Genomic DNA, 288358 nt, shown 5'->3' on the forward strand with positions numbered 1-288358 from the left:
AGAATGTTGGCCCTGGGGAGGCTATGCTCCTTCAGTGTGTAGCAGGATGTTGGCCCTGGGGAGGCTAAGCTCCTTCAGTGTGTAGCAGGATGTTGGCCCTGGGGAGGCTATGCTCCTTCAGTGTGTAGCAGGATGTTGGCCCTGGGGAGGCTATGCTCCTTCAGTGTGTGTAGCAGGATGTTGGCCCTGGGGAGGCTATGCTCCTTCAGTGTGTAGCAGGATGTTGGCCCTGGGGAGGCTATGCTCCTTCAGTGTGTAGCAGGATGTTGGCCCTGGGGAGGCTAAGCTCCTTCAGTGTGTAGCAGGATGTTGGGCCTGGGGAGGCTATGCTCCTTCAGTGTGTAGCAGGATGTTGGCCCTGGGGAGGCTATGCTCCTTCAGTGTGTAGCAGGATGCTGGCCTTGGGGAGGCTATGCTCCTTCAGTGTGTAGCAGGATGTTGGCCCTGGGGAGGCTAAGCTCCTTCAGTGTGTAGCAGGATGTTGGCCCTGGGGAGGCTATGCTCCTTCAGTGTGTAGCAGGATGTTGGCCCTGGGGAGGCTATGCTCCTTCAGTGTGTGTTTCTTATACTAGAGTTAATTTACACTGCTGTACACTGTAAAACCTAGTAAGTTCAGAGTACTCAAAACTTTTGTGGTAACTGATTACCTAAGAAAATGTAAGTACATACAATATTTCATCTGGACTCAAAATGCATTGAAGGAATGACAAAATAAATACGTTCTATTGACTCATATTATATTATATTTATACTAATATCTTTTAACCGCTACATACTGAATTAATTTAATTCATTAACACTTAGTGAAGCTTAGTTCAACCAACTTACTCTGACTAATAAATTTAACTTTACACAACTTAAAGCTACTCAAAAGATTAAACATGAATAGATAGTAATTTTATATCATTAATAGATTTAAACTAAATTCTGAAATAAATATACAGCTTCCATTGATACAAGTTATTTATTAAGTTGTAAAACAACCTGCCATTTCACAGACATTAACTTTTAGCAGAATATTTCAGATCAGAATGAAAACATGGGCACTTTGCCCTCAGTGAGCATAGTTTCTGCCTTAACAGTTGACTAGAAAGCAATACATGATACATACATAACATGTTTATGGCATTAACAAAGCCTTTCCAAAGGTGCTCACAATCATTATCAATGGCTGAACCCCCTATGCATGGCAACAAAGTGACAGCTTTTTAACAACACCAAACTGAACATGTTGGATGGTAGAAAATTGAACTGAGAAATTTTGACAATCAAATGACTCAGTCATCTTAAACTTTGCATAATTAGAGCTTTGCAACTTAAAACATTTGTGATCAAGCAGAGGACCTTCAAAATCAAAAAAATCTCTTTTTTTTCATCCCCTGACACAACAAACAGCTACATAATTTTAAATTCACCCAAAAAATGTTTACAGGCATTTACAGGCTTCCTGTAACAAGCAGGGCAATGTTAACATTTACATGTGGGCCGCTCCTTTGAAAAAAACAAAAAAAACAATCCTTCTGTATTAGCACAAGAATGTATGGAGCCTTTATGTATAATTACACTGAAGCTTTCTGTTTAGTTCAACAAATCATTTTTCAAATTCAGTAGGGATTCAGTGGTTTGTTATCATCTAGACACATCTGTATTTTCTGAATGAACCTGAATGTGTGGATGAGTTTCTTTGGATACTCCAAATTGAAAGCATAAATGAGGCCAAACAATATAAATGCTTCAGCCAATCTTGGAAGATCCCTCAAAACAACCTCCCCCCCCAACTACAACAAAGACCTTCTCGGCACTGAAGGTGCCCGCCCCAGATGTGAGGAGAGCAACAGGAGCAGCGCTGATATCTTGCTCCTCTTCTTGCTGCAAAACATAATCAATGCAATTATCAGGTGTTCTAGAAGCAAGATCACAAGTCATAAACTATATGTACTCACTGTGGCTCCCTTCTGTTTTTCTGCATCACTCACATGTCACCATGTGTCACATGGTACAGTATATTGAAGGTTAATGGTGGTAGCAATCTTTTTTCCTATCATTACTGGCTGTGTCATAAATCTTTTCTAATGTGACAATCACGTAACATTCAGATTCTATAGTAGCTACAGTACCATGAGGCTGCAACAGTATGCATGACTTCTATCCTTATAGAAGAAATCCATGTCAGAAATTCTAAAAGTGCTGTGACCTTTAGGTTATTTCCATTCATCAAAAGGAACAAATGATTACATCCACTAATGACTTTAATTTGCACACATTCAAGTTTGTTTTTATGTTAGTATTATTTTATATTTTATATTAATAGTGCTCCTCACATAGGTAGACAGGAAGTGCACGAAGGGACAAAGTGTGTCTCATGTTGACATCATGTTCCTCCTTGATTAACAAATCAAAAATGATTATAATTGTAGAAATATTTCCCCACTTGTTCACTGCAGTCTAGGCCCTACCGACAATGATCCATAGACGTACAGGAAAGTAATCAAACAAGTGATACAGTCATGGACGAAAGTATTGGCACGCCCTCTGAAAGTGTTGGTTTTCTAACAAAATTCGTACACTTTTGGAAGTTTTTGATGAAACTTTTTGTTGGACATTTATCACAAATATAATCAGTCATGCTCATTTACTATCACGTAGCAACGCTGTGTATGCTCTAAATCTGTGGTTATGCCTAAATTAACTTCATAACTAACTCTAGGCTAATTGTCTACTTCTCATTATTTATTTCTCATGACAATCGCACATATCAAAAATGACCAGGAAATTAACTGCGCGCCAGAATGACTCCCTCCAAAAACTGGACGGAAAAAAAGCTCCACCTCGGTCACATCTCTCTATTTTTTGGCAAACTTTAGCTCCAAACACACTCTCTTCATGCTCCAGTTTGCCACACACACTTAAGTAATTCCAGTACGGCTAGTAGTGTCTACCAACCTGCTGTATTTTTCACATTCATTTCAGATAATGCTGTGACCGGAACATATAAGTGCATTACACGGTTGTCATGCTCACTACATTTACTTTAACACTTGCTCATCTATAGTCACCAAGGTGGAAACAATTGTCGTGAGCCACGGACCCCTTGCCGAGCTCAGACCTCACGTTCCCACGAGCAGTACCTCACAATGAGGTGTCTCGGGGACGAACTCAAGTACTCCGAACGTCCTGGAGCCCTGGTAAGTTCTACTGAACTTCCAGCCCAGTCTCGAAGTGAAGGGTGTGATGCAAATCTGGTAATCGATGTCCTGTATTCAATGTATTCCTCTAAAGACTCTTTATCACATATGATTATAGTAAGATATACTTTATTATAATCAATCAAAAGAATAGAGTTATACAGATTACAGTGTACATATCATCTTTTGCAGTTTGCTAATCACATGCAAGTTACATATACCCCTCTTAGCTCTTTCTAAATTACCTTTCCACCACGATGTTTAAAAATCAAGGTACACCCTTCCTATATCCATCCTCTTTGGCCTTAGCCTTATCCTATAGCTCCCCCTTCTTGACGTTTAAAAATAAACTATTCCTATAATATTATATTTATCTAAATATGATAATTTCTCTACATTTTTCTACTTTATATAGTACCCTAATGAGAAATAAAAGATATATAAAAGTAAACTTATAATATGTTACTTTTCCTACTTCTACAAGTAATATAGATTATAATTACCACTCCAGCTTGGTTATAGTTGTTCTGCGTGGCTCTTTCTTCACCAGCTCGTAGATATCTTCTGAAGCCGAATTCTGGGATCCTGCTCTAAGGTCTAAAAGCTTATTCCTTATATATCTTTTTTGCATACAAAAGTGTACCTTTTTTGATAAGAAATGCCCCCATTATGTCAAGCGGGAAGACATTTATCTCTTATGTAACTTGTTTTTTAATGATCATATTCATTATTTCTGTTTTTCCAACTGTCATTTTCTCATACCTCAAAAGAAATTTCCCCAATATTTTATTTCATGTGCCCCTCCGGTTTGGGAATTTCCACCATCTTAATATAGGAGTGGAAACACACTCTTCAGGTGCCCCTCTCAGTGGTGCCTTAAGGGATCTACAAAGGACATTCAGCCAATAGCTGAGTGTAAATCATCCCCCAACTTCTTCTATAGTCAGTCCTTTGAATCTATCCGATAAATTATTTGTGCTATAATCAGGAAGGCCCTTAAAGCCTCTTAATATTCTTTCGGTATTGACATCCTTTCCATTTTCCTTATTTTTTTTGTTTTAGCCAGGCATTGTGCCCCTCCCCTGTAGGGTTGAGGTATTCTCAGTCAGAACTTTAACCTTGCTCCTTAAAACCCTAAATCTAAGTCCCCCGACTTCAGACTCCTCTACTAACAAGTATGGCTGCTCATTATCTGTGAACCACATATTTTTCTTCTTACGGGCGTTCTTACTACCACCTCGATGGCGTGTGCGAGGGGTTAACAATGCATTCCTTTGTAACCCATCCCCCGTCAATCTCTCATCAGGGGGGCCTAGGGCCGGGTCCTCGACACCAGTCATTCACCTTAACCACTACGCTACAGGCCGCCCATAAAAAATACAAATATAAATAAAGAATTTTTTTTTTTAAACAATTTGAAGCAGTTGAAATTCAAGTACAATTTCAACTGCTACCTGCACAACAAAATTAAGAACTAGGGCCTATTTGATCATCGGAAATTGTTTTTTAAATTTTTATTTTTTATAATACCGCACCTCACAAATACATGACTAAACAGCTTACCTAGCCAAACAAAACTAGCAAAGGTATCTTCCTAATGACACAAGTAAATAACACAGGTAAAGACAACAGTTAGGGTTCACAAGGAAGTAGGGAGGGGCAGGGAGAGGTGCAGCTTGAAGATGGCAAGAGATTGGAAGGCTAACACCAATTTTTTTAATTTGATGTGAGCCATGACAGGCAACCAGTGGAGGGGAGTCAGCAGGGGGGTGACATGAGAGTGTTTGGGAAGGTTGAAGACCAGATGAGATGCTGCATTCTGGATGAGTTGGAGGGGTCTGATGGCAGATGGTCCAGGCGGGACAGCACTATCACTTGGACCAGGAGCTGGGCGGAGTAGGTGGTGAGGAAGGGACAGATTCTTTGAATGTTGTATAGAAAGAATCCTTGCACAGGGTAATGGCGTCAGTGAGGTATCCCCTAGGGAAATGGAGAGATCCAGATGGGGAGAGGTAATGGCAGGAATGAAGATCATTTCAGTCTTACCTGGGTTGATCTTTAAATGCTGGTTGTCCATCCAGCTCTGAATGTCACTCAGGCAAGCAGAGATGCGGGCTGAAGCCTGTATCAGATGGTGGGAATGAGAAGAAGACTTTTGGGTATCATCAGCATTGCACTGGTAGGACAGACCATGAGCAGTAATAACAGGGCAAGGGATCTAGTGTAAACGGAGAAAGAAAGCGGGCCCAGGACTGAGCCCTGGGGAACTCCTGTCGCAAGGGGCCGAGATGTTGATACTGTTCCAGCCCAGGCAACCTGGAAGGAGAGACCAGAGAGGTAGGGCTTGATCCAGTTCCCGGCTCCCCATTACTGACAGGGAGGACAGGAGGATGGAGTGATCCACAGTGTCAAAGGCAGCAGGTCTGATGTTGTAAAAAAGAAACAGAACCCAGTTCAAGTGTGAAAGTTAAAACCGCTTTTATTGTGTAGGCTACAGTCAGAGTTTTACCCAGTGCAGTTATTGTCATGAAAGTGATCTTTGTTGGATCAGATAGATAATTTAAATCGTACGTTGTTTTTATCGGTGGATGAGTTTTAAAGAAGGGAAGAGCATACGGACTGAAGCAGATGTAAGTTCATGTTAGCACATTATCTTTTAGTAGCGCTTATTATACTTATGTTCGCGCATAGTTAGCAATTTTCAAGCCAAACTGCGTTGTCTAGCTTATAGTAGCAGATATATTAGCCTACCTCTTGAGTTTAGATAAACAGCATTTTTAGATAAATAGTTGAGATAAGTTTAGATAAATAGCGTTTTTTCTGCATGTTGTTGATGGTCAGGTGCATATGCAAAATTGCAAACACAAAACTTTTGTGGAGAACCAACTTGAATTTGTCCTTTCTATAGTGCTAATGCAGCAAGTAAAAAAGGGCTGTGACAAAGATCGTCACCACTTTGCATTCATTTGCGTCACCACTTTGCATTTGGCTGTTCCATCAACAAAGAAGAACGTGGAGGACTGAAAGGAAATGCAGCTGGACTCTTTCTAATTTGATTACACACAATGGGCCTCATTTATCAATTTTTTCATAAATTTGTGTCTAAATTTATGTGTGATCAGAACCGAACTAACAAATTCCACCGGATTTATAGAACATGTAGACACAGCTTTTTTTCATGACCGCGTATATATGTTGATGACTTCATAAACAAAAAGTGTGTGCACCGAACTGATGCACAGGATTAGCATAAATTGATGCCTCTAAAATACCTTATAAGTATAGTAAGGAATTCATTTTCAGGCAATTTAAAGAGATAGCCGAGAAAAGATGAGACACTTTTAAAATGACTGTCTTTCAAAATTCTGTGTAAACATTACATTACATTACATTACATTACATTAATTGCATTTGGCAGACACTCTTATCCAGAGTGACGTACAACAAAGTGCATACCCATAACCAGGGATAAGTGCGCTGAAAGACCCTAGAGAGAAGTACAATTTCAACTGCTACAGTGGATAGAAAATGAATACACGCCCTTCAATATTTTTATGTCTTGTTGTGTCACGGAATGTAAATTTAATGGATTAAAATGGGACTTGTTTTTCCCTGACCCAAAGAACACAACATACCATATGAATGCAGTGAAATCATTTTAATTGGAAAAAAAGAGTGCATTTAATGGACAAAACTGAAATTTCCTCATTTTTTAAGTATACACCCCCCTGAGTCAATACTTGGTGGAAGTGCCTTTGGCAGCGATTACAGCTACCAGTCTTTTTGGGTAGCTCTGCACAAGGTTGGCACACCTGGACTTGGAGATCGTCCCCCACTCCTCTTTGCAGAACTGTTCAAGCTGGGAGAGGTTTGTTGGTTTGCGCTGATGGACAGCAACCTTCAAGTCATTCCACAAGTTTTCAATTGGATTTAGGTCAGGGCTTTGGCTTGGCCATTCCAGCACATCCACCTTGTTCTTTACAAGCCACTCAGTGGTAGCTTTGGCCTTGTGCTTTGGGTCATTGTCGTGCTGAATATGAATTTTGGACCCATTCTCAGTCTCCTTGCAGACTTCTTCAGGTTCTTCTCCAAAATATCCCTGTATTTGGCCCCATCCATCCTCCCTTCAATGTTGACAAGTTCCCCAATCCCTTTAGATGAGAAACATCCCCATAACATTATGCTGCCACTACCATGCTTCACAGTCAGGATGGTGTTTTTTTTGTGTTGAGCGGTGTTGGGTTTTCGCCCAAACATAGCGTTTGGCATTCATGCCAAAAAGTTCTATTTTGGTTTCATCAGACCACAAAACGTTCTGCCAGTTTGTTGCAGGTTTCCCAAGGTGTTCTTTTGCAAATTTCATGCGGGCCTCCTGGTGGACCTTTTTGAGAAATGGCTTTTTTCTTGCCACCCTTCCATACAGGCCAGATGTGTGCAATATCTTTGATATAGTTGTATGATGCACAAGTTTCCCTCTGTTGGCCATGAAATTCTGGAGCTCTTTCAATGTTGCCATTGGATTCTTGGTAGCCTCTCTGACCAGTTGTCTTCTCTCCCGGTCATCCAGTTTAGACGGACACCCTGATTTTGGCAGACTGTGTGGTGCCATGCACTTTCCATTTCTTAATTATGGTCTTAACAGGGCTCCAAGGTACCTCCAGAGCCTTAGAAATCTTCTTATATCCCTCACCTGATGTGTACCTTTCCACAACTTTGTCACGGACTTCTTTTGCAAGCTCTTTGGAGCCCATGCTTCTGCCTTTCAGAGACTGCTCTTGCATACTAAGGGACCATGGTAAACAGCTGTTTTTATTCATGTCAAGTTAATTGCTGTGATTTCACACAGGTGTGGGGCAATTAGCTATTGTTTGGTCTTGAAGGCAATTTGCCATTTCCTTTGAAGGCAATTTGCCATTTCCTGAGATAGTTTATGGGATGATTCAGTAGGGGGTGGATACTTATCAAACCAATTTATTGCAATTGTTCATTTTTAATTAATGTTAAAACATTTTCTAAATTGGTTTATCACTTTGAAAAGGTTAAGTACTGTATGTAGATTTGTAGAAAAAACACAAAGATTAATTGCACTTTAATTACAGGCTATATGTCAAGTAAATCTGAAAAAATGTTCAGGGGGTGTATTCATTTTCTATCCACTGTACCTGCACAACAAAGATAAGGACCAGGGCCTATTTGATGAATTAAAAAAAAAAATTTTTTTAAATAATACCGCAACACGCAAATATATAGACATGTACACTAACATACTAACATGTAAACTTAATTTGTTGTTAATCGGCTTACTTTTGTTTATATAGGCTACATAAACTGCGTATGTGCCACATAGGACAGGAATAAAAATTTATGGAGCCGGTGTAAAATGTTCTGCGGTGTCCTAGGTGCTGTATTCACACTGGATATTGCTGTTTTTTTATTTATCTGTGCATATTTTAACAGATTCAGCTCCGAGTACAGTAGCCTAAACATGTTTAACATCTATTACTCATTATTACTCAAGTACAATCATGTGGCAAGTTAGCTTAGTTATAACTTCACCTATTTTTATGACTTTTATGGCAATTTTGTAAACTGTCCCACAGCAACGTGTCCAGTTAGAAACACAAGAGGATGCCACTAAATTCTGAACGCTTTATTTTATCACTGCCACACTGTATTAGAATATGGACACTTAACCATTCCACAGTCAACACTGCCCTCTGCTGGGTTCAAATAGCAACATTTCTCGCACCTGTTGACCGACAAAAACTGCATGTCTAACCACTTTGAGGAGATAGCGGTGATCTCCTTAAGCCACTGCAACAGTTTTTATTTAAACATCTGCAGGAAAATATGGCAGCAAAGCTGAGCATGAAAAAATTAAACTGAATATGAGAAGTAACAGATACCATAGTTAGGGCCCTATAGATGCCTATTGAATCATAATCATATCATATTATTTATATCTGAATAATGACTATTTAAATGTGTTGCATGTCTTATTTCTGGTTCAGATTAACTTTCCTTTGTATTTGGATGATTAAATTTGTGAAATTTTACCATACAGACGCCACAAACATATTGACAGAAACCTTAGAATCGTGAGATGCAATGCATCTATTGACATATGCACCAACATATTATCCTGACCTACTTACTGTACTGCCAGAATATTGTTGCTGAGTTTGTGCTGAAAACAAAGAAACACTTTGGAATCACTGAAAATAAAGTTGATTAAAATGACACAAATATCAGAGCATGGCACAGACATCAGTTTTCCTCATTTTGTCCTCAGACCCCAGAGGGTTAAACTAGAGCAATTTGTTGCAGTGTTTTATTTCTTCTTAAACTAGAGCTAGGGTTACTATGTATAACATACAAAGTATGTTTCTAATTAAGTTTACTGGTCATTATAGTGTTGTTTGTTTGTTTGTTAGTTAGTTAGTGCAAGTGGCGTTTATTTAGATTACAGTGAAACTGGGTTGTGTGTTTGTTTCTCTCAGCTTTTGTGGTAGGAGGAGCCAATAGTTTGCTTCCCTCCAACACGGCCGGAATATCTCAAACCTCATCTTCCCTCCCAGATCCGCGGGTATTGATCTCTGTGTGGCTGGTGGCCTCTGGAACTGCCAGTCTGCCGTCCAGAAAGCAGACTTCATATCAGCCTATGCCTCCCACCTCAACCTTGACTTTCTTGCTTTAACTGAAACGTGGCTCTCACCAGAGAACACAGCCACCCCAGCTGCCCTTTCCTCTGCCTTCTCTTTCTCCCACACACCCAGAACCTCTGGCAGAGGAGGTGGCACAGGTCTCCTAATCTCATCCTCATGGAGATCTAGTGTCTTCTCATCCTTCTCCTTCTGCTCTTTTGAATTTCAGGCGGTTTCTGTTACTTTCCCATGCAATCTCTTTATTATTGTTGTTTATCGCCCCCCGGGTCCTCTGGGGAGCTTCTTGGATGAGATGGACATCCTCCTTAGCTCCTCACAAGTCAATGACACTCCCCTCATCCTCCTGGGTGACTTCAATCTCAACTCAGAGTCCACCCAGTCTACCTTTCTCTCCCTCCTTTCTTCTTTTGACCTTACCCTCACACTTTCCCCTCCCACCCACAAAGCAGGCAACCTTCTTGACCTCATCTTCACAAGGAGCTGCGCAACAACCAACCTCTCTGTAACACCACTCCATATATCCAACCACTCCTTCATCTCTTTTTCTCTTCCACTCTCATCTAACACCCATCCATTTTTCCCACCATCCACTGTCACCAGTCGTTGAAACCTACGCCACCTGTCTACCTCCACTTTCTCATCTACAATCCTCTCCTCCCTACCATCCGCGGAGTCTTTCTCTCGACTGTCTCCCGACGATGCTGCTACAACTCTCATGTCCTCCCTCTCATCTTCCTTTGACTATCTCAGCAAATTATAGGATGCTCAGCTAAAATGATCTCAAATGCTTTAAAATGGCAACAAAAACCCGAAACAAGCTGAAGAATGCGAGCAACTTCTGGTAAAACGGATCGAAGAATAGTCAGATTGGCAAAGATTCAGCCATTCATCAGCTCCAGAAAGATCAAAGATGATCTACAATTACCTGTAAGTACTGTTACAGTCAGATGACATTTGATCAAAGCTAAGCTATCAGCAAACCGTAAAGCACCATTGTTGAAAAAAGGGCATGTGCGGAATCAGTTAAAATTTGCCAAGGAACACATCGATTGGCCCAAAGAGAAATGGCGTAACATTCTGTGAACTGGTTTTGTGGTCATCGACAGTACGTTAGACGACCCCCGAGTACTGAATTCAAGCCACAGTACACTGTGAAGACAGTGAAGTATGGTGGCACAATACTTCTCTTGTTATGGGGATGTTTTTCATACCACAGGCCAAAATTATGCATTGCATTTATTGCAAAGAGTGCGGCCAAAGCATGGCTGGGAACAGTGCTTTTGCTGTCGGTGTATCGACGTTCCAAATTGAAACGTTAAAAAGCATAATGTCTCCAAGAAACACGTCCTGTGTGAAATAAACAAATGAAGAGGTGTGCTGTATCAGTGTATGAAATAAACACATGAAGAGGTGTGCTGTATCAGTGTGTGAAATAAACACATGAAGAGGTGTGCTGTATCAGTGTGAAATAAACACATGAAGAGGTGTGCTGTATCAGTGTGAAATAAACACAATGCACTCAGTAACATCACAAGATGCTCTTTGAAACATTGTCAAATACTGCTGGAATAACATGGATCATCAGGTATTGCACAAATATTTGGAGTCCAAGACAGCTCATGTGCATGTTGCCATTAAAGCTGGGGGACATACCAAATACCAAGAAATTATGAAATGTGTGTAAATTTCAGATTCAACTTTTCTCTAAAATTGTAATGCTGATAATTTGTCATGAAAACATTTGTATTGAAAAAGAAAATAATGCAAAATAAAAGCATTACATACCACTATATGTTTGAATTAAATGTACAGTACACGGAAAATAACTGAATAAAAAATAATGAAGATCTCACACCTGTTTTGGGGGAGATAATTTCTCTGAACTCTTCTCTTCTAAAGAGCTGGACTCCAGTGACTGCAGGACCCTATTTACAAAACATGGAGACAGAGCTTCCAGTTAAACTCATCCTCTGACTGCAGCTCTAACTCATCTAAATATGACATAGTACACCTCACATACACCTGAAATGTACCAGTGACATTTAAATATAGTAAAACAATTGCATAAATTTGAACCAGATTCATTACCTTTGATCACCTGTGGGCTCTCCTGTGAAGTTTAGTGGATGAGGCGTTGAAAGATCACTCTTCATAGACAGATAGCTGGGTAGAGGTGACCCTGCTCTTTCTACCTGGACTGTGTGAACTAAACAAGGATACAGAGCTTCCAGTTAAACTCATCCTCTTATTGAACTCTAACTCATGTCACATGGAAACAGATCATCCAGTTAAACTCATTCTATCACTGCAGCTCAAACTCACAGCACATCTCAATATGACATAATACACCTCACATACACCTGAAATGTACCAGTGACATTTAAATATGATAAAACAATTGTGTCAATTTGAACCAGATTCATTACCTTTGATCACCTATGAACTCTGAAGGTGAGTGGTTCAGGCATTGAAGTATCACTCTTCATAGACAGACAGCTGGGTACAGGTGACCCTGCTCTTTCTACCTGGACCCTGTGAACAAAACATGGAAACAGAACTTCCAGTTAAACTCATCCTCTTGCTGCAGCTCTAACTCACAGCACATCTAAGTATAACATAATACACCTCACATACACCTGAAATATACCAGTGACATTTAAATATAATAAAACAATTGCATCAATTTGAACCAGATTCATTACCTTCATTACCAGATTCATTACCTCATCCAGCTCTAACTCACAGCACATTAAATATCTGAGTCATTATACCTCTTTCTGTCAGTGCAGAGGGTTCCAACTTTGCTCTCTTGCTCTTCTGAGAGACTCACTTTAGAACCACGCCCCCTATCTCAGGAGACTGGAACACTTCAGACCAGGTTAGACCACATGTGGGTTCTGACCCAAATCAGCCAACCTGTAAACACATAAAATGAGAACACACTGAACACACATATAGACACACTAATATAAATTGTTGACAGGAAGCAGGAATTTTAATGGTCTATAAACCTATACTCCACATCCATCCATCCATGATCTAATACACTCACTTCTGGTCAGGGTCATGGGGCGGCTGGAGCCTATCCCAGCATGCACTCAGGTTGCAAATCCATCACAGAGCAACATACTATACAGTCACCTCAGTAATGTGGGACCATTGATAATGTTGAAGAAGTGTTTCTTCATAATAAAAATAACGCCAGTGCTCAGCTATACATTGACTCTCTGACATGCAGAATGTATTTTATTAATGACTCAACCAAAATTACACATTTCTCATATCATACATTTATTGAGTGATATTGGGCATCACAATTATTGCCCCCCTGTATTCAGGATGTTAGACACCCTCCCCTTGCAAGGATAACGGGGTCTTTTTCTGTAATGTCTCATAAGACTGGAGAACACATGGGGAGGGATCTTAGACCCTTCCTCCATTCACAATCTTTCCAGATCTTTGATATTTTCATGTGTGATTACCCAGGGTAAAATGTCCTGGTACTTGGGTAGAGTTCATAATGTTATCACGTTGGGGTCATTTGCTGAAATGAAATCATCAACCAATACGTAGGCAAAGCTACTGAATTTACGCCGCAGTTATTTGAAAAAAAATCCTGTTTGTGTCAAAACGTAGCATAGCCTGGCCGTAGCAGGCCGTGACTTACGTAATATATCCAACGATCCAAAATAGAAATAAAACATCAAATATATTGAAAAAAAACGTTAGAAATCTTTTTTTAATTACTTTTTGTTTTTATCCACATTGGATTTTTTAAAATAACCTAGCATACACCTTGCCTAACTCGTACTATTTTATTGATAGTTTCCGGTTTAGTGAATTCAGCATGTTATTGCGATTCAACTAAAATTCTACTTCAAATTCCCAATCCTCCCCAAACCCCTTAACTTTTAGCTTCTATTCTCTCCCTCCCACTGCACACAGGCTACTTACTCCGTACTTTTATTCAATTTTATTTCTTCTTTTACCGCCTCTTCTTTGTCGTCCTTCTCTGACGATGAGCTTGAAATACTTTCAGTTTCTCTTTTGCATTCCCCCCCTTTTTTTTCACTGGCTCAAGGAGGCTTTTATTGACTGAATCATTTATTGTGTTTAATTATTCAGAAGATGATAATCTTTTGATGTTGGGACTTAAAGTAGGGTAGATCGCAGATGGTTGTCACACGGGTTGGTTGTCACACTGCTTATATCTCTCTCCCTAGAAGCCGCTGTACAAAGATTTTGGTATCAAAATGTTCAGTTTTGGGGTTTACCAAAATCATTGGGTTTAATGTTTCTCATGTCAAAAAGTTAAATCCCAACTCATTGATGTTTTTCTTCTATACTTCTAAGCTATTAATTAATCTTCAAACAATTATCAACATTGAAAACTGTGAAGGGAGGGCTATCATTTATATTGGGGTTTCTTTGGTTATGCTACAACATGTTGTCACTATTCTACAATTCTAGCAAAAGTGCTCTGTTCAGTTGTCACATTTACTTTGTAATTTTTCATCTCAAATCCATAGCCTAAAAGAAATCACTCGACATTTTAAATGGTATCTGGTTATGTATCTGGACATGTGCTTTTTACCTAAGCAGTACCTTACCTCATTGAGACTTTTGCTATAAAAGGTTGGTGATAAAATTGTTTAATTTAAGCAGTCACTGTGTTGTAAATAAACTTCTTTGTAATAGATATGTCACATTTCTACAAATGTAGAACTTATTTGGTGACAACAATATTATTATTTCACTGAAACAAAAGTTTTATGAGGCAGGTTGGCTTTGCCAGTGGAGGGGGGGGGGGGGGGTTACCACTAACAGATCAAAGGATTTTAACTCTGGCTCTGTGCTCTAGACCTGCTTTAGTATTCGGATCAAATTTGACCCGTTTTCAAGTTAAGATATGTAATAAATACCATCTAGTTTTTTACATTGGAACAAGGCTGCATGATATCCTCAAAAACAGCGAGATGAACACAACAAAAATGTGCTATGTCTGTGATGTTATGGGTCAGATATGAGCCAGCAGATAATATTGCCTGTTGATAATATGGCATGGAGCATTGAAAAGTTGTGGGTAGTTCTATGGATCAAATTTGACTGAAACAAAGATGAGTCTTTGAGTCTAGACCCCCCCCCCCCCCGTCTGTGTCTCTCTCTCTCTCTCTCTCTCTCTGTTGGTTTATTAGCATGACAGAACATGACAGTGTTATGCCAAAGCGTATATAAAACATTAATTTCACATTGTGCAATAATTGAACGAGCAGCATGAAAAAAGAAACTTCAAATGATAATAATAATAGGACTAATAATAAATAAATAAATATAAAAAGTATATAAATGAGAGGGCTTTGTAATGGTGACAGTTGGGGCTGCTATTTTTTACATGTTTCCAAAATTTGATTGCCCTCTTTTGTATTTTGATTAACAACGGATATTGGCCTAATTCTGCCCTGCATGCATTGTTCGTAGTTTTTCTTTGTACTGGTGTTTGTCCCAATGGTCAAAATCTTGCTGTGTGGGGTGGTGTTGATCAGGCCTGTGTGGGGGGGTGTTGGTCAGGCCTGTGTGGGGTGGTGTTGATCAGGCCTGTGTGGGGGGGTGTTGGTCAGGCCTGTGTGGGGTGGTGTTGATCAGGCCTGTGTGGGGGGGTGTTGGTCAGGCCTGTGTGGGGTGGTGTTGATCAGGCCTGTGTGGGGTGGTGTTGGTCAGGCCTGTGTGGGGGGGTGTTGGTCAGGCATGTGTGGGGTGGTGTTGATCAGGCCTGTGTGGGGGGGTGTTGGTTAGGCCTGTGTGGGGTGGTGTTGATCAGGCCTGTGTGGGGGTGATGTTGGTCACGCCTGTGTGAACTACAATTGGGTGATGCAGAGGTTGAACCGGAGGAGACGGAGGCAGCTGAAACGTCAGTTGGGGTGAACAGTGTACTTGATACTGTGGAGAGTAGGGTTGAGGCAATGCCCAGCTCGAGTGAAATTGAAGGTGAGTCAGAATCGGTTATGTCTGTAGCGTCTGATCCTTTATCTCAGGGTGGAGATGTATATTCTCTCGAATGGGAAACAAATTCATGTGAAAGATTTTTTCCCGGATCAGGAACAATGTATTAGAACGATCTCAGCACTGCAGAAAATTGTGGGGTAAGAAAACATGTAACGGCGATAATTATGGCGACTAAATTCGGAAGTATTGGGAAAAAGAAAATGAAATAAAATGGAAATGATCACGCACTACAGAGTGTTTTCTCTCCTCTGTCTGTTTTCATTGACTCCTTCTCTGTCTTTTTTTCTTAACCTGCAAGTTTTAAAGATCATTAAACATCAACGGTGGGAGGGACAGTCAGAAGAGGGCTTTAGTTTCGGAAATCATTAAACAAAAGAAGTTAAATGTCGTTTTCCTTCAGGAAACGCACAGTGATGAAGTAATGAGGTGGACTAGGGCCTGTGGTGGGAGTGTCAGCATATCCTCAATGGAATGAACTACAGTGCTGGTGTGCTAATTCTGTTTTCCCCAAATTGAACCATTCATATTTTATCCACTATGGAGGTGGTGAAAGGGAGGGTGGTTTAAGGCAGTATACCTGGGTTAGAATGGTAAATAATGGTAAACAATTAGTGCAGCCAGACTGGACAGAATATATGTGACAGCAACTCATATAGCTGGGCTATATTTATCTACCCTGTGGGGTTTACAGATCACCATCTGGTGACAACAAATTTGTGCCTGTCTGATTCTCCAAGGGTGAAATCTTATTGCCATTTTAACAATAATCTATTGCAGGATAGTGTTTTTCGTGAGAAATGTATATGTTTTTGGGAACTGTGGATCTGTCGGCAAGCTTGTCCAGGCAGGGTACGTCAAGAAGCTCCTGCCTAAGGAGGTGAGGAAGCATGGTACCTCCCCCATCACCTTGTGTGCCCCAACAACAAATCACGACTGGTCTTCAACTGCTCATTCAGGTACCAGCGGGTCTCAATGAACGACAAACTCCTACCTGGACCCATGTTGGGCCCATTGCGGTTAGGTGCCCTCCTACAATTCAGACAACACCAGGTCGCCGTGAGCGGAGACATCCGCTCAATGTTTCACCAGGTCCGTCTCCTGCCTGAGGACAGACAACTTCTTTGGTTCATCTGGAGACACCTGCGCTGTGAAGACCCACCGGATGTGTACGAATGGCAGGTGCTGCCATTTGGCACAACAAGCAGCCCATGCTGTGCCATCTTTGCTTTGCAGCAACACGCTCGTAATCACCAAGACAGCCATCCTGATATTCTACTGTCAGTGAAGCGGAGCCTCTTTGTGGACAACTGCCTCAAGAGTTTTCCCACCATACCTGCAGCCATGCAAAGAGTAAACCTACTGCGCACCCTGCTGGCTGAAGGAGGGTTCAATCTCAGACAGTGGGCGAGTAATCAACCAACTGTGGTAGCCCATCTCCCCGCTGACGCAAGATCTTCAACTACAGAGCAGTGGCTAAGTCAAAACCGGACCGATCCACTAGAGTCCACCTTAGGCCTTAGGTGGAACTGTGCTGCTGACACCAGTACCGGCCCATCGAGCATGCAGCACTGACAATGAGGACGGCATATCAAGTGCTAGCTAGCCAGTATGACCCTTTGGGGTTCATTGTGCCATTCACAACAAGCGCCAAGGTGCTCATCCAGCAGCTGTGGTCCAAACAGAGGGGTTGGGATGATCCCAACCTACCTACAGCCCTCCGACATGCTTGGGAAATCTGGGAAAATGAGTTGCAGCACATCAGCAGAGTATCCATTCCACGCTGCTATTCACCAATGTCTGTAGAAGGTGCAGAGTTAGAGTGAGATCTCCACGTCTTTTGCGACGCCTCTGAACGGGCATATGAAGCAGTGGCATACCTCACAGTACCCGTAGGAGACACTATTCACACCTCGTTTGTGATGGCTAGGTCAAGAGTTGCCCCCAAGAGACAACAGTCTATGCCCCACCTGGAACTCTGTGCCGCATTAGCTGGAGCCCAATTGGCCAAGCTTGTAGAGACTGAGAACACTCACCATCCGGCAGACAACCCTATGGTCTGACTCTACCACAGTACTGGAGTGGCTCCAATCAGACTCCTGCAGATATAAGGGGTAAGCCACTCCTAGGTCTGGTGGGGCCTAGTCATTGGAGTCAAGGGCCTCCGTTCCTCAAGCAGAGTGCTGAAAACTGGCCAAAGAAGCCTGAGCATGCGATAGCAGTGGGCTCATCAGAATTGAAAGGCATCATCTTCTGCTGTTTCACAGCAGTAAAGTCCAACATCAGTGTCCCTGATGCCTCCCAATTCAGTTTGTGGAAAGAGTTGGTTGAAGCAACTCAACAAGCTTGTCGGGGTCCTCAAGGGGCAGCAGTGGACCAACCCATTAGTCACCTAGATGCGGGGTTCCTATTGTTGAGGGGGTGTCAAGCTCATAGCTTTCCCAAATACGTTACTGCCACATGCTCCGAATGGGAGGGAGGCTGCGAAGACTGCAGAACCCAAGCATGGGAGAGATACATCCCATCGTGCTAGGCCCAAGGTATCCAGCAATGAAGCTCCTTATCAAAGACATAGATCAGGCATGTCCAATCACGGCCCACAGTCAGATTTTATACGGTTTTATAATGTATTATTTATGGCCCGCTAGGACTGTCAAACAGAATAAATAAATCATAAAAGGTTCAAAATGCAATTTCTCCTTTCACCTCATGGTGGCAGCACCACTCTAACTCTATCTGGCTCTGTGACCTTGCTGTGAACCTTTCTCGCAAATTTCTGCCATGGCACCTGTAAATAAAAAGAGAAAACTTGACAGTTATGGCCGCCGCTTCCAGGAGAGATGGGAATTACAATATGTTTCACTGAAAATCGAAGCAATTGTGTTTGCCTAATTTGTTGTTTGCCTTGTTTAAGGAATTCAATGTAAAAAGACACTACCAGACATGCTAACGCATACGACAAGGTAACAGGGAGTGAGCGTACTGATAAAGTGAAGCAACTCCAAGCTGCTTTGGCCTCACAACAGCTACTCTTCACGCGGGCCTGTGAGTCAAATGAAACCATCACCAAGGCAAGCTACGAAGTTGCAATGTTAATTGCCAAACATGGCAAACCTTTCACAAAGGGTACGTTTCTCAAAGACTGTGTCATGAAAATGGTGGAGAACATTTGCCCCAAGAAAAAGCAAGAATTTGCTAATGTTTGCCTGGCTCGTAACACTGTGGCACGGAGAATTGAGGACAATATCATCAGATATTCAGAGACAATTGGAGGACAGGGGAGTGACTTTTGATTATTTTTCATTAGTCTGCGATGAAAGCACAGATGCATCTGACACTGCACAGCTACTGATTTTTTTGAGAGGAGTTGACAATGACATGAACGTAACAGAGGAGCTGCTTGACCTCCAAAGCCTTAAAGGTCAAACAAGAGGAACGGATTTATTTGTTTCTGTGTGTGCAGCTGTTGATGATATGAAACTACCATGGAATAAAGTTAGTGGGATTATTACTGATGGTGCACCTGCCATGGTTGGTGAACGAAGTGGATTGTCCACATTGATCTGCAACAAAGTCAGCGAAGGAGGAGGTAACGCTATTAAACTATTAAATGTTATGAAACCCGTGGTAAAGGCAATCAATTATTTTCGCTCTAAAGCCCTATACCACCGCCAGTTTAAGCAGTTCCTGCTTGACATCCAGGCTGAATACGGAGATGTAGTAAATCACAACCCTGTGAGGTCGGGGGGCTGCACTGCAGCGATTTTTCTCCCTCAGTGAAGAAATTGGAATTTTTTGGGCTGAATTGTACGTCACTTTGTTGCACGTCGCTCTGGATAAGAGCGTCTGCCAAATGCCATTAATGTAATGTAAAAAAGGGACAATCGATGCAAGAACTGTGTGGCGCCCCTGCTCCTGCATGTTGCGCCACGACGGTGGAAAACCCCAGAAGGACCCACGCAACTCAGCCACGCAAATGTTATTCATTAGGAGAGACGAAGGAGTCTATTTTCCCAGAGAGGTGATGGGGAGATCAGCACCCTGGAGAGAGATCCCTCTACCTGCAGTCCAGGACCCCGGACAGCGCACGTGAGTGAACCCCTGTGGAAAAACTGACTGATTTAAGGCACAGTCGAGGCTACAAACAGAGTCTGTCGGCGCCTATCCAAAGAGAGGGAGAGGCAAGAGAGAGGAAGAGCCAACACTGAACCTGGTAGATGACAGACCGTCTACGCCCGGCCGTACAGACCCCACAAACCGGCCCTGAAGGAGACCCCACCTTCCCCCGACGGCAACCCCAAGGACCTGGAGTCTGATGCTGGACACGTGAGCCTAATAAAACCCCAATCATACTTACCCTGTACCTCTGTGCTTCCCCCCAGCCCTTCCCAAAAGGGAAGAAGGAAGGAGGTTCTGGAGCATACCCCGGTCCGGGAAGAATTTGAGTTGATTTTGCCTGAATGGCCCCTTTTATTTCTCCAGTTTTTCCCTACCCTTGCCCTGAGGGGGGGGCGCTATCACCAATACAGCGTAAAGGGGGGGCCCGCCCACTACACCTCAGGATCCACTCCGAGGCACCACAACTGTCAGATACTGTATGGCTGGCTGGAACGTTAGCCTTCAAGGACAAGACGCAGTGGTGAGCCAACTATATGCGCACATTAAGGTCTTTGGAACCAAGCTGCAACTTTTCCGAAGACACTTGTCACAAATGAAACCCTGCACTGCACATTTCCCAGCTTGCAAGAGATCATGGACAGTTATCTACAGGACATCGGTGCGCAAACGAAGAGGTATGCAGCAGCCATTGCATCTCTTTCTGCGGAGTTTAAGGAACGCTTTCGGGATTTTGCAGCTATTGAAAAGAATATGTTGCTTTCCAGAAATGCAAACATTTGCAAAGAAAATGCTGAGCTTATTCGACTCCACATATTTGTGTGAGAAGACATTCTCTGTCATGAACTTAAACAAGAACTGCTTGAAGTCAAGACTAAGTGACTTCCACCTACGTGACATTTTACGCATCTCAACCACTGCCCACAAACCAGACCAGGGGCCTCATTTATAAACGTTGCGTAGGCACAAAAGAATGCGTACGCCACTTTCTAAGCAAACTTTGGCATTTATAAAAAACGAACTTGACGGGAAAATGTGCGGTCCTCCGCGGAAACTCTAACCCATGCGTACGCACATTAACTGGAGAAATGAGAAACTGCGACTCCGATGGCAATGGGATGAAACGCGAGAAATGGTGTGAAATTGATACTGTTGTGTCCTGTGCCTTTAATGCTCGTGACGTAAGACCAGGAAAACAGGAAGTGAAACAGGATGTAAAAAGGTATAAAGATTTGCCGGGAGTTGTGGCTGGGTATGGCTGCTGTAAGGACGTGCTTCGTCCCTGTTATACTTATTAAAGTGTTGTATTGTTGAATCTCGCTATACGGGTTCTCTCCCTTCCTAAGTGCAACACAATATTTGGCGACAAGAGAAGTCGAAAATGATACACAACAGATACCACTGTGTAAAATAAATCGAAATTGATTGTTGTTGATTGTACTTCTTCTGAAGGGTTCTGATTTTCTGCATGTTTACACTAGGACTCGGAACGATACTGTCCTCTCAGGTCCTCTGCACTTGTTCTTGTGTTTAATTTGCACTTTGTTGTACGTCGCTCTGGATAAGAGCGTCTGCTAAATGCCATGTAATGTAATGTAATGTAATGAAATATTACCTCTCACGTATCATATATGAAGAGTCAATTTGCAAAAACGGATAAACAAACAGCTGTTTGATTGATGCTCCCTGGAGTGCCCAAAAAATATGATTTAGGATGGTAAATATAAACGGAGATGTTGTTGTAAAATAATCCCTCAAATATGTAGATCAATTGTTAAACAATACTTCATGTTATTAAATGTATTCTCATAAATATTATGGTGAACAGTCGGACAAATTGCGCTGCACTGATGCCGTTTACAATGCGTCAGTCGGGCAGAATATGTTATCATATTCATATATTATGTTTTATAATGTGTTTATTGTTATGGATTTTTGTTCGTTTTATCTCTTAATTTTGTAACTGTATTTTCAATGGTGCTAGACAAATAACGTGTATTATTATTATCATCGTCATCATCACATTCGTTGTGCAGAACTGTTCGTCATTTACAATCAATCAGGATAATTCCCACACCTGTAGCTTTTCAGAGGCAATCAAATGGCTGAAATCCCTTTTCTTGGCCTTCTTTTCAGCGTTTGCCATTGTCGTCTTCGTGAAATGCATATTCATTAGGGGTGTTTCACTGCCTATTTATAGGCAACTGTGGGCGGGACATTTAGAGTTGATTGTGATTTATAAAGGAAAACTGGCGTGGGACGTGCGTATGCACTGTTTTATAAATCAGAATATTTTTTTGCGTACGCACGTCCTGGGTTTCATGCTTACGCAACCTTTTGACGTGAATCCTACGCACAGTTTTATAAATGAGGCCCCTGGCCTGTCTACTGAAATCCTGATCTCAATATCACCCTTCTCATTTGTTTCAGTATTTACCTGTTTCTTGGTCAATCTGAAATTCTGAGTGTTTTGAATGGTAACATCAGTTATAAATATATATACTTGGACTTATGGCACTTATTGTATTAAACTTTTGAATGAGACGGTTGCGTGGGGGGTTTGGACCCAAAATGCACGACTCAGAAACAATGGTGTAGTTAAGTCCCGTCAGGGCTTTATTCGGGGAAATCCAGAGAGCGTAGTCAAAAAAACAAGCAATGTTCATACACGTAATATCCAGCCAAAAAACCAAAGCGCAGTACCGAGGGAGAAGGCAGTCTCGTAATTAATACACATGCAAGAAGTCCGGTAGCTAGGAAAGCTGTCAGCGGGGCAGAAGTACATGCGGGCGGTAGGCAGGCTCAGGGTCGATGAAGGCGCAAGAGTCAAGACCGAAGTCTGCTCCGCAGGGCAAAAGTACACAAACAGCAGGCAAAGACGTGGTACAGGCAGGCAATGGTCAACAAAACAGAAATCAATAATCTTTGGTCGGTAAACAGGCTTGGCTCGTAACGGGTAGACAACGGCTTGCCAAAAGCCGCTAAAGCGCTGCACTGACAAACAGGAGGTAAACAATTTTGCAAAGACAAGACATGAAACTGAGCTTTATATGCAGGTGAAGACAGGTGTAGACAATTAGCTTGAGAGCAGCAAGAGAATGAAAATCAGGTGTGGAGGATTGACAAGTTAGCGAGGTAATTAGTAATCGTTAGTAATAAACCTATCCTGCCCTAGCATTAGTAAATTAGTAAATGACATGCACAAGAAACGTAAGGTAACATCAACACATGATTAGAATGTTATTACCCAACCCTGATCTAGCATTAGTAGATTAGTAAGTAGACAAGGGAAATTTAAACAATTAGGGTGTGAGTGACAGAAAGGGAGCGAGAGAAAGCAGGAATGCAAGATTTGCAGAAAGACATGAAAAAGTGTATGCTAATCAATGACCAGTACAACGTAACATGAAACATAAATTGTGACATAAGTTTGCAAACTATGACAATAAACTAAATAACATGACATGGCAAGACTAACAATTAAATCGTAACAACAACTAAACATGAAACATAACATGACAAACATGAAACGTGACATTGAATAAGGTTTGCCTATAACTGCTGGTGTTATGTACCTGTAGATGCGACACAAAATATTACTTTCTGAATGATCTTGTGAAAGACAAGAGCAAGAGTCATATGTTTTAAACTTAAATGTTCACAGACTTTGCATTACTCATAATAAGTCATGTTTAAAATGAACATGAGGTTAAGATTTTTATCAACTTCATGGAAGTTTAAGGTATTCCATACAGTTTGTTCTACGTTATCTGACTCCAGATGTGAAAGAAAGGCAGAATTTTTTTATTTTTTATTTGTTCACGCCTGAGTGGCTTAGATTTAGTTACATTGCCATTTTTAAAAATTATAATTGTGACAATGAAAATAAAATTGTTATAGAACAGTGCATTTGTATGTAGCTTTTACTGTTATCTTCACATCTTCACAAATCTGGCCCTCTTTAAAAAAAGTTTGGACACCCCTGACATAGATGAAAGTCTGCTGCACCCAGGCACAGAAGGGTGTATGCAGAAATACGAAGCCAGTACTGGATCTTGCGAGGACGGCAGGCTGTCAGACACCACCAACTCAACTGCCCATCCTGCCAGCGATAGAGAGCTCAGCCGAAGGTCCCACAGATGGCGGACTTGCCACCACAACCCCACGCTCTGTCCACCCTTCTAGCCTTGCCGCTATCAGATTCCTTGTTTGTCAAAATGTGAATATCTTTGTTACGACCTGGTACCCACCGATGTTTCAATAACAAAGAGAGTTGAATGCAGCGTAACATTCACTATCACAAACTCTTCAGAAAGAAGTAACCGGTACGCAGCGTTATAAAGAAAAAGAAGATTGTTTATTAATTACAAAGCTAAATAGATTCCTATACTAATAATGTCCTCCCTAGGCGCTAGCGTCATTGTGCAGGGTTTCGAAATTGGCTTTACAAACATGCCACTGCATGCTGTTAATTTGAAGTCTGACCTTGTGATGGGGCACAGGAATACTCTGACGTATTTCCTACGTGTGCAGTCACTCATGCCATGTCTAAGCGACTGGCAGATGACCCCGATTCCTTTAGGACTAATGGTAAGCTGGAGGAAGATTGGGTAGCTGCCGATCTAGGTCTGAGTGACTTGTTTGCTGTAAAGCCAGAACCCGATAAGCAGCCTCCCCTTCTCACCGAGGAGGAGGAGGAACAGGCGGAATGTGTTGATGGGGTTCGTAAGCTGTCTCTATCCCGAGGCTACTCGTTTTCCCGAGGCGATACTTTTGCAAAAGATAACCGCGCCAGTTGTTGTTAAAGCGCTCATTAAATTATTTTTCCTCTTTGGTCTTCCTAGGGCTATTCAATCTGACCAAGGGACCAATTTCGTGTCTTACATTTTTGCTCAAGTGCTAGACCAGCTAGCAACTAAGCATCGTCCCTCCAGTGCTTACCACCCGGAGTCGCAGGGGGCACTTGAGCGGTTTCATCAAACTCTCAAATCTATGCTTCGTGCATACTGTCTTGAGTTTGAGACGGACTGGGATGATGCTGTGCATTTAATGCTTTTTGCAGTGCGGGTGGTGGTTCAAGGATCTTTGGGATTTCAGCCCTGCTGAGTTAGTTTTTGGCCACTCTGTACGCGGTCCTCTGAAGCTGCTCAAGGAGAAGTGGTTGACAGAGGACAGTCACACGAACCTGCTTGATTTTGTGTGCAATTTACCTTACAAATTGCATAGGGCAGGCGAGTTAGTGAGGGAAAACCTTTTTTGCAATATTTAGATCGCCAAGCCGAGGAGGATAGTGAGGTGAAAGGTGAGGCACTGTCAGGCGTTATCTTTGCTCCTCCCGAACAGGAGGAGGGAGCTGTGTTTATACCCCCGAAGAGTATGACGGAAGGCAGGTTGCAGAATTACGAACACAGAGAAACAAACACAGCTGTGGAACTACATGCTACAGAATGGCATAGCTGAGCCTAGCTCAAGCGATTGGAGTTCTCCCTGCCTGCTCATTGGCAAACCCGATGGCACTTTTAGTTTTTGCACACTATTTATTTACTACAGGAAAGTAAATACAGTCAGTAAACAGTAAACCTGACTGTTACCCTTTACCTCGAATGGATGACTGTGTTGACTGAGTGGGTTTGGCTGCTTATGTAAGCAAGTTTGACTTGCTTAAGGGTTACTGGCAAGTTCCCCTGTCGAAAAGTGCAAAGGAGATTTCTGCTTTTGTTACACCAGATACTTTCCTGCAGTATACGGTGATGCCTTTTGGTATGAGGAATGCTCCTGCTACTTTCAGTGGTTGGTTAACCTTGTCATGTCTGACCTGCTAGGTTGCAAAGCATATTTAGATGATCTGGTCATTTACAGCGCTTCTTGGACCAAGCATGTAAAACAGATAGGAGATCTTTTTGACTGTTTGTCTGCAGCCAATTTAACAGTAAAATTGTCAAAATGAGAGTTTGGCCAAGCAACTGTCACATACTTGGGCAAAGTTGTGGAACGCGGACAGGTACGTCTGGTGGAGGCTGTAATTACATTCCAGGCTCCCAAGACCTGTTGTGAGTTGCGGAGATTCTTGGGCATGGTAGGTTACTTCCATAGCTTTTGTAAGCATTTCTCTGCGGTTGCCTCACCGTTAACTGATATGCTTTGCACTAAAACAGTTTTTAAGTGGACTGAGAAATGTCAACGGTCATTTGAGTATGTGAAGGCTTTGCTGGTCAGCACACCTGTTATCTCCGTGCCAGATTTTACGCGCCCATTTAAGCTTGCTGTGGATGCATGTGACTGTGGTGCTGGAGCCGTTCTGTTGCAGGAAGACGCTCACGGTATTGACCACCCAGTATGCTACTCTTCTAGGAAGTTCAATCGACATCAGCGAATATACTCCACAATAGAAAAGGAAGCTTTAGTCTTGGTTCTTGCATTACAACATTTTGATTTTTATGTTGGTTCCTCTTTATGCCCCATTGTGGTACAGACAGGTCATAACCCCCTAGTTTTTCTTAATCGCATGCGTAATCAGAATCAGCGTCTCATGCAGTGGAGAATATTTTTGCAGGGTTATGATTTCGTAATAATGTTGTTGCTGATACATTGTCCCAGACTTACGAATGTGACAATGAATAGGGAGATATTCATTGTCTTAAGGGTGGGGGTGTTACGTCCCAGTGTTTTGGGATGTATAATGCTAGTCGCATTATATACATGGAAGATACGCTAGTCGCTTCAAAATGACCTATGTATAATTGTGGAATTTAATTTTTTTTAATTTTTTTTTTTATAAACTTTATTTCGTACAATTAAAATAAAAAACAAAACAAAAAAATAAAGAACAAAATAACAATGATAATAAGTCCGAAATGGAATAGGAAGAAGCAAAGCTTATCCAGTCCTATCCCAATCTTAACACTTAATAATTACAATTGTAGAAAAAACAAAAAAACAAACCAAAGTTTTTAGGTTTGTAAATTCATCAATTTCATCCTGTGGTATAATCAAACAAAACGTTTACCACTAGCAAGTGGCACATTCTCCTTCTTCGCATCTGTAGCTTGTAAAAATATATTTTTTCTACATCTTTTTAAATTCCATTACATTTATACTCTGTTTAATTTTTTCCTCGAAACCATTCCACAACACCACACCACAAATCGAAATACACATACTTTTAATATTAGTCCGAGCATAATGCCGTTCCATATTTAATTCACCTCTTAAGTTGTATCCCCCCTCTCTCTCTGTGAACAGTCTTTGTATGTTACCAGGAAGCTGTTTATTTTTTGCTTTATACATTATTTGTGCGGTCTTGAATTCTACCAGATCTCTGAACTTTAAGGCATGCACTTTTAAAAACAGTATATTGGTGTGATCACGATATCCTACATTGTTAACTATCCGTATGGCTCTTTTTTGTAGTATGCATATTGATTGTGTATTGGTTTTGTAGGTGTTGCCCCATACTTCTACACAGTAATTCAGATATGGCAAATCAAGTAAACAATACAAAGTATACAATGCTCTCTCATTCAAAATGTGTCTTGCTTTTCCCAACACTCCAATACTCCGTGCCACTTTTGCTTTCACATATTTGATATGGGGTTTCCAGCAGATTTTGTGGTCTAGAATCACACCCAGAAATTTATTTTCATACACTCGTTCTATATTTATATTATTGATCATCACTTTTACTTGTGTGTTTATTTTACGGTGTCCAAACAACATAAGTTTGGTTTTGTTCAGATTTAATGATAATTTATTGAAGTCAAACCAAGTTTTTAGTTTACTAATTTCTACTGTGACCACCTCCAAAAGCTGCTGCAGATTTTCCCCAGAACATAAAATATTGGTGTCATCCGCAAATAATACAAATTTTAAGATTCTTGACACCTTACATATGTCATTTATGTATAATATAAATAATTTTGGACCCAATACTGACCCCTGTGGCACTCCACAAATAATTTCTAAACATATTGATTTCTTGTCGCCGATCTGTACAAATTGATGTCTGTTACCTATGTAGCTTTTCATCCAGTTGAGTACAACCCCTCTGATACCATACTTTTCCAGTTTATTGATTAATAAGTGATGATCTATTGTATCAAATGCTTTTTTAAAATCTATAAATACTCCTACTGCATACTTCTTGTTATCTATAGAACTGGTCATTTCTTCAGTTAACTCAATTAATGCCATCGATGTGGTTCTGTTCGATCTGAATCCATACTGACAATCAGCTAACAATTTATGCTTCTCAATGAAATTATCCAATCTGCTAGCAAAGAGTTTTTCCAATATTTTAGAGAACTGAGAGAGTAAAGACACCGGCCTGTAATTAGTGAATTGATTTCTGTCTCCATCTTTGTATAGTGGAATAACTTTAGCAGTTTTCATTTTACCTTTGAAAGACAAATTACAAATATAAGTGAAGGGTTTTGCAATGGCTTCAATTACTTTCTTGATTACAGCCATATCAATGTTATTCCAGTCTGTAGACCTTTTATTCTTACATTTGCTAACAGTGTCAATAATCTCCTTTTCAGTAACAGCTTTCAAAAACATTGAGCTTGGATTGCTATGTAAGAAATCCTCAACCTTTCCCCCTCCCTCTTCTGGCTGTGGATTTTTGATTTCTTCTACCAGTTTCGGTCCCACACTTACAAAGAAGTTGTTGAACCCAGTAGCCACATCATTCCGATTGCTATCCATAAAATATTGAGGGTAACTTATATTTGTTGATTTATTCCTAATAATATTATTTAATACATTCCACATGCCCTTAATATTATTTTTATTACCATCTAATATTGTATTATAATAATCCTTCTTAGATATCCTCATAATATTAGTTAACTTATTTTTATATAATTTGTATTTATTTTCTGCTTCTATAGTTCTAGATTTTATGAATTCTCTATATAAGGTTTTTTTTTTTTTGCATGCATTTTGTAGTCCCTTTGTCAGCCATGGCCTGTCTATATATTTTTGCTTCTTGTTATATTCTTTTAAAGGACAGTGTTTATCATATAATGATTTAAACATTATCAGGAATGTTTCATAAGCTTTATCAGTATAATTTTCTTCGATAAAGGAAATAATGAGGATTGAAGAGATTTCTGGCAGATTTTTGGCTGATCATTTCCCCAAGTTCCTTAGCACAGCACAACACTGTCGGCCATTTTGAGATCAAAATCTGTCAGCCATTTTGGATGGCTGGAAGCTTCCAGCTTAATGATGGAAGCTTCAATGCCATATATAGAAATATATCACATGTATACTTTTAGGAACTTGAGATATGACCACAATGAGCATTTCAAGCCTTGCCGCTATCAGGATCATGTTTTTCAAAATGTGAATATTTTGAAGAGAGAACACACAAGTTACTTCAAAATGACATGTGTATAATGGTAGAAGCTTCCTTGTTATACTTAATTTAGCAGCGTACACTCTTTGGAGCTTGAGAAATTACTAGAATGAATACTTCAAGTTTTGCTGCCATCAGAATAAAGAAGAATACTCTACTTTAAAATGAAAAAAATTTGATTATGATTATGTCATATTACCCGTAAACACCTTTAAGAGCTTGAGATATGACAATAATGACCGTTTCAAGCTTTCCCGCTTCAATTCTGTTCAAATGTTCATATCTTGATGAGAGAATCATTTACCTTATTGGACCTTACCTACCTGGAGCGTGAAATATGCATTTCCCCATTGATTTGAATGGGCATGCAGAGACTGGAGTGCAGTCCCGAGCATGTAACTAGTTCATTGTCACGGTGCTATGTATCGTGAGATTTTGAGTGAAAACCTCCTTCCATCAGCAAGGGCATTGAAGATGAAACGTGGCTGGGTCTTTCAGCATGACAATGATCCCAAACACACCGCCCGGGCAACGAAGGAGTGGCTTCGTAAGAAGCATTTCAAGGTCCTGGAGTGGCCTAGCCAGTCTCCAGATCTCAACCCCATAGAAAATTTTGGAGGGAGTTGAAAGTCCGTGTTGCCCAGCGAAAGCCCCAAAACATCACTGCTCTAGAGGAGATCTGCATGGAGGAATGGGCCAAAATGCCAGCAACAGTGTGTGAAAACCTTGTGAAGACTTACAGAAAACGTTTGACCTCTGTCATTGCCAACAAAGGGTATATAACAAAGTATTGATATTAACTTTTGTTATTGACCAAATACTTATTTTCCACCATAATTTGCAAATAAATTCTTTAAAAATCAGACAATTAGTCCTTGGGCCAAACCATTTTTCGGTACCATCTGGGTGGGCAAATTCTAGATGTGATTTTTTTAGTCCTATACATCCCTAGATTATGTTTTGATATGATAGACCTTTTGGTTTGGCAGCTTATTAGTGGTTATCACCTCCTAAAGGTATGGACTGCTTTCGTTCAAAACCGGAGTTTTGCCAAAAAAAGTCCCCTGCCATATTTTGCCCCCCTTCGCATGATTCGCTTGTAGTGTCGTGAGCCACGGACCCCTTGCCGAGCTCAGACCTCACGTTCCCACGAGCAGTACCTCACCATGAGGTGTCTCGGGGACGAACTCAAGTACTCCGAACGTCCTGGAGCCCTGGTAAGTTCTACTGAACTTCCAGCCCAGTCTCGAAGTGAAGGTGTGATGCAAATCTGGTAATCGATGTCCTGTATTCAATGTATTCCTCTAAAGAATCTTTATCACCTATGATTATAGTAAGATATACTTTATTATAATCAATCAAAAGAATAGAGTTGTACAGATTACAGTGTACATATCATCTTTTGCAGTTTGCTAATCACATGCAAGTTACATATACCCCTCTTAGCTCTTTCTAAATTACCTTTCCACCACGATGTTTAAAAATCAAGGTACACCCTTCCTATATCCATCCTCTTTGGCCTTAGCCTTATCCTATAGCTCCCCCTTCTTGACGTTTAAAAAGAAACTATTCCTAGAATATTATATTTATCTAAATATGATAATTTCTCTACATTTTTCTACTTTATATAGTACCCTAATAAGAAATAAAAGATATATAAAAGTAAACTTATAATATGTTACTTTTCCTACTTCTACAAATAATATAGATTATAATTACCACTCCAGCTTGGTTATAATTGTTCTGCGTGGATCTTTCTTCACCAGCTCGTAGATATCTTCTGAAGCCAAATTCTGGGATCCTGCTCTAAGGTCTAAAAACTTATCCCTTATATATCTTTTTTGCATACAAAAGTGTACCTTTTTTGATAAGAAATGCCCCCATTATGTCAAGCGGGAAGACATTTATCTTTTATATAACCTGTTTTTTAATGACCATATTAATTATTTCTGTTTTTCCAATTGTCATTTTCTCATACCTCAAAAGAACTGTCCCCAATATTTTATTTCATGGGCCCCTCTGGTTTGGGAATTTCCCCCATCTTAATATATGAGTGGAAAAACACTAGCCCTTATGTTGTTTTTAATGAACCTATTCATCACTGGTGTCTGTGTCAGTTTCATAATCTCTCCTTGACTTCCTCCAAACTTTGATTTCATGTAAGCCAGACGTTAAAGCCTGCCACCATCCCAACACCCTCTTCAGGTGCCCCTTTTTGTGGCGCCTTAAGGGGTCTACAAAGGTCATCCAGCTAATAGCTGAGTGTAATTCATCATTCAACTCCTCTACAGTCAGTCCTTTAAATCTATTCGATAAATTATTTGTGTTATCCTCAGAGAGGCCCGTGAAGCCTCTTAATTTTCTTTCGGTATTGACGTCCATGCCATTTTCCTTATCTCTTTTACATTTTTCAATCTCCTCCTGCTCTTTGATTTCCCAATTATTTTCATTGTCTTTCTCATCCTGTTTTTTTAACCAGGCCTCGTGCTCCTCCCCTGTAGGAGCCAGCCCACACGTGTCAACCAAGTATGTTATCACATCTATCGTCTCCTTGAATGCAAAACTCCCTGGGTCCCCAATTTTCCGTTCTGCGTGTTCAGCCCCTTCCATGGTCATGCTAGAACACATTCTACGCATGGCCTCAGTCAGGCCTTTAGCCTTGCTCTCTAAAACCCTGAATCTAAGTCCTCTGACTTCAGACTCCTCAGTATCCATATACGGTTGTACATTTATTTTATACCATATACTTTTCCTCTTACGGGAGCTTTTACTCCTACCCCATTGGCGTGTGCAAGGGGTTAACAATGCATTCCTGCTTAACCCATCTTCTGTCAATCTCTCATCAGGAGGGCCTAGGGCCGGGTCCTCGACAGTAGGTCGGGCTGTGGGGGTGCTAGAGACATGAGCCTGCAGTTTTTGTTATGCGTCTGAGTCTCCTGAATACGTAGAGACCAACCCTGAGTCGATCAGACCTTCCTAGGCCAAGCTATGGTCACTTTTCCCGCACCTACCCCCTACCGGTGAATGCCTCATTTTTGCGGTTTTCCGGAGGTATTGTGCGGTAGGTGCGGGAAAGTTACCATAGCTCAGCGTAGGAAGCTCTGATCGACTCGGGGTTGGTCTCTACGTGTTCAGGAGACATGTCTCTATCAACCACAGCCCAACCACAGCCCGAGCTATGAGCAAATAACCCGAAGGGGAGCAAAATATGGCAGGGGACTTTTTTGGCTCCACCAGAAAAGTTAAAAAGGGTAAAACATTTTACCTAATAGATATCACCATGACACTTCCTCAGTTGGTTACTTACATAAAGACTATTATTTTTTGTATTAAAAGTTTTCTGAATTTTTATGTTTAAATATGCAAATGATGCATTATCTACTTAAAATATGTGTTAATTTACACATACAATACATAAACCCTTCTTGAAGGTTTTGTATATGTCCAGGTTTCAGTTCAGTTCAGTGAGTGAGTCTAGTGGCTGGTGACCGCTAGGACCATAGGCAGATGCCTTGTTGGTAAGTAATTTGTTCAAAGTACTTAAAACAAATAAAGTGTGTGTTTACCCCCTCAAATGAATTTATTTATTTATTTATTTATTTATTTATTATTTATTTAATTTATCTCCAGCCAGATCTATATTTAGAGGTAAGTTACCTTAGGTAACTTTAGCTAGCAAGCTAGTTTAGAGTTAGCGGTAATGTATATTACATAGATACGCTCCCGTTAATAACTAGCTAGTTAATAACGAGTTAATCACTTTTTAGTTAGCTAGTTTGGCTAGCTAGTAGCTTGCTGTGCACCCAGGCATGAGACACGTGTTTATATTGTAGTAATATTAATGTAACTTAATTTACATTACATTTACGGAAGATTCCTTGTTTGTAGCCCCCCTAAGTTGTAATGAGATCTGCGCCCTTGATTGGCAGCACTGAGCCAGCAGGCAGGGCCCCAATTACTGCACCCTGACAATATTTCAGTTTAGAATAAGGTTGATAATTTTATGTCAAACTATATTTATTCCTCTATGTCAGAGACCCACATCGTCAGCAGTAGTGTAATGATGGATCCAACTTCAGGCGAATGCAGCAGCAACCTGCCAAGAAAGCGGGCCCGCATGGACTGCATCATCCACTGCTCTGATGATGATTCCAACTCAAACCTGGTGTCACCCCAAAACCTGGACTCATGGAGAACTTTGTTGAGGGCGGCAGAAATCAGACAACATCTCCCAATTTTGGACTTAGCCAAATACTTGTGTGAGGGAGATATTCCACCAGTGCAGTATCATTACCGCTGCCGTAGTATTTTCACATTGAAAAAATCCCTGGATTCTATCACAAAAAAAAATAAAACTGCCTCTGACTCTGGAACCGAAGAAGTAAGTTCAAGAAGACTGTCTAGAGATGTGCCAAGCAAATCCATGGTGTATGATGAAGTGTGTATCTTCTGTGAGAAATCAACAAAGTATCTGAAGGGCAAAAATACGAGGGAACCTCTCGTACAGTGTTCAGAGTTGCGCGCAGATGACAGGATCCGAGAAGCAGCAGTCACCAAACTGGACCAAAGGATGCTTGCTGTCACTAGTAGAGAGCTTGTTGCTGCTGAGGGCCATTATCATAGGTCCTGCTACCGAGCATATACACGCGGAGAGCCTGCTGCCAACTCAAAGTCAAGGGAACAAAGTGGAGATGCAGATGCTCCATATGAGGTAGCAGAAAAACATGCCTACGAGGAACTGTTCTCATACATTAGGAATTAACTCTTTCCCAACCCAGAAGTACTACCCATGACATACCTCTCATCAAGACTACAATCATCCATGACGTCTCTTGGTATCAGCCAGATCAAGGACTCAACCAAGAAACACCTCCGCCGTAGGATGGAAACAGAGTTCGGTGGAACCATCCATATATTTCCTGATGACAGTGGGAGGCTTCTTCTGTACCCAGACAACCTTTCAAAGACTGAGCTGGCCAAAACTGTGTACTCCTTGAATATGGAACTACAGCATACCAGATCTGTCAGAGGTGATATAATAGAAACAGCTTTGCTGATAAGAAATGAGATAAAAAAACAAAACACCCAAGTGTGGCCACCTGATGTAGAACAAAATGAATTCATCCTTCCCAAATCCATCACTCAGTTCCTGCAAACACTACTGACTGGAAACGGCGAGTGCACAAGTCCATCTGATAGAGTCAAGCGACTTACCACCTCCTTTGGCAGTGACTTGGTCTTTGCAGTCACCAGTGGCAGAATCAAGCCACCAAAACACCTACTTCTGCCGTTTGCTGTGAAGTCCTTGACAGGAAACACAGAACTGGTACACACCTTGAATCGGCTCGGACACGGTGTGTCCTATTCACAGGCTGAAGAGATTGACACAGCACTGTGTCTGCAGAAGATGGAACTGTCAAGGGACGGCATACCACTACCAACAGACATATACCAAAATGTCTTCACCACCCTGGCTTATGACAACATAGACCGACTAGAGGAGACGGTTAGTGGAGCAGGAACCTCTCACCGAGTCAATGGCATAGCTGTCCAGGCAAAAGTAAATGGACCTGTACCTCAAAGGATCATGCCTACAGTCACTAAGTCAAAGCACTGATGCTACCCACCTACAATTCTGGACAGAGAGTGGGGCCAACAAACGCCCCAAGTGTAGATGCCAACACTACCACACAGGTACATGATGCAAAGGCAAAGAACGTTGTCTGGCTGCTTGCTCGAATGTTTGCCCCAGAAGCTCAGACCGTGAGCAGCTGGACTGGATTCAACATCCAGACCTGCAACGATGTCACAGTGGTCCAGGATACTGTGAGCTACATGCCAACAATCAATGCCCCTGCTACAGAACTGTCTACTGTGTACGAGATGCTAAACCAGACAGTATGCATCATGGAGTCCCTGCAGTTAAAGACAATTGTCTGCGTGTTTGACCAAGCACTCTACGCCAAGGCAGCAGAAATAGTGTGGAAGCATGACAAGTTCAAAAACATTGTCATCAGGATGGGGGTGTTCCACACCATTTGCAACCTACTTTCCATTCTGGGGAAACGATTCCAAGATGCAGGGTTGAGAGACATCTGTGTGGAGTCTGGTGTTATTGCTGAAGGGTCGGTAGCTGGTGTGATGGAAGGAAGAAAGTACAACAGAGCTGTCAGGCTGCACAAGCTGGTCTACGAAGCATTAATGAGGCTTGCCTGGAAAGGCTTCCTTCTGTGGATAAAGGACAAACATCCCACACAGGTTCGCAACCTGGAAGAAGCCCTGAGGGGCATTGGCAGCTTCCATGGTGATGTCTGTCAGGTGTCACTCACAGAGCTTCTTGAGAATGCCTCATTCACCCTCACCATGGAGCTGTTCCAAGTCTACCTGGACTCTCTCCAAAGCCAACATGGTCTTTCAGCTTTCTGGATGTCCTACCTTGATATGACAGAGATCCTGTTGGGCCTGATTCGTGCTTCTAGAGAAGGCAACTGGATGTTTCCACCACAAAAATAATCTCATCATGTATTGCTTTTGTCCCTATTACTTAATGAAGCATTGTGTAGCAATAGCAATCGATTGGTTTATAATATATTTTGTGAGAAATTAATCTCTTAATCGAATCTATTGTTAGCCTATTCCTGCAAATATCAGGACAGAAGAATAATCTATATCACTTTTAATACAGTAAAAAGTACAAATAGTTTCTGGCATCCAACAGGTCAAGATGTGAATGAAGAGGTAACAGTGACACCTATAGTGGCCTGGAGGCTACAAGTAACAATTGATAAGTTATACAGTAGGGGCCTGTCTTATACACAATATAATAGTACTGCTTAAAGAGATGCTAGTGTGAGTGACTGGCACTGGAAAAACTTCATTAAGAAGATGTTGGTGTGCTGAAGAAGGGAGTCATGAGGTAAATGAGATAGTGGTTTTATTAACCAAAAATAACCAACAAAAATCAGGAAACATAAATTTGCAGCCCTGGGATGCTACAAATATAATTTAAATCAAAACCACTTCCACAGCCTCACAGGACGCTGTACTCTCTCTCACCAAGGTCAGAATGACCAGCTTATATACATCTTCCTCAGCCCTACATTGGTTGGACTGAACCATTATCCCAGGTACAGGGTAGGCTATACAAGAGGAGGTATCATAAATGTTCTTAAGATGTAAATGAAAAATATATTTTCAAACATTATATAGGTTGACTGTTGGGACTCCATACACCTACAGGTTTCACTGCCTTGTGGGCTAAATAAATGTATCTGTGGTCCGTGGATAAACCAACAAGGTCTATCACATCAAAAGATAATCTAGGGATGTATAGTAATTAATTACTGGCTTTATCCAATGTTCTGGAAAGATATGCAAATTAACACATATTTTAAGTAGATAATGCATCATTTGCATATTTAAACATAAAAATTCAGAAAACTTTTAATACAAAAAATAAATGTGATTTTCTGGATTTTTTTTTTTTTCTCATTTTGTCTCTCATAGTTGAGATATACCTATGATGAAAATTACAGGCAAGTGGGAGAACTTGCACAATTGGTGGCTGACTAAATACTTTTTTGCCCCACTGTACATAAGAGGTACATAACATTTGTTTTCAGAGCACCCTTTGTGGTCTATTCCTTATTTGTTCACTACCTTCTCTCAAATATGGTGGTCATCTCTTGGCTCGCTTAATATAAATGGTGTCAGGGATGTGGGGAAAAGATTCTTGTTCTCTGACCTAATAAACCGGAAGAGGCTAAATGTAATGTTTCTACAGGAAACGTATAGTGATAGCAGCAATGAGCCTGAGTTAGGGGTTTGGCTGCTTTAATAAGTCATGTTGTGAGCTCTGGGATAGCAATACTTTTTGTTCAAGGTTTGGAGTTAAGCATGACATTGTGACAGGACATTTCCTGATAGTGAATGCTGCTATAAAGACCCACTCTTTTATGTATTTATATGTTCCAAGTGCTTTTACAGAGAGAGTGATGTTGTTTCAAAGAGTGGAGGGAGAACTTGTTAAAATGAGTCATGATAACCATAGTTTTAATTCTGCAGTTAATTTTACAAAAGATTGGAATGGGGAGGAACCACATTCAGGTTTTGCTAAGGTCTTGGATGGCATTTTAAAAAAGAATAATTTGCAGGATGTGTGGAGAGAGATAGGCACCCAATAACCAGGCAGTAACATGGGTCAGATCTGTGGGAATAGGCTTGATCACTTTTATTTTGTGAAAATGTTTGTGGAGTTGTAAAGGCTGACTGTCAGGGACCAGATCAATGAACCTAAGAGCAAGACCACAGGCGACGAAATCCAAGTAAAAGTCTTTATTTGGTTTCGAGCAGATCAGACAGGCAGGGGTTGATATCTAGCAAATAGTAATGATTGAGATTAAGCAGTTTGAAGGTTTGGTACACAGGCAAACAGGTTCAGCAGGGATAATCCAATACATGGTCGATGTCACAAGCAAAGGGTTGATAACACACGGGCAGTCAAAACTAGGAGGAGAGTCCAAACACAAAGGGTCAAATCAGAACAAAAGGGTAAATCCAGAGGTCTAATATAAAACAGGTAAATCAGAAAATAATGCTGGAGAGAATGGTCAGGACACATAACAATCTGGCAACAAACTGAACTAACAAAGGGGTTTAAATACACAGACATAACAAGAATGATAATGAGGAACAGGAGAGTCAGTGGCGGTGATAAGCAGTGCAGCAGGTGCAGCTGGTTTGGGAGGGCCCATGGGCACCAGGACCCCTGTTTTAGGAGGGCCCATGTCTCTCCGTGTCTTATATCAGTACGTCCAGTGTGACTGTCTTGATCATGTGTTGATATTGGCTAGTCTAATGTGTAAAATATTGAACGGCATTTAGCTGCCTAGTGGGAAAATGCCCTCGAAGCACAAAAGTGGGTCACAGAAAAGAAAAGATAAAAAAGGACTTATAGCCTACTGTACTTTTTTGGCAACATTTGGCTGAAAAGTTAAAGCAACTAGGACGTAGCCATGCTATATCCAGGTAAACCGTGGTATTGGGGTTAACAAAGTCTGTCTATATGTCAACCTATATTTCCACCCACTAGACATCTAGATTCCAATTTCTCAATGCAGTAACATTAACGTGAGCTAACATTCTTACATTGCTCAATCTTGGAATTATTAATTAACATAGTCAAAGTCCATAAATGTACTCCACTCGCATTGCATTCAAATTAGCCAAGGAAGCTGCTAATTCTCCCAACAGTTACCATGAATTAGATTTGTTTGTTCAATTGCTGGACTGGTTTTCTGCTGTAAACTCATTGTTCCACCAATGTTAAGTCAGGGGGCTGTTTTTGATATAGAAAGTATAAATTATATCGCTTAACAAAGAATAAGCGACCAAGCTTCCAACTGCAGGAGTTGCTTCTAATAAGTACCTGCAATAAAAATATACCGTTTATTTTTTAAATAATAAGTTGAAAGGTAAAACAGAAGCTAAGGAAATAACTTATTTTCATACATTAATTCAAATACATTCAGTGAACAGAACATTCAGTGAATTTATTGTGTTGTGCTTTTCCTCTGATACTGACAAGTTTTAATTATGTAAACATCCCAAGCGACCGAAATGAGTGATAATGGATGGATGCATCCATCCATCCATTATCACTCATTTTGGTCACTTGTATCTGCGATCTCGTTCTATCCAGAGCTCATGACCATAGGTGAGGGTTGGGACATAGACCGGTAAATCAAGAGCTTCGCCTTCTGGCTCAGCTCCCTCTTCACCACAACGGTCCGGCAGAACGCCCGCATTACTGCTGACACCTGTCGATCTCACGCTCCCTTCTACCCTCACTCGTGAACAAGACCCCAAGATACTTGAACTCCTTCGCTTGGGGCAGTGACTCATTCCCAACCCGGAGGGAGCAATCCACCATTTTCTGGCAGAGAACCATGGCCTCGGACTGGCTGACTCTCATCCCGGCCGCTTCACACTCAGCTGCAAACCGCTCCAGTGCGTGCTGAAGGTCACGGTTTGATGAAGCCAGCAGAACCACGTCGTCCGCAAAAAGCAGAGACGCAATTCTAAGGTCACCAAACCAGACACTCTCCTCCCCAGCTTTTTGACTACCTCAGCAACTTCCACCAGGGATATAGGTGCGGATTCCCTCGAGTCTTCAGGCTGTACCTCTTCCACAGAGGACATGTTGGTCAGGTTCAGGAGCTGAAAGTGTTCTTTCCACTGCCAGACAACATCTCCTGTTGAAAACAGCCTGAGACAAGCCCTGCTTTCCCTTTCTGAGTCATCGGATGGTTTGCCAGAACTTCCTCAAGGCCAAACAAAAGTCCTTCTCCATAGCCTCCCCGAACTCCTCCCACACCCGAGTTTTTGCTTCAGCGACAGCCCTTCTGGCCCCCGGTACCTGTCCGCTGCTTCAACCAAGCCCAAAATGCCTCCTTCAATTTGACAGTCTCCCTCACCGCTGGTGTCCACCAGCGGGTTCTAGGGTTGCCGCCACGACAGGCACCAATGACCTTCGTGGCTTTGAACATGGCCCACTCGGACTCCATGTCCCCAGTCCCCAGGATGCACAAGAAGTTCTTCCGCAGGTGCGAGTTGAAGACCTTACGGATGGGGTCCTCCACCAGACGTTCCCAGTTCACCCTCACTACACGTCCGGCAGCCTTCCCGGCCACTTGATCCAACTCACCACCAGGTGGTGATCAGTTGACAGCTCTGCTCCTCTCTTCACCAAGAGTCTTCGTAGATCTGATGATACAACCACAAAGTCGATCATTGATCTTTGGCCTAAGGTGCTCTGGTACCAAGTACACTTATGAGCCACCCTATGCTCGAACATGGTGTTCGTTATGGACAATCCATGACCAGCACAGAAGTCCAATAACAAGAACGGGTTAAGATCAGGCAGGCCGTTCCTCCCAATCACCCCCTTCCAGGTTTCTCCGTCGTTGCCCACGTGAGCGTTGAAGTCACCCAGCAAAACTATGGAGTCTCTGGGCAGCACCCTTTCCAGGATGGTACTATTTCCAGGATATATTTGGTGACTACAAGAAGGCCGAATACTCTGATGCATAAGCACAAACGACAGTCAGAGCTTTCCCCCCAGCGCAAAAAGGTGACCTTCTCGTTCCCCGGGTGAAACTCCAACACAGTGGTGCTCAGCCAGTGGCTTGTGAGTATCTCCACACCCGCCCGGCGCCTCTCACCCTGGGCAACTCCAGAAAAGAACAGGAGTTTGGTTCCGGAACCAGTGCTGTGTGTGGAGGTGAGCCCAACTATATCTAGTTGGTGCCGCTCCGCATCCCGCACCAGCTCCAGTTTCTTCCCCACCAGAGAGGTGAGGTTCAACGTCCCCAGACCCAGTCTGTGACGCCGGGGATCAGCGCGCCCGGATCACCGCTTTGCCCACTATTTGTCTGCAAAATAGATATTTTGGTGTGTGTGTGTGTGTGCGTGTGCCTGCATCTTGGTTGGCTTTTTTTTTTTGTCAGAGGAAGGACCCATAAAAAATTGTGCACCGGGGCCCAATCCTGCCGCCACTGAGCTGAGTGGAATGACAGGAGACAGGAAGGAAGTACATATAAGGACTGGGAGAGACATGAAATGAGACAAAGAAGAAATGAATGAATGAAACTACACAGAGGGTAAAAATAAATGGAAACACTAAAGACCCAGACAAAACAGATAACGAAAAATACAGAACTTGACAGCTAATATTGCACCTTGTGGATTATCTGATCATCACCTTGTCAGTGTTTGCTCATCAACACAAGCTCAGAAACCTTCTTGGAAATTCAATGACAAGCTATTACAGGAGGTTTCCTTCTCCAAAAGAAATGGGCACTTTTTGAGAAAAGTGTAGAAGGAGGAAACCCCAATATGAGTCACTCATGGACTGGTGGGAAGCGGGAAATGGGAAAGGCTCAAGTCAGGGTTTTTTGTCAGCAGTATACTGCTTTTGCCACCATAGAGATGAACAGGGGGTGGGAACTTGAAAGGGATATACAGTCATGTGAAAAAATTAGGACACCCTATGAAAAATTGTGTTTTTTTAACATTTTTAGACATATGGATATTTAATATCAATTTTAACAAAACTGAGTTCAAGTAATTCAAGTAATATAACTAAACAAGTAAAACTGAAGGAAATCCTTTTTAAAACTTTCTGTTAAATGTAATAAAATAAAAATGCAATTTCTGGTGAGGAATAAATTAGGACACCCCCACTTTTTTCCCACCTAAAATGGCTGAAATCACACACAGGTGTATCACATCAGGTGCACATGATTAGAACATTATTACTCAGCATTTTGAAGGAGGCTTGCCCTATTTAAACCTCAGACATTTAGTTTGGTGTGCTCCTGACTGTTGACGTGAGAGTGAACACCATGGTGAGATCGAAAGACCTGTCTGAGGCCTTCAGAAAGAAGATTGTAGCAGCTTATGAGTCTGGTGAGGGATTTAAAAAGATCTCAAAAGATTTTGAAATCAGCCATTCCACTGTCCGGAAAATAGTCTACAAGTGGAGGACATTCAAAACAACTGCCAACATGCTCAGGTCAGGCCGTCCAAGCAAGTTCACCCCGAGAGCAGACCGCAAGATGCTAAAAGAAGTCTCCAAAACCCCTAAAATGTCATCACAGGACCTACAGCAGGCTCTGGCGACTGTTGATGTGAAAGTGCATGCCTCTACAATCAGAAAGAGACTGCACTGCTTTAACTTTCATGGGAGGTGTGCAAGGAGGAAACCTTTACTCTCCAAGAGAAACATTTTGGCCATACTGAAGTCTGCCAGAGAGAACATGGACAAAGACCAGGACTTCTGGAATAATGTTCTTTGGACAGATGAGTCTAAAATTGAATTATTTGGACACCAGAACAGAGCACATGTTTGGCGCACACCAAATACAGTGTTCCAGGAAAAGAACCTCATACCAACTGTGAAGCATGGAGGTGGAAGTGTCATGGTTTGGGGATGCTTTGCTGCAGCAGGACCTGGCCAGCTCACCATCATAGAATCTATCATGAATTCTACAGTGTACCAGTGGGTGCTTGAGGAACATGTGAGACCATCTGTAAAAAAAATTAAAGCTGAAGCGGAACTGGACCCTGCAACATCATGACAATTACCCAAAACATACCAGTAAATCCACCAAGGACTGGCTGAAAACTAAGAAATGGAGAGTCCTAGAATGGCCTAGTCAAAGCCCAGATCTTAATCCCATTGAGATGCTGTGGGGTGACTTGAAACGGGCTGTACATGCAAGAAACCCCTCAAACATCTCACAGGTTAAAGAATTCTGCAGGAGTGGGGCAAACTTTCCTCAGACTGATGTCAGAGACTGGTAGATGGTTACAAGAAGCGTCTCACTGAAGTTATTTCAGCCAAAGGGGGTAACACTATGTATTAGGAGGTAGGGTGTCCTAACTTTTTCCTCAGTTAGAATATGCATTTATGTTGATGTCTTTTGTTTAATGAGTAAAACAAGGTTAATTTTTGTTGTGTACCTGCAATTAGATCACTTTCTTTTCCAGAGATAAATAAAAACAAGATTAGACATTGATATGTGATCATTTCTTAATGAATAACTGAATATTTAATGGGGTGTCCTAATTTTTTCGCATGACTGTACTAGACAAGGAAAGGCAGATGGCAGGTGGGAGTGATGAAGACCAAGGTTGACCAGTTTTAATGCGTCTGTGCAGTGATCTGGGGGCTTTATTGTGCAAAATTCCACACAGGGAAATTAAAGATATAGAACCAAAGAGATTGCTCCGAAATTGAGGCAACGGGTCAGTTTTTATGCAAATCCGCTAGTTTAGCGGATTTGTTTTTCATGTTTTGCGTGTTCTGAGAGACTGGACATAAGGTTCCTTCTGTATTTCGCCCAGGTTACTCCTATAGCCATAGGTGGAAATGCGAAATGTTGCCTAGCAAAATTTATTCTTGGTCAAGCTAAGTTGCCAAGGAGAAATAAAATCTGGTCAAATGGGCCTGTATGGGCAGCTTTTCAAGCAATTTGTTCTGTCACGCCTAAGGGTGGAGTACACACATTTGAGGGGTTTGAAAGAATATGGGCAATGTGGGGGGGGGGGGGGGGGTGGGGTTGTACAGAAGAGGGGTATATTCAGTGTAAGTCTGCAACCAGTAGTGAGTTGGTTTGATATGCTAGATTTGTTTTCTTTTGGCTGTTTTTTTTTCAGGTAGTTGAAACGTTTTGGAGTGAGGTCAAGTTCTTAGCTTTGTAAAGTTATTTATATGTATTGTTTTCCTGACTGCACTGATGCTGACTGCCTGGTAACTTATGGAATTTAAATGAACAGGGCTACAGCCACTCTTTAAAATGTAAACTTGCCAACAAAATCATGTCATTTGAATAGCATCATTGGAGAAGATATTTGAAAGAACAACTACATAAACAATAAGCTACAGGGCCTATTCACCCAATGGAATGGACCCAATCAGACTCCTGGGGGGAACTGGGGATTACTTTTTCAAAACATTTGATAAAGTTTCAAAATCACTTTGACAACTTGCACACTTATCTCTCAGAGCAACTGATACCAAAGCACAATTTTTAGGAAAGACCACAGGAACTAGTTCTCCACTACAATTATGCTTGAGTTACAAAACCACATTTCAGCACAGTTCAAGGACAATCCATTAACACCTACAGTTACAAAGGCTGAATGCACATTGCACTGCCTTTAACATAGAGCTACAGTCTCAAGAGACACAAACAAATTACTGTAAACTGTAAATATTCATCGTTAAAAATATATAATCACTTCAGAACAATACAACATTTATAAGAATAGTTTCTTCACATTTTAACAAAACAAAAAAAAGCAAACTAGGTTATGCCATGGTTAGAAAATACAAATACTGTACAGAAAAAAACCTTTGTTACACATGAGAAAGCAATGATGGTCTTTGCTGCTTTTGTCAAAAATGTTTCAAAATGGACACGTACCAGAGGACTTTCATTTCAAATGCTACACAAGCTATGGTACAAACAGTAAAAAAAAATCACAAGTGTTGAACATTTTTGAAGTACACTCAAATACCAGAAACACCAAGTTATTCCTCTTCCATTGCCATCTCGATCTCTTTCAACCTTCTCACAAACTCCTGGGCTTCTTTGTCAACTGTCCTGGCCTCCAGCATCTTCACAATGGGCTTCTCTGTGTGGGAGACACAATCAGGCCCACTGATATCAACAACAAAGGAGGCTGAAATGATCCTGTGATATCATAGGATAGGATATAGTAAAGGTTCAACTGTAATTTAAATTGTCACTTGGCCGACAGCAATGTCCTTGTCACAAAATTGGCAAATTAAACCAAGAACAAAAATAATAACAGTAGCTTAAACAGTAATAGTAAATAGTAATAGCTAGTGTGTAGCTATAGCTTGAATATTGGGGGGTTTTTTGTGTTTTTGAGCTTTTCATATCATCCTGGAGCATTTCAGCTCTGTTTTCTGTGAATGATAATGGTCTTGGCTTAAAATCTTTTACATCCAGTCTCAAAAAACATATTGATGCAAGGAAACTGACTGCTAAGTATGGCTTTATTTCAATTTATCAATCAATTTTATTTGTGGGGTATGTTAATAATGAATGTGGTTAAAAGTAACTAATACCATTTTTTTAGGTGACTACTTTTTATACTTTTATAAGTAGTTGTAGTAGTTGTAGTTGGGTACATTTCCTGTTGAATAACAGTACTTCTACTTGTACTCTTTCCATCACTGATAATAATAATAATACATTTATTAGTGTCACACATTTTGAGTATACAGCACAAAAAAACAAAAACAGCAGAAAAAGCAAAAACCATAAAAATATACAATACTACAAAATAACTCACTCCTTAAGATCAAATAAAATTACAAAATCAATGAAATTATAAGAATAAATAAAATTATAAAACACAAAATAGAGACAGAAAAAATTCAGTAGTATAGATACATAGAAACACATTGTGGCAGGTGGGGCTCGGTTTGTGGGAAGGAGTCAGGGCAATCCAAGGACTACACCTACCAGTTAAGTAGACACCTGGGCTACTTGAGGAATTAGTCCAGGCTGTTAAATATTTCCCTCAGTAAGTGTCTGAGGCCACAAATGAGCTTGTGTATGAGAGAGAGCCAGGGCGAAAAGCCACTGAGCTACAGTTTGATTCTGGTTGTCGTTATTATTTCAGTTCACTCCCTTTGCCTACCTCTTCTGTCCTCTCAGTATGTCACAGTTGTGACAATTTGGTCCCTAAAACTCAGGACAGAAGAGGCTCTGAGGATGGAACCTTCTCCACTAGTGCTGGTGGTTAAATAGCTGGACGAGATACAGGAGTCCCAGCATCAAGCCCTCCGCAGCCTGTAGGACCATCAAAACGCAAGCAGTGCAATTGCAAATATTCTACCTGAGAGACAGTCTTGGTATTACTCCCGTCATCAGTGTCCAAATTACTTGCCAAGTGGCAAGGGCCTTTTGAAGTTTCACGGCTGATTATGGAGTGTAGACTATGAGGTTATTTGTTCGGATAGGGAGGGTTCATGTCCATCTAAATTTGTTAAAATTGTGGAGAGAGGTATACCCTGCTTTGCTAGTCACACAACATGTCATGTTCAATATATTGGGAAATTCCCAATCTAAAAAAAACTTGACCAGTCCCACCATGCTTCTTCCAAAGCACAATGGGTCTGTTTGATTCTGTGTGGATTACCCAAAGGTCAAATTTACCTATCCCACAGCTCAAATGGATAAACTGTTGGAATGGTTGGGCAATGCTCATATTTTTTTGACACTGGATTTAGCCAAGGACTACTGGCAGATTCCCTTGTCTCCAGAGTCTAAGGAAAATTGTGCTGGACCACGTCGTTAATAGCTGGTTTTACACCAGGGATCTGAGACTCATACAGCGGGAGCAATAATTATTTGATTTGCCCACTTACAAAGAATGGAACTGTGTATAATTTTAATCATAGATACATTTTAACATTGAGAGACAGAATATCACAAAATAATCCACAATAACAACATCATATACATTTTATAAATTTAATATCATATTTTCACATGAAATAAGTATTTGATCCATAGAACAATAGGACTTAATACTTGGTGGAGAAACCTTTGTTGGCAAGCACAGAGGTCAGACGTTTGTTGTAGTTTTTCACCAGGTTTGCACAGATCCTGGGAGGGATTTTGGTCCACTCCTCTTTGCAGATCCTCTCCAAATCCTTAAGGCTCCGAGGCTGTCGCATGGCAACTCGAAGCTTCAGCTCCCTTTTCGATGGGATTTAGGTCTAGAGACTGGCTAGGCCACTCCAGGACCTTAATATGCTTCTTTTTGAGCCACTCCTTTGTTGCCTTGGCCATATGTTTTGGGTCATTGTCATGTTGGAAGTCCCATCCACAACCAATTTTCAGTGCTCTCACTGAGGGAAGGAGGTTGTCGCCCAAAATTTCCTGGTACATGGCCCCATTCATCCTCCCCTCGATACGGTGAAGTCGTCCTGTCCCCTTAGCTGAGAAACACCCCCAAAGCATAAGGTTTCCACCTCCATGCTTCACAGTGGGGATGGTGTTCTTGGGGTTGTACTCAGCATTTCTCTTCCTCCAAACACGGTTGATGACAAATACCTCTATTTTGGTCTCATCACCTTCTCCCAAGCCTCCTCTGGATCATCCAGGTGTTCTTTGGCAAACTTCAGACGGGCCTGTACATGTGCCTTCTTCAGCAGAGGAACCTTGCGCGCGCAGCAGGATTTTAATCCTTCACGGTGTAGTGTGTTACTGATGGTTCTCTTCGTGACTGTGGTCCCAACTGCCTTCAGGTCATTAACAAGCTCCTCCAGTGTAGTACTGGGCTGATCCCTGATCTTTCTCATGATCATTGATATCCCACGAGGCGAGATCTTGCGTGGAGCCTGTTACGACCCCCTGCCTCCCTGCCTGTTTGTCTCTCGCCCCTGCCTGTAGGTATGACGTTGTGTGTGTCTGTGTTCTGGCAGGGGCTGGAGGGGGGCGTGGCAGGGAGGGAAATTGGCTTCACTGGTGACACCTGTGACCAGTGAAGCTAATTGTTTCAGTATTGGATAAAAGGGTTCAGGAGAGCTCAGGTAGTTGGTGAGCTCTTCCCCCCCACAGAGACACCCGTGAGGTTTGTGCCTTTTGTTATGTTGTACACCTTACAACATTCCACTCCTATACTTTCCACTCATGCACTCACTCACATTACTGATTTGCTGATCTCCACACCCCATTGTTGTATTATGTTGATTAGGTTCTGTTTGCTTTTGTTATAAATAAGTAAAAAGTGACTTGGTTGTGCATCTCCCCTTTATTTGTCATGGCCCAATGAGGGGGGCCATGATAGAGCCCTAGACCGAGGGAGATTGGCGGTGACTTCGTGTTTCTTCCATTTTCTAATAATTGCTCCAACAGTTGTTAACTTCTCACCAAGCTGCTTGCTTATTTTCTCGTAGCCCATCCTAGCCTTGTGCAGGTCTACAATTTTGTCCCTGATGTCCTTAGACAGCTCCTTTGTCTTGGCCATGGTGGAAACGTTGGAATCTGATTGACTGTGTGGACAGGTATCTTTTATACAGCTACATAACGATGTAACAAGTTGACACAGGTGTTTTTGGTAATGAGTTTGGTAGGAGTGCTTCTTAATGGAAAACTAACTGGTCTGTGGGAGCCTGAATTATTACTGATTGGTAGGGGATCAAATACTTATTTCATGCAAAAATACGATAATGAATTTATAAAATGTATATGATGTTGTTATTGTGGATTATTTTGTGATTCTGTCTCTGAATATTAAAATGTACCTATGATTAAAATTCTACACAGTCCCATTCTTTGTAAGTGGGCAAACCTACAAAATCAGCAAGGGATCAAATAATTATTGCTCCCACTGTATGGAGCGAACAACAATATAGCTTGGTGCCAGACCATGTAAGGCCTTCAAAGTGATAAGTCAAATTTTTTAATTGATTCTAAAATTCATTGGCAACCAATGGGGACCAGCTAATACATGACTAATGTGTGACACTTTTTTAGTCCCTGTCAAAAGCAGCAGAATTCATTACAGTTTGCAGTCAAGCAATGGATCGCTGATTCAGACATGTAAACTAGGGGTGAGCCGAGTACTCATTTGAGGACTACCCTTAACGATTTGTGTTTTGTATGAGTAATTGGATCGTTATCCGTGATCGGAGAATTGGCCTGCTTTATTAATTTTTTACATTGGCTGCAGTAGCTGTATATCAGTGACAAATGCGTAACAAAGTTAACACTTTTGTGATAGGCCAGTTGCTCCCTGGTTCCTCCCCCTTGAGATGAGTTTACCGCCTGCTGCCAATTTCCTCACTTCACTCTTATGCATGTCAAGAGAGTGTTATGTGGACTTGTTCCGATAGTAGATTAAGGATATAATTACTTAACAAGTATCTTGTCATAGCATCTATAATTTTATTTTGTGCATTATCAGTTACTGACAGTTATCCTTTGTCAGCAGCACCATTAATGCAGACTGTTAGCCAGAGAGATTTGGCAGTAGGCTAAACAAAACTGAATGTTAGCCTAACTCAGCTTCAGCCTTGCATACATTCATACAAACAAGACACACACGCACACACACGTGCACACACACACACACACACACACACACATACAGTAGCCCACACAGCTCTCTCATTCATGTTCATTAAAACTCCCTCGTAGGCTATTATTACTACCAAGACTGAAATTTGAAATTTTATGGCAACGTGCTGATACGAGTGGGCAGGCTTATACAGCTCAGCCAAAATTGTTCACGCACGTACACATATTGAATTATATAAACGGTTTCGGTTTTTAATTAATGTTAAGGTTAACCACATAAACATTTAAGGGGAAGACCAAGCATTTTAAACATTTAAATATGTTATTACTACTCAGGGGTACAGTAAAAGAGCGAAATAAGTTTAAAATCGCTAAGCAAGTAAATCAAGGTAGTTTATAATGACATATAGGTATATGTTCTGTTTCACAAGACCTATCTTTTATACATAATGTCACTGATTTGGCTGAAAAAGCTCAAACAAATCTTATTTTTATCTTCAACTCATTCTAATGCATAGACACCTTGAGGAGAGTACAGAGTGTTTACATCACGCCCCCAGCATGACAACAACAACAACAAAGAATTGGACTCCCGAAAGGACAGCTCAGGGATATAGTAGTGACACATTTTAATGTTTAAAATGCTTAGTATTCCCCTTTAGAAGTCCAAAACTGTAGTAGTTGTGCATCAGGTGAAAGTCTTGGCTTTACAATGTACTTTTACAATGATCAAAGCTTAGATGTAAGTCAAAAATCGCATCAAGGTTTCTCACAGCTGGCTTTATATAATCTGCCTGTGGTCCTATAGCTAATCAAGCTTGAACATAGAAAGACTATGGCCCCAATAATGGATAATTCTGTTTTTACACCCAACCTTCAAAATATCACATCATAAAATCCCCATCTTGATTATATGAAATTATTTTTCTCTCAAAAAAGGAACTGGTGAATAGGCTGAACTGGTGAACTTAATGTAGACATTAAAACACTTTAGTATCCGAAGCATTACTCCTAGGCATTAGCATTATGTCTGGTTTAGGAGAGGTAGAATGTTTTAGTATCTATAGCATATGCCCTTGTTATCATCAATCAATATGTCTGGTTAGGAGTGGTAGAATGGAGGAACTTGGAGGTTTGACACATTGTGTGTTCAGAGATGCCCTTCTGCATACCACTGTTGTAATGTGTGGTTATTTGAGTTACTGTCACCTTCCTATCAGCTTTTGACCTGTCTGACCATTCTCTTCTGACCTCTCTCATTAACAACATGTTTTGCCTGCAGAATTGCTGCTCTGTCATGCCCATGCTCATATCTGTTCTGCTTTGGCTTTGTTTTGGATTTCCTGTTTTATGATCTCTGCCTGGCTTTTGGATTTTTTGTTTGTACCTTTGCTTGCTTGGACCGCCTACCTGTTTTTTTAACTCTTTTGAGCGTCTGCCCATTTTGAGTAAACCCTTCCTTATTCACTTTATCCCTGAGTCTGCATTTGGTTCCTCTGTGCCGTAATCCTGACAGCTCACTGGATGTTTTTTGTTTTTTCTCTGAAAACTCTAGAGACTGTTGTGCATGACAATTCAAGGAGATCAGCAGTTTCTGAGATACTCAAACCACCCTGTCTGGCACCAACAGTCATGCCAGGGTCAAAGTCACTTAGATCACGTCTTCCACTTAGCGACATTTGGTCTGAAAAACAGCTGAACCTCTTGACCACGTCTGCATGCTTTTATGCATTTAGTTGCTGCCATATATTGGCTGACGAATGATTTGCATTAACAAGCTGGTATACAGGTCTACCTAATAAAGTGATCATTGAGCATATGTAGTATTGTCCCTAAGCATTAACATTATGTCTGGTTGAGGAGAGGTAGGGAGTGTTACCACTGGGCTTGGCGCGGGACAGATGTAGAATGACTGGGGGCAGGCTCTTGCCCCCCGCAGAGGCGTTGGGACGGCCCGGCCAGCAGAAGTCACTCAGCGGGGCCAGGGCATCCCCAGCGAAGTCATTGGTGGACAGCCAATCGTAATCCATCACAGTGAAGCTCACACAGGCATACCTGTTCCTGTACTGCTCTGGGCTGACATGGCTGTGGGGGAAGCAGGGAAAGGTGGGGTGAGAGCTCCAGAGCTGAAACACACTAAAAGGGATAGTGGACCCATTTTTTTAATTTGGATATTATTTCACTCACCCCCCAAATGGTACATAGGACATTTGTGATGGTATCGTCTCACTGTGCTAGTTGTACTGGATTGGACCAATGCTAACAATTAGCATGTTGCTATTGGGTAGACTGACCCCTGAGCCTTCTTTAAAAGAACCACTTTACCACATTTACAAGTGTCGAAGTTGAAAACAAAAATGCACATATGATTACATGATGCCGCAACGGTTGTCACTACTGTCTTTGTACTGTTTTACATTACTGGTTTACTGTCATTAGCCACCATTACCATCATTAACTTACATGTTTGAAAAGGTAGTGCATGGCAAACCAAACTTTATTCAATGTAAAATTATTTTGTCAGCAGTGTTGGTGGCAAACTAAATGGAATGTTCATTTAAAACCATTCAGCAGTCCTGTTGCTATTTGGTACAAACAATTCACAGCGAACATTTGCCGTCTTGAACGCACTATGTGCCCTACCTAAAGAAAACTACCTGAATAATCCTACCTGCAAAACACTACCTGAATAACCCTACATGCAAAAAACTACCTGAATAATGCTACCTGTTCAAAACTACCTGACTAATCATACCTGTACAACACTACACGTGCAGTGTCTAACACTAATCCTGGCTCCAGGAGCATGATGTTGCAACAGTCATTTGTGTGTCACTGCCCCTTTAACACATGTATATTAATGAGCATCTTATCCTACATATCCTATAGACTGACACTGAGACCTACCGGCACTCGTCTCTTATACATAAATTACTGCGGACATCATCCCGGATATTCATCTCTGCTTTATTTAGTATATTCTCTGGGCCAGTAGAAGGCCAAGCAAAAGCAGCAGGCAGCTCACTCACAAGTAGAAAAGCTCGTCGAAGACAGGGTGAAGGGTTTTGCTTTTGACTTGGGTGCGTTGGCTCTTAGCCGTGGGAAAGAGGTGGTGAGGACACAGTTCCACGATGACGAAGGGATCGCTGAGCCCTGAGAGAGAGGCAGGGAGGGGCAAGTAAGGACAGCAGGGACAGTGAGAGAAAGAGACAGGGAGGGGCAAGTAAGCAGGGCAGGTAAGGAAGGGCAAGTAAGGAGGGCAGGGCCAGGGATCACACAGTCCTGAGAGAGAGAGAGACAGGGAGGACAGGTAAAGAGGGCAGGGCCCAGGAAGGCCAGGGATGTTGTCAGTGTTAGTGCTCACCGTTAGCATCCAGGGCAATGATGTCGGCTGCATGTAGGATCTCCACAGTCAGCCGCTGCTCTGGAGCCTCGTAGTAACACTTTACACTGATCCGGCCAAAGCGGCTGTGCTTTAGAACCCGCTGGAAGCACAGGTGTCAGTCAGGGATTCACAGAATCCATAACAGAAACACAAAAATGCAAAAGAAGCTGTTGTTGAAGTCTAGTATTGAGTATTTATAGTACGGGTAAACAGTCGTGGTGCCCCTTTAAATATGAAAATACAGTGTGCTCCATAATTATTGGTACTCCTGACTGGCAATGCACATATTTTAATACAATACAATATACAATACAATATTTTAAAAATAAACTATATTAATTGATTAATTGACATTAATACAGTCCAATATTTTTCACAAATGCAGCATTTTGAGTTTCTCAAAGTTTATAGTTTATTTTTTGAAGTATTTTTTGAGCATTGCCAGTCAGGGGTGCCAATAATTATGGAGCCCAAGGTGTTTTTGGAGGTGTGAGAGAAACATTAGCGTCAGGTGCAGGTTACGTTCCTCCTGGGCTCTGAGGTACCTGCTGTGCGATCTTCTCCAGGAAGTACTGCTCAATCAACTCATTAGATGAGCACTTGTTCAGACGAAGCTCCTCTTCTAGAACCTGCAATGGCAGTGAGAGTTAGCTACAAACTGCAGCAGGAAGTCAGCAAAGCTGAAACTTAACTCAGGATACGTAGAACACTGGATGGATGTGGTGTAAGGGAGGTGGGAAGCATAGCCTTACACCACATCCAAGTCTGATAGCAGATGAGGTAAGGACATGGGTGATGGTAAAGGGACCGATGAATCTTGGGGCAGGCTTGTGACAGACAGCACAGAGGGGAATGTCTCTGGATGAGAGCCAAATTCTTTGGCCCACAGTGTAGTGAGGAGCAGGACGATGGCGGCAGTCTGCGAACCTCTTCATCTCCAACACATGGCGTAAGAGGGGAGTGTGGCCTTTTGCGGGCTCTGTGGGCACGTCATACCAGCAGTTGGGTCGCAGGAACTTCTATGTCCCTCTCTTCCTCAGGGAACAGTGGTGGCTCATTTCGCAGCAGGCGAAAGGTGAAAGTCCCATGGAGGAAACTGGGAGCAAATTGTGTACTCGACCCAGGAAGACAGACTTATCTATGAGACAGCACAGCATCTTCTCCAGCTCCTGGTTCATCCTCTAGGTCTGGTCATTGTTCTGAGGGTGGAAGCCAGATGACAACTTGGTTTTGGCACCAATGAGTGTACAGAATGACTTCCAGAAGCGACTGGGGAACGGGGGGCCATGGTCCGTTGTTACCTCCAGGAGCAGGTCGTGCAGACGGAACAAAGTCCAGGGCAACATGAGACCAGGGCCGACGCGGAAAAGAGAGTGGCTGGAGGAGGCCCTGGAGCCACTGGTTGCTGGCTTTTCCTGGAGCACACTCGGGACATGCAGCGATGAACTCCACTGCATCTTGTCAGTGCAGATATTTTCAAATTGTGGTTGTCGGTCCAGACAATGAACAGGACAGACGTGCCATCAGATAGGTGGCGCCACTCCTCAAATACCAACTTAACAGTGAGAACTTCACGGTCACCAATTCTGTAATTTCCCTCAATGGATGAGAGGAGGCGAAAGAAGAAGGCGCAGGGGTGCATCTTGATATCAGGTGCGTGTTGCAAAAGTACGGCTCCAATGCCAGTGTCGGAGGTATCCACCTTGAAGGTAAACTGCTTCTCAGGATCAGGCATGGTCAGGACAGGAGCAGAGGAGAAATTTATTTTCAGCTCTCGGCAAATCGGCTTCAGTGGTCCAGCAGAAGGTGACTTTACTGGACGTAAGCTGTAGTTTCTAATGAAATGTTTTTAGAAGTTGGCAAACCCCAGGAAATGTAGCAATTCCTTGTGGTTGGTCAGAGAGGGCCAACTAAGGACAGCCTTTGTCTTTTCAGGGTCCATCTCGGTTTGGCTTCGGGAGACCACAAAGCCAAGAAACTGGACGGTGGAGTGATTAACCTCATGCTTCTCTGCCTTAACAAACAGATGGTTTTCCAAGAGGCGCTGCAGGACTTGACAGATGTGACAGATGTAATCTTCAAGGGAGGCAGAAAAAATTAGGATGTCAAAATGAGGTAGACAAATTTGGAACTCATGTCTCTCAGGACGTCATTGATCAGGAAGACCACTGGAGCATTAGTGAGGCCGAAAGGCATACTACAGGTACTCATAGTGGCCTATCAGGGTTTTGTAAGCCATCTTCCACTCATCCCTCTAGCAAATGCGGACCAGGTGATAGGCGTTTTTAAGGTCTAGCTTGGTAAAATACTGGCAATTTTGAAGGGAGGAGAATGCAGAGTGGGATGGGGTAGTGGTTCTTCGGGGGATGTCATTCAGCCCTAGTCAATACAGGGACGGAGTGATTTGTCTTTCTTCTCCACAAAGAAGAATCCAGTGCCAGCAGGTGAAGAGGATGGAGGGATCAGAACAGCAGTGAGGAACTCACCGCTTCTCCATGGCCAGGGTCTCAGGAGCAGACAGCGAGAACAGCAATCCCCTTGGGGGATTGATGCCAGGAAGCAGGTCTATGCCACAGTCTATGAACGGTGTGGAGGCAGGGAGCAGGCCCAGGACTTACTAAACACTTGACCAAAGTAGTGATAGACAGCAGGAAGAGAATACAGGTCAGTGGGAGTTTCTTTGGTCGACAGGGTAGACAAAAACTGACCAGAGGCTGACTGGAGACAGGACTTGTGGCAGCCGGGGTCCCTTGGACCCAGTCCGCCAGGGGGTTGTGGCGTAGAAGCTAGGGTCTGCCTATAACCACAGGAATCAGGGGTGACATCATCATGTAAAAAGCTACCTTCTCTTTGTGGTTCCCTGAGACCTGGAGGCTGACAGGAGACAGTGTTCACTTCGGCCAGAGGAATCCCACGAGAGCATTAGGGTTTTCATGAGAGTAATGGTGGGGACTCCTAGCTGATGGACCAAAGTGGGGCAGATGAAATTGGTGTCCGCTCCCAAGTTAATAAGAACCCGCACCTGGTGTTGTACCCCCTCCCAAGAAGTAGTGGAGAGCAGGATCAATGGAGGCGCCTGTCAGGACCCCGTTGTTCACTGACGGGAGCTCTCTCTTACTGAGCAGTTACTGATCCCATGACCAGGTCCAGTGCAGTAGAGACAGAGTCGCTCCAATGTCTCTCTCCTGTGGTGATAGCCTGGTTCAGCCAACTTGCATGAGCTCAGGTTTGGATGACTGGAATGAGGGACAGGTGTAGCACTGCAGTAGTTTGGTTCCCTGACTCGTCTCACGGCTCGTCACTCCCTTAGATGTAAATCTACACAGATGGCCAGGTCAATGAGTCCAGAGTAGTGAGCAGCTCGCAGATGGTTAGCTCACTGTGTAGCACGGTGTGCTCCCACCTGGCCGAGGGCATCAGGATCCGGAACTCAATGGCGTAGTCTGAGACGGAGCAGGTCGGGAAGTGGGCCGACACGAAGAGGGGAAAAGCTGTTGCACTCGGAAGCGCTGACTCCCAGAATGCAGTCCCCACTCTCCTGCTCTTCCAGCCAGCAGGGTGATGACGTAGGCAACCCGGGACCACTCAATCGGGAAGGATGAGGGTTGCAGCTCGAAGATGAGGGAGCAGGAAGGGAGGAAGGATCTGCACAAGTTGGGTTCTCCAGCGTAACGCTCAGGTGGGGGTAGATGGACATGGATGGCAGGGACAGTCGGGGAAACAAGTAGCTTGGGTGGTCGCTATGGGATAAGACAGGGTTGTCATCTGAATGTGCAGATTCGCCAGATCTTGGTTCAAGGACCGGAGCCCAGATTCCTGCATGCCCAGCCTCCATCCATCGCAGGGCTTCTTGGGTCAGGGTCGGGGTCGGGGTCGGGGTTCATACCTCGCCAGATTGTCTATCAGGCTTCAGAACAATGAACCAAATAGAAAACTATATGAGAATCAAGTTTACATAACAATCAGTAAGTGAGACACAGGTGAAATTAATCAACAAAATGAATGAAAACAGAAGGAAACAAAAGGCAACACACTGGGGACAGATACAGAAAAACACAGATTATGACAGAAACAGCCCTCCATGCTCCAACCTTGTAGTCCCCACTTCTGAGGTACTCCAAAGTCAAACCCTCACCCTCGGCATGGAAGCACTCCACCAAGGCCTAAGAGAAGGGCACAGCACTGTTAATTCAGAGAGCGTATTAATACGAGTCACTCAAATGTGCTGGAAGGTGATATAAAATGTCATGGTTTCCTCTGAGCTGGAAAGTCATGGTAAACTGCAGTTATTCCTATGAGCTGAAAGATGATATTAAATTGTATGTGTTCCCATGCGATGGAAGGTAATGTAAAACTGCATGTGTATCTATGTACTGAACTGTGTTAGAAATCTGCATATGTTCCTGTGAGTTGGAAAGCGAAATAAAATTGCATGTGTTCCTATAAGCAGGAAGGTGATAGAAAACGGCATGTGTTCCTATAAGCTGGAAGGTGATATTAAACGGCATTTATACGCACATGCTGGAAAGTGATATAAAACTGCATTTTTTCCTATGAGCTGGAAGGTGATATAAAACTGCATGTGTTCCCATTTACAGGAAGGTAAGATAAAACTATTTTTCCTAGGTACTAGAAGGTAATATAAAATGGTTTAGGTTTCCTCTGAGCTGGAAAGTGATGGTAAACTGCAGTTATTCCGGTATTTCTATGAGCTGAAAGGTGATATAAAACTGAACATGTTCCCATGTGCTGGAAGGTAATGTAAAACTGAATGTGTATCTATGTACTGGACTGCGATAGAAATCTGCATGTGTTCCTATGAGCTGGAAGGTGATATGAAACTGCATGGGTTCCTATGTGCTGGAAACAGATAGAAAACTGCTCTTCTTTGAGCTGGAAGATGATATACAACTGCATGTTTTCCTATGAGCTGGAAGGTGATATGAAACTACCTGTGTTCCAACATGATGGAAGGACATATTATACTGCATGTTTTCCAATAAACTAGAAGGTGATATAAAACTACAAGTGTACTTTTGTGCTGGAAGGTAATATAAAACTGTATGTGTTCCAATATGTTGGAAGGTAATATAAAACTGTATGTGTTCCTATGAGCTGGAAAGGTGATATAACACTGCCTGTGTTTTCATGACTGGAAGGTCATATAAAACTGCTTGTGTTCCCATCGACTGGAACGTGATATAAAACTGCATGTGTTCCCCTGTGCTGGAAGGAAATGTTAAACTGCAGGTATTCCTATGAGCTGGAAGGTGATATTGAACCACATGCATTTCCATGTGCTGGAAGGTGATATAAAAGTGCATGTGTTCCCATGTGCTGGAAGGTGATATAAAATGTCATGTTTCCCTCTAAGCTGGAAGGTTATTGTAAGCAGCAGGTATTCGTATGAGCTGGAAGGTGATTTTAAACTGCATGTGTTCCTATGTGCTGAAAGGTGCTATAAAAGTGCAAGTGTTCCCATGTGCTGGAATATAATATAAAATGTCATGTTTCCCTCTAAGTTGGAAGCTGATCGGAAGCTGTTCTTTGCTGCTGGAAGCTGATATAACCTTGCCTGTGTTCAAATGTGCTGGAAGGTAATATAAAACAGCATGTATTCCAATAGCTGGAAGGTTATATAGTGTTGTCTGACCTCCACGGTGTAGTGGAACCTTCCATAGAACTCCATCTGCAGGCCTCGGTTTTCCATCACTGTTTCATGGATCATCCTGAGAACCAGCTCCCATAGGCTATGCAGAAGTCTGGGATACAGGAGGCCCAATGCTTGTTACTTATAACCAGGCACACTACATGCTGTGTAAGACTTAAAGGTTGCTTTGATTTGATTCTGTATTAACACAACAACATCTTCAGGAAACAAATTAATTCAAGGGTGGCATGAAGAAGCCACCTCATATCAAATTTATAAACATGCATATGGGTAATTCAACCAGAGGTGTGGGGAGACCATTGCCGGCAGGTCAATAGGGGCACATAGGCCACTGCCCCACCCGCGATCTGTCAGTGCAGAAAATAAAATATAAAATATAAAGTTATTCATATATTAATATATGCATATTTTGTTTCGGTAGAGATTTTGAGAAAGCCCAGAAAGCATTTGCTAGATCAGAGACTGCCAGCTGTTGATTTACAGTAGGTGTGCGTAGCCTGAAAAGCTCTTCATGCGTGTTTTACTAGTCATGGATCTGATGCTTTTAACCTGTGGAAGAACCTATGCACTAAATCGCTCTCGATTAAAAGCATCTGCCAAATGACAAAAATGTAAATGTAAATGGAGCTGTTTGTTTTCATCACAGTTGTAATAAGCAAGTTCTGTAAGTCATATATTTCATGTTTAAATACTATTTAGTTTAGCCATTCCAAAATGGCTGGTCTTTGTCTGTATTCATCATTAGCTTATTGAGCATAATGTTTATAGCGACAGCAAATTAACTGGCAACTGTGTGCTGCCAAGCTTTGATCATTTAACTGATATTGTGATGCTGCATGCTAAATTAAATTAGCTAATATATCTGTTCAAATTATAAATTGGATCGCTAGCCAGCTCTATGAGCTCTTTGTTACTGTACTCTACGTATGTGTTACTGATGGAATCCTATCAGTTATGCGGATGGGTCATTTTGTGTTCGGAGAGGGAAGCTGTTGTAACAAGAGACACCAAACTGGGCAGGCTTATAGGCTCAGCCAAAATTATTCACGGATGTATATTCATCATTTAATATAGATGGTATCAGTTTTTAATTAATGCTAAGATTAACCAGATAAAGATTTAATAGAGATGTGCCAGCATAACATAGTACAACATTCTAGTAGGCTAGCTGTGCTTCATGTGCTCAAACGCTAACTTCCTAAGGAAATGGGTCTTGTATCCCGTTCTTGTGATAACAATTTGCAATGGGTTGTGATTCCTTTGTTTGTTTATGTACAGTCAGGTCCATAAATATTGGGACATTGACACAATTCTCCTCTTTTTGGCTCTACACACCACCACAATGGATTTGAAATGAAACAAACAAGATATGCTTTAACTGCAGACTTTCAGCTTTAATTGTATTGACATCCAAATCAGGTGAACGGTGTAGGAATTACAACAGTTTGTATATGTGCCTCCCACTTTTTAAGGGACCAAAAGTAATGGGACAATTGGCTGCTCAGCTGTTCCATGGCCAGGTGTGTGTTATTCCCTCATTATCTCATTTACAAGGAGCAGATAAAAGGTCTAGAGTTCATTTCAAGTGTTCTATTTGCATCTGGAATCTGTTGCTGTCAACTCTCAATATGAGATCCAAAGAGCTGTCACTATCAGTGAAGCAAGCCATCATTAGGCTGAAAAATCAAAACAAACCCATCAGAGAGATAGCAAAAACATTAGGTGTAGCCAAATCAACTGTTTGGAACATTCTTAAAAAGAAAGAACGCACCGGTGAGCTCAGCAACACCAAAAGACCCGGAAGACCACGGAAAACAACTGTGGTGGATGACAGAAGAATTCTTTCCCTGGTGAAGAAAAACCCCTTCACAACAGTTGGCCAGATCAAGAACACTCTCCAGGAGGTAGGTGTATGTGTGTCAAAGTCAACAATCAAAAGAAGACTTCACCAGAGTGAATACAGAGGGTTCACCACAAGATGTAAACCATTGGTGAGCCTCAAAAACAGGAAGACGAGATTCGAGTTTGCCAAACAACATCTAAAAAAGCCTTTACAGTTCTGGAACAACATCCTATGGACAGATGAGACAAAGATAAACTTGTACCAGAATGATGGGAAGAGAAGAGTATGGAGAAGGAAAGGAACTGCTCATGATCCAAAACATACCACCTCATCAGTGAAGCATGGTGGTGGTAGTGTCATGGCGTGGGCATGTATGGCTGCCAATGGAACTGGTTCCCTTGTATTTATTGATGATGTGACTGCTGACAAAAGCAGCAGGATGAATTCTGAAGTGTTTCGAGCAATATTATCTGCTCATATTCAGCCAAATGCTTCAGAACTAATTGGACGGTGCTTTACAGTGCAGATGGACAATGACCCGAAGCATACTGTGAAAGCAACCAAAGAGTTTTTTAAGGCAAAGAAGTGGAATGTTATGCAATGGCCAAGTCAATTGCCTGACCTGAATCGGATTGAACATGCATTTCACTTGCTGAAGACAAAACTGAAGGGAAAATGCCCAACAAGAACAAGCAGGAACTGAAGACAGTTGCAGTAGAGGCCTGGCAGAGCATCACCAGGGATGAAACCCAGCATCTGGTGTTGTCTATGCGTTCCAGACTTCAGGCTGTAATTGACTGCAAAGGATTTGCAACCAAGTATTAAAAAGTGAAAGTTTGATTTATGATTGTTAGTTTGTCCCATTACTTTTGGTCCCTTAAAAAGTGGGAGGCACATATACAAACTGTTGTAATTCCTACACCGTTCACCTGATTTGGATGTAAATACCCTCAAATTAAAGCTGAAAGTCCGCAGTTAAAGCATATCTTGTTTGTTTCATTTCGAAACCATTGTGGTGGTGTATAGAGCCAAAAATATGAGAATTGTGTTGATGTCCCAATATTTATGGACTGACTGTACATACATCTATGTTTCAGATTATTGTGCACACCTGCTAATCATTTCCCCTCTATTTGAACCTGTCTGTTTTGTTGGTTTGTTGGCAGATTGTAATGTGCTCCTGCCATTCTCTCCAAGGCAAGGCAAGGCAAGGCAAGTTTCATACACATTTCATACACAGAGGCAATTCAATGTGCTTTACATAAGAATAGACCAAAAAACAAACAAACAGCATAAAATAGTTAAAAGTACACAGATAGACATAATTTAAAGAATAAAGTTAAGTTATATCTATTCTGTAACTAATGGGAAGCCAGTGTAGAGCTTTTAGAACCAGAGTTCTCTTGGTCCTAGATAAAACTCTGCTTCAGAGATTAGATTACATTTTATGTTTGAAATGGTTTCTGGAATGAAGGGAAATCAAAGAGAACACTTGTCAAAAATAATATTTGAATAGAAATGAAAAATAATTGAATCGCAAAAGATTTTATCCTTTGCAGCTAGTATAAGCAGACATGATGAAACTTTCAGAACTGAGCCCTCCAGAAAGAGAGTCCTCATGTATCAATGTTGCGTACGAACAGAAATGTTCGTGAACAATGCACGTGATCATTTATAAGCAAAGTGTGGGATTCACCAATATTTGCCTGAGATCGCACATACATTTCCGCACAGCTCTGACCTTGCGTACGCATGGCACGAAGTGGTAGAATAGGGAAACTGCAAGTGAACAGAGGTCTTTCAGAATGAATGCAACATGACTTATTTTGCTTTATTTGCAAGATTTAGTGGAAGATTTGGCGTGCTCCGCAGGGTGTTTTCAGAGACAGGGCAGATTTGCCGATAGCACAGAGTGGCTTACAAGTAGATTCCACTTCCCCAAACCCATTCTGCTTCATTTGGCCGCCGGCACCTTCCAGCATGAGATTGGAGATCGATTGGACATTTCCCAACCCTCCAAGAGCAGGATTATGCCCGCAGTGTTGGATGCCATAATTTCCCTAAACGCCAACTACATCCAATTCCCACACATCATTGCACAACAGGCTGAGGTCAGGAGGGAATTTTACCCTATCGCCAAATTTCCAAACATAACCAGAGCAATAGACTGTATTATATGTAGCTATCAAAGCACCATCAATCAACAAAATCAATTATGTCAACCAAAAGGGATTCTTGGTCAATGTACAGATCATCTGCGATGCGCATTTGGCCCTTTGAAATATCGTTGCCTGGTGGTCCGGGAGGAACGCATGACGAGTTTTTGTCCAGAACAGTTCTTATCCACTGAAGCCATGGCTCATGACTCGTCTGACCAAACAAACAACCCAGCAGGAGTGCAATTCACTGGGCACATGCACACAAAAAAACCCACTGTAGAGCATGCAACTGGCCTGCACTGCAGTACCGGCCAGAAAAAGTTTGCCACATTATCATGGCTTGCAGTGTGCTCTGTAACTTGGCTACGATCACTCACAACTTTAAGTAAGTCTACCCTTGCAAGGTCTTAAGCTACCTTTAAAAAAACTTAAACAAAAAAAAGATTTATATTGCATGGTTATCACAATGACTCAAAATATTGGTTAAGAGTTTTGAAATAACCATTTGGTTTGCACAGGCAGTTAATTTGTGTCTTGCTGATTTTGTAGAACTGCATCAGTCCACAGGACTGGGCAACTCAGCTGAGTTGTCGGTGAAATTAACAATATCATTTGATATGTGATTAGCATAAATTCATGCCCCCAAAACACTAGATGTGGAATTTCTCCTATTTAAAGAGAAAAAAAAGCATCTCTGAAGCGGAGATTGAAGTTAATAGAAGTAGCTACATGCCAAAAACATATTTTACTCCATAGTGTAAGCAGCAAATTGTCAGAGCTGGGGAAGACTAAAGCCTGGCAATATAGCTTAGTTGTTCTAAACTCTTTCCCGAGTAACAATGCAACAGGTAAAAAGAAAATGGTTTGACATTTGGTACTTTCCTTCCCACAGTGAAGCCTGGAAGGTAGCAGTTTCAGCTCCATGTATGTACATATTATTAATTTGCAGGCAGCTTTTCTTTAATGTATTTTATGAAATGTGCCAGTATCTATGTTAGTGAGCTAGCTAGTTTGCTAAACCCACCCTGATTAGTTTTAACCTTCCTGGCTGCACTGAAGGAAGGAAAGTATACCTTGTGCAGGAGGAACGCATTGGCCAATTATAGGAGAGATGTCGCTATCTGGAATCCCACTGGAAGGTGACAGCAACAGCCTATACGTTTTCCCTGTCCTAGCAGAGTGATTATGTGGCCATGCTTCAAATCTTCTAATAAAGCAGTAAATTAAATGTAAAGAGAGGTCAGCCATAGCAACGTAGCCCAATGCTGCATTCATGTAATATGGGAATGAACAAATAACATAATAAAAACACATAAACAAATGAAGCACATCAGTTACATGCCTTGCCACTTCTGTACCATGATGTTTGCAGTTGTAAACTTTAACTTATTAAAGTTATTGTTTGTTGCTTCTTTTGTGAGCCTCACCAAAGAAATCGGCTTGGTCTTTGAAGATGCACTCTTTCTGAAGTAGGTTACGCCATGCCCCAGATCTTATAATAAAGCAATAAATGTGCATGTAATGTAAAGAGAGGCCAGCCATATAATCAACGATCTAAGCAATGACTTGTAGGCTATTATAGCAAACTTTTTTAGGTGTTTCATGGAATTTATATTCTATCATCCACTTAAGCATTAATTAATCAGGATTACAGGAATTAAACATGACCCATTTTAATGATTAATTTATATGATATGAATATAATAATTTTGCCACTCTAAATCAAAATAAAATATACATTATTGGAAAAATAAAAGCACAAAACACACTTTTCAACGTGCACTTTCATTTCAGCGCACAATATGAACAGCTCAGAGCACTCGTGAAGTTTGTTCGGCTCCTACGAAAAAAATTACATCCGAAAACTTTGGTCGATTCCACATTATTTGTGCAAATGTATTTCCGAAGGACTTACGGTCAATTTCATTCGGTTCAAGTTTGATAAATGAGGCCCAGTAATGTAATTATTTTATTACATTTTAATAAAAGAGCCTTGCATGCTGAAAACAAACCATTTTTCTCCACTCTGTCTGAAATAAAACTGTCATGGAATTGCTGAAACCACATTAAAAATGATAAATAGTGGGGTGCAAAAATTTGGGCACCCCTGGTTTAAATGCCTGTTTCAATCTGTATGTGATTGTACCCTTTACAGTTGCTTTCAGAGTTAAACATGAGACTTTTCTGCAAATTTTTAACCAAGATTGCTTTTTATTTTCATTTGTTACTGTTTATAAACATTTATTTATTAATTTACTTATTTTAAAGAAAAGACCCCTGTGCAAAAGTTTGGGAACCCTTTCAGAATATTCTTTGTTACTTTATGAAGAGCTGAATAGTACGGCCCAGGTTTTAGTTCTCTATGTTTGTGGGAAAAGTTCCCAGATACAACCACTTTGCGAGACCCGTGAACTAGAAAGGTTTCCCCTATGGAGACAGAGAGGAGCCTTTTGTAAACCTTTCTTCTGAGAGTGTAGACGGTATCAAATTTTCTTGGAGACACATGCTGAAACCTTTCTGAGAGTGTAGTGGGAATGAAAGCGTTTCAGTTGGAGACACACATGCAGGTTGTAGAAAGCAGTCACCTGGCCAGGTTCTCCTTCACTAAGGACTCGCTGAGGATGACCAAAGTCTCATGTAAATACTTCATCAGAGGGGACACTGCCTGCAGCCGGGAGAAAGGAGAGACATTCATCTTTAAATTTCAAATTGATTTTTTATAATTTAACAAATCAATTGACAAAAAAAATAACATACTAAAATAGAATAATAACACCTCCAACTCCTTCCAACTCCTCCCACTTTCAATCATCATCTCTAAGCATTTGGGACTCATTTCTATTATATATAGGAAATGTATAGGAAATTTCCACCACCCCCCTCACTGTGCCCTTCCCCCCCTCTAGGCCCATCCCTTCCTTTTCCACTTTCTCCCCCCTTACAGACTCTGATGTTTCTCAACTCCTGCTCTGCCACCGCCCTACAACCTGTGCCCTTGACCCTATCCCCTCTTCTCTTCTCCAATCTATCACACCTGACATTCTCCCATTTGTCACCTCCCTTGTCAACTCCTCCCTGTCTTCCGGCTGTTTTCCGGCATCCTCCAAGAGGGCCCACATCACTCCGCTGCTAAAAAAGCCTACCCTGGATCCCTCCATCATCCAGAACTACCGCCCGGTATCTCTTCTTCCTTTCCTTTCTAAAACTATAGAACGAGCCGCTTCTACTCAACTTTCTTCCTTCTTTTCTAACAACAACCTGCTAGACCCCCATCAGTCTGGCTTCAGATCGGGCCACTCGACAGAGACTGCGCTCCTCTCCGTCAGTGAGTCACTCCATGCCGCACGAGCAGCCTCCCTCTCCTCTGTCCTCATTCTTCTAGATCTCTCTGCTGCCTTTGACACTGTGGATCACTCCATCCTCCTGTCTGCCCTGTCAGCAACGGGCATCTGTGGCACAGCCCTGGACTGGATTGAGTCCTATCTCTCTGGTCGCTCCTTCCAGGTTGCCTGGGCTGGTTCGGTATCGACACCTCGGCCCCTCGCCACAGGAGTTCCCCAGGGCTCAGTCCTTTTTTCTCTTTACACTCGCTCCCTTGGCCCTGTGATCACTGCACATGGGCTATCCTACCACTGCTACGCGGACGATACCCAACTCTTCGTCTCGTTCCCGCCGTCTGATACGCAGGTTTCAGCCCGTATCTCTGCTTGCCTGAGGGACATCCAGAGCTGGATGGACAACCACCATCTAAAGCTCAACCCAGGTAAAACTGAAATGATATTCATCCCTGCTAATACCTCTCCCCATCTGGATCTCTCCATTTCCCTCGGGGATACCACACTCACGCCGTCACCCAGTGCAAGGAACCTCGGCGTGGTGATGGACAGCAGACTGTCCCTTTCCGAGAACATTGCGGCGGTGACCCGGTCTTGCAGGTTCTTGCTATACAACATACGGAGAATCCGCCCCTTTCTCACCCCCTACTCGACCCAGCTCCTGGTCCAAGCGATGGTTCTGTCCCGCCTGGACTACTGCAATTCCCTCTTGGCTGGCCTCCCAGCGTCCGCCATCAGACCCCTCCAACTCATCCAGAATGCAGCAGCTCGTCTGGTCTTCAACCTTCCCAAATACTCACACGTCACCCCCCTGCTTACTTCCCTCCACTGGCTGCCTGTCATGGCTCGCATCAAATTCAAAACATTGGTGCTAGCCTTCCAAGCAGTTAAAGGGTCTTCCCCAGCTTATCTGCAAAAAATCATCAGACCCTACACCCCTGCCAGACCTCTTCGTTCAGCCTCCACAGGCCGCTTGGCACCTCCCCCTCTCAGAACCTCCACCTCACGCTCACGACTACTGTCTGTTCTGGCTCCACGGTGGTGGAACGAACTCCCCGTTGAGGTCAGAACTATAGAATCTCTCCCCACCTTCAAGCGCAAGCTGAAGACACACCTCTTCAAGCAGCACCTCTCCCCATCCCTCCCTACCTCCCTGTGAACCTTAATTGTTGTCTCTGTGACTTGCTTTGTGTATCGGTATTTTTAGTTGGCTAGGTAAGCAGTGTTTGGATAGTTAACTTTGGTCACTTTTGCTCTTTGTTTGTTTGTTTGTTCAAAAAAAAAAAAAAAAAAAAAAAATGGCCCTTGTCCTTATCTTTGTTGTACAGGTAGCAGTTGAAATTGTACTTCCCTCTAGGGTCTTTCAGCGAACTTATCCCTGGTTATGGGTATGCACTTTGTTGTACGTCGCTCTGGATAAGAGCGTCTGCCAAATGCCAATAATGTAATGTAATGTAATGTAATTTTATGGCAGTGTCAAAATTAGAGAATTCCCATCCATCCATCCATCCATTATCTTAACCCACTTATCCTGAACAGGGTCGCAGGGGGGCTGGAGCCTATCCCAGCATACATTGGGCGAAAGGCAGGAATACACCCTGGACAGGTCGCCAGTCCATCGCAGGGCACACACACCATTCACTCACCCACTCATACCTATGGGCAATTTAGACTCTCCAATCAGCCTAACGTGCATGTCTTTGGACTGTGGGAGGAAACCAGAGTACCCACGCAAACACGGGGAGAACATGCAAACTCCGCACAGAGAGGCCCCGGCCGACGGGGATGCGAGCCCAGGACCTCCTTGCTGTGAGGCGGCAGTGCTACCCACTGCACCATCCGTGCCGCCTAGAGAATTCCCATATAGTGAATTTGATTTAATGACAAATCTCCTTCTTCTGCTTGTTTCTTCTCATTAGAACTCCTTACAAATTATAAAGTAGGTGCCTATTCACATCGGCTGCGTCATCACAGTCTGTAATTTAGCTAGCTAGCAAGCTAGCCCCAGTCTCTCAAAATAATTATATCCCAGCCAGTATACCCCGGCCAGTACATGAAAAAACAATGTTTTTGCCTGCTGTGTAAATTAAATACTCTTTGTTCCTATACTTTTGCTCACCAAAAAAATTGGGTGGTCTGATACCAAAGGTGCTATGCTCCAAGTAGTTTAACACAGCTAGGTGTACATACCAGGAAATAAAAGCTGAAATTCTGAACTCCTGTCTCGTGTTCAAGTGTGTGAGTGAATGGTGTGTGTGCCCTGTGATGGACTGGCGACCTGTCCAGGGTGTATTCCTGCCTTTCGCCCAATATATGCTGGGATAGGCTCCAACCCCCCTGCGACCCTGTTCAGGATAAGCAGGTTAGGATAATGAATGAATGAATGAATGACTCGTGTTCATCTTTTTATCTTAACCCCAAATATATTCAATTTACGGCAAAAATTTGGTCTTGCTGTTCCAATACTTTTGGAAGGGACTACAGTAGTGATAACTCAATCATCTGAAGTAATGTTCAAGGGTTCTTGGTATTTTTTAAATACCAAGCTACGTCATTTCATTGGTTCACACCAGTTAATGATTGGCAACATATGGTAGCTACACCCAGAGAGGGGCTTGTGATCCTTCCCACTTCCCACCACAACCAATGACTAGGGAGCACATGCTTACATCATCATTCTGAATGGAGTCTGGAGACAGGCTGATGTGCTGTATGTACTTCTTCAAATCTAACAGCACCTGCAACACAGAAACAATGAACAGGATCTGAATGCTCTATAAAACCAGCCTCAAGGAATATACACACCTCTGAACACTTTTCTGCAGAAGCATACACAGGTACAACAAATGTCTTCTAGGGTTGGTAAAGAAGACTTTCAGGAATGTAACATTGTGAGATTTTTTTTGTCATGTGATGACTGTGAATTTACAGAAAAAATACTAAAAGTATTAAATAATTTAAGATTGCTTTTCCCCAAGTCCACTGGCCCCTCTTCGATTTGATTGATTTCATGTAGTTCCCGGTATTTACGGCAAGCATTCTGATATGCTATTATATTACGGTGGTTTCTGAACCTGGATGTCAAACGGGAGACGCTGAAAACCAAACCACTACACTAAATCAGTTGACTGCTTCATGCCGCTCAAGCAGCCTCCCTCTCCTCTGCCCTGATTCTTCTAGACCTCTCTGCAGCCTCTGACACCTTGGATAACTCCACCCTCCTATCCTCCCTGTCAGCAACAGGGATCTGGGGCACAGCCCTGAACTGGACTGAGTCTTACCTCTCTGGTCGCTCCTTCCAGGTTGTTTGGGCTGGGACATTATCGGCACCTAGTCCCCATGCCACAGGAGTTCCCCAGGGCTCAGATCTTGGTCCCCTTCTTTTCTCCCTTTAAACCAAATGCCTTGGCCCTGTCATTACTGCTCAAGGTTCGTCTTACCACTGCTATGCTGATGACACCAAACTCCTTCCTACTATCTGACACAGGTTTCAGCCTGAGTGACATCCAGAGCTGGATGGACAACCACCATCTAAAGCTCAACCCAGGTAAGACAGAAATTTTAATTCCAGCTCTAACCTTTCCCCTTCTTGATCTCTCCATTTCCCTAGGGGACTCGCTGGTGACGCCAATGCCCTGTGTAAGGAACCTCGGAATGGTGATGGACAACAGAATGACCCTCTCCGAGAACATTGCGGCAGTGACCCAGTCATGCAGATTCTTCTTATACAAGATCTGCAGAATCCGCCCCATTCTCCTAGCGTCGAGTACAGGGTGATGTGTGATGTGTGCTGCCTGGACTATTGCAACTCTCTCTTGGCTGGCCTTCCGGCATCTGCCATCAGAGCCCTCCAACTCATCCAGAATGCAGCAGCTCATCTGGTCTTCAACCTTCCCAGACACTCCTACATCACCCCCTGCTCACTGGCTGCTTGTTATGGTTCACATGAAATTAAACATTGGTGCTAGCTTTCCAGGCAGTTAAGACTGCTGTCTGTTCAGGCTCCACGGTGGTGGAATGACCTCTCCGTAGAGGTCCACCTTCAAGAACAGTCTGAAGACGCACCTCTCCCCACCCCTCCCTACCTCTCTCTAATCTCTAATTAACTGCTAGCTGTTGTTTTTTCATTCTTACAACTGTTTGTCTCAGTATTACTAGACTTGTGTTTGCTCTGATGGTTTTATTGCTACTTTTGTATGTAAGCTGTTTATTGTTGCTCCTACATAAGTGGATACCATTCTTTCATGTTGTGTTGAATGGTTTGTAAGATATAATCCATTGTCAGATTAATCTACAAGGCCCAAGTCATTGTTGTATTCTTAGCACTTGAAACCTTGTAGGTGAGGTGTGCGATGATGCGTTGGCCTTGCCCACCTTGTCGGTGAGGTGTACTATTATGCGCTTGACCTCTCTCTGCAGCTCCACATCCACATTATAGAGCTGGGCGTTGAGGGCCTTTTTGACCTGCTCCCTCCCCTCCGCCCCGCAGGACTCCTCCATTGCCTGCTCTAGCCCCCGCCAGTCCAGGTCCCGTGGGACGTTCCCCAGGAAGGCCCGCACGTGCTCGATATTGTTCAGTACAATGCACAGCTGCCCGCCACAGGAGAGGAAAGGGAGAACAGAAAAAACAGGACAAGAAAACAATGAAAGAGACAAGAAGACAGGAGTGGGCAGGAAATTTACAGGAAACAGGGCCTAATTCAGAGCTGCAGGTTTGAGGTACAATAGGTGCGGTTGTACTCCTGAATTACTTCAGGAAGATACAGAAAGCTTTCTTACACCTACACTAAGGAAGCAATAATCACCTGATATGGATGCCAATACCACAAAATTCAAGGAGACCGTGTGCACATTAACCTCATATTCATTATTTCATTTCAAATCCAATGTGCTGGAGTGTAGAACCAAAACAACAGAAATAGTGACACTTTCCAAATACTTAGACTGCACTGTATGTTAGTTTCCCTGGATAAGGCAGGGCTCCAGACACATTTTTCAACTGGTGGTGCAATATTTTCCTGAGGTATTGCACATGCACTCTTTTTACTACATTTTGGAGTGGCCTGTATGATTTGCCATTACACAGTATGCCTACATTAATGGATTGGAAGCAGAAATAATGTGCAACATTTCATATTAATACACTTTTGTATGATGCAGACATTTACAATGAAATAAAAATGAAAAGTAGTGCAATGCTGTTTAATATTAAAGTGAATTGAGCGCAATATTTAATAAAGGGCAATAAAGGACAGTAAGGTCTAAGAAACACCCTCAAACCACAATCCTGTTTATCCTTCCCCCTCCTCTGTGAACATGCTGATGTTGAAATGCCATTGGCTGAATTTAATGACTATAAACACAGGCAGAGGGTGAGTCAACATGTCAGTGAACCTTTTTCGATGATTGGTGAACATTGCTGCGTGATCTGGATCTGCGAGACTTCTCCTTTGGTCCGTGATGTAATGATGCATTCAGCAACATATCTGTTGCGCTATTAAAGGACTGGGTACTGAAGTTATTGATACATTTTGGCAAAATGATTCATCAATGGGGGGGGCGCTGCAATAAGCACAAATGCATTTTGGACAAAGGAAGAGAGAGGAAGAGCGCGTGTACGTGAGTACACGTGGCGGGCGAAGAGGATGAGGAAAGGAATTTGTAGAGAATACAGCTTGGGCCTTACAATGGTGGACTATGGTTATAGCGCGTAATGGCGCATATACCTAGTTGAAATTGGGTAGTCAAGAGACAAATTAATGTAATCACCGCAACAAGGGTACTTACGCTTTGGGAAGCGTTTTCGTGAATTTGCGGTGTTTAATTAAATTTATTTTGAAAATTTAGTTGACCTAATTTTAACAGTCCACTGACTATAAGCCCGGAGAGCCATAGGCTATTCTCTAGTGGTTAGTTGTAAGGAAAAGAGAGCGTAGAATGTAATGGTAAGCTTGTGTACTTTTAGATAATAATGCGCCAGTTGTAAAAAACAATTTAAACAAAGCTACACAAACAAGTAGTCTAGAAGATATAATGGATTACAAGATTAACAAGACTAATGCCCAGATGCGCAGCCTTACTTGATGGTGAATATCCGAGGATATTTAAACCAGTCTCAAATAGCTGATCCGCGGGCCGACCGTCGTCAGTGGGCAAAGTTTCTTGTCCGGAGAGTCTGGGATGCTCCAGGGAATAAATTCTGTCCAGGTACTGTTGTCCCGGGGGAAGGGTGTCAATGGTGGGACCAGGGAAATCCATCTCTGGCCTGACCAGGGGAAGGCGTCGTCGACTCACGCATGGGTGGAGTTGGAAGAGAGGCCGGTCGTCTTCTGGCTCCGAAGTTGATTAAAACCGCACAAGGTATGTGTAATCTCCGATAAAATATCGGGTCCTTGCAAGTGTTCGTGAGATATAATTTTAGAACTAGCAGGCCCAATTAATAGAACCGTGATCAAGGGTTCAGACCCAAAGGGAGTGTTCTAAAATTAATTAGGTGGGAGTCTCTTTTGGAACGAACAGCACGGGATAGCCGTAGGTTAGAAAGAGGCCGTTAAATTTGCGCCTGAGGCTTTTGTGAGGTTCAGCAGTTGCGTATTTCTGGCTGTTACTGTATTGGTTAAATGTCCATTAAAATTACAGTGGGAGGCGGCACGGACTGCGTCATCAATGGTGTAGACAAAGGCGTTTCCCTGTTTGAAAAAGTTCTTAAGTTGGCCCCAACAATGGACAACCACGCCTAACAAAAGTTTTCTAAATCTTTCAGTTCAACCAATGAAAATCGGCGACAAAGCCACCAAACAGGAAATGAGGGCATATCTCAGCAATGCTTTGATGTGTTGATACCAAATTTGGCATATGGACTCAGGACTCCTTCCTGAGGATGTGTGAAAAATTGTGTAATTTGACCACAGGAGGGCGCTGCAGTATGCAAAAACAATGTTTTGCCTCCTAAGTGTTGATGTGTTTCCCTTAACAACAGTGATTCTTGTGTCAGGTGACACTTCAGGAGAACCCACTAAGATTTGGCATAGATGATTTTTGGACAAAGATTCACGAAAGTTATCAGACGCATTTTTGATCATCAAAAACATTCATCCGTACAGCCAAATGAAAGGTAAATTGACATAAAAGTTGCTTACAGCCACACTTTTAACATCATTTGTATTGCGACCTTTGACAAGTATCTGGCTCCAATATAAGAAAAAAATATACAATTCAGAAGTTGCATGAATAAACACGTTTTTTTTTTTTTACTGAGCTCACTATTCCACATCCGGCCAACATATTTCCAGAAACCAGAAATTGGCAAAATGAAAAGAGTTAACAGAACTCAAAGTACTCTGTGACTGTGTGACCGCAACCATTCTACTGTACATCCTCTGATGGGCCATTGGGGATGTTTGGTGTCTAGAGGCTGTACCTGGGCAGTGAGGATTTACCAGGACAGTGAGATTTTACCTGGATCGTGAGGTTCACCTGGAGTGAGAGATTTTACCTGGATGGTGAGGTTCTACCAGGATATTGATGATTTACCTGGAATGTGTCCAGAGGCTTTACCTGGGCAGTGAGGATTTGCCTGGACAGTGCGATTTTATCTGGATGGTGAGGTTTTATACCTGGACAGTGAGGATTTACCTGGATGGTGAGGGCCTTGGGCTCATGGCCTAGCTGAGTTCTCTCTATCTTCCTCTTAATGAGCTCACAGTAGCACAGAGCCGCACTGCAGAAATCCTGCAGGGGAGGAGCCAGGGGGCCAGCATTAACATTCCCCCTGAAGCACTCCCCTTGAAGCATTCATGCTGAAGCACTCCCCCTGAAGCATTCCCACTGAAGCACTCCCCCTGAAGCATTCCCCCTGAAGCATTCCCCCTGAAGTACTCCCGCTGAAGTATTCCAGCTGAAGCACTCCTCCTGAAGCATTCATGCCGAAGAATTCCCCCTGAAGCATTCCCCCTGAAGCATTCCCCCTGAAGCACTCCCCACTGAAGCACTCCCCCTGAAGCATTCCAGCTGAAGCATTCCCGCTGAAAAATTCCCCCTGAAGTACTCCCGCTGAAGTATTCCAGCTGAAGCACTCCTCCTGAAGCATTCATGCTGAAGAATTCCCCCTGAAGCATTCCACCTGAAGCATTCCCCCTGAAACACTCCCCACTGAAGCACTCCCCCTGAAGCATTCCAGCTGAAGCATTCCCGCTGAAAAATTCCCCCTGAAGTACTCCCGCTGAAGTATTCCAGCTGAAGCACTCCTCCTGAAGCATTCACGCTGAAGCATTCCCCCTGAAGCACTCTCCCTGAAGCATTCCCACTGAAGCACTCCCGCTGAAGCATTCCAGCTGAAGCATTCTAGCTGAAGCACTCCCCCTGAAGAATTCCCCCTGAAGTACTCCCGCTGAAGCACTCCCCCTGAAGAATTCCCCCTGAAGTACTCCCGCTGAAGCATTCCCGCTGAAGAATTCCCCCTGAAGCATTCCCCCTGAAGCACTCCCCACTGAAGCACTCCTCCTGAAGCATTCTAGCTGAAGCACTCCCCCTGAAGAATTCCCCCTGAAGAATTCCAGCTGAAGCATTCTTGCTGAAGCATTCCTCTTGAAGTATTCCCCTTGAAGCATTCCCCCTGAATATCTCCCCCTGAAGCATTCTCCCTGAAATACTCCCCCTGAAGTGCTCCCCCTGAAGCATTCCTGCTGAAGAACTCCCCCTGAAGGATTCTAGCTGAAGCACTCCCCCTGAAGAATTCCGCCTGAAGTACTCCCGCTGAAGCATTCCCACTGAAGAATTCCCCCTGAAGCATTCCAGCTGAAGCACTCCCCACTGAAGCACTCCTCCTGAAGCATTCTAGCTGAAGCACTCCCCCTGAAGAATTCCCCCTGAAGAATTCCCCCTGAAGCATTCCCCCTGAAGATCTCCCCCTGAAGCATTCTCCCTGAAATACTCCCCCTGAAGTGCTCCCCCTGAAGCATTCCTGCTGAAGAACTCCCCCTGAAGCATTCTAGCTGAAGCACTCCCCCTGAAGAATTCCCCCTGAAGCATTCCCGCTGAAGAATTCCCCCTGAAGCATTCCAGCTGAAGCACTCTCCACTGAAGCACTCCTCCTGAAGCATTCTAGCTGAAGCACTCCCCCTGAAGAATTCCCCCTGAAGAATTCCAGCTGAAGCATTCTTGCTGAAGCATTCCCCTTGAAGTATTCCCCCTGAAGTATTCCCCCTGAAGATCTCCCCCTGAAGCATTCTCCCTGAAATACTCCCCCTGAAGTGCTCCCCCTGAAGCATTCCTGCTGAAGAACTCCCCCTGAAGCATTCTAGCTGAAGCACTCCCCCCGAAGAATTCCCCCTGAAGTACTCCCGCTGAAGCATTCCCGTTGAAGAATTCCCCCTGAAGCATTCCAGCTGAAGCATTCCCCCTGAAGCACTCCCCACTGAAGCACTCCTCCTGAAGCATTCTAGCTGAAGCACTCCCCCTGAAGAATTCCCCCTGAAGAATTCTGAAGCGTTATGAAGAGGCAGTCGACTCACGTCTGTCAGCCGGGTCACAAAGATGAAGGCTCCCGCCGAATCGGGCCAGTCCAGCTGTACCCAGAAGTCCCGCACCTGAGTGAAGCAGGAAGTTATGTCCACGGCCGAACTGCTGTGCTTGGCCAGGCTGTGGATGGGAGCCAGCTGTTCCAAACAAAACCGCAGACTCAATGCTTGCTGACTGACTTCCAGACTCACTCAATGACACACACACTGACTCACTCATTGACAAATTCAATGACTCATTCACATACTCACTCAATGAACAAACACACACAGTCACACAAATGCTCACACATACACACAGAGACACTCACACATGTACACACATATTTTAAATAACAAAATTGTCTGTTATTTTGAAACTGGTCAATGGTGCAGACATGGAGTTGCCTCTGTGCGACAGCAGTAAGAAAAAACAGTGAGTTAGGGAACGCAAAGTTTTTCATTATCCCTGTGTGTCAATTGTTTGAATGTATTAACAACTCCTGAAAATTATGACCAAGATATTTAAATCCATGTGAAAGTAAACACGTTATCCAAATGTCAGATGGGAGCAGAGAGATGCTACATAAACTGTGAAAATGGCTCTTAGAAAATTTAATTTAATTTAAATTAAATGGATGATTTCTTTTGGCTGAAAGAGACCCCTTTTTAGTCGTTATCCTTGTCTGCCCCCCTGCCTTCACACCTGGTCCTCCTCCACTGCTCGCCGGATCCGGTCGCAGGAGTTCTGGTGAACGATCTGCAGCCATTTGTGAATGGAGGTCTTAAACAAGTTATGAAAACCCGTCAGGGATAACATCTTAGCGTCCCTGCAAGGAATCAGATGTTATGGAACCCCATTAGGGCTAACATCTTAGCATCTCTGCAAAGAACAAGAATGCATGCAACTGAGGGCTGACAAACACTGAAGGTTGACTTGAGTCACATGCACAGGAAAGAGGGTCAAATTCAGTGTGTGAATGGGTAACAACGCTCACTTGAGAGGCAGGTATTGGCGGAAGTGTTTGAGGGTCTTTAGAGAGATGTAGAGCTCGAAAAGCGTCTCTCCCATGCCCTGGGTCAGCCGTGAGCCTTCCTGCTCCAGAGTACCGCACACCTTCTCCATGGTAACAGTCACATGGTCAGCCACCTAGAGAGGGGGTGGGGGGGTGACTACGGGTCTTACAAGGGCAACTGAAACTGTGCGAGGCCTCTTTAGGGGCGAAATAAAAGACCAAGAGATAATCCTGAATGTCCTGTGTGAAGTATCACAGCTCATTATATATCTGGGAGTTTGCTTTTTAAAATATTGAAGGAAAATGTGGCTGAAGTTAAAAATAGCGAAGCTAAGTAGAGCAAAGACTCACTTGATAGTAAGATAATTCAAGCTGCAGAAACAGAACTGCTGAATAGAAGTGCTCACCAGTTTCTCGAGCTGCCGGTAAGAGATACTGAAGAAGTCCACTTTCACAGAACTGAGGGAAGAAAAGACAAAAATTCAGAGCCCAACTGAAAAAACCCCCACCATTATTCACTCTAGAGAGGATGTTTAAAGACTGCGACTGTCAGCAGAGTTGTAGTCAGCACCACCACGGAGAAACGATCATGCCTCAGTACCTGCTCATCAATGTAGGTAGGCAATTGTACCTCAGTACCTCATCGCAGTAGGAAGGTAATTGAATCTAAGTACCTCCTCATCGCACTAAATAGGTAATCATGCCTCTGTACTTGCTCATCACAGGGAGAAGATAATCATGCCTCAGTAACCGCTCATCGCAATAGGAAAGAAATCATGTCTCAGTAACTGCTCATCGCAGTGGGAAATAAATCATGTCTCAGTAGCAGCTCATTGCAGTAGAAGGTAAACGTGCCTCTGTACTTGCTCACTGCATGAGAAAGGTAACTGTGCCTCAGTACCTCATCGAAGTAGGAAGGTCATCCTGCCTACATACCTGATAATTGCAGTAGGAAGGCAATTGTGGCTCAGTACCTGCGCATCGCAGTAGGAAGGTAATCAAATCCAAGTACCTGCTCATTGCACTAAATAGGTAATCTTGCCTATGTACCTGCTCATCGCAGTAGGAAGGTAATCGTGCCTTAGTACCTCATCAAAGTAGAAGGTAAACGTGCCTCTGTGTCAGGGTTGGAGGTAGTACTGGTTGTGGCCATCAGGGGGCTTATTACTTTCACCTGATGGTCATTAGTGCTTACATGATGTCTACCTCCTGAAGGTACTTAAAGCCCGCATTTCCCCTCAATCTTCGCTTCGGTGTCACTGTTCGCTCTGCCACCTAAAGCCGGTATTTGGCACATGGTAGACTCAAAGCTACGAGTCGGGTATTGTGCTGGTTCGCTCGTATTCTAAAAAAAGGTAAGGAAGGGGTCTGCGTGCTAAGTGTGTTTACACTGCGACCGCCTTCCTTTTGGTTCTTCTGTTCTTTGTTTCTCTTTATTTTCGGCTCGTGTGAGTCCGTGGGTGAGGGACGTTGTCCCCGGTATTTTGTATTTTGATTTGTGTTATTACGGAGCTGCGTCTCCTGTATCTTTATTTTCGTTTCGCCCAGTCTTTTATACTGGGTTGTACTTTTACTTTGGGTTTTCCCCGGTCCGGGAGAGAAGTGCTAGCAGTTACGCACTTATTTTTGGTTTGTGAGTTTCGCCCTAGTTTTGTAGGGTAGTTTTATTTTCAGAGCCGTTATTTGGGGCTCTTCCTTTTATTTGTTCGGAGTTGTCTCCGTGTCTCAGAGCTGTCCTACCCCCCGGGGTCTTAGTGGCGGGCACGTTTGTGTATCCGCTTAAAAGGGATTCCCCTTAGTCGCACCTGGCTCTCCGCACCTCCTCAACCTTACACTCTGTACCTGCGCATCGCAGTAGGAAGGTAATCGTGCCTTAGTACCTCATCAAAGTAGAAGGTAAACGTGCCTCTGTACCTGCTCATCGCAGTAGGAAGGTAATTGTGCCTCAGTACTTGCTCACTGCATGAAAAAGGTAACCGTGCCTCAGTACCTCATCGAAGTAGGGTCATTGTGCCTCCATACATGATAATTGCAGTAGGAAGGTAATCGTGGCTCAGTACCTGCGCATCGCAGTAGGAAGGCGTCTTATCGAAGTAGGTTGGTAGTAGTGCCTCTGTACCTGTTCATCGCAGTAGGAAGGTAATAGCGCTTCCATACCTGCTAACTGCAGTAGGAAGGTAATGGTGCCTCAGTACCTGCTGAAGAGCTTGTTGTAGACGGTCTGTGCCTTGTGAATGTCCATACACACTGCATCCACCACCAGCACCAGTCTTCGCAGCTGCTCCTCCAGCATCTGTGCCAGAACATCAAGAGTCAAAGGCCTTTCTTCTGGGACATTCCCTCCCTGTGTGGCAGGCACAAGCGTGCACACTCACCCCTTCATCTGGCTTAAAGTGAGAGACTGTGTCTGCATACCACTCCACCGTGCCCTTCTGTGGGGATGAGAAGAAGACGCACTGACTGAGAGTAATACACACACTCACACACATATAGGTGAAGAATAACACACACACGAGTTGAGTAATACACAGACACACACACACACTCGCATCCACACACACGCAGATACTGAGAGTAACACACACTCACACAACACACAGGCTTAGAGTATTGCAAACACATTCACACGGGCTTTAGAGTATTTCACACACACAGGCTGAGCATATTACACACATGCATACACACAAGCTGAGAGTAATACACACATGCATACACACACACATATACACACACACAGACTGAGAGTAATAGGCACTCACACACACATACACATACACACAGAAACACATAGACTGAGGGTAACAGGCACTCACGCACACACACACACACACACACACACACACACACACACACACACACACACACACACACTTACACACCGACTGAGAGTAACACGGACTCACACACAAACGCATACACACAGGCTGAAAGTATTACATCCAAATTCACACAGGCTTAAAGTAATACACACACAGGCTGAGAGTATTACACACAAATTCACAGAGGCCTAAAGTAATACACACACACAGGCTGAGCATAATATACACACTCTTACGAGTTACTGTTTGTTTTATCCATTTTAACATTTTCCCCTTTTGCCTTCCAACAAGGGCGGCACGGATGGTGCAGTGGGTAGCACTGCCGCCTCACATCAAAGGAGGTCCTGGAATCCCCGTCAGCCGGGGCCCCTCTGTGTGGAGTTTGCATATTCTCCCCGTGTCTATGTGGGTTTCCTCCGGGTACTCCGGTTTCCTCCCACAGTCCAAAGACATGCAGGTTAGGCTGATTGGAGAGTCTAAATTGCCCATAGGTATGAGTGTGTGAGTGAATGGTGTGTGTGCCCTGTGATGGACTGGCGACCTGTCCAGGGTGTATTCCTACCTTTCGCCCAATGTATGCTGGGATAGGCTCCAGCCCCCCTGCGACCCTGTTCAGGATAAGCGGGTTCAGATAATGGATGGATGGATGCCTTCCAACAAGTTGATTAACCTGGAGTTCAACAAGCTCCAGGTGCCACTAGTGAGGGCTTGTTTAATTCCAGGTTAATCAACTTGTTGGAAGGCAAAAGGGGAAAATGTTAAAATGGAGCAGGGGGGTGTGACACCCCCTCCCCTTAAAAGGGGCGCCCAAGGGCGACCCTCCCCAAACCCAACAGGGTAAATAAACAATATAGTGCAGTGCAGTGCAAAAGAGGTCCTGAAACTACCACCAATTTAGTTGAAGGTAAAACCTTGACTGGGCCCCATCACCCAGCAGACCATGCCTCAAACAGTCCAAGGAAAAACATCACCTTTCCCAGAATTAATCCAAGTCACCCAGCTCCCAGCAGTCCATAGAGCCACTCTGCAAAACAAGACTCCCCTTCACCCAACACTACCACGGTGACACAGTGGCAAAGAGAGAGCGAGCGGAGAATACTCCCTCCTGATTTCCCCTGCCCCTCCTTTCTGATATCCCTATCCTTGTCTAACTTCTGATGACAACTATGTTTAGAACAGCATTTCCTGTGTATTTTGCTAGTTTCTGGATGTGATGCTCTGACTTATGGTAGAACCTATGCACTTGTAAGTCGCTTTGGATTAAAAGTGTCTGCCAAATGACTAAAATGTAAAATGTAAAATGTAAATACAGATGGGACAAGCGAGCGGGTAGGCCTAAAGGCTTTAGTCTGACACATGGCTCAACATGTCAGCCAACACGTTTGCCGTCCCCTTGATATGTCTTATATCAAGATTATAGTCTTGTAAGAAAAGGGACCACCTCATCAAGCGCTGGTTAGGATTGGACATTGACTTTAAAAATGTCAAGGAGTTATGGTCTGTATAAATAATCAAAGGTCCAGAGACTGAGCCCACGTACACATTGAAATGTTTAAGACCCCAAATTAGTGCAAGGGCTTCCTGTTCAATCACAGAATACTTAAATTGATGCCTGTTAAATTTCCGTGAGAACTATGCAACCGTGCTGTTGTGCTGCAACAACACAGCGCCCACTCTAACCCCACTTGCGTCCACTTCCAGGACGAACGGACGATCAACAACACAGTGCCATCTCCAACCCCGCTTGCATCCACTTGCAGACAAACAGACGATCAAAGCAAGGTGCAGCAAGAACTGGTGCATTGCATAGCAAAGCTTTTGCTGACTTGAACGCCTCATAACATTCATCTGACCACTGAAAACTGACTTTGCTACTAAGCAGACTGGTCAACAGCACAATAGTTGAAAACTTTATACAAAAACGTCTATAGTAGCCGAAACATACCCAGGAACCGCATAAGCTCCTTTTTTGTGGTAGGAGTGGGGTAATTTTCAATGGCTGTTACCTTAGCTTGTACTGGACGAACCAACCCCTGTCCAACCACCTTACCCAGATAGGTGACCGTTGCCTTAGCAAACTCAGACTTTGCAAGGTTGACAGTCAAGGAAGCTTTGACAAACTGATCAAGGCAGGCAGCTAGATGCTCGACGTGTTGAGGCCAGGTGTCGCAATAAACAAGCACATTGTTCAAGTAGACTGCACAACCCTGCAGATGTATTGGAAGGTGGAAGAGGCATTTAGACCGTATAGGTATACAGTCCACCATGAGTAATAAAAGCAGTGTCATGTGCACAGGTTGTTAATGGCACCTGCCAGTATCCTTTAAGTAAGTCTAGTTTCATAACATAACATAACAAAACATAAGGTAATGGCGAGAATAGGCCATTCAGCCCAGTAATGCTTGCCTTTTCCTACCCCTAAGTGTACCTGTCACAGACTAGCGCCGCGACGAGATTACACTATTACAGACACACAACACAAACACCACAATACAACACTCTTATACTATTACAGACACGCAACACAAACACCGCAACACCATTCCCATTTGTGCCAGCAACATCTTTTCCTGGACCACCCCTACCCCCAGCAATGGGCTTAAAGGAGTGAGCATGAGGAGAATCATTTCTAAATCCATCATTCCGAGAACGGCTATTGGCAAATCCACGCCTTCGAATCAACATAAATTAATCTGCGAACACGGCAGCTTCAGATGCCATACACGCTTGTCGTTCGGTTACATAAATTGCAACATAATCGGGAACTGAACTTTTAAACTGTTCCAGTGCTATCAAATCACAGTTTTTCTAATAATAATAAAAATAATAATAATAATAATAATAATAATAATAATAATAATAATAAACTTTATTTATAAAGCACTTTTCATTTCAATGGAAGCAGTTCAGAGTGCTTTGACAATAAAAAAGAAAAATACAAAAATTATCAAAAATGCAGGACACAGTAGTCAGATTACAGAGCACAAATAATAAAATAAATGATAAAGCATAAATCAGTAACATAATACAAATAAAAATGGTTAAAACAAAAGGCATTACTAATTACAGTTAAAAGCCAGGCTTTCAAACACTGTTTAAAAAGGTCCATTGAGCCCACCTCTCTGATTTTTTTAGGTAGAGTGTTCCACATTTTCATTGCATAATAAAAGAGGCTGATTCTGCCATTTGTCTGTGGTGCACTTTAGGGACAATTAAAAAACTTGCTTCAGTGGACCTAAGTGTTCTCGAAGCGATGTAAAACAGCAGAGACTCTGTGATATAAAATGGTGCTAAATCATTTAAGGCCTTATACACAAATGAAATAACTTTGAAATCGATTCTAAAAGAGGCAGGGAGCCAATGTAATGCAGCTAGAACAGGAGTGAGATGCTCTCTCTTCCGTATTTCCGTATTCCGTAAGTTTTTTGGCAGAACAGTAAAAAGAGCATTACAATAATCAAATTGCACTTTGGCAATATTTCTTAGATTAAAAAATGCTACTTTAGTCACCTTGTTTATGTGCTTTTTAAAACTTAGGTCGGAATCTAAAATTACACCAAGTCTAGTTACTTCTGGTTTAATCTGATGGGCTGGATTTCCTAGCCGAATTGAAGGCATCCCTTTTTGCTTTAGGGCCAACCAGAAGAATTTGTCTTATCCTCATTTAATAAAAAAATATATATATTATTATTATTATAGACAGGTAGTTAGGGAGCATAGAGCACTTGAATCATTCGGCTCAACAAAGATGTTCAATTGTGTGTGCCGTCGGCCTAACTATGACAATTGACATTATGCTTTCTAATAATATCATCCAAAGGTAACATATATTGTGAAAAAATAAGAGGGCCAAGACAACTTCCCTGTGCAACACCAAAGGCCATGTCGTAATTCTCTGACACAGTCTCCAAGACTAACATAAAATTTTCTCTCAATATCTTTGAAACCAGTTCAGAGCATTTTCAGACGGGCCAACCCAGTTTTCCAAATGGTGAATTAGGATGTTATGGTCAATTGTATCAAAAGCAGAGCTCAAGTCCAGAAGAATAAGAACTGAGATCTTCCCAGCAGCAGCATTAAGTCTGAGATTGTTGGTTACTTTAATTAAAGCCGTCTCCGTACGTAAGGTTAGATCTAAACCAGATTGGAATTTCTCCAAAATGCCATTTTCGTTGGTTAAAAACTACTTTTTCAAGTAACTTGGACTTGGTAAGTTGGAGAGAGGCCTATAATTACTCAGGACATTATAGTCCAAATTTGATTTCTTCAGTAATGGTTTTAAATGCATTAGGAAACATTCCAGCCTCAAGAGATATATTAGTTTTTGAAGTGATGTGGAAAGGCTATTAAAAACCTTTTTAAAAAAAGTTGTAGGTACAGGGTCAAGACAAGTTGATGGTTTACTCTGTGTTACGATTTTATAGAGTTCTGCCTCACAGATGCCACTGAAATTCCTCAAAATTGCCGGCCTGTTACAAGGCAAGTCATATGCGTCACTGGTATTTCTGATGATACCTGCTCTAATACTTGTTATTTTGTTGTTAAATTGTGCAAATTCCTCACATTTTGAGACAGAGGCCAGGCTGCAAATATCACAGGCTGGTGCAGGATTTAGTGGTCTATCAATTGTTGAAAATAAGACCCTGGGATTGCTGCCATTCTCTTCTCCTTGAGAAGTGTGAGACGAGTGCGTGGGGGGTTGGACCCAAAATGCACGACTCAAACAGGGGTGTAATAAAGTCCCGTCAGGGCTTTATTCAGGGAATGTCCAGTGAGCAGAGTAAAAAAAAAAAAAAAAAAAACAAGCAATGTTCATACAAGTAAAATCCAGCCAAAACCAAAGTACAGTACCGAGGGAGAAGACAGTCTCGTAATCGGTACACCATACAAAAAGGCCAGTAGCCAGGAAAGCTGTCAGCGGGGCAGAAGTACAGGCAGACGGAAGGCAGGCTCAGGGTCGATGGCGCCGCAAGAGTCAAGACCGAAGTCTGCTCCGTGGGGCAAAAGCACAAAGACTGCAGGCAAAGTCGTGGTACAGGCAGGCAATGGTCAACAAAACAGAAGTCAGTAATCTTTGGTCAATAAACAGGCTTGGATTGTAACGGGTAGACACTGGCTAGCCAAAACCGCTAAAGTGATGCACTGACGAACAGGAGGCAACAATTTCGCAAAGACATGACATGAAACTGAGCTTTATATGCAGGTGTAGACAGGTGTAGACAATGAGCTTGAGAGCAGCATGAGAATGGAAATCAGGTGTGGAGGATTGACAAGTTAACAAGATAATTAGTAATCGTTAGTAATAAACCTATCCTGCCCTAGCGTTAGTAAATTAGTAAATGACATGCACAAGAAACATAAGGTAACATGAACACATGGTTAGAATGTTCGTATTACCCAATCCTAATCTAGCATTAGTAGATTAGTAAGTAGACAAGGGAAATTGAAACAATTAGGGAAGCGTGAGTGACAGAAAGGGAGAGAGAGAAAAAGCATGAATGAAAGACACAAAAAAGTGTATGCTAAACAATGAACGGAACAACATAACATGAAACAACATAAATCGTGACATAACAAGTTTGCGAAATTATGACAATAAACTATATAACATGACATGGAAAGACTAAGAAATAAATGGTAACAAGAACTAAACATGAAACATAACATGACAAAAAACATAAAAACGTGGTGAGACTAGACTAACATAATACGTGACATGACAATAACATAACCAAGACAATAACTAAACATGAAACATGACGTAACAAACATGAAACGTGACAAAGTGTGCTCTTCTCTCAGAACAAATAGCCCTATTATACGTTATATAATGGGCTCCTTAAAAATACTACGATGAATCTCCAGTTCCGTTTTTCTCCATTTCCGTTCCGCTGCTCTATATATTCTCTTAAGATCTCGCATAGTGTTATTTAACCATGGCAATATTTTTTTTGTTTTTAGCCTCTATTTAGTTAACTGTCACAACAGTGTCTAGTGCTCTTATCAAATTATTATTGAAAGTGTCAACCATTTATTTTATCGAGAACTGTTCAATACATGTCAATACATGGGTCAAATGAGTTTTTAAGATCAGAGCATTTTGTTTCCGCAGTGGTATCCAGATACCTTTTTTGAGTTATACATTTTCTTTTGTTGCAAGGTGTACTTAACATGGCATCAAAGAATACACATGAATGATCGGAGACAGTAATGTCAGATACTAGATAACATTCTTAATCTTTATCGCATGTGATATTACCAAATCGAGAGTGTTGCCCAATTGGTGGGTAGCTTCAGTGACATGTTGCGTTAGTCCTAGGTTCTCTAAGAGATTCACAAACTCCATAGCCCATGAGTCATTGCTGTTATTTATATGAATATTCATATCTCCACTAAGGATTATTCGGCCATAATTAGTGAGAATAGTGGACAAAAGCTTGGAGAATTCAGGATGAAATACTGAGGATTTTTGGGTGGTCTGTATATTATTAAAATAAGCACATTTGAATCAGCTTTCAACACAATAGCGTGGTATTAAAAAGATGAGAATTTACCCAGATTAATCTCAGAGCAACGAAACTGATCAGAAAAGATACAATACACCGCCCCTTTTATCCTGTCTTATTGATTGAAATAACTTGAAATTAGGTGGACACGTTTCAACAAGGGTTAGAGTATCGTCATTCTTGACAATAAAGAATGCAACTTCTTTTCTAAAATAAGATCATAAATTAAGAAGCTCTTGTTTGTGAGAGATGTGTTAATATTCATGACTGACTTTCTATGGGTGATGGGTTTTACTAAAATCTTCACTAAATTCCTTAGATTATCTATATTCCGACTTGCGTGTAGCCTTCTGTTGCTATTGTTGGGAATATGAATATAAGATATAATGGGCAGAATCGGAAGTGTCAGCACCCGTGGCAGTACGCCAATGTAGAAACTAGAGCAATAATTCTCATGCAAAATCCGCTACCAACTGCGAAACGTTTGACGGTAAGCTTCTGGAACAAGCTCATAGGCTTTGAGGATAGTAGCTTTTACAGCAGAATATGACTGAATCTGTTCTGGGGAAAGAGCACAGTAAGCCTCTTGGGCCTTGCCAGTCAGTACAGACTGCAGCATTATTACCACCTACGAGATGTAGCCAACCATTTAAACAGGACAAAGAAAGTATCAGGGTCCTTCTCACTAAATTTGGGGAGCAAGTGCAAGTTGCGTGTGAGGTCAGGCATAGACAGGCCACATGAGATTGAACCATCCTCCATTAACATGGAACCACTCAATGCAATATCCAAGTCTGGCCTTGCCAACAAAGTTGCACATGATTGATGTCGCTCAAGCAATTCATCCCGTTCCATTGCCAAATTTACAGCTGCAAAACGCGGCCATCTTCAAGGCTGCGTTCTTTTAACGTAATTTCACGTAATGCCAGTTCCCAGCTTTTGTCACTGGACTGAATGTCTGTACCATCTATCAGGCACTCAGAGCAGGAGATCCAGAAGTGAGACCACGACGGGAATTTCTTTGTAAATAAAGTTTTTATTTTCTGGTAGCAGGTGAAACAGGCGAGGGTCAAAAGCCATCAAACAGATGCAACAAGGATCATGCAGTTCGTTATAAAAAGTTGAGGTCAGAAAATGGTTGAAAAGCTACGGTTCGGAAATCGGGGCGAAACCGTTTGTAACAAAGATCAAGCCAAAAGCACTGGAAGGTATGGAATAAACACATAACAATCTGGCGATGAGACATACAAACTGAGGGGTTTAAATAATACAGGAAATGAGCGGGAAAAGCAATCAGGTGTGGGAAACAATCAGGAAGTGAAACACAGGTAAAACTAATGAATAGTGAATGAACTGACAGGGTGGACCCACACCATCAAACGGTAAATCTACAGCCTCAAATGGAACATCATTATAAATGGCTAATTGCTGTACCAGGTGCTGCAACTCCGCTTTTCTCAGCCCTTGGGGATCACCATCCCAATACACCACAAGCTGTCACATTAAAGGACAGAAAAATATTATTAGCGGGTTCCCTCAAAAACGTTTTTACCTTCTCGCTTTCAATTACGTGAAGATCATCAGCATTGTGACAGTTTGACAAACTAAGTAAAACCATGGTTTATTTTTTTATTGTTGAAATACCGTACCAAAACAAACTTCGTAATCTCCTTTTATACGCAGTACTTGGACAAGTATGAAAGACTGAGGAGCAACCTGCAGTGTGCTGAAGACAAAGCAAAAGGAACAACCCCAAAACTAAAATGCTAGTAATCAAACTATTTTGCTCTACCCTAGTCTTCGGGTAACATTGCAGCGGGACAATTTAATCACATAACCCAATAGTGTGTCGCACAGTTCAATTGATAAACTGTTCCACACTATGGAAGTGAACCCAGGACAAATGCTGTTAACACTACAACCTAACAGGGGTTTATAAACACAGCTCCAAAACAATTTGCATGTCAACACACAGGACCATCATGCGTCTTCAATCCGTTATTACAGCGCATAAACAGAAGAATGAGAATTTGAATTGAAGGTAAGCCTCTTTTTTTCTGGACAGACGACACAAGGCTTACAGCACACAAACCGACTTTTAATTCTCACACCCAATGTGCAAGTGTTCCAAATTAAGCAAATATAGTTAGAAGAGTTTTTCCACTTGATATTTTCCTCCTAAACCAGGACGTGCAATGCAACAAATGTTAAGGTGTCTCCTGCGACAGGTAAATCAAGCAACAAACTGCTTCCTTAACGTAATTGCCAACTAAACAACACTACTTCCCATGTACTGAATCACATTCCTGGATGTAGGAAGTCAAATATCCGACATTTTACGGTCGCTAAACAAAAATAGGCTAACAGCCAACTAAATAAGCAAAGGGGATGTGGATTAAAACCCATGCAAATCCCGGACTAACCCCCAATTTCCTGTTATGACTAGCTCGTTTTAATAGGAAAATGTGATTATTTATTTAAAATAAGTTACAATAGGATATGAATGATCTGTCTGAGTTCAATGAAGTCAGTGTAGCAATGTTGAGGGTGCAAAACCAGACATCTGTCCTACAACAGTTTTGAGATTTACTGCCCCCCAAGCAGCAACACTCCTTTAACCCAGAATTAAACAAGCTCCAGGTGCCGCTTGTGGAGCGGCCTGTTGGAAGGCAAAAGGGGAAAATGTTAAAATGGAGCAGGGGGCATCCACGAACACATACAAAAAGGCTTAGAGTAATACACACGTAGACTGAGAGTAATACACACACATACACATAGGCTGAGAGTGATACACACACACAAGCTTAGATTATTACATACATATATACACACAGGTTGAGAGTATTACACACACATACACACAGGCTGAGAGTGATACACACACACAGGCTTAGATTATTACATACATATATACACACAGGCTGAGAGTATTACACACACATACACACAGGTTGAGAGTATTACTCACACAAACACACAGACTGAGAGTAATACACTTACTTTCACACAGGCTTAGAGTATTACACACATATACACACAGGCTTAGAGTATTACACACGCACAGGTTGACAGTATTACACACATGCATACACACACACACAGACTGAGAGTAACAGGCACTCTCACACACACAGACTGAGAGTAACAGGCACTCTCACACACACACACAGACTGAGAGTAACATGCACTCACACACACGTTGTCATTGTTAGGAGGTAATTGCTGATTGAGGCTACCAGAGGGCAGGGGCTTCATTGGCTGCACCTGTGCCTCGTTAATTACTAGGTGCTGGCTCAGGGTATTTAAAGGCTGTGCTGACAGTCTACCAACGCTTTGGTGTCAAACTTGCAGTTGCACTAAGCCGGTAATGCACCAGGCAGACTCTGTGAATCTACGAGTCCGGTACGGTGCTGGTACTGGTTTCTCTAATCAGTTAAAAGAAAAGTTTAAAGGTAAGGAAGGCGTGTAGCAGGTGGTGTTGTGTTCACTCACGCCTTCCTCTAGGGTTCTGGTTTTTCTTTTCTTTTGGACTCGTGTGAGTCAGGGATTGGGGACGTTGTCCCTGGTATGTAATTTGGTTTGAATTTTTGTCCTGAGCTGCGCCTCATGGTTTTATTTTCATGCCTAGCCTTTTCCTGCTAGGTTGTACTTTATTTTCTTCATCGGTCTGCGACCGTGAGTGCAAAGCATTTTAGCACTTGTTTTTGGTTGGGTTTCGCCCCGGTTTTCGAAGGGCCGTTTTGGGCTTCATTTCTATTTGCGTTTTAAAAATCGAATTTGGATTAGTTCCTCCCTCTGTTCCGGGAGAAGCCCTTATTATTTTTATTCTGGGTAGCTCTGTCTGCTCCCTCCCAGGATTTAGTGGAAGGGTTATTTCCCTCAGTCGCGTCTGGCTCTCCGCCCCGTTCCAACCTCACACACATACACAAAGACGGAGTAATACACACATGCATGCACATATACACACACACACACAGACTGAGAGTAACGTATCATAGTATTTCATTATAATGCTGTACCTTTATCACAGAGGACAGTTCCACATTCAGCTGGCTGTGGAGGGGACAGATGGACCGAAACACCTGCATGGAGTGGATGAGTCCCAGGCCCCTTCAGACAGAGATGAGAACATGAGCCCAACCCCCAATCCTACACCATCAAATCACTTTGAGCTGCAGCTTTTGATTTTTAATAAAACGTGTTCAGAAAAGGCTTAGTTATCATTATTTTGTAATCACTTCATGGTTGCACATTTATCTCAGGTATACTACATCTAACATTAGACCATCAAACCCAATTTCTACATTTTCAGGTTCTGTGTTTTTCGTTGTCTCAAGTGGTTAGTATGTCCGTGTTTTGTTACCCTATGTACACCATAGTCTATCTGTCAGTTCAGTCACTTCATTCATTTGTTTCACCTGTGTTTCTCGATTGTCTCTCCACTCCTGATTATTATTTCACTCTTGTTATCTGTGTATTTAAACCCCTGCTTGTCTAACTCACTACCAGATTGTTATGTGTCTTGACCTTACTTTCCAGCGTTTATTTCTGATTGACTGTTTTGACCTGTTTTGTTTTAGACCTCTGTCTCTGGATTTACCCTTTTGTTCAGATTTGAAGGGCGTTCGGCACGAGGAGTGAGTCCTGATCAACTCCGGGGCAGACAGCAACTTTATCTGTCCTAGTCTGGTCCGTCGGCTGGGAGTTCCCACTTCCCACGAGGCTCTGCACACCAATGCACTCTCTGGCCCCCCCCAGCCACAGTCGATGCCATCACCTCCCCTATTTGGCTACAGATCTCCGGCAACCACTAGGAGGAAAACGCCTTCTATTTCATGAAGTCTCCTCTTGTTCCTGGTCCAGGGAACCATCACGGGCTGGAGCCCCAACTGCCGCCAATCCTGTCTCCTGTCCGCCTCCAGCCAGCCTGAATCCTGTCCCGTCATCCCTGAGAGCCCTCCTGACCTGTCCTCCATCCCGCCTGTCTACCATGACATTGGATGGGTGTTTAGCAAGTCACAAACCGGCTCTCTGCCTCCACACTGGTCCTATAACTGTGCCATAGACCTCCACTCCCCCTAGGGGGCGCCTGTTATCCTTGTCTGCTCCTGAGATCCAATCTATGGAGAAATACCTTAACGAGTCCCTGGTTGCTGGTCTGATTTGTTCCTCTCCAGCTGGCTTCTTTTTTGTACAGAAGAAGGATAAGTCCCTACGTCCCTGTTTAGACTACCAGGAACAACATCACCGTCAACAACCACTACCTCATTCTGCTCATCTCATCTGCATTCTCCTCCCTGCAAAACTGCCAATACTTTACCAAGCTTTACCTTCGCAACGCCTAACATCTGGTCTGTATCCGGGAAGGAGACGAGTAGAAGACAGCCTTTAACACCCCCAGTGGCCATTATGAATATCTCGTCATGCCTTTTGGGCTCACCAACGCTCTGGCCATCTTCCAGAACCTCATCAACGATGTCCTCCGGGACATGCTATCTAAGACTGTGTTTGTTTATCTGGATGACATCCTCATCTTCTCCGCCTCCCTGGAGGAACATGTCCGTCATGTCTGTCAAGTCCTCTGATATCTCCTAGAGAACCGGCTCTTTATCAGAGCTGAGAAATGCGAGTTCCACTGCTCCACTGTTCAATTCCTTGGCTTTGTCATCTCCAGGGGCAGATCGAGATGGACCCTGAAAAGACCTCCACTGTAGCTGATTGGTCGCCTTACACCAACCGTAAGGAGCTTCAACGCTTCCTGAGCTTTGCCAACTTCTACCGGAGGTTCGTCTGTAATTACAGTTCTGTTGCTGCTCCCTTGACTGCCCTGACCTCCAGCAAGGTCACCTTTGACTGGACCCCCAAGGCTAACACCACCTTTCTTGAGCTGAAGAAGCACTTTTCCTCTACCCCTGTCCTAATCATGCCTGATCCAGAGAAACAGTTCATCCTTGAGGTGGATGCCTCCGATACAGGAGTTGGAGCGGTACTTTCCCAATGATCCCTGGACAACAAGGTCCATCGCTGTGCCTTCTTCTCTTGCCCAACAAAAGGAACTACAGCATTGGCGACCGGGAGCTGCTGGCAGTGAAACTGGCATTTGAGGAGTGGTGCCACCTTTTGGAAGGAGCTGCCATTCCATTTGTCATCTGGACCGACCACCGCAACCTGGAATACCTGAGTTTGGCCAAAAGACTCACTCCCTGCCAGGCCTGGTGGTCCCTCTTCTTTAACCATTTTAACTTTACCCTGACCTACCCTGACCTATGTAAAGCCCAATGCACTCTCCTGTCTGCACTCACCTCCCAAAGTCACCAAAGAGCCTGCCACCACTCTGCCTCCGAATACCCTGGCCGCCACACTGCTTGACATCATCGGCAAAGTGAAGGAAGCCCTGAGGGGCTGTCCTGTCCCGGACGACACTCCCATCAACTGCTCTTCTTTCCCAAATGGTTCGTCCATAAGTTCTGGAGTGGGCTCACTTGTCTCTCCTTGCCTGTCACCCTGGGGTCAGCTGTATGCTGGCTCCTCTAGGCCGCTGCTTCTTGCCAAATTCGTTGCCGCCTGTCCCGAGTGTTTCCGGGGGAAGTCCAGTAACCAACGACCCCAGGGACTCCTCCAGCCTCTGTCTGTTCCACGTCACCCTTGCTCCCACATGGCCCTGGACTTTGTTACTGGTCTACCCATTGTTAAAGGAATGTCTGTGGTCCTGAAGGTGGTAGACCGGTTCTCCAAGTTTGTCCTTTATCGCCGTACCCAAGCTTCCCTCCATAAAGGAAACTCTTGTTCCTGCACGTCTTTCGTCTGCACAGCCTGCCCCTGGAGGTGACCTCGGCCGAGGCCCTCAGTTCTCCAGTCAATTCTGGAAGGATTTTTGCACGCTCGTCAGTGCCAAGGCTCTCGTCGGGTTTCCAATCCGAAAATTTTTACCGATTCTGCACATGCCATTTTTTCAACAAAGGTGCTTTATGGGGGCTTCTTGCTGATAGCTTAGCTTCGATCAAACGCTTACAGGTAATTGTAGATCATCTTTGATCTTTCTGGAGCTGATGAATGGCAGAATCTTTGCCATTCTGTGTATTTCTACTCTGTACGTTTAATGTTTGCACATTGGTAAGAGCACCAGCATACTACAGCATGCTGCACCAGAGATTGATGAAGAATGAGGTAGACTGTGGAGAGATCACAGGGTCAGAGTTCACAGTTACACAGGAAATTACTCAGCACAGGAACTTAGTCTGCTGGGCATCTTTAATTATGGATGCACCGATATATCAGAAGGAGATTTGAGCTTTTTGCACAATCGGATGAACAGATTGTGTTTTCTACTACATACACTGCTCAAAAAAATTAATGGAACACTTAAGGGACATATCAGATCTTGATGAACGATTTATTCAAGTTGAAAATCTACTGATGTACATTGTATAATTCGTTGAGAACAAAATGACATAACAATGGTCAAAGGAAACCAAAATCATCAACCCATTGAGGGCTGGATTCAAAATCACACCAAAAATCGAAGTAAAAAATTGAAATCACAGGCTGATCCTACTTGTGCAAATTTTATCATGGCAACTCATAATGTGACTAAGCAGTGTGTATGGCCTCCGTGTACCTGTACCCACTCCCGACAACGTCTGGGCATGCTCCTGATGAGTCGATGGATGGTGTCCTGGGGGATCTCCTCCCAGACCTGGATCAGGGCATCAGTGAGCCCCTGGACAGTCTGTGGTGGTACTTGGCGGTGTCAGATGCACCGATACATAACGTCCCATAGGTGCTCAATTGGATTTAGGTCAGGGGAACGTGAGGGCCAGACAAGGGCATCAATGCCTTCCTCATCCAGAAACTGCCTACACACTCTGGCCACATGAGGCCAGGCATTGTCCTGCACCAGGAGGAACCCAGGACCCACTGCACAATCAAAATGTGTACTGTCTAAACGGTAAATGGTTGATATTCATATAGCCCCTTTATAGCCCCTTTAGCGCTGAACAATTGATGCCTCTCTTTCACCCATTCATACACTCCACACTCACACACCAACGGTGATTGGCTGCCATGCAAGGCACCAACCAGTTTGTCAGGAGCCTTTAGGGGTTAGGTGTCTTGCTCAGAGACACTACAACACACCCAGGGTGGGATCGAATCAGCAACCCTCCAACTACCAAACGACTGCTCTTACCGCCTGAGCCAATGTCGCCTCTGAAGAACTTCTTGTTTCTTCTTCAATACTATAACTGTTTCGCTGCTTGTACTTCAAATCGCGTTTCAGGAAAGAAAGAGTCGTTACTCGAAATTCGAGGGTGTAAGACAAGTTTCAGCTCTTTATTCGTGGTTCCAGGTAGTGTGTACGTTCTCCTGCGCTTTCACCAATCTTACACAATCCTTACTGAGAATGACAGAGTTTATATCAGTATCTGAAAGGAAGTGCTTCATCCATGGTGACAAAACACTCCTTTAGATATGATAATGTCTAGTGACAGGTTTCCTGGTTAGGCCAAATGGTTGTGCAGACAAATGGTTGTCGGCACCTAGACCTCAAATCAACGCCAGGAAAGGAAATGTAAATAGAGTGGGGGAAAACAGGGTGATTGTGGGGATATGCATTTGAATAGGAGCAGAACTTGCGTGTCAACTTTTTAGCTCAGTTACATCTTGAAAACACCGAAATCTAACACCTAATAAACATACTGCTGACTATCCTCCATACAATTTTCCAAGGCTGCTCTGGAAGTGTGGAAGTGTGGCTCTGCCTATTCCTCTCTGTGGGACCACCTAAAAAAGTATGCTTAACTTCCTTAAGTCTGTTTCTAAATACACTCAGTGAACTAGGGAAATACTTTACCACATTGCAAGCTAAAATAAGTAGCCAGTATGTTAGTAGATATTTTGAGGACACCATAGTCAGGATGCTATTTTGGACAGAGCCTTTATGTTCTGAAGCTGGAATACGTGCAGTAATGTGTAAAAACATTAAGGCTAAAGCAAAAAATTAAGTAAAGGCTAAACTGGCTGTAAAGGGTAACCTGATGTTAAAGGCTAACCAGGTGGGAAAGGCGTAACTGTACCTCCTGTGGGCCGGGGCTAGCTCACCTCAGCATGAGCTGGCAGCGAATGATGGCAGTGGGGATGGAGCAGGGAAACACCTTCCGCAGGCTCCTCAGCAGGGAGAAGCAGTACTCTGTGTGTAGTCTGAAACTGTCCGCCAGCTTGTCCTCCTACACATACACACACACACACACACAAGAGAAGTAAAGCCTGAAACTATCCGCCACGTTGACCTCCCATACACACACATAAAACATAGAATTAGTCTGAAATGATCATCCAGCCTGAGCACCTACAAACACACACAGAAACACAACATGGAACTACAGTCTAAAACCCCTCCAGCCTGTCCTCCAACAAACAAGCACACATACACATAACACAGAATTAGTCTGAAAATATATGTGAGCCTGTCCTCCTACACACATGCAAACCCACACATAACACAGAACTACAGTCTGAAACTATATGTCAGCATATACAATAACACACATACAACAGAGAAATACAATCTGAAACTATCCACCAGCCTATCCTCCTACATACACACACAAACATACAACAGAAAAATACAGTCTGTCTCTGTCTGCCAGCCCATCCTCCTACACACAAACAAAACAACAAAGAACTACAGTCTGAAACTACCAGCCTGTCTTCCTACACACGATATAGAACAACAGTCTGAAACTATCCGCAAGCCTGTCCTACACACACACAACAGATAACTATAGTCTAACACTGCCAGCCAATCCTCCTACACAAAAACCTATAAAACAGAGAACTACAGTCTGAAACTATCTGCCAGTCTGTGATACAACACACACACATACACAACTACAGTCTGAAACTCTCCACCAGCCTGTCCTCTTACACACAAATCCAAAAAATGTTGCTTAATAAGTCTAAGTTCAAAGCCAAGAGATCCACAGACAATGCCTAAAACAGAAAGCAAAAGATCAAAATCCAGGGAATCAGAAGGTTTCCTTTGTACAAAAGGGCTGAGGCAAAAATTGGAGTACAAAAAACTGGCAAATAATCAAAACCAAAGAAACAGATGGACAACCAAAGTCTTAAAGTCTTAAACTATCCGCCAGCCATTCCAACACACACACACACACACATACACACACACACACACACACACACACACACACAAAACCACAGTCTGAATCGATCTGCCAGCCTGTCCTCCAACACAAATGTACAAACACACAAACGGAGAAATAGAGTCTGAAGCTATCCGCCAGCCTGTTTACCTACACACAAACGCAAGCCCAACAGAGAAACACAGTCTGAAACTATCTGACAGCCAGTCCCCCTACACACACACACAACATAGAACAACAGTCTGAAACTATCCACTAGCCTGTCCTCCTACAAACACACACAATAGAGAAACACGGTCTGAAACTATCCGCTAGCCAAGCCAACACACAAACACAACAAAGAACTACAGTCTTAAATTATCCGGCAGTCAGTACTCAAACACACAAAGACTATCCGCCATCCTGTCCTCCTACACACACACACACACACACACACACAGAACTACAGTCTTAAAATATCTGCCAGCCTGTCCTACACACACACACACACACACAAACACATAACACAGAACTAGTCTTGAAACTATCCACCAGCCTGTCCTCCTACACGCTCACAAACATACATAACACAAAACTACAGTCTGAAATTATCCGCCAGTCTGTACTCATATACACAGACACAAGAAAGAGAATTACAGTCTGAAACTATCCTCCAGCCTCTTCTCCTACACACACACACACACATACACACACACACACACACACACACACACACACACACACACACAAAACCACAGTCTGAATCGATCTGCCAGCCTGTCCTCCAACACAAATGTACAAACACACAAACGGAGAAATAGAGTCTGAAGCTATCCGCCAGCCTGTTTACCTACACACAAACGCAAGCCCAACAGAGAAACACAGTCTGAAACTATCTGACAGCCAGTCCCCCTACACACACACACAACATAGAACAACAGTCTGAAACTATCCACTAGCCTGTCCTCCTACAAACACACACAATAGAGAAACACGGTCTGAAACTATCCGCTAGCCAAGCCAACACACAAACACAACAAAGAACTACAGTCTTAAATTATCCGGCAGTCAGTACTCAAACACACAAAGACTATCCGCCATCCTGTCCTCCTACACACACACACACACACACAGAACTACAGTCTTAAAATATCTGCCAGCCTGTCCTACACACACACACACAAACACATAACACAGAACTAGTCTTGAAACTATCCACCAGCCTGTCCTCCTACACGCTCACAAACATACATAACACAAAACTACAGTCTGAAATTATCCGTCAGTCTGTACTCATATACACAGACACAAGAAAGAGAATTACAGTCTGAAACTATCCTCCAGCCTCTTCTCCTACACACACACACACATATACACACAGAACTAAAGTCTGAAACTATTTCACAGCCTGTCCACCTACAAACACACACACACAGAAACACAGAAATACAGTCTGAAACCATCCGCCAGCCAATCCTCCTACACACACACACACAGACATAACACAAAACTAAAGTCTGAAACTATCCGCCAGCCTCTCCACACACAACAGAAAAATATAGTCTGAAACCATCCGCCAGACTGTCTTCCTACACAGACACACACACACACACACATAACACAGAATTAAAATCTGAAACCATCCGCCAGCCAATCCTCGTACACACACGCACAACACAGAACTAAAGTCTGAAACTATACAACAGCCTGTCCACCTACAAACACACACACACACACTGTGGTGGCCCGACCAGGGATCGGTACACCACTGGGGTGGAACGGCCCGTGCGCCGGCGCCAAGAGTTGGGGATGCTGATTCACTCTGAATATTTTCCCCTGTCCTATCTAAGTGAACGGCACCTTGGAGAGAGACTGGGAGGAGAATCAGCACCATGGCCAGCAACCCCCGGGGCGAGACGGGTGCGGCCGCATTCCGCACGTGAAGGAACAATTTGAATTAAGCAGGAACAGCTGACACGAGTGCGGAAAGGAGAGGCGGCGTCTACAAAAGGAGCCGAAAAACGCAACCCGGGGCTCATGACGGAGGAGGAGAGATCCGGAGCCAGAGCTAACTTACGGCGAGAGAGCCCATGCACGCGGAGGAAACCCCCACGGACGAACCCTTAAAAGTCGCGGATTCACGTGAGCCGACAATTAAAACAACGCGCTCGCTAACCTCTCTCTCTCTCTCTCTCTCGGAGCCTAGACGGCATCAAAGGCGGGCGACTAGGCGAGGAAGGACGGCTTCAGCGGCCAGGGCACCGCCGGGACAGAGCGAACCACCGGCGGATTCAAGGCGGACGAACACGGCTAATTGAATACCGGGTTTTTTTAGAAGTTTTCCCGACAGTGGAGTTCCTAATTTTGTGGACACTTATATTTTTTTTGTTTCTTTTCTTTTATGGTTTTGCGCATGAAAAGAAAGCACGTGTCGGTGCTGGACTTGTGAAGTGCCCTGAAGGCACGTGGGGAAAATAAAGACGTATTTTCACCCATTTTTACTCTCTCTCCCTCTCTCTCTACCAGCGGGTCGCCACAACACACAAACAAACAAACACAGAAATATACTTATCACAGAAATATAATTATCCGACAGCTTGTCCTCCTCCACACACACACATAACGGAGAAATACAGTTTGAAACTATCAGTCAGCTTGTCCCCCTAAACACACACACACATAACACATAATTACAGTCTGAAACAATCCACCAGACTGTCTTCCTACACACACACACCAGAGAATTACAGTGTGAAACTATCCGCCAACATGCCCACCTACACAAAGACACACAACACAGAACTACAGTCTGAAACTATCCACCAGCCTGTCCCCGTACACACACACACACAAACGCATACACACACAACACAGAAAAGCAGTCTGAAACTATCCACCAGCCTTTCCTCCAACACACACACACACACACAAACACAGAAATACAATCTGAAACTATCCGCCAGCCTGTCCTCCTACACACTCACAAACATACATAACACAAAACTACAGTCTGAAATTATCCGCCAGTCTGTACTCATATACACAGACACAAGAAAGAGAATTACAGTCTGAAACTATCCTCCAGTCTCTTCTCCTACACACACACACACACATACACACAGAACTAAAGTCTGAAACTATATCACAGCCTGTCCACCTACAAACACACACACACAGAAACACAGAAATACAGTCTGAAACTATCTGACAGCTTGTCCTCCTCCACACACACATAAAACAGAACTACAGTCTGAAACCATCCGCCAGCCAATCCTCCTACACACACACACACAGACATAACACAAAACTAAAGTCTGAAACTATCCGCCAGCCTCTCCACACACAACAGAAAAATATAGTCTGAAACCATCCGCCAGACTGTCTTCCTACACAGACACACACACACACACACATAACACAGAATTAAAATCTGAAACCATCCGCCAGCCAATCCTTGTACACACACGCACAACACAGAACTAAAGTCTGAAACTATAGAACAGCCTGTCCACCTACAAACACACACACACACAAACAAACAAACACAGAAATATACTTATCACAGAAATATAATTATCCGACAGCTTGTCCTCCTCCACACACACACACACACACACACATAACGGAGAAATACAGTTTGAAACTATCAGTCAGCTTGTCCCCCTAAACATACACACACATAACACAGAATTACAGTCTGAAACAATCCACCAGACTGTCTTCCTACACACACACACCAGAGAATTACAGTCTGAAACTATCCGCCAACATGCCCACCTACACAAAGACACACAACACAGAACTACAGTCTGAAACTATCCACCAGCCTTTCCTCCAACACACACACACAAACACATACACACACAACACAGAAAAGCAGTCTGAAACTATCCACCAGCCTTTCCTCCAACACACACACACACACACAAACACAGAAATACAATCTGAAACTATCCGCCAGCCTGTCCTCCTTCACACAAACATAATAGAGAACTACAGTCTGAAACTCTCCACTAGCCAGTCCTCCTACACTCCTACACACACACACAAGAGAAATAGTCTGAAACTATCTGACAGCTTGTCCTCCTCCACACACACATAACACAGAACTACAGTCTGAAACCATCCGCCAGCCAATCCTCCGACACACACACACAACAAAAAACTACAGTCTGAAACTATCAGCCAGCCTGTCCTCCGACACACGCACACACGGGAAATATTCTGAAACTATCTGACAGCTTGTCCTCCTCCACACACAAACACACACAGACACAGAACTACAGTCTGAAACTATCCGCCAACCTGCCCACCTACACAAACACACATAACACAGAAAAGCAGTCTGAAACTATCCGCCAGCATGTCCTCCTACACACAAACACACACACACACATACACACAGACAACACAGAATTTTACAGAACTTCACAACTGCCATAAGCATTACATGGCACCTGCGATAAAAAAAACGACTATTTTGAATCCAGTTCGTAGAGAGTGGGATGTTCATTTGGGTTAGGGAAGAGGGGGATGTGGAGAGGGGGATGTTGCGGAGAAGTGATCGAGGAGGAGGCACACCAGTTCTCCTCTCACGGCCTGGGGGTCCCACTGCTCCTCGACAGTGCCCAGGAGCTGCAGCAGGAAGGAGTAGCACAGTCTCTGGGCCCGGTGGTGGTTGCTGTAGCAGCACCATCGTCTGCAAACAGGGGGCAGACACCAGACACACGCTAATTAAACACAGTTAGAAGGGTGTCCTGGATTAACTGAGACTTTTTAGCAATAGCTTTGTTCAGGAATCCACCAAAACAGTGCTCCACAACAAACCGTAGGCAGCCTAAAATGCTGCAGGTTTACAATGAACGTATCTTTATCTGGCAGGCAGTTTCTTTCCATGTTACTGGTATTTACTAGTACAGTTTTAGCAATAAGGCCATTTCAACAGTCCTTTTTCAGTAAAATGTTTTCTAAGTTATGCTGCTGCCATCAAAAAACAGGTGGTCACTGAGTGCATGTAAACTCTGCTAGAAGGCAGAGGCTATTGTGATATTAAAAGTTTCCATGAGCACACAAACACAAAATATTAATTCTAACTGTGACCACTGTAGAAACTGAACATCCTGCCATTCATTGGAAATTACTGGGAATATCAAAAAGCTGAACAAGCACACCATTGGAGATCGTGCCAGGCATGCTTTGGTGTTGGTAGTTTGAAAACTGTGGTAGGAGCAGGCCGTGAAAAATATGGCATAATAATAATAGTAATAATGAAGTTCCATCCATCCATCCATTATCTTAACCCACTTATCCTGAAACAGGATCGCAGGGGGGCTGGCGCCTATCCCAGCATACATTAGGCGAAAGGCAGGAATACACCCTGGACAGGTCGCCAGTCCATCACAGGACTGGCAAATTGGTGGACTCGGGGGCTACTAATACTAATAGTATGGTACGCCTGGTCTTTGGTAGGTGGTTCCTAGGGTGCTGCTAGGCGGTTGCTAGATGGCTGCTAGGTTGTTGCTAGGTGGTTGCTAAGGTGTTGCTAGATGGATGCTAGAATAGAATAGAATAGAATAGAAAGCCTTTATGTCATTATACAGTGTACAACAAGATTAAAATGAGCTTCACCTTACAGCAACAACACTCAGTGACAAACAACATTCATACCAGTAAAGTATTGCAGGTACCTATAAATATAAATAGGCATCTATAAATATAAATATGAAAATATGAATATATTGCGCTGTTTATAAATTATATGCACAAGTAGAAGGGAAAAAGGACAGGGGGATGATGCACACTGAACATTGTGTATGTTGGGGGGAAGAAACTGTCCTTGAATCTGTTTGTCCTTGCTCTGATGTACCTGCAGTGCCTCCCTGAGGGCAGCAGGTCAAACAGGTAAAAGCCAGAGTGCTGTCCTTCACAATGTTCTTTCCCCTACTGAGGCAGCGGGAGTTATAGATGTCCATCAGGGATGGAAGAGGGCAGCCGATGATCTTGTGTGCTGCGTTTCTAACTCTCTGACGCCCCTTCTGTCTGCTTCAGTGCAGCTGGCCTACCTCACTGTTATGTGGTCCACCAGCAGGGTCTAACAGAAGAGAGGTAAAAGGTCACCAGCAGCTTGGTCACCAGCTTGTTCTTCCTGAGCATCCTCAGGGAGTATAGTCGTTGCTGTGCCTTTTTCATAACTGCTGTGGTGTTTGCAGCACAGATGAGTTTGAAGGTTTGGACCGTCTCCACCCGCTCACCATTAATCTAGAGAGGGGCGGGCTCTGCACTGTTCTTCCTAAAATCAAAGATTTCCTTTGTTTCTGTGGTGTCCAGTGCCAGGTTGTTCACTGAACACCACACTGTTAATGTCAGGATCTCATCTCTGTAGGCAGACTCATCCCCTCCTGAAATAACCACCATGGTGTCATCAGCGAATTTCACGATGATATTATCTGGGTGGGCTGGACTGCAGTCATAGGTGTAGAGAGAGTACAACAGTGGACTCAGCACACAACCTTGAGGAGAGCCAATTCTTAAAAGGGAGGATAACCCAGATCCTACATTCCGTTTACAGGGCAGCCTCAGGTGCTTGGCAAAGTGAATGACAGCTGACACAGAGATTTTCAAAGTGTCAGAAACATGGGGGAAAAAACAAAAAACAAAACCGGAACTTCTAACAGCATTTCTCATGTCCTTCACAAACATTGTGGGCAGCTGACGTTAGGTAAAATACACCAGATGCTCATCCGAGGCCTTACAGAGGAACATTGGGATGATATCTTTACAAACATGAAATGATGAAACATTAAATCTGACCTTGCCAATCCTGTGGTAAAAATAGTTAGCTACCTAGCTCTTTTTGGTGGTAACATTATAGTAATAGGGTTTCCAATAACGCTAGCTCACTAGTTTGCACTGCATATTCATGTTAATGATGTTGACTAGCTAGGGGGTTGCTGACATCTAACATTAACATTAAATTTGCTTTGCAAGCCGTGTGAATAAAACTAGTTTTATTAATAACTTTTATATTCCAAATTTATGTGCTTATACCTTGGTTAAATGACACAGAAAATACTGCCTGCTATTCCTCAACCATATCCACCCAGAACAAAGTCGAGGTGATTTCATCTATAAAGCACAGTCACTTATGACCTCGCAATCAACTCGAGGGCAGTGGCTATTGTGACAACACGGGGTTCAACAGGCACACAGCTCATTTCCATATCAAACGTGGATTGGCTGAGCTGCAGATTTTGTACATTAGAGAGAGAGAGAGCAGAGTGTGAAGAAAGTGAGCATAGTGTGTTCTCAAACAAAAGCTCATAATTCAAAAAGTGTAAGTAGTACCCGAAAGAATCAGTATGAAACTTTGAACATTTCAATGTATGAAATATGAAGTGTAAAGACTCAGAGAGTAATGGCTGTGTAAGTAAACATGTCCAAAGTTTTTATCACACTCTAGAAACTGAACATTCCGCCATTCCATTCCTATGTGACTTTTTTCCCTGGAAAATCTTCAATATCTCAGAAATGGAATACTGAAAAGGTGTGAATGAGCACACCATTTGGGATCATACCGGATGTTTTCCAGATGGTTTGGTGTTGATATCTCAAACTGTGGGAGGAATTTTTTATAATAACCTAGACATGTGCATTTCCTCAAGAAAATGCAGAGTGATTGCGGCAAATCAGTGGACTACTGCTACTACTGCCAATATTATGGTTTAATACTTTCATTTACAGATGTACCTAATAAAGTGGTTACTGAGTCTGCTGGAGCGCAGAGGCTATTGTGCAATCACAGCAATTTTGTGGACTATTGCTACTACTGCTAATACTATGGTGTTTAAATATTTGCATTTACAAGCTGGTGTACAGATGTACATGAAACTGAGCGTATGTGAACTCTGCTATCGTGGCTATTGTGACACTACAGGCCTCCTCGAGCACATATTTGGGAATAACGAAAAGCTATGAACAAACAGAATTTTCCAGTTGGCTTGGTGTCGATATCTTGGAAACTGTGGGAGGAGTAAGTGGACAAAGAAACAGTGGAACAATAATAATAAATAAAACTTTTGGGTAAAAGTAGTGTGCTGTTTCGCAATCACACTAATAAAGTTAACTTTCTAATAACAATAGTGTGTTGCATCGCAATTACACTAATAATAATAATAATAATAATAATAATAAGTTGACTTTCAAATAACCATTGTGAGTTGCTTTGCAATCACACTAATAAATAAAGCTAAAGAATAACAGTAGTGTGTTATTTCGTAATCACACTAATAATAGATATACCTAAAGAAATAGTTCAGAGAAAGAAGTCCTGCTTTCTCAGATTGATAAAAAAGTATAGAATTTTAGCAGTGTCAATATTGGAATTAAGGGACCTGCAAAAGCCAAGGAATAGGGAAAAAAATGACTTGTCACTTGATGCTCATATCATCACTGAAATTAAGAAGAAATTGTTTCATATAAAAATCCAATAAGACACCTGTCTCCATGAATTCATTTGGTTACTTAGCAATAATAATTTCTTGATTTGGCTACATACATACTAGCGAACATTAGTTCTTTAATTAATTGAATGCTGCCTCATTGATTATTGAAATGTGAATAACTAAGACAAATCTGCTTGCTAGCTCTGTGAACACAAATATCACTATTCCATATTGAATAGGTTAATTTATTAGTTTGTATATGCTAATGTAAGATAACATTCCCACCATATTTGTACGAGATGCCACTGAAGTCATCACTCCCTGCATAACCCATAGAACAAACTTGTCCATCGAACAAGGCAAGTTTCCCCACAAATTCAAACTGATGAGAGTAACCCCTCTATATAAAAGGGAAGAAAAGAAGAACATGGTAACCATCGTCTCCATCCTGTGTCTATTATCAAAGGTAATAGAAAAGGGTCATACACGAACTTATAGACAGTTATTTATCATCACACAATCTTCTGTATGAATTCCAATCTGATTTCAGAAAATCTCATTCCACAGTTACCCGTTTGCTCTATCTATCCATCAGGGAAAAAGTGCATGTGGGAAAGTATTGTGTCATGGCTATGTGCTTGATCTTGTTCAGAGATCTTGTTCAGAGTGTGAAAAAAACCAAAACATCACACCTAACCTTGCTTCTCTGAACTGGCTCCCCATCTCCTATCGGATCAAATTCAAAATGCACTTTATTACAAGTTTTTTACATTTTATTTTTATAATTCTGCCTCTGTGGACAGGCTCTCTCTTGCTTTAGTTCATACCTATCAGAGGTTTAGATCATACCTATCAGAGGTTTAGATCATACCTATCAGAGGTTTAGCTCATGCCTATCAGAGGTTTAGATCATACCTACCTTTTGATCCAGATCTTGCATTTGATACACATATTAAAAGCACCTCTCGGGTTGCTTTTAATCACTTGAGGAATATTTCCAAAATCTTGGCCTCATTTACCAAACATGAGCCGAACGAAACAACCAATGTGGGATTTATCAGTTTTTGGAAGTCAGTTTTTCTGTGGGAGCCGAATAAACTTCACAAGTCTCAGCTGTTCGTATTGTGCGTGGAAATGAAAGCACACGGTTGTAAAGCGTGCTTTGTTATTTTATTATTCCATTCATTTATATTTGGATTTGAGTTAAATTATTTGAGTAAGCCAATTGAATATTATAATTATTATCATATAAAAACACAACAGGATTCAACATTAAAATGGGTGAAGTTTCATCATCATTAATTAATGCTTGAGTGGAGTTTTCGATAAATAGGGCATACCCTGCTTACACCGACATCTATATGTCTGGTCTCTTTAAACATTACATTGCTGTAGCCTATTAGAGGATTTGGGGCATGGAGTAGCCTACTGCGGAAAGAGCGCATGTTTTTTGCCTCGCATTTAATTTGAGAAGTTGACTGTTTTTCCCAGTCGGAAGGTGGTAATTTGGTAATTCCGATATCACATGAACGCAGCATTAGACTCTCTTTAGATGACATTACTGCTTTAATTGAAGATTAAAGCATGGCTTACTTCCAGACCATGGTCAGGTGCTTTCTGTCCTCAGCTTCTTGCGGACTGGCACAGGACAGTTAAAATACATCACGCTTTGATAATCCTAGTCAGCAACGTCTCTCCTATAATTTGATAACTTTGCTTCCAGTTTGATGACATTACATTACATTAGATGCTTATCCTAAGCAGGAGACAATCCTCCCCTGGTGCAATGCAGGGCTGAGGGCTTTGCTCAAGGGCTCAACGGCTATGTGGATCTTATTGTGGCAACAACAGGGATAGAACCGCCGACCTTGCGGGTCCCAGCCATGTACCTTAACCACTACGCTACAGTCATGTACCTTAACCACTACGCTACAGTCATGTACCTTAACCACTACGCTACAGTCATGTACCTTAACCACTACACTACAGTCATGTACCTTAACCACTACGCTACAATCATGTACCTTAACCACTACGCTACAGTCATACCTTAACCACTACGCTACAGTCATACCTTAACCACTACACTACAGTCATGTACCTTAACCACTACACTACAGTCATGTACCTTAACCACTACGCTACAGTCATGTACCTTAACCACTACGCTACAGTCATGTACCTTAACCACTACACTACAGTCATGTACCTTAACCACTACGCTACAGTCATGTACCTTAACCACTACACTACAGTCATGTACCTTAACCACTACACTACAGTCATGTACCTTAACCACTATGCTACAGGCATACATGTGTAGGGTACACAGTATCTCTTTAGCTGGGAGCTCTAGCCCAACTCTAGCGCAATCAATTCAATTAAAAAATGGATTGATTGAATGCAAAAATAATATTTTTATGTAGCACTTTGAGATTGTTAATTAAATTAAAGGTGCATAATACATTTTATATATTATTATTTATTTTTACTTTTGATTGTTTGAATCTTATTAGTTTCTAAATCACAAGAATTGTCCCACGCGATGCGCCCATTATGCAAATGGAGTCAGTGCAGCTGCTGGATGAGAGAGACAGGGTTCCCATTGGAGTACCAGTGTGCAATAGCATTACTTTTGGAAACTAGGGGGATCTTTGATGTAAAAAACATGTTTACGGCAACAGGCCATTCGGCAAACTTGGCTCGTCGTTACAATTTTTTATTAATTAACTTCCTGTAAAAGTATGAAATATGAGAGGAATTATTAATGGTGCACAAAGAATGTACAAATAATATCACAAAAAAACAAAATGCACATATTTATTTAATTCTAAATTCATTTCTGGGCGGCACGGATGGTGCAGTGGGTAGCAGGTCCTGGGTTCGAATCCCCGTCGGCCGGGGCCTCTCTGTGCGGAGTTTGCATGTTTTCCCCGTGTCTGCGTGGGTTTCCTCCGGGTACTCCGGTTTCCTCCCACAGTCCAAAGACATGCATGTTAGGCTGATTGGAGAGTCTAAATTGCCCGTAGGTATGAGTGTGTGAGTGAATGGTGTGTGTGCCCTGCGATAGACTGGCGACCTGTCCTGGGTGTATTCCTGCCTTTCGCCCAATGTATGCTGGGATAGGCTCCAGCCCCCCTGCGACCCTGATCAGGATAAGCAGGTTCAGATAATGGATGGATGGATGGATGTTAATTTCTCCAAATCCACATCAGGCAGTAGCAAAATTATGGATCCCATCTAAAGTTCGGTTTAACATTGAAATGTGATTTTTAAATGTAAATATTCTGTTTTTCTCAGATTTATTTTTATGAATTGTGGATATCTGAGTCCAGAACCCTGCGGGCGCCAGTGTTGCATTAGGGTGCAGAAGTCAAAAGCTCCCATTGCCAAAAACATTCATTGACAAGTCATTTCACAAAAAAGGTAACTGTTTTCAAAATGTCTGCCTCTTCAAGAGCTTACATGATCGCTTGCTGCAGGTGTGAGAGGTCAGTCTGCACTGCATGATGGGATAGGACAGTCCACGCTGCCTGGCAGACGCTCCCATCCCAGCTGTATGGTTCAGTCTACAAGGAAAGAAAAAACATAGTCCGACTGTCAGCACCATTTACACGTTTCAGTCTGATTCACAGCAGCAATAGCAGCACAGGAAAGCCCATAGTGATGGCATGTGGAAGTCTCGGTAGCTCATAGTGAGGTGGGGCAGTCTCTGGAGCCCATAGTGGGGGCATGGGGCAGTCTCTGGAGCCCATAGTGGAGGCATGGGGCAGTCTCTGGAGCCCATAGTGGGGGCATGGGGCAGTCTCTGGAGCCCATAGTGGAGACATGGGGCAGTCTCTGGAGCCCATAGTGGAGGTGGGGCAGTCTCTGGAGCCCATAGTGGAGGTGGGGCAGTCTCTGGAGCCCATAGTGGAGGCATGGGGCAGTCTCTGGAGCCCATAGTGGAGGTGGGGCAGTCTCGAGCCCATAGTGGAGGTGGGGCAGTCTCTGGAGCCCATAGTGGAGGTGGGGCAGTCTCTGGAGCCCATAGTGGAGGCATGGGGCAGTCTCTGGAGCCCATAGTGGGGGCATGGGGCAGTCTCTGGAGCCCATAGTGGAGGCATGGGGCAGTCTCTGGAGCCCATAGTGGAGGCATGGGGCAGTCTCTGGAGCCCATAGTGGAGGTGGGGCAGTCTCGAGCCCATAGTGGAGGTGGGGCAGTCTCTGGAGCCCATAGTGGAGGTGGGGCAGTCTCTGGAGCCCATAGTGGAGGCATGGGGCAGTCTCTGGAGCCCATAGTGGGGGCATGGGGCAGTCTCTGGAGCCCATAGTGGAGGCATGGGGCAGTCTCTGGAGCCCATAGTGGAGGCATGGGGCAGTCTCGAGCCCATAGTGGAGGCATGGGGCAGTCTCTGGAGCTCACAGTGGAGGCATGGGGCAGTCTCAGGAGGTTAAAGTTTTGGATAAAGACCCAGTCACCTAGGATCAATTCCATTCAATTTGGGAAATTAACTCAATTCAGTGATTGTCATAGAATTTTTGAATAAGTAACATTTTTTAATGGAATTTCCAGGTGGCTTCCTGTATTGACTGAGTGAAAAAGGAGTGTAGTGAGCACTGTTGGTATCGACAGCAAGCTATGCACCTTTTAGTTTGCTATTCTGAGTTAATTGGAAAACAACTTAAGGAAACCTGTTAGCTAAGCTATAAAGAAAGCATTTGACCACTGCCTTTGCTCATGGCCACATTCACTGCTACTTAGATTTTTTTTTGTCAAAGTTGCACCTTGTTTGAGCTACCTAGCTCGCACTGTATAGCAATATAACACTGTGGGTAGATAGCAAGCTAATTGCAGTTTGGTAGTGTCTGAATAATGCTTTCGAGCTAATCGGGTAGCTAGCCTTCTTAGCTTTAGCTATAGCTACCATGCAAGTGGATGGCTTTGAAGTTAAATATTGTAACCTAAACTATACACGCACACAAAGTACATAATCATGTGATCACATTGTATCAAATAGGGGGTTGACACATCACGATGACCCCGGCACCAGTTAATAGGTGATGTTGATATAAATATCTCCACCACACTCAATTTCTGATTGGCCTGTCCTTCGGCCTACATGGTCTCACCTGTACACAGGTGTGCTCATACTCCAGGATCTGGCTCAGGATCTTCTCGTGGACGGCCATGTGTGAGTCCCGCTTGCTCAGGGTCGTATCCCTCTGAAGAGACAAGGTCAAAGATTACCTGGTTAAAGCTCTGCAAGCTGGGGACCTTATTACAGAGTGGGCTTAGCAGCAGAGGGGTGGGGGTTCTGGGTGAAGAGGTAGCAATGGGTCAGGTGTACCTGAGAGGTGAAGAGTCTCAGGATGAGGTGACACTCCCCTTGAACCCGAGAGGCACTGGATCGAGGCTCCAGCTGGAACCACTTGTCATATCCAGCCACCGGGATCTCCTGCACCACAGGAGAGGGTGTGACAAGTGAGGGAGGGAAACTATACTCCCAGGTACAATGATACCACCTGTGCCCTGAAGCAGTCCACAAGAAGACGAGAGCGAAAATGGCGGTCAACTTTTGACCTCCTTCAGTATAAGCAAGTTCTTAGATCCGCTAGATCTGCCTTCTAGTCTAAACTAATTGACCAAAGCAAATACAACCCAAAATTTCTCTTTAGCATGGTAGATAAGTAAACGAATAAACAGTCGTCAGAATCTGCCATCTATCCTTCCGATTATAGTAGCAATGACTTAGTGGCAAAGGCTTTTAGAGACCAGATCTCCAAATTGTCTCCTCCACTTGGCATTACTCCTGCCACATAAAATAAGCAGGCCACATCTGGGCTGCATCAGGAATCTACAGTGGCATTAAGCTGTTTTACGCTCATTGACATGGATGAGTTATCTAAAATAGTTATGTCCTCAAATCCAGCCACCTGCCTACTTGATCCAAACTGGCAGTTAAGCCATTATTGAAGAAACCAAATCTCGAACCCAGCAAGCTGGAAAACTATAGACCGATATCTCATCTCACATTTCAATCGAAATTACTGGAGAAAACTGTGGCAAAGCAACTCAGGGTTTACCTTAACTGAAATCACATGCTTTAAATATTCCAATCGGGATTTAGACCAGGCCACAGCACTGAAACAACACTTGTTAAAGTTACTAATTACCTACTACTGTCAGCTGACTGTAACTCTGTCTCAGTTCTTGTACTTCTTGAACTGAGTGCAGCTTTTGAGACAATACACCATGAGATTCTATTGGACAGACTCCAGAACTGTGTCGGTCTTCATGGACAGGCACATGCCTGGTTTAGATCATACTTGTATGAAAGGAAACAGTTTGTTAAGCTAAAGGAAAAAGAGTCCAGCTACTCTGTGATGAAATGTGGTATTCCACAAGGTTCAGTGCATTCCACAAGGTTCAGTGCTAGGACCTTTACTATTCTCTTTATGTATGCTACCCCTTGGCAGTATTATTCTGGCACACAGTTTCGCTGCTATGTGGATGACACACAGATATATATCTCAATGAAACCTGGCGAAGCACTACTGATCTCTCAGTTAGAGGCTTGTATTTTAGATATAAAAGCTTGGATGCTTCTAAACTCAGAAAAGGCAGAATTATTGGTCTTGGGCACGAAAACACTAAGGGAGAAAATGTGTACTTTTACACAAAAACGGTTGTTTTATTAGATCAAATATTGTAGTAAAATACCTTGTTTGATGTTACACTTGACCCAGACCTAACTTTTGACAGACATATAAAAACATATTCAGGGTGGATTTCTTTCAGTTAAGGAACATAGCTAAAATTAGGCACTTTTTTAGAGAAACTGATCCATGCTTTTCTTACATCTAGGTTAGATTACTGTAATGCCATACTATCTGTTTGCCCTAATGCCACACTGAAGAATCTCCAACTTATTACTCCAGTGCTACAAAAAGTAATCAGTCTCATAAAATTACTGTTATCAGAAATATCTAACCACAAATTTAGTATTTTAATTAATAATTAAAATAACCAATATCAATGACTTAAACATACCGATACCGAAGGTTGGAAGTTCTTTGAAAGACTGCTTTAACTCGGCTGTCATGTCTATGTGACGCCAAAACAGACACCAGGTTTAATAAAATATATTTATGAAACAAACGTACAAACACAGAACAGATATAGGGTTGGAATAACGTGTGGTTAGTTAGGTAAGGTATGTTAGGATATGTGTGTGTGTGTCCCTTGAACATAGGAAAGGTAAAAGTGGGAGTGTTTGAGTGTTAGCTGGGGAAAGAGAGACTACCAGCATAGTTTTACTCACGCATTTATATATATGTGTATATTTGTATATAAATTTAAATATGTATATATATATATATAGCTAACAAAATACATTAAAATGATAAGACAGCAAATATAGAAACACAGATTCACAATATCAGTTAAGACTAAACTAAACATTGGCTATGCCATACGCATTGTTGGATTGAAAAGGCGTGCTGTTCTTGTAGGAGCGACGATGGTAATGAGACATGCTGTCCTTGTAGAAGTGGCGATGGTAATGAGACGTGCTGTCCTTGTAGGAGCGGCGATGGTAATGAGACGTGCGGTCCTTGTAGAAGCGGCGATGGTAATGAGACGTGCTGTCCTTGTAGGAGCGGCGATGGTAATGAGACGTGCTGTCCTTGTAGGAGCGGCGATGGTAATGAGACGTGCTGTCCTTATAGAAGCGGCGATGGTGATGTGAACTGATGTCCTTGTAGGAGCGGCGATGGTAATGTGAATGATGTCCTTGTAGGAGCGGCGATGGTAATGAGACGTGCTGTCCTTGTAGGAGCGGCGATGGTAATGAGACGTGCTGTCCTTGTAGGAGCGGCGATGGTAATGAGAGGTGCTGTCCTTGTAGGAGCGGCGATGGTAATGTGAACTGTTGTCCCTGTAGGAGCGGCGATGGTAATGAGACGTGCTGTCCTTGTAGAAGCGGTGATGGTAATGAGACGTGCTGTCCTTGTAGGAGCAGCGATGGTAATGAGACGTGCTGTCCTTGTAGGAGCGGCGATGGTAATGAGACGTGCTGTCCTTGTAGGAGCGGCGATGGTAATGAGACGTGCTGTCCTTGTAGGAGCGGCGATGGTAATGAGACGTGCTGTCCTTGTAGGAGCGGCGATGGTAATGAGACGTGCTGTCCTTGTAGGAGCGGCGATGGTAATGAGACGTGCTGTCCTTGTAGGAGCGGCGATGGTAATGAGACGTGCTGTCCTTGTAGGAGCGGCGATGGTAATGAGACGTGCTGTCCTTGTAGGAGCGGCGATGGTAATGAGACGTGCTGTCCTTGTAGGAGCGGTGATGGTAATGAGATGTACTGTCCTTATAGAAGCGGCGATGGTAATGAGACGTGCTGTCCTTGTAGGAGCGGCGATGGTAATGAGACGTGCTGTCCTTGTAGGAGCGGCGATGGTAATGAGATGTGCTGTCCGTGTAGGAGCGGCGATGGTAATGAGACGTGCTGTCCTTGTAGGAGCGGCGATGGTAATGAGACGTGCTGTCCTTGTAGAAGCGGCGATGGTAATGAGACGTGCTGTCCTTATAGAAGCGGCGATGGTAATGAGACGTGCTGTCCTTGTAGGAGCGGCGATGGTAATGAGACGTGCTGTCCTTGTAGGAGCGGCGATGGTAATGAGATGTGCTGTCCTTATAGAAGCGGCGATGGTAATGAGACGTGCTGTCCTTGTAGGAGCGGCGATGGTAATGAGACGTGCTGTCCTTGTAGGAGCGGCGATGGTAATGAGACGTGCTGTCCTTGTAGGAGCGGCGATGGTAATGAGATGTGCTGTCCTTGTAGGAGCGGCGATGGTAATGAGACGTGCTGTCCGTGTAGGAGCGGCGATGGTAATGAGACGTGCTGTCCTTGTAGGAGCGGCGATGGTAATGAGACGTGCTGTCCTTGTAGGAGCGGCGATGGTAATGAGATGTGCTGTCCTTGTAGGAGCGGCGATGGTAATGAGACGTGCTGTCCGTGTAGGAGCGGCGATGGTAATGAGATGTGCTGTCCGTGTAGGAGCGGCGATGGTAATGAGACGTGCTGTCCTTGTAGGAGCAGCGATGGTAATGAGACGTGCTGTCCTTGTAGAAGCGGCGATGGTAATGAAACGTGCTGTCCTTATAGAAGCGGCGATGGTAATGAGACGTGCTGTCCTTGTAGGAGCGGCGATGGTAATGAGACGTGCTGTCCTTGTAGGAGCGGCGATGGTAATGAGACGTGCTGTCCTTGTAGAAGCGGCGATGGTAATGAGATGTGCTGTCCTTATAGAAGCGGCGATGGTAATGAGACGTGCTGTCCTTGTAGGAGCGGCGATGGTAATGAGACGTGCTGTCCTTGTAGGAGCGGCGATGGTAATGAGATGTGCTGTCCGTGTAGGAGCGGCGATGGTAATGAGACGTGCTGTCCTTGTAGGAGCGGCGATGGTAATGAGACGTGCTGTCCTTGTAGGAGCGGCGATGGTAATGAGACGTGCTGTCCTTGTAGGAGCGGCGATGGTAATGAGATGTGCTGTCCTTATAGAAGCGGCGATGGTAATGAGACGTGCTGTCCTTGTAGGAGCGGCGATGGTAATGAGACGTGCTGTCCTTGTAGGAGCGGCGATGGTAATGAGACGTGCTGTCCTTGTAGGAGCGGCGATGGTAATGAGATGTGCTGTCCTTGTAGGAGCGGCGATGGTAATGAGACGTGCTGTCCGTGTAGGAGCGGCGATGGTAATGAGACGTGCTGTCCTTGTAGGAGCGGCGATGGTAATGAGACGTGCTGTCCTTGTAGGAGCGGCGATGGTAATGAGATGTGCTGTCCTTGTAGGAGCGGCGATGGTAATGAGACGTGCTGTCCGTGTAGGAGCGGCGATGGTAATGAGATGTGCTGTCCGTGTAGGAGCGGCGATGGTAATGAGACGTGCTGTCCTTGTAGGAGCAGCGATGGTAATGAGACGTGCTGTCCTTGTAGAAGCGGCGATGGTAATGAGACGTGCTGTCCTTATAGAAGCGGCGATGGTAATGAGACGTGCTGTCCTTGTAGGAGCGGCGATGGTAATGAGACGTGCTGTCCTTGTAGGAGCGGCGATGGTAATGAGACGTGCTGTCCTTGTAGAAGCGGCGATGGTAATGAGATGTGCTGTCCTTATAGAAGCGGCGATGGTAATGAGACGTGCTGTCCTTGTAGGAGCGGCGATGGTAATGAGACGTGCTGTCCTTGTAGGAGCGGCGATGGTAATGAGATGTGCTGTCCGTGTAGGAGCGGCGATGGTAATGAGACGTGCTGTCCTTGTAGGAGCGGCGATGGTAATGAGACGTGCTGTCCTTGTAGAAGCGGCGATGGTAATGAGACGTGCTGTCCTTATAGAAGCGGCGATGATGTGAACCGTTGTCCTCGGCAGATGCGCAGAGCTGGGATGTTCCCGTGGGCTGTGCGTTGTCGCCTGGTCCCTTCGGTTCTAGTCCGCTCGGTTCTGGTCCATTTGGTTCTGGAAAAAGTTTGTTGCTGTGCTTTGCAGGGGTAAACTGATGTAGCGTTCCCCGTACAAAGTTTCCACTCGCTAGTGCACACTAAGTTACCGCAAGGTAAACTAGGTGTGTCCGTAGGCCTGGTGGTGCTCTGTAAAGAATGCAGCCTCTGTCCGAGTATTGGAGCAGATGAGGTGAAGAAAATGGCCAAAGAGGGTGTGTCGAAAAAGAAGTGAGAAGAAGAAGTGGGCAATCCCGAGAGCATGCCTTGCTCTTATACGGGGAAAGTGTATTGCTCCCACCATTACGGCACTGGCTGAAACGAGCTAGACGTCATGCGGGGTGGACGTGGCGGAATTGTCCTGTGGGATTGTGGGAAATGTGGTCCCTACAGGAGTCAGACAGTCTCAATATTTAAACCAAGATTAAAAACACACTTTTACAATCAGGCTTATAATCAGTTATAGCTTCGTACGGTGGTTCTGGAGGCAGGTACTAGATGACGCTAACGGTTACTTAGAAATCCACATGTGACCGGTGGCACTGAGTAGGCCTTAACAGTGCCAATGGGGTTAGCTACAACCTTAGACACTGGGGAGGTTCTGTGCATGAGGACATTTTATTTGATGTAATAATACATTTTAATGTCTAACATCCTCTTTTGTTTCTCTTTCCTGCCACTCTTCCAACCCCCGGAGCTCATGGACCACTCAAATCGACTGTTTGGGGGTTTTGTTTACCTCATATGCCCTGCGGAGCAGACTTCGGTCTTGACTCTTGTAGCGTCATCGACCCTGAGCCTGCCTACCGTCCGCCTGTACTTCTGCCCCGCTGACAGCTTTCCTGGCTACTGGACCTTTTGCATGGTGTACCGATTACGAGACTGCCTTCTCCCTTGGTACTGTACTTTGATTTTGGCTGGATTTTACGTGAACATTGCTTGTTTTTTGACTACGCTCACTGGACATTCCCTGAATAAAGTCCTGATGGGACTTTATTACACCCCTGTTTCTGAGTCGTGCATTTTGGGTCCAACCCCACACGCACCCGTCTCACTCTGTAAAGCATCTTTGTGACAGTCTTCTGTGAAAAGCGCTAGACAAAATAAATAGAATTTAATAGAATTGAATTAAAAGGCAAATGGCACTTTACAATTCATAACATAAGGTAATGGGCGAAACAGGCCATTCAGCCCAGCAATGCTCGCCTTTAATTGATGCCTTTCATTCTTCCATTCATTCATTCACACACACCAATGGCAATAGGCTGCCATGCAAGCGACAAATCAGCTCATCAGGAGCAATTGGCGGTGGCTTGCCCAGGGACACTATGACATTCATAGTATATACTATGTATACTTACACTAAATCTGTCATTTTCATTACTGCCTGACTAATGTATATACACAGCTTTAAGCCCACATAACTATGGGATGAGAATGACCACTTACTGTTTGCCCCCTTAACTACCACTCTCCCCTTTATTATTTTCCCCCTGGGAAGAGGTAGGTGTCATGGTCTTTCTAGTGCTGTAATCCTAATCCATATAATTACTTACTGCAATATAAATCATTTTACCACGTAGTGGAAATGCACCTATTAAACAATAAACGCTCATAGTTTGCATTAAAGATGGAGATAGCTAGATTGCAAGCTAGCAAAATGACCTTGTGCTGGCTAACTTCCCACCTCCTTTTCCCTTATATCACTACCTTATGCAGGAGCTGGGCTCTCGTGGGTGATCTTTCGCAAAGACAGTCTACTCTTTTACTGTCAGGTATATCCGTTTTGATTAAATTCTCTATTGTTATCCATATTCTGCCGCATTTCTACCAAGCTGTACAAGGCTACGTATAGCTGTATGCAAACGTGCATGGCCCTTTCTTATTTAGCTGGGCTTTCATGGGTGATCTTTTATTTGGATGCTGTGTCTGTTCTTTTACTGTCAGAGTTGGAGAATAAAACACTGAGGAACAAGAACGGAAAACTAGTACAATAACTTTTTCTATGACTATATTACTTATATATATAATATAACATATATATAACTTATATAATATTGCTACCACTATGACTAGTAGTGACATTACAGCTAGTGAAGTGTTTGTAAGAGTAACTCACATTAACAGAGATGTTCAGACACCTCAGTGCAGTGTTTGTAAGAGTAACTCACATTAACAGGGATGTTCAGACACCCCAGTGCAATGTTTGTAAGAGTAACTCACATTAATGGGGATGTTCAGACACCCCAGTGCAGTGTTTGTAAGAGTAACTCACATTAACAGGGATGTTCAGACACCCCAGTGCAATGTTTGTAAGAGTAACTCACATTAACAGGGATGTTCAGACACCCCAGTGCAGTGCTTGTAAGAGTAACTTGTAAGAGTGCGAGAATAACTCAAACGGAGACTCGTGAGCAGATGAAAACCTCTGCTCCAACGCAGCAGACATCTTTATTAAATACCCTTTACCCTCACCCTTGAACCCCAAATCACGTCACAGGAATCACTACCTATGACGTAACTAAGGAAACATTCTATGGTGAATTATGTCACAGAAGTAGATGCTACATCCGTCCCCCCAGAATTCACCATAACTGGCAATCCTAGCCGTGGGGGAGGCCGAACTGTTCGACCAAAACGAGTCCGCAAGGGTGGGGCAGGGGCTGGGGCAGACACAAGAGAACGACCCAACGATAGGGGGCGATCTGTAGGCATGCCAGCTGGAGGGCGACCCCGGCGTGGGGGTTGTGCCAACTTGACGGGTTGGTCCAGATCCAGATGAGCCGGTTTGAGGCGGTCTAGTGAAATGTAGTCCGGCTTACCACCAACGTCCACAAGGAAAGCCTTGTCCCCGGCCTCCAAAACACGAAACGGACCATCGTAGGGGGGTTGAAACGGTCCTCGATGTGCATCATGGCGAATGAAAACGTACTTGGCCGCCTTCAGGTCGGAAGGAACGTAGGCCTGTGGGAGGCCATGCTGCGATGTAGGCACTGGTGCGAATGTCCTGGCGCTGTCCAGGAGGGTGGCCCGCTGTAGTGCTGCAGACCAAGGGCTTGTGGGATCAGGAACGAAATCCCCTGGCACCCGCAGTGGCTGACCGTAAACTAACTCCACCACAGAACCCTGTAGGTCCTCCTTAGGGGCGGTCCTCAACCCCAGCATGACCCATGGAAGCCTGTCGACCCAGCTGTCATCCTGGAGGCTGGCCCGCAGTGAAGTTTTCATTGTGCGATGAAATCGTTCACACAAGCCATTAGCTTGAGGATGATAAGCAGTAGTACGGTGTATTCCCCAGGTTCAGGGCAACCGCATTCCAAATCTGTGACGTGAACTGGGGCCCTCTGTCCGAAGACACCAAACCGGGCAACCCAAGTGGAGATAAATGCCCGAGCCACATCAGCGGATGTGGTCGATGTCAGAGGAACAGCTTCAGTGGTTCTGTCCACTATAGTGAGGAGGTGGGAAAACCCAAGTCCATGTGCACGTGGTCAAACCGCTTTTCCGGAACTGAAAAAGGTGCCAAAGGGGCCTTTACATGGCGATGCACCTTGGCCCGTTGACATACTGTGCAGGTGTCGGCCCAGTTGCGAATGTCCTTCTTGAGCCCGTGCCATACAAACCTAGCCGACACCAATTTCTGAGACGCTTTCTTGCCCGGGTGGGAAAGACAATGAATGGTATCAAAAACCTGTCTTCTCCATCTTTGAGGTACAACTGGTCGCGGTTGCCCCATGGAAATTTCACAAAGTATAGTGCCACCGGCGTTGTCAAATGTGATGTCTTGTAGCTGGAGCCCCCCGTAACAGCACTCCTAATGTTCAGTACATCTGGGTCTGAGGCTTGATCGGCTGCCATCAGGGAGTAGTCGATCCCAAGATGGACGGCATTGGCAGCAGCCCGGGAGAGGTAGTCGGCTACGTGGTTGTCTTTCCCAGCAACATGCCGAATGTCTGTAGTGAACTCTGAGATAAAAGCGAGCTGGCGCTGCTGGCGGGCGGACCATGGTTCAGAAAGGTTAGGCTCTGTCAGGCTTGGGAACTCAGCCAGGAGGCGGGCGGCGCTCAGGCCAGCTAGTGAGAGCCTTGCCGTTTCCCGATGCCTTGAAGGTGCATGGGGCGCGACACTTTTTGGCTTTAGTTCCAAACCGGGCATGGAAATAGCAGTATCCCAGCTGCTGAGTTGTAGTACTGGCAATGGCCACTGTATCCACCGGCAATGTAGAGTCAACGTGGGCGTGGCCTAGGACAGCCATGCAGCTCTGCTTACAGGGGAAAAAAATTTGTCAGCTCCCTTAGCTAAAGCCCTGAAATCCTTAATTGGAGAGTTGGCTAGAGCAGAGCGGACGTGCGTAGGTAGCTGTTGCATGAACAGTTCCGTGAAAATAAAACATGGCTTATGCTTTCCCAGGAGTGTCAGCATATAATCCATCAGTTCAGAAGGTTTGGAATCACCCATGCCGGGCAGAGAAAGTAGCTGACGCGCACGCTCAGATTCAGTTAAACCGAACGTATCAAGCAGGTAAGATTTCAAAGTCTCGTATTTATTCTCCTCTGGCGGGTCTTCCAGAATACTCTCGACTCGAGCGGCGGTGGGACAGCTTAGAGCAGAAACGACATAATAATATTTTGTGCTGTTGTCTGTGATTCTCCTGAGAGCAAACTGTGCTTCAGTTTGAGCGAACTAAGCCACAGACTGTCCTTCCCAAAACTCTGGCAATTTTAGGGAAACCACGTTCGCCCCTTCCATGATGAGTGAGCTCAAAAAGCGGAGAAGCCTTGGAAACGTCCTTAGCTGAATCGAGGTCACCAATATAAGAGTGCGAGAATAACTCAAACGGAGACTTGTGAGCAGATGAAAACCTCTGCTGCAACGCAGCAGACATCTTTATTAAATACCCTTTACCCTCACCCTTGAACCCCAAATCACGTCACAGGAATCACTACTTATGACGTAACTAAGGAAACATTCTATGGTGAATTATGTCACAGAAGTAGATGCTACAAACTCACATTAACAGGGATGTATGTTCAGACACCCAAGTCCAGTGTTTATAAGAGTAACTCACATTAACAGGGATGTTCAGACACGTCAGTGCAGTGTTTGTAAGAGTAACTCACATTAACGGGGATGTTCAGACACCTCAGTGCAGTGTTTGTAAGAGTAACTCACATTAATGGGGATTTTCAGACACCTCAGTGCAGTGTTTGTAAGAGTAACTCACATTAACGGGGATGTTCAGACACCTCAGTGCAGTGTTTGTAAGAGTAACTCACATTAATGGGGATTTTCAGACACCTCAGTGCAGTGTTTGTAAGAGTAACTCACATTAACGGGGATGTTCAGACACCTCAGTGCAGTGTTTGTAAGAGTAACTCACATTAATGGGGATGCTCAGACACCCCAGGAAGTCATCTGCGCTTTCCTCTGCAGCACTCCCATTGGCTCGGACCGACTTGGCTATTTGCTTGAAGTACCTGACACAAGATGAGACTCAGAGTGAGCTGAACTGATTGGCTCAGTTCTGACACCCTCTCTATAGACCACAAAACATTGTGTGCTATCACTGCTACACATTGCTTTAGTTACTGCAGGGATACTCAAAACAGGCCAGTCATACTGGTGGATTTCTTTGATACCTGACAGTGACATAGATTGGCCATAGATCGCACTCATCTGGTATCACAGGTGTAAGTCAGTCCCTGATTGGAGGGGAAGAATGAAAACTGGGAGCAGTGTTGGTCTCCTGCTTTAGAGAGCATGTTTATTGCATTTAGCAGTCACACTTTAATGTTAACGGCTAAGTTGTCACACTGACTGTTCATTTCTTAATTTCTTCAAACTTGAAAAATTGAATAGCCATTTTTTGTGTGATACACTAATCTGAGGTTAAAGATAATTTTCTTATTTTTCACTTTTTATGGAATAGCTATCGACTTATAATTAGCAGAGATATAGCCCTAATTAGCACACATGACAGGCAGTTTATTCAATCACTTATCAGAACGTATACACCAGCAAGTCCCCTCCGTTCCGCTACTTTGGGACGCCTGGCACCTCCCCCTCACCTGCACCGGTCATGACTACTGTTCTGGCCCCACGGTGGTGGAATGACCTTCCTGTGGATGTCAGAACAGCAGAGTCTCTGACCACTTTCAAGCACAGACTGAAGACTCATCTCTTCAGGCTGCACCTTTCCCTCCCTACCTCACCACCATGATTAGCCTTGGGCACGCCAGATTATAATGGCACTTATATATAGTTTTATATGTATATATATATATATATATACAGTCAGGTCCATAAATATTGGGACATCGACACAATTCTCATCTTTTTGGCTCTATACACCACCACAACAAGATATGCTTTAACTGCAGACTTTCAGCTTTAATTTGAGGGTATTTACATCCAAATCAGGTGAACGGTGTAGGAATTACAACAGTTTCTATATGTGCCTCCCACTTTTTAAGGGACCAAAAGTAATGGGACAATTGGCTGCTCAGCTGTTCCATGGCCAGGTGTGTGTTATTCCCTCATTATCTCATTTACAAGGAGCAGATAAAAGGTCTAGAGTTCATTTCAATGCTATTTGCATTGGGAATCTGTTGCTGTCAACTCTCAATGTGAGATCCAAAGAGCTGTCACTATCAGTGAAGCAAGCCATCATTAGGCTGAAAAATCAAAACAAACCCATCAGAAAGATATCAAAAACATTAGGTGTGGCCAAATCAACTGTTTGGAACATTCTTAAAAAGAAAGAACGCACCGGTGAGCTTAGCAACACCAAAAGACACCCTTCACAATATTTGGCCAGATCAAGAACACTCTCCAGGAGGTCGGTGTATGTGTGTCAAAGTCAACAATCAAGAGAAGACTTCACCAGAGTGAATACAGAGGGTTCACCACTAGATGTAAACCATTGGTGAGCCTCAAAAACAGGAAGACCAGATTAGAGTTTGCCAAACAACATCTAAAAAAGCCTTTACAGTTCTGGAACAGCATCCTATGAACAGATGAGACAAAGATCAACTTGTACCAGAATGATGGGAAGAGAAGAGTATGGAGAAAGAAAGGAACTGCTCATGATCCAAAACATACCACCTCATCAGTGAAGCATGGTGGTGGTAGTGTCATGGCGTGGGCATGTATGACTGCCAATGGAACTGGTTCCCTTGTATTTATTGATGATGTGACTGCTGACAAAAGTAGCAGGATGAATTCTGAAGTGTTTCGGGCAATATTATCTGCTCATATTCACCCAAATGCTTCAGAACTGCGCTTCACAGTGCAGATGGACAATGACCCGAAGCATACTGCGAAAGCAACCAAAAAGTTTTTTAAGGCAAAGAAGTGGAATGTTATGCAATGGCCAAGTCAATCACCTGACCTGAATCCGATTGAACATGCATTTCACTTGCTGAAGACAAAACTGAAGGGAAAATGCCCCAAGAACAAGCAGGAGCTGAAGACAGTTGCAGTGGAGGCCTGGCAGAGCATCACCAGGGATGAAACCCAGCGTCAGGTGATGTCTATGCGTTCCAGACTTCAGGCTGTAATTGACTGCAAAGGATTTGCAACCAAGTATTAAAAAGTGAAAGTTTTATTTATGATTGTTAGTTTGTTACTTCATTACTTTTGGTCCCTTAAAAAGTGGGATGCACATATACAAACGGTTGTAATTCCAACACCGTTCACCTGATTTGGATGTAAATACCCTCAAATTAAAGCTGAAAGTCTGCAGTTGAAGCACATCTTGTTCGTTTCATTTCAAATCCATTGTGGTGGTGTATAGAGCCAAAAAGATGAGAATTGGACTTGACTGTATATACACATACAGGTGCATCTCAAAAAATTAGAATATTGTGGAAAAGTTAAATAGTGAAATATTTCAAGCCTTTTTTCGTTTTAATTTTGATGATTACGGCTTACAGCTCATTAAAATCTAAAATCCAGTATCTCAAAATATTAGAATATTACATAAGACCAATCAAAGAAAGGATTTCTAATACAGAAATGTCGACCTTCTGAAAAGTATGTTCATTTATGCACTCAGTACTTGGTTGGGGCTCCTTCTGCACAAATTACTGCACGAATGTGGCGTGGCATGGATGCAATCAGCCTGTGGCACTGCTGAGGTGCCTTCAGCTTATCTGTATTGTTGGGTCTGGTGTCTCTATTGGGTTCAGGTCAGGCGAGTTGGCTGGCCAATCAAGCACAGTGATACCATGGTCAGCAAACCAGTTACTAATAGTTTTGACACTGTGGGCAGATGCCAAGTCCTGCTGGAAAAGGAAATCAGCATCTCCATAAAGCTTTTCAGCAAAAGTAAAGCATGAAGTGCTCTACAATCTCTTGGTAGACGGCTGCGTTGACTCTGGACATGATAAAACACAGTGGACCAACACTGACAGTGGTTGGCTGCTAGAAGCCTGAGGACAACAATACTATGTATGTATATGTGTGTGTGTGTGTGTGTGTGTGTGTGTGTGTGTGTGTGTGTATACTTGGTCGGGCAATCATGGGGAAGACGGTTGTCCAGAAGACACTCATTGACACCTTCCACAAGGAGGGTAAGCCACAAAAGGTTTTTGCTGAAAGGACTGGCTGTTCGCAGAGTGCTGTATATTCATGGAAAGTTGACTGGAAGGGAAAAGTGCACCTTGGTATGCTAGTTCGTAAGTTGAGGTATTTTTCAAGGCTTCCAATTGTATCTATATGGTCAAGCTAGAACTGGACTGTCCCCTAGGGTCCTCATCACACCTATCCCTGTGTTCGATCTGCACTTTGTTGTATGTTGCTCTGGATAAGAGTGTCTGCTAAATGCCTGCAATGTAATGTAATGACAGTTTGGCGCAAATCATGGGGAAAAGCTGTCTTGTGTGAGTTGTCTCAATGACTTGTCCCAGGCTCAGGCAGTAAGAGCAGTCGTCTGGCAGTCGGAGGGTTGCCGGTTCGATCCCCCGCCTGGGCTGTGTCAAAGTGTCCCTGAGCAAGACACCTAACCCCCAAATGCTCCTGACAAGCTGGTTGGCGCCTTGCATGGCAGCCAATCGCCGTTGGTGTGTGAGTGTGTGTATGAATGGGTGAATGAGGAATGAGAAGCATCAATTGTACAGCGCTTTGGATAAAGGTGCTATATAAATGCCAACCATTTACCATTTACATCACAATAAATTGACACACAGAATTTGCTAAAAAAAAACAAACATTGTGATATTGCATAATCAGCAACTAGGTTTCTTCTAATAGCACTGATGTTATTGTATATAGATTATCATACACTCACTGAGCACTTTATTAGGAACTCATTCATGTGATTATCTAATCAGCCAATCGTATGGCAGCAGTGCAATGTATAAAATCAAGCAGATACGAGTCAGGAGCTTTAGTTAATGTTCACATCAACCATCGGGATACAAGTGACTTTGACCATGGAATGATTGTTGGTGGCAGAGAGGGTTGTTTAAGTATCTGAGAAACTGATGATCTCCTGAGATTGTCACACACAACAGTCTCTAGAGTTTGTAGAGAATGGTGCAAAAAACTTAAAACATCCAGTGAGCTGCAGTTATGGGGCAGAAATGCCTTGTTAATGAGACAAGTCAGAGGCGAATGCAGCATGCAGCATGGCCAAGGGGGTACATTGCGCAGTTCTCAGTTTTACAAAATACATAAACTTTGTCAATTCGATTCTGGTAAAAAATGAGACAGATTTGGAATCTTCAAATAGGTCCGGAGGGATTTCTGGGAGATTTCGGGGGCCATGCATGCCATTCAGCTATAAATCCATTACGTGTCACAATGAGAATATATACACTGCTCAAAAAAATTAAGGGAACACTTAATCATCACAGTGTAACACCAAGTCAGTTAAACTTCATGGATTTCAATCTGTCCACTTAGGAAGCACAAGTGATTGTGAATCAATTTCACCTGCTTTGGTGCAAATGAAAATGACAACAGGTGCAATGGAGATGCAAAGGCAAGACATCCCCCAAAAAGGTAATGGTTTTACATGTGGTGGCCACAGACAATTGCTCTCTCCTTATCTGACTTATCCTTCCTGACTGATTCGTCTCTAGTTTTGTGTTCTGCTAGTGTCCTTGTCACTACTGGTAGCATGAGGTGGTACCTGCAGCCCAATCAGGTTGCACAGGTAGTCCAGCTCCTCCAGGATGGCAGATCCATACTTGCAGTCACAAGAAGGTTTGTTGTGTCTCCCAGCACAGTCTCAAGAGCAAGAAGGAGACACCAAAACGGTAGCCAGACTGCATTTATATATATTTATATATATACATACATATATACATATATACGTATATATAAACATATAGGTGTATATGTATATATACATATATACACATATATGCATACATATATATATACATAGATATATTACATACACACATACATACATACATATATAAATACACATATATTCATATACACATACACATATATACATATACGCATATATGTGTAAATATACAGATATACATATACACATATATACATGTATATACATATATACATATATATATACACGTATATATATATATACACACATACATACACATACATATATACATACATATATACACATACATACATATACACACATATACACATATATACACATATATATATACATATGTTTTTGCTAGTTTTTTTAAGTAAAAGCATATTAAGACATTTTAAATTAGCAGAAACATCTAGACGTGTATATTATAAAGCTTGAAAAGTGTTAGTTATTTGATTCTATGAGAAAAGAGTTAAGTAGTTTAGAGACAGAAATACTTCGCTTTTTTCCTCTCTCAGTAGCAGTGCAAAAGCATATTAAAATGTAAAGGCAGTATAGAAGCATCTAGACATATGTATATTATAAATATAATGCTTGAAAAGTGTTAGTTTATTGTTATGACCGTCATTCAAGCAGTCAACAACAAAACATGGAGACCAGACAAGGAAAATAGATTTAAAGAATTTATTTGAAATAATCTGTTCGTCTGAATGTGTGTCAGAGTGAATCAGTTTAGGGGTGTTTGAGTGTGAGCACAAGTGGAGTGTGGAAATCCAAAATAACAAAAGGAAGACCAAGTCCCCAAAATGCCAACAACCAACAACCCCCGTCAAAGGCCCAGTACGGAGTGAGAAATCAATCTTCTGAGCATCTGGACGAAGCCACTTAAAGGGTCTTTCCCATGTGCAAACACCCAGGAAAATTGGTGACTAATCACCTAATTATCTAATCAACGATTAGACAAGGGAGGGATGGCACACAGCACTGCCACCTGCTAAATGACAGCAACAACCTGAACTGAGGAAGACCGGGCATGGTCGTCACATTATTTAATTCTATGAGAAAAGAGTTGCAGTCGCAGTGCAAAAGCTTGTCCAGACTCACGTTGATAAAATAGGCTGGGACAGTCTGTAGGATGTTCTTGGTCCGCGCGCCAGTTGGAAATAAACAGAGACAGAGAGCTGAAGGATGTGATGTGTGCATAAGCAACATTCTGGGGGGGGGGCGTTGACATATGTTGTAAAGGTGGACACACAAACCCGCCCATCAGGTTGTGTATAAAGCTGGGGGTTTTACAAGTCCTAACATCTCAGAAACGACCAACAGCTCTGGGTATACAAAATGTGTTTGTTCCAGTGCTTATCCTTCTAACATGTCTAGTAATTCAACACCTACCTCATCAGAAGCTGGGGCCATACCACAAACCGCTCTGCAGAGGCCCAAGACAGCTTTAGCAGCAATATCAAGAGTTGCTGCTGGCTCACTAGACCTAGAGTGGGTTTCATCCCAGGAGGAGGGTCCTGGCTGCGGGTATCACATTACCATGGATGGCGATGCCCCCAAAATGTGTTTTTTTAACCAATGGAAAGACGAGGATTGCCTATGTATTACAGACCCCAGTGTTGTGCGCGATGCTTGGGACTTGTTTGGTTTGAAAAGATGTTACAACAAGTTCGCCAGCGGATCAAGGAGGCGAAGTAAATTTTTAAGCAGGCACAGTGATGATACGTGTCAGCGTATCATCACCGTAACAATGTTGATACTATGTGGTAAAAGTAAATTAGTTCTTGGTGGCAGCATCCTATCTCCACAGAATACCGCCGCCAGAATGTAACAACATTTACTGACTGGAAGAAGACTTGGATTCGATGAACAATGCGTTTGAACAAGTCGACAACGTTATTGAAGATTACCATCTTTTGAGATCCTCTGACTCTGTGAAAGTTAACCTAATTGAGAAGTCTTTAGCATTAGTGTTTTATGTGCGTTTATTTTTTAATAAAACAAATATTTCATGTTGTTTTTATCCATTATTATTATTATTATTATTATTATTATTATTATGCTGTTGCATGTTTTAAGGCCATAGCATAATACAATAAAATAAAATAAAAGTCAAGCCCACACACACACCCCTCACAATTCATAGGCTGATGCTTTCTTTAAGGCGTGGCTAAACGTGTGAGGGCTTTTAAAAAAAACCCGGCCACAGAGACAAAATTTCAAACAAGTTCTATAGTCCTCAAGTATGTCTCAGACTGTGTACAAAACATATAGACCAGTCAGCTTACAGGGTTCAGGTCCTGCAGAATCGTGGGAGTCTGAGTACCTGGTGAATAATGAAACCGCTGTTTCGGAACCATGGCTCGACATTGAAAATACAGACAGCCAGGCATAGCGCTGTTGAAGATGGCGGGCAGTATGATACACCACGCTGCACCATCAGGGAGAAACTGTGGAAAATCAAGCAGTTCGAGCTGGGGGCTTTCAGTGACAAGATTGTGGAGGAGGTCCGGAGGGATTTCTGGGAGATTTCGGGGGCCATGCATGAAAACGCATGTGGGGCGATAGGTCAGAATATCTACACATATGTATTTTGTGTTTTTAGAAAAATAGTAATAAATACGATGTTTTTTTTTGCATCATGTGTCATTATTACCTTAGCTGTAAGGATGGATGCAGAGCAGTGTCTGAAGGTTGTATATTAAGCCGCAGAAAACTCTGGCTCTTATGGGGGGAAAGAACAGCTGCAAAGAGGTCTGTTTGAAACAGTAGGACCGAGGTTGTCTAACAAGAAAGTTATAGAATGGTTGTCGGGTAAAGATGCCTACACTTTACATAAACCTGTCAGAGTTAATTTCAGAAGAAACAAGGTTTTTGTGAGTAACATCGACTTGCAATGGCAGGCTGATTTAGTAGACATGTCAAATTTATCTGAACATAATAAAAATATGAAATTTATGCTAACGTATATATATATAGATATATTGTCAAAATATGCTTGGATTTGTCTTCTAAAGAACAAGAGTGGTACCGTGGTGACTAGGGCCTTCCAAGACATTATAGCACAAGGCCGCTGTCCTAAAAAATTACAAACTGATAAAGGTACAGCGTTTCCAAAAGCTGATGAAGCAACACAGCATAACACACTTTGCCACTGGTAATGATGTGAAAGCTTCAGTGGTTGAACGGTTTAACAGGACCCTAAAAACCAGAATGTGGCGTTACTTCACAGCGCATAACACAAGATGCTATATAGACAACGTCCAAGAAATGGTCCGGTCATACAATAACAGCTATCACAGTACAATTAAAAGTAAATTATACGTTTTTAGAAATATGTACGGGGTCTTTCCAAAAAGGCCTAAAAAGCTAAAGTTTTAGTTTGAGGAGGGTGATACAGTTTGAATTTCCAAAGTCCGTGGGAAGTTTGCAAAAGGCTATCAGCAAACCTGTACAGACGAATATTTCACAGTTGCTGAACGGGTCCACAGAATTCCACCCGTATATAAATGGAGGGATTATGACAGTGAAAACATTGATGGTATATTTTATGAGGAGGAATTACAGAATGTTACAGTGGATAAAGACAAACCATTTAAGATTTAAAAGATACTTGCAGAGAAGAAGCAGCGGGGGAAAATGATGGTTTTGGTCAAGTGGGTAGGTTGGCCGGAGAAGTTCAACAGTTGGGTAGCAGCAAGTCACATGGTTGACATCTAGGCTTTAGGATCATAAAAGATTTGAAAAGCGTACATGCCCATACATACACATTAGGTAACCATGGAGGATGCAGGGTTCTATGTTATGCTTCCGAGTAATGCATCTATGAGCATATAACTATATAACAAAATTTCAAACTATACGATTAAGTTTGCCAGACCTATTGAGCAGAGTGGTGATTGGGAGGTTGGCTTAGCAGAAATACAGTACTTGGGACTCAATAACTTTCCCAATAACCGTTTTTATACATACGATCATATTAAAAAACTCTGAAAGTTTCTTTAATCGGTATTATTTCGTAATGCAATTCAGGATTTTCCACTAGCTCCGCTAATGTATCCACAGTATTGCTAAAATCTATTTTGAGCTAATTAGCAGGCTCACAAATAGAAAAAAGAGAGAGAAGAAAAATGGCTCAAAGAAGCGAAGGGTGAGGTGAGGCCCAATGCGTTGATAATAGGGCCCGAAGGAGCAAAACAGACTGGATAAAAAAGTGGCACCAAGTTCCAGGAGCATCTCCACATGTTGCACTCAAGATCAATCCAGGATACCAGTCAAAGGATTTGGGTCCAATAACCAAAAGAGCAGAGACTACAGAATTCCTGAAAAAAGACAATCTGAGAATTTGGCTGTCCAAAGATGGAAGCAGGATACAAATATTCATGGACACACAAATGACAGGAACAGCAAAAGAAGGGCAGGTCAAAAATCAGGAAAACAGAGAAAGTAAAGACTATTACAATGCAAAGCTGCAGAAGGTGATTAACTTAAGTGCAGGAAAGACAAAGACAGATGATAGATAGGGACCTATCCTGAGTACCAGAAGTGCTCTGGTCACAGCATGACACAGATGTAGGAAGGGTAAAGTCAGCTAACCCAATTGAAGTGAAGAACAACAATTGAGGGACTGCTGGAGGCAGGGGTATTAAGAGAATCAAAGAGCAATTGTAATACTCCATTGCTGCCAGTGTTAAAAGCAGATAAAACAAAATGGAGATTGGTACATGATTGGAGGGCAGTCAATGAGGTAGTGCAGGACTCTGGGGCAGAAGTGCCTTACCCCCGCATGTTATTGACAAGTATACCAGCTCAAGCAGAATATTTATCTGTGATTGACAGAAAAAGGCTCAGCCTTTTTCAGTGTACCCCTGGACCCCAAGCGTCAGGAACTATTTGCATTCCAGTACGGAGGTAAGCAATACACTTACACTAGAATGCCACAGGGAACACTCACCACATGTGTTTAATCAGGTGTTAAAAGAAGATTTGGATGGCTTAGATGCTGAGAGTACAATCATACAATATTTAGATGATTTGCTAGTATGTTCTGAAACCAAAGAACAAAGTTGTTAAAGAAATTGGCGGAAGGGGGAGATAAGGTGTCCAAACAAAAATTGCAATACTGTCAACCAAAAGAATAGTATCTGGGTAGGGAGATTGAAAAAAGTAAAAAAATGAATAGCAAAACACCAAATAGAAGCAATAGCCAAAGTTCCCAAACCACAGACAGTAGGGCAGATGATGACTTTTCTAGGAATGACAAGTTATAGCTCAGATTGGACAGAAAGCTATGCAGAAAAAATAGCGCCAAATAATGAAAGAAGCAGGGCACACAGTTGAAGTTGAAAAATATTTTAAAATGGGATGAAGATGCTACAGTGGCGTTTGAAGGGATAAAAAATCAGCTGGTGATGGCTCCGGCTATAGCTCAACCAAATTATGAGAAGAGTTCCATTTGTATGTGTCAAAAATGTAAGGGGAGAAAGAAGCAGCCAATTGCTTATTATAGCACCAAATTGGACGAGGTGGCACAAGGGTACCCACCCTGCTACCAGGGGATGGCAGCAGTGCATTATGCATATGAAAAGGCAGCTACAATAACTATGGGTTATCCTGTAACAATATACACACATCACAAGATAAGTGAACTAATTGAGCAGGGAATGTTTGTATTGACACCAGCAAGAATAAGCAATTATCGAATGTTGTTGACATACCCAGACATTACCATAAAGGGATGCACTACAAACAATATAGCAGATTCCATGCCACTGCCACATGAGGGAGAGCCCCATGAGTGTGTTGCTGAGTCAAAAGAGTTCTCCAAATTGAGAAAAGACTTGAAGTCTGAACCATTGGAAACAAGTGACAAGAGAGTTTGTGGATGGATCATGCTATAGGGATCATAGAGGAGGGTACGTATAGGGATCACCATGCAGGGTACGTAGTGGTAGAAAAACGAGGTGACAAAATGATACCTTTGCTGACAAACAGATGCGAACAGCCATGTTCAGCACAGCTGGCAGAATTGAAAGCAGTAACATAGGCATGTGAGGCAGCAGAAGGACAGCAGGTAGGCATATATACTGACTCAGCAAATGTCAGGCACACAAAAAGGGAACTGACATGGTGACTGAGGGAAACAAAGCAGCAGATGAGTTGGCAAAACAGGCCTCAGGATGTTCAGCTATGTTATTAGCCCCACAGATAACGGGTGTGGCCAAGCCAGAATTGGATGACATAAAGGAAATGCAAAGATTGGCATATCAGGAAAAGACGCTGTGGGAACAAAGGGGGGCAAAAGAGGGAAATGATGGGATATAAAGAAACTCAGAGGGTTTGTTTATAACTCCGATTCCACTACTAACAATACTAATTGGGGAAGTACATGGGGTAGGTCACTGTGCAACGGGGGAGGTAATGAGAAAAATAAAACAAGAGGGGTTTTGGTCTCCTTATCTCCAAGCGCCAGCAGATTACCAATTGGGACAATGTGAAAACTGTGCAAAAAATAATGTAAGAAAAGGAATGACTGCTCAATTAGGGCATATTCCAGTCCCAGAAGGCCCATTTAAGCATCTGGTAATGGACTATGTAGATATGGGGAAAACGGTGCATGGTAAGAGGTACATGTTGGTAATCATTGACAGGTTCAGCAGATGGGTGGATTTGGTTCCATCAAAAGATTTGGGGGCAGGAACAGTGGTAAAGTTCTTGTCCACAGAAGTGATTCCAAGGTTTGGAATACCCTCAGAAATGAGTTCTGATAATGGGTCAGCTTTTATCAATACTGTCTTGAAAAAGGTACTGCAAACACTCAGGGTAAAACTATTTGTCTGTCTACCGTCCTCAATCACATGGTGGAGAGAATAAATGGAACGCTTAAAGCCAAGATCAACAAAATATGTGTTGACACAAAATTGAATTGGATCGATGGTTTACCTTTGGCCTTAATGAGTTATTGAATGCAGCAGAATAGGATAACTCACTTAAGTCCGCATGAAAAGCTCACAGATAGACCAATGCCTGTACCTACAATTAGGGGGCCCAGTAGAGGGCCCACACTGGAACAATTGGACTTGGAAATGAAAGAATATGTTCGGCAACAAACCATGATACACAAGACTATTTATAAACAGGAAAAGAAGGAGGGAGAGAATCCAGTGCAAGAGCACCAGTTGCAGCCAGGAGACCAAGTCTACGTGCGGAAGTTCTGAGGAAAGTGGAATGAGCCAAGGAGAGAAGGACCCTTCAAGATCACAAAGACCACACCCATGACAGTACAGGTGGAACGAAGCAGTGTTTAGTATCATCTGAATCATTGCACTAAGGTTGTGCCAGAGATGGGGGGGTCACAGAAATAGTTGAAAACACAAAAAGAGAGCAGTCAGGAGAGCGGGAGGATCCTGGAGAAGGAACCAGAGATTGGGGTAGAGAACTGTCAGGGAAGCGAGAGGGCTCTGGTGAAGGAACCCCCGCTCAGGAAGAGGCAGGAGTGGAAGGCAGCCTTGAAAGAGAGACTTTTACTATACCTCTTTTGGGGAGTGATGATAGCCACAATATGGATAATATTAGGGCAATTGGAGACAGGGCAGAAGGAAGCGAAGAAACCTCTGGCAGAGGTGCAGATAGAGCAGAAGGAAGAGAAGCAATCTCACCAGTACGATTTGTGGCTCCCGACTTCCAAGATCTGATCCATGGTGTTGACACTATCAATTGGGCCGACTATTGGTAAAGTAAAAGACAGGGAGAAGAGAAATAGCGATTTCTACAGTAAAAATATGATAGAGGACTATCAACAAAGTAAAGATAAGAAACAAAGCTTATGGTACGTTGTTAATAATAATCTGTGGTACCGATGGGCTAACTATACCCAAGCCAAAAATATGCCAGGAAAAGCATGTGTTCTGTGCTCTACAGCATGCCCAGTTGATGTAGCATGGAATTCAGATAACTGTCATGCATTCACTAATAATTGGCGTGAAAAACACTGTTGGACAGGAAGTGGTTTAGAATTCACTTTTGCGTGGTGCCAAATAACAATTGTTGGGGAACCTGCAAAAATGGCACTTTCCCACACAGGGATTGTACGTTTTATTCGTCTGATGGAAAGCTCCCAATGTGCCCATATCACTGTATACGGTATGCGGCCACAGGTCTATATAAGAATATGACCAAGTGCACAAATTGGCCTCGCACTGGTGTGATGGTTTCCCCAATGGATTGGCATTTAGACCCTAAACTCAATATAGTCGACTGTTCTGAAAGGGAGCTCAATTGGTGGGTATGTTTTCGGGAATCTGCGAAACAATTTGGATGGAAGGAAGAAAAGTTACACCAGAATCAGGACCACCTAGAGGTATAATGAAAAAACAAACTCAACCATTGGCTGACATGCGGTGGTTATGTGGGTCTGAATATGGGTTAAGGGCCAGCTCACCCAGAAATTGGACAGGATTGTGCGTTAGAATAATGCTAGCACAAAGAACAGTAATTATACCGTATGAGCAAATGCAAGACAATGATATTGTGAGGAAAAAAAGAGAGTATAAGCCAGACCTGAAAGTAACATTGGATGCAATAGGACAACTTAGGGGGATCCCAAATGAGTTCAAACCGTGGAATGAAATAGCAGCAGGGTTTGAATCCATCTTTTTCTGGATTTCTCCTAACAAAAATTTGGAATGGATTAACTATATCTATTATAACCAACAGATATTTATCAATGATACCAATGATGCATTACCTGCATTAGCAGAACAGGTTGATGCTACCAGCAGAATGGCATGGCAAAATAGACTGGCTTTAGATTGGATACTAGCAGAAAATGGTGGAGTCTGTGCAATGTTTGGACATGTATTGCACTTTCCTTACCAACAACACTGCCCCTGAAGGATCATTTACTGAAGCAATGAATAAGCTAAAAAACCTGAGAAAAGAAGTCACAGAGAATGCAGGATTTGGACATCAAGTATGGGATTGGCTAGATTCTACATTGGGAATGCTCCCCATGGTGCCTAAAATTGGAGGAGTAATCATGCTAGTAATAACTGTTATGGCAATTGTGTTTTGTTGTGCATTACCTGTTCTCAGATCTTTTTTCACCAGGACCATTACCCGTCAAATGGTGCTGGGTGTTGAGCGACCTCACTCACCTGTCGCTGACAATGAGACAGCAACACCCCCAATGACAGAGCTGTGGGAGGAGTTCCAGTTACCTGATGCCTGGTAGCTGATTCCAGTGAGAGGGGAACAACTGGATGTGTTGAACCGGGACAAAGAGGAATACATAGCATAAACACTGTTTAGTCTGTGCGGACCAGGGTGCCTTTTTCCCCTCATCCATCAATAAAGAGAATATAAAAGTGAATTGGAGAGGTTTTTGACACTTTTGCTTCAGGATCGAAGGAGTGGCTTTTGGGGCTATTGGTTGCATCCAACAATAGCGTAAGAGTAAGATGATGACCTAGCCCCAAAAGATCACCCCGGGTTGTGTTGTTTTGTTATTTTGTTTTTATATTATTGATACTGAGGATGTGCACCTGTCTGAAATGAGGTGGCTAACGATGTAGTGAGACAAGAAACAGGCACATTAATGTTGGATAAGCTTGCTGTGTGTGCGGCTTAGAAGATGCAAAGGGGGGGATTATATAGAATATTACAGTGTATAAACAACACTGAATAAGCACACTGAAGTATGATATTTGCACTGTTTTGTTAAATTTTTTATATATTCTCAGCACTGAAGTTTACTGCCCTGAATTGTATTATGTCTATGTTTTCTTAAAACACTGGAATGTTTTCTTAAAGTCAAAAATATTAGGGGGGTTAGACACTGGAATATTTTCTTGAAGTAAAAGTGTTAGGGGGGATGGTTCAAAGTTTTTCAGATGTGGATGAGAATGTGTAAGACAATCACGATAGGCATAAAAGCCAACCAGAAGCAAGTAAACAACAGTGGCGTGACTGGAGCAGATGGAGCCGTACCCAGACAGAGGGAGATACCAAGGCCATGAAAATTATATATAAGAAAATGTTTTGCAATGTGTGTGCGCTTGCTGTTCTGTGCTCTGCGGATTATCCCTGCTTTTGTACTTGGATTCCATCTGAAGGAATAAAAGCCTACTATTCAACACTTTGCTGCAAGACTCCTTATTTTACTAATTTGATTGTATACTTGTAATTGGACTGATAACTTGTTAGCCTGGGGACCCACAACACTTACACAAGCAGTGAATTTACCTATGGGTTTTTCCATTGCCGTGAATTAACTCCATGCGGGGCACGTGTTTCGAGTCCTACCCTTAACATGATCTGATTGGTCTTAGGATTGATGACTGGGGAGCCATCAATAAGCCTACTGGAGTCTGCACGTAACTGACAAAGTGCAAGTAGAATGGGTGTACAACTGCACCACAAAAAATAGCACTATTACTAACCGGGATGTTTAAAATGCCATTAGATGGTCCGAGCCCAGTAGACATTGTAACAGTGGGCAAGATGGAACCAATTTAATAGGGACTAGGACCAGGGGAACGTCAATGTTTCACAGACCATTCCACATATTTGTTAGGGCAGGAGCTGCAGGTTTCGTTAGCAGTGGCAGTAAAGAATGCAGTATGCCATAGCATAAGTTGGCAGAAAGCACCCTTGCACCCGCTTTATTGGGGTGAACACCATCTGTATGGAATGTGACCCCATTCCCAGAAAAGGTTAAAATGATCAATAGTACACTGTGGGTTACACAGTGAGCAGCGCAGGCAGATGAGAGCCAAGTGTTCAGGCTAATCAACCCGCTAAATCGACCCACGCCACGACCGAACGTGGGGATTGGGCCAGACGAGAAAACCCTTATACTAAGGCTAAGTTCCGCGAGACTTGGGATGTCTGGTTACTCAAGGTATTCCAGTTTTGTAAGTCTCTGGTGCCAAAAAGCAAATTTCCCCATTGAATTTCCCCATTTACTGAAAATGTAAAAATATAACCTGGTCAAAATCTATTATTTTGGACCATAATTTTGATCTTTTTTTAGACTGAACTAATTACTCTCCAGTCACTTTCTGAGTTATACAGAAGATATAGGATTTATTTCATTCCAATTTGGTCCTCATAGTTTTAAGTCACACTGCACGCACCTGTTCATGTCTGAATGAGTATGAGGCTGTAATTGACTCATTGACTGATAAGCTGAAAAGGGTTGAGAGTTCCCTGCACCGATTGCTTCTCAGCCCAAGAGACAGATGATTACATGAATCCACATTCAGTGTCATATCCTACATACAATACAGTGCAGGGCACAGTGCTCTGTATTTCCAAATGACAATGCTCTGATTGCTCTGAACTTCTGAAAAACCAGAGTGCGCTCTGGTTCTCAGAGGGCTAATTGAACGCAGCCATCACATAATAGCACACAGAGTACAACATTCCTTGATTGTAGGACTCTAGTCATACGTTGTGGCTCGTCAGTTAAAGTGATTTATGTTATAGTCAAGTGCCACAGAATGTTTGCACGGAAATTTAATTCACTTCACCAGCTACAATTGTTCTACTGTCTAGCTAACTTGCTAGCTAAAATTACAACTCGATAGCTGTCAAACATAACAGTTCATTTCTGTAATTCAGCTTTTTTAGCTGGCTTACCGGCAAACGTTAGCTTTTCCATAAGTAGGCTATATTAATGTAGGTAAAGTAACAGTTAAATATCTACGAATGGTTCCATAAAAGTTCCCACAGAAATGTAGAAGCCACATCAAACAATATCCTTGTCACAGCTAGTTGCTTGTTTTCTCGCATAAAATCCTGTAGCTAGCCTCCATGTACAGCAGTTCGTCAGACAGCCTCCACTTCCACTCAGTTCTCACAGCGTGCCCCCGTGGCTCATGTCGTGGCTGTATACCGCGATCCTTTACATTTAGGTGCTCAGTTCACATATTCCTCTGGTGCCCCATAGTCCAATATGGCCGCTTCCGTGAATTGGCTTCTTGCGCCATTGAGCAGCTCCCATAGGGGGGACCAGAAAGGGGAGACTTGTCTCCAGTTATACACTCAGTGTGCACTTTATTATGTATTTATTAGACGTCTACTGATGTAGCCTATCCACTTAGAGTGATGAGTCAGAGATGCTCTTCTGCATACCACTGCTGTAATGTGTTATTTGCACTGTGTCACATTCCTGTCAGCTTGAACCAGTCTGGCCATTCTCCTCCTTTAACATTAACAAGGCATAGTCTGCCACCAACAATCATTCCATGGTAAAAGTCACTTAGATCACATTTTTTCCCCGTTTGGATGGTTGATGTGAACATTAACTGAAGCTCCTGGCCAGTATCTACATGATTGTATGCATTGCACTGCTGCCACAATTGGCTGATTGGATAATCGCATGAATAAGTAGGTGTAATAAAGTAAAAATTTTCCTAATAAAGTGCTTGGTGAGTGTATATTTCAATGGTACGTGTGTGAACAATTTTACAAGGAACACTTTTGAGTTACATGCCTGCCCAGTTTGTAGTCTCATTAGCAACAGCTTCCCCAGCACACAGTCACAGTAAGATTTACTATAAGTTAATATGACGATGCACTGCATTGGACAATGCTTAGTTCAGACAACAACAGCTTCCGTTTAAAGTTTAGGTCTAATGTTTGCTACTACTGCCTCAGTGTTCAAAGCCATTGCCAGCTAAGTCTTAGTATCGTTCTGCTAACTGGAAATTTCAGCTCAGTCAGGACCACTCTCGTCTGGTACAATAGCGTTTTATTAGAACATTAAGGAGTAGGTTAGAACACAATTATCTTTGGCAGAATGTTTTCAAAACAAAAAAACAAAAAAAGAACTGTGGCATATAAATAAGCGCATACATAATTTGAAGATGGTAGCCAAAGAGCTAATGATATGACATGGCTCATAGCTTTCTGTGCTGGTGAAATAAGAATTTTCTTGGCAGGCCAGTCGCCGATTAAGACATGTTGGTTAGCTGCCAACCTGGAGCTGTGTCTGGAAGTAAGTACAGTGGTGGCCTCTTGAGGAGGTAGCTGGGTGTCTTCTGGGAAATCTGCATTTAGCTGCAGGTTTTCCTTGAGAATGACACTTGACACTTGATGGTGAAAAGGTGCACGGTAAGACCTTTTAAAAAAGTTTTTTTTTTTTGCTTTTGTTTTTGTAAATGTGTACTGAGTGAGAGCTGTTCTAAAGTCAGCTCAGCAGCAAAAAGGAAAGGCAGTGGGACTGCTTAAAAGAACCTCCTTTATTTAGAGAGCAATGTGGTTGGTGTTGGTGAAACAGCTGTGTCAGTTGAAGGCTGAGAAGTGGGCGGACTACTGTGGCCTGCCTGAACTAACGCTACGCTTAATAAATTGTCACGTTGGTGCCCTTTGCCCACAGTTTTTTCTGTCTGTCTCTGCTTTTCTTTTCCTTATTTTCTCTGTTTTTTCTCTCTGTTTTGGCATTTTCTGTTTCTTGTCCAGGGTTCGTGTCATTTGTCCCACTTTGCTGTCCGTAGTCTGTTCTGTTATGCGTTGTATTGTTCTGGTTTCAGTATTAACAGTGTCCGAACCACACTTGCATTCAAAACAGGGAAATTGCCAGGCTCGTCGTTTCCCTATTCAGGGACCAACTTACAGTACTGTGCAGAAGTCTTAGGTACCCTAGACTTTATTATATATATGTTCATTTTTTTGTGTGTGTTAGTATAAAAGAACACATGAGATTTCCGAATATTCATTCATAAGCAATGGACTACTTTTTACATAAAAACTTGATCAAGGCTGTCTGAGATCAGAAGCAAAGAGCCAACCAAAGTCTGCAGAAGAACTGTGGCAACCTCCCTGCTGATTGTCTTATATAACTGCAGGACAGTGTTGGCCATCCCTGATGATGCAGTTTTAATGCCGAAGGGTGGTCACAAAAAATCTTGATTTGATTTTAAATTTACTAAATTACTAAAATGTATAGCACGTTTATTTAGGACCTTTCATTGAATTATTTTTGAAAGAATCTTATCTGTATAGAATGTTATACAGGTGCCTAAGACTTTTGCACAGTACTGTACATTAAAAATATTTTGGTTAGGCAAACAAGCTATTCTAATTAATCCTGAAAATAGATTTTAATAGATAGATTTTATTTAAAGATCTGGGTAATCCTCCCTTTCAAGTCTCTGAATCCATAGGTTCCATCGGGCCTATTTAGTCTTTAAAACGGGGGATCAGAAAAAGGCCAATCCATTGCATGCCTCAAACCAGCCACAAACACAACATGATGTCAGCATAACGTAAATTCACTGTGTTCCGAACATCAAGTTAGCTCACTGTTTTCCGAACAGTGCAAATTCCATGACAAAGAAAAAATACTTCCAGACCAGCTTTGGTTTGTGTGTGTGTGTGTGTGTGTGTGTCTAATTCCTTCCGTTTTCATACAAACTTGGTAAGAGTCACATGCACAATCCATTTTAGCATACAGTGACATGGTAATGGTGCTCCACTGTAGCGGTATGGTGGGGAAGCTGTTGCTAACAAGAGCATCGAAATCTACAGTCATTCAGATGAACAGCAGGCCATAGCTACATACATTAGCACTTTCTTTAAGTCTCGCGGGGGTGGGTTAAAACAATAAAGCAAACTGATCTGAAACCTCACTCCATCCCTCAAGTTTCCATAAACACACAGCCAAAAACAGTATCATTGTTTTCTGGGGCCACATTTATAACCATTGCGTACGCACAAAACAGGGCTTGAAATGTGTGTACGCCACTTTCTAAGCATAAATTGGGATTTGTAAAAAAAAACTTGCCAAGGAAATGTGCGTACATTTACGGAAACTTTGACCCATGCATACGCACATTATGAAATAGTGACCCTGTGTAACAGGTGAGAAATTGCGAGTCCGAGGTGGGATTTGAACCCTGGCCTCTCACTTGTCCAAATTTTTGTTGAACAAACGCATCAGTCAGCTAAAGACGAACTCGCCTCTGACCAAGGGCAACAACGTTCTTTTGAATTTGAGGGTTACGTCATTAGGGAGTGTTGTCGTGTGATAACCTGCTACCAGCCTTCGCTTGCAGGCAAAGTAGTATGTAGAGACAGAAAATATGTTCTAATGACAATTTCACTCAATTATTTGGACTCCACATAAAATTCAATTAATTACATTACATTATTGGCATTTGGCAGACGCTCTTATCCAGAGCGACATACAGTTGATTAGACTAAGCAGGAGACAATCCTCCCCTGGAGTAATGCAGGGTTAAGGGCCAGCATAGGATTCGTATTCTTCATGCCACACATAGCTATTTCTGACATATGTCTTAAAAGGGTAAATAATTCCTTTTGACATGAAAAGCACATAAAGTAACACTAACAGCCTTTCAGGGATTACAGCTTTGGTTGGAAGGAAATCCAGCATAAACAGGACCAAGTTTGGGAACCACTGCCCTAATCTACCCGAAACCCACACTATTTTGATCATTTTGTTTGATAAATCTTATTTTCTGAATTCTTTTGATAGGTCTTATTGTTATTCTTTACGTAGTATATACAGACCCGGTACCCTTACAGCCTTACTGCTTCATTCCTCCTGAAAAAGTTGATGAAATTAAAAGCTATTCTGTCATGTATACTTGCATGCCTTTGGTATGTCATAGAATAAAGCAAAGAAGCTATGAAAAGAGATTAATTATTGCTTATTCTACAAAGATATTCTAAAATGGCCTGGACATATTTGTTGGTACCCCTTAGAAAATATTATAAATAATTGTATTATAGTGATATAATTAATTAGTTCACCGAATTAGTGTCACATATGTCTCCAATCTTGTAATCAGTCATTCAAGCCTATTTAAATGGAGAAAAGTAGTCACGGTGCTGTTTGGTATTATTGTGTGCACCACACTGAACATGGACCAGAGAAAGCAAAGGAGGAGATCAGAAAGAAAATAATAGACAAGCATAATATAGGTAAAGGCTACAAGACCATCTCCAAGCAGTGTGGAGCAGTCTCACTTCTCCAAATGAAATACAATGACCCAATCCATGCAACTCATTAATGAGAGTTTTGCTTCCAAACTCATGGTGTACAAGAATGGCCAGACCAAGTGTTATTGGGGTAGATATAGCACAGCTTTGTGCAATAATATTATGACAAATTGCAATTACTGGCAGTTTTTCTCTTTGTCCCTCTTTCTCTTGGTCTGAGTAGCTTTGTATGATTTTTCATCCACACACCAATTTACCAAATCATATAAAGCACTTGACACGTAGTCACGGCAGTGCGAAAAGGAGAGGTCATCACTGCTTGCTTAATGTTTGTGGTCATGATGTACATCTTTCATAGTTTTCCTTATGATTCCTGTTACTTTGTGTAAGATTTGAGTTAGTCAGACTCTCGTCCATCTGAATCACCTATGGCCATCCTGTGTGAGCATACCAGGTCTGACAATCCAGAGCACTCCACAAACACCAGTTTCTCCATAATGGTTTTTTAGCCTCTCTTTCAACTTCTAGGACGTGTACCTCTCTGGATCCTCCACTGAACGGTCTTGGAGTTTCTTTCGATATGTTTCAGTGAGAGAGCTCAGACGTGTCACAGTCATTCTCTTTGATAAGACGGTGCTGTTGATTTCCTTAGTTAACTTTCTTTCAGAAATAAACGGGTTAGGATAATGAATGAATGAATGAATGAATGAATGAATGGATGCCCATTACTTGAATCAGTTTCAACTTCTTTCAGAGAAAATTGTGCATTCATCGTTTTTTGCAGAGGGGTATCAACAAATTTGACCACGTCTGTATGTACTAATATAGGCCACCTGATTTTACTATAGTTCAATGCTATATTTATTGTTACGACTAATTCACATGATGCAGCAGCACACGTACATGAAAGCAAGCACAGCCTAATATTCCAATATTTTAAATGTATGAAATGCATGTGTTCTTTGTTTATTGTATTTTTCATGTTTTTGGCAATATGCATATGTAGCTACATCATGGCAGTAAAGCTCATTTAATAGTGAGAGAGAAATAGATAGGGACTGGAGAGGCAGAGGCCTGATATGCTAGATTGTACTTGAAAACAAAACACAAAAGCTAACACACGCCTCACCCAAAAAATATCTTCATACGCAGTGTGACACCCCTGGATTGTGAGATGCGGTGATTGTCACCGGTAATTTATGAGGTTATGCTTTAGAGCGAGAGATGGTGAGTTGAAACACCAGACAAACGTATTAGGAAACGATAATCTACAGTGCATCCGGAAAGTATTCACAGCGCTTCACTTTTTCCACATTTTGTTATTACAGCCTTATTCCAAAATTGATTAAATACATTTTTTTCCTCCAAATTCTACACACAATACCCCATAATGACAACGTGAAAAAAGTTTTTTTGAGATTTTTGCAAATTTATTAAAAATAAAAAACTAAGAAATCACATGTACATAAGTATTCACAGCTTTTGCCATGAAGCTCAAAATTAAGCTCAGGTGCATCCTGTTTCCACTGATCAACCATGAGATGTTTCTACAGCTTAATTGGAGTCCACCTGTGGTAAATTCAGTTGATTGGACATGATTTGGAAAGGCACACACCTGTCTATATAAGGTCCCACAGTTGACAGTGCATGTCGGAGCACAAACCAAGCATGAAGTCAAAGGAATTTTCTGTAGACCTCCAAGACAGGATTGTCTCAATGCAAAAATCTGGGGAAGGGTACAGAAAAATTTCCGCTGCTTTGAAGATCCCAATGAGCACAGTGGCCTCCATCATCCGTAAATGGAGGAAGTTCGGAACCACCAGGACTCTTCCTAGAGCTGGCCGCCCGTCTAAACTGAGCAATCGGGGGAGAAGGGCCTTAGTCAGGGAGGTGACCAAGAACCCGATGGTCACTCTGTCAGAGCTCCAGCGTTCCTCTGTGGAGAGAGGAGAACCTTCCAGAAGGACAACCATCTCTGCAGCAATCCACCAATCAGGCCTGTATGGTAGAGTGGCCAGACGGAAGCCACTCCTTCGTAAAAGGCACATGGCAGCCCGCCTGGAGTTTGCCAAAAGGCACCTGAAGGACTCTCAGACCATGAGAAACAAAATTCTCTGGTCTGATGAGACAAAGATTGAACTCTTTGGCGTGAATGCCAGGTGTCATGTTTGGAGGAAACCAGGCACTGCTCATCACCTGGCCAATACCATCCCTACAGTGAAGCATGGTGGTGGCAGCATCATGCTGTGGGGATGTTTTTCAGTGGCAGGAACTGGAAGACTAGTCAGGATTGAGGGAAAGATGAATGCAGCAATGTACAGAGACATCCTGGATGAAAACCTGCTCTAGAGCGCTCTTGACCTCAGACTGGGGCGACGGTTCATCTTTCAGCAGGACAACGACCCTAAGCACACAGCCAAGATATCAAAGGAGTGGCTTCAGGACAACCCTGTGAATGTCCTTGAGTGGCCCAGCCAGAGCCCAGACTTGAACATCTCTGAAGAGATCTGAAAATGGCTGTGCACCGACGCTCCCCATCCAACCTGATGGAGCTTGAGAGGCGCTGCAAAGAGGAATGGGCGAAACTGCATGTAATTTCTTAGTTTTTTCTTTGTAATAAATTTGCTAAAAAAAAAAAAAAAAACTTATTTCATGTTGTCATTATGGGGTGTTGTGTGTAGAATTTTGAGGGAAAAAATGAATTTATTCCATTTTGGAATAAGGCTGTAACATAACAAAATGTGGGAAAAGTGAAGCGCTGTGAATACTTTCTGGATGCACTGTATACTCTTCCCCTCATGGTACATAGCGGCAAATAATTTACCAAAATGAGAACATTTCAGCTGCATAGAACTTTTCCAGCCAGGTTGCTTTACTTTGACGTCCAGTGTCACAGACTCACTCGATCTCTATGTGCACTGGTTTCAGCCTTGCACCATGGACATTGGAGAAGTGCACATGTTAAGCACCGGGCTGATTTGTGAGCACAACCCACGTACACGTGCAAGTAGATTTGGCTGAAACTGCTCGTGGCCAACTCCGCTGGGTCAAGCGTTATTAACCTTCACGAATGACACACTTTATTTTTATAATGAAAGAGGAATTGGCACCAAGCACAAGGTAAATGCGCACCACATTCCTTCAGGCTCACGCACCCTTGAGAGCGATTGACAGTCCGGCTTACTCAGTTTTCCAGCTTCGCATGTGTACAGGATTTTTACAGGACTGAGGTGGCAACCCTAGTTGGGATAGCTAGCTTGCTCCATGCTTAGCTAGATAGCCTATATCAGCTTAGTGGTAAAGTAACGTTAACATTACTAGTTAATTGCATTAGCTAGCTAGCTATGTAATGTTAAATAGGACAATTTAGCTACGATGGCAACTTCTAGCTAGCTAGCTGTGTTACTAAGTCCTGTAAAGCATATACATTAAACCAACAACAACAACAGTGAACTAATTGTCAGCGCCAAGCTTACAAAACACCATTGCCTTAATGTAATGTTACCGACAGATTTGCAGCTATCAATAACTAGCATGTCCTGGCATGAGGAATGACATCTTCTCTGTTTGTTCTCTTTCACTACCCGCCACTACATCCATTACCTGGAAAACTATCATAGCTAGCAAGAGCTATCCAGTAACTGGCTTTGATCATGCTATAACGTTAGCTAGTTTGAACAGTAAAGTTAGCCAAACTTTGTCTCCTACAGTTGGTTGGTCACATAGCTAGCTAGCAAACATATATCTAGCTATCCTGTGTAGTCAGCAGCTTATTCACCTTATTCCTGAGTCTGCACATGGTTTGTCTGTCCCACATCCTGACAGAAATGTAATACTACCTTTCCAATGGTCAGAAATATCTTGTTATCCTTCCACTTTATATGTCATATCCCTAGTTCATGCTACCCTGTCCGCACAAAAAAAACTGCTGTCAAAGGCTTTAAGGCTCAATTCATGGTTAAGGAGATGGGCTGATTGGTCAGCGTTTCCCTTAGGCTACAGTGACTCATATGTGGGTAACTGCCACAAAATAAAAAGTGGGACAATAACAGCATTTATATAGAAAATGTGCGTTTGGAGACACACAGTCATTAGAGCTATTGCGTTGGTGAGCGTGCATTGGCAAGAAGAGAGGCCCACAGGATTGCCAGGTCCGGCCAAATTTCCATCCCAAAATCGACTCAAAATATAATGTACCATTTAGGCGTTTTAAGATCATATTTGAACATGTTTGTTAAATTTTTACTCTCTTTTTTAGGCTGTGAATTTTTTAACCGCGACTGGACTTTCAAAATTTCCCAATTTGGCTTGAAAACCATGAAAATGGCAACACTGGAGGCTTCCCCTTCACCTAGCCAAAAAACTTTACAATATGATCATGTTTCATACGAGTTCAGAAATTTGACACTTTAAGCCATCAAGTTCATGCTCAACATTGCTTCTGTCAACATGCCCAAGATCAAACCAGAAAAGTGCTGATCATCAAGAATCTCAAGTCCAAGTCTCCTGCTGAAGTTGCAGACATCTTCAATGTGTCTAAACGGCAGGTGGAGAGGATTCGCAAGTGCTACCAAGAGACTGGCGACGTCCATGAAAGACCCAGGTCGGGCAGACTGCGCAAGACGACTGCTCGAGACGACAGCTTGCTGATCCGACTGTCAAAAGCCAGCCCCATGTCAACCGCCTCACAGCTCCAGGAGGAGTGGACCATCCCAAGCACCACCAATATTGTCGACGACCCTCTGGGGCCCGTCTGGACCCATGTACCCATGTACACCCAGAAGACAGTCAAATTTTGAGGTGGAAAGATTATGGTTTGGGGTTACATCCAATACGGAGGTGCCAGGGAGATCTGTAAGGTGGATGGTAACATTGACAGTGCCAAATATCAACAGATTCTTGCCTTCCAGTACATTCCCAACTACAAGAGGGGTCAGATTTTTCAACAAGATGGAGCTCCTTGCCATACCTCAGGTTCCACTATGAAGTTTCTCAGCGGGAAGAAGATCAAGGTCCTTCAGGGATGGCCAGCACAGTCTCCAGATATGAATATTATTGAGCATATCTGGGGAAGAATGAAGGAGGAAGCTTGGAGGACCAAGCCGAAGAATGAAGGAGGAGCTTTGGGATGCCTGCAAGGTGGCCTTCCATGCCATCCCCGACGACTTCATCAACAAGCTCTACGACTCTCTGCCAAACCGGATGGCAACTGTTCTGCAGGCCAAAGGAACCCATACAAGATATTAATTTCTTAACTTATAGTCCATGATGAAATACTAGCCTGATTTTTCATTTGGTATTTTATTTACTTTTTGAGAAAGATAAAAATGTATTGATTATAATTTGATTTGCGACAAGACTTTTGTCCAGGTAGAAACTGGCTTGTTCATCATTATCAAGCAATAAACCTTATAAGCATCTATGAAATTTTTGTTTTGCTAGTATCTAAATAAACTTTAGATACTTGTGATTAATTTGTGTTGTTTCCTAACTGTATTAGCTAATTAAGAGTTGGGTAATTAGCAATTGTCACTTTTGTCCACTCATGCCACAAAACTTTTGGCCGGAACTGTACGGTTACCTGCTGGACAGTCAGTCATGGACAACAAACTGACAATGCAATATTGCTAAAATGCGTATGCTTATACAAATAACCCACAGCAGCCCTGCAAATTCAGCTTCTGTTCTTGTTCTGTCCAAAGGTGAGGCCCAGGTTTTCCAAATTTGCACAATAAAATATGAGAACCAACACACAGTGATCTGGTGAAATAATTAAACTTTTATTTTGACACAGAGGTATCTCGACTCCAGCAGCGGTCCAAACAAAACAAAGCAAGAAGAGAAACAGCTAGCTCTCATGTAGTGCCTGCCTTCACAGTTTTTAAAGTCCACCCTTTCTGTCACTGGGCAGCTAAGCTGCTTACCCATTAAACAAACAAAGCCAAATCCAAAATCATAGTCAATATACACAGCACAATTCCAATCCAAATCAGGTTCTCAAAACAAAAGCCGGTCATACACAAGACGCTCTGACTACATTGTCTATTTTCTCCTTCTGGCTCCCTCCACACTTTTCCAAAATAAGTCAGCACAGGTGGAACTGATATAGCCATATTTAATTAGCTGATTCAAGGTGTGGTGGCTCAGCCTGGGGAACCTGCAGTCAGTCAGCCAGGGAGTGGAGCCAACGAGCCAGAACATATGCTATGAACACCTCCCTCCTAAAGCTCATGCCTCCATTATGCAGCTTGTTGACACCCCCAGACCTATGTCCTGCCCCAAAACCCTCCAAGGCAGGGGCTGATGGGCCAGTTATTATACCTAGGTCACTTCTAGGTGAGAAACTGTAACAACTGCTCAAAATACTTTGAAGGCTGATTTCACAAAACCACTTCTGTCAGACACACATAACAAGCCATATCTCCTAAATGGATTGACTGATCCTGACAAGTGATACCTCATTTTGTAGCTCTTCTAGTGTGACATCAAATAAAAAATTAAAAAATGAGATCTGTGACATGATACACCATTTCCCACATTGTGACACATAATCAAAACAGCCTCAATTCTTCATGGCATGGATTCCACAAGATGTTGAAAATATTCTGACCTTCTACGTTCCTCCAGCCCAGCCAACATGCAGCTGAGAGGAAGTGAAGGAAATCAAAGGACCCATCGGACCTCTCTTCCTACCAGTCTCGCCCAGCGACATTCCCCTCTGCTATCACCACAGCCAAAATAAATTACTACCAAACAAAAATTCAGACTTCCACCTCTAACCCTCATCAACTGTTCTCCATTTTCTCCTCTCTCAGCACACCTCCCCCACCACCTCAGTCCTCCCTCACTGCTGATGACTTTGCAGTATTTTTTGACGAGAGGGTCGCAGACATCCGCAGCACCTTCGCGACCACCACCACCACCTCTGTGCCTGCCTCCCTTTCTGTGCCTGCCCCGTTTCTCCTCTTTCTGTCCCCTTACAGATGCTGATGTGTCTCACCTCCTGCTCTCCCACCACCCTACTACTGATGCCCTCGACCCTATCCCCTCAAACCTCCTTCAGGCAATCACGCCTGACATCCTCCTGTTTGTCACCTCCCTTGTTAACTCCTCTCTGTCCTCTGGTTGCTTTCCCTAATCATTCAAGAGGGCCTGCATCACCCCACTCCTAACGAAACCCACTATGGACCCCTCCTGCATCTCTCCTTCCTTTTCTATCCAAATCCATTGAACGAGCTGCCTCCAACCAACTCTCTTCCTTCTTCTCACAGAATAACCTGCTGGACCCCCACCAGTCCGGCTTCAGACCTGGCCACTCTACGGAGACCGCACTCCTCTCCGTCAATGAGTCCCTTCAGCCTCCCTCTCCTCTGTCCTGATCCTCCTTGACCTCTCTGCAGCCTTCGACACGGTCAACCACTCCATCCTCCTAGTCTCCCTGGCATCTACAGGGATCTGTGGCAGAGCCTTAGATGGGATTAAATCATCTCTCTGGCTGGTCCTCCCAGGTGTCCTGGGCTGGAAGAGTGTCAACCCCTCGCCCCCTTGTTACAGGAGTCCCCCAGGGCTCAGTCCTCGGCCCCCCTCCTCTTCTCCATTTACACAAGATCCCTTGGCCCTGTTATCTCTGCTCATAGTATCTCATATCATTGTTGTGCCGATGACACCCAACTCTTTCTCTCCTTCCCCTCATCGGACACACAGGTCTCTACCCGTATCTCCACCTGCCTGAGAGACATCCAGAGCTAGATGGGCAACCACCATCTAAAGCTCAAACCAGGTAAGACGGAGGTAATCTTCATCCCTGCTCTAACCTCTACCTTATCCGATTTTTCCATCTCACTAGGGGATACCACACTGACCTCATCCCCTAGTGCAAGAAACCTTGGAGTGGTGATGACAGGCTGTCCTTCTCCGAGAACATCGCTACGGTGACCTGGGAATGCAGGTTATTCCTGTACAACATCCGGAGAATCCAACCCTTCCTCACCACCTACTCCACTCAGCTCCTTGTCCAATTAATGGTCCTGTCCGCCTGGACTATTGCATTTCTCTGCTGGCTGGCCTACAATTGATCCAGAATGCTGCAGCCCGTCTGGTATTCAATGTTCCCAGACATTCACATCACCCCTCTGCTCAGCAACCTCCACTGGCTGCTTCTTATGGCTCGCATCAAATTTAACACTTCGGTGCTCGCGTACCAGGCAGTTAAGGGATCAGCCCCTGTATATATTCAATCACTTATCAAGACATATACACCAGCAAGACCCCTCCGTTCTGCCACTTTGTGCAGTCTGGCACCTCCCCCTCGCCACACCTGCACTTCTCGCTCACGACTGCTGTCTGTCCTGGCCCCACGGTGGTGGAAAGACCTCCCTGTAGATGTCAGAACAGCAGGCTCTGACCTCTTTCAAACACAGACCGAAGACTCATCTCTTCAGGCTGCACCTTTCCCTCCCTACCTCACCACCATGATTAGCCTGGTATATGCCATAGACCAGTGGAGGCTCCTCCATAGAGGTGGAGGAGGCCTGGCCTCCCCAATAATTTGAGAGAAGAGAGAGATTTAAAAAAAACAATAAATATATTTATTTTATTTATTTATTTTAACAAAAAACATATTTTTTATTTTTTATATTCATATTATTTTAGTTTTGTTCATAAATCTAAATTTTCCCATGGCTAAAACCCAATATTGCAATTGTAAAGCAACAGGCCAGATTTCCCTATCAGTTTGTATTAAGGGAGGCCAGGCCAGGCCTCATAGAAGTCAATGTAATGCATTTTTTTTCATGCCAATATGTGATTGGCCAGATCACTGAAAATGGGTGGGCAACGGAGGCCTGGCCTCACGATGCATTGTGTCCAGGGCTGAAAGATTGACATTTTGTTCGTCCAATCACATGCTACTGGTTCATTTGGAATCAACTATCCTTTCCTTTCCTATTCAACACAGAAGCCATTTTGAGAATTCGCTAGTCACTTCAGTCAAACAAACACTCGCCATAGTGGCTACGAGTGTTCTATCAACTTGTGCTTTTCAGGAAATTTAGCGAACACCCCTGGCTATCATCCCTGGAGTTTATAGCACATTTGGCCAAACACTTTTGCTTAAAACTACCTCGGAAGTCGGCGAGATTCTAGCGCAATTTGAGCTCTTGGGCTGGAGATATGCAGATTCCAGATACTAGGGAGTGAGAATGACATTCAATAGGTCATGTTAGACACCATTTGGGATTTATTGAACAGTTTTATTTTTAATGTAGTCCATTTCGTTTTATTACAAGTCAATTTAATAATCTTCCATATCAAATTACCGAATTGTTGCTCTGTGAGGAAATTCACTCTAAATACGAATAGAGTGCTGCCCTCTAGTGGATAACGTTAACGTTAGATAAAGCCAACTGGAACCATATTTTTACATATTTTATATTAAATATATTGAATAAAACTACATATGATAAAGAAAGTGTTATCTTATCTTTTTTATATGCTAAACTTGATTAAATTGGTGATTACCTGTTGAAGCTGTAGAAGAATGAAAAATGTAAGCTAAACAAAATTGTTTTTAACTACATAATTAAAATTCCTGCCTTTTACACATGTTCACTTGGCATTTATATTACATCCAAATGTCATTTCTCAGCTTAATTATCAGGCAGGCTCATAGACTTACAGCAATGTCATTTCTTCAGGAAGGCACAAGGCTAAGCTCTGCACAATGAATTTCATCAGCCAGAACTTTCTGACTGTAGCTTACACTCCAAATAGTATGCCTTTGGCCAGCACAAAGACAGATAAGAGAACAGGGAACATTCCATCGCGAGTGAAGTGAGCAAGCGGAAAAAAATGGCCTCCTCAATTCTGGAAGTCACCAGCCTCCACTGCCATAGACATGCCATAGACTATAATGGCACTTATATAGTTATATATAGATATTGTTGTGTTTTGTATTAGCTATTGAATTGTACCCGGGGTATTCTCGCTGCCAACTGTGGTATACTAGTTTGTAAGTTGATGTATTCTTTAAGGGTTCCGATTGTATCTGTATGGTCACGCTAGGACTCGGAACCATACTGTCCTCTCGGGGCCTCTTCACACTTGTTCCTGTGGTTGATCTGCACTTCATTGTATGTCGCTCTGGATAAGAGCGTTTTGTCAGCTGCACATGCAGAAGTGTTCTATTGGTGCTGCCAGATGCTGCTGCCTGTCCTCAGGTCCAGCCTCTCTCTCAGAAATAATTGCAAACTTGTTGCAATATCTTAGCGGCTTGTAGCGTAGTGGTTAAGGTACATGACTGGGAGCCACAACGTCAGTGGTTCGAATCCCGGTCGAGCCACAATAAATGATCCGCACAGCCGTTGGGCCCTTGAGCAAGGCCCTTAACCCCACATTGCTCCCCGGGCGCTGCACTGTGGATGCCCACTGCTCCTAGGTAACAAGGATGGGTCAAATGCAGAAGACAAATTAACCCACAGGGTTCAATAAAGGATATCTTATCTTATCTATCTTATAACTATCTGGTTGATGAGCAGAGGGCTGACATGGCTGGACTCATCCTTGCTGCCCCTACCGGGTTAATGCCTTGAAGCGTGACATAATGAAGAAAGAGGTTCAATAATTTGTGATAACTGTCCAGCTAGACCCAGTTGTAGCCCTTGGAGTCTGCCATTTGTATTAGTTCCCAAGGCAGACTATACTTTTTGTAGGTTATGAAATAACCAGACTTTTCAATGGTTATTATCAAGTGCCCCTGAGCCACGGCAATCGATAGCTCAGATTTTCTCTTGGAAGTACTTGCTTGTGTTCTTAATTGTTGAAAAATCCAAAGTGACAACTTACCCCCACATGGTGTGACAATTTATTTGTCATAAGTGAACACCCTCCAATTATTTTTGGAGTCAATTTGACTTTAATGCTTGACATCTCTTAAAAATCAGGTAACCTTGCTTCATATTGATACTGTATGATTTTTCTCATTTTCTAATTTGGTGATGTTGTTATAATTGTAAACATGCAATAAACATACTGCTAACAAGTCCGGTACCAACTTGGCGTACAAATGTGTCGTATGTGGTCATTTGGACCCTCTGTATAACTGTATAACATGTAAGAATATATACAACCATTTTTATTTTTATCTCAGATTTGGGAAACAATAAGAAGGCGACAACCAACGTGTCAAATATTTCTATTACAATATTTATATTAAAATAATTGTGTGTTTATTTAAACTGTTTATTTAAACATGTTGACCCCCAAACATGAAAGCAAAATCTTAACATAATGGGAGGGTTAACTGCGTATAGTGTCACGTTTCATGCTTGTCACGTCATGTTTCATGTTTAGTTATTGTCTCAGTTATTTTATTGTCATGTCACGTATTATGTTTGTCTAGTCTCGCCACGTTTTTATGTTTTATTTCTTGTTATGTTTAATTTTCATGTCATGTTACGTTTCATGTTTAGTTGTCATGTTATATAGTCTATTCATGTCACAGTCCACAAACTTGTTATGTCACGATTTATGTTGTTTCATGTTATGTTGTTCCGTTCATTGTTTAGCATACACTTCTTCGTGTCTTTCCTCAAACCTTGCTTTCATGCTTTCTCTCTCTCCCTTGCTGTCACTCACGCTTCCCTAATTGTTTCATTTTCCCTTGTCTTCTTACTAATCTACTAACTTTAGATCAGGATTGGGTAATAATAACATTCTAACCATGTGTTCATGTTTACCTTACATTTCTTGTGCATGTCATTTACTAATTTACTAATGCTTGGACAGGATAGGTTTATTACTAACGATTACTAATTATCTTGTTAACTTGTCAATCCTCCACACCTGATTTCCATTCACATGCTGCTCTCAAGCTAATTGTCTGCACCTGTTTACACCTGCATATAAGCTCAGTGTTCATGTCATGTCTCTGTGAAATTGTTGCCTCCTGTTTTTCAGTGCATGCGTGTGCAGTGGTCTAAGCCGGTGTCTACCTGTTTTGATCCAAGCCTGTTTATTGACCATCGTTATTGACTTCTGTTCTGTTGACCATTGCCTGCCTGTACCACAAACTCTTGCCTGCTGTCTTTGTGCTTTTGCCCCAAGGAGCGGACTTCAGTCTTGACTCTTGCACCGCCTTCGACCCCGAGCCTGCCTGCTGTCCGTCTGCACTACTGCCCCGCTGACAGCTTTCCTGGTTACTGGACTTTTTGCATGGTGTACCGATTTTGAAACTGCCTTCTCCCTTGGTACTGTACTTTGGTTTTTGCTGGATTTACTGTGTATGAACTTTGCTTGTTTCTGACTACGCTCATTGAAAAATCCCTTAATAAAGCCCTGACGGCACTTTATTCACATCTTTGTTGTCTGAGTCGTGCATTTTGGGTCCTACCCCCATGCACCTGTCTCATATAGCTCCGTATGAAGATGTGATGAACACAAAATATGTGTCTGAGACTTCATTCTTTTGTCTGCTATGACGTATTCCATTGCGATGTATTGCGCCCAAGAATTGTAAGAATGAGTGAATAGTGTCAGAATATGCCACATTCTCCCCTAATCAGGCCCTGCGTATATGCTAATGATTAGAGGGGAAAATGAAAACCAGGAGCAGTATCCCTGCTTTGGAGTGCATTTCTGTGTTTGTGTTTAACATTAACTCTAATGCTAATGGCTATGGAAGAGTGTATAGCATAGGTCAAATAAACAGCGGTAGCTGTAAATCCTAATTAGGCTATTCCATGGGAACTACCTGCCCATCCCTCTCAGACCGCTGACTTCATTCAGCTTCCTGCAGGCCTCGGCAACAGAGACATCATCGTCGTGGTCCCTGGAGGAATGCAGAGTTCAATACATGAGCCGCTTTAGTGCTATTAGTCTTAATCATTTCCTTGAGTGCTAGTAGCCTTCGTGCTCGAAGTCTTGCCACTGGTAGCCTTAGTGCTAGAACCTAGAACTGCTAAGGCTTCTACCACTAAGGCTACTAGCACTCAAGGCTACCAGTTGTAAGGCTTCGAGCACTAAGTGCTAGTAGCCTTAGTGCTCAAAACCTTAGCACTGTTAGCCTTGAGTGCTAGTAGCCTTAGTGCTATCAGTCATAGTGCCTGTTGCTTTAGTGCTAGTGGCCTAGTGCTAGACTGGTAGTTACAGCACATGAAGATTTAGCACTGACAGCACCCTTGTTTGAGACAGACTCCATCGAATCTCAGACTATTCCTTACTCACGGATAACGTGATGGAATTCATCCATTAAAAACTGGGGGCAGAAGTGAAATAAATCCCATGGTGGTAATTATCTGACATTATCTGACATTTATGCAGTGTACATACCAAGCACTTAAAAATGATCCCTTTAAAGGTCACAGATTGGTGTGTTTTCAGAACGGACCCCTTCATTTCCAAATGCATTTTCACATTTCACAAACTTCTTCCATGCAACCAGACAATTTAATATTTTTTGAAATAAATTGTTTTTAAATGTTTTCCCTTTTTCTCCCAATTTGGTAGCCAATTGTACCCTATCTAATCCAATTAGTGTTAGCTGGGCGATACTCCACTTAGGACCCAGTCCCTTTGGTGGCCCAGATGGAGAATGCTCCTTCTTCAAGCCCTCTCGTCTCACAGCCCGCGACCGTAATTCCGAGGCCCCCCGGGGTGCATGCATGTGGCGATCTCTACTCGTCCCTGCTGAGTCCCTCCCTCAGAGCAGCAAGCCAATTGTGCCGCTCCATGAGAGCACGCCAAACTCAGCTTTTGGCAGGACCGGGAATCAAACCCCGGTCCTTGGTGTGCAACTGTAACAAACTGATCAAAACATCAAGGTCTGTTACTTTAGCTGTGCGCCACCGCGGCCCCAACTAGACAATTTTTTACTTGAAAACCAGAGCTGGAGACTATTCCAAAATGCCCACAAAGGACAATTTGTCATCGTACACCACTGTCATATGAATACAAGAAACATTCTCAGGCTGACATGTATTGTAGCTGTTAATTATTTCTCCAGTGAGGAGAAAGTACTAACAACATTGTTACAGTGAAATGAGAAACGTGGGAAATGACAAGTGTGCGGTAATATTTAGGAATGAGTGGGAGTGTCCAGGGAGTCCTGTGATAACGGCTCACCATATGTCCAGATGCAACAGGTCGCTGGTGACGTCATCGATATTGCTGTAAAACACACAGTGACTCCCGTCATTCCAAGGCCTGATTTTAAACAGAGTCTGCCGTGACTTCTGATGCATCACACTGAGAAAACTCCAACAAGACTGAATGCTTTGAAAACTCTTTAACCTAATTTATTTCTTAAAGCCCAAAATGAAATGAAATGTGATGGTTTTACAAGGGCCTGTAGCTTGTTTGGAGCCACCTTTCACCTGCGATTCAGTGCTGTGTCATTATGTTGTTCTTTAAAAAAAGAATACTTGTGGATGGCAACTTTTGCTACAATAAGGGAAGAATGAACAGCGCACACTTAAGCTCCATATATTCAGTATTGTAATTCTAATCACCAAAGGTTCCACCCTCAAGTGTTCAGCAGGGCAGTAATTGAATCTTGTATTTCCCTGATGAAGACCTGTTTCAGGCAGAAGATGACAGAAGAACCAATTGCAAACCCAGAACTTCGCAAAGCAGGTGACTTTATTGGACAGTTTGTGGTACAAACAGCCAATGGCCAAATACCAGCAATCAGCAGCAATACGGAGAACAGTGTTCGTAGTTGTAGAAACAGACACGATAAGGCAGTCCAAACAGTACAAAACACAATCCGAAAATCCAAAAAGGTAAGCAAAGTCTAACAACAAGAAGTCCAGAAACTGAAAAATCCAAAAGAAGAAGTTGGGGTACACAAACAGGGTTGGTACACGGAACAGACAGGCAGGTATAAATACACTGACAAATGACGAAAAGAGGAACAGGTGCGAGTGCAGGGAAATGGGGAATAAGACACAGGTATCAGGTGCTGGAACCAAAAAACCAGTTGCAACCTAGATGTAGCCAGAATAAGTGTCTCGCCTTATTCTGACACCAGAGAGTGGTCGAATGCAGGCAGACGGGAATGACAGGTCAGCAAGCTTGTAGTAGTGGTTCCATGCAGAAGATCAAACACGGGGAAAGCAGGTGTAGCAAATGCAATCCAATATGTAGTCAAGGTCACAAGAAATTGTCCAAAACCGATAAAGTAGTCCACACAGGCAAAGGTACAGAACGTGATTCAAAATTCGAAATACAAATACAAAGTCCAATCAATCTCCGGTAACAGCTAATCAAATACACAACAAAGGATAATCCAAAGAACAGAAGTTGGTGTAAACAAAGGAGGTCAAAACACAAAACAGGCAGGCAGAGAAACACTGGAAAGAATGGTGAGAACACATTACAAACTGGCAAAGTAGGAACGGAAAAGGAAAGGAAAACAAGTGGATGTAAATACACAGACAAATTAACTGAAATGACGAACAGGGTTGGGTGCAGGGAAACAGGTGACAAGAAACAGGTGAAAGAAAAGCAAACTAGGACAATAGACACAAAACAGCAGGCAAAAAACTGAAAACGCTATGACAAGGGAGCACGGAATAAGACAACAGGTGATTGAGGAGCTACGGAAAGGGCACAAGGACAAGAAACATAAAACAAAGGCATAAAACAGAAAATGCTAGGTAATACAATATTGAATATATGGATTTTGAGTGTGTGCTGTTCATTCTCTTCTTTTAGTATATGACTACGATCACCAGCACCTTATATAGACATCCCACCCCTCCAGGAATTTGTCACCTGCTCCTTGATACCCATGAGTGGGCATAAGTCTCCTGCAAATCAGCGATGTGCACCACGGCAGTGAGTTAAGTTTAGAAATGCACATTATCCTGCTGAGAATTGATGGATAGTCACAAATTAAGGAACCAAAAAGCGAGGGGGAGTGGACAGTGCAGCACTGTGGTCACAGATGGATTTTACAGCAGCGAATGTTTGCTAAGCGACAATCAAGCTTGATGATAAAGATTTAGAAACAGACACTTCTTAAACCTCCTGAAAACATTTTTTGTAAACAATTTATAAACTCAACATACACTCAGCGAGCACTTTATTAGGTATTTATTACGCTTATTTTTTGTACTTATTGGTCTTCTATTGCTATAGCCTATTCCCATATCCAAGTTCGACACATTGTATGTTCAGAGATGTTCTTCTGCATACCACTGTTGTAATGTGTGGTTATTTGTGTTACTGTCACTGTCAGCTGTCAGCATTGACCAGTCTGGCCCATTTCCTCAGACCTCTCTCATTAACAACACATATTTGCCAGCATAAATGCTGCACAATGGATGTTTTCAGTTTTTCCACACCATTCTCTGCAAACTCTAGAGACTGTTGTCCGAGATAATCCCAGGAGATCAGTTTCTGAGATACTCAAACCAACCTCTATGGCACCAATAATCATTACACGGTCAAAGTCACATCTAATTTCTTCCCCATTCTGATATTTGGTCTGAAAAACAACTGAACCTCTTGACCATGTCTGCATGCTTCTATGCATTTAGTTTCTGCCACATGATTGGCTGATTAACTATTTACATTAACAAGTTGGTGTACAGAGGCGGCACGGATGGTGCAGTGGGTAGCACTGCCGCCTCACAGCAAGGAGGTCCTGGGTTTGAATCCCCGTCGGCCGGGGCCTCTCTGTGCGGAGTTTGCATGTTCTCCCCGTGTCTGCGTGGGTTTCCTCCGGGTACTCCGGTTTCCTCCCACAGTCCAAAGACATGCACGTTAGGCTGATTGGAGAGTCTAAATTGCCCGTAGGTATGAGTGTGTGAGTGAATGGTGTGTGTGCCCTGAGATAGACTGGCGACCTGTCCAGGGTGTATTCCTGCCTTTCGCCCAATGTATGCTGGGATAGGCTCCAGCCCCCCTGCGACCCTGATCAGGATAAGCGGGTTCAGATAATGGATGGATGGATGGAAGTTGGTGTACAGGTCTACCTAATAAAGTGCTCACTGAGTGTATGTTTTACCTTCCTGTTCGCACTATATCCTTGAGGTGTGCTGCTTGAACATTGACACATTTAAAATTCACAAATTTAAATTGTGATCATCAGCTAATTCAGAATCATACTCTCTGTTTACACATTGCAGAAATACAGCCAAACATCCAAAGGCCACTTACTGTAAAGCTATGGTCAGTGGATAAGCTAATGGCCAACTGGAGCAACACCAGAGAGTGTTGCACTGCAAAAACCAAAACATAACCTGTATTTCAGTCTTGTATTGAGACTTATTATCCTATTTCCTTTACTTTTTTGTTAAATAAGCCAATAGAATAAAACAATTTTATTCTCATGAAATTTACTTAAAACAAGCCAATATTTTCTACTTAAGTCAGTTGGTGCTAGTTAGCCAATCAGAACAGAGGTTTGTTGATGTCTGTGGGGCTTAAAGACACAGTCACTAAAACAGATTGCTCCTGGTAAAGCTCATGAGAGGTGCTGAATAACTTAAATTTTAACTGGATAGAGATTTATTTTTAAGTCCCACGTCTTGTCCATCGGGGCTTGTTTGTTTTTCCAATCCCTATAGCATGTTTTTTTATTTCTCATTTGTACATCATGTGAGTGACTGATGAGTTTCAGTTACCGGTTGTGTCGAGGTTTATGGGAGTTGAACACGCAGCAACTCTTTGTCATTTTAAGGTAGTGAGGACATTCTGTCACAAGTTCACCTTCACCTTTTATTTTGTGTACAAGTGTTAGACACATGACAGTTGGAGCACGGAATTCTTCTGGGAATTGAGCCCCGTCAGATTCTTCCTTCTGTCTCGGCCAAGTGTTAGGGTTTGAGTTTTATTGCACCTTTTGCTGTACGCTTGCTCTCATGCTGTTTGCCCACCTAGTTTATTTTTTGGCTGGTTTTAACAGCTACCTTTGCCATGTAAGGAGCTGTAGGTTGACTTTAAGGTGGATAGTTGAAGTGCTGAGGCCGCTTGTAATTAAAAGGACTGGCTCAGACTTTCTATAACTTGGGGCAAGTGTAAGGGAGAAGACTTTCACCCTATTTGTTTGTGGAAATGATCCTTGGCTCAGCTGTGTGTCTGTTTCCCGTAGCGTGCGGTTTTCAAGTTTGACAGCTGCCTTACATTTACTTTAGTATAGCAAGGTGTTTCTTTTGGAACTTGTAACCATACAAACGCCTTCTTATGGATATCAGGACCTAAAAGAAACACTAGACAATATGCAATAATGGACTTTGCAACATAGGGTGACTATCTGGTGGAAGAGTGCTGTCGGATTCCAGGCTCTATTGGACACTGTGTGACAGTGTGTGCACACTGCACTGGCAGCACTTGATGCCAAAACATCCTTAATTTTTTTGGTAGTTGTATTTACAAAACTGTTCAGAAAATATTAGTACACAGTGCAAAAAATGGTTGTCTTAACAAGGGTGCTTAGTCTTGTAATCAGATCTAATTTTTTTTTTTTTCTCTGAATATAATATTGGCTAACTAGTACCATTTTTAAATGAGTCAAACCGTCTCACCCCGTTGGCAGTTTTTGTTGTCTCATTTAGCAAAAAAGTAATAGAAACAAGATTTTAAGTCAAAATATAAGACTAGGATTTAAGTCTGACTGACTTATTTTTGTTTTTTGCAGTGCACCTTGTTGTTCTTGAAAGGGGACATTCTGATATGTTAACTAACATCAAAACAAACAGAAGGCATTGCGGGCCCCCACCTGCCAGCTCTTTCCTGTGTGCGACCATTTCTATTTTTAACTTCCTGCTTCTCAATTCTCTCTCTCTTCTTCGCTGATCACTGATCTAAGCTGCGGGAAACCTCTTTCTCCCACACGTCATTAAAATACAGCTAATTAGGACTGTCAGTCACTTAAAACAGAATCTATCTAATCTAACCAGATAAGGTTATTAAAGGGTACTCACAACACAAAACTCTGGTTCCACACGGGATTGAGTGTCTCCGGTTTCACCTCTGTGACCTGGATGCACCTGGCCGCCAGCACCTCTCTGATGCTCGGCCGTTTGTCCAGCTTGTCCTTTCTCTTTCGAAAACTGAACTTCCTCTCCTTCTTCTCCTCCGGCTCCCTGGAGCTTTGTCCCAGCAGAATGCCCAGCATGCAATAGGGGTCACTGTATCCTGCCAGGCCCCCAAGGTGACACAGTCAATGTGGGACTTCCATTTTCATCAACGACACTAAATCCCAGATTCAATTAAACAGCAATACACTATGTCCTTAACTGTGGTTTTGCAATATAAATTATAATTTGTGAAATATTTACATATCAGTGGAAAGTATCATGTAGGTCTATTGACAGTGACTGTCACGGCAGGGAGGACAGAGGAACCAGAAGCAGACACAGGGGTGTGGAAAATGGCAAGTTTACTAGCAGGTGAAGGGGCAGACAGAGCGTAGTCACAAACAGGCGAAAGATCAAAAACCAGGGGGTCAGTCCACAGGCAAAAGTACAGAGATAGATCCAACAGAAGAGTCCAAAAAGCAGGCAGGGGTCAAACACAGGAAATCCAACAAGAAACACGGCAAGGGCAAACAAACAAGGCTCGGGAAAACAAACAAGGCTCAGGAAACAAGGCTCAAGACGGGGCCTCTCCGGGTGGAAGCGGCTCTGGGGCCCGAGACGGAGCTTCTCCTGGCAGACGGGGCTCGGAACCCGGAGACGGGCAGTCTTTGGGCAGACCAGGCTCAGGACCCGGAGACGGGCAGTCCTCAGGCAGACGGGGCTCGGAACCCGGAGACGGGCAGTCTTCAGGCAGACAGTGCTCGGGACCCGGAGACGGTCAGTCCTCGGGCAGGCGGGGCTCGAAACCCGGAGACGGGCAGTCCTCCGGCAGACAGGGCTCGGAACCCGGAGACGGGCAGTCTTTGGGCAGACCAGGCTCGGGACCCGGAGACGGGCAGTCCTCGGGCAGACGGGGCTCGGAACCCAGAGACGGGCAGTCGGGGCTTGGAACCCGGAGACGGGCACTGGGGTAGAAGTGGAAGCTGGAACTGGTGTGGTTCTGGAAGCCAGGTCAGGAGTGGAGTGGGAGAGTGGATAAGGGATGGGAAAGGGAGTTGGATATAGCGTGGTCCAAGGAGTTTGGCCTGGATCGCATGGATCGCTGCGAGCTGTGCAGTGATCTGCTCCAGCCTCCACATGCGGGCCAAGTGGACAGATGTGTCGTACGCTATATCCAAGGGGAGGGAAAAGTCCGCTGGTTCCATGCTGGCTAGTTCGTTCTGTCACGGCAGGGAGGACAGAGGAACCAGAAGCAGACACAGGGGTGTGGAATATGACAGGTTTACTAGCAGATGGAGGGGCAGACAGAGTGTAGTCACAAACAGGCGAAAGATCAAAAACACAGGCAAACGTACAGAGGTTGATCCAACAGAAGAGTCCAAAAAGCAGGCAGGGGTCAAACACAGGAAATCCAACAAGAAACAGGGCAAGGGCAAACAAACAAGGCTTGGGAAAACAAACAAGGCTCAGGAATAAGGGGGCTAGAACAGGGGGAAGGAATAAAGGGCTCTGGACTCAAAAACAGGACAAGACGAACTAGCAAGGTGCAACTGAAAAGGACAGGTATAAATACACAGGGGAATGAGACAAACTAGGCGGGGCATGGGAGTGAGGGCGGTCTAACAAATAAACATCAGGTGAGACACATGAAAGGGTAATAGCACAATAGCGAGGGGGAAACGAAAACGCGGACTGGATTCACAAAGACACACATGTAATACAAACGGCTCCGGACTAGAGAGTAGACAATTTCAGAGAATCAGGAGATGCAGAGATACGGAGATACAGGTGCGAATACTTCGCTGAAACTAAGCAAGTAATCAGTGATAGAATAGGGAGGCGGAGTTACAGAACAGAATTGAAACTGGAGATGCGTTAGTAAGTTAGTTCAGTGATTTAAATTACAAATACCCAGAACTAGTGAATGTTAGTTTGTTACTTTGACGAACATATTAGTGTGTTAGTATAATTAGCACTGTACAAATTCTATGTTAGTTGGGATTAGTATATTAGTGCTTGTACAAACATGAACTGCAGAGAAAGCAGGAAGTAAGGAATGCAAGATAGAAAGGAAGGTTGAACCCCGGAACTATCGTAAACACCCGAATAGTGGGGCACGCAGACAAGGGAGTGACTGGGCTCGTCAACATTCAGACTCAGACATCACAGGGGAATACGAGTGCAAAGACTAATGAATATAAACAGAACACCAGACATGAATATGAAAAATAATAAGTTACAAGAATAATGATAATAAACAATGATAAACTAACAGACAGAACACAGGAACATAACAGTGACACTACTGATAAAAAAAAACAAAACATATAAAAACATCTCACCATTGGCATCTTTAGCCAGAAGATTTTTTCCCTTCATAACAGACACCCTCAAGGAGAAAGTTGCTCTCTGTTTGAAAAAAGTAATTGTCAGGTAAAAGCAGAGTTAGCATACATTGCAGTAAATGTACTATGCCTGTAGATTCTAAACAGCTGCATACAATTCTGAAACTTGAGGAGAATGTGATCAATGCTGCAGAACATGAGATTGTTTGGCTTCCTCCAGAAAATCAATGGATTTTCTCTCTGTCAGATGTTTAATTTGAGTGTTTTTTGTGCTACTGAAGTGGAAGACCACTGCTGTGCACTGAAGGTTAGGTCCATTGTGAGGAACATTTAAAAATGGCACAATATTTTCACTCCTACAGAGTGAAGCAATGTTCCACTGCCTGTGGGGAATGAGTTGTCCTTTCCGGAAAAAACTACTTCACAAACACAATTAGCACCCGCCCACCCCAGGTACGACCTCTCACCTTTGATTCTTGAACTCTCTGTAGAATAATGTCATGTTCTTCTGCACCTATATCAAACACCTAGGCAACAGGAATGGCAGTGAGAACTGGGAATGATGGGTCTTACATCATAGTGCTGACGTGGGATCAAAGTTGGATTGGGGGAACCCTGGAAACATACATTGCTGCACTCAAGAGAATATCTCAAATAACATCGCTAGTTATTTGTTATTTGAGTATTTGTCTGTTAGTTTATTTGTTTATTTCTTGTAATTTATTATTTTTCATCATCATATCTGATTTTCTGTTTATTATCCATTACTGCATTGCATTTTGTCATCCCCTGTTATGTCTGTGTTATGATGTTTCTGAGCCCAAGTCACTCTCTGTCACTCTCTGTGTGCTGCACTATTCGGGTGGTTTCGGAAATTTCAGGGTTTCAACGATTCCTTCTCAGCCTCGCATTTTCTTACTTCCTGCTTTCTTGCTAGTTCATGTTGTATAGCACTAAACTAATAACGACAAACATAGATATTGTACAGTAGTAATTATATTAACACACTTACACTATAACTCCGCCTCTCTGTTCTATCACTGACTACTCGCTTTGATTCAGCGAAGTGTTCGCACCTGTCTCTTACTATCACTACGTCTCCTAACTCTGTAGACTATGTAAATGTCTACTCCGGAATCCGGAGCCGTATGTTTTACGAGTGGGTCTCTGTGCATCCAGTCCGCATTTTCATTTACCTCTTATTATTGTGTCATTACCCTATTATGTTCTTCACCGGTTGTTTATTTGTTTAGCCCTCCTCACTCCCGTGTCCAGCCTAGTATGTCACTTCCCCTCTTGTACCTCAGTTTCTGCTTTGTTCTTTGTCAGAACATTGATCAATTTTCATTACCAGTAAGCCTGATTATTTGAGATTCCTGAATGATACCCTTTTGCCTTGGATTTTGAGCTTGCCTTACCCTTCCTGTTTTGTTTGCACTTCTGATTATTGGGTTTTTGACATTTTTCTTCTGACTTCGTCGACTTTGATTTTGCCTAGCCCTTTTGTACCTCAGCCTTTTGATTTCACATATTTTTGACCCCCGCTTTGTTTTTGCTTATTCTTTTGCATCTCAAGTCTGGCATTGTCTGATCTCTGAATAACTGGCTTTGATTTTGGATTGAATAAAAGACAACATTTTTGCATACTCCCTGGTCTGCTTCTGTGTCCTCTGAACAGTACATCACAGTTATTAAATTACTCTTTGTTCTGGGGTTCTGGGCATGAAGGCAGAGCCTGTCAGATTGCTCCGGAAAGTCTTTTCATTATTAAAGACAAACAATCAAGCTTCACCAGAGGGCACAACACTGTCTGTAACCTGGTGAGTGTTGATTGGGCGACCAGCCTGTACCCAGATGAGTATGGATTGGGTGGCTGGGTCATACCCAGATAAGTGTGGATTGGGCAGATGAGTCAGATGAGTGTGGATTGGGCAAATGAGTCATACATGGATGAGTGTAGATTAGGCGGCTGGGTCATACCTAGATGAGTGTAGATTAGGCGGCTGGGTCATACCCAGGTGAGTGTAGATTGGGCAGTTGGGTCATACCCAGGTGAGTATGGATTGGGTGGGAAACAGATGGCAAGAAAGCAACAGACCTTTTGTAAGTAGCTGAAGAGCTCTCCCTCATTGGTAATGTACTCTGGGGAGGGCACGCCCACTCGATTCACCACCGTATAGACTGCTTCTTCATAAAGCAGGTCCAGCTGAAAGTCATTTCACATTAAATGGAGGATGTGTCTGTCAGAAAGGTGTTCCTCCAACCTTCCAACAATATGCCCCCTGACAAACATTAAGTAAAACAGAATTCCAGAATGATATATGAGTGCAAAAGGAATCACAGATTCTCTCTGAAAGAGTTGATGTTATGCTGGCTGTTTTATTGTATGGTATAGTAGTGTGCAGAATCACTCCCCAGGTTGATTTAAAGCTGGCTGTTTTCCTGTCTGGTATAGAAGTGTGCAGAAACACTCTCCAGGGCTTCCCGACAGGTGACAGAAGAAGCTATCATGTGGGTGGGATTCAGGTGACCATTGTGCCCATGCTGCTCTGCCTGGCCTCATTCAGCCTAACCGTGGGAAACTCACCTCTCTCCTGGATATTCTCTCCGGGACAGAGGGCTGGTCAGGGCACTCTGGAGGGGGGGCAGCTCTATCCTGTCCTTCACACTATGGAGAGAGAGAGAGAGAGAGAGAGAGAGATCCCAACACTCCTTTAACACATACAGTGCTGTCCATCTGTGTGAAAATACCTCATGTCTGTTCAGAATTTATCGTATTTCCATTTGTTCCCTCTCGCTCTGCTAACCAAACTGACCCTGAAGAAATCCGTATAGATAACTTTGTAAATCCCGTTAATGAATTTACAAGCCTTAATCAAATCTCCTTTTTACAAAATTTAAAGAGATGCAAGATTCCTTTTCGCAAGCACAGACTATGCTGTCTACACCTCTAGAGGCTCATCAATCCTGGAGTGTGCACGCCCTTTCCTTTGGTTGCACCCTACTGTCACCCAATTCTCTCACCCTGCCTGCTCTAAAGTCCCCCTGTGGCTGCGGCATGCACACTAGCTCCTTAACCCTCTGGGATCGACAAGATCAGATCAACTTTCCTTGGATAATTCACTTTGTGAAATTTTACCATACAGATGCAATGAACATATTGACAGAAACCTAAAATGTTTTAAATTCCATGAATAAGACCATCGCGATTTCTTAATCTCATTAATATGCGAGTTTCACCTTGCCAGAATTCTGGCCCCCCTCATTCAAACGAGTTGAGCTATTCACTTCTTTTGAGGTAAACATTTTTCATCATGGAACATGCTGCATTACGGAAAATAGCACGGACGTCATGAGTAAGTGCATTTCTTCCATGTCTACTGCAACTTCTCCAGCTTTGTGTCCGTATTCAGCAATATGTGTATTTGTAAATCCCAACACTAACCATTGCATCTCAAAATAATATGGACGTGATTCTAAAAACTGGGTGTCCTCGCACAATCGATATTAGCATAGTGTATCTACGTTTGAGGAAAAAGCAGAAATAACTTAGCTAAACAGACCAACTCCAAGAGCAAGTGTATTTCTTACGATCATATTGGTACATACGTGTGCTGCATTGCAACTTCTCTCTGTGTTTATCTGAATATTCAGCTATGCGCATTTGTAAGTTAGCATTCGGTTCTGAATTTATGAACGATTCTAACCATTACATCTCAAAATAATATTATTTTTGCAAGACGTGCATGCTCTGCAGGATGGACATTGGGGAAAAAAACAGGAAGTGCAAAGAGTGTGATGCCCCCTTGTGCTTGCAGCTGAACAGGAACTGTTTTGAAAACTGGCACGCAAAATGTTGAAGTGTTTGAATGGCATTTTCATTGTATGTAGTTTGTGTGGTGATTTCAATAAATTACTGAATTTAAAAAAAAAAGTGTTTCTGTCTTCTAAATGGCTCACTGAGTATTGCTTTGTGGAAAGGCTTTGTCTTAGTGTCTTAGAGGTAGGGAGGGGTCAGGTCAGGTGTGAAAAGCCTTGTCACCTGGCAGGACCACATACCACATAAATATTAATTGAAGAAAGGCCATTAGCCCTCCTATTGTCAACTGGTGCTGAAAAATAGTAGTGACTAGGTTTTTACAATTTATTTTATATTTCTAATTGGATTTTCTACAATATTTTGTCAGCTCTTGATACCCAAGACCTAGATGAACAAATTTCAGTGATCCAAAAATTGTTACAATAGATTAGTATGTGTTTTTACAGCATTTGGGGATTACAGCATTTTGAGGTGAATGTGGGGGCAAGTACAGCGGCGATTGGTGTTTACTGACCACAATCCCCTGACCTTTCTGCACTCCATGCAGAACCCCAACCAACGGCTTATGCGCTGGTGTCTCTACCTGCAGAGTTTTAACCTGCAGGTCGCCCATATTAAAGGTCGAGAGAATATAGTGGCAGATGCATTCTCTCGAGCTCCCATCTAGTCTGTCGGTCTGTCTCTCTTGCTCTCGTCTCCGTATTTCTCTTTCTCTCTCTCCCTCTCTCAGTGCACGAGACTGGGGTTGGGGTGAGGGTAAGCGGGATGTTGGATCTTCTGGAGTGTAGGGGGTTGGTGACCACTCGTCTGGATGTTTCAGAGATTGATTGGTCTGGGGATTTTTAAGTGCATGCTAGCTTAGGTGTGCTCTGTATTGTGTTGAAGGCTGTGTGGTCTGAACTGGTGCAGTGTTAGTCTTTGGTTTTTTGTGCCGGGGAGGGGGGCCTCTCTTGAGGAGGGGGATGTGACGACCATGCCTGGTCTTCCTCAGTTGAGGTTGTTGCTGTCGTCCAGCAGGTGGCAGTGCTGCGTGATATCCATCCCTTCCCCTGGAATGGTCTAATCGATGATTAGATAATTAGTTGATTGGAACCAATTTTCCTGGGTGCACCTGAGAGACCCTTGATAAGTGGCTTCACCCAGATGCTCAAGAGTGATTTCTCACTCCGTGCTGAGCCTTTGACAGTGGTTGTTGGTTGTTGGAGGACTTGGTCTTCCTTTTGTTATTTTGGATTTCCAAACTCCACCTGCACTCACACTCAAACACCCCTAAACTGATTCACTCTGACACGCATTCAGACAGAAACACATTATTGAAAATAAAACTCTTTAAATATATTTTCCTTGTCTGGTCTCCATGTTTTGTTTTTGACTGCTTGAATGCCGGTCGTAACGCCTGTCTTTGATGTAGCAATGTCTGATTATTTGTGCATATTCTCTGATGTCACATTGGCTATCAACCATGTAAACACAAAGCATGTAATGAGAAGGTTCAACCTAAACTCTGGGGCTGAACTATGTAGCATATTCACCTCTCCCTGCTTTGTCTTCCTCCTGTGGTGATTTACTGAACAATTTAAATTCTAAGCTTAGGGAAATTATTGATATTACTGATATCTGGCGGAAAGCCCCATGGGGGAACGGTGAAGAAATAAGACTGCTAAAAAGATAATGTCGTAAAGCAGAGCGACAACTGAGACTGCAGTTACACTTGGATATCTATAAAGATAGACTCACCAGCTACAACATCCATCCATCCATCCATCCATTATCTGAACCCGCTTATCCTGATCAGGGTCGCAGGGGGGCTGGAGCCTATCCCAGCATACATTGGGCGAAAGGCAGGAATACACCCTGGACAGGTCGCCAGTCTATCTCAGGGCACACACACCATTCACTCACACACTCATACCTACGGGCAATTTAGACTCTCCAATCAGCCTAACGTGCATGTCTTTGGACTGTGGGAGGAAACCGGAGTACCCGGAGGAAACCCACGCAGACACGGGGAGAACATGCAAACTCCGCACAGAGAGGCCCCGGCCGACGGGGATTCGAACCCAGGACCTCCTTGCTGTGAGGCGGCAGTGCTACCCACTGCACCATCCGTGCCGCCCCCAGCTACAACAGAGAAACAAAATATGCCAGCCATTCTTTTTCTCAGAAATGATGAAAACATTTTTTCTACTATAGATAGCTTGATAAGCCTGGGCACAGGTATATTATATAGGCCCCGCCTGCCACATCTCAGGGCACGGATTGGCACAGAGATAATTGGCAGGGGCACGCACTGTACTATGTTTGTGGCCATGGCTACCAGCAGAGGGAGCCAAGCCAACATTACTGGATTAGGTGAACACCAAGTACAGGGGATGCGTAACACTCCCACCCCAAAATGGTGGCTTGTCACCATAAATGAAGCTCTGTAATTAGCATTAGCATTACAGCAAAGGCATGTATGCCATAAGTGAGCTTTTACTATTAAACTTTAACGTTACTGCAAAAACAGAGGCCTATTCGCCATAAACTAAGTCATTGCAAGACTTAAGAATTATAACTAAGAAATAGTAAAGATGTACTGAGCTCATGGGCAGGAGCACAGTACAACAAAAATAGGCTATATTTAACCACTAGACTAGCCAAAGAGAACTATTTCAATGGCATTTTTAACATTTACAATTACACTTATTACTATTACATTCCGTTTACATTTAATATTTCAAGAAAATACACTTGGCTATATGTACATCAGCGCATTAGTGAAGTCTAAAGGGTTAAACTAAGCCATTTCCTTAAGGAGTAACTCAAATTCAAAATATGCGCTGTTAATTTCCCACGCACATGGACAATTTGAAGTGGAAACAGCTGCAAGATCAAACTCCACCGCATGAGCCGTTGGTTTGAATTGTACATGCGGTTGAGGAACTTAAGTGGGTCGTGGTCAGTGTAGACCGAGATGGAATGAGGTGATCCACCCAAGTAAACTTTGAAGTGTTGAATGGCTAAGACGAGGGACAAAGTTTCTTTTTCAATGGTGGAATATCTTTGTTGGGCTATGCTGCACTTTTTAGAAAAGTACGAGACGGGGTGGTGGATGCCATCAGCACCACGTTGCAGAAGCACAGCTCCGGCTCCGAGATCGCTCGCGTCCACGGACAGACTGAAGGGCTTTCTGACATGGGTCGGACCACACAAACTCAACTTTGGGACTCAGCATGTCTGTGAGAGGGGCCACAACGGAGGAAAAATTCACACAGAAGTCACGGTAATAGCCGACCATTCCAAGGAAATGTCGCAGCTCGTGATGGTTAACAGGCACTGGATAGTCTTGGACAGCTGCTACTTTGGCCATCACGGGGAACACATGGCCACCACCAACGACCCGACCCAAGTACGTGACAGTTGCTTTGCCGAATTCACACTTGGCCAGATTGATGGTGAGGTTTGCTTTGGACAGACGACTGAAAAGCTCTCGAAGCTGTTGCAGATTAATATGCCATGAATTATTGTACAGGATTAGATCATCCAAATAGGCCCCACACCCTGTCATTCCTTTAATTATGACAAGCCTTTGAAAGCAAGCTGGCACGTTGCGCATTCCAAAGGCCATGACTGTATATTGTAAAAATGAATTAGGGGTGACAAATGCAGAGATCTTTTTGGCTCGTTCAGTAAGCTTGACCTGCCAATAACCTTTTAGGAGGTCTAACTTAGTCACGAACTTCGCCGAGCCAACACGATCAACACAATCATCCATTCGGGGCAGTGGATAACTGTCGGGAATGGTAACTGCATTAACACCCCTGATTCAGTTTTACAATATACAGTCATGGCCTTTGGAATGACACTATTCCAACAACTTTTTTTTAAAAATGCATAATTATAGACCCATTTCAAACTCCTTGAAAAGGCAACAACACAATTACCTAAACGCAAATTGTATTTTTGTGAATTTCCAGTTCCATTTGCGTGCCCACCATAGTACAGAGACGGACGGCACTTGTTAAGGTGGTAAATGATCTAAGAATGAATGCTGACTTAACAAAGCTCTCTGTTCTCGAGCTGTTGGATTTCAGCACAGCTTTATATCCTGTCAACTATGAAATTCTCATAGAAAGAATTAAAAGATTTAAAATTGGGTTGGCCTCTCGGGTGCAGTTCTAAACTGGTTTACGACATATGTAACCGGTTGCAACTTTTTTTTTACTGAAAGTTGACATACAGTCCCTTCAAGAAGTATTGGAACAGCAATTATTTTTGTTTTGCTATACACTGAAGACAACTGAGTTTGAGGTCAAAAGATGTACATGAGATGACACATCCGAATTTCAGCTTTTATTTCCTGGTATTTTTATCTATATTTATTAAACAATTTTTAATATATCACCTTTTGTATCAGATCACCAAATTTTTAGGTGAGAAAAAGTATTGGAACACCTGACAGGTGTTTCGTGTTGCCCAGATGTGTCCTGTGAGATTGATTAACAATAAATAGTTTTGAATGTCTACTCTTGGTTTTAGCCTTGGGTTTTGTGAAGACTGCATTTGTGTTAGAAAAGATAAACCAACATGAAGACCAGAGAGCTGTCTTTGTGAGATAAACAAGCCATTATGAAGCTTAGAAAAGAGGGGAAATTGATCAGAGCCATTGCACAAGCATTGGAGATAGCTTGGACAACAACTTGGAATGTCCAGAAAAAGAAGAAAGAAACCACTGGCGTACTGAGGAACAGGCATGAAACGGGTCAGCCAAGGAAAACAACATCAGTTGATGACAGAAACATTGTGAGAGCTGTGAAGAAAAACCCCGAGGGGGTTGCTGTAGTGTTGGTAACGTGTTGCTAGGCTGTTTCTCGGTCATTGCTAAGGTGTTACTAGGGTGTCACTAGGTGATTGCTAAGGTGATGCAAGGGGGTTGTTCGGGTTCAACTAGATGGTTGCTAGGAAGTTTTCAGGGTGTTGGAAAGGTGTCAGTAGTTTGTTGCTAAAGTGTTACTTAGCTCTTGCTAGGTGGTTGCTAGCATGTTGATAGGTGGTTGTTAAAATGTTGCCAGGTAGTTGCTAAGGTGTGTTATGTGGTTGCTAAGTTGTTGCTTGGTGGTTGCTAAGGTGTCGCTTGGTTGTTGCTAGGTGGTTGCTAGGGTGTTGCTAGGTGGTTTCTCTGGTGTTGCTAGGTGGTCGTTAATAGCTAACTATAATAATAGATAGGCCTTATTGAGTTAATCCGTATAAAAAAGAACTGAGCTCTAAAGAAAATTGCCTTGTTGTGTAATATGGTACCGTGAGAGTGCAAGCTGAACACAGGCCAGTAGAGACGTTGTGTAGCGAGTCTGTGTGTGTGTGTGTGTGTGTGTGTGTGCGCGCACATGTGTGAAAGCGTCGACAGTAGAGAATTTGAATCTGACTGATTAGATTAGGTGCACCTTAAAACACCTTAAAACAATGAAATTAGTAAAAAATGTTTTCAAAATAAAACAAAATAAAACTTGCTAAAATAAGCAAAAAGAAAAATGATTAATAATAAAGTACAGATTAGTAGTGGGGTGAGGTAATAACCATGGGCTCGAATAGTGCATGACAATGCATGACAGTATGGGTCGGCAACCACACACCAGTGTATTATCATTTTATACTGTAAAAATAAACGTAAATGGAAATACGTTTTAATTAGATTTGTGGAAAAAAGGAACAATATTAAGACATGCTAAGAGGGAAGAAGGAGATAAATCTGCAGTGATGAAACCCCTCCTAAAAACAAAAAATATATTTTTTATATTCACATTTCAGTGTTACCTTCTGTTGTGCATTCCAGCTGCTCTTTTTATCCAAATTTAGCACAGCTCGCCAGCATATACAAAATTGACCTGGACCTAGATTACCCTGCATGTCCGCCAGACCACTATCAGCAGTGGGGCTGCAGCTAATTTGAGTCAGGCAACAGCCTCAGCAAGCCCTGATTCCACGGGAAAGGTAATTTCCACCACGGGGCGAACTGCACAGAATGCCCAAACCCCAGAGTGGGTCAGGAAGGTCTGACGGTCCTGGTGTATCATCCCTGGAAGCTGTCAGATTTGCATGCCATGTGTGACGACTTACCAGATCCAACTCAGGTGGGTGGAGAAAAGTTTGGTGAAACTGTTAATGTTCTTGAGAGACTTAAAGAACAATATGACGCACACAGCAGAATGGAAAAACCAGGAGATAACATGCCAGTCTCACCCCGTACGAAACCCAGCTGACTAATTGCTTCATGAATGGTTCACGGAAAGAGCTGGCTTTGGGATACTGGACATTGGGAAATGGCTCCCCAGGGTAATGTCACATTCCAAAACCCTGGTGGCCGCCCCAGAATGGCTGGACTCCAGAATGTTTTCCACAATCTTGGCAGCCAAACTGGATTACAAGGACAATGAAGGTGTGCAGGGGAGGACGAGACGCATGTTCGCGGGTTTTCTATATCAAACAAATTCATTACCAATATGGTCATTAAAAGTAAATGTGCGAGCATTTGACTTTATTGTAAAAATGGGGGCTGGTCATTCTGTCATAACAGCAAAATTGTGGCGATCAAAGCCTCCACCTTGTGGAAAAACTATGGCCAGTCAAGATGCTGGAGGAGGTAACAGAAAAGTTTACAATTCCTTTACTGGTTCAGGATAACAATGCGGGCTCTACTATCATTTTAAAACACGCATTTTCATTCTCTCCTGTATGTCTGGTAAACCTGCTTGGTAGAGATTTAATGTGCAGATTAGGATTGGTTGTAGAATGTACAAATGACGGTTCAACAATTGACAGAATTGACAGTGCAGAAAACTTTGATATGCACTTCTATGGGTGGGATCTGGACAGATGCCCAGGCACAGCGAAGGCCATGTAAATATGGCAGAGATGAAAACGGAATTTAGTCGGAGTAGAGATTTTGAATATGAGGAGAAATGCTACGGTGAAACTAAATTGTGTACTACATTGTTTTTGCATTGTCTGTACAATTGAGCTCAGCGCAACAGTCAATTTGTATCATTTTGGGAAGCGCACCCCTCACCATGTGTCTCTGTATAAAGCCTCAAACAAAAAATGGGAGGACACAGGACCCTGGGTTAAATTATGTTTGGACTACAGACAAACAGAAGAGACAGGAGAACTCACAAAATATTCTCCCTCTGTACGTGTTACTGCACACCAGTTTCAAGATTCTCTGACAGCTGTTTGTAGCATTCATGCATTGCATTGCCCAAAACTGAGTGCAATTCCCTCTCAAATGTGGGCCATGCCCAAATATGATGTGGGGCTCATGACTGGGGCTACTCTACTTAAAGTTACCACTAAATCATAGTACAGGTCATATGAACACCAATATCCCCTCTGCCTAGAGGAAGAAATTGGCCCTGTTTTTGATGCGTTGTTCAAAGCTGGTATTGTGGTTCCCTGCCCAAACTCTCTGTGCAATACAATTCTGCCTGTAAAAAAAAAAGCGTGATGCCATTTAGTGCAAGATATTTTCAAACGACAACTGACATCAGCCCCGACTTTGGGCCTTCCTGACAGTTACAAACCTTTTCTTTGGATTGTGGATGAGAAGGCTGATTATATAGTTGTGTTCAAATAAATAGCAGTGCGTATAAAATAAGGTTTTTTTAGATTTTTGAATAGCCTTTAGTTCAATTTCCAGTACAAATATAGTGGAAACATAACACATTCAATTCTAAATCAAAGCATTAGCTAATTTTATCAAGTCCGCATTCTTTTACAGGAAGCAAAGAAAATATGAATCTGTTCAAAATGGCAGTGTCAACATTTTTTTTCTTCAAACTCTCTTCAAACTGTATAAACTGAATACATTTTTCAAGGTTTAACTTCACTTTAAATTACTGAACTAATATTTACTTGCACAACCATTGTTTTTGATAACGATGCTGCGTATCTGCGTTGCATCGAGTCAACCAACTTCTGGCACCTAGAAACAGGTATTTCAGCCCAGAACGTTCCACAGTTCCTGTGAATTTTTGGGTTTTGTTTCAGAAAGTGCATTTTTAATGTCACCCCACAAATTTTCAATGGGGTTGAGGTCGGGGGATTGAGCTGGCCACTCCATTCCCTCAATCCTTTTTGTCTGGAACCAAGATGCTGCTTGCTTACTCGTGTTTGTGGTCGTTGTCTTGCTGAAACACCCATTTCAGGGGCGTTTCCTCTTTGGCATACGGCAACATAATCTCTTGAAGTATTCTGATGTATTCAAACTGATCCATGATCCCTGGTATACCCAACACCATAGTATGAAAAACATCCCCATACCATGATTTTTGCGCCACCATGCTTCACTGTCTTCAGTGTACTGTGGCTTGAATTCAGTACCCAGGGGTTGTCTGACGTACTGTCGACGACCACTAGACCCTAAAAGAACAATTTTACTCTCCTCAGTCCACAGAATGTTATGCCATTTCTCTTTGGGCCAATTGATGTGTTCCTTGGTAAATTTGAACTGATTCTGCACATGCCCTTTTTTCAACAATGGTGCCTCACGGGGGCTTCTTGCTGATAGCCTAGCTACGATCAAACATCTTCTGACTGTAACAGCACTTACAGGTAATTGTAGATCATCTTTGATCTTTCTGGAGCTGATGAATGGCTGAATTTTTGCCATTCTGACTATTCTTCAATCCGTTTTAACAGTAGTTGCTCGTTTTCTTCCGCTTGTTTCGGGTTTTTGTTGCCACTTTAAAGCATTTGAGATCATTTTAGCTGAGCATCCTATAATTTTGCTGCACTTACGTTTTCCTCTATCCAATCAACTTTTTAATCAAATGACATTGTTCCTCCGAACAATGTTTGGAACAGCCCATTTTACTTAGCAATTCAGAAGGAAATATTTGTGTGAAACATTTGCTCCCCTTCTTCCTTAATAAAGGACAATTAATGACACCTGTTTTTTCACAGAATGAATAAATTCTCTAATTAGATTCCACACTGCTATTATTTTGAACACATCCCTTTCAAGGAATGAGTCAATTACTCAGAACAAGCAGTGTGCATGTCAGTTGGGTCTGTTGGGTCTGTTGTTTTTCTATGACACTACTACAAGCTACAAGCAAAGTATTTGGCATGCAGAAATATCACTCCTACTAATAACAGTGGTTCATCAAGTTACTGATGTTGTACTGCTATTTTCTTGAACACAACTGTATGTCTGCTGTTCTTCTGCAAAAACATGATAGAAACAGGCCTGTTGCATATTATTCTCAGAGACTTGGGTCTCCCCCCTTGTCAACTGAATCAATTTCAGCAGCTGCTTCTGCTGTTATGGCTTCTCCCTGTTTTGGTTCCTCATGCAGTAGCTGAAATTCTGCAAAAACAGAAAACTGATCATTTCCGGGTCACTTCTTTGCCCAGGCTGCTAAATACTTTGCTCTCAAATGCACCTGCTATTTGTCCCAAGATAAAACTGTAAATATTTTCACTGACAGTAGATATGCTTTTGGGGTGGTGTATGTGTCTGCACACACATTCTGCTCCTACCAAGAGACCAGTGGCCACTATACAGGACTGTTAAACCATATTTGTTTCCCTACTATGCTAAATTGACACATGGACAGGATCATGTGTCAAAAAGGGGAATGGTATCTTTAATTTCACTGGGACACGAGTGGTTTTTTGAAGTTATGCAAAAAAAAAAAAAAATTTTGAAAAAATGTGTTATTTGTGATGTAAATAATGCAGGGCAGGGCCAGATACAAAATACAGGCCCTGCCAATAGCCCTCACAGGTATCCGGGGGAGGGTCCACTCTGTGCCAGGTTTGGTAGCCCATGATGTCACCCCCCTGGGTTGATGCTGGACAAGGACCTGGCAGCCACTCGAATGGTAAGTTACTGTGTTCAGCTAACCAATGTTCTGAGATCTGTGCATCAACAGGTTCGAGCAGCTCTCCCAGCGCCAGCCAGTTACCCTCTGCACGATCTGCAGCCAGGAGACTGGGTAGTGATAAAAGACTTCCGGAGGAAGAAGTGGCACCAGCCTAGGTGGAGAGGCCCTTACCAAGGTTCTACTCACCATGCCGACAGCCGAGTCCACGCCAGCCACTGCAAAAGGGCTCCATCAGCGGCAAAGGAGGGATAAGGGTGAAAGACCCACCTCAACCAACACGCACGACCAGCTAGTTCTCGCAGAGTTTGAAAACTCGAGAGAGGAGCTGTGGTGGTGCAACAGGCTAAGATGCAGCGGACTTGCGGTTGCAGTTTGCTGTCCACAATGTCCATTGCCCAGACTTGCGGTTGCAGTTCGCTGCAGTTGCACACTGGGGATCGGGGTTCGATTCCCAGTCCTGCCAAAAGCCAATTGGCATAATTGGCTCACTGCTCCAGAGGGAGAGACTTGGCAGGGTTAGTAGATTGCCGCACAATAAAGCACCTCGGGGGCCTCGGAATCACGGTCAGGAGCATGAGATGAGAAGGCTTGAAGAAGGTGTGTCGCTCTCCTTCGGGTCGCCAAGAGACAGGGTGTGGGCTGTGTATTTAACACTAACTCTAATTGGATCAGACGGGGTAAAATTGGCTACCAAATTGGGAGAAAAAGGGAAAAATCTGAAATAAATGTATTAAATGTTTTTTACAAAATCGAGAGAACCAACACATCAAGGAGCACGTGATAGTAATCTCAGCTCCCAACATGCCACGCCCAGACAGGAAAGCCGAAGCGCAGGCTGCAGTGCCGGAGTAGGCCTAGCCGTATTAGATCTCATCTCCCTCATCATTGTTCTGTCAATCATCTTGGTCCACAAGAAATTCTGCAACAACACCTGTGGGCTCAGCATGGTAGGCCATATAGCTTAACTGATGAAACAGCCCAAAAGGTATGCGACTACAGGGGATGAAGCTTGGCTGACACAAGGAACTGTATCACATCACTATGCTATTAACTCCTGGAGGAGTTAAGTGGACTGCAAAACAACACTCTAACTATTCCTGATATGTTTGCTCTCAAATGCCTCCTGTTCCATTTATTTTGTCAAACTAATTGACTGATTTCTCTGTTCCATTAAATTTGTCAAACTCCCAAATATTCTTTACTGGAGAGGGCATTCCAGTAGTGTTTAAACATAACCTGAAGTTTGGAATCTGTGTTCTAGGTAATGGCACAAATAAGTTAGGACAGCTATACAGTCATCACTGTGAAACAGATATTTGTGCTTGCCCCCATAAAACTGGAAAAATGATTTGACTTGTTTTGTGTAGCACTTGTAGCCGCAACATTACCAAGGTTGTTGATGTGTGTAGAAAGGAAATGTCATATGTCATATGCAATATCGTTACTGTGGGATAAAAAACAGACTACACTTTGTTCTGGTTTAGCACCCTCTTCTCACCTTGGGACCCAGGTGTTGTTGATTGGTATTGGTTCGTGGGCACTGTTTATTCTGCCCTCCCCGCTGACTGGAGCGGAGTTTGTGCCCTCATTGCTTTATATGATTCCACATTTGTAATTCCATGTCCGCATATAATCACACCACACGAAGAATACACAGAGTAAAGAGGGGCCTCACAGATTACAACCTGTCCCTTGGGAACACCGACTTTGGTCTGGTGGGGTGAAGTTACTGGAAGCTTTGTTTCCTGGGATAGGGGTATTGGAGTCCGCTAAAGAGATCACACGGTACACTGTTCTCCAATTTATAAACTCCTCTCTATTGACAACAGCGGCTGTTAGAATCAAATTGACTGCATTAGGGTTGATGGTTATTCAGAATTGTATGGTGTTGGATCAGCTTACTGCAGAGCAATGGAGGGATCTGTGTAATGATTGGGGAAGTATGTTGTACATATATACCAAATTTTTATGGAGATGGACAAGTGATACAACAGGGGCTTTTTTTAAATCTTCTGTCTGGGTGAAAGAAAACAGAATCTTTTTGCCTCTTGTTTTAATCTCGATGCTGTTTTATTGTGGCTTGCCACTTATCTGTGTGTGCATTTCTCGCACCGCTCAGGCTGTGGTCAGCCAGTACCTACATCTTCGCGTTGATAACTCCCTGACCTTCCATAAAACACTCATATACACTGACACTTATGTATACAATAGAGACCAGATATATAACCGCCTTGACGACCTGATTCTCCATTTAGATGGGTTTATGGGTTTTTTTTCCTCTCTTTCTTTTATATTTCATTTATAATAATCATTTACAATATTTTTGATAGTAGTGATTTGTACGTGTGTTAAAATAATCAGTAAAACATTAATGATGTTACTGTCAGGTTCAGTGTTTTTCTGTATCTGTTTTTGTCTACGTTCTTAGCATTTTCGTTCCTTCTTTCCCTGTGTGACCACTGTAGACTGTCTGTCTTCCCATGCATTCTCACTCATTCATCTCACCTGTTCTTCATTTGGTGTCTCCCATTCCTTATATGGATTTCCTTCCTGTCTTTCTAGCTTGCCTCTCACCTGTTTTTCGTTTTCTGTAAATTTTTTATCCCTGTCCTTTTCAGATTCCCATTGCTAGGTCGTGGTTTTTGTTTTTCTGCCAGGGTTTGACTCCATTTTGAGTTTTCCCTGTGCTTTTTGTCACCCCTGAGTCTGCGATTGGGTTCTTGACAGTTACACCCACAATCAGTACATTGTTAGCTGCATAATGACCTAATTGATTCATACATGATTACAATGTTTATTGGATCTTCTTTGATATTGTTTCTCTACAATGTTTTGCTTATAAGGATTGAAGAAATTCTTGTTTCTTCTTCATAATTATAACTATATTCGCTGCTGGTACTTCAAATCACGTTCAGGAAAGAAAGAGTTGTTACTCCAAATTTGAGGGTGCAAGACAAGTTCAGCTCTTTATTCGTGGTTCCAGGTAATCTGTACGTTCTCCTGAGCTTTCTCCAATCTTACACAATCCTTACTGGGAATAACTCAGTTTATATGCAGTATCTGAACAAACGGAAACTAGCTGAAAGGAAGTGCTTCATCCCCTGTGACAAAACACTCCGTTAGATATGATAATATGTATTGACAGGTTTCCTGGTTAGGCCAAAGACAAATGGTTATCGGCACCTAGACCTCAAATCAAGGCATTGCAAAGGAAATGTAAATAGAGTGGGGGAAACAGGGTGACTGTGGGGACATGCATTTGAAGGTGTGGGAATAGGAGCAGAACTTGCGTGTAAAACATTTTAAATCAGTTATATCTTGAAAACAACGAAATCTAACAGGATCAGCAATTGTTATGTGCGTGCATCTGCTGGTATCCAGAAGTGACGCTTGGTTGCTCTACATTACATTATACTACATTACATGTCATTTTTCTGATGATTTTATCCAAAGTGAATTACAGTTGATTAGACTAAGCAGGAGAAAAAATGGATTACCGGGTTTTTCAACTTCCCCTGTGTTACTAGAGCTCTGCACTGCACATATCCACAGCTGACTTGTTGTCATCCATGTTATGTTATTTTAAATCAATTATTACCTGATTGAGTAGATGTGAGTAGATTTTTGTTATCATGAAATGATAAAAGGAGGGAAATGTAGCGGTAATTTTCTTAATTGATTCTTACGTAACAATCTGTGTTAACATTTAAAAAATTAACTTTTATTTTTAATCCTTATTACTATTAGACCACTTTCTGAATTAAGTGCTTACTAGGAGTCTTTATCTGTCTCTCTCCAGACAGACAGCATGGGGGGGGGGGGGGGAGCTAGCACATTCCGGTCCTAGAGCAAAGTCAACAAGAGGTAATCAGAAGACAAAATACTGATAAATGTTAGTGGCCAGTTTCATATATCTTTTTATATCTTTTTCATATCTTCTGGGTCAGTATACTGAAAAGTGTATGTAAGTCTTACTACGTCTGATTCAAATTAGAGAGCCAATAAGCTCTCTCACTTTCTGTTATTTATTTGCAAATAAACACAAAAGTTAAACTCAAGTATAGCTATCATTTTTACTGGGATCTGTTTCATCAGACGATGCTCACCTGTGAAATATTAAAAAGGACATTTTTCCCTACCATGTTGCTCAGTGTTTGCTAATATGTTGCTAAAGTGTTGCTCGGTGGTTGCTATGGTGTTGTGAAGGTATTGCTTAGTGGTTGCTCTGGTGTTGCTTTGTGGTTGGTAAGGTGTTGCTAGTTGGTTGCTAAGTAGTTGCTAGGTGGTTTCTAGGGTGTTGCTAGGTGGCTGCTAAAGTGTTTTAATTGTGTTACAAAGGTGTCACTAGGTCGTTGCTAAGCTGTTCCTAGGCGGTTTCTTGGTGGTTCCTATAGTGTTGCTAAGGTGTTGCTAAGATAATGCTAAGGTGTTTCTAGGTGGTTGTTAAGATGTTATGAGGTGGTTGCTAGGGTGTTGATAGGTGGTTACCATAGGTGCTAGGGTAAGCTAGGTGGTTGCAAAGGTGATGCTTGGGTGTGGCTATAGTGTTTCGAGGTGGCTGCTAAGGTGTTGATAGGTAGTTGCTAAGGTGTTGTGAGGTGCTTGCTTTGCTGTTTCGAGGGTGTTAGTAGATGGTTGCTAGGGTGTTGCTTACGTGTCCCTACAGTGTAGGTAACGTGTTGCTATGGTGTTGCTAGGTGGTTGCTAAGGTGTTGCTATGGCGTTGCTAGTTGGTTGCTAGGGTTTTGCAAGGTGGTTGCTAATGTGTTGCTAGTTAGTTGCTAAGGTGTTGTTAGGTGGTTGCTAGGGTGTTGTTATAGGGTAGCTTGGGTGTTGCAAGGTAGTTGCTAAGGTGTTCCTATGAGTTTGCTTGGATGTTGCTAGGTTGCTTTGTTGTTGCTAGGTGGTTGCTAAGGTGTTTCCATGCTGTTGCTAGGTGGTTGCAAAGGTGTTGCCAGGTGGCTGCTATGGTGTTGCTAGGTGGTTGCTAATGGTTGCTAGGTTGCTGCTATGGTATTTCTAGGTGGTTGCTAATGTGTTGATAGGTAGTTGCTCCAGTGTTGTGAGTTGGTTGCTAAGGTGGTTGCTTGGGCATTGCTGGGTGGTTGGTATGGTGTTGCTAGGTGGTTGCTAGTTAGTTGTTGTGGTGTTTCTATGTGTTGCAAGTTTTACTCTGTTGTCAAGTGGTTTCTAAGGCGTTGCTAGGTGGTTGCTATGGTGTTGCTAGGTGGTAGCTAGAGTGCAAGGTGGTTGCTAATGTGTTGCTTGGTAGTGGCTTGGACGTTGCAAGGTGGTTGCTAAGGTATTGCTAGTATTGTATTGTTGTACTCAGGGTATGTATTCTTCAAGGGTTCCGATTGTATCTGAATGGTCATGCTAGGACTCGGAACCATACAGTCCTCTAGGGTCCTCTTCACACTTGTTCCTGTGTTCAATCTGCACTTCATTGCACGTTGCTCTGGATAAGAGCATCTGCTAAATGCCTTGTAATGTAATGTAAAAAAGGTGTTGCTAGGTAGTTACTAAGTTGTTCCTAGATGGTTGCTAGGTGTTATTATTATTATTATTACTGGCATTTGGCAGACGCTCTTATCCAGAGCGACATACAGACTCAAGGGCCCTATTGTGGCTACGAACCACCGACCTTGCGTGTTCCAGTCATTCACCTTAACCACTACGCTACAGGCCGCCCTGTTGCTAGGAAGTTACGCAGGTGTTGCGAGGTGGTCGCTGTGTTGTTGCTTGGTGGTTGCTATGGTGTTGCTAGGTGGTTACTAAGGGGTTGCTAGGTGACTGCTATGGTGTTGCTAGGTAGCTGCTTAGGTGTTTCTACATGGTTGCTACGGTGTTGTTTGGTGGTTGCTATGGAGTTGCTAGGTGGTTGTCAAGGTATTTCTGGGTGGTTACCAGCTGGTTGCTAATGTGTAGCTAGGTGGTTGCTTAGTTGTTGCTAAGGTGCTACTAGTTGGTTGCTATGGTGTAGCTCAGTGGTTGCTATGTTGTTGCTAGGTGGTTGCTAGGGCATTGCTAGGTGGTTGCTAATGTACTGCCAGGTAGTTACTAAGGTGTTGCTAGGTAGTTGCTAACTGGTTGCTTGTGCATCGATATGTGGTTGCTGAGATGTTGCTAGGTGGTTGCTTGGGTGTTGCTAGGTGGTTGCTAAGGTGTTGCAAGGTGGTAGCTTAGTAGTTGCTAAGGTGCTCCTAGTTGGTTGCTAGGGCATTGTAAGGTGGTTGCTGATATGTTGCTGGGTAATTGCTAAGGTGTTGCTAGGTGGTTGCAAGGTGGTTGCTATGGTGTTGCTAGGTTGTTGCTAGGTGGTTAACGTGGCTAAGTGGTTGCTAGCTGGTTGCTAATGTATAGCTAGGTGGTTGCTGATGTGTTGCTAGGTAGTTGCTGAGGTGTTGCTAGGTGGTTGCTAGCTGGTTGCTTGGGCATTGCTAGGTGGTTGCTAATGTGTTGCTAGGTAGTTGCTGAGGTGTTGCTAGGTGGTTGCTAGCTGGTTGCTTGGGCATTGCTAGGTGCTTTCTTGGGCGTTGCTAGGTGCTCACAATGGTGTTGCTGGTTTCTAGGTGGTCGCTAGTGTTTTGCAGAAAAACACTAAAGTGTTTCTAGGTTGTTGCTAGGTAGTTGCGCATGTGTTGCTACGTGTTTGCTTGGGCATTGCTGTGTGGTTGCTATGGTCTTGTTAAGGTGTTGCTAGGGCATTGTTAGTAGTAACTGCAACTGAAACACATAAGTGAAGAAGTGTCAAAGACCCACTACTGACAATATAGTCCCAAGCACTACCAAAACAGAGTATCAAGAGGTGAACACAACCATAGGACACTACTGGCACAAATTGAGAGGCGTAAGTCTGGGCTAGGCTGGGCCTACAGTATCTCAGACTGGGCTGGACTGGGCCTACAGTATCTCAGACTGGGCTGGACTGGGCCTAAAGTACTTGAGTCTGAGCTGGGCCAACAGTACCCCAGTCTAGGCTGGGTCTACAGTACCTCAGACTAGGCTGGGCCTACAGTAATCAGTCTGGGATGGGCCTAAAGCACTTCAGTCTGGACTGGGCTGGGCCAACAGTATCTCAGTCTGGGCTGGGTCTACAATATCTAAGTTTGTGCTGAGCCTACAGTACTTCAGTCTGAGTTTGACCAACAGTATCTCAGTTTGTGTTGGGCTGGGCCAACAGTATCTCAGTTTGTGTTGGGCTGGGCCAACAGTATCTCAGTCTGTGTTGGGCTGGGCCTACTTTACCTCAGTCTGGGATGGGCGTACAGTACCTCAGTTTGGGTGGGGCTGGGCTGACAGTACCTCAGTCTAGGATGGACCGACTGTACCTCAGTCTGGGCTGTGCCCACAGTAACTCACTCTGTGCTGGGCCTACAGTACCTCAGTCTGGGCTGGGCCTACAGTACTTCAGTTTGGGCTGGGCCTAGAGTACCTTAGTCTGGGCTGGGCATACAGTAACTCACTCTGTGCTGGGCCTACAGTACCTCACTCTGTGCTGGGCCAAGAGTACCTCAGTCTGGGCTGGGCATACAGTAACTCACTATGTGCTGGGCCTACAGTACCTCAGTCTGGGCTGGGCCTACAGTACCTCAATCTGGGCTGGGCCTACAGTATCTCAGTTTGGGTGGGGCTGGGCTTTCAGTATCACAGTCTCAGCTGGGCTGAGCCTAGAATATTTCAGTCAGGGTTGGGCCTACAATGCCTCACTCTGTGCTGGGCTGGGTCTACAGTACCTCAGACTAGGCTGGGCCTACAGTAACTCAGCCTGGGTTGGGATGAGCATACAGTACCTCAGTCTGAGCTCATCCTACGGTATCTCAGTTTGGGCTCGACCAACTCTGTTTGGGCTGGGCCTACAATACTTCTGTCTGGGCTGGGCCCATAGTATCACAGTCTGTGCTGGGTGTACAGAATCTCAGTCTTTGTGGGGCCAAAAATACCTCAGCCTGGGCTGACCTGGGCCTGCAGTATTTCAGTCTGTGCTGGGTCTACAGTATGTCAGTGAGGGCTAGACTGGTTCTACAGTACATCAGCCTGGTCTGTGCCTGAGGTACCTTAGTCTGGGCTGGATCTACAGTACCTCAGTCTGGGCTGGGCTGGGCCTACAGTACCTCAGTCTTGGTTTCCAGTAGCACCTCAGTCTGGAATGGGTCTTCAGTACCTCAGGCTGGGCTGGGGCTACAGTACCTAAGTCTGCACTGGATCTACAGTACCTCAGTCTGAACTGGATCCACAATACCTTTGTCTGGGCTGGGCCTACAGTACCTCAGTCTGAGTGGTCCGCTCCATGGTTTCCTGCTTCTGGAGAATGTTCTCCATGCGCTTGAAGAACTTTCCATTTCCTTCACCGGTCCTGTGAAAGAGACAATGAACTGGTTTTGTTTTTTTCTGATCTCATTTTGAGAGACCATGTACTGTATAAAAAGGTCTGTAATTCCAACATGGATCACCTTTTATGGATGTCAATACACTCCAATTAAAGTTAACTGTCACATCATATGCACATGGCCGGTGCCACCCCTAAAATCTGATTGGCCACCCCAGTGCCACCCCACAGGTCTGCTTTTACAAAGAGTCTTTTCCGTTTTGCTGCCACTGTAGAAAAGCTAGGCGGCACGGATGGTGCAGTGGGTAGCACTGCTGCCTTATAGCAAGGAGGTCCTGGGTTCGAATCCCCGTCGGCCGGGGCATCTCTGTGTGGAGTTTGCATGTTCTCCCCGTGTCTGCGTGGGTTTCCTCCGGGTACTCTGGTTTCTTCCCACAGTCCAAAGACATGCAGGTTAGGCTGATTGGAGAGTCTAAATTGCCCATAAGTATAAGTGTGAGTGAATGGTGTGTGTGCCCTGCGGTGGACTGGCAACCTGTCCAGGGTATATTCCTGCCTTTTGCCCAATGTATGCTGGGATAGGCTCCAGCCCCCCTGCGACCCTGTTCAGGATAAGCGGGTTAAGATAATGGATGGATGGATGGATGTATAAAAGCTTCCAAATGGAGTGGGGTAAGGCTGCTGCCTGGGGCCTCCTGTCTCATGCTCACGCCTGGTATTCTCAAGCCTGGTACGTGGGGACGTGTGATACTAGTAAACGGCAACTACAGAGGGACAAAATATGCCTGGCTATTAAACTTTTTGACAGGCGAATCCAGGCCATTGCAAATGATGCGTTAAACGTTGTGGTTGGCTCGGCAGCTAGCTAGAAACTGGCACTGTAACCCACTTTTTACGTTAAGAAGTATAGCTGCCCTATCTAGCTAGACCAGCGGTTCTCAAACTGGGGTCCCCGGAGCCCCGGGGGTCCGCGAGCTATAGCTTGGGGGTCCGCGAAATTATTTGCAATAACTTATTAAAGTTATGCCATATCATTAAAAAAGTGTGCAAGTACACATGGGTACCACTGCGCCAATAAAACAAATGCACATAATGATTGAATTACTCCCACTTATGTTAGCTTTGGGCCAATAAAAACTCTCATATGATTGTATCACGTAAATCTGACACATATCACTCGCTCGCATCACTTTGCTCAGGGGGCACAGCTCCTGCTGCTGATTAGCTAGCTAGCGGCGATGAATACATATTTAAGACCGTCCACTTCATCGAGTAATGCTAAACCTAAACCAACGGAGAAAAAATGACGACAGTTATCTTGAGTTTGGTTTTATTGAGAACAGCGACGGAAGACCAAGATGTGTTGTGTGTCTTCAGGTGCGAGCAAATGAAGCTATGAAGCCCGCCAAGCTAAAGCGGCATCTGATTACAAAGCACGCAGAGTTCAAGGACAAAACAAAATATTTTTTCCGGCGGAAGTGTGAGGGATATATGCATCAGAAAACACTACTGGTGAACCTGACCACAAGTTCCGAAAAAGCACAGAGGGCTTTTTATTTGGTGGCTCAACGGATCGCAAAAAGTAAGAAGCCACACTCAATTGGACAAGAACTTGTTCTTCCAGTGGCAGTTGAAATGTGTGAAGCTGTGCTTGGGACAGAGGCAGCTAATAAACTGAAAGTTGTACCGCTTTCAAATGATACTGTGAGGAGGAGAATTTAAGAACTATCGGCTGACATTCAGTCACAGCTACTGGATAGACAGCGTTCAGGTGAGCAATTTTCTATTCAGCTGGACGAATCAACAGACATTTCCAATGCAGCTCAATTGATTGTTTTGGTGCACTATCCCTGGGAAGGAGACATTTTTCTGTTCTGCAAGGAGGTGCCAGGCAGGACAACAGGTGAGGAAATATTCAGACTTCTGGATGCTTTCATGACTGAAGCGAGACTGAGCTGGGAAAAATGTGTGGCCGTTTGTACGGATGGCGCGATGACCGGCCGAAAGAGTGGAGTTACTGCGCGGATAAAGTCTGTCAATCCGAGGATTATGGCTACTCACTGTATGCTACACTGGCAAGCACTCGCTTCCAAAGACATGGAATCAGATCTTCACTCTGTTTTGAACAGAGCTGTGACTGCAGTTAATTTTGTGAAGTCAAGGGCACTGCAATCACGCTTGTTTGGACAACTTTGCCAGGATATGGATGCTGGACATGACACGCTGCTATATCACTCTGAAGTGCGATGGCTCTCTCGTGGTAAAGTTTTGCAGCGAGTGTTTGAGTTACGCAGAGAAATGGCAGAGTTTATGAGAGAGGAAATCGCACTGTTTTTTACAGACCCGGAGTGTGTGGCCAAGTTGGCATATCTTGCCGACATATTCAACATACTGAATAGCCTCAACCTCTCCATCCAAGGAGGCCACGCATCCATCCTTGAAGTCAGCGACAAAATCACTGCCTTCATGAAGAAAATAGACCTATGGAGAAGGAGGATACAAGACGGGATAACAGACATGTTCCCCCAAATGACGGAGTTTCTCCACACAAACAACCTTTCTGTGGCCACAGTGAGGAAGGTCGCCACCTCACATCACTGAGCGAGCACTTCAGCTCATACTTCTCCGATGTGAACACTGATGCCTGGGACTGGGTGCGCGATCCCTTCGCACCAGCTGCAACAGCAAATGGCCTGATAGGTAAGGCAGAAGAGCAGCTGTTGGACTTATCCTGTGATAGGACATTGAAGGCCCGATTCCAGCAGGTTAATCATGCAAACTTTTGGCCCTCCCTCTCAAATGAGTATCCCGAACTCACTGCTGAGACAATGCAAATATTGCTCCCCTTTCCTACAACGTACCTCTGTGAACCATCATTTTCCACTTTGACTGCAATGAAGAATAAGTACAGGGCTCATTTACAAGTGGAGGATGATCTTAGAGTCTGTTTGTCATCCATCACTCCAAGAATAGAGAAACTGTGTTGTGAGAGACAGGCTCATCCTTCTCACTAATTTAGTGAGTTATTGATGTGAGTGATGTGTGAATTGATTTGTGTGTGATAAGACTTTGATAGAGCCTAATGCAAATGTTCATGACTAGGCTTAATTACTAAAACTGTTATGATGTTGTTCAGTTTGCTGCCAATAATTTGAACGAGGGGCAATAAGTTCATTATGTTAAGGTTGAACCACTTAAGTAAGCTTTGAACTGGTTTTAAAATGAACTGGGTTCATTAGGACTTTGCCAGTCTACTGTTCATTTTCCGAAAGCTTTAAGATCTGTTACTTGAAAATTAGAAATGTTGTGAGGTCAAAATGTAATTTGAATAAACCCTGTGTTTAAAAGTATAGAAATGGTATTCACATTTATTTATTCAAAGGAAATTTGTTTAAGTTAATTTCTATGAAACTCACCTTAAGTATTTAGTATTTTATTTGAAAATAGTTTAAAATATAAATAATTCCTACGGCATCTAGGAGTGATGAGGATTATGAAGGGGTCCTTGGAAAATTTTCTCCCCTGTAAGGGGTCCCTGTCCCCAAAAAGAACCCCTGAGCTAGACAGTTAAGTAGACAAATGCTGCGCTAAAAGCTGTGGTTGGCTAGGCAGCTAGCTAGCTAACTGGCACTGTAGTGTGCAAATTTTACTTGAAGAGGTATAGCTGGACAGCTAAGTAGACACATGCAGTGGTTCTCAAGTTCGGCCCTGGGGCCCCCCAGTGTATGCTGCTGTTCGTTCCAACCACAATTGCAATTCCAGAATTTAACATTTTCCATGTTTTTTTGTACCCTCTTAATGCACATTGTCTCAGTAACAGGACAGCTTGTATGGTGAATTTACTCCTAATTAAGTGAAATTTGGAAGCCTCTAAGCTTTATATTGTTCTTGTCAGAGTGACAGGTTAAAAATGTTGAATGTTATGGTTGAAATATGAATGTTAATGTTTGAAAGTTAACATTATGGTTGAAATATCATTGAAATATCATAATTAATTACACAAACTAGCTAGCTAGCTGAGGATGCCTAGTGTTAGCTGACTAAATTGAAGACTAGTGACTAGCTAGCTAGTTAGCAAGCAAAGGACCGTTAGTTTACTTGAATGCTGTGTTTGTTTAATATAATATGTCCCCCTTATGCATGACTAGCTAACTAAATAGTCAACTAAATCTATATAGCTATCGCTAATTTATCTAGTTAGGTGGCGTAACATTAATGTTAAATTGGCTAGTTAGCTAGATAGTCGGGTAATAACTGTCGCTAGCTTACGTTAGCTAGAATGCCAGCGCGTATTATCAACCTGCTACACATGATAAACAGCAAAACATTAAGGTATTTACAACTGCCTTTCCACAAAAGAAAATGGCTATAAACAAGACAGCCATTAGAAAAGTTAGCTAGGTTGCAAACCAAGAAGCCTTATTGCTGTGCTGTGTTAATTTACCATCGCGATTAAGGAATTCCAGGACTCCAGTGTTCCAGTGATATTGTAAATGAGGTCTTAAAGGATGTATTAATATTACGAAATGTATATTACATTTGTTTGTGAACATTCAAATTATGTGGAGCTAACCAGCATCCCTGTGTCTGACCCCTCTATTGTTTGAAAATATTTTAATTTAAATAAAGCTAATTTTTTCTTATGTTGTTGAGTTTGTGTTCTCTGTAGACTAACATGAAGTTATACATAACATACATGCATCCGAGCTTGTGAAAATGTGATTTCGGATAAAGCAACAATGTATTATCATCATTTTCATTCATTAATGATGAATTAAATTAAGTTAATTTGTTATAAATCCATCACCACAAATTATTGAACAGGCTTAGTTACAGGTCAGGGCATTACTTATTGTACTAAATCTCTAAATGATGATAATACACAATGTCCCAGAGCATTCTATTCATTATTCCATAGCACATTTTTCACACGTGAAACAATAAAAACATAAATAACCCCCAGAAATGTATCTTGCGTGTGAAGCCAGGAGATATGGTGGCCACCCCCACACAACCCTTGCCCCCCCCGGCCACCCCAGTAAAAAAAACCTAGAACTGCCCCTGCATATGCATGCTTTTATTTCATTACATTACATAATTGACATTTGGCAGACGCTCTTATCCAGAGCGACGTACAGTTGATTAGACTAAGCAGGAGACAATCCCCCCTGGAGCAATGCAGGGTTAAGGGCCTTGCTCAAGGGCCCAACGGCTGCACCGGGATTCAAACCACCGACCTACCACTAAGCTACAGACCGCCCCAATGTGCTGGAGTACAGTGCTAAAAGAATATAAATTTGTCACCATTCACATACATTTGCAATTTATTGTGTGTGCATATTTTTTGAATAAATAATATATTTAATGCAGTGTATTAACATTTGTAGTGTATTCTATTTGTTAGGCTATCCACCATCAAAGATGCATTTGCTTGACTCTTAACACCCATAAGCTGATCTGGTCTGGATTCGATCATGTACATGTTTCTAGAACGTTATAAAGAATACCTGAGGGACCACATGTAAAATGTATGAAGTCTCATTCCTACTCTGATGCAGAGCACCACTCAAATGCTGTACTGCCTCTTTCCTTCAGAGAGAAAATGAAAAACAGAGTGTATATTTCTGCCGACCTGTCATTCACCATCAGAGCCGTACAAAATAAATACTCCTGGGTCAGAGCTCAGGAGCAGCCAGGTGGAATCCGCAAGACCACACCACCAGACTGTGTTCACACTGGCGGCGGACAGTATAACGGGATAGCAGCACGGAATGATGCTCTGAATGCGGCTGCTTTTGTAGGATCATGTTTCTTACCCGGTCTCATGGCAATCTCGGAACATGGAATTTTATTTCAAAATTAGGTTAAAGGTAGAATAGATAAGATTTTTGTGTTAAAACATTGTTATAAGACCATTCTAAATCCCTTCCAATCATTGAAAAAGGCTCACTGACATGTTGACTGTGTTTATAGTCCTAGTTTACAGTTTCAAAATATACAGTTGACGGCCCGACACTCTGTACCAAAACATTGTATAACGGTACAATAATTTCAGTTCATTGGTTGAAAATTGGTTCTAATTGCCACAGCCAATGGCGTTTCAATGTCAGCGCATTTACAGACAAGGGGGAGGGATAAACATTGTTGTGGTTTGAAGGTGTTTGCTGGTGCTATTCCTCTCGACCATTAGAAGTACCTTTAACCAGAGCCTTGTTAGCCTCAATTAACCAGTACAATTACAGGTTTATAATTATAGCAAGTCTAAATCCTGTAATTATGCACGTCTATATTTATTCTGCTATGCGAATGCAGCTATATTCCTAAACTATCCGTCACCTGAATTTGAAACATTAAACTTTGTTGGAAAGAGCAGGAAACCCCGTACAAGCATATCATGTTTTTGTGAAGAAAGTAGGGTCGGGGGACCAGATGAGACTGTGAAGGGGAGGCTTTTCTGTACTGTCAGGGAGTGAGGTCCAAGGACCAGATGCGATCATACAGGGATCTACCCCTGAAGTACGGACCACTAGTTAATGGAGTGAAACTGAAAAGAAAAATACTCCCTGGCAAACTGCCAATGCAAAACAACCCAGAAAAAGAGGGTGAGAAATATAAACAGAAATAGAATGAAAGGCTTCCCACAAACGATCAAGATCATCAAAGTAACACTCACCTCACAAACGGAAATCCTAACCACAATTCTAGCCCAAGCCCAAGGGAAGTCCCTGCGTGCCTTTCCATAGAAAGGAAAGCAGTCCTCCGGCTAATGCCTACCTAACTTGGTGAACGTGTCATGTAACAATGAAAAATGTACACAAATCAAACTCAGCCTCTAGCTCTACTAACGGTGAAAGAGCTGTTAACGATGAGGGGGAAATGGCGTCTGCTGAAATTAGGAGCTGCGGGCCTACCATATATCTGGCTTTGTAAATAACACAAAACAGTAAGAAGGCATAAACAAAGCCAACTCAGCCTCTAGTTCTACTAACATTGAGCAAACTAATAACACAAGGCGAGAAGGAAATACGTACACAAGGTGTTTGCTAAAATTAGGAGCAGCATGCCTACCGTATACCTGGCTACAGAAAGAATGGCGAAAGAAGTGGCAACGGAAGACATACACGAAGCAGACTCCGCCTCTAGCTCTACTGACAGTGAAAGAGACATTATAGCGAGGCGAGGAGGAAAAGGTAAACAAGGACGGCTGCCAAGATGAGGGACGGCACATCATGAAGAACCAAACACAGCAGAGGGCAAGAACAAACAGACAGGGGTGAAAACGAGGATCCTCACCCCCTAATCTAGCCTAAAGGTTCCTGCGTCTCTTTCAATAGAAGTCCGGCTACCATATACTACCAAAAGAGAATGATGAAAAAAATGTTAGCAAAAGAAATACAGAAAGCAGAATCCACGTCCAACTCTACTGGCAATGACGGAGCTTTTGACACAAGGTAAGGAGCAGCACGCCACGGACATCGGAACCCGGCACAGGGTGAGCAAAAAATAGGGTGAAGAAAGACTCCAGCCAAAGTTAAATGAGGTTCAGGTAATCAGGTACACTCATCTGCTGAAATGGGGAGCAGCACTCCACAGAGAGGACGAGCAAACAAACAGGGTGAAGACGGTCTCAAAACCCTAACTCTAGCCCAAACTAAGAGTGGTTCCCACGTTATTTAAATATTGAAAGAAAAGCAGCCCTCCGGCTACTGTATACCTGGCTTCAAAATAAATAAAATAACTGAGCCAGCTAAAACCATGACCATTTTTCTTAGTTGGGTACTGAAAAGACCTAGCAATGCATTTACACAACCATAAGTAGTTCAAGATGACATTCACTTAGGTATAGTCCTGGCATAAATAGTTCTCGAAAATAGCTGAACGGATTACGAAATAAAAGTGGAATAAAAGTGAGGTAAGAACAAAAACATGTTCATGTCGTATGGGGGAATGTTTAAACGACACCACTTCTGGGTTACTTCATGCCCGCTTCCGAGTACAAGTAACAAGTAACGGATAATTTAATTGGTTTATTCATATATGGAAACAGATGCACTACTCGCTAACCCCTACCTTTTATTGTTTGAGTCTGTGACAAAGTCAGAGTTGTAAACCATAAGCATGACATGGGGGAGGCTGCTGTTTTATTGCCATGCATTGCAAATAAGAGGCTGATAAGAATCTAAACTGCTGTGCCCTGGTTATGGGTATTCACTTTGTTGTACATCTGTCAGTGTTCTTACTACTGATTTTACTGTGGGGACGTTTTTCACTTCCTTTTAGCTCCTTAGCATGAGTACTGGAGGCTTTCCTCAGCTTAGCTCCCTTAGTTACCACAATAAGTTGTGGGAACTAAGGTATTTAGCTAGGTCCTTTTGTTTTTCCCTCTCCCTCGTTTCGCGTTCGGCCAGTTATTTTGGGTTGTTTTCAGTTGGCACTGCTGAGCGATTATGCTCTCTTTTTTCCTCCCCTGTTTCATTGAGTTTTTATTTTGTCCCTTTGTTATCGTTTTCCTTATTAAACCTGCTGTTTCCTGTCGTGTCACTCCTGGGTTTCCACCCCGGCTGCTCCCCCCCTTACAACATCCCCCTGGGGTTCTTGCTAGCAGAAAGTCTTTTTCACAGTATGGCATTGCCGTTTCATTACGTAACAGTTTTTTGTGTTATAAATATTAACACAATAATAATTTGAGACGTCGATGACCTAACCACAAGGGGGCAGAGTGGATGCGGTTAAGAGAAGAGGCACATATTCTGGAGTGGTAGTGCTTCAATCAAGCGTGAAAGCTTCTCGCATTTGCAATCTGCATTTGAAAACCACATTTATACAATAATATATCACCCTGCTTCCTGTAAACACAACAAGCTATACTAATCAAGTATTTATAATTTTAAAAAATTCTTTTTTCTTAATTAATCTTACAACCTCTTGTTAAATTTGCACAGCCAACCCATAAGATGCTTGTCTACCTTGAATGAGAAGTTATGGAGGATTTGCGGGAACAAAATCTTTACCAAAAAAGGTATGAATATGCCATGAGACTGGGCTGGTCATTTCTGCTTGTCGAGGAAAGAGGTGGCAAAGCCACACACCTCCTTTCAAAGGCTCACCTTGGAGCCTACTGGCAGCTCTCTAATGAAGGAGGCTTAATTTTCAGAGACCATATTGGGAAAAGTTGGTCGCATTTCAGAAGACCTGGCTGTTTTCTTTTCAACAGCAGGAGCAGATGAAGAGAGTGTCAGTCTGCTGAGGGGGAAGGGGGGTGAACTCCCCTGAATGCTGGATCAGATCGAATGCTGATCTCTCGCTCTAGTCTCCATGGTGATGGAGACAGACACATTTGTAGAGGAATTCACAGGGGCTACAGTACCTCAGTCTGCGTTTTCAGTAAAATGGCCATATAATGGGATTTTGATCTAGAGCCTGATCAAGGGTTGCACTATTTTTAAAACCTTTGAGTATGGTCTTTAAGATTGATATGCAAGCAGGACAGCAAGTGATTTTGAATGTCTTTTTAGGTGACGTTATGTACTAGTTGCATGGACATTGTTTGGTATTCCATTTTCATGCAAATATGAACTGTATTTTCGAGAGAGCTTGTTTGTAATCGATGTTAACATTAAAAGCTACCGTAAAACCCAAGTTTTGCATGTACTGCAGTTGCATGCGGGTTTGGAATGATTTATAATTTTACTATGCAATAGTGCCATGGCATTCCTTAGGATTCGAGGATAGCATAATCTAGATTTACTATAGCATGATGTAGATGTTGTCCCAAAGTCATAGCTCTTGATTTTTTGCATAAACAATATCTAGCCTTTGGCAATCCTTTCTCCAGCCATCTTGAGAAAGGCTTTGCCAAAACATTGGCTCAGGGGTGGTAGTTCATTGATATATGAATAAATAAATGAAATGACCACTATCTTTTTGTGTGTCCCTGATAATGCTGCTTCTTCAGTTGTCACACACTTGGTCATATACACAATATGTTTTCTACACTTCTGGTTTCTATATCTTCAATTTGGCATAGGAATCTAATGAAGAGTTGAGTGTCATTGGCATAAGAGTAGTAAGGAAAGTCCGGAGAAGAAATAAGACCCAAGAGACATGGCCTATAGAGGAGAGGACCAAGAACTGAGCCCTTCAGACTCCAGTTTGAAGGGAGCGTATGTCAGAGATTTAGCCCCTCCAAGTCACCTGTGTCAGCGATGCGAGCAGAATCTCATGTTTGACTGCACTGAAGGCCGCCGACAGGTAGAGGAAGATGAGGACAGTGGAAAGGGATTGCCTGGAGACCGCAAGTAGGGCAGTCTCAGTGGAGTGGCTACTCTTGAACCCGGATTGGTTGGAATCATGATGATTGTTCAGGAGGAGATAAATAGACAGTTGAGAGCAATCAACATGTTGCAGGGTTTTAGATCGTAGGAGGTCAAGAGATGCTTTTTTCACAAGAGGAGTGACTCTGGCCCTCTTGAAGGTAGAGAGAAAAAAAGAGAGAAAAGGGACAGTGACATTAGAAATGGATTACAGAGCCACACTGGCACATGGTTAAGACAATTGCACACCAAGGACCGGAGTTTATGTGCCGGTTCTTAAATAACTATCTGAAACACTGTTTGCCGGCAGAAGCGCCTCCTGCTACAATTGCTCTGGCCTGCCAGCCAATTTCATACAACAACCTACCTCACAATAGCCTAGCTCACCTGAGGTAAATGAACACACACTCACCATGTTGCACTGCAAATGATGCTACAAACACACATGTACAGTTGTGTTCAAGAAAATAGCAGTACAACATCAGAAACCTGATGTACCACTGTTAGTAGTAGTGATATTTCTGCATGGCAAATACTTTACTTGTAGATGTAGTAGTGTAATAGAAAAACAACAGACCCAACTGTCATGACATGCATGGTGCTTGTTCTGAGTAATTGACTCATTCATTGAAAGGGGCGTGTGAAGTTTAATTAGAGAATTCATTAATTCTGTGAAAAAACAGGCATCATTAATTGTCCTTTATTAAGGAAGAAGGGAAGTAAATGTTTCACACATATTTACTTCTGAATTGCTAAATAAAATGGGCCATTCTAAACATTGTTTGGAGGAACAACATCATTTGATTAAAAAGTTGATTGGAGAGAGGAAAACTTATAAAGAAGTGCAGCAAAATTATAGGATGCTCAGCTAAAATGATCTCAAATGCTTTAAAGTGGCAACAAAAACCTGAAACAAGCGGAAGAAAACAAGCAACTACTGTTAAAACAGATTTAAGAATAGTCAGAATAGAAAAGATTCAGCCATTCATCAGCTCCAGGTACAATTGCCTGTAAGTGCTGTTACAGTCAGAAGGCGTTTGATCGAAGCTAAGCTATCGATCAAAGAAGCCCCAGTGAAGCACCATTGTTTAAAAAAGGGCATGTGCAGAATCTGTTTAAATCGGTTAAAAAACGGTAAAATTGGAACACATCAATTGGCCCAAAGAGAAATGGCGTAACATTCTGTGGACTGATGAGAGAAAATTTGTTATTTTCGGGTCAAGTGATCGTTGACAGTATATCAGACGACCCCCGGGTACTGAATTCAAGCCACAGTACACTGTGAAGACAGTGAAGCATGGTGGCGCAAAAATCATGGTATGGGGTTGTTTTTCATACTAAGGTGTTGGGTTTGTATATCAGGGATCATGGATCAGTTTGGATACATCAAGATACTCGAAGAGATTATGTTGCCATATGCCGAAGAGGAAATGCCCATGAAATAGGTGTTTCAACAACAAAATGACCCAAACACACGACTAAGTTAGCAACATCTTGGTTCCAGACAAAAAGGATTGAGGTAATGGATCCCTCAACCTCATTGAAAACCTCATTGACATTAAAAATGCAGTTTCTGAAGCAAAACCAAAAAATTCACAGGAACTGTGGAATGCAGTTTGTTCATCCTGGGCTGAAATACCTGTTTCTAGGTGCCAGAAGTTGGTTGACTCTATGCAACTATGCAATTTATTTGAACACAACTGTACTTTGTGAAAAACTGAAAAGTGACACAACAAACCAAGACCAACTGAAGCTCTTGCCTCCAGCTCTTACAGGGACAGAACTACTGAATGAGGCAAGCACATAAAGAAGTTGCAGTTAAAAGGCAGCGACCTCACGGAGAAATAACCCCATTCCAAGTTGAAAACTCTAGCTCAATTTAAAGGATGTTTCTGCGCCTGTATTTGAAAAATAGTTCTCCAGCTAACATGTACTTTGGGTAAATGACTGAAAGCAAAAGATACAATGAAGTGAAAACTAAATTAAATGCGCAAGGCAGACTTTGCAACCAGCTAACCTAAAAGGGACGTAGCTGATAAGCCAATGTGAGAGAGAATTTCAGGAAGAGAGACCAAATGGCTGAAATATCTGGCGGTGAGTCTCCAGGCACGTAACCCAAACAAGCATGGCAAGGAAAGCCAATCTATGCACTTGGTTCCCTCGCTACAGTAAGATTCAGGATTGGTTTTACTTTGAAAACATTCCCACCTTTCCACTACCATATACCTTGCATATTGCATGACTAAAGTGTGTGACGCACAACATTCACCAGCCGAATCTGCCTCCAGGTCCACTAACACAGAACGAGCTGGTAGCTGATTTCAGGTCTGATGTCAAACTGCTGAAATGTCAGGCCGCGAGACCCTAAACTAGGAACTAGTGTCAAAAGGTTCCCCAAAAGCCCTATAGCTAAGGGAGTTCCTGAAATCCTTTTAATTTTAGTCTCCGGACTATCTCTTTACCAGCATTGTGAATGACAAAACGTGATGTGTAACACAAAAGTACAGAGTCACAGTGATGTTTGAAAGCTCTGTCCAGTACAGAGGCACAGTGATGTTTGAAAGCTCTGTCCAGTACAGAGGCACAGTGATGTTTGAAAGCTCTGTCCAGTACAGAGGCACAGTGATGTTTGAAAGCTCTGTCCAGTACAGAGGCACAGGGTGTGAGAGCTCTGCTCTAGTACGGAGGCACAGTAGAGTATAAAGGCTCTGTCCAGTACAGAGGCACAGTGGTGTGTCCAGAGCAGACACAAAGGGTGTGAACGCTCTGTCCAGTACAGTGGCACAGTATTTGTGAAAGCTCTGCTCCAGTACAGAGGCACAGTGGTGTGTGATAGCTCTGTCCAGGACAGAAGCACAGGGTGGTGGTGTGACTCACCCATAGGTGGTACTCTCTGGGCAGTGCGTGAGAGGACTGCTGGCCTGGGGTGCGGGATCCCTACTCCCTCGCAGAGACTGGCTCCTCTGCACCTGACGCAGAACGCTGCTCTTCAAGTCCAGCAGTGTTGACATGGTTATACACCCCCTGTAGGCACGGAGGAGACAATAATTAATGTGTGTGATTATGCAGTACCTACACGGGAGACAGACATGTGTGTGATTACGCTCTACCTACAGGCATCGGACACAGTGCAGAAATTAATGTGTCTGTGATTATTCTCTGCCTACAGCCACAGATGACAAGAAATAAATTAATGTGTATGTGATTATGCACTACCTACAGGCAGTGGCATAACTCCTTGCATTGCACATGCACCAGCAACTCAGAACCACAGACAGTAGACAAAGCATTGGGATAAGTGCTTGCCAGTCTTCCGAACAGATATCAGTACTAACAGATAGGTGTGTGTGTGTGAAATTGTATGATCACAGGTACAGGAGTCAGTGTAGAAATTAATGTGTGTGTTATTATAGACTAACTACAAGCACAGGACACAGCGCAGAAAGTAATGTGTGTGTAATTATGCATTTGTGAAATATGGTCAATTTCCAAATCCAGCAATTTAACAGCCAACAAACTCTGAATACCGAACACAAGCACATGAACTGTTAAAACCCTTCCCTTGTCCAATATGTAAAATAAATGTATTCAATAAAATTTTTTAATTATTAATAAAAGATATCACTTATCAAATAAATTGCCTAATTTGTTCATAGGAAGAAAATCTGTTGGATTAACATGTATCAAAATGCACAACTCACAAGAAATAAAGATTAAGATTTTATTAAGTTACAGCGTAAAAAAAAATCTAAATCTAAAGATGAGGGTCAGATACCTTAAACAAAAAAGTAACAGACATAGACAAGTAACAGTCACTAGACTTTAGATTGCATTTGGAGTCTCACTGCTCCATTCTGTGAGCTTGAGAACCACACTGTCATTCACAGCACCTTTCTGTGAGCTTGAGAACCACACTGTCAATTGCAGCTCCTTTCGGCGAGCCTCCTTGAGAACTACACTGTCATTCACAGCTACTTTCTGTAAGCCTGACAACCACAATCCCATTCATCACTCCTTTCTGTAAGTCTGAGAGCAACACTATCATTCTCCGCGCCTTTCTGTGAGACTCCCTTCGAACCACACTCATTCACTGCTCCTTTCTGTGAGTCTCCCTGAGAACCACACTGTCATTCACTACTCATTTATGTGAGGCTGACAACCACACTGTCATTTGCTGCTTGTTCAGCTCCCTTGACCATGAACCCCATGGATTGTGTACAAACAACTGAAAAAGTATAAATGTGCTGAAGCAGTGATGAAGTGATGAAGTACGGTCAAACAAGCTCCAGTTAACCAAGACGCGGGACTTAAATAGAAAGGCACACAACTGACCTTGATCAGCAACCAGACCACAAGCAGCAGATAATTGGAATCAGTAGCATGAGGGTATTGATTACCTGATAGCCAAAGTGAACTAATCATCACATTGGCAAAAATACAACAAGTATTGACAAGTATAATACGACAAAAGGTAATGCCTAGAACCATGACAGTCTTGTGTCCCCACTGTAACAGCTTTCTGAGATGAGCCATTTTAACTGCTAGAATCAGTATTACGTTTCACAAGCAATTAAGCATACCAGCTGCACCCCTTTCTTGTACCTTCTCCATGTGGTTTTACCTTTGCCTTGTCTGTTTGGACCTCTTATGTGGAAATCTTGTCCTTGAGTAATGTGATTTCACTGAACACTGCCAACTGCCATTTGTCCCTATTTAGTTTGATTCCATATTGTTGTATTCTCCAGTCTGGTGTCACGCTCCTCCTGAGTGGGTCCCCATACTACCAGGTCATCTACATACACCCGCACACCGTCTACCCCCTCAATAATTTGCTCCATGGTGGAAGATTTCAGGGGCGGAGCTTATTCCAAAGGGTAAGTGCCGATATGAGTACCGGCCAAAGGGGGTGTTGAAAGTACACAGCACTCTCTCCATCTAACTTTAGCTTCCAGAATCCGTGTAAGGCATCCATCTTGGAAAAGTGCTTTGCTCCTGTCACTTCACTGACTATTTTCTATTGTTTCAGAATCTGGTAGTGCTCCCTTTTGATGTTGTCATTAAGATCCTTGGGATCTATGCAAACCTGCAACTTATCATTTTTCTTTGAGTTGACAGACCATGGAATTTACCCAGTCAGTGAGCTCTTCGATTCTCTTTCTGACACCCAGTCCTTCATGCGGTCTAGTGAACTATGTCATCATGAATCAGGTTTGTACTCTTTCATTGATAGTGCTGACCCGTTTTACCAAGCCTAAATCCACACATGCCTTATCCCCCAACAATGACTTGTACCCATCTGGTACGATAACAAGCATATACTCACTAGGTATTTGCTGTTGCCTATCCATTTAGAGTTATTCAGAGATGCTCTTCTGCATACCACTGTTGTAATGTGTGGTTTGTGTTACTGTCACCTTCCTGTCAGCTTTGACCAGTCTGGCCATTCTCCAATGACATCTCTCATTAACAAGGCATTTCTGCTGCTCACTGGATTTTTAATTTTTTTTATTTATTAATTTCTTTTACCATTCTCTGCAAACTCTAGAGACTGTTGTGTGTGAAAATTCCAGGAGATCAGCAAACCACCATGTCTGCCACCAACAATCATTCCACGGTCAAATTTTTTCCCCATTCTGATGGTTGATGTGAACATTAAGTGAAGCTTCTGACCGGTATCAGCATGATTGTATGCATTGCACTGCTGCCACACAATCGGCTGATTAGATGAATAAGTAGGTGCAATAAAGCAATAATAAAGTAATAAAGTGCTCAGTGAGTGTAAGTGGGTGAATGCAATTCTTAATCTTAACTTACATGTTCCCTCTGTCTCAATGCTTTGTCCCTTGCCTTCAAAGCCACGGTCTTGTTTTTTGGTCTCACTTTGAGATTCTGTGCACTCCAACTTCAGTATACTTCAGTGTTTAGTCCTGCAGAATGGATTCTTTTTCAGTAATTTCTGTCAGATATTGGATGCGGTATGTGTCAAAATGAGATATATTCAGTTTGATGGATGATTAATCGCTTATGTCCCGCCCCTTTATGATTTTTGAATTTTGAATTAATTTTCATATAAAAAATAAAAAATATATTTTTATTGGGAAAAGTTTTATTTCTAAGAGTAATGTTGAGGGGGAAGTGAAGATCTTTGTGTTTTTTTAAACGTGTTGGAGAAAGTAGATTTTTGTGTAAAAGTGCTTGTGCTTGTGTAGAATCTTGTATTTATTATTATTGGCTTTATCAACCAGACCCCTAACACGTAAATGAAACAAATTCATTGGAAGCTGGGGCCATGCCACAAACCGTTCTGCGGAGGCCCAAGAAAGCTTTAGCAGCGATATCGAGAGTTGCTGCTGGCTCACTAGATCTAGAGTGGGTTTCACAGGTATCACGATGCCCCCAAAATGTGTTTTTTTAACCAATGGAAAGATGAGGATTGTCTCTGTATTACAAACCCTGGTGTTGTGTGTGATGCTTGGGACTGGTTTGGTTTGAAAAGATGTTCCGACAAGGTCGCCAGCGGATCAAGGAGGCAAAGTAAATTTTTAACCAGGGACAGTGATGATACGTGTCAGCTTTGGATCACCGTAACATGTCGACAGTTGTCTGTTTGAGCCTGAGGCCTTCTACTTTGAAGTCCACTTTGACCATCTCATGAGCAGACATACTGGTTGGCAGACTTACTCTCCAAGGCACTCAAAGTGTTTGGGGGTGAGACCGAGTCCCGTGCGCATCCAGGGAGCTGTGGACACAATTGTTGCAGAGCTCAAGGGCGAGCCACACAACAGGGAGAAACTGCAGGAAATCAAGCAGATTGAGCTGGGGGCTTTCAGTGACAAGATTGTGGAGGAAGTCCAGAGGGAATTCTGGGAGTTTTCGGGGGCCATGCATGAAAACCTGCGGAGCGATAAGTTTGAAGATGTGAAGCCCCAAATGACCAAACTATGCTAATTAGCAACACATATGTATTTTGTGTTTTTAGAAAAATATTATTAAAAGCATTGTTTCTTAAATCTTGTGTCATTATTACCATAGCTGTAAGGATGGATTCAGAGCAGGGTCTAAAGGCTGTATATTATGCCCCAGAAAACCCTAGCTCTTATGGGGGAAAGAACAACTTCAAGAGGTCTGTTTGAAACAGTAGGACCGAGGTTGTCTAACAAGAAAGTTACAGAATGGTTGTCGGGTGAAGATGCCTACACTTTACATAAACCTGTCAAAGTCCTGTCAATTTCAGAAGAAACAAGGTTTTTGTGAGTAACATCGACTCGCAATGGCAGGCCGATTTAGTAGACATGTCAAGTTTATCTGAACATAATGAAAATATGAAATTTATGCTAGCATGTATAGATATAGTCAAAATATGCTTGGATTTGTCTTCTAAAGAACAAGAGTGGTACAGTGGTGACTAGGGCCTTCCAAGACATTCTAGCACAAGGCTGCTGTGCTAAAAAATTACAAACTGATAAAGGTACAGAATTTTTCAACCAGCGTTTCCAAAAGCTGATGAAGCAACACAACATAACACATTTTGCCACTGGTAATGATGTGAAAGCTTCAGTGGTTGAGTGGTTTAACAGGACCCTAAAAACAAGAATGTGCCGTTACTTCACTGCACATAACACAAGATGCTATATAGACAATGTACAAGAAATGGTCCGATCATACAATAACAGCTATCACAGTACAATTAAAATGAAGCCTGTGGAAGTAAATGATACGCTTTTAAAGTGTTTAAAAATATGTACGGGGTCTTTCCAAAAAGGCCCAAAAAGCTAAAGTTTTAGTTTGAGGAGGGTGATACAGTTCGAATTTCCAAAGTGCGTAGGAAGTTTGCAAAAGGCTATCAGCGAACCTATTCAGACAAATATTTCACAGTTGCTGAATGGGTCCACAGAATTCCACCCATATATGAATTGAGGGATTATGACAGTGAAAACATTGACGGTACATTTTATGAGGAGGAATTACAGAAGATTACAGTGGATAAAGACAAACCATTTAAGGTTGAAAAGAAGCAGAGGGGGAAAATGATGGTTTTGGTCAAGTGGGTAGGTTGGCCAGAGAAGTTCAACAGTTGTGTAGCAGCAAGGCACATGGTTGACATCTAGGCTCATAAAAAATGAGAAAAGCATACATGCCCATACATGCACGTTACGCTTCCGAGTAATGCATCTATGAGCATATACCCAGACAACAAAATTTCAAACTATACGATTAAGTTTGCCAGACCTATTGAGCAGCGCGGTGGGAGGTTGGTTTAGCAGAAATACAGTATCCGCATACTTGGGACTCAATAACTCAATAACCTTTTTTATACAGACGATCATATTACAAAACTCAGAAGATTCATAAAGTAACCCCCGGATATTACAAATGTATTACTAGTATCGTTGATGGAATGAACAACAACAATGATCTAAACAAGCTGGAAGCAGTCAAAAGTTTCATAAAGCAACATAAGAAACAAAATGTACGTTGTATATGAGCCACACATGACAATGACGGCATTCGGAAAACTAGCCAGGATGCTAGGTCTCGAGTCGGGTGAAGACTTACCAGTTACAAAACCGGTGGCACCACACCCTGCGGATATCCATGCCGGTTTCTACACAATGTACGTCTAAATGGATATTTTCGACTACCAGAGAGTTGGAGATAGTTTTGTACCCTAGCTACGCTGTGTACATATATCCGGGGAAAACAACGACATCATCACAATCACTTATGAGAAGCCACCCTACATACTGATGACCAAGAAGCACATTGACAACATTACAATTGAGGTGAAAATGGATCAGAACCAAAATATGAAATTCCGTTACGGGAAAGTCATTACAAAGCTGCACTTCAGACCTGGTCTATACGCAGACCCACACTGATACGTAGAATATTATACAGCACAAGCGGGTAATGGGTTGCCAGGCTTTAGTGGTGGGAGTGTTATGTATGGTGGCGGCCTGGGAGGTATTTTTCAAGGTTTATTCAGAATGGCTTTACCGCTACTAAAGAAAGGTTTCAACGTAGCCAGACCACATTTGGCCACAGCAGCTAAGAACATAGCGAAGGATGTGGTCACCAATGTGACAAGTCGTTTGAGTGCAGACGGGCAGGGTGGCTCAGGGCTCATGGTCATTGTTGTTAAAAACAAGAGGAGGGTGAAAAAGCACACAAAGAAGGCTGCAAGAAAAAAAAAAAAGGCCTACATACATAACATGTCAGAGGAATGCATGAAGTCGGAACTGGATCTTTTTGCTGTTCCATATACACAAACAAGCATTGAGAAGAGCATCTATGTGGAGGTGCCACTCCTAGCCGCCATTACAGATTACGTTGACTTCAACAATACGCTTTCATACAACTCTGGAATGGGTGGTCTGCTCCCAACTGTCCAATTATCTTCTCCAGAACAATCGCCACGATCCCAACCAGTCCGGCTTCAAGAGTGGCCACTCCACTGAGACCGCCCTACTCGCGGTCACTGAGGCACTCCACTCTGCTAAAGCCAAATCCCTCTCCTCTGTCCTCATCTTCCGCGACCTGTCCGCCACCTTAGATTCAGTCAACGATTCTGCTCTCATCGCTGACTGGGATGGGTGTCACAGGATCTGCACTGGCATGGTTTTCCTCCTACCTCTCTGGTCGTTCCTACCAAGTGACTTGGAGGGGCTCAGTCTCTGACCCTCACCCCCTACAAACTGGAATCCCACAGGGCTCAGTTCTTGGTCCTCTCCTCTTCTCTCTATACACCATGTCTCTTGGTTCTGTTATCTCTTCCCATGGCTTTTCTTACCATTCTTACGCTGATGACACCCAACTCTTTCTTTCCTTCCCCCCCAATACCCAGGTCACCACACAGATCTCTGCCAGCTTGGCTGATATCTCTGCGTGGATGACTTCCCACCACCTGAAGCTTACCCTGGCCAAGACTGAGCTTCTCTACATCCCTGCTAAGCCCTTTCTGACAATCGACCTCTCACATGTTGAGGACTTTGTAGTTTCCTCCTCCCATACGACAAAGAATCTTGGGGTGACTCTTGATAACAGCCTCACCCTGGCTCCACAAGTATCCTCCACTGCCAGAACCTGCAGGTTCTTCCTCTACAATATACGCCGCATCCGTCATCTCCTCACGGAGAAAGCCACCCAGCTCCTAGTCCAGGCGCTCGTCCCTCCAGCTGGTCCAGAATGCTGCAGCCCGCCTGATCATAGGTGCCATTTCTTTTGCTTCTAGCCAGAAACAACATAACATCTTGAACCAGGTTGATATCCTCAGCATCGTTAACGCCAATAGAACATAGAATGATAGGGTTAAGTGATCTTTTTCATCTTGTTTGACAAGACCTATGAATCTTTGTAAAGCAATTGTGTACAGCTTTGCCTTTTCATAAGAACCCACATCAGTCCTTGCTAAGATGTTGCGTATGGTCTGATCCTATTCATTTTCAACTGTTTGGCGGATTGGTTCTGGGGTATAAATGAGATTCTTTCATTTATCCAGCTGATTTTGAGGTACTAGAAACATCTTTTGAGCATGTACCATGTTTTAACCATGTAATGTTATAAAACTTGTTAGAAAGGGTATCGCTGCACGCTGTAAAAGGAATCCACCCTTTTGATTAATGACTTTCTTCTTTTTTTAATAGAATTTCTTTTGTTAGCAAGTAGTTTAAGCCCAGTCCGCTGTTTCCTTAATTTGTTCAGCTGAGTATCTGTATCTTGCCGTGTAAAACACTGAGAGCTATTTCACAAATTGTGTTTTTGAGTTCCGGAGAAGCCGACTGTAAAATGGCTTGTTGTTTCGCATAGCCTTCAAATAGCCCTTTTAAAAGAGGCCACTTTCGTATGTGACAACATTATTTTTTCTTTAGAACATAAACCACTGGCCACTCTTGAGGGTACAAACCTCTTCTGAGGCGAAAGTCTTCTGGTGCTTGAGCTTTTAAAGATAGCCGTAAGGGTTCCAGGTAGCGTCTTCAAAAGATTCTAGGAAAAATGTTGAATCCCTGGTGTACATTTGACGAGCTAACACGTTAACTTGCATTTTATCTCGAAGACTTTTGAACAAAACAATATAGTTACCATTAAAATTTATTGTACGGCTCTTCTTGCCCTGGAAAAACAAGTTTTGTGATTAATAAATAATGCTCAAGTTTCTATGGTGCGTATACTTGGTAAACACTTTTTCTACCTCTGAGCTCTCGCTGGCAGCTTCCATTAGGTCGTCAATGATGATCAAATTGGTTTCATGTAATGGAAGTATCTCTTCATCAGTCAAAGATTCAGGAAGACCTTCTACAAAATGTACATTCTTTATTTTACAAAGCACTTCATCATACATCGGTTACCAGCATGAATAAAACCAGATGATATTCTATGGTACAGTTGACAAAACATGAGATGCATTTTCCAACAGCATTTTCACAAAAACAGTTTTTCCACAGTTTGATGGGCCTGCGATAATGCAAGACAAAGGATTTTGGAGCCGCATGTCAAAGCGATTTAGAACCTATAAGGCAAGGTCTTGAAATCAGGGAGCAGGACCCTTTTGTTATACACCATTCTGCTTGCGCAGAGAGAAACCTCTCTTATTTCTAACAATTTGCTGTGCGGTTGTAATTTCTCTGGCCATACCATTTCGGCTCTGTACATAACGCTGCACCAAATCTGTGAGGGATGAAAGATTGACAACTTGTGTGTTAGTATGGTGCAGGGTTATACCTTTAGCCTTCAGGCAAGTTTTACCTAGCAGTGTTTTATAAGCATACATTTTGGGCCCTGCCAACACAAACTCAACAATGTGGTCCCCCAGATCAAGCTCACTGGTCAGCTCACCGAAAAAGGCTCCATGAGGAGGAACCCAGTCACCGGGCCTGGTCACAAAAATTACTCTGTGTCATGATACAGAACTCTGTCAGGCATTTTGTCCATGACCGAATAAAGCTTGAGCCGGGCATATGCGGTGGAGAATGCCGCTATGAACACATTGCTGTATTTGGGTGGCTTAAGGCCTTGGCGTGTTTCCACTGAACCAGGGTCACGTCTCATGTTAGAAATGAGAAATGTGAGATGTCATGTTAATTTGAAAACATGAATTGCAGAAACTCTGCCAGATCACGGATCAAAGTTGTGCTTGGAAGACTTGCTCGTTCCGCAAACTTACCCCACAACGAATTTAGACACAGCTTTGATATCTGTCTTTTGGCTTTGTTGACCGAAATGTTGTTTGGATCCAGACGGACACCCTCCTTCTCCCATAACTCTGTTTGTACGTTTCCCCTTTAAATGCGTTTTAATATAGTCACTAAAGAGTATCGGATGGTTATGGAAAATGCTAAACTTCAAAAAAATATATCTTTTTATAGCCTTTATCAAGGGCCTGAATCAATTCGGGACTACACCAACCCCCTGTGAGCGAACGCAACTGGTCAGAGTGTTCACAAACACCTTGATGCTCTGATTCCGCACACGTTCGGCAAAGCAGGAACATTCATTTCCCTGACACCCTGTATGGTAACACTGGTAAGTAAAGGAGGATGTCTAGGAGGATGCACCCGGGTTTTGACCAAACCAAAATAGTTTTTGATCGGGTCAAAGTCGCGGAAGATGATGATGGGGTGACCAGTCGGGTAAACTTTGGTCTTGTTCACAAATGGGTATAGACTTGTGAAATCTAAATAATGTATTTGCTTCTTCACATTTGTAATGCAGGTGTAGCATTAGCATTAGTTCGCCCTCCAAAAAGAGCATCACATCACGGTTCTAGATGTTTGGGATAATCCCAGTCTCGCAGGAACGTCTGTACCTCGGAGCTCTCCTGTTCGAGTTTTACCCATTCATGCTCCCACATCACAACAACATGCAGACTGTAGGTTATACACAGAGTATCAACTTTCTCTAGGAATGTGTGATACATATCGCCAAAAACCACTTTTGTCAAAGAGTTAACGGTGTTTGAATCAAAGCATTCTGGACAACCGTGGTAAAACAACCAGGCATTTCATAGGCCGTACGGACCCCATTGGACTGAATATCCGTTTAGATACTACTAGCCCATCTTAACCTCCCCCCCGGTTCAGAGCATGATGTATGAAAACATTGTCACAGTGGCTCAGATATTCTAAGCACTGAATACCTGGTGTGGAGAATGACTTTTGTTGCTGGATATATAGCAATGCTTCATGCTGCTTCATACATACCTTGCTGCCTTTGGTAATTATGTGTGGTGTTACGCCTTGTTTAATTACATATTGTATCAGTAGGTAGCCGTCGTACCCCTTTGAATTATGTGCAATGAATGTGTAACCCTTGTACTTTGGTGTCCGATACCGTTTGAAAAAAGACTCTTTACATTTTTCACCAGCTGCAACCCAATGCTTCCCGTTAAAATCAATACAGCATATGCAGTTTGCAATGTGCTCACCATGGTCCTGCCGACACTCAAAATCATAAAACACTACGAGCTGGCTCGGATTCTCAGGTTTCACCTTCTCCTGTATGAAACACACATGCTTACTCTCAGGAACCAACACAGCCTTGCATGTGTGACATTGCTGTGCGCTACATCCGTGTGATTTAGGCTCAGTCGTGCTGACATGATATTTCCTGGAGCATTTGGGGCAAAACATTGTAATGTCACAGGAGCTACATGTTTTGCCACCTGTATCCTGCTGCCTCACAACTTTGTGTTGTTTGTAGCAAAACTTTGAACGACAGATTCGCAAACAATCCTTACACTGTATTGATCTTGAACAGTGCATAAGACATTCTGCATTAAAACAGACATTGCAATAGTGTTGACAGCTATGGCTAGTTTTTGAGCTGTAGGGTGTGTAGCAGTAGTCATAAACATATGGACTACCCAAGAAGCCTTTCAGGGACTCCATAATAATGCCCCCCATCGAGGTAAAGACACAATGTCTTGGTATGAGGCCTGGAGGATGTTTGAAATTTTGTAAAGACACTATTTGTTGTACCATGCCACCGCATGACTATCTTGATGTCTAGCAATCTCTCAAACCTTTGAATGTCAGAAAAACTGACCTTGTGCTGAACATCTAGACCAGCTGACCTTTGTAATTGTACAACCTCTCTCTCAGCCTCACACACGGTAAATGTTGGATTTAAAAGTTGTGCTAAGCATATTGCGAAACAGAGATTGTTACCCCGATTGTAGGTAACAATTAAATGCCATAATTCTTGCCGAATAATCTCGCTCTTCAGACACGTTGACAATTTTCGGCGTGCTCCCACACCACCATTCGGGTTTTTAATAATTTTTTATTATTAATAATAACCAGAACCAATGTGTCATCAGCCAAGATGTCAAAATTGCTCTGAACCATGTTTTCGATCATGCGCAAAGAAACCGCAACAGGGAATTCTAACTGTACAACGTCATTGTTGTTTGAATGTTCACAAACTCTAGTCATCAGCCGCTCTAGGGTGTTTAAAACGTGAACGTAAAAACCGTACCTTGATTTCGGTACTATTGAAATGTGGTCTGTGTAAAACCAGCATGTCTACATCTCTATGCACTCCCCCATTTTGGGTAACACCATCATCATCATCATCATCATCATCATCACCAACTGTAACAACATGCGTGTCATGATTAGTTGTTATCTTGGGTTCTGCATAACTACTGTTCGCCCGCTTTACAGCATCTAAAGCTCGGAGAGGCCCTCCAAACACATCATCATCATCATCATCATACTCTGCCGCATTTTCTACAGATTCAGATCCGTGGTTAATGTTGTTAATATAACTACCGTTTGCACATTTTACAGCATCCAGAGCTCGGAGAAGCCCTCCAAACACATCATCATCATCCTCTACCGCATTTTCTACAGATTCCGACGCCGCATGCGTGTTGGCGGATCCTTGGTTAGTGTCGTTAATAATTAGCAGGTGGGGGTTAACTGGTGGTTGTTGCGTGTTTGCACCGCTAGTTTCTGGGATTGTGTCATGGTTAGTAATAGTATTTGTCTCCAACATCCTATTTTCAACATTTTGAGAGTAGGCCTTTAGTTTCTCTGAGAATCAGTGTGTACCCCTCTGCCTTTTCTGTGCCATTTAAAATGTCTTGTAAAATGTTCAGGCGCCGGTATGCCAAATCACACTCTCAGGTCAACAGTGCCAAAACCCGGCCTGGATGTTGGGGGTGTCTCTACCTTCGTGGTGGTAATGGTATGAGCCGACCTTGGCCTGGATGTTGGGCGTGTCTCTACCTTCGCTGGTGGTGATGGTATGAGCCGCTACCTCTGGTTGAACGATTGCGGACAATAGAATATCCCGGTCCAGTTCCAGGGTTTCCAATTCCGAGTTGGATATACTGTTTCCTGTAGCATAAAGAAATAAAATCATAATTAAACATGTATTTAAAATAAGACACACATTCACATTTTTTTATTTTTTAAATATGAAAATAAAATAAAATAAAAACTTTTAAGAAATAAGATAGACCCGATAATAATAATAAATTAATCATACCTCGCTTTCTCTTCTGTATTAAATCAACCCCAGAATCTCGAGAAGTCTCGAAATAAGTGTTTGTGGCTTCTGTGACCACTTCTACTCGACTTTCAAGGCCTTCAAAATAAACAAACCCAGCTCAGAAAATGTCATAAAAATGGATGTTCACAATACATTTTGAATAGTGTCATACTCAGCACCTTCGTCGTCCTCTGAAGCGTGAACCTGTGCCGCTATCACTATCGTAGGACGTTCCCAAAAAAGCTGCAACAATAGACATAGATACAAATAAAATAACAAATGAAGCAGCTTTTAAAATACGCACACACACACATAGAGAGATAGGCCTATGACAAACCTCGATGTCGGTTGCATCAAATTCGTATAGAGAGTTGTCGACGGTCTGCGGTATAAACTCCTCCAAATCTATATGAAAAATACGAAAAAAGATTTCAAAAATAGGCTACCCTTAAAAAACTTTAACCTATGAACACTATACGTAACAGATTAGCCATACATACCAGATACACTGATCAGGTGGTTTTCCGTGTTGGATTCGCTGAACATTTTCAGGTCATCCTCCTCGTGTCAGTAGAGTCACCCAAGATCCTGCAATGATGATCTATGAAGGGGCTTATTTTATACCATAAAAGGGGATTTGGTGAGTGACCCTTGTCTCCAGGGTTGATAAGACACCTGTTTCCGTTTGAAACAAGGTTCTTGTTTTCCAGTAAGTACCACCCCCCTAAATTAAAACCACAACTGCTGGGCATTTGGCGGAATTAAATTTTTTATAAGATATCCTGTACCCCATTATAATAGGTATTACTTCGGCTATAATATTATATATTATATATTATATAATATAGCTAAGTAATTTGACCATGTAGGTTTACAGCTCAATAAATTCAGTAGTTATGAAATTGTATTGCATGTTCGGGCTAATATAGTTTATTCCGAATCAATTGCACCTTGCCTATGCTTTATTAACCGTTCAAATCCGTTTGAATAAACACCTGTTTATTCCATAGATGTACCATAATTTTATTTAAATTAATTATCTAGTTGTTATTTTAGATGATGTTTTATTATTTAAACAAGTTTAAACATAGCCCGTTAAAGGACAGTTTGCATGCTTGTATGCACCACCCATGTACAATTGCCATGTCCATACTGATTGTTTTTGGGAACTATATGATCCAGTACACTTACTGTAGACAAGTTACTAATACCAAGTTCCTTTTAAGCCTTTAAACTGTTTCTGTTACCTAGAGACTTTAATTTAATTATGCTCGTTTAAACATCTGTGGTTCAGAGCGGGGAGGCCCTCGTGCCTCGGATGCATTTGAGTGAGAGATATTGCTGACTGAAAAAAAATAGTCATGTTGCCCCATTGTAAACAGAACATTTTAAAACAATGGCCATGTCCAAATGGACTGATTATGACCGCTATGTCTTGAAATGCTCGATAAACAGATTGTCTTAGCCGTTAGACAGGATACGTTGTTTTCCCCCCAATGCAACTGACTCTGCGGCTTGCACATTTGCAAACATCAGATGCTGGCGGTTGGTTTGCTAACGTCTTATCTTTAAAAGCCAGGATACTTAGCTTCCCTAGTCTTTAATGATTTAACTGAAATAACTAAATGTTAAATGTACATCATGATATGTTTATTTAGATAATGCTACAGATACATAGGCCTAACGTAGTGCTGATAGGTGCTTTAAAATGTTATTATTTTATACGCCTTAAATTATAATCTTTCCCCGGTGACCCTATGTTAACCTTCAAATCCGGAAATCTTCAAATTTTTGGAAAAATACATTTTGTAATAATTATGAATGTTTCTTTAGTAGTTTTAACAAAAAATAAAAATAACAAAATAACTTTCTGAATTTAGACAGATGCTTTAGCGTAAACTTATTTTTATTATTAGCTATTTTAAATGTCCAAAACACACGTGTTACTCATACTGAGATGTAATGTTTACAATTTTCAGTTCAATGAGTTCAATCATAGGCCAATACCTTAAAAAGGACTGTTTGCATGTACAGTGGTGTGAAAAAGTTTTTGCCCCCTTCCTGATTTCTTTTTTTTTTTTCTTTTTTTGCATGTTTGTCACACTTAAATGTTTCAGATCAAACACATTTAAATATTAGTCAAAGACAACACAAGTAAACACAAAATGCAGTTTTTAAAATGAAGGGAGAATTTTATTAAGGGAGAAAAAAAATCCAAACCTACATGGCCCAGTGTGAAAAAGTGATTGCCCCCTAAACCTAATAACTGATTGGGCCACCCTTAGCCTTTGCGATAACTTGCAATGAGTCTCTTACAGCGCTGTGGAGGAATTTTGGCCCACTCATCTTTGCAGAATTGTTGTAATTGAGCCACATTGGAGGGTTTTCGAGCATGAACCGCCTTTTTAAGGTCATGCCACAGCATCTCAATAGGATTCAGGTCAGGACTTTGACTAGGCCACTCCAAAGTCTTCATTTTGTTTTTCTTCGGCCATTCAGAGGTGGACTTGCTGGTGTGTTTTGGATCATTGTCCTGCTGCAGAACCCAAGTTCGTTTCAGCTTGAGGTCACGAACAGATGGCCGGACATTCTCCTTCAGGATTTTTTGGTAGACAGCAGAATTCATGGTTCCATTTATCACAGCAAGTCTTCCAGGTCCTGAAGCAGCAAAACAGCCCCAGACCATCACACTACCACCACCATATTTTACTGTTGGTATGATGTTCTTTTTCTGAAATGTGGTGTTACTTTTACGCCAGATGTAATGGGACACACACCTTCCAAAAAGTTCAACTTTTGTCTCGTCAGACCACAGAGTATTTTCCCAAAAGTCTTGGGGATCATCAAGATGTTTTCTGGCAAAATTGAGACGTGCCTTAATGTTCTTTTTGCTCAGCAGTGGTTTTCGCCATGCAGGCCATTTTTGCCCAGTCTCTTTCTTATGGTGGAGTCATGAACACTGACCTTAACTGAGGCAATAGTTGTTGTGGGGTCTTTTGTGACCTCTTGGATGAGTCGTCGCTGTGCTCTTGGGGTAATTTTGGTCAGCCGGCCACTCCTGGGAAGGTTCACCACTGTTCCATGTTTTCGCCATTTGTGGATAATGGCTCTCACTGTGGTTCGCTGGAGTCCCAAAGCTTTAGAAATGGCTTTATAACCTTTTCCAGACTGATAGATCTCAATTACTTTTCATTTGTTCCTGAATTTCTTTAGCTCTCGGCATGATTTTGATCTAGTTTTTGAGGATCATTTGGTCGACTTCACTTTGTCAGGCAGGTCCTATTTAAGTGATTTCTTGATTGAGAACAGGTGTGGCAGTAATCAGGCCTGGGTGTGGCTAGAGAAATTGAACTCAGGTTTGATAAACCACAGTTAAGTTATGTTTTAACAGGGGGGGGGCAATCACTTTTTCACACACGACCATGTAGGTTTGGATTTTTTTCTCCCTTAATAATAATAAATAAAAACCTTCATTTAAAAACTGCATTTTGTGTTTACTTGTGTTGTCTTTGACTAATATTTAAATTTGTTTGACGATCTGAAACATTTAATTGTGACAAACATGCAAAAAAATAAGAAATCAGGAAGGGGGCAAACACTTTTTCACACCACTGTAAGTATAAGGATTACATTTATACCAGTAGTTAGCTACAAAGAATATTGCTTCTTTTTTTTTTTACGCCTTTCCAAGCCCTCACCACGGCATTGGCTCCCCATTCAAGACACATGACATCCTTCAACTCTCTGTCTCTGTTCATTTCCAACTGGCTTGCGGACCAAGAACATCCTACAGACTGGCACCACCTATTTCACCAACGGACAAGCTTTTGCACTGCGACTGAGAGAGAGATAAAAAATCCTAAGTAATACCTAACTCTTTTGTCATAGAAACTCATAACTAAAACTTTTCAAACATTATAGTATACACATGTCTAGATGTTTCTGCTCATTTAAAATGTCTTAATATGCTTTTACTTAGTTTTAAAAACTAACAAAAACATTTATATACAGCCTGGTCCAGAATTATTGGCACCCTTGAAGAAAATTAGCAAAAAAGACTGTAGAAAACAAATAATATACTCAGATATATTGTACTTTTCCAAAATGTGGAAAATATTTACTTTATTAATGATTCAATGGAATCAACCAAAATTACACATTTTTCAAATTATTATTATTATTATTTTTTTTTTAAGTTTCACAATTACTGGCACCCTTGTTTTTAGTACTGCAGCCTCCCCTGGCAAGGATAACGGCACTGAGCCTATTTCTATAATGTTTAATAAGGTTGGAGAACACATTTGGAGGGATCTTGGACCATTCCTCCATGCAGAACCATTCAATATCCTTCATATCCTTAGGTTTGCGCTTATGGACTGCCCTCTTCAATTCAGACCACATGTTTTCGATAGGGTTTAGGTCCGGAGACTGAGATGCCCATTGCAAAACATTGATTTTGTTCACGGAACCATTTCTGTGTTGATTTTGAAGTATGTTTGGGGTCATTATCTTGTTGGAAGGTCCACCTGCTTCCTGGCAGAGACAACCAGGTTTTTGGATAAAATGTCCTGGTACTTGGTGGAATTCATTATGCCATTGATCTTAACAAGAGCCCCTGGACCACTGGCAGCAAAACAGCCCCAAAGCATCAATGATCCACCATCATTTAATGGTAGGTATGAGGTGCTTTTCCTTGTATGCATCTCCTTTTTTGACGTGAAACCGACGGTGTACATGTACATTTTTTTCCTACAAATTCTACACACAACACCCCATAATGACAACATGAAATACTTTTTTTTTGAAATTTTGGCTAATTTATTATTTTTTTTTAAAGAAAAAAAAAGACATCACATGTACATGTTCACAGCCTTTGCTCAATACTTTGTTGATGCACCTTTGGCAGCAATTACAGCCTCAAGTCTTTTTGAATATGATGCCACAAGCTTGGCACACCTATCTTTGGGCAGTTTCCATAGACAGAAACCATAGACTTCTTGGGTCCCTGAGCCGATCGGACACACTCAAAAGTAGCATGTTATGCAACCTCTCAAATAGACATCTAGCCAGCTCATGAGACATGCACATGACGTGCGATGTGACATGTGGTGGGACCAGCAGAGGACTGTTCAGGGAGTCTGTTACGGTACAGGATTCCTTTTGCGATCACGTCTAAATTATCAATAATACTAAAATTTGATATATAAATGACATTATATTATTAAATGGAGTCAGATAACACAAGGTTGACTTATTGGCCCTATTGTGGAGATTCCTGGTCAGCCTGGACCAGTAGAAAGTGGAAGGCTTGGTTTATCTATTGGCTGATCTAGTCTATCCGCGTTGTGGTCATTAACATTTAACCCTCCTAACTTTCTTTCAGCAACACCAGAAGCACACAGATACCTTCACCCTTGCTAAATTCCGTCATTGGGTTAGGGTGGGGCTTACACATTTCCCAGTTGAAATGTCCAATTTCAGACCTCCAAGCATTCCAGGTGCACGACGCCAAACGTAAAAAACAAAAAACATGGCTGACTATGAAAAACTGGTGGTATATATTTGGCAAGTGTATAACCACATGAACTGTCCGCATTCTATACTGACCCAACAGCAGAAATGATACCACTCGTTAACTGTGCGCCAACTGTTCCCTTTGTAGGGAAGAATATATTTCCTGCTTCAGTGTTACCGAACACATCAATCCTACTCAATGATCAAGGGGGGATAGGAACAAAGCCCAGCACCACCAGGGAGGAAGCCAGGGTGGTAAATAGGTGTGAAACAGGAGTTTACTGTATGCTTTGGCGACTATGACCATTTGGTTTCCGTCCACATCACATACATAGGTAACAACGTCTGTTGTGTCTGCCTGTCACCCAATCAGGGACAGGAACCTGCATTGTGGGGTATTAAGCTGGTAGCCACACAACACTATTTTGTAACTGGCCTGAGGACAAATGGTGTGGACTCCTTAGCCAATGAAAGACTTTGAAATGTATCTCTTGTGCTGAAACACACTAAAAAACAGCAGACACTTTGGCCCTCCAGGACTGGAGTTTGACACCCCTGTCTTAAGCTCTACCTTAACGTTTCAGCGTGTTTCCCAAAGTGTTCTAAGCTAAGTATACCTCCTTTACGTCATACTTCCGTAAGGTTGGTCTGGATCACTCTTAGCTATACCTTATCGATGTTGTAAGCTCACTCCACTAGTGGCCAACTACTCTGAGCTCACTCCACAAGCCTATGAAATCTGTCGCTCTTAGTTACATCTCAATCTGTTAAGTAATATGTACACTAATAATTCTACAGTTGTAGTTGGCTAATAATATTACTAAAATACTACATTAATGGGACTGTTTTCATGCAAAGAATAAAATTGTACATTACGAAGGATGCATGTTGCACTTCATTGAACGTGTTGCCTAATTTCCTTTTAAATGATATTTATAAACTCACGATTTCCCACTCTCTCTGTGGGCTGGAGCGATGTTTAACCTTAGTTCTTTCTTTGTTTTGTTGGACACCTGTTATGTTCCTGAGTCTGTCTGTTAGTTTATTTGTTTATTTCTCGTAATTTATGAATTTTCATTTTATTTGGTTTTCTGTTTATCATCCATAACTGTCCATTGCATTTCGTCATCCCCTGTTATGTCTGTGTCAGGATGTTTTCGAGCCATAGTCACTCCCCTGTCTGTGTGCTGCACTATTCGGGTGATTCCGGAGATTACCGGATTTGAACGATCCCATCCCAGTTTCGCATTACTTCCTGCTTTATCGCTAGTTAATGTTGTATAGCACTATACTTACTAATAACTACTAATATAGATATTGTACAGTACTAATTATATTAACACACTTACTGTCTGCCCGTTTCAATTCTGCTCTGTAACTCCGCCTCTCTGTTCTATTACTTGCTTAGTTTCAGTGAATTGTTCACACCTTTCTCTTGCTATCACTACGTCTCCTAACTCTATGCAAATGTCCACTCCCTAATCCGGAGCTGTCTGGATTATGTGTTGGTCTATGTGCATCCAGTCCGCATTTTCGTTTCCCCTTCTTATTGTATCATTACCCTATTATGTTTTCCACCTGTTGTCTATTTGCTTAGCCCTCCTCACTCCTGAGCCCCGCCTAGTTTGTCACCGTTCGTCATGTATTTAAACCTCAGTCTCTGCCTCTTTGTCAGAACATTGATCAATTTTCAGTTGCCAATTCATAGTAAGCCTGATTATTTGAGATTCATGATTCATGATTGCCATTGATTCCGAGTTTGCCTTACCCTTCTGTCTTGTTTGCCTTCTGATTATTTGGTTATTTTGACTTTTTCCTTCCACTTCATCGACTTCGTTTTTGCCTACCCCTTTTTGTACTTCAGCCTGTGGTTTTTGGATTATTGACCCCTGCTTTGTTTTTTGACCTTTCTTTTGCATCTCGATTCTGACATTGTTTGAGCTCTGATTACCTGGCTTGAAATTGGACTGAATAAAGACAACATTTTTGCATACTCGCTGGTCTGCGTCCCCCTCGTTTTTTTGCCTTAGCTTATGTTGTTTTCGTGTTGGTGCATTTTGCTTGTTGGTGCGCTTTTATTGAAATGTCAGCTAATCAGAGAAAATTTGGAATTACACCAGTCATGCGATGGTGCTTCTGCCAAATCAACCCTGATTGCAAAGTCATTTAAGGCACCATGACAAAGATTTTAAGATAATGTAAATAAAACATGACATGCCAAAGAAGGCATATTGATATAAGATTTGAAAGTCTGTGATGAGTCATGTTTGCTGGGTAACATTATATTTGCAAAGAGGTGGGTGGGGTTGGTTGGCACACATTATGCATTATTTATATTTAAGTATGATTAAATATAAATCCACATGCCTGTGTGTATGAGTGAGGCTCTGAGCACAATATTGTAGTTACTGTGCCATCTGTTAAACACAGACACATAAACAGATATGGGCACAGGCACACATAGTCCATAGGCCTGATCCACGTACACACAGGTTTAAGCGCACACACACACAAATGCATATATACACACACACACACATACACACACACACAAGCACACACACACAATAATGTTTTCTACTGGCTGATTTGTGATTCAAAAAGCAAAGCAGGTCTAATACATCAGCACCATTTTCATTAAAACCAATTATTTAAATCCACTACGCTGAGAAAACTAAGTACCATTCTAAAGCAATATAACATATTCGTATAATTTCCCTAATTTACACAGTCACCAGACCCTACAAGATATGCAAATCGATTCGGTCTAACCGTCATAGAATTCCGTGGCTAAATATAATAGACACGGTTTCGTTTCCAGTGGCCTTACATTTGACATTAAACAAATGATAACATGTCAATATTTCAGTCGCACACGTTATTCACTTGCACACGTTAAGAGCCAGAGCACGGTGTTTCCGTCACAGAAAAGTTTAAGATGACAAAACACAGGAACCTCATTCTTGATCTGGCACATCACTACTTTGGAGCCCATTCGCTGACGTTCAGTAGCTCTTCGAAAATACGTTTCACACGAATTACGTGGAATTGCAATGATGAACATGCAAGAAGCAGCTCGGGGAGGCTACGTTTTAAGAAAAACTAAGAATCGAACTGAACTGAAATGAATAATTACGTCACTCACAAGAATGTTAATGCATACTATGGAGATTCCCTTCCAAATAATATAACGAATCACACAAGATTAATCACAGTCGGACAAAAAATGAATCTGTCTAGCCACAGAATATGTGGAAAACGCGCGTAGTCGACTTAGGGGGTATTCAACATTCATCACATTGAAGCGTAGGTTATATTATTATGTATTGACGTTGCTCATCTAATTCTGCCGACAGAATGAGTCACACTGAGTGGACACAAACGAAACGCTTGAGATGATAAATTAGCCTACCAGAGATCAGAATACGCATGGGAAAATTAGTCGGTTTTTTTGTTTTGTTTGAACAGACATCTGTCAAAGTATATGCGTCATTAATTCAGAGACAACTGCGTGCACGACAGTCGCAGGTGAAATTTTTGATTCATTGCAGGAAATTTCACAATAAATATACGTAAAATAAGCAGTCGTCACAACGGTCTGCATAACATAGAATAGGTGTAGATTGTAGGTTACTTCGGAATACATTTCTGTTTTTAATTGGAATTCGAAAACTCATTCGAAGAAAAAACTAATATCAACCGTTATCCTAAAAATATGGACTGGTGTGTAGACGTCAACACGATAAATAACAGATTGGAAGTAGCCTAACCGATAAACGGGCACCTGTGGCATGTTGGATATGCATCTCCGTTCTCCGAGCGCTGAGAAAGCAGCACATAATATTCCGGCCTCCAAGGATAAAGTTTGAATTATAAAAATGACAAGAGAATGACGCTCACCTGTGGACTTTGCATTCACTGCGTTGAGATGATGTGCGTGCGTCTCAGCTTGCTTCAGAAGAAGTGGAGTGCGCGGAGGTGATGCGAGATTGGAGCGTACAGCGCAAACGCACAGGTACTCTACTTCACCAGGGCAAAATCTTTCTTTTTTTCCACCTCAGTTTTCTTCTGCACTCCTGCCGCATGCCATGTATGGTCAAGGGAAGCGCAGGATCAGCGCTCCCGCCTGGGGCTGTTGCTAAGGAGCATCAGCGCTCCTGCCTGGGGCTGTTGCTAAGGGGTATGAGATCTCCCCTCTGGCATCCTACCGCACGGCCTGGAGTCTCCTTTTCCATGAACTCCACCTGTATCTTCAAGTTAATTCCCTCATTTTGTCTGCAAGCGTTGTGACACGTAAGCTCTAGCATACGATTCGATTTCTTTTTAGAAAAGCTTAGTTGTTTTATATCATGCCTTGGGTTATTTTATCCGGCAGCTTTATCTTATTTTAACATTTGTACTCAAAACGAGCGCTAACGTGAATAGCAAGTTACCACACTCGCAGACTGCAACTCATACTATACTACTCATACTGGAACTCATATGTATACCACTCAAATTCTATAGCCAAGAAAACAGAGCTGGTGCCTTTGTCTTTGTCAGACAGATGTCCTGATAAATACTTCACGGGCAGAAAGTCATGGTTACATTATGAACCCTGATTAGTATGATCGATCATGTTTTTCCACATTGTGTTCTACGAAAGCTGTTTCTCTCCAATCACCCACATGCCCGCACTAACCCTCCCAGTTAAATCGCATAACCCTTCTAACCCTTCCAGTTAAATGAAATAACCCCTCTAACCCCCCAAGTTAAATCATATGACCCATCTCACCCTCCCAGTTAAATCATATGACCCATATAACCCTCCAATTTAAATAATATAATCCCTCTAACCATCCCAGTTAAATTATATAACCCCTCTAATCCTCCCAGTTAAATTATAAAACTCATATAACCCTCTCAGTTAAATCATATAACTCCTTGAACCCTCCCAATTTAATCATATAACCCCTGTACCCATCCCATTTAAGCCATATAACCCGTCTAACCCTCACTTTTAAATAGTATAACCCCTCTAACCTCCCAGTTAAATCATAGTAAATGGTTGGAATTCATATAGCGCCTTTATCCAAAGCGCTGTACAATTGATGCTTCTCATTCATACACACACTCACACATCAACTGCAATTGGCTGCCATGCAAGGCACAAACCAGGTCGTCGGGATAATTTTTAAGCGTCTTGCTCAGGGACACTTCCAAACACCTAGGGTGGAAAGCACCGCCAATGCTCCGACTGCCAGATGACTGCTCTTACCTGAGCCAATGTCGCCCTCATATCACCCCTGTAACCCTCCCAGTTAATCATATGACCCATATAACCCTCCAAGTGAAATAATATAATCCCTCTAACCATCCCAGTTATATCACATAACCCATCCAACCCTCCCAGTTAAATGATATGACTCTTATAACCCTCCAAGTTAAATCATATAATTCTTCTAATCCTCCCAGTTAAATTATAAAATTCATATAACCCTCTCAGTTAAATCATATCACCCCAATAACCCTCCCAGTTTAATCATATCACCCCTATAACCCTCCCAGTTAAATCATATCACCCCTCTAACCCCCAAAGTTAAATCATATGACCAATCTAAACCTCCCAGTTAAATCACATAGCCCCTGAAACCCTCCCAGTTAAATCACATTACCCATTTAATCTCTCCAGTGAAATCATATTACCCATTTCATCTCTCCAGTTAAATCATATTACCCATTTAATCTCTCCAGTTCAATCATATTACCCATTTAATCGCTCCAGTTAAATCATATTACCCATTTAATCTCTCCAGTTAAATCACGTCCCCTAGAACCGTCCCAGTTAAATCATATAGCCCCTGAAACCCTCCAAGTTCAATCATATGATCCCTGTAACCCTCCCAGTGAAATCATATAATCCCTCAAACCTTCCCAGTTAAATCATACAAACCCTCTAATCCTCCCAGTTAAATAATGTAACCTCTCTAACCATCCCAGTTGAATCACATAACCTCTGTAACCCTCCTAATTACAGTTTTTTATAATCACTTTGACACTAATTTCAGAACCTTGAGGTCATTAAAAACATAAAATTCTAAACGGATAATCGAAATCCCCATTTTTAAAAACTCTAAACAGTTTTTTCAATTGCTTGGATACAATATACATAAACAAAAAACATTTGTTCGCTGAACCAAATCACTTGTTCACAATGACACAACTTAACGTTCAAAGTATTCAAAATGAAATACACACATTACATTTGAAAATACTGTCTTTTTATTGATTTCAATGCATTTAACTATCAATATATCCAACTACCCAAAATAAGTAACTGGAACATTACTCCAAAAAAGCATAGTTTCGTGGAAACAGATTACATTCAATCATGAATGTTTTACGATAAATAAATCGACACCAATTACTTTGGAACAGGATCCATTTTTTATGTAAGATTTTATCACCATCCTTTGTCACAGGGGTTTTCAATCTTTCAATCGAGGAGAATCCATTGTCCAGCCCTATTTTGCCCTTTTTGCTCTTCACTAACCTTCCTGCCAGCATGGACAGCGGCAGAGGCTATCTCTCTCTCAGACGAGCTGTGTTAGAAGTGCTTACCATTTTGAGTGTTGTGTCTAAGGTTTTGAAAATTGAGAACAAGCTTGTAAAATTAGGGTCGAAGTGATTTGTTCAAATATTGGTTCAAATTCCTAATTTTTCATTAAATACTATAGGAACATTTGTTTAGATCGCCCACACAAAAGAGTGGTTCACCAAAAAATTAACATAAAGTCTAATCAATCAGAACATGACAGTTCAACTCAGTCGGCACTTGCTCCATCATTTTTATTTTTGGGTTGTAAATGGCTTGCCTGTCGTGAGCCACGGACCCCTTGCCGAGCTCAGACCTCACGTTCCCACGAGCAGTACCCCACGAGGAGGTGTCTCGGGGACGAACTCAAGTACTCCGAACGTTCTGGAGCCCTGGTAAGTTCTACTGAACTTCCAGCCCAGTCTCGAAGTGAAGGGTGTGATGCAAATCTGGTATTCGATGTCCTGTATTCAATGTATTCCTCTAAAGAATCTTTATCACATATGATTAGAGTAAGATATACTTTATTATAATCAATCAAAAGAATAGAGTTATACAGATTACAGTGTAAATATCATCTTTCAGTTTGCTGATCACATGCAAGTTTCATATACCCCTTTAGCTTTTTCTAATTTACCTTTCCACCATGATGTTTAAAAGTCAAGGTACACCCCTCAAATACCCATCCTCCTCTTTGGCCTTTACCTTATCTTATGGCTCCCCCTTCACGGAGATAAAAGCTACTGAACTTCCATTAATACAATGGGTACGAACACCCCTAAAGTCTACTACTTATTTATATCGTATATAGTATCTTACTAAAAAATAAAAGACATAAAAATGAAAGGAAACTTATAACTTTGAGCTTCTATGTACTACTTTTCCTACTTTTACAAGTAATATAGATTATAATTACCACCCACGCCCTAAATATAGCCATCTCGTTTTCTGCGGGATTTGATCCCTCCTCCTTGCTGTTGATGAGCTCTTTGAACAGCTGCATTGGTTTGGGAATCTGGGGCAGGATCAGGACCCAGACTTTCGAAAGACGTGACTTTGCACTTCGTACTTCTCCTGCCAGTTGTATGGGATGTGCACTGGTATGTCTTTGAACACGTCGGGGGTTTTGCAGTGCAGCCGCAGCATATGCCTCTCCTCACTGACACTGAGGTTAGGGGGGGAGGCTTCAGGTTCTTGCGTGGGTCCAGCAGGAAGGTGTTCTGTAGCGTGGAGGAACCCCGCGTCCCGTCTGTTGGCCTCCAGGTGCAGTTCACGGCTCCAAGCATGTCGTAAAAGCCCTTTAACTCTTTCACCAGCTTTTCTGTATGATGAGGGATGCGCATGAACACCTCTTCGACAACAGTCCTGCTGCCACAACTCTTGGGCTAAGTCCGCACCGCGTACGTCACTCCTCTCTCCATATCTATATCCTGGAGTGGCGCGCAGAGGGAGCGCGCCACTCCAGCTTGACTACAGCTGTCCTGCGTTGCTCTCTCTTCAACAGCCCTTAGATATCTTCTGAAGCAAAATTCTAAGATGCCATCCTAAGGTCTAAAAGCTTATTCCTTATATATCTTTTTTGCATACAAAAGTGTACCTTTTTGATAAGAAATGTCCCCAATATTTCAAGCGGGAAGACATTTATCTCTTATGTAACTTGTTTTTTAGTGACCATATTCATCACTTCTGTTTTTCCCACTGTCATTTTCTCATACCTCAAAAGAAATTTCCCCAATACTTTATCTCATGTACCCCTCCGGTTGGGAATTTCCACCATCTTAATATACGAGTGGAAAAACACTAGCTCTTATGTAATTTTTAACGAACCTATTCATCACTGGTATTTGTCTCCCTGTCATAATCTCTCCTTGGACTCTCTCCAAACTTTTACTTCATACAAGCCAGAAGTTAGTGCCCTCCACCATCTCAACACACTCTTCAGGTGCCCCTCTCCGCGGCGCCTTAAGGGATCTACAAAGGACATCCAGCCAATAGCTGAGTGTAAATCATCATCCAACTCTTCTACAGTCAGTCCTTTGAATCTATCCAATACATTATCAGATTATAATCAGGAAGGCCCTTAAAGCCTCTTAATATTCTTTCGGTATTGACAACCCTTCCGTTTTCCTTATTTTTTTTCTTTAGCCAGGCATTGTGCCCCTCCCCTGTAGGGTTGGGGTATTCTCAGTCAGAACTTTAACCTTGCTCCTTAAAACCCTAAATCTAAGTCCCCCGACTTCAGACTCCTCTACTGACAAGTATGGCTGCTCATTATCTCTGAACCACGTATTTTTCTTCTTACGGGCGTTCTTACTACAACCTCAATGGCGTGTGCGAGGGGTTAACAATGCATTCCTTCCTAACCCATCCCCTGTCAATCTCTTATCAGGGGGGCCTAGGGCCGGGTCCTCGACATGCCTGTATTGTATTGAGAATTGAGATTGAGAGATTTTACATTTTAGTCATTTTAGACGCTTTTAATCCAAAGCAACTTACAAGTGCATAGGTTCTTCCACAAGTTAAAGCAACACATCCATAACTAGTAAAATACACATGAAGTGCTGTTCTAAACATACAGTCATCATAAGTGCAATTCCCCCCAAAATTACAAAATTGCTTATCTAGTTTGTATTGCCTATATTTTAACGTAAATGGTTATTTGTAAATTCTTAAAGCTAATTATAGCTAATTTGCTTGTTGCTACCGATAACTGGTATTGTTTTATAACTAGATATGCTGGGACATGAACAATCAGAATAAGCCCCCAGAATGCCATTGGCTAAGGCAGTTGGAACCATTTTTCAACCAATGAGCTTTAATTGCTGTACAGCTGTATTGATACATTTGACGGCCCAACAAATGTACACTTTGAAACCCGAATTTAAGGACTATAAACACAGGCAGAGGGTGAGTCAACATGTCAGTGAGCCTTTTTCAATGATAGGAAGGGATTTACAATGGTAACAACACAAAAATCTGACCTATTGTACCCTAAACACTTTGAAATTGCAGGTCCACAATTGAAGACTGGGATGTGATGTGTTTCATTTAATTTAAAAAATGCAGGCTTGTGTCACAGTCATTTCCCTAGGGGATACCACACTGACGCCATCACCCTGTGCAAGGAACCTCGGCGTGGTGATGGACAGCAAACTGTCCCTCTCCGAGAACATTGCGGCGGCGACCCGGTCATGCAGGTTTTTCCTATACAACATACGGAGAATCCACCCCTTTCTCACCCCCTACTCAACCCAGCTCCTGGTCCAAGCGATGGTTTTGTCCCGCCTGGACTACTGCAACTCCCTCTTGGCTGGCCTCCCAGCGTCCGCCATCAGACCCCTCCAACTTACCCAGAATGCAGCAGCTTGTCTGATCTTCAACTTTCCCAAAACACTCACGTCACCCTCCACTGGCAGCCTGTCATGGCTCTCATCAAATTCAAAACATTGGTGCTAGCCTTCCAAGCAATTAAGGGGTCTGCCCCAGCTTACCTCCAAAAAATCTTCAGACCCTACACCCCTGCCAGACCTCTTTGTTCGGCCTCCACAGGCCGCTTGGCACCTCCCCCTCTCCGAACTTCCACCTCACGCTCACAAGGTGGAAGTTCCACGGTGGTGGAATGAACTCCCCGTTGAGGTCAGAACAGTAAAATCTCTTTCCATCTTCAAGTACAAACTGAAGAGACACCTCTTCAAGCAGCACCTCTCCCTGTCCCTCCCTGCCTCTCCCTGTAAGCCTTAATTGTTGTCTTTCTGTGATTTACTTGTGTATCAGGATGTTTAGTTTGGCTAGGTAAGTGTGTTTGGCTAGGTAAGCGGTTTGTTCATACATTTGCGTGTTGCAGTATTACAATTAAAATAAATAAATAAATAAAATAAAATAAATAAATGATGATGATCAAATAGGCCCCGGTCCTTATCTTTGTTGTACAGGTAGCAGTTGAAATTGTACTTCCCTCTAGGGTCCTTCAGCGCACTTATCCCTGGTTATGGATATGCACTTTGTTATACATTGCTCTGGATAAGAGTGTCTGCCAAATACCATTAATGTAATGTATGCATGCAGTTTTGAAAAGATCTTTAATTTTTACTATGCAATAGTGCACTGGCATTCCTTAGGATTTGAGGTTTTCCTATAACATAATGTAGATGTAGTCCCGATTTCTTTCATAAATAATACCTCTTTTTTTTAATGATTAAAGTAAATGCTTAACAGTTGCCTTTCATTTAAAAATTAAAAGTAGGAGTATATTAATAAACGAATACTGCAACCTAATTCAAATTTCAGCACGTTGTAACTTAGTTTACAAATAAAGTTATAATTATAATTCTTGAGTCGCAGATGCAGATTAAGCCGAGTCCTAGACTACATTTTTTAGACTAGGTTATCCACACAAAGTCCAGGATTAGGATTAATCTGTGTTCATGTAACCGACCCCTATTTTGTTATTGATCATCATGTGATATTACAGCCCATGGTAATGCTTACATTATGTCACATGAGTCACACAGTTCTTAAAAATAGAATAGTTATTTATTTTATCTTATTTATTGATATATCAATTACCTACCACACCAGACCTGAGGTTTTGGCAAGCCTTTCTCCAGCTAAAGGCTTTGCCAAAACATTGGCTCAGGCGTGGTAGTTCATCGATATATGAATAAATAAATGAAATAACCACTATCTTTTTGTGAGCCCCTGATAATACTGCGTCTTCAGTTGTCACACACTTGATGTCATATATAAAATATATATCTTTAATTAGCATAGGAATCGTGATGAATTTCTATAGCCATACTGCACCATTCTGGAGACTTGAGACTTGACTCGGACTCTTTTATTTATTTTTGTATTTTTATTATTTTTGTATTAATTTATTGAAATTTATGAGACAATATAATACAAAACACTGCTTATTTACAAAAAGCACATACATTTATACATTAAAAAAAGAAAGAACGGAGGTGGGGAGGGATAAGGATAATATCATGCCATATTTAGATATATTGGTGTGATTGATAGTTACTTGGAACAGAGTTTGAAATGAATGGTGAAGGGAGGAATCAGCTCTGAATGTATAGCAGAAAAAGAGACCAGGTATTATTGAAAGAGGTTATTTTATCTTTTAGGGTAGCGATGTATTTTTCAAGATTAGAATGGTCGGTTAGCAGAATGAGCCAGTGGTTAATTGATACTTTTGTTTTGTCTTTCCAGTTAAGTAATATGGTTTTCTTGGTCAGGGTTAAAGTAATGAGGATGAATGGTTGGATATGTTGTGGGATTGTGAGGGAGGAGAGGTCACCTAGCAAACAGATGGTAGGGGTGAGTGGGATGCTAAGGTTGAGGATCTCCCCCATGACCTCCGACCAACAGGGGAGCAGAGCCAAAATGAATGAAAGTGGTTGTCTATTGCACTAGGGCAGTGTGTGCAGGTATTGCTGGCTGTGAAGCCCATAAGTTTTATGGGTGGTGATATGTGCTCTATGAAGTACCTTGGATTGGATTAATTGGATTTTGGAGTTTGTTGGCATAGTGAAAGTGTTGTTGCATATGGTATTCCAGTTACTCTCTGACTGATGTATGTTCAAGTCTTGTGTCCATTTTTCTATTGATAATGAAAAGGTATTGTCATGGTGTGAAGAGTTTATAGATCTGTGATAGAAATTTTTGGGGTTTGAAAGATATTAGTTTTGTAATAAGGGGGGGGGGGTGTTATGGAAATTATGAATATCAGTTTACTTCTTTAAGGTCTCTTTCAACTGAATGTACTGATATTGTCAATGGTTTGGTAAGTTGTATGTTTGTTTAAGAACGCTGAAGGTCATGAAGAGGCATCACTGAAGAGGTGACCTAGACTGGCTACTCCTCTCCGTTTCCAAGCAGCGAAGTTGATGGGCTTATTATTGGGGTTGTGCCAAAGAGGACTGAGAGTGGAAGGGGAGAATTTAAGGTTAAGCATTTTGTTTGATTTCCACCAGGCAGTTAGGGTGGTAACCTTGGGATTTGTCTGATTTATCTATGAAAGCAATATGTTGAATAGGAAGTTATTTACAAAGTGTCTGTTCAATGTTGAGCCAGGCAGTGGTGGAATTGTTGGACCAGTGTTGGATATACTGAAGCTTGTGAGAGAGAACATAGTGATAAATGTTTGGTGCGTCTAGTCCACCGTACTGTTTGGGTTTTTGGAGTGTGATTCTGGGGCTATTGCCTTTCCAGTAAAATTTATTAACTGCTGGGTTAAGAGAGGAGAACCAGTCCAGGGGTGGATTAACTGGGGTCATGGAGAATAAGTAATTTATTTTAGGGAAGATGTTCATTTTGACGGTAGAGATGCGACCAATTAGAGATAGTGGAGTAGAGTCTATTCCATCTGTCGAGGTCATCTTTACTGTTTTGGAGTAAAGGGGTAAAGTTTAGCTTGAATATATCATTAGGATTTGTTGAGACATGAATTCTTGGGTATTGCATGGATTGAGTTGTGGGTGTATTGGGTAAATCCCCAATCTCAGCATCCCAGTCTGTGTGAGTCAGAAGCAGAATGGAATTGGACCAGTTGATGGAATAACCCAAAACCTCTCCAAAGCAGTTATTCAGACTGTGGACTGACGGAAGGGAGGTTTCTGGAGAAGTTAGATATAGTAAGATGTCATCGGCATATGGACTGATTTTGTGATGGTGAGAGATCAAGCCCCTCCAGCTGGACCAGAATGCTGCAGCCCGCCTGACCACCATTCAGCCCAGGTCGGCTCATGTCACCCCACTCCTCATTGGCCTCCTTTGGCTTCCTATTGCCGCACGCATCCGATTCAAGGCCCTAGTGTTGGCATTTCAGGCTGCTATGGGGGCTGCCCCACCTTACATACAATCCATAATCACTCCCTACTCCCCAGCTAGACCACTCCAGTCTGCCAGCTCTGGTCGCCTTATGGTTCCCTCACTACAAGCACCTGGCGGTCGAGCTGCACGTTCACACCTGTTTTCTGTTCTGGTTCCTCAGTGGTGGAATGACTTGCCTACCACTGTCAGGACAGCAAAATCCCTCCCCCTATTTCGACACAGACTAAAAACAACACTGTACCTTAGTCATCCCTCCTGATCCCCCCCGCCCCCCCCCCGCCCCCCTTTCCAATATCCCTCTTGTCTAACCTCCCCAAAAAAATTATAATAATAAAATTTGCACTTACGATGACAATTTTTTGTTTAGAACAGCACTTCATGTGTATTTTAGTAGTTGTGGATATGATGCTTTAACTTGTGGAAGAACCTATGCACTTTGGATTAAAAGTGTCTGCCAAATGACTAAAATGTAAACGTAAGTGGTTGAGGGAGGTGAGGGAAAAGGGCCAGCCTACTCTGTCAAACGCCTTCTCAGCAAAGATGTTTGATAGGTGTATCAGTTTCTGTTTTATAAAGATGTATAATATTATACAGCCTTCACATGTTTTCTGAGGAATGTCTCCCTTTGATGAAACCAGTCTGAGCTGGGTGTACGAGTGATGAAATTACTGATTTTAGTCTTAATGCGAGGGCCTTGCTTATGATTTTGACATCGGAGTGCATTAAAGATAGGGGGCGGTAGCTGGAGCACTGTGTTGGGTCTTTATTTGGTTTCAGGATGAGTGTAATCAGGGCAGTGTTCATGTGTTGGGGGATTTTGGAACTGTGAAGGGTTTCAGAAATAATTTGTAGGAATAATGAAGAGATAAGTGGCCAGAAATGTTTGTAGAATTCTACTGGATATCCGTCTAAACTTGGGGACTTGTTTTTGGTTAATAGTGCTTTCGAGTTCATCTGTGGTTAGTGGTAAGTCCACATTTTCTGCTTGGGTTGTGGAAAGTTTGGAGAGGGAGACATTCTTCAGAAAAGCATCGGCTTCTGAAGTTGTTGTGTGATGGTCTGGGGTATATAGTCGAGAGTAATAGTTTCTGAAAGTTTCATTAATTGCGGTGTGTTCCTGTGTAATATTTCCGGATGTGTCTTCTATAGATGTGATTTTTCAGTTTGTTGTTTTAAAAGCTTAGGCAGAAGTTTTCCAGTTTTATTGCCAAATTCGAAATGTTGTTGATGAAGTCTGAGAAGATCATATTCTGTTTTTTTATTGAGGAGATTGTTCAGTTCATGTCTGGTTCTGAGAAAATCTCTATTGAAAGTCTGAAGGCATTTGAGAGGCCAGGATGTCCAATCTCCCCACCTCCTGCTGTAAAAAAAAAAAAAGTTTTCTTGCAGTTTGTTTTTTGTTTGTGGAATATAATATGATTTGACCTCTAAGGACTGCTTTACCCAGAGAGTACTTGCTGTTATTCCAGGGGTGTTGTCTTTCAGGAAGGATGCCCATTCGTGTTCAAAGTATTTGGTAAAGTCAGGGTCTTTCAGAAGTGAGGAGTTGAAGCGCCACCTAGGCGGAGGATGTAGGTGTGTACCTGTAGTAATTTGAAAATAATAGGGTCTTGGTCTGATACAATGATGCTTTGGATATTAGGTTCAATTACTCTATGTGTGAGAGAGTTATTGATCAGGAAGAAGTCAATTTGGGAGTATGTTTTATGATGTGGGGAGTAGGAGGAGTATTGTCTATTATCTGGGTCATGAAGTCTCCAGATATCCATCAGTCCACACTCTTGACATGTATTGTTTAACTGTAGATGTAGACTGGAAGGGCTTATGGGAGGGGGGAATGGACGATCTGTCGAGATTTGGACTTAAAACAGTGTTGATATCGCCTCCTAATACAATTTGGGAGTTTGGGAAATTAGACAGCTCAGAGAATAGGGATTGGAAGAAAGCAGGAGAGACAGTCTTAGATGCTAGCTATAATAATATTGTCTTGGTCAAACTTGCCATTTATGATGATGAATCATCCTTCGGGATCAGCGATAGTTGAATAATGGGAACATGGTATGTTCTTACTAAGCAGGATGGAGGTGCCACGTATTTTGGAGTTGTAGGTTGAGTGGAAGATCTGGCCAATCCTTAAGTTTCCGAGACTCTGCCTCAGTGAGATGAGTTTTTTATAGATATCGGATTGCAGTTTATGTAGATGGTTCAAAACTTTGGTCCTTTTAGCAGGGGAGCGGATTCCTCGTATTGTTCCATGAAGTGAAGTTTAGGAACAAAGGCATAGTGCTAACTGTGAACAAAGGCATAATGCTAACTGTGAACAAAGGCAGTCCTAAATGGTAAATGGTTGGCATTTATATAGCGCCTTTATCCAAAGCGCTGTACAATTGATGCTTCTCATTCCCCCATTCATACACACACTCACGGCGATTGGCTGCCATGCAAGGCATTTGGGGGTTAGGAGTCTTGCTCAGGGACACTACGACACAGCCCGGGCGTGGGATCGAAACCGGCAACCCTCCGACTGCCAGACGACTGCTCTTACTGCCTGAGCCATGTCACCCCGTGACTGTGCTAACTGTGAACAAAGGCATAGTGCTAACTGTGTTGTACTTTGATCTAGCCTTAGACCTCACCCACCTTGCCTCCTCTGACACAAAAAACATAAACAATGAACATATAAAAGAAAAAAACATTTCCTAGATTTACTAATAATTGCCTAAGGAAGGAGTTATCTAGACTTACTGCATCTTCTGGCTAATGAAACTAATATCTGTACACTGCTATACACTGAAGACAATCAAGTTTGTACATGAGATGACCAACCCTAATTTCAGCTTCTATTTCTTCATATTTTTAAGATAGATTTGTTAAACAACTTGGAACATATTACCTTTTGTATCAGACCACACAATTTTAAGGTAAGAAAAAGTATTGAAACGTGACTGACCGGCGTTTCTTGTTGCTCAGATGTGTTTGATTGATTGGTAAAGCAATAAATAGTGCTGAATGTCTACTCTTGGTTTCAGCATTGGTGCCTGTGAAGACTGCATTTGTGTTAGAAGAGATAAACCAACATGAAGATCAGAAAGCTTTCTTTGGGAGAAAAGCAAGCCATATTGAAGCTTCATAAAGACAGGAAATCCATTGCACAAGCATTTTTTAATAAAGAAAAAAAGTACCGAAATAACAGCCTTCTGCTTTCATAGGAGTTTTGATTGAGAGAGCATGCACACTAGGGTTGACAATTGGTCCAAAACATTTAATTTGATTATTAAAAGCAAGAGATTTCTGTGTATATTCTAAATTAATCCCAAAAGTATTATGAGTAGTAAGTAGTGAGTCCTCAAGGGGGAACAAGAAGGCTGACACAGGGCGGCCTGTAGCGTAGTGGTTAAGGTACATGACTGGGATCCGCAAGGTTGGTGTTTAGATCCCCGGTGTAGCCACAATAAGATCCACACAGCCGTTGGGCCCTTGAGCAAGGCCCTTAACCCTGCATTGTTCCAGGGGAGGATTGTCTCCTGCCTAGTCTAATCAACTGTGCGTCGCTCTGGATAAGAGTGTTTGCCAAATGCCATTAATTAATGTAACAAAGGCAAAGGTTGAATGTTGAAAACATCACAGTAAGAGGAGTACACGGGGAACACAATGAACTGAACATTTTGTGGTCTTTTTGGAACTAGTGAATGGACAAAGGAGCAAAATGAAGTGATCTTTCTGAACAATCGAAGACAACTGAAATGAACAAAAGTTAGGGTTGGGGTTAGTTACAAAGTTCCCCAGTTCCCATCAGTACATCCAAGCTTTCGGCCATGTCCTTTCCTAGTGTGAGAACGTGTGCACTCAACTGCAATTGGCTAGTTTAAGTTGCTATGCACAAACGGAAAAGTGGGGTGGAGAACCACACGGCTCAACGGCATGGAGAAACTTTCACACAGTCAGAAACTGAATGTTTATGCTTAATTTATTTTTCAAAACCAATGCAGACCTGTTTTGGACCACAACTGAAAAAAGACAAAAGCACAATTTGTATAAACATTTTTATTTACTCTAAACACATACATGAACAAAACACCATATAAACACAAAGAGTCTGATGCAGTTTTAAGCTAACCTGCCTCTTATATTTGATTCACTGTGGCTGTACTCTCCAGGACTTACTCAAATGGCCAAGGCAGAAGAAGGCTATTGTACATGACAACATGCGGAATACAAGGCCTGCACCAGGAATGGAAAGAGCCGTCTAGAGTACACGAGAGCAATCATAGAAAGTATAAAAGTTCATCATTTTACAGCAGTTGAAATACTGACATATTAAAGTCATTAAAACCATGGGAAATAGACTGATAGAACAGACCCTGTTTGAAAGAAAATTAGGAAAAATAAAAATCGCATTTTGAAAAAAATGAAGATTGCCAACCCTATCTGTGTACTTGTATTCAATTTTTTATTTTTATTTTTTTTTATTTTTTATTTTTTTTAAACTCCCTTTTAATTGTTTGCATTCAAGAAATCATTGGGCAGAAAGAGAACTGAGTAGTCTGGAACTGTACCATGCCCACTTGCACCTACAGAGAAATAAAAAGGATAAAACCAACCCCCCCCCCCCCCCCCCACGCACGCACGCACGCACACGCAAACGCACACACACGCACGCATACATACACACGCACGCACGCACTCACGCACGCACGCACGCACACGCACACGCACACACGCACACACACGCACACACACGCACACACACGCACACGACACATTACGGCTAAGGATCAGAAACGGCAGCACAGATTCAGATTTAAATAAGTCCTGTAAAAGTATGTGCGAAAAGTAAGTACGTGAAGGATATTATTTTTGGGAAAATAGGGAGAAAAAAAAAAAAAAAAGTAAAAAAACACCACCTTGCCGACCGGTTCCTTCCATTCTTTCATGAGGATGTTTTTTGACGCTTCATGGGGAGAATTTTTTGGCTTGTGCTCGGACCCGTTTTTCATATTCTACTCTGTTCTGGCTGAAATGGAAGAGAGACGGCTTTTTAGACAAAGCACATTAAATAAACAGGCAAATGAACACAAATGTCAAGATAAGTGGTTTTTCAAACTCAGTCCCGGTGCCTTGTGAACGCTGAACTGATGGTGCATAAATGGTTACCTCACGGTTGGATTACTGCTGTAATGTTTTATTGTCTGGTTGCACTAAATCCGCTCTGAAACTACAACTTGTATAGAATGAAACCGCTAGGGTTCTGATTAGAAGTGACTAGAAATGTGAACATATCAGTCCAGTTTCCATCAGAAAACCCACCATTGGCTGCCTATTGGGGCGGGCTGTAGCGTAGTGGTTAAGGTAACATGACTGGGACCCGCAAGGTCAGTGGTTCGATCCCCGGTGTAGCCACAATAAGATCCGCACAGCCATTGGGCCCTTGAGCAAGGCCCTTAACCCTGCATTGTTCCAGGGGAGGATTGTCTCCTGCTTAGTCTAATCAACTGTATGTCGCTCTGGATAAGAACGTCTGCCAAATGCCATGTAATGTAATGTATTAAACTTAGAATTGATTATAAGATCCTGTTCTTAACTTAACTTTTAAAAGGCTTGGCTCCAGAATATCTCGGTGAGCTACTTATTCCTTACTCTCCTCCAAAATTACTTTGCAATTTAAGATGTTGGCCACTTAAAAATTCCAAGTATATCTAAAATTACTATGGGAGGAAGAGCCTTCTCTTATAGAGCTCCTATCTTATGGAATACTCTCCCCACGTCATCTTTAAATGTAGGCTCAAAACTAAGCTTTAGACAATCCTATAGGTAAACGGTGTATAGTTCTGGAGATGGTAGGTACAATAGTGCATCCTTAAAAATCCACACATGGATTGCACGGAGCATGCATCAATGGTGCCAGTGGGGTTAGTCACAACCTTTGTCACGGGGGGGGGGGGGGGGGGGGGCATGTGAGGTCCTGGCATTTTGCTGGGTTGGCAGATCAGACTATTAGTTCTGTGCAGGAGAACATTTTACTCTGTCCTGATAACATTTTTAGTGCCTAAAATCCTTCTATGTATATTTTTACCTGCTCCTCTCCTAGTTTAGGGACAATGAATACAGCCCAATATAACAAAAAATGACTCAAATTGTGACAAGCTGCCAAAAGCTATTTTGCCCGCACGATAACATAACAGAAAAAAATCATATCTAGCTGATAGGATTCACTATTTTTTTGTGAGTGTTTGATTTTGGATAATCAAACATCGGCCAAGTTCGTATTTAGTTTATCTGGGCAGGTCCCAAATGAAAAATGTTAGGTATTTGGTGTGCACTGTAAATGCTTCCTGATAATGTCTTATGAAACGTTTTATGTAAACATGTGGAACGGTTTTTATGTCATGTACAGTCCTGTGCAAAGTTTTAGGCAGGTGTGCTGTAAAATAAGAATGCTTTCAAAAATAGAAATGTTAATAGTTTATTTTTATCAATTAACAAAATGCAAAGTGAGCAAACAGAAGAAAAATCTAAATCAAATCAATATTTGGTGTGACCACTCTTTGCCTTCAAATCATCAATTCTTCTCGGTACACTTGCACAAAGTCAGGGATTTTGTAGGCATATAGTCAGGTGTGTGATTAACCAATTATTCCAAACAGGAGCTAATGATCATCAATTTTATATGTAGGTTGAAACACAATCATTAACTGAAACGGAAACAGCTGTGTAGGAGGGTTAAAACTGGGTGAGGAACAACCAAACTTTGCTTCCAAGGTGAGGTTGCTGAAGACAGTTTAATGTCAGAAGTCATACACCATGGCAAGACATGGCAAGACTGACACAGCAACAAGACACAAGTTAGTTATACTGAGTGTCTGGAGGTAACAGTGAAGCATGGTGGAGGTTCCTTGCAAGTTTGGGGCTGTATTTCTGCAAATGGAGTTAGGGATTTGGTCGGTCTCCTCAATGCTGAGAAGTACAGGCAGATACTTATCCATCATGCAATACCATCAGGGAGGCATCTGATTGGCCCCAGATTTATTCTGCAGCAGAACAATGACCCCAAACATACAGCCAATGTAATTAAGAACTATCTTCAGCATAAAGAACAAGGAGTCCTGGAAGTGATGGTATGGCCCCCACAGAGCCCTGATCTCAACATCATCGAGTCTGTCTGGGATTACACGAAGAGACTGAAGCATTTGATGCTGCCTAAATCCACAGAAGAACTGTGGCTAGGTCTCTAAAATGTTTGGAACAACCTACCTGCCGAGTTCCTTCAAAAACTGTGTGCAAGTATACCTAGAAGAACTGATGCTGTTTTGAAGGCAAAGGGTGGTCACACCAAATAGTGATTTAATTTAATTTTCTTTCTGTTCATTCACTTCTTCTGTTCATGCATTTTGCTAATTGATATTAAAATGTCTATTTTTGAAATAATTCTTATTTTACAGCATTTTTCACTCCTGCCTAAAACTTTTGCACAGTACAGTATGTGGTGTTTAACATTGAGAACCGAATTGGAAAAAAGTATTTAATACTTAATGTTATCCTCAGGAAAGACTGTACCTTAAAGCCATGTCCTTTCCTCAATAAACAAAAATAAACTAAAGGCATTTCTGATATGGCTAAAGATGGTAAATAATCCCACTAAACATCACAAGGTACTAAAAAAAATAACAGCTAAAATTCCGGGATTGCACTTGTGGTCGGAACAAAAACTGGGGCCCCAGCACTTAGTTCAAAAACCACTGATCTCGACTGAATCAGCAAGGGCAGATGAAAGTAGGTACACATTTACACACTGCAGAGTATCCATTATATTGTTTGTATGCCTACTTCATGTCAGCAGGAACTCACCAGTAAATGGTGTAGGCCTCTGCCTGGGCGGGATCCTGGATGTTGGGTTCATTCAGGAGTTCTTGGATTCCTAACAGGATCTGCAGATAGAGAATCAGGTGTGACACGTCGGCAATCACCATGGAAATCGGGCTGAAAAACATTGTGGTAGATAGTGGAATTATGCTCCCACAGGGATATTTAGTTTTTTTTCCCCCCCAAGAAATTGTACACAGTATCTGTGTGTGAATGCACGCTCCACAGCACCTGCTTGATAGTGATGGCCGGCCTCCAGTCTTTGTCCTCCTCTAAAATGGAGAGGCACACTGTACCCGAGGGGTAAACATTGGGGTGGAATAACGGGGGCTCAAATTTACCTAGAGAGAGAGAGAAAGAGAGAGAGAGATGGACTCATGGACCAAAATGCAAAAAGTCCACTTTTAAAAGTTCCCCAAAACCAGCTGGATGCAGAGCAGAGGAGCTTACACTTGGGAGGAGACGAAGGGTAGTCGTCCTTAAAAAGCATCCGCAGTTTAAACAAGCCACCCTCCCATGGGGTCTGAGGTGAGAGAGAAGAGCATTAGGACGAACATCAGCACCAAGAAGAGACCGCTCCCATTCAAATATGGAAATAACCCACACCTCAGCCGCCAAATCGGTGCATTTCAAATGACCCAACTCATCCTATAAAAGGATGGGTGAGTTTTAATGCCTGGGGTTTTATCGGTTCTGATTTAGATTGCTGCACCTGCACCTGAAAGATTTCACCAAGAAGTAGAGTAACTTTATCCGCTTGATAAGTGTTTTGCATTTTATTTTTTAAATTCCAAGTGTGTTTTATTTTTTTATTTTTTTTATTTTTATTTTTTTAGAACTTTTCGTAGAGATCATTACGTCAGCATAAGGATTTTCAGTTCAGAACATTCTCAACAAATGGGCCATTTGTGATCTTACACCTTAAAAGGGTAACCCTACAGCAACCATGGAACAAGACTCCTTACCCCTTTTTTCCCAGGAATGGCGCACTCCCAGTTCATCAGATTCATGGTTCCATCTGGGTTTTTGGTTGGCACGGCAACAAAGCCCTAAAATTAACAAAACACAGCTTATCATTCAGACCAGTTTTAAACTGGTTGGTGCCTTGCATGGCAGCCAATGGTTGCTGTGTGTGAGTGTGGGTCTGAATGGGTTAATGAGAAGCATCAATTGTACAGCACTTTCGATAAAGGCGCTATATAAAGACATTTAACCCATTTAACCAGGTTTCCAGATGACTCCAGGATACAGTCCAGATATACTGCAACCCAGAATGAACCATTTCAGTCTCAAGCCCAATATGAAGCAGCACCACCCAAATCCCAAGGGCTTTTGGCTTTGGTTGAGATGATTGAGAAAGCTGTGAATTTAGTAGTGTTTTAATAGGGGCTCAAAATGATAGTATAGCTGTCATTTTGATTGGTTGAAAAAATATAAGGTTGAGAGTTCCATATGGCACTCTTGGGACTGGAAGGGTTAATAAAGTGCTTTGAGACAAAGCACCTGATATTGTCAAGCCGTACTCACGAAAGGATGGTCTTTCCGCCAGGCCTTGCGCTCCTGGGCGAGTCTGCTCAAGGCTATGCCAGACATGACTTGTGGCTCCTGCAAGGAAAGAAGCACATGGAATTTGGTGATTGGGAGTGAAAATGTGCAAATGAAAAGGCTTTGACCCCTATGCATGTTTTTAAAAATGAACCAACATGAAGGCTCCAGCACCTCGTGGATGATAAAACCAATCAATCGAACAGGACACATCTGGGCAACAAGAAACAACTGTCAGTCACGTGTTACACTTTTGTCTGCTGTACTGGGCTCTGCGGGGGGGGGGGGGTGCTTGTGTGGCTGCGGGCTCTAATTGTCACACATTGTCCCTGTGCTTCAGTGCTTCAGGTCCTCTTTAAGTCGGGCCAGCTGGGCTCTAAGTGCTTTGCTCCTCCTGCAGCTCTTTCATTTCAACTATTGCCTCGTGTGCTGCCATCCTGCGCTCCCTCTTCACCGGGCACACCTTGTCACGCAGCCATGTACACACAGGCCTCTGCCAGCACATGGAGAATTCTTCAAACTCAATTTTGAAGAATTCCTGCTCCAGCAAGGCTAGGGTCTCCAGCATCATTCATCATTAATTTATTCATTCATTCAATCATTATCCTAACCTGCTTATCCTGAACAGGGTCGCAGGGAGGCTGGAGCCTATCCCAGCATACATTGGGCAAAAGGCACTCACACACTCATACCTATGGGCAATTTAGACTCTCCAATCAGCCTAACCTGCATGTCTTTGTGGGAGGAAACCGGAGCTCCGGGAGGAAACCCACGCAGACACGGGGAGAACATGCAAACTCTGCAGAGAGAGGCCCCGGCCGACGGGGATTCGAACCCAGGACCTCCTTGCTGTAAGGCGGCAGTGCTACCCACTGCACCATCCTTGCCGCCCGTCTCCAGCATCAGTTCCATGCATTTTGGTGGCACAGGGCTGGCACTGGCAGGCTCTGTTCCATGTATTTTGGTGGCACAGGGCTGGCATTGGCAGGCTCTGTTCCATGTATTTTGGTGAGAGGGCGGGCATTGACAGGCACAGAAGGTGTACTAGGAGGTTGGTTTCGGGACAGTGTTGTTATTGGTTAGGGATTCATCACTGTTGTCAGTGTCTGGACTGATAAAATTAAGGGAACACCTGAACCTAAATTTTAGGTCAGGTAGAGCTTTAGATGAGCTTTGAAAACAGGCGGACTAAGTTTCCAAACAGGAAGAGGTACACTTCGTTGAGAGTGGTTGGTCAGCCAGGCCAGAGCGGGGGTATATTCCTCAGTCGCACAATAGGCTAGTACAGGTTTGTTTTTGTTTTGTTTTTTCTGTGCCATTTTCTGACCACCATTTGGCCATGGCACATGATACAGTTGCTCCAAGTCCCCAGAAAGCATCATACTGGAAATTCAATGATAAAGCTTTTCACAAGATCCCTTATTTTGTACTGCATTTGTGGACTTTTGGGGCAGGTGGGGAGAGGAAAAGGGAGCGTTTCAGTCCCTTAAACAGTGGTGGGAAGCTGGAAAAACCCAAATGAAATCATTTTGTCAGCAGTATACAGCATTTTTACCACTGGAAAAAGAAAGGTGATTGCGCATATGGAGAAGAGGATGAGGCAGGTTGAGGACAAATTAGTTGGTCAGAATAAGGTGGGAAAAACTAATAAATTGCCTCAGTCAGTAGTTGCCTATATGCAGCTGAGTTTATCACACCTATATACAGCTGAGTTTATCACACCTATATGCAGCTGAGTTTATCACACCTATATACAGCCGAGTTTCACACCTATATACAGCCGAGTTTAACACCTATATACAGCAGAAGCTATTGAGGCCATGTTGATGGGGGAGCTCCATCAGGGCCTTCCCACACTGACAGTGGTGAAGAAAGCAGAGCTGGATTCAAGAATTACAATGCAGGAGCTCACTGCTGCTGCATTTCTAAGGCCATTAGTTTGTTGGCGTACACAGACAACATAACTGAGCTGGTGAGAGGGAGGGGTCCCTGCCGGTTGGCTTGCAGTGGGGCCAGGCAGGCGTTCAAGTACTGGGAGCATATCTGAGAACGGATGTGTGCATGGTCAGGAATTGGGAGAGGGTCAAGAATATGCTGCTGGCTAGACTGGAGGTGGCATACAGGGGGAGAGTGCTGATTAATAGCATGGTAGCTTCATCCCTGAGGAATCAGCTGACTGTACTGAATGTCCCTGGTGGGCTCCTGGCAGAGACCCAGCAAATGTTTGACAGGCAACCGCTGACTGTGGACACCAGTCCTGTACCTTCCAATACAGGAAGGAGGGCAGGGCCTGATAGACCTGGAGAGCAGGAAGGAGGGCAGCGTGGCAGCTTTTAGGCAGCAGGTTGCTTGGAGAGAGCAAGCATACGCAGTGCTGAGAAAAGCAGGTGACATGCCTGCAACTGTTCCTGATGAGAACGCATGACCTGAACACCACAGGGCTCACAGAGCTCTATGGGGCAGTGCTGAAGGCCTGAACACCACAGGGCTCACAGAGCTCTATGGGGCAGTGCTGATGACCTGAACACCACAGGGCTCAGAGCTCTATGGGGCAGTGCTGATGACCTGAACACCACAGGGCTCACAGAGCTCTATGGGGTAGTGCTGAAGGCCTGAACACCACAGGGCTCACAGAGCTCTATGGGGCAGTGCTGAAGGCCTGAACACCACAGGGCTCACAGAGCTCTAGGGGGCAGTGCTGAAGGCCTGAACACCACAGGGCTCACAGAGCTCTATGGGGCAGTGCTGAAGGCCTGAACACCACAGGGCTCACAGAGCTCTATGGGGCAGTGCTGAAGGCCTGAACACCACAGGGCTCACAGAGCTCTATGGGGCAGTGCTGATGACCTGAACACCACAGGGCTCAGAGCTCTATGGGGCAGTGCTGAAGGCCTGAACACCACAGGGCTCACAGAGCTCTATGGGGCAGTGCTGAAGGTCTGAACACCACAGGGCTCACAGAGCTCTATGGGGCAGTGCTGATGACCTGAACACCACAGGGCTCAGAGCTCTATGGGGCAGTGCTGATGACCTGAACACCACAGGGCTCACAGAGCTCTATGGGGCAGTGCTGATGACCTGAACACCACAGGGCTCACAGAGCTCTATGGGGCAGTGCTGATGACCTGAACACCACAGGGCTCAGAGCTCTATGGGGCAGTGCTGAAGGTCTGAACACCACAGGGCTCAGAGCTCTATGGGGCAATGCTGAAGGCCTGAACACCACAGGGCTCACAGAGCTCTATGGGGCAGTGCTGAAGGCCTGAACACCACAGGGCTCAGAGCTCTATGGGGCAATGCTGAAGGCCTGAACACCACAGGGCTCACAGAGCTCTATGGGGCAGTGCTGATGACCTGAACACCACAGGGCTCACAGAGCTCTAGGGGGCAGTGCTGATGACCTGAACACCACAGGGCTCACAGAGCTCTATGGGGCAGTGCTGAAGGCCTGAACACCACAGGGCTCACAGAGCTCTAGGGGGCAGTGCTGAAGGCCTGGCAGCCGCTGAAGCCCAGGTACGGCAAATGACAAATTCTGTATATGGACAGGCAAAACTTGCTACTCTGGTCTCACGCAGGAATATTCTGCGGGGTGCTGGGTCTACGGATGTCTTACAAAGTTTTATGGGTTTTATGGGCTCAGCACACCTTAGGGCTTATGAGTAGGGGTGTGAACGGTTTAACGGTTAACAGGTTAACCAAAACTGATTAGTAACCGGTTACAAAAAATTGATAACCGATATATATATTTTTATGAGACGTATTACCAGACGTATTATTGCCGTTCTAAACTAGCAGTCGACCTGCTGCAGTAGTTCAAGCAAGCAATCAAGGGGTTTAAAATGCAAACACCATAGGGAATTGAACGCTACAGTATTAGAGTTAACAAATAATTTCTGTAGCTTAGTTGATTTATGGCTTATTGTTATGTTGTGTCGTTTCTTAAGGTTCACAGAAGATCCGTGTTTATTCGTTAACACGCAAATTCAAAGCACCAGCAAACTGAATGTAGCTTTCCACTATGCTGTGTCTACATAAAAATAAACAAAGCAATACATCATTGGAGAAATGTTGCACGATATGCTGTTTCTCCATCCGTGTTTATTCGTTGACACGCGAATTGACACTACCGACAAACCGAACTTTGCATTCCACTATGAGCTATCTACATTAAAATAAATAAAGCAAAACATCATCATCAGGCTATTTGTCCATCGGATATTGAAAGCGAAGTTTCCCTGCCTTCAGCGAAAACATTGACACGTTAATCTCACCACCATGATTATCCCACTCTATATAAATTGGTATATAAAATTCAAGTTTACAGTTACATAAGAATATATCAAATTGTACAGCGACCTGCATTGGCATGAAAGTAAAATCATTACACCAGCCGCCTAAGGTAAAACAGACCCGGTGTTATAGTATATCAGGCAAATATAGCATGACCACGGAATTTTGAGTGCACAACCCCGTCTGTGCGAGTTGCTAACAGCAGCAGATTCACAGATTTCATGCCAATCAAGTCTATCAGGCAGAAGCCATAGGGAAGAGGGATGAAAACATGATTTGTGCAACTGTGAGGTTAGACTGGGCAATGTCAATGTAAATGTAAATATTTAATTTGGCAATTAGGCTGACTAACTATTATCTGACTTACAATGTTGACATTTAACTATTGAGATGGCCACAAATAAAGTTTGAAAATACAATTACATTTCTCAGTAATCCAGTAAAAAAAAAAAAAAATTTTAATGGGATGGTCATCGGTTACTAAAACTGATGATTTGTCACATCCCTACTTATGAGTATTCTAAAAGGGTGCATGATGTGGCGAAATTTTAGATAATATTATGTTATCGTTTTATTATTATCAAACATCTATTTATGGTTTGAATTACTTGCAGTGTCATCAAAATCTAAAAGAAAGCTGTTATGTTTAACCATTTAACTCACAGCATAGGTACTTTGTTCGTATTTTTATACATTATAAAGTTATTCTTCAGCCGTTCTATCCTTCATTCAGAGTAGTAACATTATAGATCAGTATAGAATTTTAACACTCCTGTTCTTTAATGTGTACCTCCTGCAACATAACATTCCTCAACGTTACAACAAAATAAAAATAGGTTAAAAAAACCCAGGAAAATCACGATTCTCCCAACTGGAAAACACTGAAACCAGCCTAGTAGCACACCGCAAACCATAGCATAGGTATTCGTGACCATGTTTCCAAAAATAATGAGTAAAGTAGAGCTATTTTTTAAGTGGTGAAGCAGTCATTGGCTGAGATGCACATAGCATTTGACTGTTGCATTAACCACGACTGCAAACAGGATGCCCCCACCCCATCACCAGCCATCCCAGGTTAGGAAAAGAAACTCAGTGTATGGACAATGAAAAACACCGCAGCACGTTGCTTAGTACTGCATGGATTATCAATAATGTTGCATTAATTTTGTTCGCAGTACTTAGAGCTTGTAATGGTCACCAGAGCAGAAGCCCAAGAGTTTGGATCGGGCTCTGTTCTGGGCAAGCTCTTCGTCGTCGGCCCTTTAAATGCAAAGCACCACACAAGATGAACGGCAGCTGCAGCAGGCTAGTCTAAGCCAAGCTATACGAGTGACTGAAAGGATGCCCCCAAACATGTCAGGAGCACGATGTGAGACAGCAGCCATCGGAAAAAAATTATTCATGGCCAGAACAAACTTCATAGAGTTTGATCTAGCTAAGGGCTGGGTGGTATCCATTGAAACCGTTAATAAAGTGGCCCCAACGTGGCCTGAGGACACAGCTGTAACTGAAAAGCCGTTACAGGCTGCTATACAGCCTCCTGCCAGAAGGTAGCGGCATTCCTCTGGGATAATATCAAGTGCCATTCATAGAATTATATAATAAACAATATTAGGCGAGGGGGGTTTACTGGTTTACGGTTATTGCCACCACAGTAGTGTGGTTAGGAATGAGCCATATGCACAGTTACGTTAGTATCACTGAAGTAAAGAAAAGAACACCCTCGCGTGAAATATTGCACTTATAAAACGGTTACCAGCAAAAAGGTTACAGTTTTATTAATAAGAATATTATCATTATTATTATGCCTATGCAACAAAATCTAAATATGGGCTATGATACATTTTTATAGGCTATAATGGTGAAAATACGGGTCTGTGTTTGTAAAGTAATGTTAGTTTCTTAGTTCACCAAAGAAATGCAGGCTGACGCCTCGGTAATCTAATTTTGTTCCGCCATATAATTAGTGAAGAGAAAAGTTTGAGATCCAAAAAATGTATTAATAACACAAAGGGTATAGGGTATTAAACAGTAATAATTAGTGGTTTTTAGGCAGAATGAATGAACAGAAACACAGTGCAAGTACAGCAGCACAAAATAAATGTTAAAATGAAGACAATAAATAAAAGGCAAATGACATGACTATATATGCTTTTCTAAATGAACTAAAATAAAGAAAAGCAAGAAGTATCTTTGGCTATAACTGAAGATGAAGACATAGAATATCTATTCTACTCTAGGTTTTTCACCAAAAAAAACTAGCATATACTTTTTCTGGTTTAAAGGTGCAATAGAACGCGTAATATAAAGCGTTATTACACAGTTCAGTGCTCTCGTGCACTATTTTGGATAGCTGACTGTGACAAACTCAACAGAGCCTGCCGTCTTTTTGTAGTGTTCTAGTAAGAAAATATTCGCCGAACAGGTGCCTTTATGAAATCTTGACTTGAGTGCTGCACAATACTATATTTTTTGTCATTATGAAGTTCACTTTAGCGAACAAACTATATTGTGAGCAACCAACTATACTGTGGCAACGTAGCTATCGGGCTATATAACTAAGATATGACCGTCTACCACAAACGATGCAACTAACTTACAGTTTTGAAGAAATAAAGGTTTAGCTAAACATGGAATAAATGGATAAAAGGAATATGTAGCTGCCCAAATTGCACTCCAGATAAGCGATCACTGAAACTCTGAAAACGGTATACTATTTCTTATCCAGTTAGACAGATTCATTTACTTTGACAGGCAACAATGCTGGCTTACCTATATGCTTGATATGTGGCGAGAAATTAGGCAACAACAAAAAATGTAATGTTGAAAGACATTTCCTGAACAAGCACACAGCATTTGCTGAAAAGTACAAAGCTGGAGATGAACGGAAATGAGCAATTTCGGAACTACTGCGGAAAGCCGAACAGAGCAAATATACTCAAGAAGTGGATCAAGTCTCCAAACTCAACTACTGCTGCTAGTTTTGTGGCAGCTTATGAGATCGTATGGCGTGGAAAGCCGTTCACAGACGGAGAATACATTAAAGAATTGTTCATTAAAATATCAGAACATCTATTCTTGGAGTTCAAAAACAAACATGAAATTGTTGAGAAAATTAAGAGATATGCCTCTCTCTGCAAAGACCATCAAGGATCATCAACTCCTGAAATGGCAACAAACATCGCCAGTGGAGGACATTTCTGAGGCTGTTGTGAATTGTTTAAAAGCCAAAGAAATAGACACCACCCACATGGTGTCAGTGGCTACTGATGGGGCACCTAGTAAGAGGAGCACAGAAGGGGTTTGTGACTTCACTTCAGAAGTTGCTGGATCAAAGCTGCTGACATTTCCCTGCATCTTGCACCAAGAAGCACTGTGCACTCAAACTTTCCCCCCGAATGTATGAAGGTGATGAACGTTGTTATTCAAATGGTGAACAAAATAATGGCAAAAGGGTTAAACCACGGACAATTCTGTTCATTGTTAGATGAAGTCAACAGCGCATATTCGGCTCTCCTGCTGCATAAGAAAGTTATGTGGTTGTTGTCCAGTTATATGGTCCAGTTATAAAGTTATATGGGGGTTGTCCAGGTGAGAGGTGCTGAAATTGTTTGCCGCTTGTCTGGAACGTGAAAACCTTCCTGGAAAGCAAAGACCTCAACTATCCCGAACTGGAAGATCCAGATAGGCAGGAAAAGTTGCACTTCATGGTGGATATGACAAGTCACTTAAACACACAGAACAAAAGTCTCCAGGGAAAGGGAGGCACGGCCCTGCAGATGCTGAAGGATGTTTTAGTGTTTGAGCGCAAGATGACAGTGTTTGCCAGAGATGTACAGAGAGGTACGCTCTTTCACCTCCCCTCCCTGAGAGAGTTCAAAGAAGAACGTAATCACTAAAATTGTGAGTGTTTACAGCATGCGATCATCGTAATGCAAACTGCATTTTGGGAAAGATTCAGCAAGTTCAGAAAGGGAAAAACACATTATCCTTCCCTGTCACACCCCTGGACATCGACCCATCCCTGCTGAACATGTCCTCATTCACAGGAGTAAGTCAACCAGATCTTGAAATTGAACTGGCCGACATAGCTGATGGGTGTCCAAATTCAAAAGCCTGACGGCTGATCTCGAAGATGTTGCCCGTCAGGAGGCCATTCTCGCTCAAATGCACAAATGGACCAATATTGAAAACCTCCCCAAACCCGACAAACTTGTGTTTGACACTTACATGAACATGAAAAGTATGCATTTGAAGTCCTGTCCATCTTTGGATCAACATACTTATGCAAGCAGGTTTTCAAGCATGAAGTATTTTAGACCCTGAGCTGATGTAGTTCTGTTTTATGTTCAGGTGCGATGGTTCATTGCTGTACATGGCTGAGGAAAAAAAACACAGAATGACAGCGCACAGAAATGGACTTTAGTCATGGTTGAACACAAATTGGCCTATTTTTATTCAATTTTTTCACTCGTTTTAAGCTATTAGGCGGCTGCAGCTATATGTTTAACTTATTTCAAATTCGATAAATTTTTGTTTTATTCATTTTCCACAAATATGACAAATTCCACAAAAATACCTGCATAGTCATGCGTTTAATTTCAAAGTAGGTCTACACATGCCAATGTATTTTTTTCTCCTGTTCATAAGAGCTTAGTGTTTTCCTTTGTTATAACAGGTAAAAATAGCATCTTTGGATCAACAGTTTTCTATGTTGTTCTATAATTTCATAAATGCAACAAAAGTTTTTCTAACTATATAAGCTGTGTGGTCTTAATTTTAAGGGTCAAATATATTTTGCGGCTCCGGACGAATTTTATGGTGGGAGAGGGGGCAAAACTGGCTCTTAGTAAAGGTTGCCAACCCCTGACCTAGTGGGTTACTATTTCTTGATGCAGAAAAAGCTTTTGACTGGCATTAAAATGGTTCAAACTTTGTATGCCAACCCCTTTTCCAGGGTCTCCACTGGGGGCGTTTCTTTCTGATTTACTTAACATTTCTTATGGTTCTACACACGGATGCACTGCTTCACCTCAGCCATTTAATGTATCTATGGAACCTTTGGCGCAATTTATCAGTCAGAATGATTTAGTCCGCCCAATTAAAATTGGAAACACCTGCCACTCTGTACTTAAGATTATAGAAGATTTTGGGTTGTTATCAGCACTAATGCTACTCAACACTGGAGCTAGGGCATTAAATATTATGTCTACCATTCCACTTATCCAGAAAGTAACTTATCTTGGTGTGGCGATATCGAATTCTCGCTCTACAATTGCAAAACTGAGTATTTTCAAAAAGATTTAAGATGATATTAATAGATGGAAGCAGCTACCATATTAATAGATGGAAGCAGCTACCAACTTCAATATCTGGCCATATTGCTTCTATAAAAATGAATATCCTTCCACGGATTAATTGTATTAGCTACCTCTGCCATCACCAGTAAACCATTGGAAGAAAATGGACTAAGTACATGCTAACTAAATTTGTGTGGAACAGGAAGCGCCCACACATTAAATGGTCAGTATTACAACGAAGCAAATCAGAAGGAGGCTGGGCTTGTCCAAATTTTTAACCGTATCATTTTTTATGCTCCGCGCACTACTTCGCTGGCTGAACCTAGATCGCCAATCTCCCTGGAAAGAGACTGAGCAAGAAATTATATCAGCAATCAGAATACAAGACCTGTTGTTCTCTGGTCAAAAAAGGGTGACTTCAAAAAAGTTTTTTTTTTTTTTTTTTTTTTTAATGCTATGGCTCAATAATAACATTTTACAGTCATTTGCAGCTGTTAAAAGATTTCTGGGATTAAGTGGCAAATGGTATACACACTCACCCATCTGGCATAACAAACCTTTTGACAGGCCTTTTATTCAGGACTCATGGGCACAAAGAGGTATAATGACTTTGGAAGATGTTGCAGGTCAAAAATCAATACTTGAGTTTCAGGACTTGGTCTCATTTTTATATGATCGTCTTGCTGCATACACCTCTACAATACCCTCTGGATTGGGCACCGGGTGCAGAAATTGTAGACTGGAAGGCTGTTTGGGATAACATCTATGGTACATCAAAAAACCGTAGTCATCAGTTGATCCACCACAAAATTTGTCACAAAATATATGACACCACGAAAGAGACATCTCATGGGTCAGACGCCACATCCATATTGTACCTTTGGTTCGCCAAGAAATGTGTATGATACTTCAATGCACATATTACGGGAATGTGAGGAGGTTAAGAATTTCTGGGTAACTAATTCTCCTTGATCCTGTCTCTCTTTCGCAACAATTCAAAGCTAACAATGCTAGAGAGGGAACACAAGCCGTGGCTCGTGGGCATGAACGCAGTAAAGAAAATTGTATAACGCTGGCTCCCACCTCATAATCTCGATAACGCATTAGTTGCAAATACTTTTAGATATTTCATTTTTGGAATTGTCATCTGCCAGAATGAATTGTGCTAAACCTTCTACCTTACAAATGTGGAAAGATGCAATCTCCGTAATCAAAAACATGTTATTGAACCAAGTGATTTAATAATTTGTACAGCTGTCTTTAGTTGCTCAAGACAGTTTAATGTCAGAAGTCATACACCATGGCAAGACTGAGCACAGCAACAAGACAACATAGTTATACTGCATCAGCAAGGTCTCTCCCAGGCAGAAATTTCAAGGCAGACAGGGGTTTCCAGATGTTCTGTCCAAGCACAAAGAAGCACGAAGAGACGGGAAACGTTGAGGACCGTTGACGCAGTGGTCGGCCAAGGAAACTTAGTGCAGCAGATGAGACGCATCATGCTTACTTCCCTTCGCAATCAGAAGATGCCAAGCAGTGCCATCAGCTCAGAATTGGCAGAAACCAGTGGGACCCAGGTACACCCATCTACTGTGCGGAGAAGTCTGGTCAGAAGTGGTCTTCATGGAAGAATGGTGGCCAAAAAAACCATACCTCCGACATGGAAACAAGGCCAAGCGACTCAACTATGCACACAGGAACTGGGGAGCAGAAAATGTGAAATGTGAAATATTCGGCTGTAGCAGAAGGCAGTTTGTTTGCTGAAGGGCTAGAGAGTGGTACAAGAATGAGTGTCTGGAGGTAACAGTGAAGCATGGTGGAGGTTATGGAGATTATTTTGTAATAAAAAGTTTCAAATATGAATTGAGTGAGGAGTCTGTATGGGCTATCTGCAATGTGTAGGCAGCTCATTTCTGTTGAAAAGCTGGCCAAACTCATCTAAACAACACCCCTCCCTTCCCCACTCACAAAGCAACTTTCCCTCCAAAATGGAAGCCAACCAATCAAATCCATGCATCAGAACTTCTTTGCATCTGCCCAGCAACAACTTTCCCTCCAAAATTGTAACAAAATAAAAAATAACCAAATCCGGATACTATCAGGAAAATCAGTAAGGTTTCTGACACCCAATGCCATAATTCCACTGCACTAAATATGTGTAAATATGCTTCAGAGGGGAGCAGAGAGCAAAGACACAAACACTTATTTTGCTCAGTTTATCCCATAAACGAGGACCTCACAGAAAATCAGCGCTGCATGCATTAAAATTCCAGTACTCAAGTCGGTCCTCACGACTAGTGCAATACACACACAGGTATTTCCTGGTGACTCCAGTGCATTCAAATTGGCAAGCAATGGCAAACGTTCGCCAAAAACTTTTTCCTGTTAGCTTTATGTTGTCCATGAACGCTTGCAAACATAAGTGAACGATTTGAAAACACAACATGAATGGCGTCAGATGGGTTTGTTGTGAATCAACATTTTGGAATTTTCATTAAAACCATTCAACATCCACTGTTTAATGAGAAAGCTGTTGGCTGAATTTGAATCCACCTCTCGTCAAATTAGCGAACCTCATCTATAGTGGGTGATCATTAGAACAACCCAGAGCAGCGACAATTAAAGGCAATTTAACCTACAACTCAATTATTACAGAAATCCATGTTATGATCATTATATGAAATAATGAATGTTCTTCCTTGTACAGAAGGTTTTGGACATTTCTGCTTGTCATTTTGATATTTTTGTACATTTTCCACCTAAATTCTCATTACCGCAATGTCCAAGGGCATTATCCTGGCCATTGAATGTAAAATAAATTACAGATATTTACAAATAAATCTAGATGCATATTTTTTCTGATGGATAATAGTTGATAAAATATATCATTCATACAGACATGTAGATTGAAATAATATAAAGGAAAAACCTGGCATCAATTCAACCATTTCTCATGTCCACATTTGTTTGTGCTCCCATTAAATTCACAAAGATTTTAAAAATAGTTTTATTGTCCCATGATGCATCACTAAGAAGAAACGGTCAAAGATGGATACAAGGTGAGGATTAAGCTCACATAGAAAACAAACTGTTATGTTTCATATTCTGGATGCTGTAAAAAACGCGCATTTCCATACAGACCAAATACCAATGTTTTTTTTTGTTGCACACATCATTTAAGCATCGAAAAAAGAAACAAAATGGGCAACTTAAAACAGCTGCAGAGATGGACACAAAACGAGTATTCAAGTTAGAACAGAAAATGGAGGGAGAATTCAGCAAAGTATTATCAGAAAAAGAAGGGAGATAATGCAGTGCTGAACTCCCCCTTCCTTTGAAGAACCACCTTTTCATCCTCCAGTTGATTATCCAAGGCCATCAGTAGGCCTAGATATCCCAACACCATCTGACATCCACCCCGAAGTCTGCTAAATGAAGAACATGAACCATCTCTAAACTACGATCAAAGTTGAGAGATGCGGAGATGAAGCTAAAAAAGGATTGTGACCTAGAACATTTTAATAAACGGCAGAAGAGAATTGAGCAAAGGAAAAAAATCAGATGAGTCTTTGCCAAAGTCTGTGCAAGGACAAAAAAGAATTCAGAGGCGAGGAGCGACCGTGCTCAATAACAGCTAAAGAAAGCCATCGGAAACTGTAGCAAGTTTCTACACCAATGACGACATCACCATAATCAATGGTAAAGCAGACTAAATCCGCAAAAAGGGGGAGATTAAGGAAACTAGCCCTCACTGATACAATGGAGTGATTTGAACGGTAATCCATTTCTGAAAATCTGAAGATCTCCCGGGTTCAATTTTTGGATCAGTAAACCAAAGGTGTCTGAGCAAGAAACGTGTGCTTGCAAAATACATGAGAATTTTAACCACAAAGTCCAAAGGCTGCACCAGCTGGGAATTGTTACCTCATCTTCTGCCTCAGAATTGGTTGCCAATAATGTATATGACCCAAAAAAGAGGCTGGGCATGTACAATGTGTGGACTGCAAAGAAAAACATTTGCCACAAACATAAATCCACAAAAGACAACATTGTAAGACGAATGGGTCAGCAGAACCACTCAAATGACCAAAACAAGCAAATATGGCTCTGTACCTGAGAACGACATGAAACCTTGCTTGAGCTAATCCAAGAACACAGCCCAGCTTCAGCACCCATCTTTACAGTATAGGGTACCAGTTTCAGAGAATTTAAATAACTGTTAATGTTAAAATAACTTCAGAAATACATCACCATATGATGTTTTATTTATTTTTTTCCACCCATTTCATATTCAGGAACAAACAAGAATCCAAGAAGGATCTAAACGGTGTTAAGTATCTTCGGTCATTTAGCTTATGTGCCCTCATTGTCATATCCCCCACCACAGGATTATTTCATCCACTTCGCCTCTGAAAATGTAGCTCCACTGTTCCGTTCAAATCTCGATGGGCCCAAATTTTAAGATGCGACCAGACTCCATATGGACGAGTCAAGGAACAAACAAAGCATCACAAACAAGAATGCAACAGTTTGGTGATGTCAATGGGTTTCAGGCTTCATGCAGTTATTGCAAGCAAGGGATATGCTACCAAATATTACATTTAATTTCATTTACTTAAATGCTCTCCATTCCTATACTTTTGCTCACATAAAAATGGGGTGGCCTGATACCAAAGATTCTATGTTCTAAGCACATCTAGGTGTAAATACCAGGAAATAAAAGCTGAAATTCCGAACTCCTGTTTTGTGTTCATCTTTGTATCTCAACCCCAAATTTATTCAGTGTATTGCAAAAACAAAGGACTTGGCCTTGCTGTTCCAATACTTTTTGAGGGGACTATAAGGTCTACTGTATGTCTCAAATAATTTATTATCTTAAGAGTAGTGGACTGAAGTGTAAATACTTATTTTGCACTTTTCTACAGCATTTCCAACATGCCCATGTTTTCCAATTTGGGACTACATATCTAAATCGATACACCGGCCTTCAAAAATTCCCCCAAAAGATCGTGTCACATCGCAGAAGCCAGTATTACTTAACTTACATTGAGCTCATCTTAAAATTGCATGGAAGTAAATAAACACTTTACACAATAGCACTTAACTGTTACATACATTTTGACTGAAGGTTTTTGCTAAGGAACACTAATCTTGATTTGGTTTCGGTTTTCATTTCCGTTTGTTTTCAAGCCCTGGTTTGAAGTGCCTTGCATCACACATTAGTACTTGTCCGGTGTGGTTCTAGTACAGACAACTCGAGACTAACCACATCTGCACAGAAATGTTTTTGCAAAAGAACAGCTGAAATTACCTCAAAGGCCACAGTCGTCGGAGTCCATGCATTTCTACAACCCAATATATCAACTAAAGTTGCACCCTTAACTTGCACAGAACTGCATGCAATGGCATCTTACCATGAAGCAATATCACAGCACCCAGCAAATAATTATTTGCAAATATCAACATTTCACACCTGCCAATTAGGCCAGGTTCAGTTATCCATGATAAGCATTCAGTTCCTCACATTCTACTTGATTCCACCCTCAGGACTGGCCTCAATGCGTTTCAGTATCATCAACAGCCAGAACCAGTGCTGGAAATAGTGGCCTCACTGTGCCAGATTAAATTGCCTTTCAGACATTAAGCCTCAACCAGGTGTGTGCTGCACCAATACTGCATATCATTCTATAGCATGAGAATGCACCCTACAATCTATTACTTAGCTAAAATAGGCTAGAGGAAGCACCTGTAGCCAGCGCTGAGCTAGCAGTGGTCACCTTTACAAATCCAGAGGCGTGCAGTGCACACAGCCTGGTATGATTGCCGTCATGTGCAACCTGAGTGGGGTGTGTGGGTAAACGGTCCAAATACATTTCTTTGCTGAAAATTTGAGTTGTCGGTTTTCCATTGATTACGTGTTCTTACAGAAAGTAAACAGTCAAGATGCGACTTCCGGCTGTAGTCTGGCCGCAGAAGTGAAATTAGACAAAATCCTGTTGCACGGACATTCAATCAACACTTGATATGGAAGTCTGCATAAAGAAAGTTCCTTGCAAGAATAGCTTTCGAGCTTAAGAACTGGTCACATAAGGTTCCGCATTCCACGGAAATCGGTTAAAAACATTATTTAGTCTATAGCTACGTTTCAAACACAATATGCCTTGAATATTGGCAATGCCAGAATGGTCGCGGTCGGCTCAATGCAACCAGAAACCAAAACAAATACCACCCCTGTGCGGCCACTGCGGTTTATTAACGGCACCAAATAGTGCGGGTTTGCCTACAGATAATTATTCACAAGTGACAAGCCAAGATGCTAACCTCGAAACCAGCAGATAATTAAGCAAACTGCCTTTTCAAAAGCAAAGTGCATCAGCTCATCAGCGAGAAAGTTTGGGCGAAGACCACCTCTGGGGTCCGTTTCAGGCCAACATCACCGTCCGTGTGAAAAGTAGTACCCCGCCATTGCCAGCGTAGATGCAGCGTACGGTGCATCAGAAAGACTACCGGCTATAATGTAACTAACGTTACAAACAATACGCACGAATTCTCAGGTAGGTGGCCGTCATAAAAGACCCCACCGCGATGCAGCAATTCAAAGAGATAATTGCACAACAGGATGTGTGAAAAACAGCCGGTTGAATAAAAACAAATTGGTAGCTAGTCTCTACGGTCTAACTGCTAGCTAGCTCACGCTAGCGCGCTATTCGTTAGCCACCGATGCATTAGTTAAATGTGTGAATAACTGCTTAACTAGGCAACCCAGCACTGTGTTGCTTCATCATTTGTAATGTGTAAATGTGTTATGATTATAAGAATAAGCGTTGGCCATAAACGGACTCCCCTTTCCAAAACTAAAAGGTAAAAAAAGTGACTGAGCGATGGAGTGCTAACGCTATCCGACCGAGGACGAAGTTAGCTAGGGAAGCACCATGAGGAATGAGCTAGCTGTGCAACTACCCACCAGATTTCCCCTGGTTTAAGGCAGCATTTCATTGGGAAGCTGTGAACGCAACTCCTGGCTATGTCAATCACCCTCTAACCGCGTCGGACAAAGGGCCAGATTCTCCCAGGAGCGCAGACTTGCTCATTCGGTTTTACGGTTGCTGGTGCTAGCAGGCTAACGAGGCAGAATGAGGACCAAACAAAACAGTCAAACTCGGAACAAGAAAAACGCTTCTGGGGTCAATTTAATGTCCAGACTGGTGTACTGCTAACAAGTACTTACCTTCTTTGTGATTAAAAATGTATATGACTTTATAAACCTTTTGCTTTTTATTTTTTAAAGTGGCAACCGTATCTGACTCGGGACAAAACCTTGCGAAGTTTCCCTCCTGGAAAAAAAACACCGAATTTCTGCCAGGCAAAATAGGACCTCTTGACAGCGAATTTACGACTGCCTGAAAACAACGACCTAAGATTAACGAAATTATTTTATTTAATCTCATTTTCGTGTGAGTACACGACCTTTATATCACAATCATACGCAATAGAAAAGATTACAGTATTCTGAAAGTAATGGAATTTTAAAGCCCCTTCACTTTTTAAAATATCGCCGCATATCCTTGACACAGTAAGCTCCCATATGTGGATGGGATATGATAGTTTTTGAAAAGCTATAAGCGAGTTTGTTCATTTTTTCTTAAATTATTTGGTTTAAATTTGTCTATACAGGCACATTTTTGACAGCTATGTTTTAAAGGGGCCGCGCTCCGTCGTCAAGGGAGTGTCTATAAAGTATCTCTATTTTAATTCATGTTAAACGACTGAGTTTGTTTCGCTCTTTTTTTAAAACAAATATATAGTAACACATTATATTTTTTTCAGCTCAGTCCAGGGAGCTTGGAGAAAGGGTATCTTAATTATTCTTCTTCTGTAATTTTGTTAATTTCAGTGAGGTGTGTATATCACACATTATTTGATAGGTCCTCTGTGGGTGGTTCTTTATCCAGCAGATTGGGAATTGTTGACCTAAATTCCAAAGTGCCCTCTGAATCCCTGTCTCAATGTGGCCATAAATTAAATGTGTAGTATTTTTGAAGGGCTTTTACTCTAAAATTCCTCTGTGATGTCCCTTGCACAGTTAAATTGCCATGTGGTCCTCTGTCCAGCAGATGGGGAATCTGTTGATCTTTATTCAAAGTAGTATGTTTGATGCATTCAGTGCTTATGATCTGCATTGCATATCCAACCATTCGAATGTGGCTAAACAGCCAAATTCAATTATCCAAGGGCAGAGGCTGCACCTAAGAACAGGACACGGAAAGGTCTTAGGCACTCCCATCTTTGTTTTACTCCACCTGGTCACATCACAGGCCTGCAGAAATGGTAAATGGACTGCATTTATATAGCGCTTTACAATTGATGCCTCTCATTCACACACTCACACACCAATGGCGATAGGCTGCCATGCAAGGCACCAATCAGTCATGCAAGTGCACATTGTCAAAGGGCATTTTTACACATTTTGGTTTGACCATGTAGAAATGACAGCAGTGTTTATACATAGTACCCCCCAATTCAGGGCACTGTCTGGGACAAAGCAATGTTATGTACATTACATTACATTATTATGTAAAAGAAAGTAGTCTTGTTTTGTGTTTTGTTGCATATCCTTTGCATGCAATGACTGCAGCTCATGCAAGTTGTCTCTTCAGCAGATGAAATGTATGCCCAATTAGGTTCAGATCGGTGATTGACTTGGCCACTCATGAAATGTCTTTTTTTTAGCTTTGAAAAACTCCTGTTACATACATGCCCAGGCCATAACACCCCCACCACTGTGTTTCACAAAGGAGGTGGATCTTGGGCAGTTCCTTCTCCCCTCCATACTTTACTCTTGCCATCATCCTGATATAAGTTAATCTTCATCTCATCTGTCCACAAGACCTTTATCCAGAACTGTGGTTGCTCTTTTAAAGGTACAATATGTTATGTTCCTCAGTTCTGTCTGTTAGTTTATCATTGTTTATTATTGTTATTTTAGTATTTATTATTTTTCATATTCATGTCTCGTTCTGTTTATATTCCTTAGTCCTTGCATTCGTCTTCCCCTGTGATGTCTGAGTCTGAATGTTTATGAGCCTGAGTCACTCCCCTGTCTGTGTGCTCCACTATTGGGGTGTTTACGGTAGTTCCGGGGTTCAACCTTCCTTCCAATCTTGCATTCCTTACTTCCTGCTTTCTCTCCATTTCATGTTTGTAGATAGCACTAATATAATAATCCCAACTAACATAGAATTTGTACAGCACTAATTATACTGACACACTAATATGTTTGTCAAACTAACAAACTAACATTCACTAGTTCATTCACTTACTAACGCATCTCCAGTTCCAATTGTCTGCTGTAACTCCGCCTCCTTATTCTATCACTGATTACTTGCTTAGTTTCAGCGAAGTGTTCGCACCTGTCTCTCCGTATCTCTACATCTCCTAATTCTGTGCAATTGTCTACTCCCTAGTCTGGAGCCGTTTGTATTACATGTGTGTCTTTGTGAATCCAGTCCGCGTTTTCATTTCCCCCTTATGTGCTATTACTCTTTCTTGTGTCTCACCTGATGTTTATTTGTTAGACCGCCCTCACTCCCATGCCCCGCCTAGTTTGTCTCATTCCCTTGTGTATTTCTACCTGTCCTTATCAGTTGCATCTTGCTAGTTCGTCTTGTCCTGTGTCTGATTCCTGAGCCCTTTTCTTCTGTCCCCCAGTTCTAGCCTCCTTGTTCCCGAGCCCTTGTTTCCTAGCCATTTTTCCTGAGCCCCTTGTGGCATTCAGTCTTGTGTTATTGATTTGTTTCTGGATTTCTGTTTATGACCCGTGCCTGCTTCCCTGGACTCTTCTTTGGTTTTTGTGGACTTTGTACCTCTGCCCTGATTTTTGGATTGCTTTCCTGGTTCTGACCATTGCCTGTTTGGATTACACTCTGTCTGCCCCTTCATCTGCCGTAATTAAAAACTTTTTGCCACACCCCTGTGTCTGCTTCTGGTTCCTCTGTCCCCCCCGCCGTGACACAAAACGTGTTAAAACATTGTTACAAGACCATTGTAAATCCCTTCCTATAATTGGAAAAGGCTCACTGACATGTTGACTCACCCCCTGCTTGTGTTTATAGTCCTTAAATTCGGGTTTCAAAATATACAGTTGACACACCGACCAAAACATTGTACAGCTGCACAATAATTCAAGCTCATTGGTTGAAAATTGGTTCTAATTGGCACACTGTAACTTATTTCTCATCTAAATTTGCAGATTTCTTAGCCAACCTGGTTGTCAACTCAGAAAAGCTTCTGATAGTAGCCAATTTTATTATTCTGTGACAAACCACGGAGAGTGTGGAATTGCCACGTGACTAAGCCAAATAATAAACAAGTCTCACAATCGAATGAATGAAATAAAACATGTTTTTTTTTTTATTCCCCAGGGGAAAGGGAGTGGGTAAGAGAGCCAAGGCAACTTTTCTGTGGATCTATCTGGGATGATTTCACACTGCATAAAACCCTGGATAATGTTATGTCCCTTAAAAGGAAGAAAATCTCCCACAAAAAGCTAGCACCATAATATAATGACCATAAGCATGCTCTCAAACAAACTTTGCGGAAACTTGAAAGACAATGGCATTCAACCACAAGTTTTCTTCCTGGCACAGAAAGAAAGTCTCACAAGCTACAAGCATGACCTCACGGCTGCCATCTTCATATTTTTCTACCCTAATAGAGGAACATAAAGATCCCTGTTCCACACTGTTGCCAGACTTACAAAGAGCCATGTATCAGCTGACCCCTGCATTCTGGCTATTGACAGTAGTGATGACTTCAATAACCTTTTGACACTAAAATCTTAAAGATAAGAGAGACAATAAATAAAAGATTCCCTCTGCCCCCAGCATGACCTCTCCAGTCTCTATATGCCTAGATTCTTTCATACCCATTGAATTCAAATAATTATCTTCCTTAATTAATTCGTCAAAAAACTCCAGCTGTCTCCTATACCATTTACCAACAATAATGAGGGATTCACAAAGACCCACATGAAATACAAATGGCTCCAGACAAGAAAGTGGACAATTGTTAAGGAACGTAGTGATAGGGGAGAGCAGGTGCAAACACTTCGCTGAATCAAGGCAAGCAATTTAGGGATAGAACAGGAAGGCACAGTTATAGAGCAGTATAGAAGTCTGTTAGTTATGTGATTAAACTATGCATTGTTGTGGTATTCCAATCATTGATTCCAAGACATTGTTCAGAATTTCTTTAAAGTTTTCAATAACGAGGATGAGGCAGAATCTTCCAGAATATCAGACTTTATTCTCTAACATATAGCTGTGGTGTCTCTGCAGAGTGACCCCAAATCCATTCAGTTACAGACAGGCTTTATACAGTTTCCAACAGGTGTCTCTTTTCACCACGCCACAATGACTTCATAACATGTGATAAAGATTGGTAAATTCTGATTGGTTGGCGCCATTTGGGCCAGTATTGTGAAATCAGTGTGGTTCTTAAAATACGTGTTCCCTCCACAATTTCCTTGAGGGCCTGCAGGATCCCAGGCCCCAGCCCCCCCCTGCCCTGTGGGCCCTGGATGTGGCTTCATACAACAATATACCTTCACACATCTACAGTCAGGTCCATAAATATTGGGACATCGACACAATTCTCCTCTTTTTGGCTCTATACACCACCACAATGGATTTGAAATGAAACAAACAAGATGTGCTTTAACTGCTTTAATTTGAGGGTATTTACATCCAAATCAGGTGAATGGTGTAGGAATTACAACAGTTTCTATATGTGCCTCCCACTTTTTAAGGGACCAAAAGTAATGGGACAAACTAACAATCATAAATCAAACTTTCACTTTTTCTCCATACTCTTCTCTTCCCATCATTCTGGTACAAGTTGATCTTTGTCTCATCTGTCCATAGGATGTTGTTCCAGAACTGTAAAGGCTTTTTTAGATGTTGTTTGGCAAACTCTAATCTGGTCTTCCTGTTTTTGAGGCTCACCAATGGTTTACATCTTGTGGTGAACCCTCTGTATTCACTCTGGTGAAGTCTTCTCTTGATTGTTGACTTTGACACACATACACCTACCTCCTGGAGAGTGTTTTGATCTGGCCAACTGTTGTGAAGGGTTTTTTCTTCACCAGGGAAAGAATTCCTCTGTCATCCACCACAGTTGTTTTCCAGGTCTTTTGGTGTTGCTGAGCTCACCGGGGCGTTCTTTCTTTTTAAGAATGTTCCAAACAGTTGATTTGGCCACACATAATGTTTTTGCTATCTCTTTGATGGGTTTGTTTAGATTTTTCAGCCTAATGATGGCTTGCTTCACTAATAGTGATAGCTCTTTGGATCTCATATTGAGAGTTGACAGCAACAGATTCCAAATGCAAATAGCACACTTGAAATTAACTCTAGACCTTTTATCTGCTCCTTGTAAATGAGATAATGAGGGAATAACACACACCTGGCCATGGAACAGCTGAGCAGCCAATTGTCCCATTACTTTCGGTCCCTTAAAAAGTGGGAGGCACATATACAAACTGTTGTAATTCCTACACCGTTCACCAGATTTGGATGTAAATACCCTCAAATTAAAGTCTGCAGTTAAAGCATATCCTGTTCGTTTCATTTCAAATCCATTGTGGTGGTGTATAGAGCCAAAAAGAGGAGAATTGTGTCGATGTCCCAATATTTATGGACCTGACTGTATATGGGTATATATTGTGACAAACTTCTGGGTGGTAGGAATAGTCATGTGACTAAATACAATGACCACGCCAGCACAATTCAAATTGAAGTACAAGTTTATTGCTGTTTGGTGGGGGTAAGTGTCAGTGTCTGTAAGTCTGTAATCCAAGAGAATCTTCATTGTCTGAAGCCAGGGGTCGGTGCATGGAGACGGGTTCTCATATGGTCCAGGGCTGAGCTTTCCTTCGGGTAGTCAGACAGGCAGGGGTCGGGTACAAAGCAGGTTCGCCCATCTATTACCGCTCCCTGAGGCTGTCCCCGCCGGCTGCCACAATATATATATATACATATATATATATATATATTGTCTATGCATGCCTATTTATTTATCTGGATCTAAGTGCATTTTACCAATCATGAGTGCATATATTGATTTCACATTTGTGGCTACCAATCACATTGTTTACATTGATTATCACATTAATATGGCTTTTGATATGAGTGCATGTTAGGTACATATTACCATACAGGTGGTGGCACCCCTGCTCCTGCATGTTGCCCCACGTGGGTGGAGAACCCCGGAAGGGCCCGCGCAACGCAGCCACGCAAGCATTACGCATTGGCAGAGGTATGCAAAGGAGTATATTTTCCCAGAGAGGTGATGGGGAGATCAGCACCCTGGAGAGCAATACCTCTACCTGCAGTTCAGGACCCCGGACAGCGCACGTGAGTGAACCCCTGTGGAAAAATACTAACCCAGCTGCAGCCCTTTTCCATAATAAGCAGGGGAAGATATTTAAGATGCGGTCGAGGCTACAAGCGGAGTCAGTCGGCGCCTATCCAGAGAGAGTGAGAGGCAGAGAGTGGAGAGCCAGCCCTGCACCGAGTAGACGACGAACCGTCTATGCCCTGCCGTACCGACCCTCGGAACTGCCCCTGAAGGAGACCCCACCAACTTTTGTTGATTTTGCCTGAACTGCCCATTTTATTTTTCCCGTTTTACCCTATCCTTGCCCTGAGGGGAGGCGCTATCACCAATACCCCGCAAAAAAAACTAACAGGAAAAAAAGGATAGAATTTTTTCTGACTCACATGTCTGGTTTTCAGCTGTGCCCGCCCACTGCACCTCAGGACCCACCCCTAGGTGCCACACATGGTGGAGAATGTTGGCAGCAGATTCCATGCTGTGAAAGTTGGTCTGGGCAGAAGAACCAACACGTTTGAGTTTGAGAGAGTGAATGGAAGCAACACCCCCTGGGGAAGAGAGAACAAGGAGACAACTGGCCACACCTACCCTGGCCGAGATGCAAGGCGCAGGAGCAGAGTAGGGGTCCCGAGGGATGATGATGGAATCGGTCATCACTGAGCTGGCAAAGTCCCAGCGGGCCCTGCAGGAATCGGTGGTCGAACTCTGTCGCCTATCCCCACGCGACGATTGGGACAAACCCCCCGAGATGTATTGATGAAGATGACGGGCGACGATGATGTCGAGGCATACCTCCATGTGTTTGAGTACGTGGCTCAACGCAAAGAACGGCCACAGGCAGACTGGGTGGCCATACTAGCCCCCTTCTTGACAGGGGAGGCCCAACAGGCCTACCAGGATATAGGCATGGCTGACGCCACCGACTACCTCAAGTTGAGGAGTCATCCTGGCCCGATATAGTCCTATGACGCCTCCCAGCCTGCCCAGTCCCATCCTGACCTGCCTGACCAAGAGCTGGCTGGCTGAGGGAGAGGGGCCACCCCTGTTGGAGAGGGTGGTGCTGAACTGATGCACCCGCCCCTTCCGATGGAAGCCAAACGGTATGTAGCCCAGGTGGGGCCCGCCTCCGTAGAACTTCTAGTGGCCCTCCTCGAAAACCATCAGGTCACACAGAAAATGCTCCGACCAGGCCACGCCGAAACCCAGAGCTGCACAACTATGGGCCCACAATCTGGGATGCACCCACCGCCCCGCCCTGACCCAAATCGGCGGGGCAGACCCAACACAGGGAGACCAAGGCCTGAGTGGAGATGCAACAACTGTGGAGAGGAGGGGCATCTAGCCAGGAACTGCCCCGGGAAGGATGTGTCCATGCCCACGCCAGTGGTTTGAGCAACCCAGCGCACCCCTGCCTGTACCTGATCACCTGCTGGGCTCACCAGAGTATGGAGGCCCCCAGATTCCCGGTACGAGTTGGGGGGCGGGACACTGAAGAGACTGCCCGTTATTCCAGACCTATGGGGAGGAGGGGCCACGACAGCCCCGACGGGCTGCCCGCCGTACCCCCCAACCAGTCTGGGCCGCGACGTCCGGGGACAGTGAAATAGAGGCCCCGCCACCAGAGAGGGAACACCGACCAAGCACCCCGGCCACCAGTGGAACCATCACCACATCTGAGAGAGAGCTCGGGGAGACCCCACCCCCAGAGAGAGAAGTCCGTCTGGCCTTCTTGGATGGCCCCCGAGGAGGCCGAAGCACCCACCCCCTTTGGCACCGCCCAACTAAACGAGCCAAAGTTCACTCAAGCCTGGAGAGATGCCCAAGATATTAACGGGGTACCACAAAGGGGCGGTGAGTACACCAGTTTATCCCTTCTTCAGAGTAAAGCTTGACCTGCTTTATCGTGTCTGTAACCGACAGGGGTAGGAAGTTGAGCAGCTGCTCGTCCCAACAACCTTTTGTGTCCCAAGTCCTCTACTTGGGGCATACTCACCTGCTGGGAGCCCATCTGGGAGTGGAGAAGACCTACGAGAGGATCCTGGGGAGGTTCTATTGGCCCGGGGTGAAAAAGCCTATGGAGGACTACTGCCAACACTGAGCCGTGTGCGAACTCCACAGCCCTAAGGTAACCCTCCGAAAAACCCACTAATCCCCCTGCTGGTCATCGATGTACCCTTCAGGAGAATTGCGATGGACATCCTGGGGCCCTTGCCGAAGTCCAGCCGGGGACATCGGTATATCCTGGTGATACTGGACTATGCAACCCGTTACCCAGAAGCTCTCCCGCTCAGGACCGCGACAGGAAAGGCGGTCACCAAGGAGTTGTTCCTGCTCTTTAGCCGGGTCAGGATAGCGGAGGAAGTCTTGACGGATCAAGGGACGTACTTCATGTCAGAGGTCCTAAAGGAGATATGCCGGCTGCTGCACATGACCCAGCTGCGGACCTTCGTCTACCACCCCCAAACCGGCAGGCTCGTGGAGAGATTCAACAAAACCCTCAAATCCATGCTGAGGAAGATGATCGATACCGACAGTGGGGACTGGGACCAGCTCTTACCCTCTTACTCTATCACCCTCCTCCCTTGCCCCCAGAGTCACCACTTCCCTCCCTCCTCTTGAATCCTTCTCCAAACTACCCACTGATTCCGCATCTTCCGCACTACTTTCTTCTCTCTCCTCAGCCCTTGACTCTCTCTGTCCTCTTGTCTCCTGGCCTGCTCGATCCTCCCCTCCCAGCCCATGGGTTTCTGACCTTCTACGTTCCTCCAGGCCCAGCCTACGTGCAGCTGAGAGGAAGTGGAGGAAATCAAAAGACCCATCGGACCTGTCTTCCTACCAGTCTCTCCTGGTGGAATTCTCCTCCGCTATCACCACTGCCAAAAGAAATTACTTCCAAACAAAAATCCAGAATTCCACTTCTAACCCTCGTCAACTGTTCTCCATTTTCTCCTCTCTCCTCAGCACAGCTCCCCCACCATCTCAGTCCTCGCTCACTGCTGATGATTTTGCGGTATTTTTTGACAGGAAAGTTGCAGATATCCGCAGCACCTTCGCGACCACCACCATTTCTATGCCTGCCTCCCTTTCTGTGTCTGCCCCCTGTTTTGCCTCTTTCTGTCCCCTTACAGATGCTGATGTGTCTCACCTCCTGCTCTCCCACCGCCCTACTACTTGTGCCCTGGACCCCATCCCCTCAAACCTCTTTCAGGCAATCACGCCTGACATCCTCCCGTTTGTCACCTCCCTTGTTAACTCCTCTCTGTCCTCTGGCTGCTTTCCCTCATCATTCAAGAGGGCTTACATCACCCCGCTCCTAAAGAAACCCACTCGAGACCCCTCCTGCATTCAAAACTACCGTCCGGTATCTCTCCTTCCTTTTCTATCCAACTCCATTGAACGACCTGCCTCCAACCAACTCTCTTCCTTCCTCTCACAGAATAACCTGCTGGACCCTCACCAGTCCGGCTTCAGACCTGGCCACTCGACGGAGACTGCCCTCCCCTCTGTCAATGAGTCCCTTCAGGCTGCACGAGCAACCTCTCTCTCCTCTGTCCTGATCCTTCTTGATCTCTGTGCGGCGTTCGACACGGTCAACCACTCCATCCTCTTGGCCTCCCTGGCATCTACAGGGATCTGTGGCACAGCCTTAGAGTGGATCAAATCTTATCTCTCTGGCTGGTCCTCCCAGGTGTCCTGGGCTGGAGGGGTGTCAACCCCTCGCCCCCTTGTTACAGGAGTCCCCCAGGGCTCAGTCCTCGGACCCCTCCTCTTCTCCATCTACAAGAGATCCCTTGGCCCTGTTATCTCTGCTCATGACATCTCCTATCATTATTATGCCGATGACACCCAACTCTTTCTCTCATTCCCCCCATCAGACACACAGGTCTCTACCCGTATCTCCGCCTGCCTGAGAGACATCCAGAGCTGGATGGGCAACCACCATCTAAAGCTCAACCCAGGTAAAATGGAGGTCATCTTCATCCCTGCTTTAACCTCTCCCTTCTCTGATTTCTCCATCTCACTAGGGGATACCACAGTGACCTCATCCCCTAGTGCAAGAAACCTTGGAGTGGTGATGGACAACAGGCTATCCTTCTCTGAGAACATCGCTATGGTGACCTGGGCGTGCAGGTTCTTCCTGTACAACATCCGGAGAATCCGACCCTTTCTCACCACCTACTCCACTCAGCTCCTTGTTCAAGCAATGGTCCTGTCCCGCCTGGACTATTGCAATTCTCTGCTGGCTGGCCTTCCAGCATCTGCCATCAGACCCCTACAACTCATCCAGAATGCTGCAGCCCGTCTGGTATTCAATGTTCCCAGGCATTCACATGTCACCCCCCTGCTCCGCAACCTCCACTGGCTGCCTGTTATGGCTCGCATCAAATTTAAAACTTTGGTGCTCACATACCAGGCAGTTAAACGATCAGCCCCTGTATATATTCAATCCCTTATCAAGACTTATACACCAACAGGACCCCTCCGTTCTGCCACTTCGTGCCGTCTGGCGCCTCCTCCTCGCCACACCTGCACCTCACGCTCACGACTGCTGTCTGTCCTGGTCCCACGTGGTGGAATGAACTCCCGGTGGATGTCAGAACGGCAGAGTCTCTGACCTCCTTCAAGCGCAGACTGAAGACCCATCTCTTCAGGCTACACCTTTCCCTCCCCAACTCACCACCATGATTAGCCTTAGACTATAATGGCACTTATGTATACATTGTATAGATATTGTTACTTGTATAGGTATTGTTATTTTTTGTATTCTAGCTGCAATTGTGGTATGCTAGTCTGAAAGTTGATTGTACTATTAAAGGGTTCTGATTTTCTGCATGTTTACACTAGGACTCGGAACTATACTGTCCTCTCAGGTCCTCTTTGCACTTGTTCTTGTGTTTAATTTGTACTTTGTTGTACGTCGCTCTGGATAAGAGCATCTGCTAAATGCCATGTAATGTAATGTAATGTAATTTTAAATCGGTGTGTGATCCGGCAAAACGGATGTCTCGGTCAGTTATTTGCTCTCGTCCCATCCCCTCTCAGCGTGGCTATGAAACCTATAGCAGATTAACTTCACTAAATCACTGTTGTCTGTTTGGTGCCCTGCAAATGGTGTTGGCTTCATAGACAATTGGAATACCTTTTGGGGAGGCCTGGTCTTTTGAGAAAAGATGGTATTCACCCCTCGTGGGAGGGTGCTGCTCTTCTTTCTAGAAATGTATTATATAGTCTCAGAAATTCAATTTCTTGACACTCCAGAGCCAAGGCCAGGCAGCAGACCGTACTCAGATTTCTGCTTGTTCCCAAGAACTGCTGCCCAGGTTTCATTCTATTGAGATAGTGTCTGTGCCCCAACTTAAATTAAGCCTTGCTAAAAAGCCCATCAAGGGTGTTTGTATGGCTAATCTAAAAAAAAAAAATCAGACCCTGTCATTCTACTTATAATGTGGCTAACCATACTGAGCTAAAAATTGGATTGATTAATATCAGATCACTATCGCCTAAAGCAACTCTTGTAAATTAATTCATTACCGATCATCAAATTGAAATCCTATGTTTAACTGAAACTTGGCTTAAAACGAATATGATGAATATATTGCCCTAAATGAATCCACCACTCCCGGTTACAGTTATACTCACGTTCCCCATCTCATGGGTCGTGGAGGAGATGTTGCTGCTCTATATAATTCCAATCTCCATGCTACTTTTTGAAATCTTGTTTTTGAAGTGCTTGTTCTCAGTTTTGCACATCCGGACAAAAAAGCAGTCAGTTTTGTCCTTGTAATTGTATACAGGCCACCAGGGCCATACAGTGGTTTCCTACTTGCCAGCCTCGTTGTTAATTCAGATAAAGTAGTAATTGCAGGGGATTTTAGTATTCACATGGATAGCGTAGTGGTTAAGGTAAATGACTGGGACACGCAAGGTCGGTGGTTCTAATCCAACTGTAGCCACAATAATATCCGCACAGCCGTTGGGCCCTTGAGCAAGGCCCTTAACCCTGCATTGCTCCAGGGGAGGATTGTCTCCTGCTTAGTCTGTACGTCGCTCTGGATAAGAGCGTCTGCCAAATGCCAATCATGTAATAATGAAGGTGATCATCTCAGATCAGCATTCCTGTCTATCATTGAATCTATTGGCTTTGATCAACATATACATCAGTCCACACATTCCATAACTACACTCTCGATCTGGTCTTAACTTATGACATAGAAATAGCAAATATAGCAGTCATGCCTAAAAATCCTGTATTATGAGACCATTATTTAATTACTTTTCAAATTTCACAAGTTTGTCATGTGTCACTAGATCCTACTTTCTACTTTAGCCGTAAACTTTCCTCCAGGACTGCAAATGCTTTTATTAATGAGCTCCCAGACTCATTTGTGCACTGTGGGGATTTCCTTGGCTCCAGTCAAAATGCATACACAACTAGCATTAATTCAATTGATCAGCTGGCTGACAACATAAAGAACATACTTTGCAGAACCCTGTATACTATTGCTCCGTGGAACAACCGATGGCCTATCTGAACTCTTCTACTCCAATAGAGCTCATTTAGTTTAATACCATAGTTAATTCTTCAAAATATTCTACTTATCTTCTAGACCCTATCCCAACAAAGCTTTTGAAGGAGTTACTACCAGTGATTGGAGAACCACTCCTACATATTCTCAATGCTTCTTTAACATCTGGACACATACCACAGACTCTTAAACTTGCAGTCATCAAACCACTTCTTAAGAAGCCAAACTTGTGAATGTGAATGATTTGTCCAACTAAAGGCCCATTTTGAATCCCCCATTCCTGTCTAAAGTACTAGAAAAGGTCATTTTAAAACAACTTTGTTAATTTCTGCACCCCAATCATGTATTGGAAGTTTTTCAATCTGGTTTTAGACCCTCCCACACCACTGAAACAGCCCTGGTCAAAGTACTCAATGACCTACTCCTCACTTCTGACAGTGGCTGCATCTCTGTACTTGTGCTTCTAGTTTTAAGTGCAGCATTCGACACAGTTGATCACCTAATCCTTTTGGATAGACTTGAAAATATTGTAGGCCTCTGTGGACAGGTTCTCTCTTGGTTTAGATCATACCAATCAGACCGATTTGTACATTAACAATGACTCCTCTTATGAATCCAGGGTTAAATACAGAGTACCACAAGGATCTGTGCTTGGGCCCTTGCTTTTCTCTCTATATATGCTTCCCCGGGGACAAGTTATTTGCAAACAGGGCATTAACTTCCACTGCTATGCTGACGACACACAGTTCTTTCTATCAGTCAAAAGTTGAGGAAGTATCAGCTGAGGAAGTTGTCCAGCTGTCAAAAATGGAAGCTTGTCTTAAAGACATAAAGAAATGGATGACTCATAACTTTCTTTTGCTAAACTCAGATAAGACTGAGATAATGGTAGTGGGGCCCAAGTCCTTGAGGTGTAAATTATCTGACGACATGCCAAATATTGATGGAATTCCCATCACTTCAAGTGCTGTCATCAAAGACCTTGGTGTTACATCTCTTGGGCTGCTTTGGGGATACTATCCCTAAATGATGCAGAAAAGCTAGTGCATGCTTTTCTTACCTCAAGATTAGATTACTGCAATGCACTTTTGTCTGGATGCGCAAATTACTCTCTGAAAGGGCTCCAGCTAATTCAAAATGCAGCAGCTCGTATTTCAGCACATCAGCCCAGTGTTAGCTTCACTTCACTGGCTGCTTGTTAAATTCTGAATAGATTACAAAATACTACTTCTGACTTTTAAAGCCTTACATGGGCTTGCCCCTCTGTATTTAACCCCCCTGTTATGTTCAAATTTAGGGAACAGCAATAATGTTCCCGGGTCAAACTGACCCGGTGCATGTTTCACCATCTGAAAGTAGTTTAAAAAGATATTTTTCTCCATAAACATTATCTTTAGCTCAATTAATACCTATTTAATTAATATTTAGTGTAATCAAGTTTTTCACCTCTTACAGATCCTGGTTTACTGATGAGAATCAATTCGTTTTCCATAAAAAAAATTATTTTCAAACTGTTTTTTTCTGTACAAACATTTGTCATTCACCACATTTGCTTCAACACATTCTTATTTTACTTTGTTTTTTTTCCATCATTTTTGAAATAGTTTCTGTTATGGGCGCATGTTGATTAATTCAAACAATACATCTCTTCTGTTAGGTGTCAAACACCTTTAAATAACAAATATACATGTTGAAACTACATTGAATTTTTGACAATGTTTACAATGTTTACAACAGGAAACCTGAACAAGAAGGAGAGATCAATTTGTTTGTGTGTGTGTGTGTGTGTGTGTGTGTGTGTGTGTGTCTATGAAGCACATGACTGGCAGTAGGTCACCACATGTTTTGGGCAAATTAATTTTTTGCACTTGAAGCATGGTGCTCCTCCAATAGGCTTACCAGTGTACACCTGCATATTCAATGCATAGCTTGAACAAGCTGCCCATATCTTTATGCCATATTTTGCTGGCATTCAAGGCATGTATTGCCTAAAGGGGCAGCGACCTCTGAATGCCACCAGGCTTTCATCCACGGTGACATTAGGACCTGGGTTGTGGAGTAGTGGCAGCCGCTCTACCCACTACACACTGTCCTAATAGCTGCCAGCTTATCTCTCTCCCGTCTGCCAGCTCTTTTCTCCCGATTATCAGACCTGATGACCCTTGAGAAAATATGTAAGATCTCCAAAGACATGGTGGCTCGGAATATGGCCCTGCATCCCACAGGCTGGCTTTCGATTCACCTTTGGACTTATAATCCCCAGCCAGGATGAGAAGCCCCAAATAAGCATGTAAGTGCTTATTGTCCAGTTCTCTCCACTCCTGCCCAAAAACACGCCTCCCTTCTAAATTAGTTATTTCTGGAACAACTTTCCGGATTGAATCAGGAATGACCAACTCAAAAGCAGATTTTATATCCGTGACAAGTCACTGCCATCCTAGTGGGCCCTGGCGCTGCCTTTATTATGTTTGCAGCTGATGTTGTTCCCTGACGCCTGTTCGGGGGTGAGAACCATTCTATTTGACCATTTTTTGATATGAATGACTTTCTTGGAGCTGATGGGTGTGAGACATTACCCTCATCATCTGAAAATTCATCATCATGATCAGAATTTATCTCAAGATAATCTTCACTTTCAGAAACTTCCTCCTCTACTTCACCATCCTGACCAAAGATGTATTCCAGAGCCTCCTGGGCTGTCATTCTTCTGCTCATATTGCTCATCTTTTCAACCTCTGAGAGAGTACAGATGCATAATGTTGGTAGGACTACATGCAGGGGCCCTTTTATATGTTGCCCATCCTCCCTGAGTGTGGGCGGAGTTTTCCCAATCTCATTTTAGGTAGAATGATATTTGATACATTTCACATTTTCCCTGCAGAAAGTGAGGGAAGGGGTGTAGTTGGGGTCCAGGAACAAATTATGTGTGTGTGTGTGTGTGTGTCTGTCTGTCTGTCTGTCTGTCTGTCTGTATATGTGTGCGCGCTTCTGTGTGTGTGCATGTGTTTGTGTGTGTGGTTGGAAAACAGCAAACAAATCAGTTTTGGTCTAAATTTGATAATTTTAGCCTTTGTATCCTCCATTATCACTGCCGGGTCAAATTGACCCGAACAGTATGTGTGTTATATAAACATGCAGGGGGGGGGGGGGGTTGCAAACACGTAAAATTTGTAATTTTTCATTTACATGTTCTTTACAGTAATTAAGCCCAGCAGAATAGGTATCATGCTCCAAACATTTTTTTTCTATTTTTCCTGGATTAAACGGGTCAATTTGACCCGCAACATAACAGGAGGGTTTACTTAATCCTTATACTCCCTCGCGAATGCTCCATTCACAGGGTGCAGGCCTCCTTGTTATTCCTAGAATAACTAAAAGTTCCATAGGTGGCAGAGCCTTTTCCTATCATGCTCCTTTCCTGTGGAACAAATTGCCTGCTCATATTTGGGGTGCAGACACTATCACCTTATTTAAAGCTAGGCTAAAAACTTATCTCTTTAGTCTGCCCTATAGTTAAGCTATAGAGTCTCTGGTGGACTTGGCGGTCAGTTCTGTCAGTGGATCATTGTTGGTAGTGCTGTGTTAAGCACAACCAGTCATGGCTGTGTTGGCCACTGCATCTGTAGCTATTCTGCCATAGCCTTATTCTGCCGGGAGAACTCCTTATCGCACACTGGTACCTCTCCCTCCTACTGTGATTGACCAATTACCATCTAGACCCCTTAACAATGTTACTTTCCTCTTCTACCCGCTCTGGGCAGGTGCCCAGAGCGCTAGCTCAACTTTTCCTGCGCACCCCCTCCTGGCCCGGAGCTCCAGCCCAAGACCAGCCGTACAACTCCCTCCTGCCACTGCTGATTCAGCTGTAGCACCAAGCCTGTCCCCTTGCCTGACAATGCCACCCATTGGTGTTCCTGCCATCCTTCAACCTCATCTCTGCTTCAACTTTATAATTGGACATTTATGTACTTTTATTAATCTGGTTTTCTGTTTAAAACCATTCTTTCTCCAAACCGGTGTCAACCAGCAGCAGATGGGTTCCCCTACTGAGTCAGGTTCTGCTCAAGGTTTCTTCCTGGGAGTTTTTCCTTGCCACTGTTGCCCTAGGCGTACTCGTGGGGCCCGGTTTCTCTGTAAAGCTGCTTTGCGACAAAGGCCCTTTGTAAAAAGCGCTACACAAAAAAAAAATTGATGTAAATCTTACAGACTATCACTGACTAGCCATAACAATCTGCTTGCTCATAAGTTACTGATTACATGTTCACATATCCTGGACATCCGCTGATACTCCACTCTGGATCCAGTGCCTGCACTTGGACAGTCATGAAGTGATGTTCATTAACTGCATCATCCACCTTTTTCATCAGTATTTGTGGCCAAATACCTCTGGTGAGAAAAGATCTCAGTACAGGTAACAAACAGCATGTCATCACAGCGAATAATGCTAATATGACTACAATTATGAATCCTGCCTTTGTAAACCATGCCCCCCATCTTCCGGACACATTATCCAACCAGTCCCATGGCTCGTAACCAAAACCTGCATTAACCTTCACTTCCTTTTATTTTATCTATAGCCAGGGATAAAATTATAATAATAAACTTTATTTATATAGTGTGGTGCCTTGGGGTGAATCCTGAGGTGCAGAGGGTGGGCACAGCTAGAAACCAACACAGGAGATAGCAGATGTCAGAAAAAATATTTATTTTTATTTTTTCTGTGTTTTTTTTTCCGGGGTATCGGTGATAGCGCCCCCCCTCAGGGCAAGGGTAGGGGAAAACTGGAGAAATCAAAGGGGCCGTTTAGGCAAAAAATAAAACCAAGGTTCTTCCCAGACCGGGGTATTTTCCAGGGCTTCCTCCCTCCTCCCCTCTTCGGCCGCGTCAGGGCTGGCGGGAAACACAAAGACGGGGTGAATAGGAAGGGATTTTATCTGGCTCACATGACCGGCATCCATTTCCAGGTCTTCGGTGTTGCCGTCCGTGAAGGTGGGGTCTTCCTCAGTTTCAGTATGGCAGGGCGTTGCAGGTCCTTCCTCTCTCTGCCTTCCACACTCTCACACACTCAGGAATGGCACCAACTGAGCCTGGCTGCAGCCTCGACCGCGCCTTAAATCCCATTCCCTGCTCATTAGGAAAAGAGGCTGCAGCTGAGTCAGTGATTTTCCACTCTGCTCACTCACGTGCGCTGTCCGGGGTCCTGGACCGCAGGTAGAGGGATCTCTCTCCAAGGTGCTGATCTCCCCATCACCTCTCTAGGCAGATATACTCCTTCGCACACCTCTCCCAATGCGTGACGTCTGCACGGTTGACCTGCACTGGCCCCTCCAGGGTTCTCCACAACATGCAGGAGCAGGGGTGCCACAATAGCACCTTTCATACATAAAATGTAGCTCAAAGTGCTTTGCATTAAGCCAATTACAAAGAATTACAGAGACAACACAAATGAAAATGATAAACACTGTGGAAATGTAACAAACAAACAAGACAAACACTTTGGGCCTTTCCCCTGTGCCTCCCTCAAGTGAGACGACACTGATTGTGGGAATATATACTGCAATTCCACACAACAACTAACCAACCAAAAGTTCTAAAGACCTGTGTTATGTTCCTGAGTCTGTCCGTTTGTTTATTATTTTTATTCTTGTAATTTATTATTTTTCATTATCATATCTGGTTTTCTGTTTATCATACATTACTATTCATTGCATTTGTGATCCCCTGTTATGTCTGTGTCTGAATGTTTCTGAGTCAGAGTCACTCTCCCGTCTGTGTGCTGCACTATTCGGGTGGTTTCGGTGGTTTCCAGGTTTCAAAATTCCTTACCAGTCTCGCATTCCTTACTTCCTGCTTTCCTCACTAGTTAATGTTGTATAGCACTATCCTTACGAACAACTACTAATTTAGATATTGTACAGTACTAATTATATTAAACACTTACTGTCTGCCTAACTAATAAACTAACAGTCACTTATTTTGGGTAGTTTAGATTTAATCACGTAACTAACTTACTAATGATATCTGCTATTGTTCATGCTGTACTGTAGCTCCACCTTCCTATCCTATTCCTGATTACTTGCTTAGTTTCAGTGAAGTGTTTGCACCTGTCTCTCGCTATCACTATGTCTTCTACTCTATGCAAATGTCCACTCCCTAATCCGGAGCCGTATGTTTTACGGGTTGGTCTATGTGTACCCAGTTCACATTTTCGTTGTCCCCTTGTTATTGTATTATTGCCCGTCATGTCCCTCACCTGTTGTTTAATTGTTTAGCCCTCCTCACTCCCGTGCCCCGCCTAGTATGTCACTTCCCTTCATGTATTAATACCCCAGTCTTGGATAGAACCCTTGTCAGAACGTTGATCATCATTGCAGTTGCCAATTCCTAGTAAGTCTGTTTTGGACAAGATTCCTGAGACACACCTTTGCCCGACCTCGAGTTTGCCTTTGCCCTTTTGTTTTGTCTTGGTTTTTGACATTCGGTTTATATTTTCGACTTCCCTCCTGCCTTATCCTGTTGTACCTGTAGGAACCACAACTCCCACAATCTCACAGGACAATTCCGCGACATCCACCCCGCATGACGTCTAGCTTGGTTCAGCCAATCCCGTAATGGCGGGAGCAATAAACTTTCCCGTATAAGAGCAAGACACATTCCCGGGATCTCTCTCTTCTGCTTCTTCTCTTCGCCCACTTCTTCGACGCACCATTTTTGGCCATTCGCTTCAGCTCATCTGCTCCGAGACTCGGACAGAGGCTGAATGCTGCACAGCGCACTACCAGGCCTACGGACACACCCAGTTACCTCGCGGTAACTTCGTCGCCTATAGCGAGTGGAAACTGGTGTACGCGGAACGCTACATCAGTTTACCCCTGCAAAGCTCACCAAAGAACAACAGCAACAAACTTTTCCACCCAGAAAAGGGACCAACGAACATCCTTCCAGCAACCGAGCGGACCAAACAACAACGCGCGGCTAAGACGGGAACGCCCCAGCTTTGCGCACCTCTCCAGGACACGCATTCACAGCACCATCACGGCTCCTACAAGGACAGCACGTCTTTTGGATCCAGCAATGCGTATGCACTCAGTAAGACTAAACAAGCATTTGCAGGCATAGCCAGTGTTAGCTTAGTCTTAACTGTTATTTTGAATCTGTGTTTCTATATTTGCCGTCTTACCATTTGAATGTATTCTGTTAGCCGTGTATGTACGTGAATTGATTCGTCGTCTTTCGCGCATATATAGAGTGAACTACACAAGTAGTCGCTCCTCTCACAGCTAACACTGATACTCATTAACACACCCAGAACTCTAGCTTACCCAAGCTAGCTACTCCCACTTTTACCTTTCCTTTGTTCAAGCGACACACACACACACACCCTAACTTCCCCTACTAATTCCCGTCAGTTTATCTGTTCTGTGTTTGTACGTTGTTTAATAAATATATTTTATTAAACCCCGGTGTCCGTTTTGGAATCACATAGACATGAGAGCCGAGTTAAAGCAGTCTTTCAACCTTCAGGTTATCGGTATGTTTAATCATTAATATTGGTTATTTTAATTATTAATTAAAATACAAAATTTGTGGTTAGATATTTCTGATAACAGTAATTCTATGAGCAGTATAACTGCGAATTTATTTCGCAGTTATACTGCTACATAACATTAACTGGCGCCCCGGTGGCGCCCCGGAGAGTAAAATCCTTACGTTATTTGGCGGCCCGTGCGAGGACCCTACATAATTTGGAGCCCCGTGCGAGGACCCTACATAATTTGGAGCCCCGTGCGAGGACCCTACATAATTTGGAGCCCCGTGCGAGGACCCTACATAATTTGGAGCCTGTGCGAGGTCCCCTACATACCTCTGCACTCCTGATTTTTTATTTTTGACCCACTGCACTGTTTATCACTATTCTTTTGGCTACTTGATTTGGAACTGTTGTGTGTTAGATCTCCTGGCTTTGACTTCTGGACTGCAATAAACCACGTTTCTGATTATCCCTTGGTCTGTACTTGGGTCTCTGACCGTACATAACAACCTGCTAGACAAAATTAAGAGCTAGAAATAAAAATAAGCTCCTCGATATAGCTCAAAGTGATATGAAATAAAACACAAAATACATAAAATAAAAATAAAAACAAAAGAAAATAATAAAAAGAATAAAAACATAATAAAAATAATGCAAGAAATAAAAATAAGCAACTAGATATAGCTCAAAGTGATATAAAATAAAACACAAAATACATAAAAATAAAAACAGAAGAAAATAATAAAAAGAATAAAAACATAATAAAAAGAATAAAAGCACTGCTGCTAGATAAAAGCTAGATTAAAATGGTAGGTTTTTGTCCACTGAGCTAGCTGTTCTGATATTAATTGGCAGGCTGTTCCATAACTTAGTTCGATATTTGGTATAAATGTACAACACTGATCTCAAAAAAGAACACAGACTCCACCTTTCTGTGCCAGCAGCCAATCTAGCGCATGCCTCTTCTGTCCTGCTTTAGAAATGTTGTGTCCTAGATATTTAATTTCAGTCAGGTTAATCTGGAGTTTCTCTTGTTTGACCTTTTGGCCCTGTGTGGCTAGCAGCTTGAGCTAGTCTTTAATACAGTTGTCTGGTGAGCAGACAGGGATGTCAACAATATACTGAATTAGTGTACTGTGCCCAGAGGAGAACTGGAACTGTTCCAAATTTTCCTGCAGCACAGCAGAGAATACCCTTTTGATAATCTAGACCAGCTGTATTGTTTTATCGTGCAGAATTGTATTGCACGGAGAGTTAGGGCAGGGAACCACAACACCAGCTTTGAACAAGGCATGAAAACATGGCCAATTCCTTCCTCAGCCACTAGGCAGGCGGGATATTGGCGTTTGTATGGCCTATACTCTAACTTGAAATGGAGTAGCCCCAGTCATGAGCCCCACATCATATTTAGATGTGGCCCACAATTGAGAGGGAATTGCACTCAGTTTTGGGTCTGACACATGCAAATACATGTGAGTGTCATAAGGCAATGCATGAATGCTGCAAACAGCTGTCAGAGAATCTGGAAACTGGTGTGCAGTAACATGCAGAGAGGGAGAATATTTTGTGAGTTCTCCTGTCTCTTTCCAGTCTATAGTCCAAGCATAATTTAACCCAGGGTCCTGTGTCCTCCCATTTTTAGTTTGAGGCTTTACACAGACACATGGGGTGCACTTTCCCGAAATAGTACAAAACAGCTGTTGTGGTGCGTTCAATTGTACAGGAAATGCAAAAATCTTGTCCTACCAAAAACAATGTAGTACACATTTTAGTTTCATAATTTCTTCTAATATCCTAAATCAATGCTCCTTCCCTACAGTTTTCCTTTAATTTTCACTGGATTTTCACCAGTGCCTCATTTCACCCTGTGTCTGAGCAAGGCACTTTATATCTCTCACCATACTGCAGTATGGTGCCTTGCATCAAACCCTTTGTTCTTCTGTTCAATACATCTTTTATATCAATCTTCTACATATTCTCAGACCCTATGCTACAAACTAGTATAGTATACAAACTGGCATATTTGCATGGCCTTAGCTATGCCTGGGCATCTGTCCGGATCCCACCCATAGAAGTACATTTCAAAGTTTTCTGCACTGTCAATTCTGTCGATTGTTAAACCGTCATTTGTACATTCTACAACCAATCCTAATCTGCACATTAAATCTCTAACAAGCAGGTTTACCAGACATACAGGAGATAATCAAAATACATGTTCTAAAATGATAGTAGAACCCGCATTGTTATCCTGAACCAGTAAAAGAATTGTAAACTTTTCTGTTGTATTACCTCCTCCGGCATCTCGACAGACCATAGTTTTTCCACAAGGTGGAGGCTTTGATGCCCACAATTTTTCTATTTTTACAGAATGACCAGCCCCCATTTTTACAATAAAGTCTAATGCTTGCCTATTTACTTTTAACAACCAGATTGGTAATGAATTTGGGGTTGTTCGATATAGAAAAACCTGCGGTTTCACCACCCTTCATAATCCTTCCCTGTTTGGCAGCTAGGTTTTTGGGAAACCACTAGCCCCCTGTGGTATCTGAATCCAGCCATTCCATCCGGGGCAGCCACCAGGGTTTTGGTTTCCATTTATGTTTATTTGTACAGTATAAAATGATAATACACTGTGTGGCTGCCAACCCATACTGTCATGCATTATTTTCATTGGACCCGTACATTTTGGGTCTTGCCTCCTTGAACTCTTCAAGCTCATGGTTATCACCTCACCGCACTACTAGTCTGTACCTTATTACTAATCATTTTCCTTTTTACTTATTTTAAGGCGCAAGTTTTATTTTGAATTCTTTTTTTTTTTTTTGAGGTGCACCTAATCTACTCATAGTCGGATTCAATTCTGTACTATCGACTTAGACAATTTGTCTCCGCTGTTGAAATTTTCACATGCGCGCACACACACACACACACACACACACACTACAAAAATGCCTCTTGCACTGGCCCGTGTTCAACTTGCACTCCCAGGTTCTTCCCAGAACATACATATTTACTCCTTAAGGCCTATCTATTATTATATTTATAACTTTTACTATTAAATCACTCTCAGCAAAGAGAAATGGCGTAAGATTCTGTGGACTGATGAGAGAAAAATAGTTCTTTTCAGGTCAAGTGGTCATCAACAGTATGTCAGACGACCCCTGGGTACTGAATTCAAGCCACAGTACACTGAAGACAGTGAAGCATGGTGGCGCAAAAATCTTGTTATGGGGATGTTTTTCATACTGCGGTGTTGGGTTTGTATACCAGGCACCATGGATCAGTTTGAATACATCAAAATACTTGAAGAGATTATGCTGCCATATGCCAAAGAGGAAATGCCCCTGAAATGGATGTTTCAACAAGGCAACAACCGCAAACATGAGTAAGCGAGCAACATCTTAGTTGCAGAAAAAAAGGATTAAGGTAATGGAGTGGCCAGCTCAATCCCATGACTGCAACCCCATTGATGTTGCAACTGCACCTCCGTGGGGGGGTGGGGTCTGGAGCAGACAGGGAGTGGGAGGAGCCTGACCTCATCTGCAGGCTGCCGAACTGGGAGAGGTCGTCATACTGCGGAGGCAGGGAGAGAGACAAGAATTGCAGAGAGCCATCAACATTACGCATACAGACACACCTGACAAGACTACCTATACAAAGAGACAACACTTGTAATGTAATGTAAAGACAAGTCAACACGACCCAAATAGAGGAACCGTCAACACAACCCAAAAAAGAGACCTGTCAACACGACAGATGCAAAGACCCGTCAACACTATCAGCATAGAGACCCATCAATACTACCCACACAGAGACCCATCAACACAACCCATACAGACACACCCAACAAGACTACCCATACAACCAGACCCAACAACACTCCAGAGAGAATTATCAACACTACACATACAGAGACCCATCAACACTACCCACACGGAGAGCCGATGACACTACCCATTCAGAGACCTATCAACAGTACCCATGCAGAAGGAATTATCAACACTACCCATGAATAAAGCCATCAACATGACACAGAGAGAATTATCAATACTACCCACACAGAGACCCACCAAGACTACTCATACAGAGATCTGTCAACACTACCCACAGAGAGCCATCAACATTACCTATACAGAGTGAATCATCAACATTACCCATACAGAGATCCATTAACACTACCCACACAAAGAGCCATCAACCCAACCCATACGGAGAGCCATCAACACTACCCACACAAAGAGCCATCAACCCAACCCATACGGAGAGCCATCAACACTACCCACACGGAGAGCCATCAACACTACCCATATAGAGAGCCTTCAACGCTACCCATTCAGTGATCCGTCAATACTACCAATAAAGAAAGCCAACAACACTACCCACAGAGACCCATCAACACTACCAAAAAAGAAAGCCATCAACACAACCCACAAATAGAGAATTATCAATATTATCCACACAGAGTCCCATCAACAGGACCAAAACAGAGAGTCATCAACACTACAGGGTGGCCTGTAGTGTAGTGCTTAAGGTACATCGGCCCCGCAAGGTCGGTGGTTCAATCCCCAGTGTAGTCACAATCCGCACAGCTGTTGGGCCCTTGAGCAAGGCCCTTAACCCTGCATTGCTCCAGGGGAGGTTTGTCTCCTGCTTAGTATGCATGTCGCGTCTGCCAAATGCCATTAATGTAATGTAAAATGTACCCATACAGCGAGAATTATAGACACTACCCACACAGAAACCCATCAACCCTACCCAAAGAGACCCGTCAACACTACCCAAAAAGCGAGCCATCCAAACTACCCATACAGAGAGCCATCAACACTCCCCATAGAGAGAGACCCATCAACACTACCCATAAAGAGAGAATTATCAACCCTACCCACAGAGACCCGTCAACACTACCCATACAGAGACCCATCAACACTACCCATACAGAGAGCCATCAACACTCCCCATAGAGAGAGACCCATCAACACTACCCATACAGAGACTCATCAACACTACCCACACAGAGACCCGTCAACACTAGCAACAGAGAGAATGATAAATATTACCTGCACAGAGAGCCATCAACCCTACCCATACAGAGAGCCATCCAAACTGCCCATACAGAGAGCCATCAACACTCCCCATAGAGAGAGACCCATCAACACTACCCATACAGAGAGCCATCAACACTCCCCATAGAGAGAGACCCATCAACACTACCCATACAAAGAGCCATCAACACTCCCCATAGAGAGAGACCCATCAACACTACCCATACAGAGAGCCATCAACACTACCCACACAGAGACCAATCAACACTACCCATACAGAGACCCATCAACACTACCCACTGTTATGTACGGTACTGAGGACCCAAAAGCAGACCAATGCAAAAAAATGGCCGAAAAAACAAGCAAAGGTCGAAATCCAGGAGGTCAGAAAAACAGAGGTACAAAAAGGGCTGAGGCAAAAATCAAAGTTGAAGACGTAGCAAAAATAATCAAAAACCAAATGAACAGATAGGCAAACAAAACAAGAGGGCAAGGCAAACTCGGAAATCAAATCAAAGGAATCCCGATAAACAGGCCTACTTAAACAGTATAAACAATCTCGGCAATGAATACGATCAATGTTCTGACAATGAACACTGTGGAGACAGAGGTTTAAATACATGAGGGAAGGTGACAATCTAGGCAAGGCTAGGGAGAAAGGTGTCTGAATGTTTCTGAGCCAGAGTCTCTCCCGTCTGTGTGCTGCACTATTCGGGTGGTTTCGGTAATTTCCGGGTTTCAAGATTCCTTAACAGTCTCGCATTCCTTACTTCCTGTTTTCTCGCTAGTTAACGTTGTATAGCACTAATCTTACTAATAACGACTAACATAGATATTGTACAATACTAATTATATTAACACACTATCAAACTAATTAAGTAACAGTCACTTATTTTGGGTAATTTAGATTTAAACACTTAAAGAGATTAAAAACAATTTACAGTTTCAATTCTGTCCTGTAACTCCGCCTCCCTATTCTATGCCTGATTACTTGCTTAGTTTTCAGCAAAGTGCTAGCACCTGTTTCTTGCTATCACTATGTCTTCTACTCTATGAAAATGTCCATTCCCTAACCCAGAGCCGTATGTTTTACGTGTTGGTCTATGTGTACCCAGTTCACATTTTCGTTGTCCCCTTGTTATTGTATTATTGCCCTTCATGTCCCTCACCTGTTGTTTAATTGTTTAGCCCTCCTAACTCCCGTGCCCTGCCTAGAATGTTACTTCCCTTCATGTATTTAAACCCCAGTCTTTGACAGAACCCTTGTCAGAACGTTGAGCATCATTGCAGTTGCCGATTCCTAGTAAGCCTGTTTTGCATGAGATACCTGAGACACACAACCTCAAGTTTGCCTTTGCCCTTTTGTTTTGTCATTTTCCGAGTTTTGGTTTTTGACATTCGTTTTGTATTTTCAACTTCCCGCTTGCCTTATCCTTTTTGTATTGTCGCGCTTCTGATTTTTGTTTTTTGATCCTGGACTGTTTATTTACTTTTCTTTTGGCTACTCGATTTGGAACTGTTGTGTGTTGGATCTACTGGGTTTGACTTCTGGACTGAATAAACCACGTTTCTGATTATCCCTTGGTCTCCGCTTGGGTCTGTGACCGAACGTAACAAATATAATATTAATAATATTGATAATAATATTCATCATGAGCCATGAAGTTTATTTATGCCCATAAATGCTGTGTAGTGTGGATGCCTACTATAGTATAATAGTAGGGCAAGTCACCTACATGCCATGTCTCACTGCTTTTCATGTATCGACTCATGATAGTTATTTTATTATCTTGAAATAATATAACACCCACCAGTTACTATGATATTGTTTTTCATCATATACAATTTATTTATCTTATTTATCTAATATATCATTGGAACGACATTGGCTCAGGCGGTTGTCTGGCAGTCAGAGGGTTGCCGGTTTGATCCCCTGCACTGGGTGTGTCGAAGTGTCCCTGAGTAAGACGCCAACCCCTAAATGCTCCTGACGAGCTGCTTTGGCAGCCAAACCAAATCCAGTGTAAAGACAACACATAAGTAAAATCAGGGACGTTATAAAACTAATCTTACAACTGGTTCATTTAGGCAAGATTTTATATGACTGCTTTCAAAATGTGATATCCATATTTACACTGAGAATTATAACAGCTGCTGATGTTGCCTTTTGTTTGCCTTACAAAATTCTCAATCACGTAATGGAATGTAAACATTACATTACATTACATTACATTATTGGCATTTGGCAGACGCTCTTTTCCAGAGCGACATACAGTTGATTAGACTAAGCAGGAGACAATCCTCCCCTGGAGCAGTGCAGGGTTAAGGGCCTTGCTCAAGGGCCCAACGGCTGTGCTGTGCGTAAAACCATAGTCAAAGTTTTGCAGAGTAACACAGTAGCCTAATATTGCTACCAGTCCTAGGACTGAAGGAGACATATACAAACCTGTCAGAAACTTTCAATGTCTGACTAGTCTGAATATTGCCTGAATATTGAGAGACAGACAAAATAATTGAAAATGTTTGTCCATTTTTCTGATTATCCTCTATCCTGCACTCTTTGGGAGGGAGAGCACCACACACCATCCTGCAAACCTCACTGCCAAACATCCCATGTGCTGAAAGGAAAAAAAACGTTTGATTTTAAGTGAAGACATCTAACTGAAATTGATTGAATAGCTCAAAGCTGATACAGATAACAGTTGTTGAATACTGACAGTTGGAATCTTCATTTTTAGAAGCAATTCCAGTTTGAGCGGAAACCAACATGGTGTGATTTGGTTTTGTTATTATAACTCATATGGTCCTTGAAGGTGCAGGTTCAACTTATTGTATTTCAGAATTATTTGTGTACAAGTATCACCTCTATTGTTAGAAGCAGAAACGCTTTCTTTACAGGTTTCCAATAACTGAGCTTGTGTACCTCCTAGAATATTCATTCATCTCCTTAGAAAGAGACAAAAAGCATGAATCATGAAAGATGACAATGCCTTCTAACAACATAAGGGAACTTACTACATGCCAGTTTCAGCCAAGACTGACTCTCCCACACCTTCCAGCTGTGCCCCTCTGAGGGAAAGGTTCCCCCTCTTTTTTCAAGAACATAAAATGCAGGCCTTCCTTGACTTGGTTGGTTTTTGCAGACTGACACTTCCAGGGAATCAAGATAGTTGACATTTGGGGGGTTGATATCTGCTGCTCAGTGGCGACTGCTGGCCAGAATTTTTGCTGAAGTAAGCCCACCATCACCCCTGGTGACAATCAAACTCCTGTTAGTGCCATGCTTTACCTGTTGACCAAGGCCATTTTGAGGTGAAATAAAGTAAGTAAATTTTATTTATATAGCACCTTTCACAGACAGAGTCACAAAGTGCTTCACAAGATTCATTCAATCATTATCCTAACCCGCTTATCCTGAACAGGGTCGCAGGGGGGCTGGAGCCTATCCCAGCATACATTGGGCGAAAGGCAGGAATACACCCTGGACAGGTCACCAGTCCATCGCACACTCATACCTATTGTCACGGTCGGGTCTAGAACCCTGGTCTCTGGCGTGCTAGTAGGATGCCAATCCTCTAGACCACCAAGTACTGAGGATGACTGAATTGCGGATTACTGCAGGTGTAGTCCAATTATTTATTCGAACAAAATACAAAGTTCCAAAAGCACAGAAGATTTACAAAACAAAATCAAAAAGAGGATTTTCCAAAATTCCATAAAGCCAAAAAACAACGATGAACTTCCAAAAAGGGTAAACTACTCACGGAGGGTTAAAGTGAAGACTCAACAAAGACCAAGTGAAAAGGGCCGGGCTATATACAGGAGACAATGGGCAACACTAATCACAAGACTTAACAACAGGTGCGTACAACAAGACAATTAAGCAGTGAGACAAAATCACAAAAAATGACACCTAGTGGCTAGCAACACAAAGTACAACACTGTGACAGAACCCCCCCCCTCTAGGAACGCCTCCTGGCGTTCCCAGGACGACCAGGATGCTGCTGGTGAAAGTCTCTAATTACTAAAGTCTTGTCAACAATGTTCCAGGCAGGAACCCATGACCGTTCTTCCGGGCCGTAGCCCTCCCAGTCCACCAGGTATTGGACCGACCGTTGGACCCAACGGGAGTCCAGCAGCCGGCGGACAGTGTATACCGGTTGACCATCACTCATACGGGGTGGAGGAGGGGGCTTGGGAGCTGGGGCAAAAGGGGAGGTGAGAACGGGTCTTAACTGAGAAACGTGAAACGTGGGGTGGATTCTCATGGAACGGGGCAATGCAAGTCTGTAGGTCACCGGATTAACCTGATGGGTCACCTTGAAAGGGCCGACGTAGTGTGGAGCCAGTTTACGGGATTCCACCCGCAAAGGTAGCGAGGAGCTGGCCCTCGGTGGCGGTTGGCCGTGCGAAGCATTGCCTGACGGACCCTCATCCAGGTCTGTCTGCACCCCCTCACAAAGTGTAGCGCTGATGGCACGGCTGCTTCGTTTTGTTGTTCAGGGAATAAGGGTGGCTGGAACCCAAACTGGCCAGTGGAGGAGGACTGGAGGGTGTTGTGAGCATATTCTGCCCACGGCAGCTTGGAGCTCCACGCGGAAGGGTTCTCCGCAACCAAGCTCCGAAGGGTGACCTCCATCTCCTGGTTCACCCTTTCTGTCTGGCCATTGGACTGGGGGTGAAAGCCAGAGGACAGGCTGGCAGTGGCCCCGATGAGCCGGCAGATGGCTCGCCAGACACCAGAGGAAAACTGGGGACCTCTGTCGGAGACGATGTCCTGCGGCAGACCAAAAACTCGAAACACATGATTAAACACGAGTCTAGCAGTCTCGAGCGCAGAGGGTAATTTAGCTAACGGTATTAATTTACAAGCTTTGGAGAACCGGTCAACAATAACCAAAATAACCGTGTTACCTTCTGAGATGGGTAGGCCTGTAACGAAGTCCATGGACAAATGCAACCAGGGCCGACTGGGAGTAGGGAGTGAGTGAAGCAACCCTTGAGGCCGTTGACGCAGGTCTTTGCTTCGGACACAGGTGGTGCAGGCTGCCATGAAGTCCTTTACCTCTCTGTCCATTTCAGGCCACCAAAAGCGTCGCCTTAGGAATTCCAGAGTCCTTTGGGCGCCCGGGTGAGCAGTGAGGTGTGAGGAGTGGCCCCACTGGAGGACTTCAGACCTGGCTCTTCTGGGAACGAACAGTTTCCCAGCTGGGGCAACGCCAGGAGCAGGTTCCTGCTGAAGAGCCTGTTGGACTACCGTCTCTATTCCCCATCGGATGGGTGCGATGATCCTGGTAGGGGAAATGACCGGTCCTATGTCTTCTGCTCTGTTTTCGGACCCAAACTGCCTGGAGCGGGCATCGGGTTTCCCGTTCTTGGAATCCGGTCGATAGGACAACGTGAAGTCAAATCGGCTGAAGAATAACGCCCACCGAGCCTGCCGAGGGTTCAGGCGCTTGGCCTGCTGAAGGTACTCCAGGTTCCGGTGGTCCGTCCAGACCAGGAAAGGATGTTGGGCCCCCTTCAGCCAGTGGCGCCACTCTTCCAGCGCCATCTTCACTGCCAGCAGCTCTCGGTCCCCCACATCATACCTCGTCTCAGTGGGGCTAAGGCGGTGTGAGAGGAAGGCACACGGGTGTACTTTGCCATCAGTCCAGCGTTGTGACAGAACCGCACCCACACCCACACTGGAGGCATCCACCTCTACAACAAACGGCAGAGAGGGATTAGGCAGAGTCAATATAGGCGCTGACGAGAAGCGCTCCTTGAGGCTTCGGAAAGCCTGGTCTGCCTCAGGAGTTCAATGCTCACAGGATCAAAAATAAATAAATAATAATAATAATAACAGCGGCGGTGGCACGGATGGTGCAGTGTGTAGCACTGCCGCCTCACAGCAAGGAGGTCCTGGGTTTGAATCCCCGTCGGCCGGGGCCTCTCTGTGCAGAGTTTGCATGTTCTCCCCGTGTCTGCATGGGTTTCCTCCAGGTACTCCGGTTTCCTCCCACAATCCAGACATGCAGGTCAGGCTGATTGGAGAGTCTAAATTGCCCATAGGTATGAGTGTGTGAGTGAATGGTGTGTGTGTGTCCTGTGATGGACTGGCGACCTGACCAGGGTGTATTCCTGCCTTTCGCAGCCCCCCTGCGACCCTGTTCAGGATAAGCGGGTTAGGATAATGAATGAATGAATGAATGAATAAATAATAACAATAATAATACATAAAAGAACAGTCAATAAAACCAACAAATCACAAATAATAGGACAAGCGGAAATACAGTGACAAAAACGGCTAGACAAACGCCTGTCTGAAGAGATGAGACTTTAGCTGCTTTTAAAAATTTTCCACACACGCCACAGCTCTTAGGTCTTAAGTCTAAACTGACCACACCTATAGGCAGCCCATTAAACAGGTTTAAATGTATCACTATGGTCTTGCCATTCAAAGTGAACTGCCTTCTCTTAAAGGATCAACAGAAAAAAAGAATACAATGAAAACTATGCATACTCATCACATTTATTAACATTCAGATTATGACATCTCACTATCCTTCACCTATGCATAGTCAATAGATAAACAAACAATATTTTAATCAGTTGTTATATTTTTATACATTACAGCTGCTCCATGCTCCTATGCCCCATCTGCCTGGAGTTGTAACCAGCCATCTCCCAATCCACAAAATTAAAAACCAAAGCTGCCTGATGACACATCCAAGAACCCAATGAAACGTTCCTGAATTATTCCCACAGCATTGACTTAACACAGAATTACGGACAGCTGAGCTTCGCAAAAAATGTACAGGTAGTAGTCTTGCATATTTGCCATGCAAAAAAGGAACTGCGACAACTTCACTCTATGTCTCGCACCTACAATTGCTTAAAGTTTTTTTTATCATTTTGTATGGTCTTGGACATGCCAGAGAACACAGTGGATGACCTGAAATGAGCAACCAGAACATCATCATAGAGGGAAAGAAGGTCAGTCAGCTCTCTATAGTTCAGTCCCCCCTGTTATCCAAACTTTCACTCTCGTTTTTTGCCCACAAAATGCCAGCTCCTGATGACCCAAGATCGAAATCGCATCAATCAACCTCCCAAGAATTGGATGGGTTTCCGCACCATTTTGTTATCGTTTACCAATTTGCACATTTCCCAACATGCTCAATTGCACAGTTGCACTGACATGCTCTTTAAATTTAGCATGAATCTTAACAGACCTGTCGAAACTACGTTGATCATCAAAGCCATCTCTTGCAGTAACGCAATTAAATAACACACATGACTAGCAATACATGCAGATCCTTAGCAAGCTAGCTACCTGTCTACTTTTATAATTTGTGACATGACAATATAATACATGACATGACAATAAAATAACTAAGACAATAACTAAACATGAAACTTGACTTGACAAGCATGAAATGCGACAGCTTCACCCTTTTTCTCCAAACATACCTTCTTTGGTGGTGGCCAAAACGTTAAATTTTGGTTTTGTCAGTCCAAAGCACATTGTTCCAAAAGGCTTCAGACTTCTCATTGTTTCTTTCGCATATGTCAGAATTTTGTGTTGAGGTTGTCTTTCTGGCAATCATGTAGGTATTTGTTCTTTAAATATGATTGTATTTCTTTCTTGTCCTGTGAACAGCTAGACCTGGGTCTGCTACACTTTTGCAGCTCTTTTGCAGTGATTGTCAAGGACCCGGCCCTAGGCCCGCCTGATGAGAGATTGACGGAAGATGGGTTAGGCAGGAATGCATTGTTAACCCCTCGCACACACCATTGGGGTGGGAGTAAGCACGCCCGTAAGAGGAAAAATATGTGGTTCAAGATAAATGTACAACCGTTTATGGACACTGAGGAGTCTGAGGACTTAGATTTAGGGTACTAGAGAGCAAGGCTAAAGGTCTGACTGAGGCCATGCGTAGAATGTGAAATATAATAACATTCTTGGTTGAGAAGTGTGGGCTCCTACAGGGGAGGTGCATAATGCCTGGTTAAAGCAAAAAGATGAGGAAAACAATATAGATGATTGGGAAATAAAAGAGTATGAGGAGATGGAAAAATGTAGGAAAGATAAGGAAAAAGGGAGGGATGTTAATACCGAAAGAAGATTAAGAGGCTTTAAGGGCCTCCCTGATTATAGCACTGATAATTTATCGGATGGATTCAAAGGACTGACTGTAGAGGAGTTGGGTGATGAATTACACTAGGCTATTAATTGGATGTCCTTTGTAGATCCCTTAAGG

General features: G+C 42.9%; 2 protein-coding genes across 2 annotated transcripts; both read right to left on the reverse strand.

The window, feature by feature from the left end:
• Positions 1–44323: 44323 nt before the first annotated feature.
• LOC133115312 (BAI1-associated protein 3-like) lies at positions 44324–219233 on the reverse strand. Its single transcript, XM_061225163.1, has 34 exons — positions 219112–219233; positions 197083–197229; positions 183832–183919; positions 164468–164548; positions 163979–164086; positions 162348–162407; positions 161878–161944; positions 159440–159653; positions 154632–154676; positions 153262–153339; positions 119619–119715; positions 109094–109201; positions 108876–108968; positions 107229–107332; positions 99904–100021; positions 94283–94407; positions 89203–89293; positions 78234–78290; positions 78054–78151; positions 76266–76317; positions 75841–75992; positions 75549–75672; positions 74858–75001; positions 72981–73076; positions 69720–69935; positions 68015–68083; positions 64596–64675; positions 57991–58099; positions 56429–56500; positions 52883–52966; positions 52317–52437; positions 51982–52105; positions 50832–51037; positions 44324–44525 (listed from the first exon to the last, which is right to left on the reverse strand). The coding sequence occupies exons 2-34, from the start codon at positions 197214–197216 to the stop codon at positions 44422–44424; spliced, it is 3519 nt and encodes a 1172-aa protein (XP_061081147.1). The 5' UTR covers positions 197217–197229; positions 219112–219233; the 3' UTR covers positions 44324–44421.
• Positions 219234–233337: 14104 nt separating this feature from the next.
• Positions 233338–254974, reverse strand: LOC133114509 (SUMO-conjugating enzyme UBC9-B). The gene is made up of 7 exons (XM_061223979.1): positions 254849–254974; positions 238010–238087; positions 237448–237531; positions 236933–237005; positions 236714–236823; positions 236468–236547; positions 233338–233636 (listed from the first exon to the last, which is right to left on the reverse strand). The coding sequence occupies exons 2-7, from the start codon at positions 238073–238075 to the stop codon at positions 233576–233578; spliced, it is 474 nt and encodes a 157-aa protein (XP_061079963.1). The 5' UTR covers positions 238076–238087; positions 254849–254974; the 3' UTR covers positions 233338–233575.
• Positions 254975–288358: the final 33384 nt, after the last annotated feature.

Source organism: Conger conger, chromosome 16 (assembly GCF_963514075.1).
Source record: "Conger conger chromosome 16, fConCon1.1, whole genome shotgun sequence".
In the NCBI taxonomy this organism is placed as follows: Eukaryota; Metazoa; Chordata; class Actinopteri; order Anguilliformes; family Congridae; genus Conger; species Conger conger.

Bases quoted from the DNA above. Each gene is read 5' to 3' on its own strand.
- LOC133114509 (XM_061223979.1), bottom strand. From the start codon at position 238,075: ATGTCTGGCATAGCCTTGAGCAGACTCGCCCAGGAGCGCAAGGCCTGG. The intron at 237,006-237,447 runs GTAAGGAGTCTT...CTCTCACCTCAG, and splicing joins CCATTCCTGGGAAAAAAGGG to ACCCCATGGGAGGGTGGCTT. The intron at 236,548-236,713 runs GTGCTGTGGAGC...CTCTATCTGCAG, and splicing joins CGGCCATCACTATCAAGCAG to ATCCTGTTAGGAATCCAAGA.
- LOC133115312 (XM_061225163.1), bottom strand. From the start codon at position 197,216: ATGTCAACACTGCTGGACTTGAAGAGCAGCGTTCTGCGTCAGGTGCAG. The intron at 159,654-161,877 runs GTGAGATGTTTT...GGGGCCTGGCAG, and splicing joins TCTGGCTAAAGATGCCAATG to GATACAGTGACCCCTATTGC. The intron at 100,022-107,228 runs GTAAGCTCTTGA...CCCTGTTTGCAG, and splicing joins CACCTGCAGCAAGCGATCAT to ACGATGGTGCTGCTACAGCA.